The following is a 221831-nucleotide window of genomic DNA, read 5'->3' on the forward strand; positions in this document are numbered from 1 at the left end:
GATCATATGTTAATTTTATATGTTAATAATATATATATATATATATATATATTATTATGGATAATATTCCTGGATAAAAGAGCGCTCAATATTCTATATATTAGAAGAGCGTAAGATAAAATGAACTAAAATAAAATGGACAATTGTTTGCTGTCGCTACTCGGATCATATGTTCATTTTTCCCTTTTTGGCCCTTGTAGCTGTGGGTAGTCATGTGTTCATAGGGTAAGGTTGCCCCCATTAAGTTAGCAACATATGATCGTTATTGTAGAAACTAAAGATCAATGAACAAAAATTGTATGTGTTTGTCATTTTTTTAAAAGTTTCACAAAAAATTAACTGCTCATCGCTTTGGAGTTATGTAATAGTACATATATATATATATATATATATATAAAATATATATATATATATATATATATATTATTATGGATAATATTCCTGGATAAAAGAGCGCTCAATATTCTATATATTAGAAGAGCGTAAGATAAAATGAACTAAAATAAAATGGACAATTGTTTGCTGTCGCTACTCGGAGTTTCACGCCGTAGGGCGATCTTCAGGCAACAAATCAACAGATCGTAGATCTGAAGATCGCCCTACGGCGTGAAACTCCAGTAGCGACAGCAAACAATTGTCCATTTTATTTTAGTTCATTTTATATATATATATATATATGTATCACGTGATTCGAGAAAAAGCTCAGAATTAAAGGTAAAAATGGTAACAGTGACTGTATAAAAGTGGAACCCATTTGAGCTCAATCAATTAAATCAATCAAATAAAAATAATTTTCAAATCAATCATTAATAAATGTTACCTTAAAAACAACAAATATCTGTTTTGCACTTGTTATTTTACAAGTTTATGTTAGATTATGACTACATCTGTCATAATGTTGCTATTATGTAAATGATTCATCATAATGTGAGAGATGTCAAATGAACAACTTTTAAAGATAATGATTTTGTTGTTAGTTTGTCTAGGGGCTATTACTGCACCTTAATTTACAGTCTGTGCTTTAAAAAGGTACTTGCAAAAATTTAGTTCAACCCTTACAAAAATAAACTATATTTTTTCAAGTCAAAAACTATAGTTTTGAAAACTGTAGTATTTTGGAACAAAAACTGTAGTTCCGAAAACTATAGTTGTATGAATAAACTATAGTTTTCGGAACTATAGTTTTGGGGATACTATAGATATAGAAACTAAAGTTTTGGGAGAACTGTAGTTTAACAATTGATAGTTTTGTTCCCAAACACTACAGTTTTCAAAACTATAGTTTTCCGTGAACTACAGTTTTCTAATGAATCTATGTTATAATGTAGTTCATTAACTAAGGGTTTCATAAACACAATTTAGCAAATTCCCTGTACAGGTTCTAGTAGCACACATTATTTTATACAGAATTCAATAAAACCATGAATCCACGATATTTTAATTATACATTGTATTTTAACCAGATAAAAATATTCACCAATTTTTTTCCTTTATAGAAAAATATACTATAGACAGCTAATGTTACTCTTTACAGGATTCGTGTTGTTTTTTCCATGCTTGTTCTTTGTTATTAAGTTTGAACTTTATAGCTTTTACAACATCTTCTTCTATAACCTGGCGTGGCATATTTGAATACTTTACACTCGTTGCATGCTCTAGAAAAAAGATAGAGGAATAATGTCCATCTCAACTCTAAAGGATATTTTCTGATAGATCATAAGGTGGGAAGTCAGCAAAGACAAAAGCTAATAAACTTGACTAGGTCTTCAATACAAACAAAAGTATCAAAACAACATAGTAGTTCACAACAGTAAGTTTAAAATATTAAAAAATGCATTAAATTGTTGAGTCATGCTCATGAACCACAGAAACATGTTAAGGAAATAGTATGTGCGTAGTTTTGTTTACCAATGTATCCGTTCCCACACGGCTAACAGCCAAGGAACAGTTATTGACGTTAGTTCAATTTCCTTATGTACCATATATAGCTTAAATAGAGGAACTATACCGACCAATAATAATATTTGTTATATGTAACAAAGACTATAAATACTGCTCTGTAAAATAATAAAAATCAGTTGGATCATAAAGTTCACTCGTGGTTGTTACTGAAGGTGTAGAGTATATTACGAAAAGAGATATGGCGAGTAACTCAAACTCAACATAAATTTTCATTATTACCACTTATTGTCCCATACAAGACATAGCACAGAGGATGTTTGAACAATATGCTATGTCTGCATAGCAGAACATGTAAAAAATAGATGTTTGCGGCTGGTCAAACGCGCTTGAAAATGCAGAGTCTAAATATTTATACTGAAACAAGTCCTTGAATTGTTTGAAGTTTAATTTCAACGGCACTCAGACTCAAATAACCATATTTCTACTTACGAATTAAAGAAGTAGTGTACGTGGGATCAAGCCTAGGCTTGACCTGACCATTTTTCCCTTTTTGGCCCTTGTAGCTGTGGGTAGTCATGTGTTCATAGGGTAAGGTTGCCCCCATTAAGTTAGCAACATATGATCGAACTTTCTTTGTCACGATTCTTTTAAGGACATGCTTTTTGACAACCAAATTTGGTCCCAAAGTGACCTGAAATAAATTGAAGAATAACAGCATGTGAAATTTATATTACTGGAGTTGCAAATGTTCCATCTCCAATTAAATGGAGCCATTTTATTTACTCAAAGTGTTCATAAAAAAGCAAACCTCAGTTACGATTCTAAAAACAAACGTAAATAATTATAAAAAGGATTGCTGCACATTACAACTTGAATTATGTCGATTTGATGAGTCAGTGTTACATAATTAATTGATTCTAATAGATATGTTTTAACTGCATGTTAGTTTATCAACCAAATCTAATGCTAAGTACCATTTAAAGCTAGGTACAGACAAAACACACCATTTCGGGGAAAGAAGTGTCTTCAGTTGTTGCATTTGAGCAATCCAGAGGGCTTTCTTCCATAGTTTGGTTGGTTTCATTTGATAGTCAATTGATAGAGCTCTCAAACACAGCAGTTGTTATGGGGAAGGGTTTTCTTCTGGAAGATTTGAAAGGTTTGAGTAAGAGCTACTTCTCCCAGATGAAACTGGGGTGAATCTATTCTCCATCACAGGCAAACCTTCAATGAGTGAAAAAAAGATGTGGTGGACGGGGATTTACTGAGGGAAGTTGTGGTCAGAAATGATCTTTGTGGAAGTGACCTGGCGAAATCTTCCAAGGTACACACATATCTTCTTAACTTTTTTATGAAGTTCTTAAATCTATAAATTTTTAAATGATATATCATAAGCTTCTAAAGGTTGATGACACCACGTAATATTGAGTTGTTGTTTTTCGCAGAAATACTAAATTTCAAATCCAAAATATACTGTATAGAACAAGCAATTTACAAATTTCTCCATTTTGGAAGACAAAACTAAAAAGCAAGGAAAGCATTGATTTGAAAATACAAATGAAGTAAATTTTCCTCGAGCTTACCATTGCCATTGTCAATTTGCTTATTAAGTCTTTTCATCTGATTTTTCAGCATTTTTACCCTCTCTTTGAGTTCCAAGGCTTCTTTTTTATACTTGCATTTATCATTGCAAAGTGCACTACCTTCATCTGACTGACTCTCCTAAATAATCAACAAGAACTTAGGCAATATTTAACAATATTTTTCTTTTAGTACAAACTATTAAAGTGTACTTTACTAACAACAAGTACAATATATTATAATGATAAATCTCAATTTTTTAATTTCATAAGCCCCACTGATTGAAAATTCTTTTGTATGATTGCCCTATACAAGCCTTACACTGTACAATGCTTGCATTTTAAAAGATTTTTCACTTAGAAACAAGAAATGAATTTCAAATCAACAGCATTTTATGATTAACGGGAACATATCACACAGTATCAACTTTTTTAGCATTTAACCAAACAACATCCAAATTTTATTCTGAAAAATGACATTAAATCCCAAGCATTACTTATTATTAATAAAATTGCGTAATTTAGAGATAAGAATAATTAGTGTTATCATTGTGTATAGTACATACCTTGGTTAATCACTCTTTTATAAATGAAGCAAGACCGGCTGAGCAGCAAGCCTCTGTTTTCTTTGCCCTGGATGTCTTTAGCTTTTTGGGAATACTGTGCTCCTGCTGGTAACAAGAACAACAATACAAAATTTTATACATGTTGTTTCAAAAGTTTGTTATTAGCTACTACTTCTCGTTTATATTCTTAGGCTCATAGCCTTGATCAGCAATGCAGACCTTTGAACATAGAATTAGTAGCGAATAATATTTGAATCATGAATACCATATGGAGTATATAACAAATTTCCATGAATGCATCATCACATTAGTGACATGAGTGCTAACTATAGATGACGGCAGCAATAATTGAGAAACATGCAGTAAACACCATATAAACAAAATGTGGTCAATGTAATATTTCAGGCAACTCACCACTTCATCTGATTCACTAACACTTTCAATTGTAAACTTTGCTTTGTGAATTCTTTTGCGATACCCTTTGCCAGTATTTATAGAGAAAGTTCTTCTTCTCTTATTGTTTTGAGCAAATACTCTTTACTATCTGTTTAAACAAAATAATGGATGACTATCTAACAACTATTAAAAAATAATAATTTTCAATTGGAAGCAGTTTCATGCCTGAATTTATAAGGAAACGACCTTATGCAAAGTTTGGCCTAATGTATTACTACATGTATTTAAGAGCAAACAAGTTAAAATCTGGGAAATAGGCACATCCTTATTGTCAAGTTTTGTAATTGAACTATTGATATGTAGAAGAAAGAACAACATTTGAGCAAAGGCTTTTCATAAGAAAGTATTTCCCTCCTAAAAAAGCAGTAAGTTGAATTGATAACAGCAACCTTCATATCAACTATGACTATTTCTACAAACAAGACAGAGAAATAAACAAATAGATTTTCACTCAGAAATTGACAGATATATACAGTGGCGTGGTGGCATAGTTTTTACTGCGGTGGCCAACACAAATTTTGCCCCCCTTTCACCTTTTCTTATAGCTATTTTCAAGTATTTTAGTTATTTTTATTTTATAAAACACAAACATGAATCTTCATAAAAAGGAAAGTAACTTAAAAACCGAGTATCATTAAGCAATTATATGTCTGTTACGTTATTTGTTTTTCATAGAAAAATATATTTATATTACTGCCTTTGCAAGCGTTGGGGAGGTTTTTCCTAGTAAAGGTATGATTATATCTTTGTCAATAGAAAGGAGAGTTTCCCTTTCAACTTCCATTAAAAGCAATGATTCCAGGCGTTCCTGTACCATTGTAGATCGAATCCTCGTTTTTACTCTCTTCAGCGAAGAAAAATAACGTTCAGCAGTTAGTTGCTGAGCTGATGGGTATGGCCACTGCAATTGAATAAACTTTGCATAATGTTGGGTATGCGTCGACTAAATGGTACTTTGGAAAATAGGAGCTTCACGGCATCTAAGAATGACGGAGTTTTAGCCTTCTCGGTAATTGACGCATTATTCGAATGCTTACTTATGTCAGTATCAGAATGATTTTCATCATCATCATCATCACCATCACCAACATCAATACTTTCAAAATTCTGCTCATTATGATCAATGCCACTTTGAGTTGTAAACTGAGAACAGTGAAATTTGTTAAATGTTTCTGCAAAGCTTGACAGTTCAGTAGCGCATCTTTGGGAATCTATCTTATACACATCACAAAAGGCTTTCACTGCAGATTGAAGATCGTGAGATGTCTTGTAGTTGCTCGAGAGCTCGTCAAATTGATTGGATGCGAATAAAGCAAATGATTTCATTAGTGGTCGATTCTTTTCAAAACGATTCTTCATTGAAGATTGAATGGAATCTAGCACTTTATAAAATGTGTCTCGCTTCCATTGTGCTTTTGGTGAATCTGCCAAATCATCTCTGGCTTGTTCTCCGTCCATTGGTCGTCGACGAAGAGGTCGTGTAGACCTCCATTCGACATCTAACGCAAAAGAATCTGACATTTCAATGATTTTTTCTGGTTTGTCACGTATGATTTGAATTCTAGAAATTGAGCTATCAACCATATCCATTGCTTTTCCAAACTCAGCATTTACGCTCTGTAGATATCGACTTAAAGGTCCAGTAATTCCAAAAATTTCTTGAAAAAGACAGGCAGTCGCAACAAATTGCTTTGTCTGAAAAGCTGCTTGCAATCCATTTGCTGTTGCTCGCTGACTTTCAGTGAACGATCTTTCCTCAGCTACTTTTTGAAGCTCTCGCATGATGCACTCGAACCTCAAAAGAAATACGTTTAGACAAAATTCTCTTGCATTCCATCGAACTGTATTAAGACGTTTAATCGAAAAAATTTTGAGGTTTTCATTTTTTTGAACCAATTGAAACAATTCGTGTACTTTATGAGAATTATTAAAGAGAACGTGCAGTTTTTCGAGAGAGTCAAAAAGAGTAATGACATCAATAGCAACACAAGTTGAATCGGATAAGACGAGATTTAGCGTATGTGCATAGCAGTGAACAAAGATAATGTGGTTTCCGATTTTCTCTTTTTTAATTGCCTGCAAACCATTATAACATCCGCTTATAGTGGATGCTCCGTCATACGTTTGGGCAACAAGTTTTTCAAATGAAACTCCGTGCAATTGTAAAATTGTTGTAATAGCAGTGTATAGGTCATGTGCAGTTGTTCCAGTTGCTTTTTGGCATGACAAAACGTGTTCAGAACACTCGCCAGTTTCATTACGCATATACTCAATTGCTCTGTATGAGTTATATAGGGTGTTGTATCAGCAATCAATGCCCATGCTTTGCAGTTGCGTATTTTTTGTACAATTACAGAAGATATTTCTTTACCAATGATATTGATTAACTTATTTTGAATATCGTTGCTCAAAAACGTTAGCCATGAGCCACGTCCTTTGATTCCTTTTCCATCAGTTTTACTACCATCCTTTGTCGATTACTTTGCTTGGTGATCACGAACTTTCTCAAGATGCTCATTGATTGGTTGATCGTACTCTGACAATAATTTAAGCGTTTCCTAAAAGTTTCCTGTATTAAGATACAAATTTGTCAGTGATTCACAGTGACCCCTAAAGGAAAGCCCTTGTCTTCCAAGAAACACAATAACATCTATCACACGTTTCAAAACTGTATTGTTTAAAACAACTTCCTTTTTACGTCGTCTTTCAGACTCGATTTTCCCCTGGTGATGAAACTGATCCGATATTGAATTTTCTTGAAGGAAAAGAGCTTCTGCAACTTTTGCGTTTAGATGAGAATTGCATTTTTCATGCTCTAGAATTCTAATATACTGCTTTTTCCATTTGGAGAAACCAATGTTTGCAAATGCTTTTCCTTGATTTGACCGAATATTTTCTCCCCTAGACGTTACATCTGTAAACAGAATGCATGGTATGCAAAACAAGCTGTCGTCACTTAGTGAATAGGAAATCCATTTTCGTCTTGTTCCATCATCGTGGAAAAAACCTGCTGGGAGCAATAGCGAGTGCGATCTCCTTGTACTATCCTCCTTTGTTTCAAAACAAACTGGGATGGTTGGCATGGATTCATTTTAATTCAACACCTTTTTTCGCTAATGCTGAGATTAAGATCAACAACTGTCCCAGGGTCAAACGTGTTTTCTTTCGTATCAATAGAAATATTTCGATTCAATTCATTTTCAGCAGATTCTGAGATGCCTTCACCTTCCTTACGTTCATTTGAATTGACAAAGCTGTCAATATCAGGATATGCAAATCTTGATCGTTTACATCTGTCGACTCAGATGTTTCTTGCGCATGCACTTGTTTAAGGTCTTCACTGATGTTCGGCGTTTCCCTGAGTTTTAATTCTAACTCCTCTGTTGTTTGTGACAAAATGCATGGTGGGTCATTTTGTATAGGTTTAAAGTAATCAAGCAAAACTCCCCCAAGTTTTGAAATTTCTTCTTGTCTAGCTTTCTTTAATCTTCGATACTCAGCACCCGACTTTTTTCTCTTCGTGGTGTTGAAAGAATTAGACATTGCAGTTAGTCTTTAACATTGCACCATGATCCATGATGTACATTAAATAATATTAAAATACACTTCCCAACACAAATGGAATTATCACATGAAATGTTTGTTGTGTGAATTACATCTGTATTACATCTGCTCAAAATGAGAGTTTTGCATTTTGAGACATTCATTTAATTGGTCTTCAAATGTTGTTGTTTAAAAAATATCTTAATTTCAATTAAATATATGCTGCTATGCACATTCGATAACTGCGGATAAATTAATGTTGAACATTTACGAAGAAGCTTTAAGTGATTTAAAAATGTTTTACCGTATAATAACTTCCTTTACTACTGAAAATGACAAATGAAGCGTCGTAACGATGAAAATGTAAATAACACCATACAAACATGCAGTACATGCTGCGGTATCATTAAGGGCTACTTCATGTTAGACTATGCATTATGATAGCAATTTACCGATGACTGCACTACTGTCATTTTTAAAAAATATATTATTACGCTTGGATTAATAATATGATACAATGTCAGTAACGATTACTGTCTGTGAGGGAAGCAAAAAAGATTGATTAAGATAGGCAAAAAGTTACACATTTAAGGCCTTGTTGCGTCCCTTAAGAGGACAATTTGGCCGTGTAAGCACAGGCGAAACTAGAATGCTAATTGGGGGATGGTGTAAATATTCATATATTCAGCTCTGCCTTGCTGTTGATTTCTTTTGTTGGTGATGTTAAATTCAATAGAAATCAACAGGGCAAAGCTGAATATATGAATAGCACCCTAGTTTCTCCCTTGCATGTATGTTGTCTACAGTCATCGTGACAAATCATTCAAGCGTTGTGCCCAAAAACGAAACATCTTATTAGAGAATGCTCGTCAAAATCTTATTCTTTAATCGAACCCCTTACAAGGTTTCATTTTGGTCTGTCTACTTCCTTTCTACCCTAATTCCCTAAAGTTAACTTCATTCACTGAATACATAACTGCAAAAATAACTGTTCTGTTTCAAATGCGTTTTTAATTTTTTATAGCCCATTTTTAAAACTTGATGACTCGTATTCAATTCAGCGCCCCCCAAAATCAACTGCTAGGGGGCCCCTGCCCCCTGGCCCCCCTACCACCACGCCACTGGAAATATAGCAAAGCTAAGATGTTTCATGAAAGAAATGTCACAGGACTAACGTTTTGAGCCTTTAAGTTCATCTTTGTCTTTCGACATATTTTCATCCTAAAAAATAATGTTAGAATATGGAATGATATACCATGTATTTTCGTTGTAAAAATTCACCAATGCAAACGCCATATTTTCGAATATTATCGCGGAAAAAATTTTATCAACTCTTAAATTATATCCAAAAAACGAGACATTCAAAAATGACCACCTTTAAACAATAAATATGAAGAGACCATGTGATTAACGAATATGACTGTATCTGGCGATACTAGTTTGGAACTTTGAACTTGGGTCTATTTTCCTATATACAGTTACACACACCACTGCATTCGGTGGGCTACATCAGGCTGCATACGTTCCTCTAATCTTTTTATCTTAAAAAGATACGTAAATTGGGTTTAATTGTTGTTTATTGTGTGTTGCAAAGAAGCGTCTAAACTTGTAAGTACTGTCGTACAATTATACCGTTATATTGAGCCACATATCAACTATGCTGTTTATAATTAGCTAACATATATGTGAATGTGATCGAGTTTTGGTCACTAACTTTAAAAGCATGGACATGCGACTTTTGTCAGGTTGAGAAAATGTTGTAGTAGGACATTGAAAAATCAGAAACTGGGAAGCCAAGCTAAAAAAAGAATATACTGCATTTTTTAAATATAATTATATATGAAACATTCTGCTTTCTTAAGACATGCCGGACTTTATAACATAATTGCTGATTAGCCCATTTTCTTGTTCTTTGCACTTAATTTTTTTATAATCGCAGACATCAAGTCTTACTTCTGTTACTGTTTATTTATATGTAGCTGATTGACTAAAAAATGTCAAGACAAAGGTATAAAGAATATTTGTGGGATGACAAAGTTGTAGATCCAAGAACTACCTTATGGAGAAGTGAACAGTCTTGTGAAAATGAAGTAGAAAGAGAACCTTACACTAACAATACATTATCTACAGACAATTTGATTCAAACAGAGGGGGCTGTGGGCAATCTACCACTGAATCTGATGATGAATTGTGGGATGGTTTTGATGACCCTTGTGAACCTTATGACCTGGCTGATGTTTTCAATAATGAGCATTCCTCTGACACTGACATGTCTGATGATGCTTCAGGAGAAAGTACTCATCATTTTGATGAAACTACTGAACTTGCAGATGATTTTAGTGATGACGTGGATGATTCCCTTGGTAGTACAAGGTGTGGTGAAGAACAAAATTATGGTTTTGTGAGTGGCAGAAACTAGCCTATATACAAAGATGCACCTTTAACCCACAATCAGTCGTTTGTTCTTTTGATGTCATTTGTTATGAAACACCCACTGACGGATGAAGCATTGAGTGACTTTCTGAAAATTATGAACTTGCATTTACCAAATGTTGTGCCTAAAACAAAGTACCTCTTTTACAAAAAATTCAATCAATAATGTTTTGTACACCGTTACTTTTGTGAGGAGTGCTCATTTTACTTTGGCCCAACTGACAAGTGTGAAGTGAATAAAAAGAGCTCATGCTATGTGCGAAGAGATGTGAAAAGTGCAAAGAACAAGAAATCTTATTTTTCTTGCTGGTCATTACAGTCACAACTTGAACTGATTCTGCAGGATAATGCTGTTGCCCGGTGTCTCCTTAACCAAACTGTAAAGAATCATGATAATGATTTTATAACTGATGCCACGGATGGATATGTGTACAAAAAACTTAAGGAAGTTCATGGTTATGGACCAAATCATATTTCTTTGTTGTGGAATGCTGATGGTATTCCTGTATTTTGGTAGGTAATTGCCTTTGTTTAATTTGCATGGTTCTTCTGCTTTGCATTTGATTACGTAATGCATCTGTTGTATGAAGTAAAAGAATAATCCAAACTTCATATTGTAGTGATATTTGAAGCTAATGAATTGAGCATTTGCCATTTATGTAAAATGTACAAACCATTTATAGTGTATGAATAAATTTAATTAGAAGTGCTTGATCTGCTTACCTACCTTAAGATATGTTTAAATTGTCTTTCATAAGAAATTTCTAATAACTATTCTATGAATTGAAAATGTGCTAGCTATAATAAACTATTTTAATATCTCATAAAGACCATTTGCTATTTTTGTTTAAAAATTTTATTGCTTATTTTATAGGTCATCTAATAAAGATCTATGGCCAATACAGTGTACCATTTTAGAACTGCCAACAGATCATCGTAAAAAGCATATTGTCATGCCAGCATTATGGTTTTCAAAGTGCAAATTAAACATGAATCTTCTACTGCAACCTTTTGTTGAAGAAACTGAACAGCTGGCAACTAAAGGTAACAACATCATGTGCATGTACCAGGTTTCAATTATATTTGGGCAGTTTACCAATATGTTAGACCAAATAAGCACAGCGCCATAGAGTGAGCTTGATTAACCAATTCCCCTCCTCCCCCACTACTTTTTCTATGAGGTAAAGTTCATTCTAACATTTATATATTTTAGCCTAACTTGATGCAAGGTGAGACACAGTTCGTTTGTTCACAGTAAGTTTAGCCCTACAGGTTCACTTTTGTTGCGCCGTTTCTACTAAACTAGTGAAAGTTACTCGCCCCTTTATTAAATGAATCAAAAAGATTTATTTTCGTGGTTCTGATTAGTTCAATCCATGCTAGAAAAACTGCATCAATTTGTCTTAGGATTTTTATTCCATGGTCATCGTTTACGGGTTTTTGCCCCTCTTTGCTCTGCTGATGCCCCCGCAAGACCTAAACTGAAAAATAGGAAGCAGTTTAATGGCGTTTGTGGGTGCGATTGGTCTCTCCATGCAGGTATACTGTGTTTTATTTTTGTCATATGCGATACACATATAATCAATAGTTTTCTTCTAAACACCATAGTTTCTTATAAAAACTATAATTGTCTCCTGAACGCTATAGTTTTCCAGATAAACAATAGTTTTCTCCTGTACACAATAGTTGTTCCTTACATAAACTATAGTTTTCTCATAAACGCCATAGTTTTCTCATAATAACTGCAGTTATCTCTTAGACACTGTAGTTTTTCTACATACACTATAGTTTTCCCAGATAAACGATAGGTTTCCTTGATAAACTATAGTTTTCTCCTAAACACAATAGTTTATTCCTCTTACAAACTATAGTATAGTTTTCTCCTAAACACTATAGTTTTCCAAGATAAACTATAGTTTTCTCCTAAACACTGTAGTTTTCTTAAAAAACTATATTTTTTTGTTCAAAAGTAGTACTTTTCAGTCTTTTATCAAAAAGAAGGCAATAAAATCTTGAACTACAGGGATAAATGAATGGAACTAATAAATCAAAGTTTACAGTGACATATAACATACCTGAAAGTGATACTTTTTATAAATCTGTGAATTATACAGGTTGGGGTGGATCCAGTGTTCATGATGCACCAATGATTGCTTACGATGCTTTGATGACGGCAAAAGATTCCTGGTTTCAATTGTGTTCTTCTTCTATGTTTCATGGCGGAGATAGAGACAGTACAGGAATATTGGCTGCAGCATGGTGGGGTGGAATATAGTATGAAAGGGGTACACTTTAGAAATTATAGGAACCTGGAATATGGCCATAGGCTTACGGAGCTGGGTTAAAATTACTGAATGTATCAAAGAATATGAAAAACTAACAGGATAGTATTTATTTAACAAAATTTATGTCATAAAATTCTGTCATCCCAATATACTTTGGTATGTTTGTGAATCATACAATAAAAATAACTACTTGATTATAACAGAAAAATAAATTACTTTAGAAATAAAGTCTAAAGGAGAATGTCAGATTCAGGGCATGGGCAGTTATAGTTCTACTTAGGATGATTCCTGGCCTGTAGAGTACGTTTATTGACTAGATATCAGTGAAACTATGTATAGAAAAGGCCCATTGCATCATTAGGTTCATTTTACTTCACAAAATACAAACTGCAAACGTTTTGTTCAGTACCAAAAATACCTTCTGAGGGAGAGGGGAGTTGACTTAAAAATAGGCTTAACATAATTTGGAAGGCAAAATTTTCTTTAAAACGCGTAGCTACTAAAGTATAACTTTAAAGCTTTGTTATATTTCCGAGTTTCATAATACAGCACACCTAGATTGTTTAAGAGACTGAGCAACATAAACCTGACTAGTTCCTAACGTTTTTTTGCGAATTTCCTCAGCTTTTTCGTAAAACTCTGTAGCTTTGTCGTAGTTTCCAGTTTTATCAAAAACCAAACCAAGATTGTGTAAAGACGCAGCGACATCAACATGATTTGGACCTAATGATTGTTTTCGAATTTCCAGAGCTTTTTCGTGAAACTCTATAGCTTTGTCGTAGTTTCCAGTTTCATGTAACACCAAACCAATATTGTTTAAAGGCGCAGCGATATCAACATGATTTGGACCTAACGATTGTTTTTGAATTTCCAGAGCTTTTTCGTAAAACTCCAAAGCTTTGTCATCGTTTCCAGTTTCATAAAACACTACACCAAGATTGTTTAAAGACGCAGCGACAACAACATGAGTTGGACCTAACGACTGTTTTTGAATTTCCAGAGCTTTATTGTAAAACTCTATAGCTTTGTCATAGTTTCCAGTTTCATCAAACACCGTACCAAGATTGTTTAAAGACGCAGCGACATCAACATGATTTGGACCTAACGATTGTTTTTTAATTTCCAGAGCTTTTTCATGAAACTCTATAGCTTTGTCGTAGTTTCCAGTTTCATCAAACACAAAACCAAGATTGTTTAAAGACATAGCGACATCAACATGATTTGGACCTAACGATTGTTTTTTAATTTCCAGAGCTTTTTCATGAAACTCTATAGCTTTGTCGTAGTTTCCAGTATCACTATACACAATACCAAGATTGTTTAAAGACAAAGCAACATCAACATGATTTGAACCTAACGATTGTTTTTGAATTTCTAGTGCTTTTTCGTAAAACTCTGTAGCTTTGTCGTAGTTTCCAGTTTTATAATACACCAAACCAAGATTGTTTAAAGACCTAGCGACATCAGCATGATTTGGACCTAACGATTGTTTTCGAATTTCCAGAGCCTTTTCATGATGATTTTTAGCTTTGCTATATTTCCCGGTGTCATGGTATAAAACACCGAGGATATTAAAATACCAAGCTTTGTCATAACTAGATTCTTCTGATTTAAATTTATCCAATAGTTCAAGAGCAAGATCGTATTTTCCAAAATGTCTTAATTTGTCAACAAAATATTTGAAAATTTCTAAAGTGTTCATGTTGATTTTTGTCTTGTTGGTCTTTAATAATTGAACAATATTTTCAAGATGTGGTACTAATTTGATTTCGTCGTCTCTCTCTTTAAACATGTAAAGTGCTTTAGATATTTGATCAACGTTAGTTTCCATTTCATGTTCTTCATTTGAATGTTCAGATTGATAAACAATAATTGCTTTGTGAACAATGCGATGTAGACTAATGTCATTATTTTCTGAATGCAAGAACAATGAGCAGTCCTTTAAATGAAGACATATATCTTCCTTTGAGTGTTTGGGATCAATTTCTTGAACATAAAAAACAATAATGTCTCGTGGTATAGGATCAAACGATATCACGGAAAAAAAGTTAATAACATTTGTTATTATTAAGGACTCTTCAGCATTTTGTCTGACAGCTAAAAGTGATGCTTGTAACATACTTCTAGGATATACCGAATTAAATTTAACAAAAGTGGCGTCCATGTTTTCTTCTTCTTCTGAATAAAGTTTCTCTAAATATTGTTTCCAAGTAAATGAGCATTTTGCTTTGTTTACACGACTGACATAACAACAAGCATTAGCCAAAGCCAGCGGTTGATGATCTAATGCGTGAGATACTTCATTTAACAATTGATCATCAGCATGTTCAATAGTGTAATGCTTCAATAGTTGAAAACATTCCCTATCATTCATTCCACTTTTGATAGAAATATGTTTGTTAAACTCATCGCCTTGAGGTACGGCATCTGTGTTCTGGATTGTTACTATAATTTGTCCATTTATCCACATGGGATCACCTACTTGGGGAAGTAACGAAGAAATTTTTCTGAGTTGTTCCACGTTGTCTACAATGATCAACCAATTTAGCCAGAATTTTAATCGTGTGGATACTAATGATCGCAAATTCTTCACTTTGTCTGTGATGGAACAATTTTCATCTTTAAAATTTTTAATTATATACTTGTCACAGTTTAAACGGTACCCAAGTTCACAGTAAGATTTTAAAAGAGATTCCTCATTTTTTCCATCGAGAGTCATTACAAACGAAGTTCTATTTTTCCAATCACACGATAATTTTTCACAAACCTGTCTTGCAAGTTGAGATTTACCACAGCCAGGATTACCAGTGATGTAAAAATATGTCAGTTTATCATTGTTATCATTCCTTAATTTTTCAAGATTTCTTATAATTTTATCTCGCAATTCAGTGCATTCAACGACAAAATGATTAGGTTTTAAAGGCAGAACTTGAAATGAATTAAACTTGTTTCGATGATTTTTTATTGCAATGATTTCATCGAGGGAAAATTTTAAATATTGAAATGATTTTTCAATGATATTGACTATTCCATCAAACTCATCATCTGAGTAATTGCTTTCATACCAATGTGCGTCGCTGTTTCTTTCACAACGAAGTGCATGAACAGCATCCTTTGTGTTTTTATCAAGATGCTTTTTAATTGAATTTGAAAAAAGTATAGCATCAAATAATATCGTACAGTCCCACTTACTGGTGTCTCCATCCTGATATTTTTGATGGACATTTGGTTTGATAGTTCTTCCTGATTCTAAAGAGCAAAATTTTTTCCCACTTTTGGGTGTATTATCCCATTCTCCATGAGATGATTTGTAATGAAAGTTCCATTGTTTGATGAAAAATGAAGCAAGTTCCTTTTGAACAACATTAATTATTTGCCTAATGTAAAATAGGTTTCTTTTTTCTCTTAATTCTATCTGCAAAAAAATGATGTATCAACAATATTGAAATCAAGTACTTTACTGGACAGTTCACGTGACTTTCCAAAAGACAGACATAGGAATTTAGATTTCTATAATCTTAGATCGTCATTTTTTGACTTATATATCGTTTAGACTGTTTCTAAGAATATAGTATAGTGTTCTAGCTGATAGCCTTTTCTTGAATATACCATGTAACGCTTATGGTAATGCCAACCATAGTCTATAATGCGTTTATTCAAACATAACTTAGTAAATGAATTTGTTTTGCAAAATGCTGTAACTCATTATCGTTTTTTTCTTTGGCTACGAGGATTGAATGGTAATCTTAGAGACTTTTCATCAATTTTTAGAAGACCATAAGCTACTAAATTAATAATCTTACCTATCTTTGATAAATTTTACTTGAAACGAAAGTTTTTAATTTATGTTGATAAAATAGTATTTTTGGGGAATCATTTACATAAAATGATTTGTTGAATATTACTTTTCGGTTATGCTCAACTTTTTAAGATGAGAATTTAAAATACTCTTAAAAACTTTAGCATTTTAATCACAATTTTATTGCATTTACAATTGTAATTGTTAACATAAAAATAATCAAAAGTCGCACCTGCATGTCAAAGAGCTACGTCATAAATCGTTTCTGAGCTTTTAGAAAAGCCTTTCCGTTTTTAAAATGCTATATATAGAAAGAGAAGAATGTTTGTGAGTCACTCCAATGCTATGCTCAAACTGAATACGCGAAAATGGTTGCGCAACTCGTCACTCTCGAGTGACTCGCAATTGACTAGCTCACTCGCCATTCAATACTCGCGAGTCAAGTCATGTTACTCGAGGTCGTTTCTGTAGTCAAGGTCACTCAAACAGAGAAGGTGTATGCTGCAAAATAATATCCAAATTTAGAAGTATGGAATCAGAGGTTTGCAACCTAAAGAATGGACAAAAATTCTAAATTTCTAAAGATAGATATGATGGAAGAAATGGTCAGTGTAAAGGATGATGTACTGAAGCATGTGTAGATAGAAAAACTACTGAAGCATGTGTACATAGAAAAACTATTGAAGCATGTGTAGATAGAAAAGCTACTGAAGCATGTGTAGATAGAAAAACTACTGAAGCATGTGTAGATAGAAAAACTACTGAAGCATGTGTAGATAGAAAAACTACTGAAGCATGTGTAGATAGAAAAACTACTGAAGCATGTGTACATAGAAAAAGTATTGAAGCATGTGTAGATAGAAAAACTACTGAAGGATGTGTACATAGAAAAAGTATTGAAGCATGCGTAGATAGAAAAACTACTGAAGCATGTGTAGATAGTAAAACTACTGAAGCGTGTGTAGATAGAGTGTAGATAGAAAAACTACTAAAGCATATGTAGATAGAAAAACTACTGAAGCATGTGTAGATAGAAAACTACCGAATCATGTGTAAATAGAAAAACTACTGAAGCATGTGTAGATAGAAAAACTATTGAAGCACGTGTAGATAGAAAAACTACTGAAGCACGTGTAGATAGAAAAACTACTGAAGCATGTGTAGATAGAAAAACTACTGAAGCACGTGTAGATAGAAAAACTACTGAAGCATGTGTAGATAGAAAACTACTGAAGCATGTGTAGATAGAAAACTACTGAAGCGTGTGATAGAAAAACTACTGAAGCACGTGTAGATAGAAAAACTACTGAAGCATGTGTAGATAGAAAAACTACTGAAGCACGTGTGGATAGAAAAACTACTGAAGCAGGTGTAGATAGAAAAACTACTGAAGCATGTGTAGATAGAAAAACTACTGAAGCATGTGTAGATAGAAAAACTACTGAAGCACGTGTAGATAGAAAAACTGCTGAAGCATGTGTAGATAGATCAACTACTGAAGCATGTGTAGATAGAAAAACTACCGAAGCACGTGTAGATAGAAGAACTACTGAAGCATGTGTAGATAGAAAAACTACTGAAGCATGTGTAGATAGAAAAACTACTGAAGCACGTGTAGATAGAAAAACTACTGAAGCATGTGTAGATAGAAAAACTACTGAAGCATGTGTAGATAGAAAAACTACTGAAGCATGTGTAGATAGAAAAACTGCTGAAGCATGTGTAGATAGATCAACTACTGAAGCATGTGTAGATAGAAAAACTACCGAAGCACGTGTAGATAGAAGAACTACTGAAGCACGTGTAGATAGAAAAACTACTGAAGCATGTGTAGATAGATCAACTACTATAGAAATGACAAGTGTAATTGTTGCTAATTTACACTGTTTTGCAGGTGTTGTGACTGCCTAGTGTGTTTCGTTCCGGACTACTGCAGCCTAGCGGACACCTTGGACACTGACCCCAGCCCTACCTTATAATCATAAGCCAAAACGAGCCCGCGTTTCCCATACAAGCGCTTTGGGTGTCTGCTAAACTGCATGCTATCCAAAAAAAACTGGCGGTCAACTTAAGCGAAAAAGCCTTGTTGTTTTTCTGATGAGCTTTTTACATTTAAACGAGTCCCCCACCAATTGTTGCCAATTATATAGCAATGTAAATGTTAAAAATATTGTCTTGAAGCACATTGTGTCAGGCCTTGCCGATGCTGTATTTGGTTGCTGTACTAGATGCATTGTTGCCTTGACGATTTCGCTTTTCTTAGCAAAGCAATTAAAACAATGAAATTCTTTTTTATATTCAAACAAAACAAGGTCTTGTTTCTATGCTTATTTACCGTGACGCGTACGAATTAGCCATGAAATTAGCAAAAAACGCAGTAAAATGGTCGAAAAGCAAAAATGACAATAACTTATTCATAGAGATAGACAGGGAATTTATTGAAAAACTCATAGATAGCTTTTATGTCGATGATCCAGTGTCCGGTGAACAATCCAAGAGGAAAGTAATGAGGTTGTACGAGTCAGCAAGTGAGCGATTGGCTGCGGGAAGATTTAGGCTTAGGAAGTGGCTAAGTAAGGATGAGAATGTTTTGAAAGAAATAGAAAAGAGAGAAAGAAGAATTTTAGAGGAAAGTAGGGCGGAATTTAGTAATTCGAAAGTGGTTGATGAGCAAACTTATGCCAAAGCATCAGTCGGGGAAAATAGTATCAGTGGAAGTTTTGAGAAAGTACAAGGATTGGGATGGGAGTGTAAATCGAATCGTTTGAATTTAGCCTCTGGAAATTGGCTGAAAGAGAAAGGCATTCATTCCAAGTAAACGAAGTATACTAAATATACTTGCAGGATTAATCGATCCTTTAGGTATTTTAAGTCCAGTTGTAGTTTGTGCTAAGTTATTGTTTCAGGAGCTGTGTAATGAGAGAGCTGAATGGGATAATGATCTGGAAGGTGACAAGAAAAAACGTTAGGAGAGGTGGATAGAAGATTTAGACAGAGTCAGGGATTTAGTTGTGGCGAGATGTGTCTATGGTAATTTACTTAGTAAGGTAAACTGTTACTGGCATTGGTACGCAGATGCCAGTCAAAAGGCATACTGTGTAGTCGTATATTTTGTGACAGAGCTAAACGGTGCCTACCACGTAGAGTTGCTTACGTCGAAAACAAGGATAGCGCCAATAAAATTGCAGACAATTCCAAACTATAAAAGATGTCAGCTAGAATATTAGAACAGTTGATGGACACACTTAAGTCGGCCTTAGAAGGTTACGTTCCATTTAATGGTACATACTATTGGTTGACGGTATGACTGGATTGTGCTGGATCGGTAATAGGGGAAAATGGAAACAGTTATTGTGCCATAGAGTTAAAAGATTTTAAGATTGAGCAGGAAGGATAAATTGAAACATTGTCCGGGTGTAGACTACGCAGCGGACTTAGGTTCAAGTGGAGTTACGGCATCACAATTAAAGGAAAGTGAACTTTGATGGAAGGAACTGAAGTGGTTGTAAAGGTCCCCATTGTGATTGGCCAATGCCAAAAGAGGTTAAAACTACAGAGGAAAGTCTTGCGGAAGTCGAGAAGACAGTATTGGCTAACACACAGGTAGTAGATGAAGATTGTGTGATAAAATTCAGCAAATTTAGTTATATAAAGAGACTAATAAGGGTCATAGCTATCATTGGGTGATTTGTAGACAATTTGAAGGCAAGAGTTGAACTCGGGACAAACAAGACTAAAACATTGCAAGTGTCAGATTTAGAACTAGAAGTTACAGAATCAATTTTATTGCCTTAGGATCATCACTTAACCGAATTAATTTTTAAAGATTACCACAGGAAGGTTCATCATAGTGGGGTAAGAGCGACCTTTGTTCAGCTACGAGGCAAATATTGGGAAACAAGGCAGACACATCGCAAAGAAAGTGTTAGGAAATTGCAGGATTTGTAGAACACATCAAGGAGAGGCTTATAAAATACCAGTGCAAGCGGATTTAGCAGATTTTAGAGTTCAGTATTCACCACCCTTTTCTAAAGTAGTAGTAGATTTTGCTGGTCCATTGATTGCAAAAGAAGGAGGACAGATGGTAAAAGTATACATCGCATTATTTTCCTGCTGTTTTACAAGAGCAATTTGTCTTGATTTAGTTGATAGTTTAAGTGCACGTTGTTTTTTGAATTGTATGCGAAGACTTACTGCTAGATTGGGAGCACCTCGCTAATATATTAGGACAACGCCAAATCATTTAAAGCAGCTGAGAAAGCGTCGAAGGAGATTTATGAAAATAAGGAAGCAAAATCATATTTGGAAGGTAATCGGTTGATATGGAAGTTTAATTTGAGGAGGACACCCTGGTGGGGTGGATTTTTTAAAAGAATGGTAGCATCGGTGGAAGGCTGTCTGAAGAAGGTGTTGGGTAGCGCTAAATTGAACAAGGAAGAATTGTTAACAACATTAGTTGAGGTACATAGTACGTTAAACTCTAGACCATTGATTTATGTATATGAAGATGAAGTGAATGTAGATGTACTGACTCCTGCACATATTATGTTTGGAAGAAGATTAACATCTATTCCAGACAAAAGAGTTCTGCATACAAGCGTAGGTTTAGGTATTTAGCGAGATTGAGAAAGCATTTTGATTAAGGTGGAGGTCATAAGGTTTGCAAAGTAAAGGGTAGTTGTGTCCGAAAGTATGTGATGCAGTTCTTTTTGTTTAAGGATAGTTTGAAAAGAGGATTTTGAAAAAAAAGAGAGAATCGAGAGATTGATCAAAGGAAAAGATAAGTTAGAGAAGCGGAAGTCAAAGTTGTTGGCAAGGGAAAGCTACTGCACATAAGCAGGCCTCTTCAGATACTGTATCCACTAGAGATGAATGCAAAGGTAAGTAAAGAAAAGTCAGCGTCCTACATGTAGAAAATGCAATCATGCTATTCTTCCTCCTCTTAATTTTGAACAGGTTTTACTGTTTTTCCTACCATACAGCTTATAGTCAATAGTTAAAAAGTTGATATATCAACTTAGATATGATTTCTCATGCATGTCTATTCATACTTCATCTAGATGTTTCCTTAGCTAATTTATTAGGTCCTTGATGTGGATATAAATCACGCTTTACTTTTGTAAAATTACCTTTGTTGTAGAAGTAAGACTTCATATCTGACGACCTTGTCGTCCAATTTAAGCTTGCTTTAGTTTTATACATGTCACATACCTAACAAAAGATAAGAGAGTTATTAAAAAGAACACGACCACATACATATCAGATAAAAAATGGTGATCATAATTCATACCTTATTGTTACATCAAACTTTTATCCATGAGAGTTTTTGTTACATAAACACATTTAAATAGTGAACGAAGATGAAGAGTGAGTCAGGATCTCCTTCAACAAACAGTAATATAAAACATTAATGACATCTCTGGAGAACATTTTAGTTATATAACTATGTATACATCAATGGCTAAAAAGAATTGTAATAGAAATAAGATACACAAATAAGAGCCTCATACAGAGTACATAATAACATTTAAATAAGTCAAATTTTAAAGGACTACTGTTAAATAATATAAAGTTTTACAAGCTTTAACTCAGGCTCAAAGGGATCATCTTTCTAAAATAGGATTTGAATGTGATTGATTAAGACACAATTTTTTGAAACTTTAAATAAATTTTTTCACGACGTTAATCAAAAATATTCCATGCATGTATATTATTGCAAAAGTCGTTAGAGTCGTATTATTAGAAGACCATTATTATTGAATAATCCATTGTAAATTATCAATACAATTTATTTATCAACTGAGCGCAATTGTAAATACCTATGATCAATAAAAAACACTATACATATATTAGTAAAGGATGCAATGAAAGTAAATTTTAACACTGTTAAACTAACATATGATCAAAAGTACAGTTTTGAAAGCTCTGTGTTGCATGAATTAACATTTTACAAAAAATATATTCGGTCGAGTTCTTCCTGTGTGTAAATACATTCTTCCTGTGTCTGGCTTTGCAAATTTTTCAAATTTCCTTACTTATAAAAGAAATGGTTTGTTGTATACAACTATGAACATTATGCTAGACACACAGAGATTAGTCAAAAGTGGCGTCAGCAAAGAAGGGAGGTGATGCATGATTGGACATGTGCCCTCCCAACTCCCCCCCACCTACATAAATTTTTACAGATCCCCCTTTTTTCTATAGACAAGTATAGTTTATAAAAAAAATTCAGCGTCCTACATTTAGAAAATGTTCTCATGATGTTCTGCCTCGCACATACTTATGAACAGGTTTTACTGCCCTATACCATGCAGCTTATTGCCAATAGTTAGAAAGTTGGTGTATCAACTTAAATATGATTTCTCTTGAATGTTTAGTCATGCATTATCAAGATGCGCCAGTTGCAAAGTTGTTATGTAAAAATAGTAATATAGTTTCTGAATCTCGCTTTACTTTCGACAAATTACCTACGTTTTAGAAATAAGACTTCATACATGACGACCGTGTAGACAAAATTATGTTTGCTTAAGTTCTTTACATGTCACATACCTTACAAAGATGAGAGATTTAATATAAAGAACGCGACCACATACATATCAGTCAGGGGCGGATCTACGATATTTCAAACATCAGTCATAAAACGTCGGAGGCGCTCCGCACCTGGGGGGGTCTGAGGTTATCTCTCCTGAGAAATGTTGATTTTCAGAGCCTTAAAAATGCCATTTTCAGCGTTTTAGAACATTACAAAATGTATTTTGTGGGCATCGTTTTTGCGTAAAAACAACACATTTTGTTTACGTTTTTTTCAAAAAAAAATAAAATAAAGTGAACAATACTTGAATGTTTTGCCAAATATTTAGGCTCATTAGCATGTCTAGAAACGTAAAATTTATTTTACAATAATGCTATATTCAAAAACAGATATAGCCTTTAAAAATTTCTACCAAGTTGTCAGGCATAGACCCCCCTAGAGACCCCCATTCAAACCTCTATGTAATGAGTTAAGTTAGAAAATTGGTACTACAAGTGACAGTTCATAGATATAGAAAAGCTCAGACTTCAAACCATGCAAGTTTATTGTAACCCTTTACCCATCTCCACATCAGTACTAGCAAATTCACCTTTTGAGAAAAAACTCAAAATTTTTTTCTGCCACAGATTAAGCAAAAATTATCAGAGTGAAAATTTGCAGTTAAGGACAGCTTAATGCCATAAATGATTATTAGGCATTTCACTTGACTATTATCTTTATCAAGGTGTGCTATATAGCAATCACTAGTAGCATTGTATTATCAAATAGAAACAGAATGTAACCAACAGGTCTTTAATTATATAATTACATGAATGTTAAAATTGGTTCATGTGTCATGCTTACTGGTTATGACAAATATCTTTTCATATGATCAAAGCTCGTTTAAATGTAAATCTGAAATACTTTAGTTTAGAAATCATAATGATCATCAGAAAAATTACCTAGTGATCATGAAAAATACTTTGCTGTTTTGCCAAATTTCAAAGTTTATCTGCATACAAAGGAAGACATTTTTACTTGTCAAAATGCTTTTCATACATCAATAGCTTTTTGGAATTCATGGCAAACAATCTGGTATGAGCCGTAGATTAACACACCTTTACATCTCTACATGAGGTGTTCAGTTAGAAAAGGGGACAATATGTGACATGGGACAACATTTCATGTATGTGAAATACTAAGGTTTAATACCATTCCAGTCAAATTGTCAAAATAAAAAGCTTCATGGATCAGAAGACTCAAAATCGCAGGTTATAGTAAACAGCTTCTCATGCAATCAATGTTAGTTTTCTCAAATCTTAAACAATATGTAGTATAACTGTCCAATGATTGAATGATCAATGATCATAAACTGAAAAGCCACAAAAAAATTTGTTTATGATAAAGTAAATAATAGTATGGCGCCTTATGGCTACAGACTTTTTGTCCATTGAAATATATTTGCAGGAATGTAGGATTTCGCTGCCATATAACGGTCACGATTCCCCAAGCACTAAACAAATCATAGCTAAAAGTCCTTCGGCAACAACAATTTTAGAAGCATCAATCTGCTTACCATACGCCATATTAACATAAATCGCATCACACACTTGCATAAATTGACTTTGATATATTAAATTTATGCATACACTTCACTTGTCCTTTACTTAAGATTTTGGATGTAAATTTCTGCTGATACAACACAAAACAATGTTGGCTTGCTTTTGAACATCAATGACTAAAATGTCGCTCGCGAGATCGTCTTTGCCAAGCATTTACAATTCATCCATTAATTTTTCGCCCTCTTGAAAAAATTCTCAGTTTAGAAAGCAGCATTCGTGTCAATATATAAATTTGTAAAAGATTTCCATAAATTTCATCTGATTGAAGTTCAGTTTCTATCATGCTTTAGAAAATTATTATGAAACGATCAAACATTCAATTCAGACAGTGAGCTTGACTATGTTAGTTCAGTTGGCTATCAGTCGAAATAGGTCAAACCAATCACAGTAAGACAAAAATTTAAACGAACCAATTACACGATAGCAAGTGGACTCCCTTATAGGTACGGCCACCCCGTTTATCGGTCGAGATTATTCCAGATCGTCCACTGATCTGGCTTTTTATCAATGAAATAAGCGTTTTTGACGTTCATAGACTCCTTTATCCGTCGAACCAGTCAAGTCACCCCGCTTATCAGTCGGTTATTCCAGGTAAATTAAAATTCAACTGATCTGGTTACCAAGGAGATATTCATTGGATTAGTCATTAGTTTTCAATAATAAATATAGCTGGATTTTTATCACGAAGTAAATGCGATAATAAAGTAAGAATAATTAATGAATTTTTAACTAATATGAATAGGTAATTTTTGAGTTTCAAACATCAGTCGCGCGACGGATTTGACATACTCTAGATCCGCCCCTGATATCAGTTAAAAATGGTAATCATAATTCATACCTTATTGTTACATCAATCTTTTATCCATGTAAGTTTTGTTACGTAAACACATTTAAATAGTGAACGAAGATGAAGAGTGAGTCAGGATCTCTTTCAACAAATAGTATTATAAAACATTAATGACGTCTATGTAGAACATTCTAGTTCTATAACTAAGTATACATCACTGACTAAAAACAATTGTTATAGAAATAAAAATACATAAATAAGAACCTCTTGCAGAGTACATAATAACATTTAAATAAGTCAAATTCCAAAGGACTACTGCTAAATCTTATAATGTTTAACAAGTCTTAACTCAGGAATATAGAATCACGTATCTAGGACAGGATTTGAATGCCAATGATTAAGACACGATTTTCGTAACTGTGAATGGATTTTTTTCCTTCATTAATGAAAAATTCCATACATGTATATTCTTGCATAAGTCAGTTCTTATTATAAAAAACCTTTGTTATTAAATAAACCATTGTAAATTATAAATACATGTCAAACATCAATTGCACGTAAATATAATTACTTATGATCAATAAAAACATTGTAGATACAACAGTAATGGTTGCAATGAAAGTAAACCTTAAACTGTTGAACATGATCAAAGGTATAAATTTAAAAGCTCACTGTGTTGCATGAATCAACATTTCCCAAAAATAGATTCGGTTGCGTACTTTCTCTGTGTAAATACATTCTTCCTGTGTTCAACATTTGCTTATTTTACAAATGTTCTTACTTTTAAAATGAAAGGTTTGCTTAATACAAATAACAACATTTTGTTATACATACAGCGATTAGTCAAAAGCGGCGTCGGCAAAAAATGGAGGTGATGCATGATTGAACATGCTACCCCCCCAACATAAATTTTTACAGATTCCCATTTTTTCCATAGACAAGTATGCTATTTCACCTCTCCCATACCCTTGAACAGATTTTGCTTTCCTTTACCATGCAGCTTATTGTCAATAGTTAGAAAGTTGGTATATTAATTTACATATGATTTCTCATGCAAGTTTAGTCATACTTTATCGAGATGCTTCTTAGCTAATTCGTTATGTGCTTAGTATAATTCTAAAATATCGCTTAATTTTTCTAATATTACTTTCGTGTCAGAAGTAAGACCACCGTGTGAACAAAATTATGTTGGCTTTAGTTCTTTACATTTCACATTCGCAGCAAACGGATGAGGGATTTATTATAAACAACGCGACCACATACATATCAGTTAAAAATGGTGATCATAATTCATACCTTCTTGTAACATTAATCTTTTATCCATGTAAGTTTTGTTACATAAACACATTTAAATAGTGAACGAAGATGAAGAGTGAGTCAGGATCTCCTTCAACAAACAGTATTATAAAACATTAATGACATCTATGTAGAACATTCTATTTATAAAACTAAGTATACGTAACTGACTAAAAACATTATAGAAATAAAAATACATTGATAAGAACCTCATGCAGTGTACATAATAACATTGAAATGAGTCAAATTCGAAAGTAATAATATAAAGTTTGACAAGTTTAATTTTAGGAATAAATGAATCACCTTTCTAAGATAGGATTTGAATGTGAATGATTAAGACACAATTTTTGAAAGTTTAAATGTATTTTTCACTTCACTAATCAAAATTTCCATATATGTGTATTATTGCAAAAGTGAGTTCATGTTATAAAAAGACCTTTATTATTGAATAACCCATTGTAAATTATCAATACATTTTACTTATTAACTGGACGTAATTGTAAATACTTTTAATCAAGAAAAAACACTTTACATATTGCAGTAAAGGATGCAATTAAAATAAAAAAATTCTGGATCTATTTCAAAAAACAGTATTATGAAACATTGATGACATCTATGTCACAGTATAGGGAATATACAGTAGGTCCTTTTCGTGTGCAACTGGCTGCTGTATATTTAATTAGATTTTTGGCTGCCGTTAGGCATTTCATCATTCCTATTCGTCAAAAATGAAATTGACTGGCTGCCAATCTGGCAATCACATGCGTAATAAGATATGCGTCGCACGAAAAATTTGAATAGAGTGGCTCTAATGTATGTTCTTTTATGGTGTGTCAATGTAGAACATCTCAGTTATATAACTAAGTATACATCATTGACTAAAAACATTTGTCATAGAAACAAAAATACATAAATAAGTAGCTCATGCAGAGTACATAATAACATTGAGATTAGTCAAATTCCGAAGGACTAGTGCTAAATGTAATAAAGACAGGATTTAAATGTTAATGCTTAAGACACGATTTTCGAAAATGCAAATGTTTCTTTTATTTCATTAATCAAAATTCCATACAAATAGATTATTACATAAGTTATTTCATATTATAAAAATCCTTTTTCATTTAATAAGCCATTGTAAATTATGAATAATTTTCAAACTCCAACTACACGGAATTATAATAACTTATGATAAGAAAACACTGCAGACACAAGAGTAAAGAATGTAATGAAAATAAGATAATGCTTATCTCAGATGTGTAGTAAAGATGAGAAACACATTGTAGTTGAGTCTCAGTAGGCAAATTTAAAAGATTAGTGGTACCAGTAGGGGAGAAAACACCTTCAGAACGCATTTACGGTTTCAAAAAAATGAATGCTTAGAGTGGGTCAAATCACAATATAGGAATATACATTAGGGGCACTTGGCTGAGCAACTGGCTGCTGTATATTTAATTAGGGACTGTTCACATGAGCCCGGTAGCCGGGATTCAGGGAAGCGTTGAATCATTTTGGCAAATGGAAAAGATTAAATACTTCACAACAAAAATCTTATTTGAGCAAATTGTCTGTACTAGGACTTTGGAAATTCACAAAACCTTTAAAATGAAGACAAACACTTTAGCTTGATTTGAAAATTACGACTGCAATGACTTATAACGCTTAAGAAGGTTGTAAGTTGTGCGCTAAAGGTTTTAACTCTTTTCAATGACTTAAAATCATTTTACGCCTCGCTGAATCCCGTTTACTGGGTTCATGTGAACAGGCACTTAGTTTAATGGCTGCCGTTTTCCATATCGTCAATCCTATTGGTCACACAATGCAATTTACTGGCTGCCAATATGGTAATAACATGAGTAGTAAGATATACGTGGCACAATAAAATTCAAAGGAGTTGCCCTGCTCTATGTCCTTTTCATCTCATGTGATGCAATATAAGCAAAAAACATGAAACATATGCCCAAGATTTCATGGTGAATAACTCTGCATATGATGTTAGTTTGCGTTTTTAAATTCTTAATCAGATAAATTGAGAATGAGCAAATTGTTATATGTTTTCTGTTTGACTATCCAAATGGTAAAACATTCACCAACATTGAACGAATAGCTTTAGTTGGTTAAGTTTGAAAGATGTAACAAAAGATCAAATGCTTAACATTTTGTCTGACAGCTAAAAGTGAAGCTTGTAACATACTTCTAGGATATACCGAGCTAAATTTATTAAAAGTGGCGTCCATGTTTTCTTCTTCTTCTGAATAAAGTTTCTCTAAGTATTGTTTCCAAGTAAATGGGCATTTTGCTTTGTTTACACGACTGACATAACAACAAGCATTAGCCAAAGCCAGCGGTTGACGATCTAATGCGTGCGATACTTCATTTAACAATTGATCATCAGCATGTTCAACAGTATAATGCTTCAACAGTTGAAAACATTCCCTATCATTCATTCAACTTTTGATAGAAATATGTTTGTTAAACTTGTTGTCTTGTGGTACGGCATATGTGTTCTGGATAGTTACTATGATTTGTCCATTTATCCACATGGGATCACCAACTTGGGGAAGTAACGAAGAAATTTTTCTGAGCTGCTCCACGTTGTCTACAATGATCAACCAATTTTGCCAAAATTTTAATCGTGTGGATACCAACGATCGCAAATTCTTCACTTTGTCTGTGATGGAACAGTTTTCATCTTTAAAGTTTTTAAGTATATACTTGTCACAGTTTAAACGGTATCCAAGCTCACAGTAAGTTTTTAAAAGGGATTCCTCATTTTTTCCATCGAGGGTCATTACAAACGAAGTTCTATTTTTCCAATCACACGATAATTTTTCACAAACCTGTCTTGCAAGTTGCGATTTACCACAGCCAGGATTACCAGTGATGTAAAATATGCCAGTTTATCATTGTTATCATTCCTTAATTTTTCAAGATTTTTTATAATTTTATCTCGTAATTCAGTGCATTCAACGAGAAAATGATTAGGTTTTGAAGGAAAAACTTGAAATGAATTAAACTTGTTTCGATTGTTTTTTATTTCATTGATTCCATCGAGGGAAAATTTCAAATGTTGAAATGATTTTTCAATGACAATGACAATTCCATCAAACTTGTCATCTGAGTAATTGCTTTCATACCAATGTGCGTCTTTGTTTCTTACACCACGAAGTGCATGAAGAGCATCCTTTGTTTTTTTGTCCAGATGCTTTCCAATTGATTTTGAAAAAAGTATTGCATTAAATAATGTCGTACAGTCCCACTTACTGGTGTCTCCATCTTGATATTTTAACTGTAATTCTTTATCTAACTTTCTACTCGATTCCAAATTGTAAAATTTGTTACCACTGTTGTGTGTATCATCCCATTCTCCATGTGTTGATTTGTAACGATAGTTCCATTCTTTGATAAAGAACTGAGCAAGTTCCGTTTGTACCACATTAATTACTCTTCTGATGTAAAATATATTTCTGTTTTCTCTTGATTCCATCTAAAAAAATTATTCTATCAATAAGACAAGTAAAATCAAGCAATTCGAAAAATTTAATATACAAGATAAATGTATTAGTTATCCTGAAAGTCGAGAAATTTTTACATTTGATGAAATCAAATATATTTACTCATACATACATTTATTTTGTTATTTATTCATTCATTCAACTTTGCCTGCATCATGCTATAAATGCAATTGAACATAAGTAACTATTATATGACAGGGTACATGCTACAGCTCTTTTCAATTAAAGCATCTTTAACCCTCTAGAGACTGTTGTTGCTCACAGGCAAAATCACCAAACGAGACGTGTACGAACGTTTGAAAAGGCCAGGCTCCTAGAGTGTTAATATAAACAAATGCCTTAAACATTAAAAACAACACGATATTTACAGGATAGTTCACATTTTTTATCGTCATGAACAGCAAATATAGCTACTCTTTTTAAGGATTGTTTAAAATGTTGTAATAGCCTTTTCTTGAATAGACTAAGGTTGATAATGATGCATTCTAGAGTCTAATGCACGTGTTTAAATATGAGCTTTGAAATTTTTTTGTTTTGCAACCATTTGTAACAAATGATAGATTATTTGGATAGCACCCAATCGTATTTTTTAAGGCTACGAAGATTGACAGTTTAATGGTCAAAATTCTTCATCAATTTTAAGACCATGAACTCCTAATATCAGGCAAAAGTTTATGTAGTCAATGAACTATTTTCATTGAATTTTACTTGAAATATAAGTTTTTAACAAATGCTGATGAAATAATGCCTTTTTTTGAAGGGGGGCGGGGGTTAGTTATAAATCAGCTGCAGAATTGTTTCTTTTCAGGGTGCTCAAATTTTTTAGGGCAACTATTTTAAATACTCTCAAAGTTTTCATCGTTTTAACTAAAGTTTTATGGCATTTAAAAATACAATTGCATCTCTAATCTGCAGATAAAAGAGCAAGATATATTAAGTGTTTCTCAGCTTTTACAAAGGCTTTTTCCATTGCACAAAATGCTAAAAAACAGAATGTCGCAATCCATGCAAAGTGCACGCTAAGACTTGAAATGAGAGGCAGGAGGTTCTGATCATCATGATAAGGGTGGAAAGACTGTGTACGTGTGTGTTTGTTAGGACAAAAACAGTAGTTAACTGCATGGTCATACTCCTTTCTGTTTCGTGCAAATCAAAAACTTGGACAAACATTGAATGTATAAACAAGCATCATTTTTCTGACGATTTCAAGAAACATAAAATCAAATTTTGTTTTTCAAATTTATAAAATGTTGAACTTTATGAACAGGAATTTTTACCAGTGTATTGAAGTTTTATTTTCAAGAACAAAAAGAGACACGACATAATGAGGATAAAGGCATAATAAGAAGAAAAGGTAAATATAAATGAAGGTTCTCTAACATTTGTCTAAAAAAGAGCTGGCATTCAGTGGACATGATGAATCAAGCTTTAGTTTGAATCAACAAAATTATAGAAATTTTCCAAAGTCATTTATAAAATTGTAATCTGTTTTTGACTTGCATGCAAGCAACCACTTCAGCAAGGAAGAACTGATGCAGCTTGTGTTTTTTATATTGTATCACTTGATGTCCGGAAAAAGTTGATTGTCTGTATTCATGAAGCTATTAGATTGTTGAGAAAAGCGATGATTCTCAGTTTCTTTTTAATTAATGCAATGATACTTTGGTTAACCACAAAACAACTTATTGATTTATTAAATCGTTTTTAAAATTTCAGCATTGATTACATTGTTAAAGGATTTTTACGTCGAGGCACTTTATGCAGAATTTTCATAAATTTAGATGTCATGTACATAATGAAGCATGGAGAACTTTCATGATTTGGTTTTGAGGAAACTTATTTAAGCGTAGGGGCTTAATTTAAAGTGCAGATGATTGAAAAGAGTTGTTGTAGTAAAGTGTTTTTTACGGCTAGTAATTTTATTTTAAAACTATCATATTTCATGGGAAATATTATCATCATATTTTTATCATTCTCTTCATCTTACACTCACACCATATGCTGCTTTAAAAACATGTTAGAAAACATAAGGGCATTGTATGATGAGTTTGAAATGACAGAGATGAGATGTAGCTTTCACATGAGGATGAAACCATTTTCTTTTGCTAAAAATTTGTTTTAGAAATATGAAAGACTATGCATTGCATCATTTTATCACTGACAATTCAAGAAAATCTTAGGACATAGAATTTCTGCCTTTCTAAGTCATCTCAATTCAATATCAATGTCTCTGTCTACCTCTAACAAAAATATAGACCATCAAAAAGGAATGCCAGACGTTGTTGAACAAATCCTCTTTTGAATTCAGAGTACTCTTTCCACTTTTGGGGAAGTTCAGTCTTGTGTGGCGGTGACTAACACTAGTGAGAGACCAGAAGGTGGAACTATGGCGGTGGTTAATACTAGTGAGAGACCAGAAGGTGGAACTGTGAAGGTGGCTAATACTAGAAAGAGACCATAAGGTTAAACTGTGACGGTGGCTAACACTAGTGAGAGACCAGAAGGTAGACTGTGACGGTGGCTAATACTAGTGAGAGACCAGAAGGTGGAACAGTGGCGGTGGCTAACACTAGTGAGAGACCAGAAGGTGGAACTGTGGCGGTGGCTAACACTAGTGAGAGACCAAAAAGTGGAACTGTGGCGGTGGCTAACACTAGTGAGAGACCAGAAGTTGGAACTGTGTCGGTGGCTAACACTAGTGAGAGACCAGAAGATGGAACTGTGGCGGGGGTTAACATTAGTAATCGTATCTTCATAAATATATGTGTATTTAATGAAACATGGGAACCAAAACCTAAAGCAACTACTTTTCATGAGAAATATCATCATCATAATATTTTTAATCTTTACAAAAACAAAGTCTAGATGATCCTATTATAGGTGATCAATTTTGTTGAATAATGAATTTTAATTTTTTTTGCCTTAGGGGGGATACTACATGGTTATATTGCATCAGGGAGAGGGTTATGAGTTATGACTCCTTTTTAGCATGTAGAGCTTTCTAATAAAGAATTGTCTTGACATGATAATCTTTTGTTTACTGCTTTAATAGAATGGTTTTACAGATCACAAAATTAACTGCTATGTGAGCTTGATATAGGTCAACTTAAGAGTTAGTCTCGCAATCTCAAGCTAAAAAACAGTCTATAAACGTGAAGTCAAAATGAATCCCATTTACAATTATTGCGTATTGACAACAAACACTTTCGAACCCATCGAACAGAACTGTTCTGCTGAATTTGAAGTGTTTTATATTAAAAAAGACTTTCGTTTATATCGTAATGTTTAGGAGTTTCGTGTTTAGTTTTAATAGTCCATTATCTGTTACAAATATTTGCAGTTATCTTAAGCAAAGAAGCTTTGTTGTTGTTCTGACGAGCTTTTTACACTCGAACGAGTCCCCCATCATAGTGCAATGTAAAAGTAAAACATATTGTTTTGCCGTGCATCTTGTATAACGCCTTACCAATGCTGTATTTGTTTGCTGTACCATGAGTATACCCGATTCCTAAGCTGGGCAAACAATCAAACCAATGAAATTCTTTTTTATATTCGAACTAATCGATAATAGCTCCAGTTTCTAAGCCGATTTTGTAAAAATTAGAAGGAAACGCAGCAAAACCGAAAAGTAAAAATGATAAACGGCGAAATTTTCATTTTCACCGCTTTTCATAGAGTTCACTGTATAAAAGAACGTAACTTAGTTGACTATGGTTAACATTGTTAAATATTATTCTAATCATACATGAAATATTTTGAAAATTTTATGTGCAACGCTTGCCCATTTTGATGTACCTTAAATGATTGCCACTCGTTATGAACTTATGAGTTAAAAGTGACTGCGACAAGATGAACAATCAAGCAATTGTACAAAAATGAAATATTTGATAAAATTTCCTATGCCTAACGAAAAATTTTTTTCATTTGTATGACAAGTTTGTAAGGCAAGTGCCTGGTATCATAAGCTGTGCACAAAGCCGTCTATAACAACTTCTCAATGATGTCAGATATTGTGATTTTAGTATAAAGTCTAAAAGACTGTTTGGTATAAATGGTATTTTTTAGGCACTTCAAAAAGCTACATTTCTAAAGTAGTAGCATTATACTAAAAGTCAAAGATCGCTCTATACTACGTACTTTATAGACTTGAATTAAATACGAAAAGCGATAATTAACAGGAAAAACATTTGGCAGATTTCGACACGAGTTACAAGAACCAAGAGAAACGAAAGACTTGTAACGTTACAAAGATTAGCGACATTCTTTAGCTGCATAAAAAATCAGGAAATCTAAATTCAATGAGCTATACCATTTTAAAGATAAACCGATTTTATGATCAAAATTTCTACATGTTAAACGACTTAAATATTTAAACTATTCAATGATGGAAAATGAGTTCATTTGTAATTTTGAAACGAACTTTCTTCATGAGTCATAAATGTCATTTATTAATGTTAACGGTGAATGAAATAACACATATTTGGCTAATAGACGGTGTGGACCCAAAGAATAATAATTGCTTACAAAGGAATCGAAATTCCTTAATATACAAACATTATCATCAAAAATACGCATTCTTTTGAAAGACAGTGATATTTGTTTTTGGTAAGTAAAAATTGTTGTTGTTTGTATTTGTATCTTTGTTTGATTAATTAGCAGTTACAGGATTACAAACTTCTACGGGCTGCGTAAAAAAATATATATTATGGTATTAGGGTGAGACTGATTTATTCAAAGTGCATAAATAATATGACGAGCAACTCGCATTTAATGTTACATTTATACATTAAAATCCCTCAATGACATGTTGGTTATTTGTCTTTTTTACAAACCTTTTACGCGTTAATAGCTTGAAATCTTGAACAGTTGAACTTTAAGATAGATTTAACATTTGGAAAAGTTAAGCGTCATGTGTCGTCGATACGTGGCCAAATGATTTTAATTGTACAACGGAATTTAAATCATCTTAAGAATATAGATTGTTATGAAAAGAAAAGATACGGCTTTATGATTTTTAATGTTATTGTTCAAATGCTTGAATTTATTTTGGATCAAAATGATCAATAGAAATGAGAAGTGTAACTGTTACTAATTTACACCGTCCAGGTGTTGTGACTGCCTAGTGTGTTTCAGCCGGGACTACTGCAGTTTAGCGGAAACCTTGGACACTAACCCAAATCCTACCATATAAATCCTAAGCCAAAACGAGCCCGCGCTCCCCATACAAGCGCTTTGGGTGTCCGCTAAACTGCAGTCTAGTCAAAAAAAACTGGAGATCAGCTTAAGCGAAGAAGCTTTGTTGTTGTTCTGACGAGCTTTTTATACTTGAACGAGTCCCCCACCAATTTTTGCCATTTATATAGCAATGTAAGTGTTAAACATATTGTCTCGAAGCTCCTTGTGTCATGCCTTGACGATGCTGTATTTGTTTGCTGTATTCGATGACCTTGCTGCCTTGACGATTTCGATGAGCTCGGCAAAGCAATTAAACCAATTAAATTCTTTGTTAGATTCAAACTAAACAATATCCTGTTTCTATGCCGATTTTGCATGTATGAATTAGCCATGAAATTAGCAGGAAACGCAGTAAAATGGTCGAAACGCAAAAATAACAATAACCGCTGAAACTCTGCTTTTGACTGCTTTTCATTCAATATTCATTGCAAAATCTAGAAGCAGCATTTAAAACTTGGAAAAAAAGAACGTAACTATCATAATGAATATGAAAATTAAATTAGTTAACTATGGTTAACGCTGCTATAAGTATTATTTTAATCATACATGAAATATGCATAAATTTTGAAAATTTTACGTGCAGCACTCGCCAGTTTTGCTGTACCTTAAATCATCGTCATTGGTTATGAGTTATAAGTGACTGCGATGAGAGGAACAATTGAACAATTGTACAAAAATGAAATAATAGAAAAATTTTTCACATATCGACGATACATGACGCTTAACTTGTCCAAATGTTAAATCTATCTCAAAGTTCAACTGTTCAAGACTTCAAGCTTTTAACGAGTAAAAGGTTGGTAAAAAAAAGACAAATAACCAACATGTCATTGCGGGCTTTTGATGTATACATGTAACATTAAATATGAGTTGCTCGCCATATTATTTATACATTTTGAATAAATCAGTCCCACCCTCACACCATAAATTATATATATTTTTACGTAGCCTGTAGAAGTTTGTAATCCAGTAATTGCTAATTCTTTTTGCTATAAAACATGCACAGAATCATGTGTGTAAAAGCCGAGTTTAAAATTAAAGACAATAAATAATATTACACAATAAGTGATGTAACATAAAGTAGATATGACTTTAATGTAACGTTACAAATTTTTCAATTTTCAGTGAAACTTTATTATGTTAAATCTATGCTAGTGTACAGTGTAAATATAGCAACAACATGCCATACAAGATAATGTATATGAACTTTTAGCTCCTAAGTATAATGTGGTTGGCTATAAATCTTACCTAAGAAAACAACAAGAAAAAATCTCTACATGCATTTGAGTTATCTATTTCTACATAAGTGCGTCTGTATATTGAGTTGTTCTTAAACCATTAACCAACGAACAACAAAAAAGCAACTGTGATTGTAATGATAAATGTAAAACCAATGTTTGGGGAAAACTTAGAAGATGCCGTATTACGTTCATTTGTACCTTCAACACAGACACTTGGATCACATTCGTTTGCTTTAATTTCAAATTCTGCCGAGTCACTGTTAGACATCACCGAGATGTAGATGGGTCGGAGATTTTCTTGACTTGATCGTTTTGATCGTCTCGTGGTGGCGCTTGCTGAAATCACAATAACTTTATCCTTCTGTGATGTTCGTTCAAATTTTAAATCGTAGTTGTAACGGTATGGATGTAGGGTCGTACGAGACACGTAAAGAATAGTACTGCCTAGGAGGTCTTTTACATCTATTTTTAGGTTCAAATTAGGCTTGACTTTATAATTGAAGTATTTGTTTTCGCCTTTTTTAACATTGGCTCTAGTCGTTTCGTTTTTTGCCACCACTAGAGGCTCGTAGCATGCAGACGACGTTATAGTGGAAATAATAGCATTGAGATTTGAGAAAGAGCTCAATATAAAGACGTGTTGATTTGATGAAGCAATCTTCTTTAACTGTGTTATGTCGTGATTGGCAATCCCAATGGCATAAATAATAATTTCATTATTTTTCACAATCTTTGCTGGTGCTGTGATACTATCATGCGATTTTCCATCAGTTAGGACGATAAGTATTCGGGGTATTCCGTCTACCGTTGGACGAAGACCATGATCTGTTGTGAATTGATCGATTAAAATGCGCTGAAGTGCTGCACCAAGCAACGTTTCTCCACTACGATAAGCGATCGACGAAATTGCCAGACTATACTCCGATTGTGTAGTGTAATCGTTTAAGTGGAAATGTGAAGAATAAACAAATGAAAAAGTTGATAAGCCAAATCTAGCACCGTTCTTTCGAAATGATTTGATAACATTTTTTACAAAGTCAAGACATTTCTGAAAGTTATTTTGTCCTACACTTCCTGATTCGTCAAGAAGAAAAACAAGATCCACCGGTTTACTGCAATTGGAAAACGTTGCTTCAATTAGGTCTGCTTCGTCGTCACGTCGGATCAAATCTCCACGTAATTGCGCATCGGGATTTTTATAAAAATTTCTTAGTTCCTTTACGGCTCCTTTCCAGTCATTTGTGGTCACGGCTTTCCAGAATTTTGGATAAGCTTGTGGATAACCAAATTGAAACCAGACGCTAACAATAGCTGTGCGAACACCACGAGGGAGAAAATCAAATGCTGTAGAATCAGTGGTTTTATCTCGATCGTATCTGCTCTTTGTTTCTTGCACAATCTTTGTCTTAATCACACTTGTTACATTCTTCGCCTGCCCTCGGGTAAGTTGTAAGGGATTTTCAATTATGGCGCATGCTGCAGTGTCTTTTTGCAAACCAAAATATGGCTGAAGTCTTGTCACGACTTCACTTGTTACTCCATTGAATGATGCCCGTGACTTATTTCCTGTCAGGTATTTTGAAAATCATCATGTACAACGTCGATATATGGCAGTTATAATTTTGATATTAAATTAATTCTACTAATTGTGTTCTATGCATGAGAATTATTTAATAAAAGAGAAGAATAAAATTCCTCGTAAACGTTTGATTTAATTTGTATCTCTAGTTGTTACCGGAAGAGAGATTTAAAATTATAATTTTTGCTCCTTACAGAAACTATAACCAGAAGTGACGCTTTCCTTATTATAACCTTGCTTGAACATCCAACCCAATTCTGTAAGCCGATGTAGAGTTCAAGGTCGCTAGTCTGTGTAGCTAGTGTATGCAGTATGCATTGCTTTTGTATAACTAGGGTTGCTCCCATTGCTCCCCCCCCCCGAAAGAAATTTATAGCTCTCAATGTTTAATGGAAAAAATGGGTTCAATAGCTTCCTTTGTTCCCAACCAATATTGTAATGTTTACATCTGCGTGATTACTAAGACCACAACGCACTGCGCGCTTCAGTCACTATGAATGAGTCTATTTGTGATTGAAAGCGATTTAAATTCCTTAGGGCACACAACTATATCAAACGCTGGTCAAGCTTTTTATCGACGTTCTTAAACTCTCGTTGAGCGTTAAATTTTAAGTTAATAGCGTTTTGGGAAAGGTTTTTCGTTCATAAACTCCATTTCATCGATCTAAAAGCTTTATGAAGAATTTACAATACAAAAACTACTCTTCATAGAGAATTTTGCCGATGGAAGATTTATTTTCACTTTTATAAATAACATACTATACCTAAATCTACTCCAGCACCTATCGTCACACCGCTATTTCCAAGAACTTCTCCCGTAGAGGGATTGATCGGTACATAACCTTACTTTAAAAAACCTTCTTTACAATAAAGAAATTTCGTGTCGATCTGCTGGTCCAGAGCGTCTGACGAATCACCACTGATATTAGGAACACCTGATTTCCACGAATGGGGACAATCTAGGATTTCCTCTCTGCAGTCGACAGGAACTCGAGACATCCCAATATATTTCGTAGCGTTGTATGCCTCGTTACATGTTAGGCCATAGCAAGTTGATACAGCCAAAATGACGAAGAAAAAGAATTTGTAAGTAGAAAACATCGCTATCACCCTCGATTTTTTTAATAATTTTATGTTCAATGCTATTTAAAAATGTTGAGCGTCGCTCTTCAGCGTCGTTTTTTATAATGAAAGACCTATGGAATGCCAGAGCTGTCTTATGCCATGATATTTTGTTACGTCTTGTTAATTCATCATTATATGCGGTCCATTCGTCTTTATATGCAGTGATACTTTCGTTATATGCAGTCCATCTGTCATTATATGCATTGACATTTTTGTTATATGCGGTCCATTTGTCATTATATGTATTGCACTTTTCATTATACCTTAACTTATTGCGTGGTTATTTCGTTATGTGATAATTTCGTTATGTGGTAATTTCGTTATGCGGTTATTTCGTTATGTGGTAATTTCGTTATGTGGTAATTTCGTTATGTGGTAATTTCGTTGTGTGGTCATTTCGTTATGTGGTTATCTCGTTATGTGGTAATTTCGTTATGTGGTTATTTTGTTATGTGGTAATTTCGTTATGTGGTAATTTCGTTATGTGGTAATTTCGTTATGTGGTTATCTCGTTATGTGGTAATTTCGTTATGTGGTAATTTCGTTATGTGGTAATTTCGTTATGTGGTAATTTCGTTATGTGGTCATTTTTATTTCTTCGTTATGTGATGTCTAACATGAAGTACCTTCGATTAACTGAAACACAGGCACAAATTGATCCATTTGTAATTTGTAACAAACGATTTGTTCAACACTTTGAATAGTCTAACAGTCAATAGGCAATAGTATTTGCGTTAATAGCCCTGCTCTTAACCAATTAGAATTGAGAAATTTTTTCATGTATATTATTAATAATGAAATACATGATATAATACTATGGATAATACACAATACGGAATAGGAATAAAAATGGCGTCAATCGGTGACATGCAAAGAGTTTTGGAAAAGCTTGGATTTAGCTTTCATACTCAACGTTTTATAGAAGAACGCGTTACTCCAGATATTGTTTGCAGACTTTCATTGCACGATTTGAGGCAACTCGGCTTGTCTAATCCTAGTGAAAAAATGTCTTTGAGAATCGAGTGCACGAAGTATGGAAATGCACAGCCATCAAAAAGAAGTACAAATGAGACTACCCATGCTATGTTTGAAATACCGAGGGAGCTATTGGAGAGTCTTTTAGAAGAAGATTTCTTGATAAGCGAAATTGCAACAATGTTATCTGTGTCTGAAAGCACAATATATCGTCGAATGAGAGTTTACGGTCTTAGCAAATTCAGCTTTACTGACATTTCTGATAATGAATTAGATGTTCATGTTTGTGAAACGGCCAGAGAATTTCCGCATTGTGACGAAAGTATGTTTAAACAGCTGCTTAAAGGAAAAGGGATAAGAGTTCAACGACATCGACTTCGCGATGCCATTCATCGAGTTGACAGCCAGGGTGTAGCAAACAGAAAGAAGGGTAAACTTCATCGTCGAATTTACAACGTTAAGGGCCGAACCAGCTATGGCACATCGATACAAATCACAAGCTTATAAGGTGGAATTTTTTATTACTGGAGGAATAGATGGCTTTAGTAGGTTACCTGTCAGATGGCTTTAGTAGGTTACCATGTTGGTTTGTACTAACAACAACAAAGCAGAGACATTGCTTATGAATTTCGTAGATGCAGTTACAGAGTATGGCTTGCCAAGTCGAGTAAGAACAGACAAAGGATTGGAAAATGCTCACATTAAAGACTATATGTTGGAGAAAAGAGGAATTAATCGTGGCAGCATCTTGACTGGATGTAGCACACACAATCAAAGGATTGAAAGACTGTGGCAGAATGTTTACCAAGGTGTTCTGACCTTCTATCACAGTTTGTTTTATTTTCTTGAAGATGAAGGATTGCTTGACCCATTTAATGATATTCATGTTGCTGCTCTTCATTATACATATATGCATGAGATCAACAATAAACTTATTATGTGGGAGAAGGCTTGGTCAAATCACTGAATGAGATCAACCAGCGCAGAATCCCATTGGAATCGATATCTCCAGTGAAGACCTGAGAGTATGGTGTGGAAGGTCATGCTCATGATGAAATTGCTGAAGAACACGAAGGCAGACCCATCTTTACTCCACCAATTCTTCAACTGAGTGAAAATTGTCTCGCTGAACTATCCTCACTGGAAAAAAAATCATAACAGCTTTAGAATTGAACTATATGCTTCCACAGTACAGATCACTGAAAGGCACACAGAAGTTTTTCGTTATGACAGTCTTGACTAATGTTCGGTTCTTGACTTTGTCTAAGCAAAACAGTATTACTACTAGCATCTGCTGTATCAGATTCAGATGAGCTAGAAAGTCCAGCAGTACAAGTATACAAGTTAGACCGTAACTCATTCATGAGAAAGTCTTTGTTACATCCGTGGCACACTTGTTTAACATTAACCAAAGGTTCTGATTTGAGAGGTTTTGTTGAAAGACTTTTTTGTATTGGTCTTAGATAGACCTTAGATTGACTGCCAATGTTTTGCTTTAGGTGTTGTTTGACCTACCACTGACATTTTATCATGGTCAAGTGTCGGTAATTTGATTCGCATTGGAGTAGCTCAAAACCACCGCCATCCCGAATTTGAGGAAATCCGACAGTCTCCCCATCAGACAGCTTTTCTGCAGACATAATTTTTTCTGCTACTAGTTCCTCATTGTCAGTAAGCTGAAATTTGATCTTTTTCAGTCCTAGCCCTGCGTTGTGAAGAGTCTGCTTAGTTGTCGTAGAGGGAATGCTACTTTGCAGTCGATCTGCCAAACAAAAAATGTTGCCAGTCTATGGCCACATAGCGGGCTGAGATGCTTTTCTTTTTCTAGCCGTTCCCCTTACATGCCGAGGATGAAATAATCTTGCCCTTTCTGCAGCGATTGAGGCAGAAGATGGAACAGGAGTAGAACTTGATGCTGTAGTATCCCTGCAAACAGCACGAAGACGAATACGCTCTCGTATTGTAGTTACGCCAAGTCGGATTAAATCTGCATCGGTCATAGCTAAAACTACGTCAGGCTCAATCCTTTCTTCGTTAAATCTCTCAAACAAACTCAAGAGACCTGCCTTTTCTAATATTTTATCCATTATATCTGGCAAAAATGACGCACGACGCAAATACTATTGCCTATTGACTATTTGACTATTCAAAGTGTTGAACAAATCGTTTGTTACAAATTACAAATGGTTCAATTTGAGCCTGTGTTTCAGTTAATCAAAGGTACTTCATGTTAGACATCACATAACGAACAAATAAAAGTGACCACATAATGAAATGACCACATAACGAAATTACCACATAACGAAATTAACACATAACGAAATTACCACATAACGAAATAACCACGCAATAAGTTAAGGTAAAATGAAAAGTGAATTACATATAATGACAAATGGACCGCATATAACAAAAATATCACTGCATATAATGAGGAATGGACCGCATATAATGACAGATGGACTGCATATAACGAAAGTATCACTGCAAATAATGATGGATGGACCGCATATAATGATGAATTAACAAGATGTAACAAAATATTATGGCATAAGACAGCTCTGTAATGTAAACTATTATAATGCTGCTGTAAAGCAATTGCTCTATAAAAGGCAACCAGGACCTTATAAGGACGGTGGTTTGCATGCCTAGCATCTTTTTCTGTCGTTCAGCAATTAGTTGCTTTAGTTGATTACGGGAATGCGTACAATTACAAGAATATATTTGTTTGAAAACACGTCCACGATTCAAGATTGTATCAATATGTACGCAACTAATAGTATACATCGTGTTTCACAAAACTAGTGCAATAGATAGTGGCTAAGACAGCCCGAGTCATTCCTACAATTCAAATTTTTTAACAAAATTACTTTTAATTTCTTTAGAAAATTAATTCCATTTTTTGTTTTTCCAGTGTATGAAAAGAAAAATGTTCGCACCGCAAATGTAAAAACAAGATATTTATAGTAAATATTTTTTCTCGATGATTCTCGAAGCAAACGTACTGAAAATATGAGATTCTATGAAGTCTACATTCTTGGATTCATTGTTAATCTTTGCTTTAAGAACACAGCAACTTGAAAGAGTTTTTGAATGCTAGCTGTGAGAGAAGGAAAGCGCCTAGCGATTTGAAAAAAGTAATAAGAATTATTCATTATTCAGGAATTTTAGTTAATTTGAGTTTACTCGCCTCCAGATCGATGCATCCGAAATTAAGAATAGATCGTGGACTTAGTGTAACGAAAATATCTTTTCCTTTACCCTGAAGCAGTTCAAAAACGATGATAACAAAGAGTGCCTGAACTTCTGCGGCGGTTTTATGAAGGTAATACAGAAAGAATTAATTACCTTAATTCCAGCCCGAGTTTGGATCGCCCCTTGGCGCGAAAAGATATGATGATGATGAAAGCAATGTGTTTGCCGTCACACATTACAGAATCACCTGTAGGTATTCTCGATTCTCTTTACACCAGCATGCTGTCTACAAAGGTTCCAGAGTATTCACTTCCATTTTAAAAAGAATATTTTTAAATTGCTACTAACATTTTCATCCCAACAGAAAAGCATATCCTGAATTGAGTAATCTATTTGGAATAGAAATGAAAGCCGACCAACGCTAATAAAGAAAATAATCCGTGTTAGTAGGCTTGATTGGCTAGTACTGTCTACTGAAAGCCAATAGATAGCTCATTGTACATAATTTAAAGAGCTGATTACATGAACCCGGGTAGCCGGGATTTAGCGAAGCGTTAAATCATATTTTGGCAAATGCAAAAGATCAAATACTCAAGAACAAAAAACTTGTTTGAGCAATTTCTATATGCTCTGATTTGTAAATTCACAAAACGTCTAAAATGAAAACAAATCATTTACAAGAAAAGGTTGTAAGTTTTGCGTCTAAAGTTTTTACTCTTTTCAATGACTCAAAATCATTTCACGCTTCGTTGAATCTCGGTTAGCCGGGATCATGTGAACAGGCCCTAAAACTCGCGTTTTTCTTAGTTTATGACCATGAACTTGATTGCTTACTTAATAGGACTGAAGTTGCCGCAAAATACAACGTTACGATTTTAAGAAATAAGAGATGTTTACTATGTTTTCACAGGCTTAAGCAAACCGAAAAGACCTTTGAAAGAACTCGATAACACATCACCGTCTCGAGTAGAAAAATCTCACGAAAATGGCAAAAATGAGCCATTCACTTCAAATAACTTGCTTAGACGTTTCTACTCTGAAGTTAAAAAGCTAAATTTTTTATGTTCATTATTGATTAGTAATAGCAGTGGGTGACAGACCTAAGGTGTACTTGATCACATATACAGGTTGTATAAAAATTCACAACATCAGTCAGATTCTACTGATTCATCACAACTTTATAATTTTTTGTTGAATTGGTGACGCATGAAGTTGGTGAAATCTTAGGACTATCATCTGTTAGCTATTTCCACAATATTATAATATGTAAGAGATAATATTTCTCACTGGTACTCTCACAAAATGTGCAATAAAGTACATTTCAAAGCTCATTTTGAAGTGGCCTATCGCCGACGACGTCTGGTACATTCCTGTACTGTAGTGGCATGACGGTTGGAGGGTACGGTACAGAGTAGGCTGCTATAGTAAGTGGTGTTTTTCACTTTTTCTAAATGAATTGATAAGTAGCTGTGTAAACAGTAGTAAACGCTTCTAGTGATGAATTTATATCACTCACAAAATATTTGGAGAACACCCAGCAGATGAAACTGATTTTATTACCAGTACAAGAATGCACCAAAAAATCATGGATAACAATTTTCTCTAACATTGTGAGAATAAATTCAAATCGACTTTAATTTATTTATAGCGTTTCTTCATTTATATTCGGCACACAGAAAAAAATTAGCTTTCACACTCCAGATCCATATACAGCCCAGTTGAAACATTTCTTATCACGTGATAATCAGTACTGCTGATCATCATTCGTTCAAAGACAGACAATATACAAAATTGGCAATTATTAACTTTTTTTACACGCTTCAAGTCACGAAACAGCGGGGGGAAGTTATAGTCAGTAGCGCGATGTCATGGGTTTACATAGATGTCGCATATGGCGATTTGTTCTTAGTGTTGCCTTGTTTATTGCTGTCGTTCAAATAGTGACAACTCTTTATTTTACATCTTATTTTAATGGTGACGGTTCAAATGAATCGGCGAGGATTAGCAGCGATGTCAAGACGACTCCATTTAGCGATATCTCTACATCCAAGTCTGTGGAAACGACCGCTGTTTTTGACATTCGCAAGAGCAAGGTAATTGAAGGCAATAAATTTAATTCAGGCGATACAAATTTATTGAAAAATGACGAAAACAAACGAAGTACTTCACTTGTATATCTTTCATTTTTCCGGATGGCCTTTAACCTTCACCGTCCGAACTATCACCTAATTTACAATAAACTTAAAAGTTAATACGCTTTGATGGCATAAATATATGGGAAAGAATACCATTTGTTGTAGCTATTCGATTATTTACTTTGCCAAATGCAGTGGAGGGTCTTAATTAAGTATTTTCTTAGTGATGATTATAGTACAGCTGTTGCCACGTGTGAACATTCTTTATTGATGAATGGAATAAGCAATTTATACACGTCATTCGGCCGCGCATTTGTTCACCGGATTTTCTACGTTCAAAAGTAAATGTTACACTTTACCGTAATTTGCGACAAATTTTGCATTGATTCTAGTGGTCAATTTATTCATATTAGCGTCAATCGGTAACGTTTCCTTCGTTCTTTGTTGTTATTAAACTTGAGTTGACCATTAAGAATACGTTTATATGGTGGAAGGCTAGTGTCATTTGACTTGACTAATGGCAAATTTTAATTGTGTTTTGACAATCCCATGTTCATATGTTTATTCAAAAAAAAAACTTTAAAATTATTATTTGTACAAACAACATTTTGTATTGAATATTTCCAAAAGCCTCACAAATCCCTCTTAGAAATGCCACCAAGTTCAGGCTATGAAACATCATTCTTTAAAGCCCTTAAGGAAAAGCAACAAATGGCTTAAATTTATACCAACCTTATGTGAAATCGTTCTGTGGTGTGTTTAATCAAAACATCTTCATTGATGCTGCCTAATGTATTTGTAATTTCTAACAGTTGTACTTGTATATTAAATTGTCATTGAAATGTACTTGACAATGTAGCTACGTATGTAACCATTAGATTGTATAGTAAGTGTTGGACAAGCTACGATCACATCATTCCACTTTATTTTGCTTATGTAGATTTACATTTTTTGCAGTTTTTTTTCTTGTATCTTGAGTTTGTAATATGATATTTGTTTTGAAGTATGCTTTGTATTGCATTTAAATGTGTCTATAGTAATTGCTGGACAAACTAAGACCACTTATGGCCTTTGCACTTTATTTATGACACAAAATTTCACCCAAAGTTTATCAATAGCCTTAGAGGACCAACTGAAATGACTTTTTAGTCATAAATCTTAGCACTGTGCCTGTTTTCTTTTATCTGGAGATATTTAACCTTACACAATATGCTAATATCATTGCTATGACATCACAATGCACAATATTTTCAGCATATATGTACATTTTGTTCACAAGCACAACAGTTTGATGAGTATAAACAGTGGTGTAGCCCGCAAATATGTTCATGCTATGAAAATTTTTCAGTGTTAGAACTATTCATTTCTTTTGAAATGTGTTGTTTGTTTTTACAAGGAGATTGTGCCAAAGTATTTTCAAAGCATAACCAAACTTCTGAGCTGATTTTGTCACTGAGTACTACATGTGTGGATGAATGCTTTTCCTGTATTCTTTTTGTCCACTTTATGTAGTGTATATTACAAATTTTTGATATTGACATGCAACCATCAAATGCTAGGTAACAAATATCATCCTAATATTCACTACTTCTGATATGTGCTTATGTACATATGCAAATCATTGCTGGGCAAGTAATTTTGATGTTAGAATTCAATTTTCAAAAAAATGAGCATGCATTTGTGTGTGTGGTCTAATTGGACATATAGAATTTTGTCAAAAAATAATTGAGTGCTTTTTATGTTTTTTGAAAATAGTTTTGCCTACATTTTGACAAATAATTTATTCCTGGTGATATTAACACCTTGTTAAAAACACTCTGCTACTCCCAGTGGATTCAACATCCTCAAACATACCCACTTGTGCAAAGACTCTAATGCTAATATGCCGCGTACCATTTATTTTAGGCTACAGATTTAGTGTTGAAAATTTTAAGCAAACATAAAGATTTTGATTGCGTCTTGACACACAAAGATGCACAGTCAGCATTTTCTCGGGCAAAAAGTTCGGAATGTCGTAAAATCATCCATAAGACAGGATGTATACTTCAAAACCACAGACTATACACTCACCAAACCTTAGAAAGAAGTTGTCCTCTCGAGAAAGGAAAGAGTGATTTTCCCCGTGCAGTTACAGATGGTGTTGCTAAAGGACCTCCTGCTCGAGTTGTCTTTCTTCTCTCTGTTCACGGGCGCGCAATCCGTCAAGTGAAGAGACTTCTGAAGGCAATTTACCACAAGAATCATTATTATTATTTTCATGTTGATAAGGTATGTACTGTTTGAATGTTCACTATCGCTTGACGATGTTCGAATTTAAATAGCAGGGGACGGTTCCACGAAGCCTGGATAGCATTATCCATTGCATAGCAAGTTTTTAAAATTTTTATAAAACCTTTCAAAGATATTGAAACTGAGCAATCACTGAACCTCAATCAATTTCAAATACTACGAAATTTCTTTGTCGTAAGACAAACACAAACTCCTTTACAAATTTGAAAATTTGTGTATCCAATGGATGTATAACGCTATCCAGGCTTCGTGCAATCGGCCCCAGAGTTTTGAAAGTCTCTATGCAATAGAAAACATCCAAAACGCGCCGTTTTATGTTTTAAGTTACTGCAATATTCTACGTTAACGTCTGAAGCGTTTGTGCTAAAAGTATTGACTTGGCCTGATCACTTCGAAAGCTTTATAAGGCCATGTAAAAATTTCTGTTTTCTCTCACTGTAATAGCAAGAGCAATAGATTTCTAAAAAAAGCTTTGATTTGAAATTTACATTGAACGAACTTTCCGTCGGTTTGAATTGGAATTTTATATTTCCTTTGGTGGTGTCGCAGCGCCTTGTGAATTTAACAGAGCACACTTCCAAAAAATATTTCTGAATCATTGTAGATAAGTAACAGAATTTAGAAAACATCACCATAGTTTTCGCTTCAATGCTTGGAAAACGTATTAATATTTTGCTTGGAAATCGAGACCCTTTCTGCCCCCACCCCCCGTGACCTAGACTTGGAGTGTAATCCTCTACACTCCTGCAGTAAATCCACCTCTGTTTTTAAAGTGACTCAAAGCAGGTTTTAAAGAAGAAATGCTTGCTACCAAAGTATAGCTGTTAATGTTACACTTCGATACCCATGAACGTTCCATTTTTTCTAGCGGTCAAATTATTTATATCGAGAACTTGTGGAGATAGCAGCCGAATTGCCCAACGTAATGGTTGCTCCATGGCGAATGGCGACTATTTGGGGTGGAAGCAGTTTACTGCAGATGTTACTGAAAGCGATGGAAGATATGGTTCGTGACGATTTGAAATGGGACTTCCTTATCAATCTTAGTGAATCAGATTATCCTATAAAGTATGTGATCTCATAAAGTATGTCAAGGTTTGAGATTTTTGTCCTTGGATAAATGAACGAAAACTCAAACGACAAGTTTTGTTTCTTTTTTTGCAGGTCTAACAAATTTTTAACTGAATTTTTGACCGCGCATAAGGATGATAATTTTTTGAAATCTCACGGAAGGGAACCAGGAAGGTAAAACTAAGAAAGGTGAAGCCAATTAAGAATGGCCGCCATTATTTTAATTTTGAACTTAATTATTTATCATATTTATCAAATGAAATGTATTCTATTTGGTCTTTTCTATTTTAATTTATTTCATTTCAATCTTGCTTATTTTCTTCTATTCTGCATTCTAATCTATTGGATTCTAATCTTTTCTATTTAGCTCTATTCTGTTCTGCTGTACTTCATTCTAGTCTAGTCTTTTTTCTATTCTATTTTGTTTTGCTTTATTCTATTTTGTTCTGTTCCATTCCTGTTCCATTCTATTCCAATTACACAACTATTCCAAAGTTAAAATGAATAATTTGAACCCAGGGGTATCATTACATGATTGTAGATGTAGATCTTCCAGATTGGTATTGTCCTGAGAAGGACTGTTTTGTTGTTGTTGACTGACGTTTCGAGGTTCCTAGTCATTTTCAGAGTCACTTGCTAGTCAACATTTCATTTAAACCAAGGCCTTGGCTAACTCCATAAGTGGGAGGGAGAGGGTTGGGCAATATTCATATACTCATTATTCTACCGTATTACGTTCCTTTGAAATTGATTACTTTCTGCAGATTATTACATGTATGAATGTCCCCTCCCCTCCCCTCCCCTCCCCTCCAATTATTAAGACTAACTACGCCTCAGGTACAAACATGTAATTCGAATTTGAAAAGATTTGACAAAAAATTGCACCAATTATTCAAAATACAAATACAAAAAAGTTTCTCTGCAGGTTCATACACAAGCAGGGACTAGATAGAACATTCGTGGAATGTGATGAACACATGTGGAGGATTGGGGATCGATCATTGCCGAGCAAACTCGAGATAGACGGTGGCAGCGACTGGATTGGTTTAAATCGAAAATTCGTTGAATATATTGTGAAATCTGATGACAGACTTGTTGTTGAACTGAAGAATATGTACGCATTTGCTCTTTTACCGGCCGAGGTAATTTTAAGATTAAAGTAACTTTTGTCCTATTCGGTTTCTTCATGAAAACCAATGTATATTCCATATTAAAACATAGGATGTTATTGTTTACAAAGACCAGCGAAGACTGGTGAGCAACTAATGTCCGGTTTGGAGGATAAAAACCTAAACCCTACTCATTGATGTAGCTTTATTATGTTCTTTGTGTTCAATGATCTCGTTTTTCTCACTGTACATACATTTTTCCCGGCAGTTTTTTCATCACAGCAACTTCCTTATTGTTTAAATGCGAACGTCCTAATTTCCAGTTTCCTTTTCAGTCATTTTTTCACAGTTTACTGCGGAATGGTCCGTTTTGTGAAACGTTCGTCAAGACAAACTTGCGCATTACAAACTGGAAACGAAAACTAGGCTGTCGTTGTCAGTACAAACACATCGTGGACTGGTGCGGGTGTTCGCCAAACGACTTTAAACCAGAGGATATGCCAAGGTTAAAGGTAGAAATATGAACTCAGTTTATTTTTATAGGATTGCTTAAAATGCATGAGGAATTACTCATGCATTTTAAGCTTTTTAAATAATGATAATTACTTTTAGGAAATAATTCTGGTTTTAAACTACATATAGTTGAGTCAGTCACTACTTATAGAGCTTACAAATAGCTACATTTCTTTGATTTAGCAGTTGCTTTAAAAATTTCATGCGAGGTTATGATTAAGTCATCCGGGGTACTGTTCGCTCGGTATACGTCATCATTTGTCAAGATCACGTGAATTTCTATTCGTTTGTAAAAACATGTAAATGTGTAATTGGTAATCAAGTCAAAATATCATAAATGGAAATGTTTTGCCTTTGTTTTTCCTTGAGCTCATTTCTGGAGTTTCCAAATCATTTTTTCAGTTAGACGATGTTTCGTCTCTTTCAAATACTCGCTCATCTTAAGTCTTTTGAATGCATTCTGGCAAAGGTTAATATATGAGTGACAAAATAGATCATTTTAGGCCATGGCTATCCAAATACCTGAAAACCATTAAGCACGTAATTGTTTTAGAAAATAAAAACAAATCGTCTTTATTCTCAGACATGTTTAAAATTTAAAATTCTCTCGACAGCAATTTGAATTTCCGTGTTTGGATGGCCTGATCCTAATCCATGTGTCTGTTTGGTGACACGTTTGAATGTTTGTTTTTCAGCAATCTCAACACGATTTATTTGCAAGAAAGTTTGAGGCAATTGTTAATCAAAAAGTCATCAATTTGTTGGAGGAGCATCTTTTTGGAGAATTTCATTCGGGCATGCAGGCACTTGACACTTACTGGGAAAATTCCCATCATCATTTGGACGGCAATAGACTTAGTGATATTTTACGTACGTATTTCGCATCGTTCAGTCGCTTAGCAACAAAATACGTGAGCAACCGACACTGCCAGAACGCTCCTATTGGTCAGTTCAAGGAAATTACATATATCAAAGTCGATGACGAGTTCAGTGGAATGTTGCTATTGCAAGATGTATCGTTAAGGCAAGCAAGGAGTGTTACCATGGAAACATGGTTTTCTAGGGCTGATAGAGAACAGATGATGAATTTGAATATGGGTGAAGCTCCAAGCCGCTTGACTGGTTTACAGGTCAGTAAACTTCTTCCAATCCAATTACCGCCAATAAATGGCTATGGGTCTGAATAGCTTGTTGTTATATATCCATGGATCGACCATGGTGGTTGACTGATTGTGTGGGGAGGGGGTGGATAACATTTTAATGGCTTCTTGTGGATTTTGACGTTTCATGCCAGACGTTTTTGTTAAATTCTGATGCTTTTTTAACTTCAAAAAAGGTTGGAGGAGGGTTTACCTAATTTTTAATAAAAGCATCACTTCAGCAATCGGGCATTATTAATGAAAACATCCATTTAAGATAAGATGGTGTGACTGCGTGGCTTTGACACCAAGGGGGTAGTTAGTGTTGTGGTACTAAAGGGTGGTTGGTGTTTTTGGTACCAAGGGGGTGGTTGGTGTTGTGACACCACGGGGGGGTAGTGTTTTTGGTACCAAGGGGGTGGTTGGTGTTGTGACATTATGAGGGTGGTTTGGTGTTGTGGTATTAAAGGGATGGGTGGCGTTGTGACATTATGAGGGTGGTTTGGTGTTGTGGTACTAAAGGGATGGTTAGGGTTGACGGGCAAGGGAATACACACGACTATAAACAGATTTCGGACCATCTCTTTTCACGTGTTACGATTCAGAGATAAAATACATAACAACTGTGTATAAAACCTTTCCTTGATAGGTGGGTACAAGTTGGGATGAGAAGGAACGTATATTTCGTAACTACGGTCGATTGATGGGTCCATATGATGATCCTGTGTTAGTTCATTACTGGAAGAAGGGTAAAACAATGAAAGTTAAGTTGATGTGGATAGACCCTGTTGCCATAGTAACTGGTGTTTACGAAATGCAAGTCGGTGAAGATTGGATTGTATCTTTTCATAAACCAACCTACGCTAAACCCTTGCGTCCGGGAATGTGGTCTATCAAAATGATATACCGAGAGGAGGGGGGTAAGGACCTCGTTATTGGTCAGACAAATTTTCTTGTTTTACCGCTGGCCTATAGCAACGGTGTTCCTGTAAATGTTACTCAGGCGGTTGCCTACAATAATGGGCCGCCATCCGGCAGGTATACATCACAGTATAGTATAGAGTTTGATCGAGAAGCAAAGGACATAGACAATTTGGCAGAAATTGCTTCGCAAAACTCTAAAAAGACTGGGGCAGAATTGAACGATTGGATAGACACGCTGTTAAAAGAACATTGGAGTGTGGAGGACGCATGCGTGGTTGGTAGTGAGCTTCCTGTTTGTCAAGGATTAGCGCAGTGCGAAGCGACTTTATGGAGTTCAAGATCGCCTGATCCAAAGTCTGAAATTGGCAAAGTTAACGTAAACGGTACCCTTAAGTAGAAGGACAATTGTTGAGCTTGAGGTGTATGACGGGAAACTGAGGATCAAAGAAGGAAACTGGAAGTCTTCGGTGGATATTTCAAGGGAAGACATAGTGCAGCTCGTGCTAGCGATGAACTTTTTATTTAAAAGCGGCCTTTGAAAACACGATTGCATTTGTAGAAGATATTTGGTAAATTAGCTGTTAATTATCTAAGTATGTTTGCATTCGTGGTTTTTCCACGTTTGACCACAATAATTATCGAAGAAATAACGTAGCTGATGACATGGCGATGAATAGTACATCCCCCACACAACGTGCCACCCACGTGTTGACGAATGTTAGCGAAGACCACATGGCAATATGATGATAGTCGAGTATTTCATATACATACAGGTTTTATTACATAATACCCATTGAAATATATGGTTTTCTTGGGCTTTCAGTTAACTCGATATGATTTTATTTACAATCAATGAATTCTTGTTAAACTATCATCATATTGTCTTTGTCAACTCTTCGCCTACGCTATGTCATCAAAATCTCACCAATGTGCAAAATACACATGCGCTTTAGTTAACTTTATCGAATTCGCCTTTTATTTCTAGAAGTTTATAGTTTTTTCATGTTAATTTATCAATGAAGTTTTCGTGACCGTGAAATAAAATATTGAACATGTCATTTTTCATAAATCTTGAATTATTTATTATTGTCTTATCGTCAAGAATGAACGTTTTTTTGTAGTAGATTATGGCGATTTATCGTTTACTGTGGTCAGAGACATGTTAGATAGGAATGAAGATTTGTGATTAAATGGAGATATTGGTTCAGTTATCAAATATATTATGATGGGAAAACTCTTGAAGACTTTTGTTTTTAGGAATTAGCCTTAATTTCTGCCATCGATATCTATGAAATCAATCTATGAAAACGTCAATAACGGATTTCTCTGTCAAGAATAACTTTGGGTGGAAAAATGCATTGATTCGCGACGCCTAATTTCCTTATTAAATATACATATGTCTCTGGTGTAGAGGATTCTAGCATTAGCAGAGACGGCTAATTTCCCTATCAAATATGTATGTCCTTGGTGTAGGCGATTCTAGCATTAGGTGAGACGGCCAATTTCCCTATCAAATACGTCTGTCCCGGATGTAGGTGATTCTAGCATTGGCTGAGACGGCTAATTTCCTTAGCAAATAGGTCTATCCCTGGTAAAGGGGATTCTAGTATTGGTTGAGACCCATATTGCAAATAACTTTGTTCCTATACCTTTTTCTTCAACTTTCATGCCCGTATTCTAAATGCTCACGAGCACTCACATTTAATGAGTGTAACACGGAAATTACGCTCTCACTAATCAAAGCAAACTCATTTCTCCGTCTTTGGCAGATTTTTTGCTATAATATTTCAAATCCAGCAATCACTGGAGTGAAAATGCTGACTTTGAATAATTATTGGGTGATTTTAAATCCACAATTAATATGTGTGAGTTATCATTTTTATGACTGACAGTCTGAAAACCGACTTTATCGAACCAAAGTGTCATTTACCGACTACGACAGTAACCTTCACATAGACGACGCCACCTAATTGAGCCTGTTGAAGGGGGGGGGCTACGAGCTATATTTACCAGATTTGCTGCTTCTTACTTTTTCCGGAGTTAGGCTACAATATATAAATGTTGGCGAAAAGGGGGAGAGGGACTCAACACCCCCGGCCTCCCAACCTTGGCGCCGTTCTTGATTTACTAAATAAAACTACCATGACCCTTAATTTAGCGACAATGCAATTACATGCATTTAAAGTACAACAAACACTTTTCATGGTAATATAACTACACGACACGAGTGGTGGTACTTTTCATGGTAATATAACTACACGAGACGAGTTGTGGTAGTTTTCATGGTATTATAACTACACGACACGAGTGGTGGTACTTTTCATGGTAATATAACTACACGACACGAGTGGTGGTACTTTTCATGGTAATATAACTACACGACACGAGTGGTGGTACTTTTCATGGTAATATAACTACACGACACGAGTGGTGGTACTTTTCATGGTAATATAACTACACGAGACGAGTGGTGGTACTTTTCATGGTATTATAACTACACGACACGAGTGGTGGTACTTTTCATGGTAATATAACTACACGACACGAGTGGTGGTACTTTTCATGGTAATATAACTACACGACACGAGTGGTGGTATTTTTCATGGTAATATAACTACACGACACGAGTGGTGGTACTTTTCATGGTAATATAACTACACGACACGAGTGGTGGTACTTTTCATGGTAATATAACTACACGACACGAGTGGTGGTACTTTTCTTGGCAATATAACTACACGGCATGAGTGGTGGTAGGTCGTTGAGTTTAGTGTAATCATGAGAAAGAATTTTGAAGCAGCCAGTGCTTCAACATCAGATGCATCTCTGGTTTGCCCTTTGTGTTCGAGAGCATTGCGTGCCAAGATTGGGCTCATTAGCCACCTCAGAGCTCGCCGTACCCAGTCTTCTAGTACTTAAGTTAACTTGTCAAGGTCATCATCGCTCGCGATGGACGAACAACAACAACAAAATCATGAGAAAGAATTTTAGTGTTGGTGTTGACTGACACGTTTCGACAAATTTTCATCAGTGGCGACTACTTCATTTAAATTTTAAACTGAGTAAAAATTGAAGTACTCGGCTTTTAAACGACTAATGTAAAAGTACAAATTACTAGAGGAAAAATATACTTGACTAAAAAAGCGCAAAGTACACGGCTATTGATTTAAATTATGAAAACTTGCGAGTAAAATTTAATAGCAAATTTATAATATTTGTTATTGACAATTTCAACCGGTACTTGCTCTGCAAAAACTCCCTGGTCCGTCTATAAGCTCTAGCAATGGATTTTTACAGTATTCAATCTTTTGATGGTTTTGTTACAACAACATAATAGTCAGTTTTAGAGCGTAGCATCAATAGAAAAAGTACATACTTAAATTAGACAAACAAGATGTAGAAATCGCGGAATGAAGGTTGTAATTAACTGACAGAAACGCTTTTATTGCTTTATTTTCCTGAAAGCGGGTTGTTTTTGTTATGATAATTTAAGGAGGTCGTTAATAAATAATCACAGGTGCTTCTAGCAACCTACGTAATGCGTCGTTGCAAAGTACAAATTAATCAATATTTTAAACAAATTGAAACGTGCAAATGTATATATATTTACTCACTAGTCAACAACAAAATACATATTGTAACTGCACATTTCATATCGCTTGATATGTGCATGATCTTAGCTGAAGCAAACTGACGCGGTTTAGAGACAACTTATGAAAGCAATGCGTTCTGAAAGACATGCGCAGGCCTTTTCTTTATGTTTTTGGTGTGTTTTTGAAATTTTGGCACAATTTTCGTGGGGAGCACAAGGAGAATGCAGTGGTCTCTCTTCGCTAGTACAAATAAACGCGAATTGGTGGAGAATTTTACCATATATATCGCGATCCATTTCTAAAAATGGAAATTACTCTTACTCAGGTATGTTGTAGATAACTTTATACAAATCTAAGTTTGCTGGTTTCATTAGTTTTTTAAAAGGAAGCATTCTCCATTTTTTTAATGTATAAAGTACTCGTAAAAAGTGAAGGTGCTGTGCAAACTTTTTTAGTTGTCTTGAAATTAAAAATGTTGAAACAAACATATACAATAAAGTGAGCAAATTCGTAAACTGCGTGATATTCTTTTCTATATCGTAAGACAGTTATCGTTGTCCGTCCTCAAGCATTAAAAGAAATTTTTGAATCATGTAATTTGTAAAAAAGATGGTTTTGGCAGTAATAAAATTTGACAATGATAAAAATTGTTTGGGATCGAACATTGAGGAGACTAATATTCATGTATGTACGGTCTACTTTATCAGCTTCTATTGAATTCAATTGTGATTAAAGATTTTAACATATGAATATACATATGAATGTGAGCCCCTCATTCTTTGGTTGCTGTCTATGCACTAAACTTTAATTGTACTGATAGTCTATTTTATAATAACATTTTTCTTTCTATGAAATTTTTGATCCAATCGAAAAAATGTGATTAATATGGGCTTCGCACAACTAAGCCCTGATGTTTTGGGCAGGAACCCCTCATCTCTACTTCTCCCACACATATTTCTCATAATTCTATACTCAATTATAAATTAAGAAATTCAGTTGGTTTTCTCGACGAAATCAACAAATAAAAACATGTAGCTATAGCAATCATAATTGTGTTGCAACAGTATTTTAGGTTAGTGTTCATCATTTCGATGAACGTGCAGACACAAGCCTGACATTTGAGCATTGACTACGGTAAATTCTGAGAATGAAAAATAAATTTTTTGTGGGTACATCGCGCCAATTTCTTTGTACGTATGAGCACGTATAACGAATATGTCAATGAATCATAGGAACACTGACGTCCTGGGAGCAACTTTGAACTACGGGAGAAGGGTACGGGGGCATGTTACCCCAGAAAATTTTAAATTAAGATGCTCTAAATGGCATTTCATGGACTTTGAGGAGGAGGGGGTTTGAACAATACCAACTATACAATTTCAAATGTCTTTTTTTATAACACAAATTCAAAATTTGACGCCCAGCTTCATGTGCCTACCCCCCTGCCTATGCCAACACGACACTGCTTGACGCCCAACCTTTGGTGCCTACCCCCTGCCCATACCAACACGATACTGCTTGATGCCCAACCCTTGGTGCCTACCTAATGCCCATGCCAACACGACACTGCTTGACGCCCAACCTTTGGTGCCACCCTCTTCCCCATGCCCTATAATCGTCCATCATAAATGTAAAATGTTAAGAAGTAGTGTATGCATTTTTACGGTACCATAATTCAATGGATATTTATCTCATTATTTACCTGGTCAACAAACACCTTTTTTTCGATATATAAGGCATTTTTCCGATGATCCTCGAAAGACTGGCGAATGATACCGATATGAAGGTGCGCTACAATAGACCGATGTCAACTTATGGGAACTTCACGAATGCGCTAACGCATCGAAATCTGAACAAAACTATCTTCTTTCCCGTCATGACGGATAAGAAAGAGGAAAACAAATGTTTTATACCAGTTTTACATACTAAAGGACCGGTGTACATTGTCCACTTAGAGAAAATCAAGCCTCTCGAATTATTAGGGAAAGGCTTGCTTCACGGTTGGCAGGTGATTGCCCTGACTGTAGTACTCGCAGCCATATCTGGAGTGTTTATGTGGTTAATGGTAAGCTGAAGCATTTCAATGATATATAGCTAAGATAGATATTAGAAAATGTAAAGTCCTTTGAACACTTTAACTTCTAACCACCCCTGGTCTTTCCTGCCATGAACTCATCTCAAAAATCTCCAGAGGGTTAACAAACCGCTTTATGCGACCTCCTTAATTACTGAGGCGTATCTACGTGTAGGAGTTAAGAATGCCCCGCAAGTTTTATTGTCGTAGCTATTGTTGTAACAAGTTTGTCAGGCGTGGAGTTTCAGACTTTAATTTCCATCTGATGGAGTGATATCCCAGCTTTGCCAATAGGCAGTTCTTCTCAAACCCTTTTAAACATTGTCACATATTCTCATTTTGTGTCTCTTTTCCCAATATTGGCTGGCGAGTCCCCAGCTTGGGTGATCCTACTCAAACCATTTCTGCCTTGACTTACTCAAGTAGGAGTCTCGTTTGTGTACAGTTTGCAAAAGTAAATCGAACGCCGGAGTGAACTCCTAACAATTCATCTCATTTATTTAGGACCGCAATGCAAATCCCGAGGAATTTCCACCGCATTTTTTCGCTGGAGTTTGGCAAGGTTTTTGGTGGGCATTTGTCACAATGACCACAGTAGGGTGAGAATAAAATAGTCGTACTAGTAGGAACTCTCAAGCATTGAATGAATTTATAAAAATATTAAATTTACCTTCGCTATTTCCAAAATGGCGACAAAATAATACTTCTCCAAAGGCTAAAAATTAGATCGAGACACTGGATTTAGCGCACACAGACACACAATATTGCCGGACAGATAACTTAAAAGTCAATATCAATAAGAAATGCGTTCTTTAACATACAGAGTCCGATAGAGATTTTCTTCACGAAAATAAAACGACCGTCATCATCGACCACAACTGAAGGAAAGTCCAAATAATTAAACGCCAACCTTGCATACTAAAGCGAATGTTCGTTCTTCAGTATGAATTAAATGTCTTTTAAAATGGGTTAGCCGCTAACATCCTTTACTGGCAGAAAAATACATTATGCCAAGTGCCAAAATTGATTACCGTGTAAACGGGCCTTTAAAGTCAAGAAAGCTTATATTTATCAAATTCAGCGCACGACATTACATCTTGACTCGAACTAAAATCCCAGCATTAGCAATTTAAATCTTAAGGTAAAAGGCGGGAAAACTGATCGATAAACATATTTGTAGAAACTGGGCGTCGATAGGATATCGGTCAACTATGCCCGTGTACCGGTCTAGAATATTCATCACAAATCACATGACTGTCAGCGAGTTTGGTTTAAGAACTTTAGGCAGTTTTGAGTGAAAATTTTCTATTTTCAATGTTTCAATGTGAATAGCTTCAGATTAACGTCATGGGCACCCCCCATTGGTTGTGCACACGAATAACTCCCCCCCCCCTTCCAATTAACGTTCTAGGGACAGTCCGGAAAGTGGCTTATTAGGATATAACATAAAACGTAAAGTAACTTTGTAACTAGAAGCAAATAATACTGTTTAACTTCTTATCGGAAAAGGCCACATTTTACTGTGACTTTAACGGGTAACTGGTCCTTATTTGGGAGTAGTTCCAAAACTGGAAGTTATTCCAAAAGGTAACTTTTATAGTACTGCCTGTTTCATGTTTCTGATGATCTTTACACGTAGATCTATTGACTAAATGAAAGTCAAAGCGTAGTATTAAACTTAATTTGATTTAATATACATTTGCAGTTACGGAGACATAAGTCCAAGGTCTATACGGGGAAGGCTATATTGTATATTGTGGATGATCATTGGAATGATAGCCTTCTCTATTCTGACAGCAAATATCACAAGCTCATTGTCACAGAAAATAATCGATAAGGAAGAAAATCTATTTAGTAAAAAAGTAAGTTCAAGCCGGTAGGCTGCACGAAGCATGGATAGCATTATTCATTGGATAGCAAAATTTTTTAACCGTCAAAGAAACTTCTTAAAAAGGAAAAATATAAGGTTTGAACTGAGCATTAACTGAAATAAATATTGAACATTTTTGAACTCGTTGAATTACTATCTTCAAATTTTAGCGGGAGGTAGCATTCCAGATATATTCAGTTCAATGATGTAAAAAAATGTTTAGGTTGGAGTCCTTGGAGAAACAATGGACGCCAAGGCAGCATGGGCAGAAAATGCACGCGTCATAAGTAAGTTATCCCCCAACATTCACCACTAATCCCTTTTGCACACATTCAATGCAGTGATAGGCTTAATACCATGACGTCACTGGTTCCTGTGACAAAATTTTACCCAAGCCTCCACATTTTCTCTCGGGCGACCATTTTATTATTATTCTTAGATTACTATGACGTTGTAAGCCTAATAGACGCCCTTGCAAAGGATGAAGTCGACGGTATTCTTGTAGAACGTTATGCAGCGGGAGCACACTACAATCTATTCAAGAGCCGGGGATTGGAACTGGGGAAAGTTACATCGTTCCCGTATGATATAGGCATGCAATTGGTCGGTGAAAAAAACACTAGCATGTGTACTGCGTTTAAGAAATGCATCATGGATATCACGAAGAAGTTCAATATTGCTATGGTAATTGTGTTCGACTATCAAACCAGTGTCAAGTTTTACCGCTGAACTGAATATATCTGGACGACTACAAAATGAAGCATACTCCGAATAAAAAGTTCTTGTTTAACTCAATATTTGAGAAAAGAAGACAATTTTTATTTTGAATCTTTATATTTCGAATTTGTCACAAATTCATCATCAGACTATACATACAATATTGACTACATTTATATTGACTAAGTTTATTTATTTTTCTTTAATATAGTCTGATGATGAATTTGTAACAAATTCGAAATATAACTATTCATATAAAAATTGTCTTGTTTCCTTCTTAAATATTGAGTTAAACATGAACTTTTTACTCGGAGTATGCTTCATTTTGTACTACATAAAATTGTTGGCTGGTAATTGATCCTGGATGGCTACATACTGTCAAATTTGAAGCCAAAAATTAAACTAATGAATTTCTTTAGAAATTGACGTATTTTGTTCATTGCAATTCTTATCACTATGCTAAGCCCGCTTTTGCATAAAGTAAGGCCATATTTTATACACATCTTCATTACCAGCACAAAAACTTTTCTGCTTCTGAGAATTTGACACATTTTCTAACAGCAAAACATGCACAGTATTGAACCAGTACGACTAGCAAAGTGGTCAGACATTGAAATACAACCGTGGGTTGATTTCTAAAGGTCTTTTTTGATACACCCAGTAGAATAAGCTAGCCGTCCAGTCACATATTCAGTTCAACGTGTTGCGCACAATAACTTGTAAAAAGCACTGATATATGTAATGACTGGATAACGCAACCTAATTCTGATGCCTGGAAAATTTTGAAGCCAACTTTTGAGAGCGGCGCCATATTGGAATAACCATATCTAGTATTTTATAGTGAATTTTTATCACATTTTGTATTCTTGTCATTTTTTCTTTCAGAAATCATGCGAAATATTTTATTACGATATTTAAGAAACGTGAAAAGATTTCTATATGAAATTTAGCAAACATGAGTTTTTGCTTAAAACCTTTCTATTGCAGTCTTGTCATCATAATTCTTTTTCGTCCCAAGAGTAAAACATATGATCCAAAATAAATGCGACGGTAGCAGTTTGTTATATAAAACCATTATAAAAACTGAAAAAGTGGATAGTCCAATATGGCCGTCACCTGTCTTCACGTCAAGCACTAAGTTGTACTATCCAGTTTTATACATATCAGTGGTAAATAGCAACACAAGTCTGAAAACTCAAATAAGTTAGCTTCATAACGTATGTCATCAGCGCCGAAAGATGTCATCAGCGCTCGTTTGTACGTTTCTTTCGTTAATTAGGGGTTAGTGGGTGTTGAATATTCATATATTCAGCTCTGCCCGACTTAATTCTTTTGAAATCGCTAACAAACAAAATCTGTCGCGAATATATGAAAGTTCTAGTTTTGGCTTGTAAATCATGTACCTGTTCTGCTAACATACGTCAATTTTAGGAAGTGTTGATTGACCATTCAAACGAGTGGAAAAAGTTCGAAACAAAAGAATCATCAACGCTGTTTGAGAATGAGACATTTTTTTATATCCTCATCGCCTTCTTCTTTGCTTTACTTGGCGTCACTGGACTATGGCATTACTTTGTTCACTTACCAAAACAAAAGATGAAAACAACTACTTGTATGTTTTGTTGAAATAATCCCTGTTTATTGAATAAGCTAGAGTATTATATTGCCAAAATTTCAAAATGGGGGACAATCCAAAAGAAGTTACTACGTCTTCTGCGGAGTTCTCTGACCAATACATTACCATAGAACTTTCCTTAGAATAAACGTTGGAGCTCCCCTAAAACTAGATCCAACCCCCCCGCCCCGATACAACCCTGATAATAAATTAGCGTTAGTTAAAATTATGAAGAAAGTTAGCTAAGTTGTTAAACAAAATACAATCTAAGATAGCTATGCGTGCGCACGTCAAAGACCGTAGTACAAAACGGGATGAATTATTCTACCTATGCGAGCAACCAATTGTCCCTTATGATCTCCTGAAGTAACAGTAGTTATACAACGTCATTTTAGCTGAAGAACGTTTAAAGAAAGAATTGAAATACATCGTTCATAAAGCGGAAGTAGACGGCCTATGCGATGATTGTAAAGCACAACTGAATGGTATATTCCAACAGGACCCAGACCGTGAACAGAGCGACTCGTTTCTACCTTTCTTTCAAGGTGCTCCAAATCTAAAGCTGTTACACGTGAATGCTCTTCACAGGTTGAAACGTGCGCCACCTGAGCACAGATGATGTTTTACCCGGGAGCAAGAACCGGGGAAAAGAAGGCCGGCCGGGGAAAGAGAGCCGGCCGCATGTCATTACAGCAATGAAGGGGTTGGTCGTTAGGCAACAAATTCGCGCAAACAAATTTTCAAAAACAGAAAAGTGCTTCAAACATTCACTTCTTCTCAAATAGTCCCAAATAAATGTTAAAGAATTTAATTTGCTGATATATATGAATAAATATGATTGGTCAATGGTTTCTTTTTAAAAACAGTAATTTCTCGTCAATGTCAAAGGTAAATTATTTGATTGTAATGCGTAAAAACGAGCTTGTTGGACCGCAGTCCATTATGTATATCGTTCAGTATGTAAAACCTCATAAACAAAAAGTAAATAAATTAGCAATGTGATTATTAGCAAAATGTCAGAATAAAGTTTCATTCCTCAGTTGCACAAGTTTGGATTAGATTTCGGTGACTACTTGTTTTCTTACTAGAAGACTTTTGAAAATCCTTTCGATTAAGCATTAATCACAATTGATTTTGAGCATGCGCCGCAGTCAACTCAACTAATTGTTCGAGTTGTGCATGGTCATGACCAACTGGATCTACTAGCCCCAGTTTCGGAGTAAATAGCTCGCTTTCACAATATATCTGCGCTTGCGCAGCACGCTGATGCATGCGCAGTACTTATGCCCACATATCATGAAAAATATCACTTGAGCATGAGCAGTCGATATAACCGAAAATATAAGACAACCGACGACGAAAAAATTAATGCAGTCTGATGCATCCTTCTCATACTAATTTTCTACACAAAACAATCTTACAACTTTGCACTAAAAAACAGCAACATGCAAAAACACACAAATAACTCATATCGACACAGTTCCGTACTTTCACTACTTGGGTTTAATGAATATACCTTGCAATTGACAAACAGCGGATTGTATTTATAAGTTTAGTTTGAAAATAAAGCAATTTGGAATGATAAAATAAAGTTTAAAGGCTCAAGTAGATGTGTGAAGCAAACGTTCTATCACTCGATGATGAAACATTCCAATCGCTTCCATACCTATAAGAATTCCTTTCGATGGTATTTCTCCAGTTCAAAATACGACACGACGACGACGCGATTCGAGAACTTACGACCAGTGAGCGATTGATGCGCGGCTTTGCTTTCACTGGACGATGAAAACTCGACAAATATCTGTTAAAGATGAATAATAGGTCGCTTAGGTGAGGCAAATAATATGCATATCACGGTTTAATAATGACGATACCTTTCCACATCCCGGGGGTTCAAATTCCGGTGTAGGTCGAGGAATTTCCACGCTAACAACGTTACCATACTTTGAACATTCGTCACGAACATCTTCATAAATTTCTATTTATAAAAATAGGCACACGCATTGGAGGATAATCTTTATATTGACACGATAGACAAAAGATTTACATGAAGACTACAACATTTGTAAATTTACATTGACACGAAAAATGACACATTTACATGATAAGTACAAGAAAGAAAAACTTCCTTGAACTACAGTAGATCAAATCCTACGTTTGAGCATGCATGACATTAACAACGTTGGTAAGTTTAAATTTAGTTAACAAAATAAATGGACTTTCTGCTAGGGAACATCTGAGGTGCCATTCCCTCAAATATCACTTTACTGAAACTTTTCATGCACTTCAAAGGTAAAGAGGACTGGGGAGGTGGGTTGGCCCTAAAATTAACACGTAACAAGGGTTTGGTAAACCATTGCTAACTTCACTTTCCACCCAGTTCAGCACCCTGAAAATTTTGCTGTAAACGCACTAAAATATTACGTACAAAAATAGGTCTACGATCGACCGGCGGCTTTGTCGTGCAGTGGTAAGTTTCTACTAAACCATAGTAAACTCCCCTTGTAGTGCAGTGGTAAGTTTCTACTAAACCATAGTAAACTCCCTTGTAGTGCAGTGGTAAGTTTCTACTAAACCATAGTAAACGCACCTTGTAGTGCAGTGGTAAGTTTCTACTAAACCATAGTAAACTCCTTGTAGTGCAGTGGTAAGTTTCTACTAAACCATAGTAAACTCCCTTGTAGTGCAGTGGTAAGTTTCTACTAAACCATAGTAAACTCCTTGTAGTGCAGTGGTAAGTTTCTACTAAACCATAGTAAACGCACCTTGTAGTGCAGTGGTAAGTTTCTACTAAACCATAGTAAACTCCTTGTAGTGCAGTGGTAAGTTTCTACTAAACCATAGTAAACGCACCTTGTAGTGCAGTGGTAAGTTTCTACTAAACCATAGTAAACTCCCCTTGTAGTGCAGTGGTAAGTTTCTACTAAACCATAGTAAACGCACCTTGTAGTGCAGTGGTAAGTTTCTACTAAACCATAGTAAACTCCCCTTGTAGTGCAGTGGTAAGTTTCTACTAAACCATAGTAAACGCACCTTGTAGTGCAGTGGTAAGTTTCTACTAAACCATAGTAAACTCCCTTGTAGTGCAGTGGTAAGTTTCTACTAAACCATAGTAAACGCACCTTGTAGTGCAGTGGTAAGTTTCTACTAAACCATAGTAAACTCCCTTGTAGTGCAGTGGTAAGTTTCTACTAAACCATAGTAAACGCACCTTGTAGTGCAGTGGTAAGTTTCTACTAAACCATAGTAAACTCCTTGTAGTGCAGTGGTAAGTTTCTACTAAACCATAGTAAACGCACCTTGTAGTGCAGTGGTAAGTTTCTACTAAACCATAGTAAACTCCCTTGTAGTGCAGTGGTAAGTTTCTACTAAACCATAGTAAACGCACCTTGTAGTGCAGTGGTAAGTTTCTACTAAACCATAGTAAACTCCCTTGTAGTGCAGTGGTAAGTTTCTACTAAACCATAGTAAACACCTTGTAGTGCAGTGGTAAGTTTCTACTAAACCATAGTAAACTCCTTGTAGTGCAGTGGTAAGTTTCTACTAAACCATAGTAAACGCACCTTGTAGTGCAGTGGTAAGTTTCTACTAAACCATAGTAAACTCCTTGTAGTGCAGTGGTAAGTTTCTACTAAACCATAGTAAACGCACCTTGTAGTGCAGTGGTAAGTTTCTACTAAACCATAGTAAACTCCCTTGTAGTGCAGTGGTAAGTTTCTACTAAACCATAGTAAACGCACCTTGTAGTGCAGTGGTAAGTTTCTACTAAACCATAGTAAACTCCTTGTAGTGCAGTGGTAAGTTTCTACTAAACCATAGTAAACGCACCTTGTAGTGCAGTGGTAAGTTTCTACTAAACCATAGTAAACTCCTTGTAGTGCAGTGGTAAGTTTCTACTAAACCATAGTAAACGCACCTTGTAGTGCAGTGGTAAGTTTCTACTAAACCATAGTAAACTCCTTGTAGTGCAGTGGTAAGTTTCTACTAAACCATAGTAAACGCACCTTGTAGTGCAGTGGTAAGTTTCTACTAAACCATAGTAAACTCCCTTGTAGTGCAGTGGTAAGTTTCTACTAAACCATAGTAAACGCACCTTGTAGTGCAGTGGTAAGTTTCTACTAAACCATAGTAAACTCCTTGTAGTGCAGTGGTAAGTTTCTACTAAACCATAGTAAACGCACCTTGTAGTGCAGTGGTAAGTTTCTACTAAACCATAGTAAACGCACCTTGTAGTGCAGTGGTAAGTTTCTACTAAACCATAGTAAACGCACCTTGTAGTGCAGTGGTAAGTTTCTACTAAACCATAGTAAACGCACCTTGTAGTGCAGTGGTAAGTTTCTACTAAACCATAGTAAACGCACCTTGTAGTGCAGTGGTAAGTTTCTACTAAACCATAGTAAACGCCCTTGTAGTGCAGTGGTAAGTTTCTACTAAACCATAGTAAACGCACCTTGTAGTGCAGTGGTAAGTTTCTACTAAACCATAGTAAACGCACCTTGTAGTGCAGTGGTAAGTTTCTACTAAACCATAGTAAACGCACCTTGTAGTGCAGTGGTAAGTTTCTACTAAACCATAGTAAACGCACCTTGTAGTGCAGTGGTAAGTTTCTACTAAACCATAGTAAACGCACCTTGTAGTGCAGTGGTAAGTTTCTACTAAACCATAGTAAACGCACCTTGTAGTGCAGTGGTAAGTTTCTACTAAACCATAGTAAACGCACCTTGTAGTGCAGTGGTAAGTTTCTACTAAACCATAGTAAACGCACCTTGTAGTGCAGTGGTAAGTTTCTACTAAACCATAGTAAACGCACCTTGTAGTGCAGTGGTAAGTTTCTACTAAACCATAGTAAACGCACCTTGTAGTGCAGTGGTAAGTTTCTACTAAACCATAGTAAACGCACCTTGTAGTGCAGTGGTAAGTTTCTACTAAACCATAGTAAACACCTTGTAGTGCAGTGGTAAGTTTCTACTAAACCATAGTAAACGCACCTTGTAGTGCAGTGGTAAGTTTCTACTAAACCATAGTAAACACCTTGTAGTGCAGTGGTAAGTTTCTACTAAACCATAGTAAACGCACCTTGTAGTGCAGTGGTAAGTTTCTACTAAACCATAGTAAACGCACCTTGTAGTGCAGTGGTAAGTTTCTACTAAACCATAGTAAACGCACCTTGTAGTGCAGTGGTAAGTTTCTACTAAACCATAGTAAACGCACCTTGTAGTGCAGTGGTAAGTTTCTACTAAACCATAGTAAACGCACCTTGTAGTGCAGTGGTAAGTTTCTACTAAACCATAGTAAACGCACCTTGTAGTGCAGTGGTAAGTTTCTACTAAACCATAGTAAACACCTTGTAGTGCAGTGGTAAGTTTCTACTAAACCATAGTAAACGCACCTTGTAGTGCAGTGGTAAGTTTCTACTAAACCATAGTAAACGCACCTTGTAGTGCAGTGGTAAGTTTCTACTAAACCATAGTAAACTCACCTTGTAGTGCAGTGGTAAGTTTCTACTAAACCATAGTAAACGCACCTTGTAGTGCAGTGGTAAGTTTCTACTAAACCATAGTAAACTCACCTTGTAGTGCAGTGGTAAGTTTCTACTAAACCATAGTAAACGCACCTTGTAGTGCAGTGGTAAGTTTCTACTAAACCATAGTAAACGCCCTTGTAGTGCAGTGGTAAGTTTCTACTAAACCATAGTAAACGCACCTTGTAGTGCAGTGGTAAGTTTCTACTAAACCATAGTAAACTCACCTTGTAGTGCAGTGGTAAGTTTCTACTAAACCATAGTAAACGCACCTTGTAGTGCAGTGGTAAGTTTCTACTAAACCATAGTAAACTCCCTTGTAGTGCAGTGGTAAGTTTCTACTAAACCATAGTAAACGCACCTTGTAGTGCAGTGGTAAGTTTCTACTAAACCATAGTAAACTCCTTGTAGTGCAGTGGTAAGTTTCTACTAAACCATAGTAAACGCACCTTGTAGTGCAGTGGTAAGTTTCTACTAAACCATAGTAAACTCCTTGTAGTGCAGTGGTAAGTTTCTACTAAACCATAGTAAACGCACCTTGTAGTGCAGTGGTAAGTTTCTACTAAACCATAGTAAACTCCTTGTAGTGCAGTGGTAAGTTTCTACTAAACCATAGTAAACGCACCTTGTAGTGCAGTGGTAAGTTTCTACTAAACCATAGTAAACTCCTTGTAGTGCAGTGGTAAGTTTCTACTAAACCATAGTAAACTCACCTTGTAGTGCAGTGGTAAGTTTCTACTAAACCATAGTAAACTCCCCTTGTAGTGCAGTGGTAAGTTTCTACTAAACCATAGTAAACGCACCTTGTAGTGCAGTGGTAAGTTTCTACTAAACCATAGTAAACTCCCTTGTAGTGCAGTGGTAAGTTTCTACTAAACCATAGTAAACTCCTTGTAGTGCAGTGGTAAGTTTCTACTAAACCATAGTAAACTCCTTGTAGTGCAGTGGTAAGTTTCTACTAAACCATAGTAAACGCACCTTGTAGTGCAGTGGTAAGTTTCTACTAAACCATAGTAAACTCCTTGTAGTGCAGTGGTAAGTTTCTACTAAACCATAGTAAACGCACCTTGTAGTGCAGTGGTAAGTTTCTACTAAACCATAGTAAACTCCTTGTAGTGCAGTGGTAAGTTTCTACTAAACCATAGTAAACGCACCTTGTAGTGCAGTGGTAAGTTTCTACTAAACCATAGTAAACTCCCTTGTAGTGCAGTGGTAAGTTTCTACTAAACCATAGTAAACGCACCTTGTAGTGCAGTGGTAAGTTTCTACTAAACCATAGTAAACTCCCTTGTAGTGCAGTGGTAAGTTTCTACTAAACCATAGTAAACGCACCTTGTAGTGCAGTGGTAAGTTTCTACTAAACCATAGTAAACTCCTTGTAGTGCAGTGGTAAGTTTCTACTAAACCATAGTAAACGCACCTTGTAGTGCAGTGGTAAGTTTCTACTAAACCATAGTAAACTCCTTGTAGTGCAGTGGTAAGTTTCTACTAAACCATAGTAAACACCTTGTAGTGCAGTGGTAAGTTTTTACTAAACCATAGTAAACTCCTTGTAGTGCAGTGGTAAGTTTCTACTAAACCATAGTAAACGCACCTTGTAGTGCAGTGGTAAGTTTCTACTAAACCATAGTAAACTCCCTTGTAGTGCAGTGGTAAGTTTCTACTAAACCATAGTAAACGCACCTTGTAGTGCAGTGGTAAGTTTCTACTAAACCATAGTAAACTCCTTGTAATGCAGTGGTAAGTTTCTACTAAACCATAGTAAACGCACCTTGTAGTGCAGTGGTAAGTTTCTACTAAACCATAGTAAACTCCTTGTAGTGCAGTGGTAAGTTTCTACTAAACCATAGTAAACGCACCTTGTAGTGCAGTGGTAAGTTTCTACTAAACCATAGTAAACTCCTTGTAGTGCAGTGGTAAGTTTCTACTAAACCATAGTAAACGCACCTTGTAGTGCAGTGGTAAGTTTCTACTAAACCATAGTAAACTCCTTGTAGTGCAGTGGTAAGTTTCTACTAAACCATAGTAAACGCACCTTGTAGTGCAGTGGTAAGTTTCTACTAAACCATAGTAAACGCACCTTGTAGTGCAGTGGTAAGTTTCTACTAAACCATAGTAAACGCACCTTGTAGTGCAGGGTAAGTTTCTACTAAACCATAGTAAACGCACCTTGTAGTGCAGTGGTAAGTTTCTACTAAACCATAGTAAACGCACCTTGTAGTGCAGTGGTAAGTTTCTACTAAACCATAGTAAACGCACCTTGTAGTGCAGTGGTAAGTTTCTACTAAACCATAGTAAACGCACCTTGTAGTGCAGTGGTAAGTTTCTACTAAACCATAGTAAACTCCTTGTAGTGCAGTGGTAAGTTTCTACTAAACCATAGTAAACGCACCTTGTAGTGCGGTGGTAAGTTTCTACTAAACCATAGTAAACTCCTTGTAGTGCAGTGGTAAGTTTCTACTAAACCATAGTAAACGCACCTTGTAGTGCAGTGGTAAGTTTCTACTAAACCATAGTAAACGCACCTTGTAGTGCAGTGGTAAGTTTCTACTAAACCATAGTAAACGCACCTTGTAGTGCAGTGGTAAGTTTCTACTAAACCATAGTAAACTCCCCTTGTAGTGCAGTGGTAAGTTTTTACTAAACCATAGTAAACGCACCTTATCGTGCAGTGGTAAGTTTCTACTAAACTATAGTAAACGCACCTTATCGTGCAGTGGTAAGTTTCTACTAAAATAGTAAACTCACCTTGTAGTGCAGTGGTAAGTTTCTACTAAACCATAGTAAACTCACCTTGTAGTGCAGTGGTAAGTTTCTACTAAACCATAGTAAACTCACCTTGTAGTGCAGTGGTAAGTTTCTACTAAACCATAGTAAACTCACCTTGTAGTGCAGTGGTAAGTTTCTACTAAACCATAGTAAACGCTTGTAGTGCGGTGGTAAGTTTCTACTAAACCATAGTAAACTCACCTTGTAGTGCAGTGGTAAGTTTCTACTAAACCATAGTAAACTCACCTTGTAGTGCAGTGGTAAGTTTCTACTAAACCATAGTAAACTCCCCTTGTAGTGCAGTGGTAAGTTTCTACTAAACCATAGTAAACGCACCTTGTAGTGCAGTGGTAAGTTTCTACTAAACCATAGTAAACTCACCTTGTAGTGCAGTGGTAAGTTTCTACTAAACCATAGTAAACGCACCTTGTAGTGCAGTGGTAAGTTTTACTAAACCATAGTAAACGCACCTTGTGTGCGGTGGTTTTCTACTAAACCATAGTAAACGCACCTTGTAGTGCAGTGGTAAGTTTTACTAAACCATAGTAAACGCACCTTATCGTGCAGTGGTAAGTTTTTACTAAACCATAGTAAACGCACCTTATCGTGCAGTGGTAAGTTTCTACTAAACCATAGTAAACGCACCTTGTAGTGCAGTGGTAAGTTTCTACTAAACCATAGTAAACGCACCTTGTAGTGCAGTGGTAAGTTTCTACTAAACTATAGTAAACGCACCTTGTAGTGCAGTGGTAAGTTTTTACTAAACCATAGTAAACGCACCTTGTAGTGCAGTGGTAAGTTTCTACTAAACCATAGTAAACCTTGTAGTGCAGTGGTAAGTTTTACTAAACCATAGTAAACGCACCTTATCGTGCAGTGGTAAGTTTCTACTAAACTATAGTAAACGCACCTTATCGTGCAGTGGTAAGTTTCTACTAAACTATAGTAAACTCACCTTGTAGTGCAGTGGTAAGTTTCTACTAAACCATAGTAAACTCACCTTGTAGTGCAGTGGTAAATTTCTACTAAACCATAGTAAACTCACCTTGTAGTGCAGTGGTAAGTTTCTACTAAACCATAGTAAACTCACCTTGTAGTGCAGTGGTAAGTTTCTACTAAACCATAGTAAACGCACCTTGTAGTGCAGTGGTAAGTTTCTACTAAACCATAGTAAACTCCTTGTAGTGCGGTGGTAAGTTTCTACTAAACCATAGTAAACTCACCTTGTAGTGCAGTGGTAAGTTTCTACTAAACCATAGTAAACGCACCTTGTAGTGCAGTGGTAAGTTTTACTAAACCATAGTAAACTCACCTTGTAGTGCAGTGGTAAGTTTCTACTAAACCATAGTAAACGCACCTTGTAGTGCAGTGGTAAGTTTCTACTAAACCATAGTAAACGCACCTTGTAGTGCAGTGGTAAGTTTCTACTAAACCATAGTAAACGCACCTTGTGTGCAGGGTAAGTTTCTACTAAACCATAGTAAACGCACCTTGTGGTGCGGTGGTAAGTTTCTACTAAACCATAGTAAACGCACCTTGTAGTGCGGTGGTAAGTTTCTACTAAACCATAGTAAACGCACCTTGTAGTGCGGTGGTAAGTTTCTACTAAACCATAGTAAACGCACCTTGTAGTGCAGTGGTAAGTTTCTACTAAACCATAGTAAACACCTTGTAGTGCAGTGGTAAGTTTCTACTAAACCATAGTAAACGCACCTTGTAGTGCAGTGGTAAGTTTCTACTAAACCATAGTAAACTCCTTGTAGTGCAGTGGTAAGTTTCTACTAAACCATAGTAAACGCACCTTGTAGTGCAGTGGTAAGTTTCTACTAAACCATAGTAAACGCACCTTGTAGTGCAGTGGTAAGTTTCTACTAAACCATAGTAAACGCACCTTGTAGTGCAGTGGTAAGTTTCTACTAAACCATAGTAAACGCACCTTGTAGTGCAGTGGTAAGTTTCTACTAAACCATAGTAAACGCACCTTGTAGTGCAGTGGTAAGTTTCTACTAAACCATAGTAAACGCACCTTGTAGTGCAGTGGTAAGTTTCTACTAAACCATAGTAAACTCCTTGTAGTGCAGTGGTAAGTTTCTACTAAACCATAGTAAACGCACCTTGTAGTGCAGTGGTAAGTTTCTACTAAACCATAGTAAACGCACCTTGTCGTGCAGTGGTAAGTTTCTACTAAACCATAGTAAACTCACCTTGTAGTGCAGTGGTAAGTTTCTACTAAACCATAGTAAACTCACCTTGTAGTGCAGTGGTAAGTTTCTACTAAACCATAGTAAACGCACCTTGTAGTGCAGTGGTAAGTTTCTACTAAACCATAGTAAACGCAGTTGTAGTGCAGTGGAAGTTTCTACTAAGTAGTAAAGCACCTTGTAGTGTAGTGGTAAGTTTTACTAAACCATAGTAAACCGGTTTCTACTAAACCATAGTAAACGCACCTTGTAGTGCAGTAAAAGTTTTACTAAACCATAGTAGTGCAGTGGTAAGTTTCTACTAAACCATAGTAAACGCACCTTGTAGTGCAGTGGTAAGTTTCTACTAAACCATAGTAAACGCACCTTGTCGTGCAGTGGTAAGTTTCTACTAAACCATAGTAAACGCACCTTGTCGTGCAGTGGTAAGTTTCTACTAAACCATAGTAAACGCACCTTGTCGTGCAGTGGTAAGTTTCTACTAAACCATAGTAAACGCACCTTGTAGTGCAGTGGTAAGTTTCTACTAAACCATAGTAAACGCACCTTGTAGTGCAGTGGTAAGTTTCTACTAAACCATAGTAAACGCACCTTGTAGTGCAGTGGTAAGTTTTACTAAACCATAGTAAACGCACCTTGTCGTGCAGTGGTAAGTTTCTACTAAACCATAGTAAACGCACCTTGTCGTGCAGTGGTAAGTTTCTACTAAACCATAGGGCACCTTGTCGTGCAGTGGTAAGTTTCTACTAAACCATAGTAAACGCACCTTGTAGTGCAGTGGTAAGTTTCTACTAAACCATAGTAAACTCACCTTGTAGTGCAGTGGTAAGTTTCTACTAAACCATAGTAAACTCACCTTGTAGTGCAGTGGTAAGTTTCTACTAAACCATAGTAAACTCACCTTGTAGTGCAGTGGTAAGTTTCTACTAAACCATAGTAAACTCCCTTGTAGTGCAGTGGTAAGTTTCTACTAAACCATAGTAAACTCACCTTGTAGTGCAGTGGTAAGTTTCTACTAAACCATAGTAAACGCACCTTGTAGTGCAGTGGTAAGTTTCTACTAAACCATAGTAAACTCACCTTGTAGTGCAGTGGTAAGTTTCTACTAAACCATAGTAAACGCACCTTGTAGTGCAGTGGTAAGTTTTACTAAACCATAGTAAACGCACCTTCGTGCAGTGGTAAGTTTCTACTAAACCATAGTAAACGCACCTTGTAGTGCAGTGGTAAGTTTTTACTAAACCATAGTAAACGCACCTTATCGTGCAGTGGTAAGTTTCTACTAAACCATAGTAAACGCACCTTGTAGTGCAGTGGTAAGTTTTACTAAACCATAGTAAACGCACCTTAGTGCAGTGGTAAGTTTCTACTAAACCATAGTAAACGCACCTTGTCGTGCGGTGGTAAGTTTTACTAAACCATAGTAAACGCACCTTATCGTGCAGTGGTAAGTTTCTACTAAACCATAGTAAACGCACCTTGTAGTGCAGTGGTAAGTTTCTACTAAACCATAGTAAACGCACCTTGTAGTGCAGTGGTAAGTTTCTACTAAACTATAGTAAACGCACCTTATCGTGCAGTGGTAAGTTTCTACTAAACCATAGCAAACACACCTTGTAGTGCAGTGGTAAGTTTCTACTACACCATAGCAAACACACCTTGTAGTGCAGTGGTAAGTTTCTACTACACCATAGCAAACACACCTTGTAGTGCAGTGGTAAGTTTCTACTACACCATAGCAAACGCACCTTCATATTCCTCATCATCAAAGAGTTCTTCCTTCTGCACCATGTTCATAAGGCACAAAACTTCAGTCGGTTGTTCAGTTGTTACTTTGTTAAGCTCAAGACCAGGAATCTGCAACTGTACTGGTACCATATTGATCGCTTCAGGCTAAAAACAAAACAAGACATGATAGCCATGTGTATCCTATGGTGTAGCTGCTCATCAACTGTTAACAATATGTTTCTCAAAGACTCGAGTACAGGGGCCCGGTTGCACGAAGCATGGATAGCGTTATCCATTGGATAGCAAATTTTTTAAAGGCTAAAAAACTTCTTAAAAAGGAAAAATATAAGGTTTGAACTTAGCAGCCACTAAAATAAAATTTTGCTTCTAAAATTACAAATTTCTTTGTTGTAACGAAAATATAAACACATTTTTTACACGTTTGAAGATTTTACTATCCAATGGATAACGGTATCCAAACTTCGTACAACCGACCCCTGTACTATAATTTAAAGACAACTATCACGTACATTATTCATGTTTTGTTTTGCACCAACACTAGCACGCTGTACAATCAACTTCTTCTCGCCAAGTTGCATGCCATTCAAACCTTGAATAGCCTGAAATAAAAACGAAAACAACACGATTTAACACAACTAGATAGATGACCTGATCTCGTGGGCACAAATAACAGAGATGTACAAAGGGCATTCAGATTAAGGAGGGGTGTGTGGGTGATTTTTGTTTCTTTATAGACAAAGTTGATGATTTACTGAAAAAGCTCCGTACGGTTTTTAGGAATCATCGTTAATACAAAAGTTTGTAAGACTGAAGATGAAAGATTAATATCACAGACGGCTAGTGAATGAATGAAACTTTTTCTTTATAGCATAAATTAAATAAAAAAACCAATCTCCATCACTCACTGTGTAAAATTGACTAACCACTTTTCAAAAATAGGGAGTGTCACAACCCCCCGTCCTGATGTTATGTCAAAAATAGGGAGTGCCACAACTCCCCGCCCAGATTTTATGACAATTGAATAACATAAGACTTAAAACGATTTTATCAACTTACAACGTCTGTTATAGACATATCCACGTATTCACAGAATGCGTAACCTTTAGAGAGACCAGTAGCACTGTCTTTTACCAAATTGAAAGCTTTCAATTCCCCAAACGACGCAAGCAACTCCTTGACCTATCGAACAAAAATACTTTCAATTTAATAAAAATTCTTTTCTGTAAAATTTAAAGCAACATTAGACGCGTTGTACACACGCAGAAATCTCAGAAACAGAAGTTCCAAAGAAAATAAATTCATCTTAATCAACTAAATCAAGCTCAATTCAATTGATGAGAAATATCCAGAGTCAACTCAAACTAGAGGTCTCATCACTAGGCCAAACTGAAAGCATACGTATAAAAGTTTTTTGTTGTTGAAACAATAATGTAATCTATTTTTGAACGGCTTCAAGGTATAAGCAAACATAGTAATCTTTAAGGAAAATGTCTAGCATATATATAAGCTTAACCACACATTTCATGTGAACAAAAGAACATCTACAACTATATACATACGACAGTTCAATAGGCCGTCAACATTTTCATTTTCCCTAAAGTAACCTAGAACTTAACCTCTTCAATGAAAAGGCTATATTCTATGATTTAATACAGGACATAGATATCTTTGGTTGACCATATAAAAACGGGACTGACGAGCCCAGACAACATGGATTGCATGTGTTAACGTCTTTATTATCCACTCATGTACATATAAATCACTTGCCTTCCCACGACGTGGTTGACAGTTTTACGCTCCCCTAGCTAGGGAGTAAATTTGGAAAAAGAAAAAGCGAAAGAAAGCCGTCAGTTTAAATCATACTACATTATTTTACAGACATGCGTATTACGTACCTTTCTTATTGTAATAGATCATGCATCTATATTTCGAAAACAGACAAGCTCAAACCGAAAGTGGGAAAATTTGGATAGAATTCCAAGCGAGCCATAACACTTTTTCGACTACGTTTTCTGAACAGATTCGAACTGTTTTATTTATGTGTTTGCTCACTCCTCCGAAAAGGAAGGATTTTTTTTGAACGTCAAACGTTCTAAAGCAATGAAGCGGACAGCAAAAACAAAGGCATTTAGCACACAACTAGCATAAAACAAGCGGCAAATCACATTCGGATATCTAGAAGAAAAAGATTAAAAATCTGTTTGAAGGCCACTGGCAGCGAGATCCTAAAGAAAAAGAGGAATATCGACGCTATAACCAAAGAAATTCCTAAAACGATAACAGAAAAATCACCACAATGACACCTAAAAGAGAATGAAAAAAGTTCGTGCTGCAACTCCACCAGTTCTTTGGAACGAAAGCTCAGCGAGTTAAACCTAAAATCATCAAAAGCCCTAAAAGGAAGCATGATGAACAAAGACAACAACACAAACTACAAACAAACAATATAAATCATCTCATTTCTTGTTCATTCATTCCGCTCGATCTGTTCATCGCTTATCGAAAAGTGTTTTGGTTTCTTTCGTTTGAGCTGTATGTTTTCGAAGTGCGTATCATTGTCAAATTTTTGGTACACAAACCTGGTCTTCATTGAGATAGTTTGGAAGGCCACCGATAAATACTTTGTGGGGTGAATCTGGGACAACTGTGGATACAACACCTATACAAGCAAAACGTCAATAAATACTTTGTGGGGTGAATCTGGGACAACTGTGGATATAACACCTATACAAGCAAAACGTCAATAAATACTTTGTGGGGTGAATCTAGGACAACTGTGGTACAACACCTATAGAAGCAAAACGTCACACGTGTTTCTTATAATAGATTAATGGGCACATATTTTCTTTTTTTTAACAAACTGAGCATTCTGTTAAAGAGTAAAATGCACTACATTTGTATTTAACTTTGTGTTTAGCTGAAAACTATTGCCTTGGTCATTCCAGTAAAGTAGATACAAGCTACAACCTCCACCCTCCACTCTTTTGGATAAAAGTTACAAACTCTCTCGATATTAAAGCAGTATACAGATGCAGAAGACACTGAGAATGGAACTCTTTCAAAGCAACTCAATAACACAATTGTTTAGAATATTGATTGAACTACGTATCACGAGAAACTCACAACTGCTTATGAATGACAGTATCAGAAATAATTAAGATAAATTACCTGGAACATGAACCATTGAATCATCTGAAAAATGATGTCAAAAAATTAGTCATGTTTGTTTTTAAGTATAATAATAATAAGTTGACTAAGCTTATTGCAAGTAATGTTTTTAGTGAAACACCATAATCATGTTTTTAATTTCTCATTTTAATAAGCATATCATACAAAACAGTATTTGTAACCTTCTACTCTTCCAATCACCCACCCACCCCCCTCCCCGATGTCAATTAAAATCGTACTTACGAAAGGTACGTACGTGTTGTGCCTCTGTTTTACAAAACACAAACATTTTACGTAGTTGCGTACGGTAATCAAATTCACCTTTCCGACCGTAGACACACGTGTCAAAAATACGAGATCAAATAACAAAATTCGCATCGTCAAATGCTCGGACATTGTATTGTTTATGTAGAATAGTGGCAATAAAATGGCTAGGAGATGCTCTTGGGGCATTTGTAAATCTTATTTTAAACAAGCAGAACGACTAATTATGACAGCAGAAAATGTTAAGAGTGAATAAAAACCATTTTCCGTCAAATGAAAGAAAAGCTTGGATATGACATGCAATATATATGCAAATACAAAGTTATAGAGAAAATTAAAACATTTTAAACGTTGCCGCAGCTCCTATTACGAGTGCCGTAACAAAGTGTTGATGAGCTAGATATGCACTTTTCCAAACAAGCTTAAGAAGACAAAAGGCATGTCAAAAATAAATGATTGAAAACTTGCTCAGCACGTCTAGAAGCACCAATTTCAAATTAATTGAGAATGAATCTCAGTATGCGTAATCAACCGCACCAATTCTCCAAGTTCATGGTCACGGCAACGACCAACTGTATGTACTAGTACCGATTATGGAGTAATTAGCTCGCTGTGTCACAAATTTTCAGAGAAATTATCTGCGCATGCGCAGTTTGCTTAAGCACGCGCATTCAACTTGACCAGCTGTTTAAGTTCATGGTCATGGCAACGACCAACTGCATCTACTAGTACTGATTTTGAAGTAAATAGCATGCTTAGTAACAATTTAATAGAGAAATCATCTGCGCATGCGCTTAAGCATGCGCAATCCACCCGACTAATAGTTCATAGTCATGGCAACGACTAACTAGATCCACTTGCACTACTTTCGTGGCATCTCAAGAGCATCTCCTAACCATTTTATTGCCACTACTCTACATAAACAATACAATGTCCGACCATTTGTTTGTCCGAATTTTGTAATTTGATCACATATTTTTAACACGTGTGTCTACAGTTGGAAAGGTGGATTAGCCAAAACTCTGACACTCATCGCAAGCGCGGACAGTTTTACAATAGCTTTCAATTAACATACCACCCATTAATCCTGGTACTGCTTGATAATCTTTAGGACGACGGATTTTCAATGACTGACCCTAAACAACATTGATTTATGAATAGCTAATAATAAAATATAATCTCACTTACATTTTTTACAACAAAGTATTTTTTTGTATATATAATAAGCATGATATCAATTATCATGTAGGTACTTTAAAAGTTTATAATGAAACACAAAATTTTAATGCAAAAGTTAATTGCAATCTATAAAACTGTTTGACATTAAAAGTGCTGATTTTGGAAATTTCGCCTTTACTAGAGCAAGGAATTTATTGTCCAGTAAATTGAACAGATGTCTATAAGAAGGCGACAGGTATGTAATTGAGGCTAGGCATGTATAGCAGAAAAGTATTTAACAAAAAAAAACAACAGACATTTACATGTCATTTATGTCAACAAGATGATCAAAGACAATGTCAAAAATACACAAGATATGTACCTGCAAAATGATTCCATCAAATGCCATGGCTTGTGTTGTTTCCTCAACTGAACGAAACTACAAAAAAGAGAAAAATGAACTTCATAAATGGAAACACAGTACATTTGCTTTAATAAAATAATTTCCATTAGTAAGCTTTCACATTAATACCTCAAGAAAAGCATAATTTTTTTCCATATCAATCTGAGCTGTGATCACTGGACGACCACTGGCTGTACACAAACCGCATTCTTGCATTTTAGCATTAAAGAATTCAACCATCAAGTCCTACAGAAAATATAAAAAATCAAAACTAATGTAATGAGCGAAGCTCAAACTAAACAAACTACCTATGTACATAGACTGCAACATTACAAAAGAATCTTGACAACCTAAACTTGCGTGACAAAACTTTAAATTATGATATATATATTTAAGACTGTATCATCTGTGTGACTACACAAACTTTTTTAAGACACTTTGTTTTCCTAAACCTATACTTGCAGAGTTTTGCCTAGGGACATGTGAGTGCTTGGTACAAACTTTTCCAAGACACTACTTTTTCTTAAACCTACACTTGCAAAGTTTTGCCGAGGGACATGTGAGTGCTTGGTACAAACTTTTCCAAGACACTTTGTTTTCCTAAACCTACACTTGCAGAGTTTTGCCTAGGGACATTTGAGTGCTTGGTACAAACTTTTCCAAGACACTACTTTTTCCTAAACCTACACTTGCAGAGTTTTCTCTAGGGACATTTGAGTGCTTGGTACAAACTTTTCCAAGACACTTTGTTTTCCTAAACCTACACTTGCAGAGTTTTCTCTAGGGACATTTGAGTGCTTGGTACAAACTTTTCCAAGACACTTTGTTTTCCTAAACCTACACTTGCAGAGTTTTTCCTAGGGACATGTGAGTGCTTGGTACAAACTTTTCCAAGACACTTTGTTTTCCTAAACCTACACTTGCAGAGTTTTGCCTAGGGACATTTGAGTGCTTGGTACAAATTTTTCCAAGACACTACTTTTTCCTAAACCTACATTTGCACAGTTTTCTCTAGGGACATTTGAGTGCTTGGTACAAACTTTTCCAAGACACTTTGTTTTCCTAAACCTACACTTGCACAGTTTTCTCTAGGGACATTTGAGTGCTTGGTACAAACTTATTGTGCCATGTGAGTTCTTTCGAGCATTTACTTATCAAATTGGTTGCTAAGTAACTACATGTACATACACCTGAAATATCAATATGTTGTTTGAGCAAATATTATGAGCAATGATTTGTTGAGAGTTTACTTGAGTATGACATCTCTGATTTTAAGTGACAAGCTAAAGTATCCGGTTTGTCTTGAGTGTCAAGGAAAACTGCCAAGTGCTGGGGTGCAAGAAAAGCCCACTGTGACAGAACCCTGAGTTTTATGAGTAATATTGTTACCTCTGTAATACCAAATGGTATGTTTCCAACATATAATCGGCGAGACTGTCTGCTGATGTTGCTTGCTTGGGTGATACCAGTTACAGCACCAGGCAAGGCTGGACCAGCTGTTGGTATTTCTCCAGCAGCTAAAAAGGCATAAAAAATGAGGTTTTATTTGTGCTAAGATTTCCACCAAATGAAATGCTTTACATATATGTATGTTACGTACGTATGCACCATTAATTTATAGCAGTTCATGTATTTGTGTGAGGTAAATTTTTAATTAATTCATAAAGTGATGTACATGTTCAAAATTTCTACAAGCTAAAAACAATGTAAACAGCTAGTAACTTCCTATTCTGAAGAAGGCTCAAAGCAAAGAGTCAAAAGCTCAATAAAAATACTTTTATGAAATCTGGAGAAACTTTTATTTTTCAACAATAATGCCTGGATTACCAATCTTCAAACTTATATCATACATATTATGTACATACATATGAACACACTACTGTCAGAAAAACATAGCTTTGTTGAGTCTAGCAAACATAATAAACGCATTCACCTCTCATTTTTTTATAATCCATTGGATCCATGTGTTCAAAACCAACAGGAGGAATGTCCCATAAAGATTGAATCCTACAAAAAATGATTGTTTAATGTGTTAACATTGTCATAAACATTCTGAGATATTTATTAAATATCAATCTAAAAAACATCTTATATCACTTTATCACTCTAGGAAAACTCCAAGTATGATGGTATATCTCAAGGTGTGAAATAACATGTCACGATTTCCAAAATGCAATACACTTTACACATATTGATTGCAATGACCAAACACACTAAAACATGATACACAAAACTACATAAATTTACCTTTTTTAATAAGTTGGTAAAATTTTACCAACCTGCTACAATTGTCATAGTGGAAAATTTTTTTAAAAATTTTCTAGAGCTGTAAAAAATTTTGTTGCTCTAGCATATATGTGTTTTTGTCATGATAAAATGTATTTATGGCAAAGCAAATAGTCTGTAGTCGTTCACACAAAAATGGTATAATTGAGAAAACCAAACTCGGGCATTTTCGTGCTTTCATAAACATTTGTCAGCAATGTAAGCATTTTGTTAAATGCCTGTTTTTAATAATGTCCCCCTTGCATTATCTACCAAGATAAATAAAAAAGCATGTTTTTGATTTGAGTGGAGAGGAGGAGTTTTAAAACTTTGTAATAAAAAACACACTTTTTTCACCTTGATTTGCAACTTGTAGCTTAAACATTTTTACTTTAATTTAAGCGTTTTGATGAGAAATAGTTTGGAAAAAACCTGACGTTCAATTTCAGATTATAATGGTAAAGAAATAAGTCAAATTTGCAAGATTTGGCAAAAACAGAGAAGAAAATGATAATGACTTACTTCTTGCGTTTTGGTGATGGTGTCCGTGACCTACAAAAATGACATCAAGATAGCATACGTTAATACAAGTACAAAGACCATTTCTGTAATTTCAAACAATCAAGAGAAACTGACGGATGATGTGTTACTTCAGGAGATTAAAAAACATTTTTTTAGATGAGAAAATTTTTCACTCAGACAAATAGCCCAGAAAGTAAATTTAAAAGCATACGTAAAAGTGTTTTCCATAGAGTTCCAATGGTTTTTCATTTATCAAAAACATTGCACACCTTCTATGTTTACTTCTATCTGGAGATCGATTTCTTCGTCCTCTGTCCCTGTCTGGGCTTCTAGATCTTCTGCGTCCACGGTCTCGATCTCGCCTTGGAGACCGTGATCTTCTCCTACGTCTGTCATGGTCACCACGATCTGTTTAAAATAAAATACAAAAGACAAAATGTTGCTAAAAGCAGTGTGGAAAAACTGTAACAAATAGTGTGGAAAAGTTTGCATTAACATGGCAAAACGTCATTTTTGAAGATGTCTGCCATTTATACAGCAATTGTGTAGCAAAGCAAGCATCCCTTGTGTAAGGGAGTACTTAAGTGTAAAAGCATTTAGTCACTGAGCACTTAAATAAAGCACATTGAAAAAATCTTAGTAAACAGGTTGATCTAAAGCGCATTTAAACTGGAAAAACTGTTTGCCGTTACTCATTTTCCTTATTTCTTTCCAGAATGGAAGCAAATTTTCCTGTTTGAAGTGTTTTTAGAGGCGAAAAAAGCGTAAAATGTTGACTTAGAGTAGTTCTTATTTCTTGACAACCACAATTTTCAATTCAATATTATTTCACATTAGTAAGTTCGCACTTCGTAAAAATAGAGTAAAACACAAGACCATCTAAATGAACTCAACATTGGCTTACCATATTCTGATTTTACGTACGAATCCTTACGGAACGAGTCCAACTTTTGAGTTACATCTCTCTCAATGTCGAAATCCGCCATCACGAAGCAAGAATGAAGAAACGCGTGTCGAGAAAGTCGAGAAAGAAACTTGGCGCTCAATTATCCATAAATATACAAAACTTCTCCAAAAGAAACCAAACTATCAAGGAAAATCAATGATACAAATACCCCACAAGATACCTAATATTACTATGCAAGTTGACGTTTGCATAAAAGTAACACATTTAGTACCCTACTGTACCTAATTATGCCTATATATCACATGATATCAGATAATTTTTCTTAGCACTACGTAATGCTTATTTCAAAATATAAACAACATCAGCAAGAATCAGAATGGCCGTAAATCAAACCAAATCGCAGAACGGTCAACTTTTTTTAACAAACGACTTGTACGTAGGAAATTTGTATTCAGAAATGTATTTTTTTGTACATGTTTTTGTCTTTTTTGAACATATTGCGATAAATTTTTAGCGTTATCACCGACAAAGATGGCGTCGAATTCAAGTTTGAGAAGTCGGCAAATTTACCTGGGTACTTGTTGCCTGAGAGAAAAGGACGGCTGATCCTTACAGGGCAAAAGGTTATAATTGAACGTATATGCATTTGTCTAAACAGAATTGTAAACCGACCTGTTTTTTACTGTCTTCTGTTCAGGTTATATTTGTCAACTCCAAGGAAAGTGATCAATGTCAGACAATTACGATGGCATTTCACTACATAAGACATCTTGAGGTGAAAAAGTGTAATGAAACAAGTGTATTGAAAAAATATTTAGTTTCATCATGAGTTGAACATTTCACTTACAATGTATAATTACTGTATACGTTTTCAACAAACATCAATATTGTTTTTCAATTATTTTCACCTTAAATTTCCTAGATCAAGCAACCCCTTTTCGGTGCCAATTATCTTCAGGCAGATTTAACGGCTGAACCTGGAGGTATTCATACCAAATAAAGCTTTTTACATGTTATATTTCCACTGAGTTCACCACTGATCACAACAATTGTCTAATTTTTGAAATTTCACACTTGAAGCTGGCTGGCAAGGTGATGCTGTTTTCAAAATAACCTTTACCAAAGGTGGTGCAATTGAGTTTGCTGAAGCATTTCAACGTGCTGTACGAAATGGTAAAGTTATAATAATATTTATTTATTCTCATACATGGTGCAATCAAATATGCAAAGTTTTGCTTTACAAAGTTGACAAAACATTTTTTCAGCAAGAACAAGAGGCCATCCTGCCATGACACAACCAATGAATGGTCAATACTATATACCACCTCAACAACCTGCACCAGGCAATGGTTATTATGGTGGATATCCCGCTGGTGGTTATGTGGCACCACCACCATACCAACCTCAGGTATCCTTACAAATCCCTTACAAATCCTACAGGTGTCTATCGTATGAAACTTTTATTCAATTCAATTCAATTTAATCAAATCTGGTAAAATCTTCAGTTATGTTACAATAATTAAAAAATAAAAACATTTGCATAAAACTAGTAATACATATATTTACAATATAAAAAAGTATTTACTGGTTTACAAGATTGTTTAATGGCATTTTATAACCACTAAAATTTTAACATGAGATCGCTTCTTATAAAGATATTGAAGAATCAAGTTTCAACTTAAGATCATGACTGGTGATGAAACTTTGACTTAGCACTTCAGTTTCAACATCATATCACTCCTAATGAAGACATTAGACTGGAGTATATAAGAACTAAAGTTTCAACATCAGATCACTCCTGATGAAGACATTAGACTGGAGTATATAAGAACTCTAGTTACAGCATCAGATCACTCCTGATGAAGACAATAGACTGGAGTATATAAGAACTAAAGTTTCAACATCAGATCACTCCTGATGAAGATATTAGACTGGAGTATATAAGAAATCTAGTTACAACATCAGATCACTCCTGATGAAGACATTAGACTGGAGTATATAAAGACTCTAGTTTCAGCATCATTTCATTTCCTGATATACACATTTGACTGGGGTATAGAAAAACTCCAAATTTAACATCTGATCACTCATGACAAAGACACCAGATTGGAGTGTATATGGATTCAATTCTCGCGTCAGATTCAGGTTTAACATTTGAAATGATCAATTTTTATGTTTAGCCATATCCACCACCCTATAATGGTATGCCACAGTCAAGCCAGTTCCAAGCAAGTGCACCTCCACCAACAGGTAGGCTTCATGTGATAAATATACCGAAATAACTCTCATGCTCGACATTGTGCGAAATTGATCCCAAATCCTAACCCTTTATTTAATCATCCAGCACTATAGTAAGATATTGTTTAGAGATTGGATTCGGTATCAATTCTTCGCATTTGTAGAAACCGTAACTTTTTGCATAAATTGGTTACATTTCTCTACTGTTTTCTTCGTATGTTTCATTAAACGCACAAAATCAATCTTCTGCGCATGGCAAACATTCCAGTGTGAATTCAACATCCTGTGTTTTAGGTGGTAAAGCTGCTGAGGCTTATGCTTCAGGACAAAATGTATTTATTCCTGCACCACAAGTAAGTGCTTCGTTTTTCAATTTGAATAACTTTTTTGTTTTAAAGTTTCTAGTTATTTTAATTGTGGTTTTTTGTAGAACAGCGAATTTTCTCCTTCCGCACCGCCTCCTTACGATCATAATGGTAAAAAGGACCAATAATTTACGACAATTTATGCAAAGCAGTTTCAGACTAAGTGTAGCCATCGGTTCCGCAGCATGCTTGTTAAAAATTCAGTATGACAGAACTTTATGTATGTAAAATTCATTGCAATAACGTATTATATATTAATTAGATATGATAAAATTCGACTTATGTTGATTTCTAACAAACTAAAAATTTGTTTCAACCGCGGTAAAATTGGGAAAGGAGAATAGTTTTGCAAGGTTGTTGGTACATATGTAGTCTACATCATCTGTTAGGTTTCGTGGTTTTAATCAACGTAAAAAAAGTACTTATTATTTTCTACGTATATTTTTCGATTTAGGGAAATAGTTTTAGAGAAAAATAAAACATGGGGAAACCAGGAGTTAACATAATTTTATACATATGTCTTTTTTCTTGTCAAAACGCATCAACTTTTGCTTCTGGATATTTTAGGATTTTTGCAGCTCGTGGAATAAAATAGTGCTTCTTACTTAGTTGTAACTTCGTCTGTTATTGGTGCTTCCTACTTAGTTGTAATCTCGTCTGTTATTGGTGCTTCCTACTTAGTTGTAATCTCGTCTGTTATTGGTGCGTCTTACTTAGTTGTATCCTCGTCTGTTATTGGTGCTTCCTACTTAGTTGTAACCTCGTCTGTTATTGGTGCTTCCTACTTAGTTGTGAACTCGTCTGTTATTGGTGCTTCCTACTTCGTGTAACCTCGTCTGTTATTGGTGTTTCCTACTTAGTTGTAATCTGCCACTGCTTTTTACTGGTAAAAGTGGTGTTTGCAAGTTTTACTGAAGAATTTTTGGGAGGGCAGTGAGTAAATGGAATGTAAAGAATCAAGAATTTACATACTCAACTTTTGGCAAATAATAAAATTTTGTCAAATTTTATTATTTGGAGCCATCATTTCTGGGGGGGGGGGATGGGTAAATGATTCCTAAACTTACAATGCAATAACAGACAACTTGAATTCACCACACCATACTTTCTAATTTCTTCCTCCCGTATATTTCGCTTGACTTACGTTGAAAAATAAACAAACTTTTCAATTATCAAACTTTCTTAGAAGGTAGTAAACAACTACAAACTTTATTGGTGATGATTCTTGACAATAGTACTCTGAGTAAAAACTTCCATCACAAGGAAAATAACAGATTATAATAAACGAAATTCGTTACTTTATCAAAACAAGCATTTCCGTAAAATTTAATATCTTTTACAACTCACCCTCCTCCAAGAATGAACCAATAGTAATAAAATTTACATAATTTTGAGATACTTAATTATGTTTCAAATACTTGTTCACATTTCAGTGTATTCCAAACTCAACTCAAGCCCACTTAAAATAAAATATGCAGGATATTATTTTAATTACAAAAATTGCTAACATTAACAAGTGTTCAGCGCACTGCGTGAAACTTTATGCGAAAGTATTCCAAAATAGCTGGCAGAAATCTATTTTAGAATAAATCGACTTTTTTTGGAACATCTTTCCTAAATTAGAGAGCGAGGGAACTCTCTAATTTAGTTAGAATACTACAAATACTTATTAATGTGCACATTTTTATGTTGGTGTGGTTAGATGGGATTTAGCTCTAGGTATTTATACTTCTTGTATAATCAAACTCTTAAATCAATCATCTGCAAACACCGATCCAAGAATTGAAGTCAAAAAAATTTCGTCTTTAAAAAAATGCATACTTTAAATGTTTTCTTAAAAATAATTAGTTGAACTTACCGTAAGAAACGTTAATGGATCAATGACCATGGTACCGTACGCCGTTCTAAATGAGACACAAACAACAAAATATTTAGATTTAAGGAATGATAGAAACACTTACAGCCCTGACTTCCACTTCCTGATCTTTTCGTCCTCCGCATCTGAAAAATACTGAACAACTAGTTAGTGGAATGACAAAACAGGCAAACAAACAAACAAACAAACAAATAAACAGACCAACAAATACATACCGCAATTTTGATCAGCAACTGTTGCCATGTAAGAACAACTGTAAGAATAATTGTTAAAATGCAGTCATGAAAAACTGTTGAAGTTCATGTATTTTGTAACACCAGTGTTTGCAGAAGATCTGTAATTGAAGCGTAGGCTTAACTTCGATTTTAACATGGAATTGCTGTAAGATGTTTCAAATAACTTTATCAGAAAATGTCTATCTTTCAACTGCTATGAATACACCGTTATAACATCCCTCAATGTTATAACAGTGTCCATTATAGATGAAATAGAGTGACTAAATATTTAAGGTCTTCAGATTAATTCCCTGACAAGGTAGTCACTTCAGGTTGAAACAGACCAATTATAATTTTAAGATTTTGCTATACTCTGCCAGCGTATTGCAATTTCTTTTTGTAACTTCGATAACTCAATTGCAAATTGAATTTAATTTTAAAGTTACATGCAGGATTCGAACAATTGAACGTTCACAAGAAGCACCTCCATATTAACACTTCAATAAACATGTTGAATGATTTGTGCTAACTTCTATATAACATTACTCGATGGTGTAGGAGTGCCAGTCATCCTGATCACACATTCCTTTAATCTCCCAACTATCGCTAACATCGATAGCAGGATATATAAAAAGGCTTTTAAAGATAGAAGTATGATTCTCTTGTTGGTGCTCATCAGGAGAACAATTGACATCGAGAGTGAAGAAGGGTGTTATGCATCCAAAGATGATCTTCTCCAATATTATTACAAAATTAAGGTAGTTTCTTCCATTTGCAACATCTTGACGAAGACGTTATAATCTAGAAATATAGAACAATAAAAATATTATCGAATTAACGACTAAATATATCCGTTATTAAAGCATTAACTGTCTGTATTTCCTTCAGTTATTTTTTGCTACTTTAATATGGAATTTTGATCAAATATTTTTGGTAAATTTGCGGCCATTTTTTCTCTTTACCTTCATGGTATTCGATTTTGAATTATTTGATTTAAGACTGGATTTCTGAAATAGAGTTGTATTTGAAAGCAAAGTATGATTTTGATGTTATGCTGTTGCAGCCACTCATGGTAATCACAGTAAAATACCTAATTAAGTTGAAAAATTGAGATAAGTCACATGTCAAATGGTGATAAGATATTCAACAAAGACAATAAGCGAAGCATAAAAAATTAACTTTGAATAATTGACATAATCCCAAGCATAAGCCAGACCTAGCACAAACCGAAAGATAAAACAAAAGAAAATCCTTTTTTGTTTGTCTTTTTAATCTCACGAGAATTCTGAAAGTTTCTTGTTTTTTTTACCAGAGGAAACCAGGCATTGATGAGCTCAATTTTTAACTTCAGACCATTAGGCATTACAGCCTTGATTAGTTAACAAATATCTACTTTTATTAAAACGATTTAAATTCTTCCATTTAGCTACAATGTAAAGCTCACCATGACATCTTCACAATCGCAATTTAGGTATTACCGCCATGAATACGTGCTCTGTGACCGAGATCATCCAAACGATCCATCAGCAATCATTATCCGCGTTCTTTGAGACTGACGCGGAACTCTCGTCTCTTCAATCAAATAAAACAACCATAGAATAATTTCATCAATACCATTCTCTTCAAAATACACCGAGTCTCTATATCTTCCCTAACGTCGCTATTAAGAGCTATCCAAACATTTCATCAACTCATCGAAGATTTTGCCTTATACATGTAGAGATCCTCACTCGACAAAAATCAATCAGAAACAGCCTGCAGACTAGTTGATCAAAAATATTTGGTCCCTATCCACCTACATCATCAAAGTTTGTGATTGGTTCAAATTGAAATGAAAAATATACACTACAAAAATGGCAAATCTAAGGAATGATAAATATTGTTTTATTCACTCAATTTGAAATCACAATAATCACATACGTGGCGTTCAATCATTCCTTTGGGAGTGAGAGGATAGTGGACTGTTCGCCATGCTGAATTATATTTGCATTGTAAATAAGGAAACTGCTTGTACGTGCAAATGAAAAACTGTACGTGCAAATGAACGATCTTTGATTGTTTTGGCTTCATTCAATACAGAAAGCTCAAAGAATATTTTTGATGCTTCTTTTGGCGTCAATCAAACGTTAATTGAGGAAACGAGAGACATATTCTGCTAATGCTAGTCTGGTTTCTTTTGAAAGTGACATTTTCAAAAGAAATTAGCCAAGTATAGAAAAATATTGGAATGTGGTCCCCCTCATTTTACATTCGATTAGCTACTGATGCAGACATGCAGTGCAAGACGGACAGAAAAGTTTTGATGATTGTGCTTATAAGTTGTGTTGGAAATACTTAGAGTTTTTTTGAGATATTAAGTTGATTAAAATTGTGAGTTGATATTTCAGCGTCATCTATAGCTACGTTTGACAAATAAATGAATAAAAGCGACAAGTATTTTTCTTAAGGTTTTATTCTATTCTTTATATAAACATTTTTACATGTAATAAGCTCGTAATATTTATTTCATTGAACTTTTTCTCAGCATATAAGTGTGTCGTAAAAATTATTATAATTCTTCTAATTAATAAACAAAGTTGCTCTTCTATAATATAAAAATTAACATCATGAAATACTTGAGTAAAATCTTATGTCAAAGAATAAATTTTTATAAACTATCATTGAAAATGGCTTCAGTATATATTTCACCTTACACATAAATCTTTAGACTGAGTCTTTATGTCATCACGTAACTAACTTTTCTGCCTAAGCGATTTTTGGGAATTTTGAGAAAACGAGATTTATTAGTCTAACATTTTTTTATCGAGCATCACATATTAAATATTTATTGCGTCCTTTTGATTGGTCAATTGACTTGGGAAATAAATACAGAACACATCAGTGGGAAAAATGGTAATTTTAGGCAATATCCGAAAATTTTAAAAATATGACTTAGGAAAAAAGTTAGTGACGTGACGATGTAAGGAAGAATGAATATAATTAATTTAATTCTCTTTAACTCATTTCTTTCTTCTCGAGGTGTTTTTGCACTCAAACTTTAATAAATAAAAACAAAATGTTGAAAACACATATAAATACTCCTTTTTTTGTCTTTTTTTCGTTTTCAGATGGCAAAATTTATTCTAAGACTGTCAGAAGATCGATAATTGGTTAGCAACATATATATAGTGCGCCAATTAATCCGTTTTGAAATCAATTGTTTCAGGGATTGTGACATGCATATATAAATAAGAGCCCCCTCCCCAATTATCGATTCTGTGTCAGTCAACGATCATCTTAATGAACAAAGTATCATCTTTAACATACTGACGATTTTTTAAACTTTCCAATGGCATAAAGAGTGGTGATCCTGAAGCGATATTCATATCTGACTTTGGTCGTTGAAATGAGGAACTTTGAGGATCTGAATGAAAAGCATCAATCATGTGATCACCATTTCCTTGATCCATTAACATCATGGTGATCTTTTTTTGAAATGGCCATGTTTGTAGAGCATCGTAGTCACCTAGGAAGTAGAAAAAAATTATAATATACTTAATTAATTAATAAAATATACCGCAGACTAAATTATATAAAGAAGCAAAGTTTCAAACGAAACTAGAACACAAACGTCAGTCAACTTGGAGTTACATAATATACAAAGTGCTAAAAATGATTTTACCTTTCATGACAACAAAGAACAAAGATAAATGAGTTTCCTTTCCAAAGCCATCACCATTCATATAGATCTTAGCACACATCTTGTAACCATATTGAGAACTGTAGAATGGTGCACTGTACAAGGCTGTTTTGATACCATTAATGGCGTCCTGTCTCTTCTTGCTGAAGTTATCTATTTTCCAAAGTAACGTACCATTGTAACTGTGTATGGCCTGATTAGATCCCAGTGCACGAGCGCCACGTCGCGCTTCGAGATCCGTAATCTTCACCGTGTTTCGAGCAAGTGATTCATTAATTTGATCTAAACGCTCACGAAATCGTAGTATAGTTGAAGAATTTTCTCTCAATTGTCGTTCGAGAGTCGAAATCCTATCACGCATCGAGGAAACCTCTAATGACGAGTTGGCATTATTACTATCGTTATCACCACGAGCCTCGAGACTCTCAATCCTTCTTTCAAGACCTGTAAGTTTACCCACTAACATAACAAATTTTTCTGAGAGATTTGCACGAACAGCAGTAACTTGGTCAGCCATGTTTTGAACAGCAGTGGTAAACTCTGGACGTGGTACATAGTTACTTAACTGTGTAACAAATGCCATAACATATCGTAACAAGGCGCTCACGTGATCAATTAGATGGTCATTCATATGTTGACGGATCTCCCTTCGTTTTAAAGTCTACAAAAGGAAAGACAGAAATCATATGGAAAATTGTTCGTTCTTTATATAAATATATTTGCTATAGAAGGTTGTTTCATACTAGTTATTGTTATTTTAATAGTTGGCCATGTTCCCGCATCAACGACAGCAACGAAAGGAAAGATATTTATAATATTTTATTAGATATATAGAAATAAATGAGGGAGAGAAACGGACTCTTAAAATGAAAACAAAACAGCACATGAAAAAATATTTTCCATACTCCAGAGCAGATGTCAGTGTTTCAAATGATAATTATACTTGTTTCCATAGTCTATGATGTCCTTATCAATCGATACCCACACATGTTTCAAACAAAAAAATTTAATTTTCAAATATTTCAAATGTCGTCAATAGTCAAAGATTTTTGTATCAAGGTTGTATCGTTGACTTGTTGCAGACATGAAATTATAAATCAATCTAAACATTCCTACTTTATCATGGTTGCATCCAATGGCTTGAAATTCACATTTAGTTGGGACTTCATCACAAGTCGTATTTTCATGATTTTCAACATCTTTCCTTGGTATCTTTTTCTTACAGTATTGGCAAGACACAGGATAGTATTCACATAGTTTTTCCATGTGGTCCTAAATGTTTGAAGAAAATAAAAGCAAACTATAATTTAGTGAAAATCCCAAATAAGTTCTGGAAAGATTGGATCAATTTTTGTTACAGAAAACATTAATTCTACAAGTGTAACGACTGTAACAAGATGTAGACCTAAAACTTGATTTGGCGTTCTCTGGTTGTTAATAGTTGACAAGATTTCGACTGCCTGACTGTAGTCTTCAACAGTTTTCATCAATACTCGAAAACAATCATGTTTATGCCGTGTAAGTTCATAATTTGTAATTCAGGTGTGAAATATAGTGTAAATATTATTTTTTCTGTGTTTATCACTATGTCAGTACTTCAGCTAATATTCTGCCTACCTTAAGTAAAGCATACGGTACATCTTTACCACAATATTCACATTTCACATTTCGATATTCACAATCATTCTTCAAATGTTCACCAAGAAGAGAGCGAGGTAACTGAATGTTACACTGCTTGTGAACACAGCTGATGAGCGCATGCTCACAAACTTGATAATGACGCTGTCAAAGAAAGCTTTCGTAAGAGATAGGCATCCACTTTTAAATGCATTTCTCAGGTCAACTCACTTCTAATTCTTCGTAGGAGCCAAACCATTCACATTGTTCAGAAGGACAATGTAAACGAATACTTTTCAACTCGCGTTTCGTGAAAGCATCTGGGAAAACCTGTAAATGAAAACCTGTAAATTTCTAACAAAATTTAAATGAAGGATGGGTTGCTAACCATGCATTGACATATTCAGCTTGATTATTTAGTCCTTATATGTTAATTTTTCTGACCATGGCAAGATTTCAAAGAAATGCCTAATGATGTTCTAAAATTTACATAGCATGACAAAACTTGTTTGCTGGTTACGCAACTTTAGACTGTTTAGTAAAAATAAATAGAAGCTAGGTGAAGCAGATTTTAAGGAAGGATTTACTACATAATTGCATCAAGCCGAGTGAAGTTTTTGTTCAGGAGTTTCAAAAGAAACGATTGATGCAGCTAAAGTAAAACTTTTTGTCTAAAATATTGGCTATTTATACTAACATTGTTCTTGTTCAACTTTTCTTGGTCTTCAGGACATTTTGCATCTGGACTTCTACAAATCAAAAAAATTATAAAACTACTGACATCATGTTAGGATATCTAAATCACCATGTTCATTAACATAACAACAATAATAAACATAAATTTAAACATGAAAATGTCTACTTTTAAATTGTGATTAAATATAAATATTCAAAGAAACCAAAACAAACATGCTAGCATCATAATGCAGCACAATAAAATATTGGATAACATGATGGGATGAAAAATACCCTCTATGACAAAGAGAAGCCAGTGGTGTAAACAGTGGCTTGCTGGGAGCAACTTCTCCGTGAAGGCTAGTCGGTTAACACTGAAATCCCCCCATAAAAATATAAAGCACTTTAAAAACGAGGGCCAAAAGCCTGAGCCGAACACCGAAGGTGCAAGTCGTGTTTTAGTTTTTGCCATTCCGGACTAATTGAATGTTCTTAATTTAGACCATTTACGCTGTTAAAAACTATACGATATCATCTACTGTTCAAATGCACAATGCTCAGAACTAATGAAGTTGTGATTTTTCTCAGTGTAAACCATAAATATAAATTCCTTATTGTTGATACTATGAGTTACAAACTGAGAAATGCAAAGGCAAAGGAGCGTAAGGAACGCAAATGTCATCACGAGACTGAACTTAGTGAGAGGAATAGATGTCCGACTTAAAATCCAACAACTTTATCTTAGCCTACAATCCCCTTAATTAAAACAAATTCCGTAGAGGGACATCTCGTTTTCTTGATATTCAAGATATTACAAGAGTTTGAAACAAAATAAAGACGAAATATTACACATTATTTTGTTTCAAACTCTTGTAATATCTTGAATATCAAGAAAACGAGATGTCCCTCTTCGGAATTTGTTTTATTTTGTACTATTTGAAATTGTCTGCTTGTCTTGGTTATCCCCGTAATTAGTAATTCGATAATGGTGAGATTGCAGCCAAACAGAGCACTGGGGTAAGGTAAGAGACAACTATAGTGGTAAGAAAGATGAAAAAGACAAAAATATACAACAGAGATAGTACAAAGACTTGCAGGTAAATTGCTTTATTCATTATTTCATTGCAACCACGAGGTTGCATTACGACATTATTATACATTAAAATAGTGGCATGTGCGTATTAAAGAATAAGCTAGTCTAAATTAAATTAGTCAATTAACTAGAATATAACAATAATTTAAACATTAAGAGTAATAATTCACGTTCGTTTAAAGGCTCTAAATTTACAGTGGTATCTAAGATTACGAGTTCTAGGGCTGCAAACTGTGAGTGAGCAGAAGATAAATCTGTGTTTCTTTATCATCTACTTCTTTCTCATTATCCAGAGTGAACTGTCTTCTTGTCTCGATGTAAAAGAATTAATTTTTCTTCGGTAGATTTCAGATTTTCTATATTTTCTCAAAATAAAATGGATTGTTGAGATCAGACAAGAACCTTTGGTTTTGGTAAATGTTTTACTTTTTACTGCTCACATGAAAATATATAGTTGCAACCCTTTCAAATATTGTCATATTTTATGTATAATATTACCTTACATCAGTTGGCAAACATGTTACGACCTAAACCATCATTGTTCGTAATGACCGTTTTATGCCATTTTTTTTTTTGCTTTTACGTATACCAATTATGTTTACTTTACAATATGCTCATTAATTGTTCTTCCTAAGCCCTAAGCACATGCCAGAAAAATTTTGAAATTTTCTTTTTAAAGTGCTAAATTGAATAAACGGTGTTTTAAATTGCAGAGCGTGAAAGAAAACTTAGATGCATATTTTAGATTATGAAATTTTATTACTTTTGTTGAATGGATTTTTATTACTTTTGAATGAAATTTTATTACTTTTGTTGAATGGATTTTTTAGTCAATTTAACCATTGTGTAAAACTGTATTAGGATGTTTTATCACAAAACAAAAATCTTTATTGCAAGCCACGTAACTCTTTGCCGCGAGGAAAATACAATATAGCAATGGAATAGACATTGTAATAATAAGTGATACGGCATTAATACAATATTGTACTACGAGCTTAAAATGATAGCATCCCATCCCATCGAGAGTTACAACAAATCATAACTGACAGTTTTTAAAAGAAAATCACTTTACCTAAGCAAGATGTCCATGCAAGACTGACAAAACAAGTGCCCACACATCGTCTGCACTGGATTAAGAAGGAGATAATGACAGGAAGTACATAAGAACTTGGAGTGGATTTTCTCCTGATCTTCTTTGCGGATCTTTATTCCAGGCATTTTGAATTACTTCAAATTTATTCACACTGTAGCAAGAAAAAACACAACAAAAAATGAGATTTTTTGTGATTGCGGAATGTTTAGATTTATTTCCTCCAAATGAAAACAAATTTGATCCATCGTATTCCTTCATCATATAAGACAAAGTTCATATGCTTTTATATATATTTCCAGTAAGCATTTGTTCTTGCTTTAAAGATACTTTAATCAATTAATTTAATTGAAGAAAATATAACAATCCTTCACCGTTGTTTTGACGCTTTATAAAGCAAGAACTTGAAAACTTCGCTGATATTCCTGTAAATTTTAACTGGTCTGAAATTCATGAGGAACTGTTTCGGCATGATCTTTGTTCTTTGGCAGAAATTTATCTTTTTAGGTTTCAGATTTAAAATTGCCTGCAAAACAATGACTACATGAAGTTTGCTAATTGTATTAGAACATGCCCATGCATTGCTCCTCATAAGGACATGCCCGTATGAAAGGCCAAAAAAGGCCTGAATAGTTTTCTCAGGCTATTATCTTTGCCCAAACGGATTTCACTGCTGGTCAAAATCAAAGTTCTTGGTCTCGAAAGGTCAAACTGACAACCATATAATATAATTAGATAAGTGTTTTAGATCAACCTCTATAGGAGATCAAACAACATAAACACTGTTGAAAAACATATTATTAAAAACATGCTCAAATTTGGATTCAGTGTATGGATTATTAAGGTCTTTAAACGAAGCATGACGGAAAAAGTACTAAATCCTCCACCCTTCCCCTCCCCTCCCCATCCCTTCCTATCTCCAAACCCTCCCACAATAATTTGACGCAATTTTGAATTTGTTGAATCTGTGTCTCCACATCTCTACTTGCACAAACTTCCAACTTTAAGAACTAGAAGTCACATAAATAAAAATATTTATCACGAATACTAAAGATTCGTACAATGCAATAGTTGCACGCAAACGAAACAAAATTTGTTGTCGGTAGCCGTGAGCAGTCTAACTTCGTACTATGAACTATATGGTCAGTTAACATGGTTCAAAAATTTGGTCCGTAGTTTCAATGGGAGAAGCTTACATTTTATACTTTTGTAATATTAACTTTGTTAAGATAGATTCAGTAAATTAACAATTTCCAGGCAGAGCGGCTACCTATAGGATCCGAACATCTGACATGAATGCTTTGAAATTATATTTAATCACACATAGGAGGCGGGAGATTTTCTCCTGTTCAAAAATGAAAACCAGACTTCTTGACTTCAAATTACACTTCATAAAATCTGTCTCCCGTGTCTTAATCCGACTAATGTTCAATTGGCCCGACTTTTTAAAATTAAAAAGGAATCGAGAACAAATGGTTTGTTTTCATCTGACATGGAGCTGCCATTGCAATTCCATCGCAAGGAGATTCAACTTATGAGCAAATCCTGATTTACTACGAATATTTAGTAAGATTTATCTTTCTACACAATGCAAATAACAAAACCACAAATTTATCACCTAAACATTTGTTGTTGTATTTTGCTTCAAAGGTAGCAAACGACAATAACAGCAGACTATTGAGTAAGACTTGGCCGAGCTTAAAGTACAAAGTTAACAAACTAAAATAACATAACGACACAAGATTTGTAGCCCCCTCATGAAACAAATTTTATTTGGAAAAATAACACCACCGTTTACATAACATTTAAGAATACACATCTATACTGCCAATATTTTTCACTTACCACTTTTTTAGTTCAAAATTTCAAATTATTTCAGACGTCGTATCTTGAAATACAACACGTTAAAACACAACTACAATAATGATGCAATGTGAAGACGTTCAAAATGTTTATCACTTAGCACAACTACGTAACTGGCTGGGGATTCCCCAAACGAAAAATCTAGACTTCACATCAACGCGCCATTGGTCCTTTGCACAGGAAATGCTTCATATATTTGATTTGAATTATTACACGGCACATTGACTTGAATTTTAAATACACTTAACAACTCATTTACCTTAACTTCGTTTGATTATAAGTATTCCACTTCTTTTTATTTTGATGTATTAATAGGAATATGCATTGGGGTAGAAAATACGGCGTAAAATTATCCATAAAATAAGAACAAAAACAACAATATTATTTTGGGCACGTAATTATGACAATGATAATTAACATAAACCTTAGTAATATTTGACCTTTATTATATATTTGTTTAGTCATCTAAACAAATGTGACTTCTGCTTCTGCAAATCTCAATATCTGTATTAAAGTAAATACTTTAAGTCTGGAAATATCGATATTTTTTTTACTTTACATGACACTAGAAGTATATCATATAGATTAGTGCTTTTAATGGCGTCCTGACTTCTGGAAAGATGATGTTGTTGATTGCATTGACGTTGAGAAATAATCATCTTCCGTCAATGTCAAGTTCTTTCTCACACCCACACATTTAGCATACAAATAAACAAACAAACACATACCGCAGATTTAATCTACAACTCTTGGCATGTAAGAACAACTGTAAGAATAATCTTTTAAAATACAATCATGACAAACTGTTGAAATTCATGTATTTTGTAACACCAGTGTTTGCAGAAGATCTGTAATTGCAGAGAAGATTTAACTTCGATGTTAACATGAAATTGTTGCCAGATATTTTAAATAACTTTATCAGAAAATATCTGCCTTTACGATGTTCAACTGCCATGAAGACACTGTTATATAACATCCCTCAATGTTGTAAAAGTGTCAGTTAAAGATAGAAACAATAAAGGGATTAAATATTAAAGGTGGTCGAGAGCTTATTTGACTGACACGGTAATCACTTCAAGTTCAAATACACCAATTACATTTTTAAGATTTTGCAATACTCTGCAAGCGTATTGCAATTTGTTTTTGTAACTTTGATAACTAAATTGTAAATTGAATTTCATTTTAACGTTACACGATCCAAACAATTAAACGCTCACAAGAGGCGCCTCCATATTAACATGTCAACTACAATGTTAACTGATTTGTGCAACCTTCTATAACATTACTGTAATGTGTAATAGTGCCAGTCAGTCAACATGCTGGCAACACATCCCTTTAATGCCAAATCTCCCAACTATCGCTGACATCGACAGCAAGATATACAAATAGGCTTTTAGATACAGAAGTTTGATTCGCTGCATGGTGGTCAGTCAGGGACAATTGACTTGAAAAGGAGGAAGGGTGTTTTGTAGCCACAGATAATCTTTTCCAAGATTAATCCAAAGATAATTTCTTCCATTTGCAACATTATGACGAAGACTTTATAAGCTATAAATATAGAATAATGTAAATATCATCGTATTTACCACTAAATTTGTCTGTTATTAAAGCATTAAAATTTTAATATGGCATTTAAATTGAAAAATACAAAAAGCGATACCACTTGAAGATATATAGAAAAAATGGCCGCAAATTGAGTGATATCATGCGCAACATCTCTTAAGAGCAGATAAACAAAATAAAACTTTAATTTGACGTTTAAGATAAGTATACTAAAATGTTTCAATCAAAGACTGGATTTATGAAACAGGGTTGTGTTTGAAAGTATTCAAAGTATGATTTTGATTTAATGATTTTGCAACCGCTCATGGTTATCACAGTAAAATACCTAATTAAGTTCAAAAATTGAAGTAAGGCACCAGTAAAGTGATGATTAAATATTGCCTAAAGACATTTAACGAAGCCATGGAAAATTACTTTGAAAAATATACATAATCACAAGCATACGCAAGACCGAGCACAAACAGAAAGATAAACAGTTTTGTGCGTCAAATACACTCTTGGTTAAGCCTGGCTTAAATTCACTGTAAATGACACTAAAAGTAACAAATTGCTACCCACAAATATGCAGTTCGTATTTGATTTCAAAGTAGATAACTAGCTTTGTGAAATTTTCTCTTCTCTCAAAACTGACTAGTCATTTTAGTTGATAACAACCATGTTACTGCCTTACTTGGATGCATTCACATGCATGAACTCAACAAACGCATGTCATCACGTCTTCTTTTTAAAATGCCGTTTTGGTCGTCTTTTTCATAGGCGTACGAGAGCTATTGTATCTGGGGGCAGCTAATATTTTCCCAACTTACAATGAAGTTGCCCGACTAGCATTTAAAATTTGCCCAACCTTACTATCTTCAATCATTCTAGGAATGGGGGCAGCTGATTGCAGAATGGATTCTAAACCATAACCCTAGCTCCAACCTGCACTAAGAAAACATGGAAGAATCCCAACAGTCCCTATAAAATGTATGTTTTACTTATATTGTATTGCACTTGAAAATAGTAAACGAAGTTGTTTGGGTTTCGTTAGACTAATGGTCAGATGTCAAACTGAGAGAGTCTCAGTATTATGTACATCTTATTTACGGGCTGGTTCGGTCTCGTTCGCCCCACTTAACAAGACATGCCTACATATATAGTTCTCTGTCATGATTTCGAAACTAATTTTTTTTGGATATACCTCTGTTCACCCCATACACTCACTTTACGCGTATATATGAATTCACATTCAACGACACTGAACGAGTTTACGTGTTTAATGTTTTCATCAAGGATCGGAAATCACCGCGATATAGCATATGCGAACAAAGCAAACTCAAAACAAAAACACGTGATCAAAAATGTCACTAAACTACATATAACCAACTTACCCGGTTCTGTTGATGTTTAAAATTTAATCTTGAGACGAAAAACTTAAAACTTTTTAGTACACCTCATAAAATGCGTTTGACTACGTGCGTTTGACTACACAGTCGGGCTTTCCCCCAACACAGATGGGGGTTTTCTCAACACAGAGGTGTATCCCCTTGCATAACAAAGGCAATGTAGCGTCAAAACCAAAGATTTTATAAAGTTTAATTCTAAAGTTCCAGAAACAGCGTAATATTAAATTCATTCTTAAAAACATTCTTAAAAGTTGTCAGTACTTGGGTCATCATATATTTTTCAAATAAACTGCATCCTGCATGACAAACATCAGTAATATCTTTCAGCCTCCTTATCACAACGTAAGGTATAAAGATACATTTTTAAACTGGTGAAAAAACAAAAATTCCTCTTACATAGTCCTGGATGAACCACATAAGCCATAAACAAGAGTAACAATAGATATGATTCAGGTATAGAACACTTAGTTAGCACTTTTTCATGGAGCTCTTACCCGTGTCACTTCGTTTCCAGTCCGTGAAAGTAAACCGGGTGCGCGCTTGTCAACCGGAAACAGGGAAAAGTTTAGTGTTAAAATGGTGAATAGGAAAAGACAGATGTAAATGCGATAAATGGCGGGTGTCAAACAAAAAGATTTTTTCTCAAAAATAACTTAGAAGGAAACACGTCGACCTTGAAAGACCTTGCAGCTCAAGCGGTTTTCTTAAACCTTTTTTAGACTTTGAGATATAAAGGAGTTAAGACATCTTTAGAGATTATAACAGAAAAATATGCAATTGCCTCTTTTCTTTGATTGTATTGTACAAATACATAGAGTTATATGTAATAATAAATTTAGTATAATTTTATTGGTTATTGGTTCCTTTAACTGTGAAGATATTTGGAACAAAACTAATATAGGAAGTGTATACTAAGTGTATAGGAAGTAACTTAAATTTTCCTTTGAATAAATGGAAGAATACTTAATGTACGTGGTATTATGCATGTCAGAATTTTGATCTCTTGTATAACTAGTTTGTAACAATGAGACCTCTATCAAGCGGACTCTATTGAGCGGACATCAATCTGTTCCACCAGGTGCCCACTTAATACAGGTTTAGCTGTAACAAGCTTCAAATTTTCGACCTGTTTAGTCAACGATGAGCTTGATAAACAGAGTGTCATCTTTAATATACTGACGATTATTTAAACTTTCCAATGGCATGAAGAGAGGTGATCTATAAGCGATATTCATATCTGACTTTGGTCGCTGAAATGAGGAACTTTGAGGATCTGAATGAAAAGCATTAATCATGTGATCACCATTTCCTTGATCCATTAACATCATTGTGATCTTTTTTTGAAATGGCCATGTTTGTAGTGCATCGTAATCACCTAGCAAAAATAATTTAAACATATTATGTCTTCAATTAAATTTTCTTTGTGGAATCTTCAAAAATTATTCATGATTCCACTTGAATTCTCTCTATAAAACCATCAAAACAAATAGACTAATGAGGAAAATTTTTTAAATAATATAACTCTTAAAAATACCATTTATTTCATATAAACGTTTAATTGCTATTCTAAAGGAAAAAAATTGACGGTTGTAGTTACCTTTCATGACGACAAAGAACAAGGATAAATGAGTTTCCTTTCCACGACCAAAACCATCACCATTCATGTAGATCTTAGCACACATCTTGTAACCATTTTGAGAACTGTAGAATGGTGGACTGTACAAGGCTGTTTTGATACCATAAGTGGCCTCCTGTGTCTTTCTATTGAAATTGTCTATTTTCCAAAGTAATGTACCATTGTAGCTGTGTATGGCCTGATTAGATGCCAGTGCACGCGAGCCCCGTTGCGCTTCGAGATCTGCAACTCTCATCGTGTTTCTCGCGAGTGATTCGTCATTTTGATCTAAGCGCTCACGAAATCGTAGTACAGTTGAGGAATTATCTCGTATTTGCCGTTCGAGAGTCGAGATTCTGTCACGCATCAAGGAAATCTCTGAGGACATCTGAGGGTTACTATCGTTACCACCACGACTCTCGATGATGGCCTGATTTGACCCCAGTGCACGTGCACCACTCTGCGCCTCTAGATCTGCAATTCTCATCGTGTTTCGCGCAAGTGATGTTTCGGTTCGATGTAATCGCTCGCAAAACCGTTGTATAGAGAAAGAATGATCTCTCAATTCTGGCCCGACAGTTACACTATTGTAGCTGTGTATGGTTTGATTTGACCCTTGTGTACGCACACGTTGCGCTTCGAGATCAGCAATTCTCACCGTGTTTCTCACAGAAGGTCCGCATTGGACCGACAAGAAGGAGGTGAAAGTAAGTACAAATATACTTTGCTGGAATTTTTTGCCGATCTTCATCACGGATCTTGATTCCTGGCAAATTGAAATACTTTAAATCTTTTTTCCAGTTTCAGTAAAACTAGCTAAAGTAACATTATTATTTAAGTATAAAAACACAAATTCGACAACAATTATAGATCTTTTCTGTATAGACCGTGTTTGAGCTTTAGATATCGATCGTAGTTTCGGAGCCACTAATTATTTTTGAATAAATGGCATGTTTACAACAATTTGACAAAAAATTAGATTTAAAAACTTCGAGTACGTCTGTGTATCGAATATAAGTTCAAAGATATTGAAGTTTTGAACTAATTTTGCTTCTGCCTCACTGGTATACTATAAATGTTAATTTTGTAAATAACATTCATGTTTCAAGAAGACGCAAATTTTACAAAACCAATCATTTATCACATAAACATTTGTTACTATTACGACGAAAACAGCACATCATGGAGCAAAATTTTGGCGAACTCACAGTACAACAAACTAAAACAACTTAACGACTCACGATTTTCAGCCCCAAATAACAAATTATAAGTTTTGTTTGCCAAAACGACACCAACATTTATAGCGCATTTAAAAGAATATATCTAAATTGACAACATTTTTCACTTACCACTTATATAAGTCGAAAATTTCGAAATAAATTCAAGCGACGTATCTTGAAATCTATTACTGGCGGTAACATTGAACTATAATCATCAAGCAGCGAAAACAGTATATTTAATGCATTCAGAAAGCGCGAGCGTTTGTAAACAATCGGGATTCCCCCAAGTCATTGAGGGGGGAAAACAAGAATGTGAACGATTTATATTATGCACGTAATTCTGGGTAGTGATAATTATGACGTGTTGTTAAAAATTTGACCTTTATGTTTTGTTAATTAAAGTAGTTGCTACATTCATAAATTTGTTGCTTGCGCAAATTTCAATACTTGTTTTAAAATAAAATGTTTGAACATGACAGTATCTTTACATGTTTGTAGACGTATATCATTTAAAAATTTCGAAATAAATTCAAGCGACGTATCTTGAAATCTATTACTGGTAACATTAAACATTAACATTAAACTATAGTCATCAAGCAGCGTAAACAGAATATTTAATGCCTTCAGAAAACGCGGGCGTTTGTAAACAATCAGGATTCCCCCCAGTGAATGCATCATTGAGAGGGAAAACAAGAATGTGAACGATTTATATTATGCACGTAATTCTGGGTAGTGATAATTATGCTTTGTTGTTAACAATTTGACTTTTATGTTTTGTTAAATAAAGTAGTTGCTTACATTCTTATTGTCGATTTCAGTTAACTTTTCAAATGGCGGTTGCCAAGTTACTTTCTATGTTGCCAACTACATTTCCAAATATGTAATATTCGATATGAACTTGTCAACTTGAGTTGACAAGTTTTGTACTTGAGTACTGAAGTTGTGAACTAAAGTTGCGAAGTACAAGCAAACGCGAAAGGTCTTTGTACCCTGTAGAAATTTGGCAATGATTCCGTTCAGTTAGCAAGGAAAAGCTTTAGCAATTCTAATCCGAGTGTTATAAAGCGATACGCCGTTTACATTATGTAAAAAATTTACTGTAAATGTGGCACTAGAAGAGTATGGTTGGATTTTAAATGCAGGAGTACCCTGCATACTGTGCCTTCGACGTCTGTTGCCACTCGTAACAACTACAGGCGACTCATCAAAGAAATGCATACGGTTGCAATCAATCATTGAAATATTTGCTACGTAAGCTTCTAACTTCTCCATAACGTCCGGCCTTTCTGTCTCTTGGAATTTGACTTATTATCTTGTTAGAGTAACCAAGATCTTTTTTCGAAATTCTACTAATGGACGACCTGCTAGGTATGTTTGCTACCTATAGGATCCCAACATCTGACATGAATGCAAGGAAATTAGATTTAATCACATAGGGGCTGGGAGATATTCTTCTGTTCAAAAATGAAAACCAGACTTCTTGACTTCAAATTACACGTCATAATATCTTTCTTCCGTGTCTTAATCTGACTAATGTTCAATTTGCCCGAATTTTTAAAATCAAAAAGGAATCGAGAACAAATGGTTTGTTTTCATCTGACGTAGCGCTGTCATTGCAATTCCATCGCAAGGAGATTCAACTTACAAGCGAATCCTTATTTACTACGAATATTTAGTAAGATTCAGCTTTCTACACAATGCAAATAACAAAACCACTCATTTATCACCTAAACATTTGTTGTTATATTTTGCTTCAAAGATAGCAAACGACAATAACAGCACACTATTGAGTAATACTTGGCCGAGCTTGAAGTACAAAGTCAACGTACTAAAATAACGTAACGACACAAGATTTGTAGCCCCCTCATGAAACAAATTTTATTTGGAAAAGTAACAATACCGTTTACAGAACATTTAAGAATACACATCTATACTGCCAATATTTTTCACTTACCCCTTTTTTAGTTCAAAATTTCAAATTATTTCAGACGTCGTATCTTGAAATACAACACGGTAACACACTACTAAAATAATGATGCAATGTAAAGACGTTCAAAATGTTTATCACTTAACACAACTACGTAAACTGGCTGGGGATTCCTCAAACGAAAGCTCTATATTTTTGCATCAACGTACGTGCCATTGTTCCATTGCACAGGAAATGCTTCATATACTTAATTTGAATTATTACACGGCACTTTGACTTGAATTGTAAATACACTTAATAACACATTTACCTTAACTTCGTTTGATTATAAGTATTCCACTTCTTTTTATTTTGATGTATTAAATTGGAATATGCATTGGGGTAGAAAATACGGCGTAAAATTATCCATAAAATAAGAAAAAAACAACAACATTATTTTGGGCACGTATTCTGACAATGGTAATTAACATAAAACTTTGTAATATTTGACCTTTATTATATATTTGTTTAGTCGTCTAAGCAAATGTGACTTTTGGTTCTGCAAATCTCAATATCTGTATTAAAGTAAGTCTGGAAATATCGATATTTTATTTACTTTACATGACACTAGAAGTATATCATCTAGATTAGTGCTTTTAATAGCGTCCTGACTTCTGGAAAGATGATGTTGTTGATTGCATTGGCGTTCAGAAATAATCATCTTCCGTCAATGTCAAGTTCTTTCTCACACCCACACATTTAGCATACAAATGAACGAACAAATACATACCGCAGCTTTAATCTACAGCTGTTGCCATGTAAGAACAACTGTAAGAATAATATTTTAAAATACAATGAAGACAAACTGTTGAAATTCATGTATTTTGTAACACCAGTGTTTGCAGAAGATCTGTAATTGCAGAGAAGGTTTAACTTCGATGTTAACATGAAATTGTTGCCAGATATTTCACATAACTTTATCAGAAAATGCCTGCCTTCACTATGTTTCAACTGCCATGAAGACACTGTTATATAACATCCCTCGATGTTGTAACAGTGTCAATTATAGATAGATACAATAAAGGGATTAAATATTAAAGGTGATCGAGAGCTTATTTGACTGACACGGTAATCACTTCAAGTTTAAATACACCAATTACAATTTTAAGATTTTGCAATATTCTGCAAGCGTATTGCAATTTGTTTTTGTAACTTTGATAACTCAATTGTAAATTGAATTTCATTTTAACGTTACACGATCTAAACAAATAAACGCTCACAAGAGGCGCCTCCATATTAACATGTTAACTACAATGTTAACTGATTTGTGCAACCTTCTATAACATTACTGTAATGTGTAATAGTGCCAGTCAGTTAACATGCTGGCAACACATCCCTTTAATGCCAAATCTCCCAACTATCGCTGACATCGACAGCAAGATATACAAATAGGCTTTTAGATACAGAAGTTTGATTCGCTGCATGGTGGTCAGTCAGGGACAATTGACTTGGAAAGGAGGAAGTGTGTTTTGTAGCCACAGATAATCTTTTCCAAGATTAATCCAAAGATAATTTCTTTCATTTGCAACATTATGACGAAGACTTTATAAGCTATAAATATAGAATAATGTAAATATCATCGTATTTACCACTAAATTTGTCTGTTGTTAAAGCATTAGTATTTTAATATGGCATTTAAATTGAATAATATAAGAACGATACCACTTGAAGATATATAGAAAAGATGGCCGCGAATTGAGTGATATCATGCACAACAACTCTTAAGAGCAGATAAACAAAATGAAACTTTAATTTGACGTTTAAGATAAGTATACTAAAATGTTTCAATGAAAGACTGGATTTATGAAACAGGGTTGTGTTTGAAAGTATTCAAAGTATGATTTTGATTTAATGATTTTGCAACCGCTCATGGTTATCACAGAAAAATACCTAATTAAGTTCAAAAATTAAAGTAAGGCACCAGTAAAGTGATGATTAAATATTGCCTAAGGACATTTAGCGAAGCCATGAAAAATTACTTTGACAAATATACATAATCACAAGCATACGCAAGACCGAGCACAAACAGAAAGATAAACAGTTTTGTGCGTCAAATATACTCTTGGTTAAGCCTGGCTTAAATTCCCTCTAAATGAGACTAAAAGTAACAAATTGCTACCCACAAGTATGCAGTTCGTATTTGATTTCAAAGTAGATAACAAGCTTTGTGAAATTTTCTCTTCTCTCAAAACTGACTAGTCATTTTAGTTGATAATAACCATGTTACTGCCTTACTGGGATGCATTCACATGCATGAACTCAACAAACGCATGTCATCATGTCTTCTTTTAAAAATGCCGTTTTTATCGTCTTTTCATAGGCGTAAGACAGCTATCGTATCTGGGGGCAGCTAATATTTTCCCCAAATTACAATGAAGGTTACGCCATATTTTTGCCCTACTAGCATTTAAAATTTGCCCAACTTTACAATCTTCAATCTTTCTAGGGATGAGGGCAGCTGATATGCGGAATGGATTCTAAACCATAACCCTAGCTCCAACCTGCACTAAGGCAAAATGGAAGAGTCCTAACGGTCCCTATAAAATGTAAATTTTATTTATATCGTAATGCACTTGGAAATAGTAAACGAAGTTGTTTGGGTTTCGTTAAACTAATGGTCAGAAGTTAAACTGGGGAGAGTTTCAGTATTATGTACATCTTATTTACGGGCTGGTTCGGCCTCGTTCGCCCCACTTAACAAGACATGCTTACATATATGATTCTCGGACATGATTTTGAAACTAATTTTTTTTAAATACTCAGCACCAAGTAACACTGGTCGTGGCGCAGAACTTTGCCGTTGTCATAAGACAGCAGCTAATGTTTGGCGAATGCAAAATTCAACAAAAAACATAAGTTCTATCATAACAGAAATTGGTTAGTTAACAACTCTGTTCTGTAACAGCAGCCAAGAAAACCGATCAATTAATTTAAAAATGTTTCAAATAGAAGTAATACGTGTTTAAGAAGAATAGTTAAATAAATATTTTATCAAGCATACTTTTATTCTTGATTCCACAGTTGAATAACCAAAATTTTGTCAAGACTCTCTAATATAAATGACCACTATACTTAGGACTCTCTAACAAATAATACCACCACCAAACTTGAATTTTTAATTTTTAACCAGGCCCCCGTTCACACCTCCCCTCCTCCAATACATCCATGCTTGGTTCCTTGTAGAATGAGCATGAAAAGCTCGTCATTAAAGTGCTTTGTAAGACAATCTTAATCATGCTTTTGAGCCCTTTAAGTTAACCTTTTACGACACCATGAATTGTGTCATTTGTCTCATCAAATTCACATTCAGTGAACGGAGAAATGTTTGCTTAATAGGAAAAGACTGGATACGTCACCGTTCATGCATCATAACTTATGTCATTTCTCCAGTCAAATTCGCATTCAGTGAACCGAGAACTATTTGAATGGTAGGAAAAGACTGGCTACGTCACCGTTCATGCACCACATGCAGTACTCATTGATAATGAACTGAAATGAAGATAAGTCATTGATCAATGAAAAGCTGCGAAAAATGAATTTAAAGGAAATCTTCTGGTTATTTTAAAATAACACAGAAATAATTTTTACAGCATATTTTATGTTTTTATAAGAGTATTAATACATTAAGAATATATTTTTACATATATTAACATATATTACATGTATGTTACATGTTACATATTACATATATTACGTATATTTTCAATATGCGCATTGAAAATATTACAATACGTGTGTTTACTTTCTATACGAATGTTTACTTTAATTATTAGAAATATCCTTTTTGTAAACTCTAGCAAATCCCGTTAGGAATAAATTCCTATTGCTTTAATAAAAGATACATTTGCAATAAATATGTAAATAAATTGAATGACTACATGCGATATTTGACTTCATTCTCTAAAGTCTTTTCCCAACCTCATTTTAAATTATTCTGTAGATATCTCATTCAAAAAATGAACCTTTAGACCTAATCTTCATTTTCTTGAGTTTTAAGAAAAGGCGAAAAAATTTCAAAAATCTAAATAAAATTTGTCAAACATTTTCAAACTGTCAAACACAAATTTCAAAAAAACTGTTAAACATTTTATCGAAAATCATATATTGAACGTTTATAGAGTTGTTTTTTGATTGGTCAACAAAAATCTCAAAATTGAAATAACAAGATTTAAGGGAAAAAATGGCAACGTTACAATGTGAGGAAGAATCAATTTCATTAATTTCATTGCCTTCAACTTGTTTTCATTCTTCTCGAGATGTTTTTGCGTTCAAAATGAAATGAATCAAAACAAAATCTTCAACAAACAAATAAATACTACTCTTTTAGTTTTCTTTTTGTTTTCTTAGGGAAAAATTTACTCTTCTCAGAAGACTGTCTAAAGATCGATAATTGGGGGGTCAAATATTCATACGTGCATGATATGCCATATTAAGTTGTTTTGAAATCAATCGTTTTCTATACGGATTGTGACATGCATATATAAATACGAGCCTGCCCCCCAATTATCGATTCTGTGTCAGTCCACGATCATTTTAATAAACAATGTATCATCTTTAATATACTGACGATTTTTTAAACTTTCCAATGGCATGAAGAGAGGTGATCCTGAAGCGATATTCATATCTGACTTTGGTCGCTGAAATGAGGAACTTTGAGGATCTGAATGAAAAGCATCAATCATGTGATCACCATTTCCTTGATCCATTAACATCATTGTGATCTTTTTTTGAAATGGCCATGTTTGAAGTGCATCGTAGTCACCTATGAATAACGACGTTTAATTGAAATATATATATGTTTCTCCTTATTTTATAAGCACAATCAAAGCTTAATTAAACGTGGACTAAATGATATAAAGAAGCAAATGTTCTAACAAAGATAGAGCACACACGGTAGTGAACTTGGAGACAGCAACAAGTACAAAATTCCAAAAAACACCTTTACCTTTCATGACAACAAAGAACAAGGATAAATGAGTTCCCTTTCCAAAACCATCGCCATTCATATAGATTTTAGCACACATCTTGTAACCATATTGAGAACTGTAGAATGGTGGACTGTACAAGGCTGTTTTTATACCATTAATGGCGTCCTGTCTTTTTCTATTGAAGTTATCTATTTTCCAAAGTAAAGTACCATTATAGCTGTGTATGGCCTGATTTGATCCCAGTGCATGAGCGCCACGTTGTGCCTTAAGGTCCGTAATCTTCACTGTGTTTAGAGCAAGTGATTCTTCATTTTGATCTAAACGTTCACGAAATCGTAGAATAGTTGAAGAATTATCTCTCACTTGTCGCTCGAGAGTCGCAATCCTATCACGCATCGAGGAAACCTCTAATGACGAGTTGGCATTATTACTATCGTTATCGCCACGAGCCTCGAGACTTTCAATCCTTCTTTCAAGACCTGTAAGTTTACCCACTAACATAACAAATTTTTCTGAGAGATTAGCACGAACAGCAGTAACTTGATCAGCCATGTTTTGAACAGCAGTGGTAAACTGTGGACGTGGTACATAGTTACTTAACTGTGTAATGAATGCCATAACATATTTTAACAAGAGGCTCACATGATGAATGACACTGTCAATCATATGTTGTTGAATCTCACGTCTTTTCAATGTCTACAAAATAAAGATGTCAGTTTCGGTTGATGCGTATACTTGTTTCCATACTCCAAGATGTCCGTATCAATCATTGCCGATACATTTTTCAAATAAAAAAATGTTTCATGGTCAAATATAACGTCTTTCTTAGGTATATATACACTGTGTCGTTGAATCATTGCGAATATGAAATATTGAAATAGTAAAATTGTCCAAATCTTCTTACTTTATCATAGTTACATCCAATAGCTTTAAATTCACATTTCGTCGGCACCTCGTCACAAGTCGTATTTTGATGTTGTTCAATATCTTTTCTTGGTATCTTTTTCTTACAATAATCACAAACCACAGGATAATTTTCACACACATTTTCTTCGTGATCCTGCATGAAAATGAAAGCTAGTAATAAGTTAGTGGTAAACTTCTACATAATTTCTTGGACGATTAAAAGAGTGGTTTTTTTTTATGAAATCATCCATCTTCTGCGTTTTTTTGATCAGAATATTCTACAATACCTTGAGTGAAGCATACGGGACATCTTTACCACAATATTCACATTTCACGTTTCGATATTTACAATCATTCTTCAAATGTTCGTCAAGGAGAGAGCGAGGTAGCTGAATCTTACACTGTTTATGTATACAGCTGATGAGCGCATGCTCACAAACTTGAGAATGAACCTGATGAAAAGAAGCATATGTGAGAAATAAGGTCATGTTGTTTTGATAAGTTTCCTTGCTCAACTCACTTTCAATTCTTCGTAGGTACCAAACAAAGTGCATTCGTCAGAGGGACAATGTAAACGGATCCCTTTTAACTCACGCTTTGTGAAAGCATCAGGAAAAACCTACATAAAACAATGGAAATTAAGAGTAAAATTAGGTAGTAAATGTTAATTTTTTTGTGTTTATTTATGGCGAAAACCCGAGCAACGATACAGCAAGTGAATTTCATGTCAAAACTTTACACTTTGTTTAAACTTACATTGTTCTTTTTCAATTTTTCTTGATCTTCAGGACATTTTGGATCTGGACTTCTACAAATCAAAAAAATCATAAAAACTACTGAGATTATGTTAGAATATCTAAATGACGATGTTTGTTAACTTAGCAATGATAATAAATATTAATTTAAACATACATGTCTATTTTCGTATTGTAGTTATCAAATACAAATAAAGGAAAAAATTGAAAAACATGATGACAAGGAATTTCGACATGGATGAATATAATACGACACAAAAGCACAATTGAATATTGGATAAATGATCGAGATGAAAAATATCACATATGGTTGGTGAAACCAGAGGTGTAACTATTGCAAAAGGTTTTATATTGTATTGCTACATTACGCCAAGGAGAAAAGGGTCGAAGAAAGAGCGGAAAAAGATAGGTACGTAGACAGAATGATAAGAATAAAGATATGAGCTTAGGACTAAAAGTAGGGACTCTGAATTCTGTGACTGTGGTAGGAGATGTGATGGACATGATGCAAAGGAGAAAAGTAGACATCTGGAGTGAAAAGGTAGCAAAGCTATAGACGTAAGAATAGAAGTATATCAATCTGGTCTATTTTGGTGTTGATCGGGAACAAGAAAAGAAAAGTTATCCTGTAAGAGGTCACTGTTCAGAATGTTCTACAAAGGTAAAAATGTCATACATGTGATCATTAATATAGTAAGTGGTTATGTTCCGCAGTGGGACGCAATACTACTAAGAGATAAACATTGGGATAAGGATAAGAGACGATATTCTGCTATGTGCAATAATGATAGTAAAAATTCTATCCAAAAATTCTCAAAAATTAATACTTCTGGTAGACAGTTTTGATAAGCAACTACCTTACCTAATTAAGTTATCCAAACAAGATTGACAAAACAAATGTCCACACGAGGTCTGCATTGGATCGACAAGAAGGAGATGACAGTAAGTACAAATATACTTCGCGTTGATTTTTTGCCGATCTTCATCACGGATCTTGATTCCTGGCATATTGAAATACTTTAAATCTTTTTCCAGTTTCAGTGAAACAAGCTAAAGCAACATTATTTAAGTATAAAAACACAAAGTTCGACAACTTTTGGTCGGCTAAAACTGCAAATCTTATGTGAGAAATTTATATTTCATTTTTCATTTCTGATAATAAATAATTATTGGATAATGTCAAGCGTGATATCCGGAATTATCTAAGGAGCTGTTCACATCAAACCGGCAACAGGGATTCAGCACGGCGTGAAATGATTTGAGTCATTGAAAGGAGTAAAAATGTTAAACGCAAAACTTACAACCTATTCTTAACCGTCATAAGTCATTTTAGTGGTAACTTTCAAATCAGGCTAAAATATTTGTTTCTATTTTAAAGTTTTTGTGAATTTGCAAAGTCAGAGCATAGAGAAATTGCTGACATAAGAGTATTTAATCTTTTCCATTTGCAAAAATGATTTAACGCTTCGCCGAATCTCGGCTACTGGTCTCATGTGAACAGCCCCTAAGTAGAGGTTGGCGTTATCAGTAGAAGACATAGGCTGAGAGGGGAGAAACGCCAACGAAGATTAGTAAATAACATTCATGTTGCAAAACCACTCATTCATTGATCGTGACTAAAACACCACACAAGTACATACAAGTACATACGAGTACATATGAGTGACATACGAGTACATACAAGTACATACGAGTACATACGAGTACATTTGAGTGACATACAAGTACATACAACTGACATGCAAATACATACAAGTACATACATCTGACATGCAAATACATACAAGTACATACATCTGACATACGAGTACACACGTCTGACATATGAGTACATACCAGTACATACAAGTGACATACGACTATATACTTGTCACAAACGAGAAATAGCATAATTTCTTCAATAATACATTCATATTTGCATTAACTTTTCCCTGTATTTGTCTGGACTCTAGGGCAACCATCTGATAGATTTAAATGCTGAAAAAGTATTTAACATTCATTTGTATGTTTCAGTAAAATTTGTTGTCTGTTGTGCGCAATGTCTTAATCTATTAAACGGTTTAAATGTATCAACAATGGTAGTCTTGCTTTGGAGTTGCCATAAAGTAAACTCTCGTACAAAAAATATTGAGCAGTTATTCTGAGAACTATTAGCGCATGTGTACACTATTTGTAATCTTATATTAATATATTAATAAGTTAAAAATCTTGGACAAAAATAAGAATTAGATGTACTTGTAATATAATTAATTGATGTGGATTTACTCCTCAAATGTTGCATTCATTTTATTTATTCTACCAAAGAAATATGAGGTAGTTTAGTAAGGAATCAATAAGATTGCACATTAGCTCATATCCAGCCTCTTTTTTAAAATTTATAAATAATTTATTTAAGTCTTTAAGATACTGATTTTACAGTTCAAAGACTGAATTACATCAGCTAGAACTTAGAAAAAATTAAAAGTAATCAGAAATTGTACGCATAATATGACACATATACGTAACACAGTGCAACTGTCATTTAATTCAAATATATATAATGTACATTTATTTCATATAGCACGTTTTGAAAGCATTATTTATACGTGGTTTATTTTATCGCTTTCATAAATATAGTGTGTCAAAAAGCGCTCAAATACTGGCAAATCGCATCGACAAAATACGTATAACAAATTCAACTGAAACATACAAATGAATGTAGTTTGAAAGTAAATACCTTTTCAGCATTTAAATCCATTAAATAGTTGCCCCAGAGTCCAGACAAATACAAGGAAAAGTGAACGCAAATATCAATGTATTATTGAAGTACAATTGTGTTATTTCTCATTAATGCCAGTATAGAGTCGTATATCACTCGTAAGTACTCGTATGTACTCGTATGTCACTCGTACATACTCGTATGTACTCGTATGAATGTATATAAATTGCCAATATTTGTCACTTACCACTCACAAGTCCAAAATTTCGAAATTAATTCAAGCGACGTATCTTGAAAACTATCACGGTAACTATAATAATGAAGCACTGTAATAATGTTCGAAACATTTTATGCTTTCATCACATAAACAAACTTACGCAAATTGGCAAAATAAGAACATTCTATGTACGTAACTCTGACGATGACGTGGGTGACTCACAATTTGACGTTTATGACTCATTAAATTACTTTCTTGCATTCTTTGTTGTTCGTGCAAATTTCATTACGTTTTTAAAAGTAAATGGTTTGAACATGACAGTATGTTTACATGTTTGTAGACGCATATCATTCAGTCTTGAGAAGGTGTTGATTTTGATTGACGTTAGTCAAAGCGGTAGTCATCTTCATTTCACACCGATACATTTCTACTGACGTGCCTACATTATCATATCGTATAAACAAAACGTTGCAACACTGAAAACTTGATATTTATCTCAATTTTCTCTTCACTTTTGACTATCGCTAAGAATGGCAAAACATCAACACAAATAACAGCAGTTCCTCTCGTGAAGTCACTAATCTAGAACTTAGTGGAAAATCATGACAAGTGAAATACGTCTTATGTTTATAGTAACGTTGACAAGGGGGGAGGGAAGGAGGGGCTTAACCCCTCCAATAATAAGAGGCAACGACTTTGCAAAAAAAGACGAAATCAGGATAAAAATAAGTAATGGAGAGGGGTGATACCAAGTAGACTACGTATGTTACTACCAATACCAACTCGTTTAATCCACAATTTGTCTACCAAGATTTTTACAATCGAACAGAAAAAATGAATGTCTTCAGTGGCTACTTAACGTACTTTGACACTTTGATCAGACAGGGGCCAGTTTTCATCGAGATACCGACACACGTCTATCTTTCACACACACTTTCTGACAGCATGTTGTCCCTAAATTCTTGGTGTGTTGTCAAGCAATACTCTCCTTGAGTTTCTGTTTGGCCTAGATACTCGTCGTATTCAAGCGCTTTTTCATGGCAACATAAACACTCGATTGCCTTTTTCGACAAAGTACAATGTCCACACTTACACCAACTAAGAGTTTGAAGGCGCCAAGCATTTGCTTTCTCAAATTCAGCATCTATTTCATCCTACGACAAGGACAAGTCGCTCTGCTCACTCTCCTGTTTGGAACCGCTTTCTTCACTTGTTTCGGCCTTTACTTCAGGTTCATATTGATAGGGCAGAACCTCACCCAGTTGAGTTTTGTTTATGTCATCCATTACAGCAAAAAACCCACAAAATATGCTTTTAATGTGTTGTAACGCCGTCAATCACAAAATATATTGTATTGTTGTTTTGACTGCTTATCAGCCATGACGTCACTACCGCTCGAGATAATTTTATCACAATTTTATCCAAGATGGCGAAATTTATAAATTTTTGCTGCAAATATCTCAGCAACAAAATATTTTTGAAAAAAATTTTGCTATTTTGATTGTTAGACATCACAAAGTTTCAAAAATATGCTAAAAAATTTTGGTTTCCAATGTCCTTTAAGTATTTAAATACGTCTTAATGTGTTTCGTTGTGTCAATGAAATTATTCTCAGTAAACAAAAATTTTGTGTTTTAAAGTATTGCTTTTGAGATGTTTTCTTTAGAACTGTTGATTTTTCGCATTTATTTACTTAGTAATAAGGCCGTATTCTCTTGCTCAAAAAATTGCTTAGGAAACAATTTTTACATGTTTGTAAATGTAGATCGTCCAGGTTGGTATAGTCCTGAGAAGGACTGTTTTTGTTGTTGTTGACTGACGTTTCGACAACCTTAGTGGTAGTCATCTTCAGAGTCAAATGAGGAGTAAACGTCAGGTTAGCCGTATTTGTTATCTGGTTCTTACGTCATTGTATTGTGTGAACAGGAAATGTGTGGGTGTCGATTGTGTATTGTCTTTGTGAATTATTGTGAAGTGAAATGTTTTTAGTTGTGATGGGTGATTTAAGTGTAATGTTTTTAGTTGTAATGTGTGGTTGTCAATTGTGTATTGTCATTGTGAATTAGTGTGAAGTGTAATGTTTCTAGTTGATCGTTTGTATTGTGAACAAGTCGTTTGTAAGGTGCCGGTAATTGCTGTGATCTGTTCAGGGGGGTTTGTTCCAAGTTGGTATACCAACTTTCTAATGTAAGCCGTTGTCTATAGTCAGTACTGTAAGTTGTGCATTTTGCTGAGTCCAAGTCAATGTTGTGCTTTGTGATTCGGTGATGTTCGGCAATGTGATTAGTTTTGTTTTGTTTCTTATTAGCTCGTTTGTGTTCAGTAAGTCTTATGTTTAAGTTCTTGCCAGTTTCCCCGATATAGGAGGCGTGGCAGTCGGAGCAGTTTATTTTGTAAATTGCACCTTTTCGTTCGTTGGGTTGTTCTTTGTCTTTTATGTTCGTTAGTACTTGTCGTAACGTTGTGATTGGTTTATGTGCGACAAGTATGTTGTATGGTCGTAAGATACGCGAGATAGTCTCAGACGTACCTTTGATGTAAGGTATCGTTGCTGTTGTCACTGAGTTGTTCGTTTCGTTGGGTTTGTAAGTGTTGCGTTTGATAAAGTCAGAGTTATAGTTGTTTTTGTCAAAAACACGTTATAATATAGTTTACATGGGCAATCTAAATATGCAGATGTTTTCGTTCTTTTTATCGCGATGCAAAAGTTTGTTGGAAAAGGATATCATGAAATAAAAGTATTGCCGGAGAGCGGGAACCAAAACTGAACACAAGTCGTCCAGGGAATACGGTCTATTTTCAGCAAATTATGGAGAATTCAACCCAAAAAGCACGGCAAATCTCTATTGAGGGACCATTAATTTAAAAAATTTTCAGGAAGAGCACTCCCCCAGAGAAGTTTGTATCTGGCAACGGCACTGCATATGACGTGGCAAATATATCATGATTACTGCGCATTTACGTGAACTTTAAAAGAATAGGTACGTGCGTACATTTAAGAAACCTCGACATGAACTCAATTCAAAACTTCAATTGATATATAGTTATTAAAACATTTTGTGAAAAATGACACGTCGTTCACTCAACTCAAATCAAACGCTTATCTACTTCTGCTTGACAAACCTATACAAGTTGTGACTAGCATTGCTAGGTTTGAACACTTCCAGTAATCATAAATGGAATTATTTATGAAAGCCTTTGGTGCATCGTAATTTTTAAGAAAGGCTGTATTTTTTTGAAGCGATTAAAACGAGGCACGATAGCTGCAAAGAAGTTTTTAACCTTTTATAAGACTTGAATTCTTCCCATCACCCAATACGCATGTCCTGTTTTCTGCAGGAACCTATTCAAGTATTTGATTATTACTTTACTTTGAAGTCGAGAAACGAGGAGTGCAAATTGTTTTCCAGAGTGTAAACTATCAAGATGCTCGTAGAAGTTATGACTTGAACATTTTATACGATCATCCGACAAGCCTACTTTTTCAAGATGATCCCATTCACAGGCTAAACCATCTGCTGCCTAAATTGAAACTGATTTTGGACTACGGAATATGCATAGTTTTAATTTTTCTCTCAGTAACACAACTAATGGGTATATTTAGTAACTCAAGAAATATATATCTTACACCAAAATTTATCTAGTTTTATGTACCACACGTCTAAATATGATTATACACAACTTCGTAATCAAGTTATATCCTTAAACTATGTAAATTTGTACACATTTCAGCGTAAGGTGGTAAAGATTTAACTCTGTAAATCATTTATCAATCCACGTCATCTATCAAAAAAAGCTGATTTTAAACAATATAAACTTAAATGAGCGTAAAATCCTTATTCTTTTTTAGATTTAGACATAGAAGTGATGTTAGCCGAAAAAATATAATCCCAATTTTTTTCCAAACCATCTCAAACACATCAAGAAAAATGCCCCACTCTTTTTAAACGAGTTTATACTTTTAAAAATCAAACAAAATTAAAGAAGGAAAACTAAGCATTTGTTGTTCAATAAATAAATAACAAACGAAAGTGATTGCATTGGTCTTTCGAACTTTTTGGAAGAAAGTCTGAATCTAATCTCATACTTCGAACTTTAATTTCAAAAGCATTTTTCATGAAATATAGCTTCCTCTTGAAAAGTATTTTTGTATGAGATATCATTTCCAGTAGCTGTAAACTCAGTCGACGATCATTTTTATAAACAATAATCCAATTTGAAGAAACATTTATCAAATAAATATAAACTAAACTGTTTAGTCAACAATCATCTTAATAAAGAGGGTATCATCTTTGATATACTGGCGATTATTTAAACTTTCCAATGGCATGAAAAGTGGTGATCCGGAAGCGATATTCATATCAGACCTTGGTCGTTGAAATGAGGAACTTTGAGGATCTGAATGAAAAGCATCAATCATGTGATCACCATTTCCTTGATCCATTAACATCATTGTGATCTTCTTTTGGAAAGGCCATGATTGTAGAGCATCGTAATCACCTAGGAATAATAAAAACTATTAAAACAAATAATACACAAATAAAAACTAATAAAACGACTTGTCTTCGTAAATAAAGTTCAGATAGCATTTTCGAACACCAACGTTACTAGACACAAAAGTTTCCGAAGTTTTGGATAAATTATAGTTTAGATAGCAGGCAGGGATGACGCAATTGCACAAACAAATTTCCAAAAAGTTATTAAACCGTTTTATCGGTATTAATAAGTAATGTCACTTGCTTATACAATTCAAATCTTGAGTTTAAAAAACGATAATTTTTTGAGTGATATTTTGTATTTTTTTTATAAGTTAAAGAATACGTAAAGGCCAATGTCAATTTTAACTCACGAATTAATTAAATGAAGATATGATCTTCGCACTTTGCTGGACAATTTAAGCAATTGTCTCATGAACCTGAATAATTTCAAACACCGCACTGCATAAAACATTCTTTCATATGGCATTCCTTTCACGAATAAATGTTAAAAGTTTAGAAGATTAAGAATTTTATCAAGATAATCGTCTTTTATGATCAAGGAGTTTAACACTAGAAACACTGATATTCTACCAGAATGAACATGACAAAAGTGTACTGGGCAGATTTTCAGTTAAGATATATGAGGTTGTTTGGTTCATTGATATGTTTGAGAAGTTTCTCGTCGTCGATAAAAAAGATGCAAAGAGTAGTTCAAAGTAAAGGACTTAAGACATTGAACATTTGACGCAAGTTACAATCAAGGACCACAAGCATCTTACTATTGACAACTGTTCCCTCAAATGCATGTGTTTTGCAGAGATTAATGTAGAGTTTATATGAAATGCAGGATTTTTCATGGAAAAGTTACGTTATTTTTAAGCCTTTACTGGTTTAGCTGGATTCTATCGCCAGTTTGGTTTGAGATCATTTCGTGAATGTTGTCATATAACAATGATGAAAGAGAAAGCATTTAAAAAGTAACAAACTGTTTTATCAGTCAGATTCATGATGCTCGCAAATCGTATAATTCAAAGTGATTATATTCGATATGTAATTAAACATGATTACCTGATAAGTTACTTACTTCTGTGGCGAGCTTTGTAATTTACATCTAAAAACCACAATATTACTCATAAAACCTTTCCTTAATGGGGCTTTTGCGCCAAAACATAACATCAACTAAAATCCATCTGTCAAACAGATATGTTACGTAATATTACGTAAAGCTATGTCAATACCATCCCCCACCACCAAGTTTGTGTTCTTTTAAATGTTTGAAAGGTAATTTTTAATTTTCCTCGTAACCCTCTGATGGTAATAGTACCATGATCTTAGTGAAGGGCCTTTCGTATGTTGACGAATTCATTTTGATTTTGACATTGCGAATTCTGCCATCTTTTCCTGGAAAAACGTTCACTATCCGTCCAATGGACCTATTTTCCACGCACAGCATTTATTTCTAGCACAATAACTACATCGTCTACCCGAACGTTCTTTTCTCCATAGTCCATTTTTTTCTAGGTATCAGTGACGGAAAGACATCCCTTGACGAACGTTTCCAGAAACTATCTATAATCGTCTGGACAAATCCAACTCTATGTTGAGGGTTTTTAGTTTCCAAGAACGGACCCTGTGGTATTCATGAGGATGATCCACCGAGAAGGATGTCATTTGGACGCAAATACGCTCCGTCAACGGGATCACTTGGGAGTCTTCCAATTAAATTTGTGGACTCCAACAAACACGTGTAGAACTCGAACGCGGTTAATACTTGTTCACCGATTGCTATCTTCAGCGCTCTCTTTGCACTTTTGACTAACGACTCCCCTCAGCTGCTGTGATGAGGTGCTGTTGGTGTGGTGAATTTCAAGGTCATACCCTTCTCTGAACCAAATTCTTCTAATTTTAACTGATCTCGCCCTTCAATCATTGCCTTTAATTCCCGTTCAGCATCGTCGAGTTGAGAACCATTATCACTCATCATAAGACTGGGTTGCCCACGAATGGAGAAAAATTGTCGCAACGTTTGTAAACATTCCATTGTAGAACAGTCAAGTGCCATTTCTAAGTGGACTGCTCGGGTGTTTAAGCAAGTGAAGATAACTCCGTAAATCTTTGACTTCTTGTTTCTACTAATCTTGACGTGATAAGGACCAAAATAGTCACACGACGTGTGGTAAAATGGTGGTGAATGTGTCTTTAGACGTGTAACAGGAAGTTCGACCATGTATTGCTCTTCGGTTTTTGCTTGTCTTTTACGACATACAACACAGCGGTACTTAACAGTCTTCGCCAGGTCATGACCTCTTACGATCCAATATTTTTCTCTAATTTTCGCAACGGTTGATACAACTCTATCATGACCCGCTTCATCATAACAACGAGTGATCAACAGTAATGTGCCATTGTTTCGAGGCAACAGTACAGGATGTCTCCTATCGTATGAGATAACAGCTTCACCTACCCTTCCACCAACTCTTATAATACCCTTTTGGTCAGTGAATGGACTTAACACTTTGAATTCTTTCTTCTCTACACGACAGCAAAGCGATTTTTGAGCTAGTTTTATTAGATAAACTTCAGCTTCCTCTAAATTTTTAACAAATCCACAGCAATGATTCTCTGTTTCATCTTGCTCGTCAATGTCCAGATTTTTATTTTTTAAACTTTCTTGTACCTTATGGATGAATGTCAGAACGTAACCGGTAACACGAATGAGCTTTTTCCAACTAGAAAATTTGTCGTACTGGATTATGTCTTCATACTGTGAGACGTGGGATATCGTACAAGCTTTTCGACGTTCTAATTTATCGGTTTTAGAATACAATTGTGAAGATGTCGACGTTTCGTCTCTTAACCAATCTTCATCCGATACCTTGAGAAAATTAGGACCATGTTTCCATCTACCAACCAATTGTTGGGGGATATACCTCTTGAAACATCATCTGCGACATTCTGCAAACCAGCTACATGTCTCCATTGGGTGGGATTCGATTTTCTTTGGATTTCAGCAATTCGCACTGACAAAAAGGGTTTGAACTCTCTAGCATTACTTCTGATCCTGGAGAGGAGAATCTGAATATCAGAAACGAAGACTGTTTGTTTGAACTGTAATCTGGTTTCTTCTGATATGGACTGAAATAACCGTGTGGCCAACACTGCTGCTTGCAATTCCAATCTCGGTATTGACATCGATTTCAGTGGTGCAACTCTGGATTTTTCACGGAAGAACTGATTCCAAAACGTTTGATGTTCCATGGGTAGATCTTTGCCCAATCAATACCTTCCAACCAAAGCTTCTGCGTCCCTATTTTTGTTTGAATGAGAAACGTTGCAGCAATATCAAGCGGATCAAATATTCGAGCGATTTGGCTCAAAACAGCTCTTTTGGTTAGTCTTATCTTCTCAGGTGGTCGAACTTTAAAACTTACCGTATCATTATGGGGATTCCATATAGTTCCAAGCAACTTTTCTTGAACAGGACCCTCCAAACATTTTGTTTCAGACTTGTCGAATTCCTCGAGGACAGTGTTTTCTGCATTTAATTTCTTGTTCGACAATCATCCTTTAACTTGAAATCCACCGGTTTCCAGTACCTTATCCACTTCTTTTAGTAATCTTTCGGCTTGTTCCATAGAATGAACTGACTCACAGATGTCATCCATGTATGTATTATCCGTGTTGACTTTCGATGCTTCAGGGTGATCTTTTCAAACTTCTTTGGCAGTTTTTCGAAGTGCTGTCAATGCCAAAGCTGGAGCTGGCTTGTCGCCAAATGTCACCACTGTTTCTACATATACGTCAGGCTAACGATCAACTTCCATGTCTCTCCAGAGATAACGATGAACATGTTGGTCTTGTTCTGCTATAAGTATCCTATGATACATTTTGGTAACATCGGCAATTATCGCGACTTCATTTTCTCTGAAACGCAACAGGACCCCAAATAGAGTATTCAGAAGATCCGGACATTTCATCCAGTAATCGCTTAATCGTGTTGAATACGATTCTAACTGGCGTAGATTTCTTCTCACTTTTTACGACTTCATGGTGTGAAATGTAGTGCACAGGTCCTTTGTGTGACTGCAACTCTTCATTTAGTCAAGTTCCGCGAAAAATTAATTTCCTTCATTTCTTGCATTTGTCGATTATAGGCTATTGCATCATTAGGAATTTACGCTAAACGACGCTCAGTAGCCTCCAGCTTGATCTTTGCTTATTTCTTGTTGTCCGGTTGTTCAGACGGATCCTTAATCCAAGGATATGGAGTAAGCCACTGTTTACCAACTTTTCGACACGAGTCTTCAATGATCTTTGCTTCGCATTCATCCATAGAGCTCCTTTTGACTACTTTACATGAACATCGTTTTCCTTCTATACCCATTGCCTCAGTCGTCCAAAAGTCTGTCATGTCGATAGGCAATGCACTCTTGACATGAAAGACTTGGCTGACTTCGGTTCCCACTCTTATACACACTCCAAAAACAACCCATCCCAACCCAGTATGCAGCTTTTGGTATTCTATTCCTACCAAAAGATCGATAGGCCCATTTTTTCTTCTGATCTTTCCTCTATCAAGACCAAACCTGAGTTCATACTTTCTAGCTTGACATTTGCCATGTCATTATAGATGTATGGTACACCAACGGAAGTTATCATGTGAGTAGAATGATTTTCGAAAGACTTAACGGGAAACCTGTATGCTTTTGTTGCAATTTCTTCTTCCTCTCCACCAACTTTCGCCATTGTTATTGTCACAGCTTTCCCTTTCAGAGCAATTTCTTTTGCAAGTGACCGACAGATGAGACTTATTTGAGATCCACTATCAAGTAAAAAATTTCCTTGTTCTTTTCTATTGCCAGAGACGATTATTTCTGCAATAATTGATGGTAACAATGTTTCCCCATTTGTTGTGACAGATTATACCTGAGGAGTGTATTGGTTGGTGTGTAAAAATGGGTGATGAAAGAACTTGCATTGACTTCCAATTACCATTTCACTGCATTAGCGCCTGCGCGAGCAAGTGTAGGCATTATGACTTCTACCAGCTGGTTTTAAACAGACGAAAAAACATTTCTTGAGCTAGACTGAAGCGTTCTTTTGGATTCATCTGCAGAAATCTTTCACACTGATCGATCCAATGTTCAAAAGTCTCACACAGCAAGCATTAGTGACTAGAGCTATTATTTTCTTGAATATGGTTTACTTTTACTTCGTATAAGGACTTAATACTACGTCCTGCCGGAAAGAGATCAAAATGCTTGCAGCGATGGTTGAACCAAAATTGTTGGCGTATGCGTCTGACGTTGCTTGCAAAACGTATGTAGTCGTTAGCAAGTTGTTCGCTCTGTCGTCCAAATAATCGTAATAAAGTAAATGGTTTGAACCCGGAAGTGTCGTTACATGTTTGTAAATGTAGATCGTCCAGGTTGGTATAGTCCTGAGAAGGACTGTTTTTGTTGTTGTTGACTGACGTTTCGACAACCTTAATGGTATTCATTTTCAGAGTCAAATGAGGAGTAAACGTCCGGTTAGCCGTATTTGTACTGGAAGTAAGTCTAGGTGAGGCAGAGCTCCAGTAGCTCCATAATGTCTTCTGTCGGTAATGGCAGTACGTCCGTGGTGTTTGTAATGAGCGTTTTTGCACAAGTGAGTGCCAGATTAAGTGGCATACTGGTGAACAGTGATTTCACATCAAAAAACACTAGTAAATAGTTGTCCTGTATTTGTATAGTGCTCAGTTTTTTAATGAAAGTTTTAGTAGATTGTAGCTTGTGTTTTGATTTGCTTGTAAGTGGTTGCGGTATGTCAGTCAAGGACTTTGAGAGTTCGTAAGTAGGCGAACCACAGAATGATACAATTGGTCGCATGGGTATTTGTGGTTTGTGAAGTTGTAGTAGTCCGTATAATCTGGGTGGTCGTGGTACTGAACATCTGAGTCGATAGTAAATACGTTCAGTTATAATGTTAGATTTTCTCATAGACAAGATCTTGCTGTAAAGTTTGCGTACTAGTGATGGTGTTGGGTCTTGTTTGAATTGTTCATACGTTTGTCTGTCGTTAACAAGGTTGCCCAATTTGTCGAAGAAATCATTCCTGTCCATGACCACAGTCACACGTCCTTTGACTGCTGGTAAAATGACGATGTTGTTGTCGTGCTTTAGTCGTTTGAGTGCTTGTTGTTCGTCCTTAGTCAAGTTTTTATCACGTATAGAGGACGATTAAAAAGCGGAGGCTACCCTGCTTCTGATCTCGTCTATAGTTGTCTCTAACAAGTCTCTTTGATACGCTAGGACAGCTGCGACACTTGAGACTATCGTCTCAGTCGGGATTCGTCTAGGTGTTATGCAATGTTTTAGTCCGTAAGATAGTAGTCGTGTTTCAGTTTCGCCTAATGAGCGGGAACAAATATTCCTCACCCAGTTATCGTCATGTTTATGTCTTGTACGTGTTTTAGTGCGTTTTAAACGTTCAACTTTTGTTGTTGTTTGATTTGGTGTTGTGTTTCTGTCTTGTTTGCTCGTTTCTCTGCAATAGTTTGTATCGTAGAAAGTAAAGTATCACTTACTGTTGTTGGTATGAGTTCCTTCAGTTTGTCTTTGTTCTTGTTGCTTGATGTAATAGTTGATTCGTCTGTGACAGTCGCTAATCCGTGCTCTTATCAATCGTCTGCTGGTAGATTTGACAATCTGAATAGCCTCTTGTGTGTTCAACGGGGACTTAATTCTAAGTCCTGCCGGAACAAGACCAAAATCCTTGCAGCGGTGGTTGAACAAGAGTTGTTGGCGTATGCGTCTGCCGTTGCTTGCAAAACGTACGTAGTCGTTAGCAAGTTGTTCGCTCTGTCGTCTAAATGATCGTAATAAAGTAAATGGTTTGAACCCGGAAGTGTCGTTACATATTTGTAAATGTAGATCGTTCAGGTTGGTACAGTCCTGAGAAGGACAGTTTTTGTTGTTGTTGACTGACGTTTCGATAACCTTAGTGGTATTCATTTTCAGAGTCAAATGAGGAGTAAACGTCCGGTTAGCCGTATTTGTACTGGAAGTAAGTGGAGGTGAGGCAGAGCTCCAGTAGCTCCATAATGTCTTCTGTCGGTAATGGTAGTACGTCCGTGGTGTTTGTAATGAGTTTTTTTTTACAATTGCCAGATTAAGTGCCATACTGGTGAACAGTGATTTCACATCAAAAAACACTAGTATATAGTTGTCCTGTATTTGTATAGTGCTCAGTTTTTTAATGAAAGTTTCAGTAGATTGTAGCTTGTGTTTTGATTTGCTTGTAAGTGGTTGCGGTATGTCAGTCAAGGACTTTGAGAGTTCGTAAGTAGGCGAACCACAGAATGATACAATTGGTCGCATGGGTATTTGTGGTTTGTGAAGTTTTGGTAGTCCGTATAGTCTGGGTGGTCGTGATACTGAACATCTGAGTCGATAGTAAATACGTTCAGATATAATGTTAGATTTTCTCATAGAGAAGATCTTGCTGTTAAGTTTGCGTACTAGTGATGGTGTTGGGTCTCCTTTGAGTTGTTCGTACGTTTGTCTGTCATTAACAAGGTTGCCCAATTTGTCGAAGAAATCATTCCTGTCCATGACCACAGTCACACCTCCTTTGACTGCTGGTAAAATGACGATGTTGTTGTCGTGTTTTAGTCGTTTGAGTGCTTGTTGTTCGTCCTTAGTAAAGTTTTTGTCACGTATAGAGGACGATTAAAAAGCGGAGGTTACCCTGCTTCTGATCTCGTCTATAGTTGTCTCTAACAAGTCTCTTTGATACGCTAGGACAGCCTCGACACTTGATACTATCGTCTCAGTCGGGATTTGTCTAGGTGTTATGCAATGTTTTAGTCCGTAAGATAGTAGTCGTGTTTCAGTTTCGTCTAATGAGCGGGAACAAATATTCCTCACCCAGTTATCGTCATGTTTATGTCTTGTACGTGTTTTAGTGCGTTTTAAACGTTCAACTTTTTGTTGTTGTTTGATTTGGTGTTGTGTTTCTGTCTTGTTTGCTCGTTTCTCTGCAATAGTTTGTATCATAGAAAGTAAAGTATCACTTACTGTCGTTGGTATGAGTTCCTTCAGTTTGTTCAGTCTTTGTTCTTGTTGCTTGATGTAATAGTTGATTCGTCTGTGACAGTCGTTAATCCGTGCTCGTATCAGTCGTCTGCTGGTGGATTTGACAATCTGAATAGCCTCTTGTGTGATCAACGGGGACTTAATTCTAAGTCCTGCCGGAATGAGACAAAAATCCTTGCAGCGGTGGTTGAACAAGAGTTGTTGGCGTATGCGTCTGACGTTGCTTGCAAAACGTACGTAGTCGTTAGCAAGTTGTTCGCTCTGTCGTCCAAATGATCGTAATAAAGTAAATGGTTTGAACCCGGAAGTGTCGTTACATGTTTGTAAATGTAGATCGTCCAGGTTGGTATGGTCCTGAGAAGGACTGTTTTTGTTGTTGTTGACTGACGTTTCGACAACCTTAGTGGTATTCATTTTCAGAGTCAAATGAGGAGTAAACGTCCGGTTAGCCGTATTTGTACTGGAAGTAAGTCTAGGTGAGGCAAAGCTCCAGTAGCGCCATAATGTTTTCTGTCGGTAATGGTAGTACGTCCGTGGTGTTTGTAATGAGCGTTTTTGCACAAGTGAGTGCCAGATTAAGTGGCATACTGGTGAACAGCGATTTCACATCAAAAAACACTAGTAAATAGTTGTCCTGTATTTGTATAGTGCTCAGTTTTTTAATGAAAGTTTTAGTAGATTGTAGCTTGTGTTTTGATTTGCTTGTAAGTGGTTGCGGTATGTGGTGTTTGTAAAGAGGTTTTTTCTACAAGTAAGTGCCAGATTAAAGTGGTTATATCACGAATTTTAGCCCCCCTTTTTTATTAGCTAAATTGAAAGACCTTATTTCAGTGATTTTAAATCTGCAATTATAATTGAAATTGGATTGGTGAAAGTGATTTTACGGAGGTTCAAAGTCACGATTTTCAGCATTTTTTTGCGAACTTTTTGATCGGTATGCTAATGAGTTGTGACGTAGATAGTTGAACACATATATCAACATGGCGTATTCTACTAGTAATCTTAATAAGAAACGCGGAGGAAAACGCTGTGTTGCTGGCGGACCTAATCAAATTAGTTGCGCCAATGATTCAAAACAGAAGGAATGTCGATGCATCTGTTTCCTAATAAAGAAACAGAGCCGCAAAGACATAGAAAATGGTAAATTTTGTGCGTAAACATAGACCGGGTTTTGAGGCTTCCTCTACCTCGTGTCTGTGTTCTGCGCATTTTGAAGATTCTTGTTTTGACCTTAATTTGAGCGTGCAAGTCAAGCTCAAAAGAAGGTTGAATAAAGATGCTATCCCAACCATTGACGTGGCTGGGATTCCTGAACCATTACAGGACGAAATAACCGATCGAAAGCGCAGACAAGTAAGTTTACGCTTGTTTATGTTAATTTTTCTTTTGTCATATGTAAATTCGATATATGTTTTGTAGATTATTCGACATACTCTCCATAAGCCATCGCTGAAGGAAACATGTTCTCTCGATGAGGAAGTACCATCTACTAGTGATGGAGCTGAGCATATTTTAGGATGTAATGATCTGCATTTTTTCCTTAGTGGAACAGCAAAGACAGCAGTTACAAGACCTAACAGATGATGCAGATCAAATATTAAATAGCTCTGGGAATAAAAGTACTCGCAAATGTACTAAATGCAAAGCTCCAATGAAAGGACATCCTCGAGGTCAATGCTTCACTGAAAAAGAATAAATTGAAGTTGGTAGATGATAGGGCAGTGGTCAGACATTGCTTGGAGCCTGTCTGGAATGGAGAAGTAAGGCACCTCCTTCCCACCACCAGCCTGAGGGTTCACCTTAGGCAAGTGATAGTACCCTCTAGCCTCCCTATCTGGGCACTGATATACACACCTTTCCTGATGATTACAGTATTAATATAACATTGAATGGTATGTATACTTGTCAGATTGAAGATGACTATCTCACTCAATTGTGCAACTAATTAATTTTCATGAATAATTTTTTTTATTGTAGTTTAATGCTCAACATGCCCTTTGTGGATGCAGTGCACTCAAGTGTGAAGACCTTATAAGATAAGTTCATGTGGCTTGCTATTTTCCATTTTTACATTTATGCTATGATTTAATTGCATATAATTTTTCTTTTTTTTTCCCAGACTGACATTGAAGAAAAGATTTTCTTTACCGTATAGTGCATCCATATATCTCCTATTTGGTTTTCATCTAGGCATATTCCTGACCATTCTAAACTCAGCAAAGAAGGCCAACAGTCTCTACAGTGCACAAGTTAAAAGACCTTTCCATCATCGCCCCTCTGATGGTATGTAACCTTTTGTGTTACCACTTGGATATGCTTTCCGAATAAAGTGGTAAACACAAGCAGGTAAAGGCCGAGTATTCTCCCATCCCATAGACCCACAAAACCATCGCATCAACCATCTGTATGCCACAGCTCTCAAGTACCTGAAGTAAATAAAAAGGTTGGACTAATTATTGTTGATGAAACAATGTTGATGATAACATTCTTTCTCATACAATTTACAATCTTACATATTTAATGATTGTGATGCTTGGCGGCGATAAGCACGTCCATTCCTATCTCTCAATAGTGGCCCGACGTTTTCAAGGACAGCCTCATGAACTAAAGGCCCAAATTTGGCATGCTGTGTTATGCATGATATTTTCTCAATGCTGCCATCGAATGTCATTTTCTGCAAAGCTGGTCCTATTTCCTTACAGCATCTGTACTCTAATGCGCCTTCTAACAAATCGGTATGACAGCATTGACAATTACACCTGAAACGTGGGAGCATTGTGGTTTATAAAGTAACTTTATGTATATTACAAACAGGAGAAAACAACAACTTACCATTCACTGAGTGGAATTACGCCATCACTTCGTTGTTCTAAGGTCGCAGGAGAATTCCATCGGGATCATCTGGAGTATGCACTTCATCACCATCTCCTGCGAGCGGTTCATCGTCATATGCGAAGTCGTTTAAATGCTCGACATAACCCACGGATTCCGAGCTCGAATCAGATACGCATTCAGACATCGAATTCGAATTATCTGAGCACTGATTTGAAGCCATACTTTCCGGACAACTTGTTTTTTAATATTTTATTGAAAATACTGTCATTATTTGTTTTTAACACAAGAAAAACGACAACAAAATCACCTTCTATAATATAATATTATATTGACGGAAACAGACGTTTTCAACTAACTACGTCACAAGTATCAATATGGCGTCGTAAAAAATTCGGAGGCAAAATTAAGGAACTTATATTTATCTGTTTAAGTCCAGCGACATGTCATAGTTCTTCAAATAATCCAAATTTTCACTTAAGCTAATAAAAAAGGGGGGCTAAAATTCGTGATATAACCCCTTTAAGTGGCATACTGGTGAACAGTGATTTCACATCAAAAAACACTAGTATATACAGTACCGACCTCTAGTAACATGACATGACTCGCGAGTATCGAGTGGCGAGTGGGCGAGTGACTCGCGAGTCAATTGCGAGTGACTCGCGAGTGACGAGTGGCGAGTGGGCGAGTGACTCGCGAGTCAATTGCGAGTCATTCTCGAGTGTGTGAAGTTTGCGAGTGAATAAGTGACTCGCTGTTTGCGAGTGAATAAAATAACTCGCAAAAATTTCCGACAACGACTCTTCATTTGAAGCAATATCTCGGTACCTAATGACGTTAAAATCTTTTGAATTTTTTTACAAAAGCATTTTAATAACTTCACATTTCTCATGGCACCAACGTTATACGTAAAGCGGTAGAGACCATAGAGAAATTACTGAGAAAATCAAAGTAACTCTCAAAGATTTTCTTCTAACAGTCTTAGATTGTTGACATATATTATCTTAAGATAGAATACATTCAAAAACGAATATTGTTTGAGGTCAAATATTTAAGGAGTGTAGCTATGAGATGAGTGTGCGTATAATCTTTTAAATTTGGTTCCGAAAGAACTTCATTGACTTCACGTTTTTGATGTGTTACACAGACGATATTGATAAAGGCCATAGACATTTAATAGCAATCAATGAAATAAAACCACGTGTATAGTTAATGGCTAGATGATAGCTTTTGCGATTCACTTACCAGTAGAAATGTTTAAAAATGAGATTAGTTTCTGAAACAATTTTATTGACTTCACAGCACTATACACATTTAATTAATAGCAAGCAACGATAAGCTTCAAAATTTAATAAATATGGCTAATTTATGACTGTACCAAATTTCAGAACCAAATTTAAAAGATTATACGCACACTAATCTCATAGCAACATTCCTTAAATATTTGACCTCAAACAATATTCGTTTTTGAATGTATTCTATCTTAAGATAATATATGTCAACAATCTAAGACTGTTAGAAGAAAATCTGTGAGAGTTACTTTGATTTTCTCACTAATTTCTCTATGGTCTCTACCGCTTTACGTATAACGTTGGTGCCATGAGAAATGTGAAGTTATTAAAATGCTTTTGTAAAAAATTCAAAAGATTTTAACGTCATTAGGTACCGAGATATTGCTTCAAATGAATAGTCGTTGTCGAAAATTTTTGCGAGTTATTTTATTCACTCGCAAACAGCGAGTCACTTATTCACTCGCAAACTTCTCACACTCGAGAGTGACTCGCAATTGACTCGCGAGTCACTCGCCCACTCGCCACTCGTCACTCGCGAGTCACTCGCAATTGACTCGCGAGTCACTCGCCCACTCGCCACTCGATACTCTCGAGTCATGTCATGTTACTCGAGGTCGGTGCTGTAGTTGTCCTGTATTTGTATAGTGCACAGTTTTTTAATGAAAGTCTCAGTAGATTGTAGCTTGTGTTTTGATTTGCATGTAAGTGGTTGCGGTATGTCCGTCAAGTACTTTGAGAGTTCGTAAGTAGGCGAACCACAGAATGACACAATTGGTCGAATGGGCATTTGTGGTTTGTGAAGTTTTGGTAGTCCGTATAGTCTGGGTGGTTGTGGTACTGAACATCTGAGTCGATAGTAAATACGTTCAGATATAATGTTAGATTTTCTCATAGAGAAGATCTTGCCGTTAAGTTTGCGTACTAGTGATGATGTTGGGTCTCGTTTGAATCGTTCGTACTTGTTTGAATAGTTCGATGGCCTGAGTTGGCATCTTGTTCAATCTTAGATTATTACATAGATATTGTAAAAAACTAAATGGTTTGAACCCGGAGTATCGTTACATGTTTGTAAATGTAGATCGTCCAGGTTGGTATAGTCTTGAGAAAGACTGTTTTGTTCTTGTTGACTGACGTTTCGACAACCTTAGCGGTAGTCATCTTCAGAGTCATTTGACGAGAAAATATTGAAATGTAACCCGCAACACAAGGCCCCCGATAAATTTAAGGCGGTAGAAATTAAAAATACTGAAATGCTTTTACCTTTCATGACAACAAAAAACAAAGATAAATGAGTTCCCTTTCCAAAACCATCACCATTCATATAGATCTTAGCACACATCTTGTAACCATATTGCGAACTGTAGAATGGTGCACTGTACAAGGCTGTTTTTATACCATTAATGGCGTCCTGTCTTTTTCTATTGTAGTTATCTATTTTCCACAGTAACGTACCATTGTAGCTGTGTATGGCTTGATTCGACCCCAGTGCACGCGAGCCACGTTGCGCTTCAAGGTCGGTAATCTTCACCGTGTTTCTCGCGAGTGATTCATCAATTTGATCTAAGCGCTCACGATATCGTAGTAAAGTTGAGGAATTTTCTCTCACTTGTCGTTCGAGAGTTGGAATTTTATCACGCATCGAAGAAACTTCTAATGACGAGTTGGCATTATTACTATCATTATCACCACGAGCCTCGAGATTCTCAATTCTCCTTTCCAGACCTGTAAGTTTACCCACTAACATAACAAATTTCTCTGAAAGATTCGCACGAACAGCAGTAACTTGATCAGCCATGTTTTGAACAGCAGTAGTAAACTCTGGACGTGGTACATAGTTACTTAACTGTGTAACAAATGCCATAACATATCGTAACAGGAGGCTCACATGATCAATTAAATTGTCATTCATATGTTGACGGATCTCCCTTCGTTTTATCGTCTGTGGAAAGAAAGACAAAGATAATACCAACATATTCCTGACAAAAAATTACAAATTAGCCACAATAAATCGTTGTTTCAAAACAAATATAATTAAATATAAATATTTAAACATAATTAAATCTAATAAAATTATAACAACCAATAATAAAATGATTAAATCAAGTATGCTAACTTGTAATTCAACAGTACAAATATAGAATCATGTCAAAGGTTTTTGATGAAAATTTTGTTTAGAAACAGTTTCAAATTTGAATATTTCATTGATAACATGAGATAATAAATCACTTTATATTCTCTTACTTTATCATAGTTACATCCAATAGCTTGAAATTCACATTTAGTCGGCACTTCATCACAGGTTGTACTTTGATGTTGTTCAATATCTTTCCTTGGTATCTTTTTCTTACAATATTTACAAACCACAGGATAATATTCACACACATTTTCTTCGTGATCCTGCATGTTAAATAAAGTAAACAAAAACTTAGAAAGTAAAATCCGGTATAATGTCTTGAAATATAGAAAGATGGTTGGTAACAAATGATAGACAAAAATATAATGACGTTTAAAGTCATACAATTTTATAAATATTGAAACAGGAGGAAAGCGCTCATTTATTTTACTCCTGTATTTTTGTACAAAAAGTCCAACAATATGACCCAACGGGTATAAACACATCGTGATGAACACAGATTAGCACTTTTGGCTATATCTCCATTCTGTTTTCCTTTAATCCGCCTGAGAATATTCTGCATACCTTAAGTGAAGCATACGGGACATCTTTACCACAATATTCACATTTTACATTTCGATATTCACATTCATTCTTCAAATGTTCGCCAAGGAGAGAGCGAGGTAACTGAATGTTACACTGCTTATGTACGCAGCTGATGAGCGCATGCTCACAAACTTGATAATGACCCTGACAAAAAAGAAACTTAATAAGTAAAAATACCAAACTTTTTTAATAAATTTATCAACTCAACTCACTTCCAATTCTTCGTAGGAGCCAAACCATTTGCATTGTTCAGAAGGACAATGTAAACGAATACTTTTCAACTCACGTTTCGTAAAAGCATCAGGGAAAACCTGTATATAAGTTTCATAAAAGTACAAAGATTGGTGTAATAATTGCATATTGGTAGATGAAGATGTTGAGAAAGGAAGCTCTTTGTACAGGAGTTTCTTAATAAGCAATTGATACAGCTGTATGGAAGTTTCCTTTTAAAACTTTAGAATATTTTCACTTACATCATTTCGGCTCAATTTTTCTTGATCTTCAGGACATTTTGGATCAGGATCTCTACAGATTAAAAGAACATGAAAACAAGTAAAAAAAAAAACGTTAAATGTAAAACAGAGATCATGTTTAGAAACCTAACAGACAATATTCGTTGTATGATGAACTTAAAATTAGAATATTAAAATCTTTTTGGGAGGTTCTAATCATCATGTTTAAATGAAGTATAGCACGCAAAAATGAGCGCTGCTGACATCATCGATGTCAGAGTTTCGGGATACGTCGTGTATAGATGAAATGTAAGATACCACATAGAGATGAAAAATCACGACGCCTAGATAAGAGAAACTACATAGGGGCATGTAAATCCACATCAGCTCATAATGTGGTTGTAACACACGATACAACATTGGATGAGATACAACATTGCAAATAATCCATTTAATCGAAAACTTTAAACCACCTTTTCAGTTGACAGTTTTGATAGAAAATTATCTTACCCAAGTATAATGTTAATACAAGATAGACAAAACAAATGTCCACAGATTGTCTGCATTGGATTGACAAGGAGGAGATGACAGCGAGTACAAATATACTTCGCGTTGATTTTTTCTCGATCTTCATCACGTATTTTGATTCCAGGCATCTTGGATGAAGTTAAATCGTCTTACACTGCAGAAAAGAGAGTACTCCATGTTATTGTTTGCTACTATATGTATAATAAAATAGAGACTTTGTCGTACTTTTCTATTAGCAGACGTTGACACTTGTGGAGTAGTCTGCCGAAATGCATTGTGTGGTTTAGTTTCATAACAGTTTTTTTTAAAACTATTGGGTTAGTGTTCTGTGCTTAAAACAGTTCTTTTAAGAACTATTAACTTATTACTTTTGCCGTTCACCATGGTATTTACGATCTTTAAAACGATTTACTATCAGTGTCCAATTGCATTTAACACGCAATGCCATTTTAGAGCGCAAGCAATTTTTAAGATGTGTCATTCTAGAGATTCAACACAGAAAATTGACATTGCACAACCAAACTTGCAGGCTGGCTTCGCCACTGCATGCACGACGCATCGAGCAGATGTGAAAGCGTCGACATTCGCTCTCGATTGATCTGCCTGTCAAGTTTTCTCAAAAATGTCCTCCAATTGCACAAGCCAGTGCAAATATGAGACATATCTTTTATTACTGAAGTGTAACTGTCTTCGTAATACTTTATTTTAGAGTCGGATAAAGTAAACCGGATGTTCAGCTCCTCAAAAGTCGAGTATTACAATTAGCATGTCAATATTCAGAGTTAAATTTGCGAGCAAGTTAGTGCACCTCACGTTACAGTAAGTATTAGCCAAAATTTAACAAAATTTTATAAGGTCAAAAATCACACGACAATTCGATACACAACTGATTTGTCAGCATATAAGCAATTATATAATTTACAAAGCAGGACAACATTCGCGGGAAGACTTCTCGTGTGACTTCCTAGGTAATTTATGTAATTAATGTAGTACCTTTCGGACTTCTATCAGTCACTTTGCTTGACGTTGCCGTGTATCGTATGTAGTACCTTTCGGACTTCTATCATTCACTTTGCTTGACGTTGCCGTGTATCGTATGTAGTACCTTTCGGACTTCTATCATTCACTTTGCTTGACGTTGCCGTGTATCGTATGTAGTACCTTTCGGACTTCTATCATTCACTTTGCTTGACGTTGACGTATATCGTATGTAGTACCTTTAGACTTCTATCATTCACTTTGCTTGACGTTGCCGTGTATCGTATGTAGTACCTTTCGGACTTCTATCATTCACTTTGCTTGACGTTGCCGTGTATCGTATGTAGTACCTTTCGGACTTCTATCATTCACTTTGCTTGACGTTGACGTATATCGTATGTAGTACCTTTTGGACTTCTATCATTCACTTTGCTTGACGTTGCCGTGTATCGTATGTAGTACCTTTCGGACTTCTATCATTCACTTTCCTTGACGTTGACGTATATCGTATGTAGTACCTTTTAGACTTCTATCATTCACTTTGCTTCACGTTGCCTAGGAAGTCACAAAATAACTCATTCACTCTATTTAGCACTAATCATTTGGATGGTTAGGTGTTAAATGGTTTGACACAGGAGTGGTCTGTGTGCCAAATATCTGCATATATGTTTATTGAGTCGAGATTAGGATTCATGTTTATGATGTCCTAAGCTGACCCCACTATCAGATCTCAATTAACACCTTCATACCAATAAGGGGGAAGAACAATGGACATAAAGAGAAGAAAATAAAAAAACCAACTTAACCCTTTGGTGCATGCATTTGTTCGCTGCGAGCTTCATCGTGTTCGGTGATTGTTGCCCTGAAGCAACACCATGCAGCAAAGGGTTATTTCAAGAAAATTCGCTTGCAGCCTCATCAGTAGTAGACTGCAGCCCTCACAAGACAGCTGCCGTATGTATTTTGTCGCGCGTGTTGTGCGTTGCGGTGCATGTGTTGAGGTGCAAGACTTTGGTGCACGTACACAGCACGTACGCCAATGCAGCAAAGGGTTAAGTTTTAGCATTACGGTTTACTGTTACGTGCTCAAGGTAGGTATTGATTGTCAAGTCGATGCCTCATATGTCTGTCGCTAAAAAGCTGTTAACTTTGCAAGTTGCTTGTTCTCATTAAAGATTTAAAATGATCATGCATGTAAAATTGCGTGATCGCAGTATATTTCTTTCTCTTATAGAACTTGACTGGATAACTTTACAAACAAAACACTGGCAAGACATAACAAAAGCTAATTTTTCTAATATAATTCACAATGCTTTTGCCGTCTTGTTCCGCCATGTTGATTTTTCAATTAATGCAAACCCCAACTGTGTTATACAGCAATCTATAGTTTGAAGACCTACGCAAACATCAACAGCCGTAAAATTACTGATATAGAGAAGACATGGTGTGTATTTGTTATATTGCCATAGATTGGTCGAAGAATGGCCTATATTTTCGAAAAAGATCGGCCTTGGCGGTAGGTTATTTTATTTTAAAACTACACATCTTCCGAACGCTAAGAATACAAAAATATAATAAAAACAAACGCTATTCGTGAATCGTAAACATTTCGAGAGTTTTACATGGCAACTGTAAGACATGATCATTTTAAATCTTTAACGCTCTGAATTTTCGCGTTTTTCATACAAAAAATTCCATGAAAACGATTTCTAAGAAATAAGCTCTTGCTCAGTCACAGTATTATCCCGTAAAGTATGTTTCACCTTGGAAGAAAGCGCCTACAATATATTATTGGCGAAAGAACCATGTCTTTTACTAGCAACCTACTCCTTCCTTTAGTAAGTTAGTATAATAATATAACATAAAAGTAATCGTTTGAATCGGTTGCGAAAAATCAAACTCAATGAAGATTCGTACGATGATGTAGATATAAACAATGTTCTTACCATCGAAGGTATCAAAACTATACAATTTCTATGTGCGAAATATTCTTTATTTTTGTCTTATGACGTTTAAATTTTATCGAGCAGTAATGTTTGAAAACTACACAATCTAAATACTTCGCATGAACAATGAAAATACCATAGAGTCGATTGTTTACTAATATGCATTTTATAAACTTGAGACTGTTTAGTGTACGTTGTATTCAATATGTTTACAATACATAATAATAACACTGCCAATATTTTTGCTCATCTTCAAATACATTTTCCCCAGAAGTAACAGATTTCACGGGGGTAACATAAACCACTGTTATATCACTTATAGCAAAGAATAGAGATCACAAACTCTCGTCGGAGCATTGAAATTTTTGTCTCCAAGACGCTATGTTGAGAGGTCTCGTTCAACGTGGCATAATATCGACAATTATAGTGAAATATCGGTTTTTCGTATTTATTGTTCATACTATGGCGCTTTAACACTTAGAAATGCATAATGCCTTATGCGAGACTTTTTCTTTACTTTTTTTTGTGTTATATACTATTGATAACTTGGGTGTATAACTTTTTATGTACAATATATGTTAGACGTATTCATAATCGATTTTATTAACATCGAATAACTTAATAAAAGTCCCATGCTTCTTGTTCTTCGAAGTGCTTAGATGTTTGTTGAAAAATATTTGATGAACAATGCAATATTAACGCTGAGAATTGTATTTTTAACAACAATATAATAGTATTTATAAGTGAAATTTCCCAAAGGCTTTCTTTCAATATGGCGGCGATACCGGAAGTCAAACGACTTTTGAGACAAAAAACACGTATCTCAAATGGATTGGATAACGCTAAAATTGAAACCGAAAGTAAATTTTCCCGAATCAAAGTTGGGGACCCACTTTTCTATAGATTTGTATTACAGATTCACAGTTTTTGCAATATTTTGTCTTTTCCGTGTTTCTGATCGGACCAATTTTCTTATCCTAACTATAGAAATGCGCGGAAAAAATTTTGGACGGAAAGTTTGGGTTTCACAACGCTGTGAAACTTGGAATAAACAACTTCGATAATGCACAAGCTTATTCTAAATTTAAGGCGGATGATTCTTAACAGAAAATCGATTCCAAATACAGAGTTAATGATCAGGGTTTACAACATTGTTATATTGAAATAACCAAAAATTTTCGTCCAAAGTATTCTCCACATCCTTCACTAGTTGTGATCAAAAAAAGCGTCAAAGTCAAAATATTGCAAAAACTTTGATTCTGTAATACAAATCTATAGAAAAGTGGCTCCCAACTTCGATTCGCGCAGATTTACTTCCGGCTTCAATTTTTACTAGAAATTTTGAAAAATCATGTTGAGTGAGACCTCTGTGTGATTTCTATGATGGTTAGCTGATCCAGGGTAAGAAAAAATAAATTATGGGCGGTAATTTTAAATTTAAAATATCTCTAAAACAATGCCATTGGTTATGAAGTCGCTACTGGAAATTGAATCATTAGCAGAAAGAACTGAACAGCTTATAAGTTAAAGTGCAAGTAAAACGAAAATTGTGTTATTTTATATTTTCATTGTATTTTTATTTTCATTTTAACTGTAATAAATTCGAAATATCACTATATCTTATTTTGTGCTTTCTTTGATCGCAAATTATTAGTTAAAGATGGAAATTATTTTCGGAGTTTGTTTCGTGTTACTCTTAAAACTACAGTGGACGTTTTAAAACAGTTCATCTACACAACCAGGGACGTTATAATGCATAATTGTCGTTGCAAATTTATAAATATCCTTCCTTTTTGTGACAACTTTTGAAAGAAATACTAATGGAGTATTTTATATAATTAACACTTTACAACGAGTGAAGCTCAGTCCATTTGATGTAACTTATCAGCAAATATTCTTGATTATTCCATTTCTCATTATGCAATGTGAAGTCACTAGTTGTGTAGGCAAATCTCAGTCTGTTAAACACTCAATAACCTAACTGAATTTTAGTCGTATGTTTCCACTTGTTTGATATAATTTTATTTTACTCTGTTTTTCTAACATAATATTTTAATGCTATACTAACCTTTGAGAAAGTCTTTATCTGTTGCCAAACATTTAAACTTTAGACTTTCACTTCATTGGAATCTGCAAATGAAAAACAGTAACAGTAGCAATATTACCGTAGAGTCAGCATGGTACTTTCAAAATAAGTGGCTTCATAGAGTGCCTACTACCAGGGGAGCGCTTAGCTTCGAGTTGTTGTCTTTAGCATCGGTTGACTCTAAATCCACGCTTTATAAAACGATATTTTTTTGATTTGTTTGAAGTTGTAAAGTTGCCATAGTTGACACAAATGCACACATAAACAATTTCACCGTCAGCTACTTTGCATCGTAAAATATAATTCTTAGTTTAAATAGAAAGTCTCAAAGTAGTGGACAGTACTCCTTCTTCCATCTAACAATAAGCGTTACTAGCTCTACTAAATGCTTTCAATATTGCGCCTGGTATTTTCAAAAATAAATCTCAACTAAAAAGTAGCACAAAAAATAAACCTCCACCCTCTATCCTCCCATTTCAGTAAAATGAAAAAATCACGGGTCAATCCCGCGATGAAATCAACAAATGCTAATTAAGATTTATTTTTTGTTACAAGCATTTACTCGTTTAAAATTTACGACTAAATGATCACTTGATTCATATTGAAATTTCAGACAAAATTAACGTCATGTTCATAGTATTACCACAGAATAATGATTATACAGAAGGGTCACTCAAATGTACAACGTGTCCTCATGTCGGCCATTATTCCAGCAAGATGATTAGGATTTCTCACTGGTTTCCAACCGTTAAAATTACAATACTTAATAATGAATTCAAGTTTATTTTGAGTCAAGAAATGACTTCGGATCATTTTAAAGGCTTGGAAAAAGTCAAAAACCCTAATCATCTGGCTGGAATAATGGCGGCCACCATGCGCGGCACGACATGCGCGAGGACAAAAACGTCAAAGGTTCCGACACGAGTGACTCTTCTGTATATTCTTATTCTGTGCTATCATGTTTAAATTATTATGAAGCATGTGTCGCGTAATTTAGTATGCGCGAGCAATTTTACGTGAAAGTTTGTTTTAGACTAGCCTCTTTTTGGACATTCTCCGTTCCAATAATCCCATAGTTTAAAGGTAGTAGAAAACCCGGGGGGCTAAATAGAGAAAATACGTCCAGGTGGCTAAATACGGTAACTAAAACCTGTATGATGTTGCTCTGATCGTGAAAACACCGTACTTAGAGTTTACATAATCTAAAATTGGTGACTTTCAAAACAACAGATAAAAACATTAAAAAAGTTTTTCCTATATTTTTTGGTAACAAATTTGCTATGCATTAATTTTTTATGATCATTCTTGTCAGAGGGGTGTTAAAGCTTACCCCCGCCCCCCAGTCAGTTGACATCCCTACACTCATTTGGTTCACCCCTGATGTCAAGTTCAACTTTGCTAAATATTATTAAACATATAATGCTCATATTTTGGATACATTTTCATTAACATGTTTACCATAGAAATCAAATATATTTTAAACTCAATAATTCATTCATATGTAACATTAAAAAATCAACTGCTGTATTCTGCGACAATTACTGCTGTTCTTCAAATTGAGAGCAAAGAAGTCAGTTATACTTAATGGATCAACTATGAACGGTATTTGCCACTCTCAATCAAATTAACTGCAAATTTACTAGCAAATCAAAAATATTAAACATTGTCCATCCCATATTTAGATGTAAAACTGTAAATTACACATTTTTATTGTCAAGTATATAACCAATAGATATTTATGCAAAATTCTTATTATTTGATAATAAAAATCACAGTTGAGAGCAGAACATGAGAGTATATCAGAGCAAAATGTTTAACAAATCCTCAGCAACATGTCTTAAAATTAAAATCTAATTCTTCACTAAAAAAATTCACTCTAGCTCAGAGAGAAAACTAAGAAAAATCTCAATGGGAATTTAAAGGGAAATATAGCTCCACCTCAAACTAAATTATCATCAATTGCAATAAGTTTTGATAGTTAACATGCACTGGACTTCGATATCATTTAAAAAAAATGCCATGAAGTATAACATTAGTCATGTTACCTTACCAAAACGACTTATGTAATGTGTAAGTGTAAATAAGGCTATTTCAGTTGAAATTGGGATAATTGAATGTTTGATTTTATGTTTTTCCATTATTTTCTCATGTCATGATGGTTCATATTGACACAGCAAATTTCGTATGTCTGAGAAGTGAAAACCATAACCGCAAATGTTTTCGAATAAAATTATCCTAAGACCCATAACATATCACATTCTTTATAAGATTTTGATTACCGACAATGTTGGAAAACGGAAATAAGAACAGAAGTTAAGTCTAAATGTCCAAATGTGACGCAAGATTTAGAAGTAATATGGCCTCCAATATGTTTTGTTTGTAGCATGAGAAATACAACATGTAAAAGATTCGTTAGGTTAGTAGCAGTTCTCGCCTTAATTTGTCAAAACTCACTCTACCATCTCACTTATGAAAGTATCCCAACTGCGTGCAATTAAAGTTAGGATAAACACACACGACTTACACGAGGCTAATTGAGAACAAAGACATTTACTTACTTTCTATTCCCCAAGCAAAAACATGTCATATGTTTAATATAACGGGAATAAATAAATGAAAGACAAGAAGTCTATCCTGACGATATGATCCACGGAAAATGTTCAACTTTTCAACTGTAAATTTTTTAATTCTTAATTTTACAAAAATTAAGCGTAAGCAAATTTCGACGTACTTAAAAGCCAGTCAGTGTTGCCAGATGAAATTTTAAAATTTCATGCTCGCCTGCGTCAAAGCTCACAGAAATGGCAAAATGTTCATATTGCATCTAATTTTTTAAATCGGAAGATAAACTCGGGAATTTTCGGAAAACCTCGGAAATTATTGAAAACTCTCGGAAGTATTCGTTTTGAAAGAACTGTCGAGCGATGAAGATTTTCTTTTCATTGAACTATGATTTATCAATAAATTCTTTATAAAAATGACGAAAAATGCATAATATATAGAAAAGTTCACAAAAGTTCACAAACTTTTAATGTTCATGAAATGTTCATGAACAGAGCAAAAAGTTCATAAATCTGTGATTTATCGCTCCAGTTGTTATACAGTTCACTGGCACAAACCAATAAACCAGGGACGGCGGAGCAACATATAAAGAGGCTAAGTCTTCAATTCTACTATAGTGTCTTAAAAAACACTTTTAAAGAACAATTTCAGCTCAGTCTAAATATCTTTATTGCAAAAAGTGGGGGACTTCAGCCCCTCCTGTTCCGGCGTCCCTGTGAACAACGCCACGACAAACGACACACAACGGCGAACTCTTCGCAAAAGATAATTTTTACAGCTGAAACTTAACTACATTGAGTTCGTTGTAACTTACAGCGTTCATGGAAGAAAAAACCAACTGAAAATCACACTGTTTGCTGAAAAGACAGTATAATCAGGAAATATGACAAAAAATACTTAGCCAAAAAAATTTCTTTCATTTTCTTTTCATTTTCTTGCATTTTTTTTCATTTTTTCATTTTTCTTCTCTTCATTTTTCTTTTCCCTTTTTTTTCATTTTCTCTTTTTATCTGAAACAGTGTTCGACAGTGTTCGTCATTCTTTGTCATTTAACTGGATTTAAAAATCTGTTGCTTCGTTTTTATTTTCAAGCAAACGCAAGGAAAAAACATGAAAGTCCAGTTTCAAACAAAGTGTGGAGTCAAACTTGCAATTATGCATTTTTAAAAATGAAAAGATTTTGTCATTTTGACGTTGATAGTGCTTAAAATATAAATGGTTGTCATCTCGATATAAATGATTGAATATCTTTAAACACTTTAACATATATTAAAAAAATGACAGATCTATGATGTATGACAAAAATGTATAATACCTAAAAGTTGTGTTTGTCCTATATTTAAATTTTTCAAATGAAAATTTATACCAACAAATCGTTTTAGTTTATTAGAAAATTTATTCTATAGAACTGTGGATAAACAAGAAATAAAATGAACATAGCTAGCTCAAATATTTTTTTGGTGAAAAATAAATTTTTGCTTGTTCACTCTTGATCGTTAGACTAGTCAAATAGTATCAACTGAAGTTAAATTAAAGCATAAAAATGGGGACTCAACGATTAGAAAAATATAAATGGTTTATGATCTCGCGAGAAACTAAGCCGGCAAGGAATTACAACAGAGATTACAAATGATGGCGACAAAAGATTTTTTCTGGCTTCACTTTTTGTCTTCAATTATCATTCTAATCAAGCTGCCAAACTACCTTTGTAACCCAAAAGCTAAAAACATTCCGAAAAATAGCTATTGAAAAGTTAGGGTGTACGAGGCACAATCACCTTTCCCCCACCACCCATGGACAGTTTTAGTTTTGCTGGAACCCCTGGCAAGCAACCAGGCAAATTGCCTCTTTCCAGCCTCCTCTCCCCTCTATAACTTTCTTGCCCAAATTTGCGCCAAAAAGTCCGTTGAAAATATTTAATTGAAACCGAATTACACATTTACAATTTTTTTGCTCTACACAAGGATGGATAATTGACATAATTGATAATTGATAAATGGATTACCTGTCACTGAGTTTACTGCTTTCAAGATGTTGTCAGCTCTTAACGCAAGGAAAGCAACTGGCCCAGACGGTATTCCCGCCTGGGTTCTAAAAGAGAATGCTGATTTATTGGCCGCTCCCGTGGCAGATATTATAAACAGCTCCTTTAAAGAGGCCCGGTTACCAGAATCATGGAAAAAAGCAAATATTACACCAATTCCAAAGCAGAAACCTGTACGAGATATTAATAAACACTTAAGGCCTATATCACTTACTTTGATTGTATCAAAAGTAGCCGAGGAGTTTGTTGTGGAAAGTTATGTCAAGCCAGCTGTACTTAAGAAGATAGACTCTAATCAGTATGGGGCAATCCCAAATTCAAGCACAACTATAGCTTTACTTAGTATGTTACAGTCGTGGAATAAAGCAACTGATGGTAACGGGGCGGCCGTTCGTGTGCTGTTATTGGATTTCAAGAAAGCTTTTGATCTGATTGATCATAACTTATTGGTTGAAAAACTACGTTCATTTGATATACCGAAATGGGTTCTACACTGGATTATAGATTTCCTCTCCTTCAGGAAACAAAGAGTAAAGCTGAAATTCGATTGCTTTTCAGAGTGGAAACTCGTACCTGCAGGCGTTCCGCAAAATTGGGGCCTTGGCGATTTTTGATAATGATTAACGATCTCAAGTTACCAAATAATGAAATGTGGAAATTCGTGGACGATACCACTGTTAGTGAAGTAATTGAGAAAGATCAAACAAGTAACTTACAAAACCAAATGGACACATTAGCGAACAGCATCTCGCGTGATAAGTTCCAGTTAAATGAAACCAAATGTAAAGAGATGCGAATTTGTTTTGGATCTAATACCAATGATCTTCAACCAATTACCATCAATAACATTACACTGGATATTGTCCAACACGCGAAAGTTTTGGGATTGGTTATAGCTAGTAACCTTAAGTGGAACATCCACGTAAATGAAATAATTAAGAAATGCCGTAAACGCCTTTATTATCTTATTCAACTAAAACGAGCAAATATCGAAGTCAAGGAATTGCTCCAATTTTACAAAACGTGTATAAGACCTGTCTTGGAGTATGCTTGCCCAGTGTTCCACAATAGTCTGACATTGTATCTGTCAGGTGACCTAGAGTCAGTCCAAAAGCGAGCATTAAAAATAATCCTGCCTCATCAAGAATATGAAAACGCTCTGCAGTTTACTAATTTGCAACGCCTTAGCGAAAGGAGGAATGATATAACAACAGCGTTGTTTCAGAAGATAGTAGCAGATTCCTCACATAAGCTTCATGACCTTTTGCCTCCTCGTTTAGAACGTTCAACTATGGAACTTAGGACTCAATCTTTATTTAATACTAACTTTAATACCAAACGTTTTAGAAATAGTTTTATAACTTATAACTCTTTGAAGATATAATTTAGTTAATTTATTTATATATGTATTATATGTAATCTTAAACGTATTTCAGCAATATGGCTGCCAGTTTTAAGAAATAAATCATCTATCTATCTATCTATCTATCTAATGGATAATTTAGTGGACTATGTTCATATATACATACTCTATGTTATTAATTTTTTTTGAAATCAATTGTGATCACAAATTATACATCATTATATCTTATAAAATACAAAAATAAAATGGGTCCGCTGATTTGTCTTTAGCACCACGTTTGCACTGCAAACCGATCTGAGCTCAATCAACGAAATCAATTAATCAATCACGAATACAATTACGAAATTTGTGTTTCGCATAATTGTTATTTCATAAAGAATATTATCATCGACCTTATTATCGGCCTTCTCTCGCCCCTAGCTGAAATGCCCTTAAATAGTTCTATTATATCCTGTGTCACAAAAAAACGTATAATAAAAAAACCTAAAAACATTAAAAAAACGTATAATAGCAATATTGCAGAAAATATGTATACTGAGACTTCAAGTCCGTCTACATGAAACTGCCAAGTTTTAGTGGGGTCAGTTTTTTTCCATTTGTAAAGTTTTTGGATGTCAAGTTTTAAATTAGCTGTAAAGTTTTAGGGTAAGAGTCAATTTTTTTTCCCTGTAAAGTTTTTGGATGTCAGTTTTCATTTAACTGTAAACTACGGCATATTTGGATATTTTCTTTTTGAACTTGAAAGCCATCATGAATTTTGAGCTCCAATTTCACAATGCGATCAGTAGCGTGTGCAAGATTTTCAGTAGCAAACAAGAAAAAAAAAGTATTTAAATACACGTATTGTTCCAAAATAGACAGCAGACGCATGATATATTACATACTAGACAAACGAATCAGTGTTTAATGTTGTAATTATGTCATGTATGTTACTGCCGTCATCGAAATAATCTTTACTTCGGGTGTATGAAAATCCCGACTGTTTGTTTTAAAGATGTTGTGAAAACATGTTGCTACCTCAGGTACGGTGCTTTTAACGGTGGCACAAGTTGTGTTTACACAAGCTTAACTATCTATAGCGTTTTTTATTTGGCAATGAGACGGAGCTGGCTCAGTATGCCTAGAAATTTGGAGAATGATTGACCTTGGTCAAATGAAGATTTTGCTGTTTGGTCACTTGAAGAAAATGTAAACATTTTGATGTGCGATAAGAATTGAGCACTCAATAACAAAAGATCACTGTTTTTTCCTCCAAATGCCGTCAAGAATCCAAATTAGCGCAGTTTTAAAATCATATAATTAAATTTAATTATTGTACATTGATATTTTGGTCCAACGCTACTTTTACAGGATATCACATAATGCAGGGGTGGGCAACATACGGCCCGCGGGCCGGGTCCGGCCCCTGAAGGGATTTTGACTAGCCCGCTGACTGTCTCCGACCATTGAATATTGAATATTATTCATGTAATAATCCGACCCACCAATAACTTCATTTTCCTAAATCTGGCCCGCCGACTGGAGAAGTTGCCCGCCCCTGACATAATGTATATGATCGCTTTTCTCAATTAAATACAAATTTTAAATAATTAAGAATAAACCTGAAATTGATTAGAGAATTATACTCGTAATTTTTGAAATAGATTCAAAGTTTTTTCTGTATGCTTTAATTTCGTACGCCCCTCTTGGAAATCCGCAAAGGGTGCTAAAGACAAAGTTTATTATATTTGGTAGGCGACAACAACTAAAGAATCTGCCAGATGATCTGTCTATTCAGTTTCTGGGAGTCTCTCACAGCATCCAAATCAGTAAAGGATCTTGGCGTAACTTTGGATCGAGAACTCACCTTTGATGAGTATATAAATAATGTGGTAAAATGCTACATGTAGTTACTCATTATGCCAGATCTCCATGCAGAGTTGGCCATTTGTTCAATAAAGAACACATTGAAATTAATTGAGGTCATGGGTTCGCAGGTCATGGGTTCGAATCCCGTTGAGTCACCTGATTTTTTCAGGTCCTGAGACGATTGCTTAAATTGTCCAGCAAAGTGCGAAGATCATATCTCATTTAATTTCAAACACCGCACTGCATAAAACATTCAAAGAACACATTGAAGTTATTCTCAACTCACTCGTCTTCAGCAAATTATATTTTAGTTCCACTGTGTTGTCAAACACAACTAAGAAAAATGTTGCTACGTTACAGCAAGTACAGAATTTTGCTCCTAGAATTGTGGACAATAAGAAGAAACTTTAACATATAACTCCAACGTTGAAATCCCTGAAATAGCTCACAGTATCTGATAAGTTGGTATTAAATGACGCTGTCATGAATTATAAATGTATAATCGGTGAAGCAACGTCTTATTTTTGTTCCAAGACAACAAAAATGTGTGAGCAAACACATCAACATAATACCAGATTTCAATCATCCGGCAAGATAAAACAACAACTCTGTAGAACATCCACAGGTCAACGATCCCTTTTAGTCAGAGCTATAGATCTGTGGAAAACTATAGTATTGAAAACAATATCCATAAAACAAATTTTTTAACTTTTAATGAACAAATTTTTAGATTCTTAAAATTGTTTTTACACTTGTAATAGTTCACTGAAAAGCCCTTTCAGTACTACTACTGCTACTGTTAAAGTAAAGTTTTCCCATTGATCTATCTACGTACGAAAATTGTTTGTAACAATATAAAGATCCAACAATGTAAATTTTCCTAATGCTATCCATGAAAAGTTATAATATTGGATATTATCGTACAGCTATTTTTGTAAAAATTTTATGCTAAAAAATTTCCCATTTTTTTAAATACCCCATAAAAAGATTATAAACAAAGACCTCTCAATCGTAAATAACCTAACTAACTATCCAAAAGCCTAGACTTCCACTGTAGATGGTAGAGTACTTAATGTACCTGTTCTCTTGTAGTTACTTTAGAAATAGTACAAGAGGGGATACGAAGTACACGAAGGGATACGAAGAGGTTAAATTAAAGGAGTCACTATAGTACCAAATGCTAAGGGTTTGTGATGTAATGCCCAAAGTTGAAGACGCGTATGAAGAGTTGTAGTCAAGAGCTAAACCAGAACCTGGGGATAAATATTCATATATTCAGCTCTGCCCAGCTGATTTCTTTTGTTTGCAATGTTCATTTCAAAAGAAATCAGCACGGCAGAGCTAAATATATGAATTTTTACCCCCCCCCCAATTAACGTTCTAGTTTCGCCCCTTGTTGTAGTTCGGTTATCGTTGGTGCAGTTGATGTGTTATTGTTACAACACGATATCCAACATCCCAAATTTTTTTATGAACTAAAGTTTAGCGTAGCGTATGTTCTTCTTTGTGTAATTATTTTCTTTTTCCTTAAGGTACGTTTACACACAACGATTTGTCGGGCCGACATTGACGCCATATTACGCGTTCTTGCCATATTTGGAAAGTCGCCCTACTCAAAAAATCGGATGAAAATCTGTAGCAAGTTACAGATTTGATCCCGATTTTTACTGTGTTGCGATAGCTTCTGGAACAAGCAAATTATGATTATCGAAAAATAATGATCATTATTTTTAAATAATGATCAGAAATGTCTTCTGTCAACACGGAAAAGGAAAATGTTGAGAGGGTTGTAGTTTTTATCAAAAACCAAAAGCTGCAGAGATTCAGAAAAAAGAAAAAAGTCACGATTATTTTCTGAAAAGGAAATACGGCAAATTTACCTCGATTTGCACTTCACCTACACTGATCTTTATTTTATTTTTTTTTATTTTTTGAAGCATTAATAATAGTAAACATTGCCTTGATTGTTGCTACAATGACAAGTTGTTCTTTGACCTGTTTTTTTTGCGGCTTTCGAAATCGCAAAAATAATTCGGATTCATTATTTTTTACACCCAGCGATTTGTTGTACACGACAAATTTTCCAAATATGGCAAGAATCACGTATAATGGCGTCAGTGTCAGCCTGACAAATTGTTGTGTGTAAACGTACCTTTGCATTGTGATAAATCTGTATAACTGACGTTTTTCGTGTAGAAATGGAGTGATTGTGATTCAATAAATCTTAGCTGTACAAAACTATCCGAGCTTTAGTCGTTACATCTGAACTTCTTGATGATGTTCTGGCTTCCATTAATTATTCCATCTACACTTTGGTCTCTACATCTGAGATCCTTGCTATAAGTAAAGACTAGATGGATGGTTAGTGAAATTCTAGAAAATTACTTATCCTGCAATTTCACCAACCATCCAACTAGACTCCAGTCTCCATCTAAGCTCGATGTAGATGTTTGGAATTCCACTGATCATCCATCCAGATTTTGGTCCTTTTATCTCAGCTCGCGTTGTAATTGGCCTATAATTTGTAATCGTCCATACAGATTTTTGTCCTTTTATCTGAGCTCGCGTTGCAATTGGTTTAAAATTTTACTAATCATCCACCCAGATTTTGATCCTTTTATCTGAGCTTGCGTTGGAATTGGTCTAGAATTTCACTTATCATCCATATAGCGAATTTGCTAGTCGTGTGAGAGCTTTTCGCAATTCCGAAGAAACTTTGGGTAATCCAATTTGAAGAAAAATTTATCAAATAAATATAAACAAAACTGTTCAGTCCACAATCATCTTAATAAAGAGGGTATCATCTTTTACATACTGACGATTTCTTAAACTTTCAAATGGCATGAACAGAGGTGATCCTGAAGCAATATTCATGTCTGACTTTGGTCGTTGAAACGAGGAACTTTGAGGATCTGAATGAAAAGCGTCAATCATGTGATCTCCATTTCCTTGATCCATTAACATCATCGTGATCTTTTTTTGAAATGGCCATGTTTGTAGAGCATCGTAGTCACCTAGGAAAAATAACAGAACCATTAAAACAAATAATAAACAAACAAAAAAATTCACAAAAAAACTGTCCTTGTAAATAAAATTTAGTCGGATGGCATTTTCGAACACAAACAGAAAGTTCAGTGTATTTCTCCAAGTGACATGAATTACAATTTAGGTAGTAAAAGAACAACATGTAATCTTATGGAATAAGTATCCTCATGAAGATAGTCGTCTAATTATGCCCAGGAGTTATACTACCCACATGTAGGTTTTACATGGATAAAGGAATGAAAAAAAATATGTGGTAGACAGATTGTCAGTCAAGATTTACTACAACGATTGGCTAAGTTATTGGTGCGCATCAGCATCTATAGATCATTCGCTATATATGTTTAGTAAAAAAATTTGTAGGTATTCTTATTTGTTTTCTTTCACCGTCAAAGCTATCTTACGACAGAACATACAAGAAATAGCGATGAACATCGATAATTGGGAATTGGAGCTCAAATTTATATATGCATGATACGCTGGGTAAAGTTCTTTTGAAATCCCTTGTTTTTAATGCGTCAAAAAACATGCATGTCTAAATGTTAACCCCGTAATTATCGATCTTCCTTCGCTCTTGGCTATAACCCAAATTAAACAATTTCCCGTAATAAACAATTTTTCCAGTCCTCTACAAGCACTAAAATTCCCGAACTGTTCTTCAAGATAAAACAGCCAAAAAACGTAATTAAAGAAGAAGCATTATACGCAGGCAAATCAATATCACCCCTTCAATCAACAAAGAGCTTAGCTAAAAGGTCATGCATTCTGAAAAAAATCGAGTGTATTCCTATGGAACTCGAAATACTTAAGAGTGAAAGTGCTTGACGTCCAATTACAATTGAGACAAATGATGAACACACATAAAATACATCAATTGACCAATATCATTTTAAGAAACTGGAATTTTATGAAAAGAGCTCGAAGCAAACAACTGAAGACATTCATCTTCAGTAACCTTGATTTAGATTTAAGGAAAATCATCGCATCTTACTACTTACTACTTCCTCCGATGCAAAAAATCATAAAATCGCAAGATATTCACACATTTTTGAATTGTTTTTAGAAAGAGAAACAGGAACATTTTCATTTTTATTTTCAGGAACATATTCATTTTCATTTTCATGTCACAAATCTGTTGCACAATTTACTTCCGTTGATTCAAAGAACCACGTATAAAGTTCACAAAACTAAATCCCGGGAATACTTAGGGATTCCACCCAAATAAATAAAAAACCTAGTTGCATGTTAAGCACACAATATCTTCCAGGTATAAAAGCTTCAAGAAATCAAAATCGTAATACTCATAAGCAAAATAAGGAACCAAAACTGATTACAATTAAAAAATAAAAAAATAATAAATAAGTATTTTAAAATACGCGAAAAAATAAATTGCCGACTATTTCTTAAACTTTTCTTCTAATATCAAACGCAACATCTATTTTAACGATGAATGTAAAATTTCTAAATAAAAATGCGCATGACACAGTTTTAAGAAATAAAAAGGTGGAAATTTAACCCACTCACACAAATGCCCGTAAATTTTAAGGGGGTAAATAGTAAATGCAGAAGAACAAATGCAAAAATAAATAAAAATTGCCTGTACCTTTCATGACAACAAAAAACAAAGATAAATGAGTTCCCTTTCCAAAACCATCACCATTCATATAGATCTTACCACACATCTTGTAACCATATTGAGAACTATAGAATGGTGGACTGTACAAGGCTGTTTTGATACCATTAATGGCGTCCTGTCTCTTTCGATTGAAGTTATCTATTTTCCAAAGTAACGTACCATTGTAGCTGTGTATGGCCTGATTAGACCCAAGTGTACGCGAACCACGTTGCGATTCAAGGTCCGTAATCTTCACCGTGTTTCTCGCCAGTGATTCGTCATTTTGATCTAAGCGCTCACGAAATCGTAGTATAGTTGAGGAATTATCTCGTAATTGCCGTTCGAGAGTCGAGATTCTATCACGCATCGAGGAAACTTCTGAGGGCAACTGAGGGTTACTGTCGTTACCACCACGACTTTCGATGCTCTCAATCCTCCTTTCAAGACCTGTAAGTTTACCCACTAACATAACAAATTTTTCTGAAAGATTAGCACGAACAGCAGTAACTTGGTCACCCATGTTTTGAACAGCAGTAGTAAACTCTGGACGTGGTACATAGTTACTTAACTGTGTAACAAATGCCATAACATATCGTAACAAGGCGCTCACGTGATCAATTAGATTGTCATTCATATGTTGACGGATCTCCTTTCGTTTTAAAGTCTGCGAAAGAAAGACAAAGATGATACTAACATATTCCTCAAACAAAATTACAAATTTGCTACAACTATTTGTTGTTTTAATATAAATATAATCTAATTACGCAATATAAAGTGTTATTCCACGATAAAAACTGTCAAACAGGTTTGATTCGTTAAAACGTTAAAAGCACGTTTGGTCTGTTCATTGAAAACAGGCTTTACTAGCTGGGAAATGGAATATTCCCATTATGACAGTGGCGATAGATTTTCCAGGCAGGAAACGTAATCTTATAATGAACATAAGAGCTAGCTTATAGCAATAATATTAACTGCTATTGATGCAAATAATAATTTAAGAAAAGAGTTTTATTAACGTTTCGTCGCAACGCGCGACATCTTCTGAATGATAACATAATAATACAAAATGGGAATATCAATGACAGTATTTACAAAGTATGAATAAATTAAGTAGAAATAGAGAGGTCGACCAATCATAGGGAGGCTAACTGGTAATTCAATAGTACAACTACAGAATCATGTCAAGGGTCTTTGATGAAAATTTTGTTTAGAAACAGTTTCAGTGTTGAATATTTCATTGCTGACATGAGATAATAAATCACTTCATATCTTCTTACTTTATCATAGTTGCATCCAATAGCTTGAAATTCACATTTAGTCGGCACCTCGTCACAAGTTGTACTTTGATGTTGTTCAATATCATTTCTTGGTATCTTTTTCTTACAATATTTACAAACCACAGGATAATTTTCACACACATTTTCTTGGTGATCCTGCATGTTAAATAAAGCAAACAAAAATTTAGAAAGTAAAATTCACTATAATTTTTCTTCAAAGTTACAAAGGTTGGTAACAATAGGCAAAAACATTTAAAGACACACAATTTTACAAATATTGAAACAGGAGAAAAGCGCTCTTTAGTTGTATTGATTTTTTTGTAGAAAAAAATCTAACGATTTTACTAATTGGTATAAATGTTATGCAATGAACATCGCTTAGCACTTTTGGCTATTAACTCAATTCTTATTTTCCTTTCATCCGTGTGAGAATATTCCACGCACCTTAAGTGAAGCATGCGGGACATCTTTACCACAATATTTACATTTCACATTGCGATATTCACATTTATTCTTCAAATGTTCATCAAGGAGAGAGCGAGGTAACTGAATGTTACATTGCTTGTGTATACAGCTGATGAGCGCATGCTCACAAACTTGATAATGACCCTGACAAAAAAGAAACTTAATAAGTAAAAATGCCAAACTTTTTTAATAAATTTCTCAATTCAACTCACTTCCAATTCTTCGTAGGAGCCAAACCATTCACACTGTTCAGAAGGACAATGTAAACGAATACTTTTCAACTCACGTTTCGTAAAAGCATCAGGGAAAACCTGTATATAAGTTTCATAAAAGTACAAAGATTGGTGTAATAATTTCACATTGGTAGATAAAGAATATTTTGAGAATGGAAGAATATTTTACAGGAGTTTCTCAATCAACATTTGATAGAGCTGTATGGAAGTTTTCTTTAAAAACTCTAGAATATTTTCACCTACATCATTTCTGGTCAATTTTTCTTGATCTTCGGGACATTTTGGGTCAGAACTTCTACAGATTAAAAGAATGTTAAAACTACAAGGTGCATCAAAAAATTATAAAACTTAAATATCGAGAAAACTATCATTTCATCAAAATTTCTCAAAAATGTTCCCGCGTTTATGTATTTTGGCATCGTTTGGTTTATATTAAAGTAAAAACAATCAGAAAAATTAATCTCAAAAAGAGGGAGAGCAGTTTGTAAAGGCCTCAATTTTAACCACTTGCGCAAAGAAAATGAAATGTTTAAAATCTAATTTGATTTGAACAGGTGAAAGTTTGAAGTCTGTTGCGCATTGTACTAAAATTTTAGATTCACCTCTTTGAATGAAATTAGATTTTAAATGCCTAAATTTCTTTGATTGATTTCACTGGTACATAAACCAGATGCCAAAATACATTGACACATTTTGAAGAAATTTGGATAAAATGATATTTTTCACACGTTTTTAAAGTTTCTAAATTTATTGATACATTCTGTAGTAGCAAAAATGTTGAATGTTAAGAAAAGATCATGGTGAGACACGCAAAACACAATCTTCTGTAAACTGCTTAATCCTAGGAATTATGATGAACGTAAACATACGCCCGTATTGTAAAAGCTAACTCACAATTACTGTATGGAGCTTAAAAATTAGCTTATAATTGTTTGAACACGGTATTTTACGTCACAAATTTATTGATTGGAAAAATTTTAGCAAAATCCTTGCCATCGAAGGAGAAAGAATTTCGTCATTGATGAATGGGAATAGTGTTTTTACATCGCACTCAGTGAGAGTGAGTATGAGCAAGCTTTTTGAATACGGGCCATAATGTTTGTAATTACAGAGTTCATTTATATATTTCTATGCTTTATAACAATTTCTCTTACGAGTTTGAGTTGAATTTCAACAAAGTTAAGTCGATAAAGCAGCTTGCAATTGAAGTAACTGACTGACAACAAACACAACATGGATGACTAGTTTCTCCAGTAAATCTTCACGAGCTCTGATTCGTGAGAACGTTTTTAAGTTGATGTGTTATTTGAAAAGAAAAAACGTCAATTATGCTCAATACATAGTATAGATATGCATCAGTTTGTAAAACAAAGAATAGTATACAATTTGTCAAAACGAATGATGTATACAGTTAATGTAAAGTATTTATCTTACGTCATGTAAAGTGTCAATTGTATTGTCATTGTGAAATCATTTCACAATACATTTCTGTACACACAATACAATGACGTAAGAACCAGATAACAAATACGGCTAACCTGACGTTTACTCCTCATTTGACTCTGAAGATGACTACCGCTAAGGTTGTCAAAACGTCAGTCAACAACAACAAAAACAGTCCTTCTCAGGACTATACCAACCTGGACGATCTACACTTACAAACATGTAACGTTACTCCCGGGTTCAAACCATTTCCTTTAAAGAATAGTATTTCAGAACTCAATCGTCGCACTAAATCTAGTATTTTAAAACATATACAGTAGTTTGATGTTGTACCTATCATGTTAAAGTAAGGTATAACAGAAATCAAGGCTGCTGACCTCATCGATACCATAGTAGATAGTTGTACAATAATGAGATAAAAGACACCACAAGATAGGATAAGATAGGATAAGGTTGAAACACGTGATACAACATTGGATAAGAAGGAACATTGCCAATGATATCCATGATTTTAATAAGTCAGAACTTCCAGTTCACAGTTTTGATAGAAAATTATCTTACCCAAGTATTATGTCGATACAAGATTGACAAAACAAATGTCCACACATTGTCTGTGTTGGATTGACGAGGAGGAGTTGGCAGGAAGTACAAATATACTTCGCTGGGATTTTTTTCCTGTCTACATCACGGATTTTGATCCCAGGCATCTTGAATGAGGGTAATTCTTTTCACAAATAGAATCTAAAATTTGATAAAAAAAACTGTCGAAATATGATCTAAAAAATACAGGACAATTTGACAAAAAGCACTGAAACAGTGGTAAGTAATCATTTTAGTGATTTACATAAACTTTTCAGCAATTTCACTCAAATACATGCTCAAAAAACTGTCTGTTTATTTCTCTTTTAAAGCTCATTTCGCAATAAAATCTATAATGTTTTATTCTCTTGTTCGGCCATATCGGATTTATAATAGCTACAATGAAAACCCCAAACTGGGTAACAGAGCAATCTATGTCAGCTGTTACGTATGGAAAACACAAACATTAAGGACGTACGCGAATAGCAAATGCAATAATTTTACTTATGTAGAGAAGAGATGCTAGGCATTTGTTATAGATTGATCGAAGAATGGCCTACATTTCGAAAAAGATTGGCTTTAGCGGTATGTTATTACAACGATTTCATAATAGAAAACCTACAAAAGCTTAGAGCATCTTTCTCGCACACAGAAAATTTAGTGAAATAAAGACCTATGAAATACACCGTAAAAACATATTTCCCAATGTTTGTGCTGCACCTATATGAAATCTGTTTACTCTGAGAAAAAACGAGCACAACACATCATTAGGACATAATTAAGGCATATCTTTTAGCTACCAAAGACTGCTACGCTTGCAATATGTTCAACAGTTTAGTCATATAATATCATAATATCAGTTATTCGTCAAAACTGTTTCAGAAATTTCAATTCGATGGAGATTCGTATTTCAAATGGAGACTCGTATTGTATCTAAATTTTAGAATTCCTGTGCGTGTAGATTCTTCTTATTTCTTTCAGATAACGCTTAACTTTTATCGAGCATTAAATTCGTCAAATTAAACAATCTATAAAGAACAATTCATCTTATAACTTCGTATGAACATGGAAAATGTAGTAGAGTCGATTATTTAGAATATGCATTTTGTAGTTAACAGTCTTCATGAGACGTTGTTTTAGAGTACGTCGTTTTATACATTAACAACAATATTAAATCAACAGACTTTTCGTGCGAATGACTGACATTAGTAATGCTTTTACTCATGTTCAAAACCTTTTTTCTTAGGAGTAAATGATTTCTTAGAGAAACACAAATCACTTTGATAGCACGAGTAGCGAATTCAAGGTTAAGTAAAATATATGTATTAGCCGTTAATTCTTTATTCAAAATATTTTATAACAATGCCATTGGCAACGAATTTTCAACTATAATAAATTTGACCAATCAATGAGTTTTTGTAATTTATTGTTCCTAACGCTGGACTTTTTACTTGAAATCGAATTACAGCAAAAAAGAGCAGTTTAAGAAGTTAAAGCACAACTATGAGTAAAATAACTTTATCATGAGTGTAGTGAGCAATATCTCTTCCTTTAACTTCCATTAACTTCCTTTAATCTCTTTACGCAAATCTCAGTCTGCTAAACACTTTGAAAAAGTAACCCATAGCGTAACCTATATGTAACTGGAAGTCTATGTTGCGAACATAAGAATCGAACTCAACATTTACCTTCGAGAAAATCTTTATCTGTTGACAGATAATCTTTAGAGTTTCACAACAATATATATATTGAAGTCTAAAAATAGAAAGCATTGTATGTTTTTCAATTTGAAATTGAAAATTATTGAAAATTATTGAATGAGGTTGATATCCTCCGGCTCAATGGTTGAGCATGATATCAAGAATTATTCAGACAAAGGTCAATGTTAGCTGCCGAAGCGAAGCTGAGGAAGGAAAACGATGGATAAAACACCTGAAATGGAATAGCCAAATGGGAATATGCGTAAAAATGCGAAAAAAACACATTAAAAAATCTACTATAGTCACACAAAGTTGGGTGAAATTTACATTGATTTGTCTTCGTTTCAGCCAACGAAATCGTAGACCAGTTTTCGAATAACGTCACTGCCAGCGTATTTGTGTGATTTAATACACTTATAGTTAAACTACAGTACCGACCTCGAGTAACATGACATGACTCGCGAGTCAATTGCGAGTCACTCTCGAGTGTGAGAAGTTTGCGAGTGAATAAGTGACTCGCTGTTTGCGAGTGAATAAAATAACTCGCTGTTTGCGAGTGAATCGAAATAACTCGCAAAAATTTCCGACAACGACTATTCATTTGAAGCAATATCTCGGTACCTAATGACGTTAAAATCTTTTGAATTTTTTACAAAAGCATTTTAATAACTTCACATTTCTCATGGCACGAACGTTATTCGTAAAGCGGTAGACACCATAGAGAAATTAGTGAGAAAATCAAAGTAACTCTCAAAGATTTTCTTCTAACAGTCTGAGATTGTTGACATATATTATCTTGATGTTAATGCAAAAGAACATGAAAGTGTTTGGAAACAATGTATTGTTAGAATAGACGAGTTTTTAAGAAGAAAAGTTAAGTCATAAATTAGCTATATGTATTAAATTTTGAAGCTTATCGTTGCTTGCTAGTAATCAAATGTGTAAAGTGCTGTGAAGTCAATGAAATTGTTTCAGAATCTAATCTCATTTTTAAACATTTCTACTGGTAAGTAGAATCGCAAAAGCTATCATCTAGCCATTAACTATACACGTGGTTTTATTTCATTGATTGCTATTAAATGTCTATGGCCTTTATCAATATCGTCTGTGTAACACATCGAAAACGTGAAGTCAATGAAGTTTTTTCAGAACCAAATTTAAAAGATTATGCGCACACTCATCTCATAGCTACATTCCTTAAATATTTGACCTCAAACAATATTCGTTTTTGAATGTATTCTATCTAAGATAATATATGTCAACAATCTAAGACTGTTAGAAGAAAATCTTTGAGAGTTACTTTGATTTTCTCACAAATTTCTCTATGGTGTCTACCGCTTTACGAATAACGTTTGTGCCATGAGAAATGTGAAGTTATTAAAATGCTTTTGTAAAAAAATTCAAAAGATTTTAACGTCATTAGGTACCGAGATATTGCTTCAAATGAATAGTCGTCGTCGGAAATTTTTGCGAGTTATTTCGATTCACTCGCAAACAGCGAGTTATTTTATTCACTCGCAAACAGCGGAGTCACTTATTCACTCGCAAACTTCTCACACTCGAGAGTGACTCGCAATTGACTCGCGAGTGACTCGCAAGTCATGTCATGTTACTCGAGGTCGGTACTGTAGCTATAATCAATAATTTCGCCGATCTCGACAAACAGTGTTTTGAATTTCTAATACGTGTCGGGTGGATATCCCTAACATATAAGACGAACTTATTTGCGAGTTCGTCTGCGTAAATACGAAGACGAATCAATGCAAAACTGAAAAATTTCACCACACAATGCGTGAAAGTAGTTATTTAAAGTATTTGTGTGCTTTTTTCCCTAAACTTCCCATTTTCTCATCTCCTTGTGCGCATTTTATCCTTTTTTCTTTTATTCCATTCTGCATTTAATGCCTAACATGTCTCTAGGACCTTAATGTTTTTGACATTCGTGCACAACAACAATACACTATAATTAAACACTCACACTCTCACACATTTCCTTTGCATACATCATATCCTATAAACCTGACAACAAATAAAGGATATTTCTCATATTAGTAATTCAAATTTGCATTCCACTCCACCCCCCCCCCATTTTTGGTCATGGTACTTATCAACAATGCTTATACATGTGTAGCCCACATATGATGGTGGTTTCTAAAATTATGCTGCCTAGTTGTTTTTTTGTAGGAGAATTGTCTCTTTTTTGTCAAGCTGTTTTCTAAGAATAATTCAGAGGTATGTTATACTATAGCAGGAACACTATAGTCCTAGAAATAAGCAATACAAGCAAAAAACCATTCCCAAGAAACAGTGGAAGATTTACTGTTGGTCAGAATACCATATATTGCTTAGAGAACATTCTAGGACTACAATATTACTAATAGCATTTGTTTTTTGTAAAATATTTTATACAGGAAATAGATTTATATTGATGTTTCAAAGCCACTTTAATACTGACAAGAAGCAATATAGTATACTTGGTTTTTGAACAAATAGCTTAATTCAGCTTAATTTGAAAAATGAAAACTGAAGCAAAACAAATCAACCAGCACTAAGACAAAACAATAATACGGCAATATTCATATATGTAAGTATTCATTATGTTTGTCCATCAACCATAACATTTATAACGGCATACCCAGCAGGTTATGTTGGAATCGGCAATAATTATACATGGCCAAATTTTATATTAATTATAATATGTCTTTACTATATAAATGCTGTTAATAAGATGAAACAATCGGAAGTAATCAATTATTTCCATCGAAATTGATCATGGTTCATACCATGAATAACAGGAGATGCCCCACTCCAATTATGAAAGCTAGCCACTACCTCCATACACAACACTGAAAGCAAATACTGAAATATATCTTTTATACCAGAAAAAATACATAGCTGTATAAGGCTGATGTGTACTTATAGAATAGTTATTAAATAACTTGAAATATTATTTCACTACTGCAGATATAGTGAAAAATGAAGTGGTCAACAAAAATGACATATTTTTCAAGATCTTTACTACAATTACACGTCAGCACAATCGGACAAAGAGTTTCTTATTCGATGATATTTTACTTACTTTAAATCATGTACGATATTCACTTTATAAGTAGTGTCTAAACCTTTAATTAAATGTTGTAAGTTCAAAAAATGCTTACCAAAGCAACTTGAGTATAAGTATATAAACAATAAATACCTCAACAGCAAGGCACGATGTCGAGCAGCAGGCACAAGCACTGATATGTATTACACTGGATAACGCATCCATCCATGTATAAAATATAGTACGATAATTGAAGCCGGAAGTTGGCTCATGTAATATTAAAGACATCATAGCTAAAAGTCCTTCGGCAACAATTTTAGAAGCATCAATCTGCTTACCATACGCCATACTGACATAAATCGCATCACATACTCGCATAAATTGACTTTGATATTTTAGTAGTATACAGAGCGTCGTTTCTGGCCTACCTCACACCTAGAGACCTATTATACGTAAATCTAAGTGCCCCAGCCCTAGTTCGCGTACGTATGCTAGCATATTCAATAACTATAAAATACTTATAGTCGGAATTTGTTTCTTATTATACTTCTTCAAATTGTCGGCTGGTCATGGTTTTTTTATGCTTGCATAATTACAGTGAATGTCAAACCCAGGACAACGGCAGGAGCCAAAGACGGCCGGCCCACCCCCCGCGCCCGCGCGGCTGGCTGTCGGGTCTATTATTTAGAAGTAGCGTATAGTAGGGTACGTGGTAAAATGAATAGTGAATCCGAAAGAGTACGTACGAAAAGACAAGAGCAAAAAGAAAGAAGAGAAAGAGAAAAAAAATTGAATAATATAATAATAAGACAAAGAGAAGAACATCTTAAATTACAAACCAGGCTGCTAATACAGACAGGTACGATACAATTAGAAGAATAATATTTATATAGTATATAGAATCGAAATGGACACTGTTAGAGAGATTCTGTTACTATATAAACAGGGTGTTATAGGTGGAAGAGCTCTAAACTCGTTCCTTGAAGCTTTTCAACCACTAGCATCTACATCAAGAAAGCGTACTAATACAGCTCCACCTGAACCTCCTTCGGCACCATGTAAGCGCAGACCTATTAGGCCTAATGACGTAATAGAAATTAGACCGACTGCTATGACAAATTCTGTAGGTTGGGAAACAGCGTATGGAAATATTAGCGACCCAGCGTTAATACGCTATAACGCATTTCAGTTTCTTAGTGCAATTTCTCCAAAAAACTAAAATTCCGACGCCTCCGGCTGCCGGTTCACCCCCTTTGCCAAACGTGAAGTGTTCTTATTCAGCTCTAGATAATGAAGGAAAGCCTTCGGAATCATTTAGCGCTTCGTGTAGCAAATCTTCATCAAACAACCGTTGAAGATTCGGGTATTATACTTTCTATAGTGAGTGTGATAATTACTCTAGCAGTTCCCATCTGTTGAACAACTAATGTTGCATCAGTAGGTATGTCTACATGTATAAAATCGCTATAGCTACATACAGAGTTAATATCACCAATACGATGTGTTTTTGTTTTATTTAAGACAAGTAATTTGCTAGGAGTTTGAAGTACTCGTAGCGCCCCTGCACTTGTAAAACATTTTCCACTTAATGATATTCGGTAGAATCCAGTGGTTTCGATGGTGATTGTAGAAGAATCTTCACCTTTTTCACACATCGCGACATTGGTCCAATCTGAACCTCTTTTTCCAGTAACTGAAGTACCAACTTGAGTGTGCACATCTACTGGAATTTCTAGTCGCTTTTTATGTTTTTCACGTCTTCTATGATGTTTTACACGACGGGCGTGGTGGTTTTTTGCCGGACGTAGCAAAGCTTCGAGAACCTCACGCGTAGGTTTATTTACGTCTGAATAGTTCCAAGAAGATATGAATATTTTTTAGCATTAGAATTATATTCTAGTTGGAATTTTTCAAAATTTTCTCTCTATTTTGTCGTTAGTATACTTCTACTGCTCGGCGAAAGAGATCGTTTGTTGATTCAAATTCATGAACCGAAGTTTCAGCTGCGTTAGACATTTTAATGTTTGTGTGACAAGACACAACTGAAGGGATAAACACTATAAATATAAAGTGAAAATTTATTGTTTTAGAATTAAGAATATTCTAAATAGTGAACCTCATATCGTCGTGTCCAGTTAATGGGCATTGTATTAACATATGACATCAATTTGTTAGTGTTATCATGTACGAAACTAACATAAGGCCCCCAACTTTGTTCAAACACAATATATCTAGTGTTGAACCACTCGTTTTGAAACCGTTCAAACCAAATGTTTGATAATGCTATTTTTTATTTTCGAGTGTTTTTCTAGTAGGAAACGTTACTAAAGTTACATTTTCTCCGCTCATACCTGGGGGGGTAAAATCCATTAGGCGAGTTCAAAACAGGTTGATCTCCTTTGTCTCCTTTAAGCCCATCAGCTCCTGGTTGTCCTTTAGGTCCTTGACGTCCCAAAGGCCCCTGAGGCCCTATGGCTCCAGTATCTCCTTTAGGCCATTGAGGCCCTCGACGTCCTTGAGGTCCAGCCAGACCCACGATTTTTTTGAAAGCTTGAGCTTCAGCTTCACGGCGTGCGTTTTCAGCAGTGGCGGCAACAGCTTCTTCTTTTTCACGCTCTAAGTTCTTATTTGTCTTTTTCATCTCTTTGAGTAGAGAAGCTACATTGGCAGCCTGTTTCTTACGCATCGAAGCGTCGAATTCCTCTTGAATAACACTTTTACGCTTGTTAAAACGCCAGATTTGATCTAGAACCTGTTCAAACTCTTCATGCGAGATTTGGCTGTCACTGAGAGCACGTGACGTAATATCACCAACAGTCATCAGAATCGTCGTAGGAGCTTGAGCTATGCGGTCGCGCTTTTTTGCCTTTTTTTCAAGCTTTTTACAAACAACACGCCCAACACCTGAGATCAACCCGCCAGGGACAGCAAGAGCTTCAAGAACGGTGTGTATTGACGCTTCGATTTTTTAGCATTCGGTGGGTCGAATTTATGAGTGCCATATCATATCATATCATATCACATCAGACTAATCATCAAACTAATCATCAAACTAATCATCATATAATAACAGACCAATTTTTTCTGCATCTATATAGTACTGCGATAAAAATGGCAACTGCAAGCGCACCTCCACTTGAGCCAGTAGACGTTCTTAGGCCAGTATCAAGGATATATCCGGATATATCCGGCTCTCACTCTATCTGGTGACTTTCAAATTGGCTTTAGGCCACCTATACCTTTAGAGGCTAACAAAAAATATCAAGTGGCTCTTACTGAAGCTAGTTTGTGGAATTCGTGGGAAAATGTCACTACGAAAAACCATCAACTAGTGTTTGAGATTAGAAGAGGAAACTATGGTAGTGATTCTAGCACAGGAGAGCTCAGACAAAATGTAATTCAACTGCAAACGATTGCAATACCTCCAGGCGCTTACAACATTCCCGACATCAATCAAGCTATTGAAGATGCTATGGAATCATTGAGGGTAATGTTCGCACATGAAGATAAGATCGCAAGACGTGATCCACCCTTTGTGCTTTCAGTAAATATTCCTACATCAAAATCTGCGATTACTATTAAAGGTGACCTTGTAGTTTCCTTTGACACAAATAACAGCATAGGCCCTATTCTTGGGTTTGCTATGGGTGGAGGTGATATTACTAGAGGAAAGACTTTAAGTCAGAATCGAATTAACATTACAGATGTACAGAAGATCCATATTCACTGCTCGCTTGTTAATTCAAGTATAGTAAACGGGAATCCTAGTGATGTTATTAAATCGTTTACTCCAAACCGAGGACCAGGACGTTCGTTGGAAATAAGTCCTAGTCCACCGACCTACTTACCACTCATTAAAATTAGCCTTATTAATAAAGTGAGAATGGAAATCACTGATCAATCAGGAAATAAGATTGATTTAAATGGTGAGCAAGTAACTTACACTTTAAACATTCGTCCAAAAATGTGATTATACACGCTCATAAGCGGATTCCGATTCAGAAGCTGTTGCCATAATGGCTTATTTTCCATATATAATATACTAGGCAAAATGATAGTTCCTATGATTAGACGTGGTATAGTTCGTCGAAAAATTTTCGGGGGGTCATTGATTGGAAACCTCGTGGGCCTTGCTGGTAAGGCAAAGGGTGGGCTATTCAGTGCGGAGAAGTCCTCAGCTGCAGCCTTAAGATCTCGCGTAGGTTAGTTTGCTCCAAAAATCAAGAATGTGGCCGTGGCGGCTGGTAAAAAAGCAATTTGTGACACGGCTACAGCAGCCAAAGAGGCTGTTATATCGACTGCAAAAGAGCAGTTCTCGCCTGAAAACGTAAGCAGTCTTGTTGCCGATCTCGCCCGCGGAGACGTTAAAGGAGTGGCAAGTCAAGCTAAATCACGTGCATCTGCAGTGGCTTGTGCTGGGGCTGAAGCTGGTATTAGTACTGCAAAAACGCGCGCAAAAAGTGCTCGCACGGGACTTCTGAAGCTAGAAAAGGCTAGTATCGCGCGCTGAAAGTCTTGCTAAGCAACAGCTGACTTCTCGAGACTTAGGTATTCTAAGCAACCTCGTGTCAGGTAACGGCATGATGTATGCCTAAATATCACATCAGACTAAATATCAGAAATAATAATTAAACTACATCGGTCTGATGATCGGCAGACGCAAATTTTTTATAATATATATATACTGTACGAAGTACAAACTATTAGGGAGTTTTAGCAAGAGTACGACTCCGACTACGAGTACGAAATTTGACCGTGTAAGAGAATGGCACGAGGAAGGTTGTTGTCGTTATCGCTTCGTCAAAATTAAGTTTTAGCTGTAAACAACAGAACGAGCCTTTTTATTGTGTAAAACACCGACGTTTGCGAAGAAGCTACGGCTCTATTTGTCAATAATGATATCAAAGAATCGATAATACTGGTTTTGCAAGAATATAGGACTCTTTAGACTGAAAAATCTTCACTATTTTAAGTTTTATGTACGATATATTTGTACTATTTTATTGCTTGTTTACCTTTCACTTTGCGTACGAAATACATGAAAGTTTTGCAGGTCATATTTTCCTTTTTAATGTACATCTGCGCTAAAAAAAAGGTTCTAAATTAAACCCTGGATGCTCGAAAATAGGACTGTAAGCTAATTTCTTACAGAATGAAAAAATATATCTACTTTCTTTGCTTAAAAAGACATCGTAGTCGCGACTACGAATTTTTTACAAAACATCGTACTCAGATTGATGACGGCTACGTGTTTTTGTTGTCGCAACAATGTTTTCGCGCCAGAATGACGTAAATCGTACTCGTAGTCGTACTCGTAGTCTTTGCTAAAACTCCCTATTATAGCAATGACTACGGACATGATATTCCCAGCACTTCGACTCTTTGACGAGCCCATCGTTGACCGCTCTGTTGAGCGTCTGCAGTACGAAAGAGTTCTTCCCCGCGATCCAAATTTCGATAATAAGAATATAAATATCGACACTGAGAATGTTGACTAGCTTATATGGCTTCAAAGAGCCCTTCTTGAAGTTCGAGGTCGCGTGGTAAAGAACGATGGCACCAATTATGATGCCGCCGACAACGTCGCGCTGGCAAATGGTGGCTAGAGCCTGTTTGAGACGGTCCAGATCCAGGTTAACAACAAGAACGTTGAAGAAATAAGTCAGTATGCCTCAACTGTCAACACGATCATGCAGCTTGTAACTGATTCGGATGATTCGTCCAGGAGCACCGCCACGAGTGCTTTCTGGTACCGCGACACTGGAGCTACCGGTGGGGCTGTTTCTAATAAGCATGTAAGCAGAACTAACGCTCAGTTGCTTCCTGCTGCTAATGTAGGTAATGGTGTCGCTTTGAATGGCGGCAACTTCCGGGCTAACTTTAACTTAAACCTCAACGCAACAGAGAACCCTAACTTCAACATTGGTTTCGCCAGTCGCCGCCAGCTCTGCGCGGGTGCCAAAGACGTTACCATGATGCTTCCCCTCGCTGACATCCTAGGCTTCGCCAAAGACATTTATTCAGCTTTCATAGGTATAAAGTTCAATCTGAATCTCACTCGCGCTTCTACTGAAAACTCGCTTCATAGAGCAAATGGGGTAGATGCTGGAAAATTTCAGATAAAACATCTTTCTTTCTGGGTTCCTTTCATCAGACCTTCGATCGAAGTTCAAACCATGACAGAAAGCAAGTTGGTTGCTGTTTACACACGCATGCTATACTTTGAGCAAGGTCGTTTTTACCGAGAGAGATTCACCAGAGGTCAAACCAACGTCTCATTGCGTGTGACGCAAACGGAAGTGAAGAGCTACCAAACACACATCTTCGTAGCGTTCCAAGATGCAGAGCGCTCAAACAATTAAGAGCAAACTATACATGTGTTTGATAATGCTAATTTGCGTCAGATTCATGTGCGGATTAGTAACAATCACAAGTAACCTGAAAAAGAGCTTGAAGTCAATTACACAGATGCTGAGAGAAATTACAGCAGAGCTTACATGATGTTCCAAGACGCTGCGATGAAATACAGCGACCCGGTTACAGGCTCTCAAGTAAACTTAGGAGACTTTGCAAACCTCTTTCCTATTTACCACTTTGACGTTAGTCATCACCCTGAAGCTTTGAAAGAGCCCCGGCAAACATTGATGTTCGTTGGATCTTAGGTGGCCCTTTCAATAGTGCTATTAATGCTGGTGGTGAACAGGCGTACCACGGGTACTGCTTCGTGCTTAGCGAGCGTTTCCTTCGGCTCAATGCGATTAACGGTAGAATGGACATAATGGTTTAGTCTGTCTGATGTGATGATTAGTCTGATGTGATATGCTACGATTAATCCGATTACTTCGCACCAATCAATAAATTAAAATTAACAAAAATTGCTTCGACTGTTTATATACGCAAATTGTTTTGCATGTGCACAAAAATGTCGGACATTGATAACGCAATATTTGTTAAAGCTCTCAGACCCGCCATGGAGCGAGTAATCACTCAGGAGTTTAAAGGCGCTGGTATTTATCTTCCTGGGTCAAGAAGTATAGAAGGTGGTAGCTTTATTGGAAATCTTGTTGGAAAACTGATACCTACGGTCACTTAACTCATACCAAAAGTGTTACCGTCTCTAGGCCTAACAGCTATATCAGGTGCTACCATCGGCAGAACGCAAAAAGCAGTAGCTGGTAGTTGTATAGTTAGAAGAAGAGGTATCACACCATTTAATGGACCTCAGTATAAAAACAGTCTTCTTGGTTTCGGTAGTAGCTCTGGTAAGAAAGATCGTTCTGGATACATAGTTCACGGTGTTAAAATTTCAAAAGATCAGAAAACTACCTTGACAAAAGCAGTTAGAGACAAAAGTGGAGTAACTTTGCGAATTACCAATCGCGAATTACCGACATGGGACCGGCACCGGCTAGCCACGCTGGATTTGTTGCAGATGCACTCTACAATACTTCCCCATACATGACTTTCTACACGGTTCTCTAGTGTGGATCTTAACCCACTCGCACTTGTTCTTGCCCAGGCTCATAGCTGTACAACGTTTGGATATACGTTGTGAGTTTGGATATACGCTGGAATCGTCTTTCTTCAAATGACTGACGGCCGACGGTGGGCAGCGCCTTAGCCCCGACGGCCTGCACGCAAGCGCGGGGGGTGGGCCGGCCGTATTTGGCTCCTGCCGTTGTCCAGGGTTTGCCCTTCGCTGTAATTATGCTTGCATAATTACAAAAAGTACGTACGCGAACTAGGTTTGGGCGCTTAGATTTGGGTATAATAGGTCTCAAGGTGTGAAGTGTGCTAGCGGCAATGCTTTCTCAAGGTGAGGTGTGCTAGCGGCAACGCTTTATATACTACTGTTATGCTTTACTTCTTTATATTTTTAAATGACAGTTATGCCCCTTCTTTTTTGACTACCCCCTCCCAAGACAGAAAATCCAGGCCACGCCACTGCCAGCCACAAAAATAGCGACGTCGGTAGGACAATGAAGTTATGGAGGACATACTTGGCGAAAAGGTTTCTGGAACGAACAAAAAGCGAGTGAAATTTTAACTTGCTGTAACTTTTTTAAGTTAGCCTCTGCAGTGAGACAGAAAACGATTCAAACATTAGTTCACTCAAAAGTCTAATTAATGAACTTAGACGTGTAACACTAATTGTTTTTTTCTTTGTTTGTCGCACAGTTCGCCTACATTGTAATATGTTATATAAGCTCTTGTATTTAGAGCATCTGAGAAATATCAAAATGCTTTGACGGATATCCAGAGGGCAAAAGAGACAATTTTTCCCGGTTTGCGCCTTAGAGAGTTGCTAAAATATAAAAAATTGGAGGAGGCAAGCTATTTTTCACAATTCAGTTTGACGTTAGTTATGATTTGTAAAGCCAAACTTAAGCATGGGTGAAAACTGATAATTTAGCAGGAGCTTCAGAGAGGGGGTGGTCTAAAGCTCCTTAGTTTTCTTTAATGAGGATAGTTACAACTTATATTACATAGGTTTTAACAAATGCATGTTGGTAGAAAATAAAACGAACTTACTTCTTGAGGAGGGAGTAAACTTTTTGTTGTGGAATATGAATAAAAAACTCAATAAAAGATGTTTTGCAAATGTCACCATGCGTGCTATTGTAGCGTCATGATTTTAAAATAATATAATTGCATAGCATTTTTATTTTTCGCTAATTTTTTGTTTATAAATATGTCGATAATTACATACACATAATTTTACTATATTTTTTCATAACGATGATTTCTCGTACGCAAAACAAAGTGTTTAGCCATTATGTTAATAACAATTTAGTATTTTTTAGTATTTTAGATAATAGTTCTATTTTACCATTATTGTATTTATTCGTTACTGTTATTGCTGTACACTCCAACATATCTTAGCTTAATAGCTATACAGTACATGAAATAAACTATAACCAATTACCATTACCATTACATTAATTATTCAACTACAATTTGGTCTCAACACCTGAGCTCCTTGCAATAAGCAAAGACTAGATGGAGGTTAGTGAAATTCAAGAAAAATACTCGTCCAGCAATTTCACCAACCATCCATCTAAACTTCTGTCGTCACATCTGAGCTCGTTACAGATGTTTGGAATTCCAAAAATTTGTAATCCAGATCTTGTTCCTTTTTATCATAACTTGCTGCAATTCGTCTAGAATTTCATATATCGTCCATTCAGATTTTTTTCTTTTTTAACTCGTTGCAATTGGTACAGAATTTCACTAACTATCCATATAGCTGAGTTAGTCGTTACATCATGAAAATCTTTCAAAGTCATTACATTTACGAAGAGATTTTGCGTCATCCATTTCATCACATGACTCCACAAAAAAATATGTCATTCTTCAGTGAGTGTTAACATTAAACAATTAACCTTGATCTCGAACAAAACATTCTCAAACAAATAAATATAATCGAAACTTGCTTATAATTTTAGAAATTGTTCAGTCAATTATCATCTTAAGAAAAAGAGTATCATCTTTAATATACTGACGATTTTTCAAACTTTCCAATGGCATGAAGAGTGGCGATCCAGAAGCAATATTCATATCTGACTTTGGTCGCTGAAATGAGGAACTTTGAGGATCTGAATGAAAAGCATCAATCATGTGATCTCCATTTCCTTGATCCATTAACATCATTGTGATTTTCTTTTGAAATGGCCATGTTTGTAGTGCATCGTAATCACCTAAGAATAATTACAGAACTATTAAAAAAAATAAACAAACAAAAATTAATAAAACAAATTGTTCTCCTATATAAAGTTTATTCAGAAGGCATTTTGAACATTAAACGGACAAAAAAGTTTGCACTCGATTTCCTATCAATTACCGAAGTATACATGATAACATGAAGTATAAGATTTAGGCAGAAAATAGACAACACAGTCACACAAACTTATCTCGTAAGAAGCAATACGCTATTTTATAGATATTTATTATCTAATGAGAATACGTGCAGACCAATGTCATTTTTGCATAATAAATCACTCGAAGTAAGTTATATTGGTTAAGTAACATTAGAAGCTAGTTGTCTATTATTACCCAGGATTTATGCTACGCAAAAATGGATGTTTTCTTTCCTAAAGGAATCAAAAATATCCATTTGGTGGACAGATTGTCAAGATATATAAGAACGAGTAAACGATTGGTTCTTTCATTTGTGTGCATTATTATGTATAGATCATTAAAAATTTGTTTTGCAAGAATTTCACGATTCCTGTAGGTATGTTTTTACGTCAAATAAATCTGCAAAGTCTAACGATAAATATACCATCACACGACAAAAATAAAAGAAATGGCAATGACTTTAAGGAACAATTTCTCCTGTGCGCCTGCAAACCACGATCACCCCTACATTATACAAAGAGCTGGGCTAAGAGGCCAGTGCAATCTGTAAAACTGGAGCATATTTCTTTGAAAGTCGAAAAACTAAAGGGTAAAAGTGGAAACAAACGTCTAATTATATGGAAACAAACGATAATCACAGAAAAAATAGCTACACCAACTGACCGAGATAATTTTAAGAAAATGGAATCTTATGAAATGAATTTGAAACAAACGACATATAGAAATGATAACTTAGACATTCATCTTAAGTCGTCGTTTGCCAGCTCAAGCGAATTTTTTGACGAAATTTTTTGAAATTATCAACAAACGTTGAAAATCTTTCGCGGTACCAAATGTCTGTACCGTTCAAAACAACAAAAAACAAGGATAAATGAGTTCCCTTTCCAAAACCATCACCATTCATAAAGATCTTAGCACACATCTTGTAACCATATTGAGAACTGTAGAATGGTGGACTGTACAAGGCTGTTTCGATACCATTAATGGCGTCCTGTCTCTTCTTCTTGAAGTTATCAATTTTCCAGAGTAGCGTACCATTGTAGCTGTGTACAGCCTCATTTGACCCTAGTGCACTAGGTCGAATCAGGCTATACATAGCTACAATGCCCACAAATCCGATATTGGAAAATGAGACGCGAGATTGAAATTAATGTTTACTAATAAACATTGCGAAAATGGTCGTTGATAAAAAAATTGTCTTGCACGTGTAGCCATTACCTTTGTTTGATAATTTTGAAAAATTGCATCGAAAAACTTGCTCGTGTATTTTAAATTTAAGATTTAAATGCCATAACATCTCATTACTTCCATTGATGCAAAATCAGTCACTAGACAAACCACTTATTTTTGAATAATTTTTAGAAAGAGAAACATAAACATCTTCATAAGAATTCCCGGTAAACATACGTCATTTTTATCTGGTGCATGTGACAAAAATTGAGCTAAATATATAACTGGACTGCTACCTTGCAAGCCTGTACAATGCACGAAGCCACAATTTACCCTCAGGAACACGTGTCTGGGGGCAAATTCCGCATTTTAGCTTATCGTCGTCCATGAGCTTTCTTTACGCCGTGCGTGGAAAGATTGGCACTAGTTAAATCGCAATGGCTACAAAGTTTTTTGCTGGTCATATTCAGTTAAATGGTCACAAATCAGAAGCCATTTTTGTCATACAACTTACTTCGGTTCAATCAAAGAACCCTGGATACTAAGGGATTCAAAAATCGTTTTAAAATAAGCAAATACCATAGTGAATGGTCAAAATGATAACATAATAGTTCTTAAAAGAACTGTTTAAAGCCAGAACATTAACTCAATAAAAAGTAAGATCCTAATTGGATCTAATAGTTCTTAAGAACTATTATGTTATAATTTTGAACATTCATCATTGTATTTGCTCTTTTTAAACGATTTTTAAATTTGTCACCAGAACAAAATCTTTATTTAACTAACTATGGGATTCCGAAAGAGAAAATAAAAAGCCTAGTTGTATGCTAAGAGCAAAATATAATCAAGAAATGAACGCTCCAGAAATAAAATCATAATATTTATACGTAAAATAAAGCACAAAATTTTTCTTCAATAATGTAATAATTCGAAAGTTGCCGACTATTTCTTAAAAATTGCATGATAAATTTGAGCGTAACATTTATTTAAATTTTGAATGTGTACCATACATATCAACGAGCGCATGACACAGTTGTAACAGATGAAAAAGCCGGCAATTTTTAATAGTTAAAACAGTAGGAGATATGCAAAATGTCAGTACCTTTCATGACAACAAAGAACAAAGATAAATGAGTTCCTTTTCCAAAACCATCACCATTCATATAGATCTTAGCACACATCTTGTAACCATATTGAGAACTGTAAAATGGTGGACTGTACAAGGCTGTTTTTATACCATTAATGGCGTCCTGTCTCTTTCGATTGAAGTTATCTATTTTCCACAGTAACGTACCATTGTAGCTGTGTATAGCCTGATTCGACCCCAGTGCACGCGCACCACGTTGGCCCTCCAGGTCCGTAATGTTTATCGTGTTTCTCGCAAGTGATTCGTCAATTTGATCTAAACGTTCACGAAATCGTAGTATAGTTGAAGAATTATCTCTCACTTGTCGTTCTAGAGTCGCAATCCTATCACGCATCGAGGAAACTTCTAATGACGAATGGACATTGTTACTATCGTTACCACCACGAACCTCAAGACTCTCAATTCTCCTTTCAAGACCTGTAAGTTTACCTACTAACATCACAAATTTTTCTGAGAGATTTGCACGAACAGCAGTAACTTGGTCAGCCATGTTTTGAACAGCAGTAGTAAACTCTGGACGTGGTACATAGTTACTTAACTGTGTAAAAAATGCCATAACATATCGTAATAGAAGGCTCACATGATCAATTAAATTGTCATTCATATGTTGACGGATCTCCTTTCGTTTTAAAGTCTGTAAAAAAAAAAATACCAACACGTTCGTTAAACGAAAACTACAAGTTTGCCACAATTTACTCGTTGTTTCAATCTAGTGACGCAGCCAGGAGATTCTGTTAGGGTGGCAGACAAAAGGGTAGGGAGGGGCGTAACTATGATTTAAACAATATAATATATGTAAAACATAACATTTTTGGCGGCCTGCCTCCCTCTAGCTACGTCATTGTTTCAATCTGAACATAATTAAGACATTCGGGACGATTGATAAATGTTCCCTTAAGGCAATAAAATCATCAAAGTAGCACGAATATTCCCAAGGCGGTAAGACCTGTTTCAATGGACAAAACAAACTACTTCTCAGGCTTCAATGGGTCGAACCTCTTATAATCGAATGACATTATATATTGCATACTAAAGGGAAAGTTGGAAAGCTGACATCTCAGAAAAAATGAAATTAATTCAAAATCTCTGCAATGAAATTTTAGTTAATGATTTGGGAATACGGTGTAAAACATTAAAATGAAAATCATAAAAATCCAGGTTTTAAAATCCCATTGTATCAATGACCATGAATGTTTAGAAATTTCGGGCTCTTCAGAATCTGTTTCGCTCAAAACTGAAAATGTAAACAAATCGTTAATTGCTCCAAATTATATTATTTTTCGCGCTTGTTACCAAACCATGTGAAATATCTTCATTTCCAAATATACACAGTTACACTATGAGAAATATGCCAATACTTGCTTGCGTTTTGACTTAATGTCGTAATAAACTTTTTTCATGGTCATTTAAGGGAAGATTGGGAGTAGCTCAATAACTTGCTTAAAACTTTAGAGAGAGGTAGCTAGTGGAACAAAGTTAAGTACCAACATTAATCAACCCGCTTATTCCAACATCTATATGTTGTAGCTGATGTTGTTGGTTGCATATCGAAACATGTTTTCATAGAAAAAACTTAATTGTAAATACCATTACCATAAATTATCACCTTATCAATCCAATACCTTAGTGATAATTGAATTTATGTAATCAAAACAAGATATCATTAAACTTTTCCTACATATACACCATGTCAATTACTTTATACGGAAATTTTGTTTAACTTTGAGATTTCCAAGTTAGTTTTTTCATTACTGGCACAAATTGTAAAACAGTTCAAATCGTCTTACTTTCTTATAGTTACATCCAAAAGCTTGAAATTCACATTTAGTCGGCATTTCATCACAAGTCGTACTTTCATCGTTTTTAATATCTTTCCTTGGTATCTTTTTCTCGCAATATTTACAAAGAACTGGTGCATTTCCACACACCTTTTCTATGTGGTCCTACAAGTTAAATGAAAATACAAAACAAAAATATTTAGATTAATTTCCCAAAAGATGAAAAAAGGAGTTTGTCCCATTTGATATGCTAAAACAAGATCGGTGAAGGCAAATTTTATACATGTAGATGTTTTTGAGAAGGCTCAAATTTTGTTTGGTTTTACATAATAAAAATTCGGTATAAAAATTTTGTCTCGTATTTTTTGTGTATATTACCATGTACTTCAGGCTTATTCTTCGCTACCCCCCTCCCCTCCCCTCTGTGTTTCTTTGATCCGGGGGAGAACATTCAGCCTACCTTAAGTGAAGCATATGGGACGTCTTTATCACAATATTCACATTTCACATTTCGATATTCACATTTATTCTTTAAATGTTCGTCAAGGAGAGAGCGAGGTAACTGAATGTTACATTGTTTATGTAACAGCTGATGAGCGCATGCTCACAAACTTGAGAATGACCCTGACGAAAAAGGAAGCTTTTGTTAATAATATGGATACAATTTTTGATAACTTTGATATCTTGGTGCAACTCACTTCCAATTCTTCATATTTACCAAACCATTCGCACTGTTCAGAAGGACAATGTAAACGAATCAATTTCAACTCACGCTTCGTAAAAGCATCGGTGAAAACCTGTGCAAGTTTCAAAAAGATTACAGGTTGCAAAAGGTTGTTACATTTGCAAACTATAGATCGGTTAATGAAGTAGATGTTGATGATAGATTTTTTAGTAATGGCCGAAAACAAAGTGAAGTTTTTTTTGGCAGAATCTCAAATAAAACTATAGAATATTTTCACCTACTTCATTTCTGCTCAATTTTTCTTGATCCTCCGGACATTTTGGATCAGAACTTCTATAAATTAAATGAGTATGAACACTTTTGATAAATAAAATGATGTAAAACAAAGGACGTTTAAAGACAGCCAAATCACAAATTTTTCAGGTTTTATTATTTTTCGGGGATAGGCAGCTGTAACAAAATTACAATGACAAACATCAATTTAAAAAATCAAAAATTCTCGTCTTGCATCGTAACTTCTATTTCGACATCATAATACGATGTACAACAAGTGAGCTTCACAAAGTTTGGGAAGAATTTATTTAAATCTATAAAATGCAAATAGTGATCTAAAAATAATCGTATGTAATATTCCAAATACATCTGCTATTCAAGTTTACGTACATCAAACATGTATCTTAGGGGCTGTTTTTCATGATCTCGGGTACTAGGATTACCCTACTGGCCGAGACAAGGTTACATATGTAGCGTTTACAGGAGAGATTATTGTAAACTGCACGCGCTTTTTCAACTCGTTCCCAGTTCACTTTACATTTATCAAAATCCAACATGGATGTGTTTATGTCATTGAGCTATCATACATGGATTAAAGCTTAATTTTACACCCAGACATGCGTGTGCATTCAATAAAATTTCACTCCTCGAGAGAATCTTGAAACACCACCCACGCGTGTGTGGGTGTATTATTTGGCTTTAACTATTTGCTTCAGGTAGCGTTCCATGTACTTTAGTTCAGTGGCTTATGTTCCATAATTTAACTTTGCGTATGCGTTATGGAAAACTCGTCCTTCTTACCAGGACTAAAGTGTTTTTATGTCTCACTGAATAGGGACACCCTCTTTCCTAAATAATGTAACCATAGTAGTAGAGTTACCCTGTTCGAAAGAATGGCTTATGTAAACGCTCGTTACTAATCTATTATGTAAATTATAGTAACTTAGCCTTCATAGGGTGTCTCAGGCGGGAGGGTAACCCTAGTACTCGAGACCTTATTTATGGCTTTTATACACATTTTTAATCAAATTTCGCCAACGATTTTGCGGAACATAAAACGTATAAACCTTCCATTTGTAAGGACAACAATTTCCGCGTTTAGATGGCCTAGCGTTTTGCATATTTTATATGGAATTCACAGCGCACAATACATAAAAAATGGTGACAATATAACAAGATTCGTGTACCAACACTTACGCAGGACAATTTTAACGCGAGATTGCTTTTGAATACCTTCCAAAATTATGATATTCAATTAGGAAAACATATGATAACATTAGCACACACAATATGAAGCATCTCATCTTGCAGTAGTTTATTGTGTATTCAATTTACAATTCGAACCAGTAACAAACTTCCAATTGAAAGTCACAAACAAATTTCCTTACCCTAGAAGAATGTCGATACAAGATTGACAAGTTATGTGATACAACATTGGGATATGTGATAAAACATAGGCATAGGTAACACCCACTGCTTTGAGATATGTGATATTACAATACGTAATATTGTGATTATAACATTCTAGCAATACCTGTTGTCAACTGATCAAGAATTCTACCGTGAATTATCGAATAAACGCCCGGGATGGTAAATAAAGAAAAGGGGCGAATCTTGAACGTTAAATAAGGAGAAAATATTCATACATTGAGATCTTGCTGATTTCTTTTGAAATTATAAACCCTAACAATCCAAATAATTCAAGCAGAGCTGAATATATGAATATTCGCCCCCCCTCCCAACTTACATTCTAGTTTCGCCCCTTGGATATAGCGTCTATTATAGACAGGAAGATAACTTAGAGAGGCGTCTAATAAAAACTCACGTCTCAAGAAAGGCTTTTATTATATACTAGACGTTTATTTGATAGAGAGAGTCGCGATTATTTTATCATTGTGACACATTATTAAAACAACGTGTTAATTTTTACACGAAAATTTGTCTTACCCAAGTAGAATGTCAATACAATATTGACAAAACAAGTGTCCACACGAGGTCTGCATTGGATTGATTAGAAGTTGATGACAGTAAGTACATATAAACTTTTTGTTGATTTTTTCCCGGTCTTCATCACGGATCTTTGTTCCAGGCATATTGAATGACGTCGATTCTTTCCAACAGAATAAAAAAAATCAATACGAATAATTCCTTGAATAAAGAATAAGTTGTTGTTCTTTATAAAAATATAACAAATTTGTGACCACATGCATGTCCTAATTCTGTTTCAGGGATAGGGAGAAGGAACTATCTTGCTCGGTACCGCTGTATATCCTACACACAGAAAGCAACAGAGGGCGTTACAAGAAAGGCTTGCACAAGCAACTTTCTTGAGGCATTAAGGCCCGTTTATAGACTACTGTGCAAAGTACTTTCCAATGGAATTAAATATTCTTTTAAGTGCAACATCGTATTAAAATTATGAATGCATTTCATTCAAAAAAAATGAAAATACGTAGCTACAAGACTTTTTAGCTAATACTGCTTTTGAATTTGTCCTAACGAATTCAATACCAAACTCATACATGCATTTCTACAGTTATGCATCATAACAAATACGATAGTCTGTATGTTCATGGAAAGGCAACATGATAAGATAAACGCAAGCCAGTCTCACCGGTAAAAATCGTATTAGGAAATGCAGAAATAAGAAAGCTTTTTCACTCACTCTGTAGTCTACACGTATATTTATAAATAATTATTGCAGCTATACAAAGGTTGTTATTTCTGCATGTAATCCACCGTATATTTTCCCTCTTAATCTGCCATATCGTAGCTAAATTTAATTTCTAAAGCATCTTTTGTCGTGATTACACCTGCAATAAACATATGTACATCTTTAGAATTTCTGCTTTCGACGCTCAAAAATATTTTTGTCTGAATGCAAGTCTTGTCTATTTATACTTACATCCCAAAGCTAGCAATCCGACAACACGAAGTCACGAAAGCCGTATCCAAATACGGTAAAGTGAAGAGAAAATTAAAATGGAACCGAAAGTACATATTAATCATTATTACCAATTTTGCGAAATTGAATACAAGCAAATATTGAGTATGATAATTAATATGCCCTTCTAAAAGGTCGCCGAGAGTCACAACAAAGTTGAGAACTCGACGCATGGCCAAGTTCATTAAAACCGCAAAATCATGACAATTTCAAAAACCAAAGGAAAAAAGTACTATAAAAATCGGGAAAAACTATGCTAGAACTCACGGCAAAACCACGCTCATCACATGGCGGAAATAAAACACACACAGATTCAGTGTTGCCAATCGTACGGGAAATCCCCTATAGTCGAGAGACTAAGTAGTTTGTAGGTGGTAGGGGAAACCTAGTTCTGAAACCTACGGGGAAAACTGTAAAATGTAGGGATATTGTTAGGGGGAAAAAAATATTTTAAAAATTAGTCCTATTTTTGCCCAAAATATTCTTTTCTTGCTGTGTTCTCACCATTTAAGAAGTGATTAAATGTAACAGAGTCTTTCTCTTGGCACATTTTGTGACCATACATGGCAGTAGAAGATTAGCAATTTAGCATAAACTCAGTGTGTCATTAGCGTCACTTGTATGCCATTAATTCCTACGCCAAATTACTATTTTTTCAATATAAGATGCTTTTAGTTTTCAATATAATCTACTTTTGTATTCATTTTTAAAGACAGATTAAAAGTTGAATGGTCCGACACAATGTAGGTATATAATAGGGAGGTATGTTGTTGTGTAGGGGAAAAGTAGGAGAAAACAAGAAAAATAGTCGTAGGGGGAAGTAGGAGGAAAATAAAGTTTTGGTAGGTGAAATGTGCATACACAGAGTGGCAGCACTGTAGCGGATGTGAAACACATGGCTAAAGAAAAAGCCAGTTTTGTTTATGAAAGTGAAAGAAAAAATACTTATGTACATTTCCTGTAATGTATTTTTTAAATTTGTTAAAATTGCAAAAATTTATAACACATAATTACTTGTAAATGAAATTTAATAATTTCGTTTGTCCCTAACTATATTTACTTCGCAAAGGACCTTGTAAAACATTTGTAGAAATAATTCCTGAGATACCTAGTTGCAAGGGCTTTTCTAACTATGCTTTGTTGCTTTTAGTACAAAACTAAGTATATTGCTATTAAAAAAGCAAAGGAATAATTGATCTCCTTTTAATTTTTTCTTCACACAACTTTTGGTTCTTTCATAAGTACATTGATATATAGATAATTATTAACTGTCTACGATTTTCTATGGAAAACGTGTTGGCACATGCATGATGAACTGGCTGTAAAGCTTGCAGAGATGTAAAGCAATATACTCCCCGTGAGGAGGTGAAAATCAAGTGATATAACTGTTGCACCGTTGCTTGACGGGTAACAAAATTTTATGAAACCGTCGTGTAAACATCTGCACAGCTGAAATATTATATTTTACCTGAAGTATAAATCTATTAAATATAAATTATCGCTTATAACATCACAACAGAATTAATTCAGCCAAACTATTAGTCAATGAGCTTAGCTTCCATTGAATTCCGTGTAATTCTTGGTACTCTATCCAGGGCGGATCTAGGATTTTTCAAACATCAGTCATAAAACGTCGGAGGCGCTCCGCACCTGGGGGGTCTGAGGCATTCTCCCCTGAGAAATTTTGAATTTCAGAGCCTTAAAAATTCCATTTTCAGCGTTTTAGAGCAATACAAAATGTATTTTGTGGGCATCGTTTTTGCGTAAAAACAACACATTTTGGTTACGTTTTTTTCAAAATTAAAATTTGAAGAGAACAATACTTGAATGTTATGCCAAATATTTAGGCTCATTATCATGCTAAATATATGGCTCATCAGCATGTCTAGGAACGTAATATTTATTTTACAATAATGCTATTCAAAAACAGATATAGTCTTTAAAAATTTCTACCAAGATGTCAGGCATAGACCCCGCTAGAGACCCCCATTCGAACCTCTATGTAATGAGTTAAGTTAGAAATTTGGTACTACAAGTGACTGTTCATACATATAGAAAAGCTCAGACTTCAAACCATGCAGGTTTATTGTAACCCTTTACCCATCTCCACATCAGTGCCAGCAAATTCACCTTTTAAGAAAAAACTCAAAATTTTTTTCTGCCAAAGATTAAGCAAAAATGATCAGAGTGAAAATTTGCAGTTAAGGACAGCTTAATGCCATAAATGTTTATTAGGCATTTCACTAGACTATTATCTTCTGTAAGTATATGCAAGGTGTGCCATATAGCAATCACTAGTACCATTGTATTTGCAAATACAAACAGAATGTAACCAACATGTCTTTAATTATATAATTACATGAATGTCAAAATTGGTTCATGTGTCATGCTTACTGGTTATGATAAATATCTTTTCATATGATCAAAGCTCGTTTAAATGTAAATCTGAAATAATTTAGTTTAGAAATTATAATGATCATCAGAAAAATTACCTAGTGATCATGAAAAATACTTTGCTGTTTTGCCAAATTTCAAGGTTTATCTGCATTTATAGGAAGACATTTTTGCTTTATAGAAAATGCTTTTCATACATCAATAGCCCTTTGGAATTTATGGCAAACAATCTGGTATGAGCCGTAGATTAACACACCTTTACATCTCTACATGAGGTGTTCAGTTAGAAAAGAGGACAATATGTGACATGGGACAACATTTCATGTATGTGAAATACTAAGGTTTAATACCATTCCAGTCAAATTGTCGAAATAAAATGCTTCATGGATCAGAAGACTCAAAATCACAGGTTATAGTAAACAGCTTCTCATGTAATCAATGTTTGTTTTCTCAAATCTTAAACAATATGTAGTATAACTGTCCAATGATTTAATGATCAATGATCACAAACTGAAAAGCCCCAAACATTTGTTTATGATAAAGTAAATAATAGTATGGCGCCTTATGGCTACAGATTTTTTCTCCATTGATATATATTTGCAGGAATGTAGGATTTTGCTGCCATATAACGGTCACGAATCCTCAAGCACTAAAGAAATCATAGCTAAAAGTCCTTCGGCAACAACAATTTTAGAAGCATCAATCTGCTTACCATACGCCATATTAACATAAATCGCATCACACACTCGCATAAATTGACTTTGATATATTACATTCATGCATACACTTCAGTTGTCCTTTACTTACGATTTTCGATGTAAATTTCTGCTGATAAAACTCAAAACAATGTTGGCTTTGTTTTGAACATCAATGACTGAATTGTCGCTCGCGAGATCGTCTTTGCCAAGCATTTACAATTCATCCATAAATTTTTCGCCCTCTTGAAAAAATTCCCAATTTGGACAGCAGTATTCATGTCAATATGTGAACTTATAAAAGATTTCCATAAATTCTATTTGATTGTAGTTTAGTTTCTATCATGCTTTAGAAAATTACTATAAAACGATCAAACATTCAATTCAGACAGTTAGCTTGACTATGTTAGTTCAGTTGGCTATCAGTCGAAATAGGTCGAACCAATCACAGTAAGACAAAAATTTAAACAAACCAATTACACGATAGCAATTGGACTCCCTTATCGGTCCGGCCACCCCGCTTATCGGTCGAGATTATTCCAGATCGTCCACTGGTCTGGCTATTGACTAATGGAATGGCTTAAATAGGCGTTCTTGAACTCCGTTATTGGTCGAACCAATTATAGAACTCAATGGTCGAACCAGTCGAGCCACCCCGCTTCAGCTAAGATTTGCTCCTACCTTGAAATTTTTGTTCAACAATAGCTTATGATTATATCATTAATATGCATAAAAAATTAAACACATTATTGTCTCATCCCACCAAATCCATACTTGGTATGATTCCAGGTGATCCACAAATTCACATCGGATGCATTGGTTACAATGAAGTTGAATGTAGAAGAAGCAAAAATAGATGGCAAAGAAATTCTTTGTGTCTTATGAAGAATTAGTAGAAATCAATAAAAAGAATTCTTTAAACAAATTGTAAACAAATTTAAATTTGCTCATGGTCAAGCAACCTAGTCAAAGAAGCAAACTCTCTCTTCAACATGTGACCTTTCCAATTATTTAGTTTCTTTGTACAAAATACTATCTTCGAGAAACTTGATTTGTAAGTCTTTCATTAATATTTTTTTTACCAAGAGATAAAAGGAACTAATTCAAAGGCTTGATGTAAAATACAAAGATTTAACAAGTTGTTTATCATTTAGTTCCCAAATGTTAGTTTGTACATATAAATAATTAGTATTGGTAAATGTAAGTTGTTTAAGCAAAACAGAAGAGTAGTAGTGCTCGAAGGGGTTAGCATTCTTGAAAAATTATATCTTGTTCATGACTTATATTACACAATTCCAAAAACTGTAATGCACAATAATATCTATAGAACTTGATAAATTTCTTCACCTACACTGTAAGATAACTGTTTTGCCTTCATGCAGCAATAGACAGTGTTTTTGTCAGAGAAACCGATGCACTTTAGTTTCCAGGTTTGTAATTTCAATGGAAAATTAATTTAGTTCTGTTCAGTAATAGATCCAAGATTCTGCCAACCTGTTTACAAAATACAAATTACCAAACAACAGTATCATGGTGTTTTGAATTTTTTTCTTTTTTGTAGCTCTTCTAGTTCAACATACTTTCTTTATTAAGGACCAAGTCCTTCTTGACCTTGATAAAAACAATGTCAGCGGCTTAGTTTTTGTGGACTATAGCAAGGCATTCGACTTGATCAATCATGACATTGTCCTAGTAAAGTTAAGATCATATGGATTTCCAGATAATGTTGTAAAGCTATTGCAAAGCTATCTACTCAATCGCAAACAGTCTGTCACTGTAAATAACTCGACTTCGTCACAACTTATGCTAACCAATGGAGTTCCTCAAGGTAACATATTAGGACCTCTACTGTTTTTAATTTTCGTCAATGATCTTCCCCAAGCTGTTGGATCGGACTCAACTATTCATGCTTACGCGGATGACACCACATTTAAAGCCAGCGCTAATATCGATAATGCACCTTTGGAATTGGAACGACGTCTTCAAGAATACATGGATAAATTAAGTAAATGGTCTAGCGAAAATGGGATGGTCCTAAACGCTGTTAAGACCAAAGCATTACTTATCACCGGAAAGAGGCTACATTCATCATTAGTTGATGGCAATCACCTGTCAGTGACCCTTGAAGGGCCGAAATAGAACAAGTAACCTCTTATAAATTGCTTGGTGTAACACTCGATCAAGATCTTGCATTTAGTGACCACATTTCTAGCCTAAAGGCTTTCTCAGCGTATTGGTTTATTAGAAAAGATAAAGAGATACCTTCCAATAAAAGAAAGACTTTTATACTATAACGCCTTGATTAAACCCGTCCTTATGTACGGGAGCATGGTTTGGAATACCTGCGACGTTAAAGAACTCCACTGTCTCCTAAGGTTGCAAAAAAGGGCTGCCGGAGTAATTCTTGGAGTAGACCCTTATTCTAGAAGTGTTATAAACTTTAGTAAACTAGGCTGGTTGCCTTTTTTTCACGAAATAAAAGTAAACAAATGTGCCATGATCTTTAAGAGCCTCAAATGAATTGTTCCTATTTATATCAAAGATTTGTTCAAGAGGAACAGTTCTGTTCACAATAGGTCCACGAGACATGCCAATTTAAATTTAGTGTATCCCAAATACCTAAGAAATAACGATGGTGGCAAGGTATTCAGTGTTGACGCAGTTAAGTTATGGAACAGCCTTCCCCATGATATCAAAAAAAAGCCATGTATAAATTTATTCAAAACAGCTGTGAAAAAGCATTTTATAAGCTCATATAAAAACCTGGACAACTTTGAAACAATATTAAGCAATAGCACACTAACTAATTTTAATTTTAATTTTTTATAAATTAATTTTATCTTTCTGAATATTTTTAATATGTCCTGCTATTTTTATCATAGAATTTTGTAATTATTTATATATTTATTCATTATCAGTTTTTTGTAATGCTGTATAATCTAGTTAGAGGGCCACAGGTTTGTCAGCTTATCAGCTGTTACGTGTCCCCCTCTTCAAATAAAGTCATTATTATTATTATTATTATTGAGTTTTCGGTAGATTTATCAGGTAATGACAATACACTTATGATACTTATCCATGGTAAATTTTCAGTTGACTTATGTCATAGGACTGAAGCAAACATTTTATCGCTTCCTTAGAAGCATTTTTACACAGATTTATCCATTTGAGCAAGAAAAATAGTTGCACCAAACTGTTTACAAACAGTCAAACACGCACAAGCATGAAATAATGTATAAGTTTGACGAGATTGACAGGTCTACTAATGCCGTTTGATTTGCACTTTTAAAAGATTAAAATGTCATAAAATAACTTAAATGTTACAGCCAAAATATGCGTTTCTCTACCGTCGATTTTCTTTATTTTGATGTGTGTGTACTGTGTTTTCACGTAATGCTGAAGCATTATTTTCACATGATGCTGTCGGTATCGTAATTGTCTTTTTTCATTTGTTATCGTTCATATAAACAGTATTGGAAATCAGGAGGGAGTGAATATTGAAAAAAATTTTTAAAGTGGAAGTTTTGACCACCAAAATCCGCCATTACCGCCATATTTTTGACTACGGGGTCCAGGTCCCTTTTCCCCTCCAGGTCTTATAGAACTCAATGGTGTTATCCTTTGATAACTCTTTGATAATCAGTTGACGAATTCGCACTGATCTCATTTGTATGATGTTTGACTAATGAATTCATTGACTAACAAATTATTTGATAAATCTTCTAGTAAGCCCTTGCTCCCAGCCTTACAACACGAATTCACAACAGGTTGCATCCAGATACAGCTTTTTTCCCGTGCAGTTTCAAGATAGAGTTCGTAAAGTCAAAACGATCGTTTTAGTTTAGATATCACGCTTTAAACCTATACCTATATTTTTAATTCACATTTTACTCACGTTTAAATTTACGTTTTTATTCAAGTTCATATTTCTCAGCACCATGCACGAAAAAATGCTTTACACGCTCCACAAGCTTCCAAGGCTACTCGACTACTCGTTACATTTAGATTCCAATATCAACTGACGGAATCTCATATCTCTGTGTTCTTATCACTCCAAAAAAAGCGAAGCTCTACCGCAATAGAAACACCAGCGTGTTTAAATATCACAGTATCCAGAAATGTTTAAAGTTTGCTTCTCTACCTGGTCGACCATTATCCTCTCAAATATCAGAAGAAACCACATTACAGCTTGAGCAGAACATAAGTGCATGAAAGCAAAGTTAAGGCCGTTTCAAACGTCAAACGTTGCTCGAGCATCATGTAAATTTAGCAATAGAAGAAGAATTCTCTGTTGTGTCGTCTCTGGAGTTGGCATATCTGTGCTGGTACACTGAGCATTAGAAGGAAAAGGAAACTATAACTTTTTTAGAAGTGGGTAACCTGATCTGTAGATTTAGTGTAGGAATCAAACTTCGTCAGTATATTTACCAACAAGCAAAAATCCTTCATTATCTTGCCAAAATACCCAGCGATTCACAGTTATGTTTCCAATCATTATGATATAGCGAAATGGGGCGCGGTGATGGGCAAATGACTGGCTCAAACCTGCTTACTTTGTCTATAATTAATACATTCGTTGTGTTTCATGCAAGTTAATAAAGCCTATTTAATTTATTTTTTAATATCATCACCGAAATCATTTTTACTCATCACGTGATATTAATTTCTATGTGGACAAAATAACTTGGATTGGTTTATTATGAATCGGCAAACTATTTGCTGTTATAACAAATTTACTTGACAAGAGGTTGGTTTACTTAATTCAAGAAACTTTATTGTTGACAAATTTTCTTCATGCACGGCCAAAAAGAATTTGCTACACTCAAAACTGCAGCGACGTCTTATCAAACTTACTCAAAATCACGTACAAAAAGCACTTCAATAGTTGGTTAAATGTTTAGCAAAATATGTATCATAGACGTCCTCCAAATCAGTGTAAAACTACCATATTTCATTTAATCAATAACACAAAGAAAAGGGTGTGGCCTTTAACAAATCGACTTAAACAGTCCAACGGCCAACGACGAAGCAGATATCCAGAATCATTTATATTTGAAGTAGGTCGCTGAAGGGAGGAACTTTGACCATTTAAATGAAAATCAAGTACCATGTGTTTACCATCACAATCATTTATAAATTTCGTGGTGTCATTTTTATGAAATGGCCACTTTTGAACAGCTTTGTATTCACCTAAAAAATATAACAAAAATTAGTAAATTTCTTATAATAAGAATGAAATTCCTAAGCTCTAATATCTGTAGTAGTTTGTTAATAGTTTCGATGCTGTTTCGGATCGTGTTCGAGTTAAAAACATGCTATTTACGCACAATGCCGAATCTCAGAGCATTTGAGAATACCTCTTAACAAAAATATAATATGTAAACCTCAAAGTAACAAATAAAGCAATGTTCGACGGCAATTAAAATAGTCTTCAGAGTATTTTGTATGTTACTAGAGTCGTTCCTTTGAAAAGGATTGTTCAGCATGCATCTGTTCGAGATTCCGTCAGTACCAACTTTTAAAAAAACCACTCCAACAGAAAACCTTGTGCATCGTACATTGTGAAATACTGCAAAAATTTAGTTTTATAGTTTGCAATATCCCACAAAAACAACCTGTAGTCACAAAACAGATTTATGGTTTGCAATATCCTACACAAACCACCTGGAGTCACAAAACAGATTTTATAGTTTGCAATATCCCACACAAACCACCTGTAGTCATAGAACAAATCAACAAACGCAAATTTCAAGCAGACTAACGCTAGAAGTTTACAACCCTCTACAACTGCTAGGTAGATAGTTACTAAGATTATGGTATTGAACATGATCAAAGCAATGCATCAATTTCAAACAATATATTCACTTAGCCTTTTTCATCCAAAAAACTATTTTAAATTTAAAAACCTTTCCCAAAATCAGATACGATTTAGAAAGATATGTTTAGTCAACAATTAACATAATAAACAGTGTATTACCTTTAATATACTGGCGATTGTTTAAATTTTCCGAACTTTGAGGATCTGAATAAAAAGCATCAAACATGTGATCACCATTTCCTTGATCCATTAACATCATTGTGATCTTCTTTTGGAAAGGCCATGTTTGAAGTGCATCGTTATCACCTAGAAACAATTAAAAAAAAGTAAATGCATATTTCCAATTTATTATAATAAATTCTTTCAAAGCACTTTAACTTTGTATTTTTTCTCTCTTACTCCCAACCCTTTCTAAACATAACAACAGACCAATAAGAAAATATGGCATTTCAACATCGACCACTATTGTTATTCAAAGGACCATGACAACATTTGATGTGGATGTTCATTTTGCAATTGACAAATTGGAAAAACTATTGATATTAAATATAAAACATTTGATGACCAAACACTTGTTAAATAACTGAATTAACAACCATAATGTATATAACCTGTTATCTATATCTAGCTGGCAAAAATGCTTTAATTTTAGAGCAGTCAAATGCAAAAAAATAACGATAAAAGAGAATAAACCTTTCATAACAACAAAAAACAAAGATAAATGAGTTCCTTTTCCAAAACCATCGCCATTCATATAGATCTTAGCACACATCTTGTAACCAGGTTGAGAACTGTAGAATGGCGGACTGTACAAGGCTGTTTTTACACCATTTATGGCGTCCTGTCTCTTCTTCTTGAAGTTATCAATTTTCCAAAGTAACGTACCGTTGTAGCTGTGTATAGCCTGGTTAGATCCCAGTGCACAGGCACCACGTTGCGCGTTACGCGCCAATGACTCGAAAATTTGTTCTAAACGCTCGCGAATCCGTTGTATGATGGATGAATTATTTATCATTTGTCGCTCAAGGACATGATCCTCTCACGAATTGAGAAAACAGCTTCATACAACTGGGCGTCCCTATCGTTACCATCACGACGCTTGAGATTGTCGATCGTCTTTTTGAGATCTGTAAGTTTACCTTCTAACATCACAAGTTTTTCTGAGAGATTGGCACGAACAGCATTGGGTCGGTCAGCCATGCCTTCACCACAAATAGAAAATTCCGAAGGTGGTACATAGTTACTTAACTGCGTAACAATTGCGATAACATATCGCAACAGGAGGCTCACATGATCAATTAGATTGTCCTTCATATGTTGTTGGATCTCCCTTCGTTTTAAAGTCTGTAAAAAAAAGACAAAGATAACAGCAGCACATTTTTTTTAAAAGGCAACTTTGTTATCTTTGCAAAAAGCCCCTACACAGGTGTGCAAGTATTAAGACCTTACTAACCAAGCACGAGGTCATGTGATTTTGCAATGAATTTCATTTCTCCGTTTTTTTAATAATGTTAAAGATTATGACATGGGCTAGCTGTATATGGCGGGGTTAGAGGGTATCGGGATAGCTTCCATTCTAAGACAACGTTTTACTTATGGTTTGTCAACGGAATGCTTTAAGTAAGATAGAATTACCTGAGAACAATTACATAAATGGATTGTAATTAAGACGTATATGTTTAGCTTTAAAACGTATTTATGTTAGCAGATTAGAACTTCTCAATTTGTTTGATTTCTAAAACAGCGATGCATGCAGAAAATAGTTATTCCGGAGTCACGCTTTGTAGGCTTTACACAAGATACCGTTAGATGCACGATAGCAACTTTACGACAATCATAATCATTGTATGTCGATAATCTATGGATATAATTCTTAATCTGGTCATTTATAGTTATAGTTGTGGTGTACTTACTTATGTCTTTGTTCACATGCATAAACATCTTAAACAGTCCAAAGATTCTTACTTTATTATGGTTACATCCAATAGCTTGAAATTCACATTCAGTCGGCACTTCATCACAAGTTGTATTTTCATGGTTTTCAATGTTCTTCCTCTGTATCAATTGCTTACAATACTTGCAAGGTACGGGTGCATTGTCACAAATATTGTCTAAGTGGTCCTATATGTTTACGAAAAATATTAAGATCCAAAATTACTCTGTGGATGAAAACAATAAACGCACATCCACAGCTAGATCCTACCTTAAGTGAATCATAAGGGACATCTTTCCCACAATATTCACATTTCACATTTCGATATTCACAATCATTCTTCAAATGTTCATCAAGGAGAGAGCGATGTAACTGAATGTTACATTGTTTGTGTACACAGCTAATGAGCGCATGCTCACAAACTTGAGAATGACCCTGAAAAAAAAGAAGCTTTCGTTAATAATATGCCTACAATTTTTACTACAACTCTCTTGGTGCAACTTACTTCTAATTCTTCGTAGGTACCAAACCAATTGCAATTGTTAGAAGGACAATGTAAACGAATCGTTCTCAACTCGCGCCTTGCAAAAGCATCCGGGAAAACCTAGATAGGTTTCATAGAAATCAATAATATTCAATGTAAGAAGTTTAAACGAAGCTAGCCTGGAAAGGAGGAAAAACATAGTACAGATTTATTGAAAAACATAAAGTTTCCCAGGATTCCTAATCGTATGCTATATGTTACAATAAGAATTTTATTCAAAAGTAAGAATAAAATTTGGAGTAAAATTTAAGTTCGATCTCTTGTGTTATTAAAAACTTAAAATTATAATCGTTCCACTTCTTATTTACAAAAATCGAGGGAGATAGCTATGCATAGTTGTGTCGATAATTTTTAGGCAAATTATAACGAAATGAAACTAATTGACTCTTAGCACATACATTTGCGAAGGGATTTTCTGGTTCTAGTACAAGAAATTTAATGTATATGGGTATCGATAAAGTGGATGTTAGCACTAATTTTGTAAGTAGTTACACCTTGAAGCTTTTTGTTTGTGAATTTTAATTTAGAATCTACGATTGATAGTAGCTGTGGAATCTCTTGTTAAAACCTACTTTTCACATACCTCGTTTTGGTTTAATTCTTGTTCATCTTCAGGACATCTCGGATCAGAACATCTACAGATTGAACAATGAACATAAATACTTTTGAATATGAGCTAAGTCATATGTTGAGACACCCAAATGACAGTATTCATGCCACTGTTTTCAATCGATGACAATGATAAACACTAATTTAGAACTTCAAAATTATTTTCTGCATGAAAATAGTCAAATTTGTATAAACTGCCATACCCAAGTACAATGTCAATACAAGATTCACAAAACAAATGTCCACACGAAGTCTGCATTGGATTGACAAGAAGATGATGACAGTAAGTACATATGAATTTTGGGTGGATTTTTTTTTCGATCTTCATCACGAATCTTTGTTCCAGGCATCTTACTTGATAGCAATTTGGACTTAATTTGTTTCTACCATTAAAAAAATAAACAGGATGAGCAGCTTACACATGCAACAAGCACTCGGATTAACGAAAATGGAAGCAAGTTTTTTCTATTTTTCCACGTTTGAATGTAATCATTTGACTGCATGTTGTGAGAATTTAAGACTAATCTTTTGTTTTTCGATATAGACAATATATTAAACAGGTTTATGATGATCATTTCTTTTGTCAATTAGCACTACAACACCATAACAAACAATCCTCGTGCGCATGTGCAGATTTTGAATTTAGTAGGTTGCATGATATAGAACATTTGGAAAATGAAAGCGCGAGTTTAAATAAACATGATGACGCCTGTCTGCTGACTTAACCATTTTTATGTCTTGACTGACTTGTTAATTTAGAGATCATGTAGCCTTTTACTGGCTCTATATTGCACCTACTCTAATCATTAGTCTTTAATTTATACAACATGTAAAGACATGATCCGAGTATAGTAATGTTGGGAATGAAATTTCAAGTTGTCGAAGAGTAGCAAAATTGTGATGAACATTTTAAATCAACTTTGCCGAAGACAATCATCCTGTAATGGACAAAAATCATTCCAGCATCTTACTTGTAAAAACGACATTGTTTACTATCAGCTATATTGACTAATTCCCTAAATTGCATATGACATTATGTTGGACTTTTATTGATTCCGAATGATAGATCTCATAACGTTGTATAACCATTTCCAAATTTGTTTTTGCGTAACATGCATATTTCCAAAGTTAAAAACTGCTCAAATACAGATTTGGAGGAAAAAAGAGTGAACACTTGTGGACTAGAATTCAGGAATATGCCTGAGAAAATATTTAAGTTCATATTACAATATACTTTTCTTGTAGCTATCTGCGCATTGTTTCAACAGTCATAAACTAGTAATGCTTCGCACTAAGCTCTGTGTAAATGCCTAATTTTTAATTTAATATTTCTATATTTTTGTTAAAAGCGTAGTCCTGAAATCCAGTAACTTTGGTGCGCTGTCTTGTTTAATTCTGTGTTCGAGCTACATTTGAACTTCTGTAAATTTTTTTGCTCTTAAAAACTAATAGAAAACTTGATAACTTAATTTTCTTGAAAACTTACACAATAAAAATCCAAAATTGGTGATAAACACTTAAAAACATGTTGCTAGAATCGAGGCGAATACACTACCCCCTACCGCCTATTTTATAAAAAGATTCGGCGAAATACCTAGACGGGGATTTCCCTAATCGATGGAACGAACAGTAATATTTACATGCAATAAACAGTATTTACATGCAATATGCTCCAAGTCGAGCAATGGCGTTCATTTTGCATTCATTAAAAAAATAATAAGAAACAAACTCCAAATACGTCGATAGTCGATACAATCAAACACACGTCTATTTCAACCTCGAATTCATTTTTAAATCTGTTTTGAGAATGATAAGAATCGACGAGTTAAAGATAGACTTATCTTGAGCAACTTATCTTGAGCAAACTATCAACATATTGCACAGTTTGGTCATGACCTTCATTCTGAATGGTGATATTTTGACAGCGGCGGGGCCGCAGCTGGGGTAATCAATATTTTATGAAAAACAGTTATTTATACAAATTGATAAAAAAGATAACCGTAAACAATGCGTTGCTTTCTACATGCAGTGTCATTTTATTGAGATGTTTTGTAGAATGTGAATTGTGTGCAAATGACGTTCATTGTAACTCCCATCGCTTACACAAAATCAATATTACCATTATTAAAAATCCATCGAATACTTACATTAAAACCCAAGATGATTTTTCAAAATAAAAATAACTATTCTTTCATAAATCTTCAAGATTGCATGTGAAGGTTATCAGATATCACTTGACACTTTGAAGGGGAATCCCAACAGGTTTAGGGGAATACCAATATATTTGAACCGTTTATTGTTATTTCACAGAACCATACCATAATAGGGATCAATTCACTTAAGTTTTGCACATGTAGTAGATTAGAATATACGCAAATAAACGTGCAAATAAAGAGAAAAAATGAACTAATTTTAAAGAACATGTGCTGGATACTTTTTCCCTAACAAAATATGCTAGTTAAATTGCTAAAGTCACTACAGTTAACGTACTCTAACGTATTCTACGTTGTTCAACAAAAGGACCTTCCATTGCCATTCCACCATACTGCATCAAAAACAGTAGAAAATACCGTAAGAATTAGTATAGTTTAGGTTAACTTGCTCAATGATCAATTAATTGGTATAACATCGTTGGCGGAATTTATTTCGTTTTGGAATCTATAAAAGAAAGACAAAAAAGTTTCAAAAAAAAGTGCTTACTTTAAAATAAATGTTATAGTTATTTAATTGCTTTTGGTGCACCCTTCATGTAAAGAACACATTTCCACTACATTGATGACATGTCTTGTTTACGTTTGATGGCAGGCAGATATATGCTAAGAGAGGTTAACCACTGTTGCTCGTTTTGTCCAAAAGCACTAGACCAAATCTTCCTGCCAGCAAAACGTAAAAAAGGCAAACCATCTATAAATCAATAATCTCAGACGATCAGGATATACTAATCGTTTACAAAAGAGTATACGCAAGAACAGAGTCGTAGAAACATCACTAATTAATGGAGAGATATTCATATATGCATGATAGCAGTATTGCATTCCTTTAAAATCCATCGTTTTTTAAGGATTATCACATGCATATATGAAAGTGGATACCCCAATTATCGATTTTCCTGGGCCCATAAATGCAAAACATGATAAATACCTCCTGAAAGTAAAATTAAGTCGTAGCAATGTATATTGTGTCGTTAATATGAACTAGTTAAAAACACTGAATATTCTTACTTTATCATGGTTGCACCCAATGACTTGACAATTGTCAGTGTCTACTTTATGGCAAAATTCTTCGTGGTTTTTGATATCTTTTCTTCGTATTTTATCTTTGCAATTTTTACAAATTACGGGTGCATTTTCACATGTGTCTTTTATGTGATCCTATGTGTAAAATAAAATAAAAAATAATATCAGTCGTCCAGTGCACACTCAAAATGAGCACGCACTGAAAATACTGGGAATGAAACTATTTAGAGCACATAGGATACAAATTACTGAGGTTCTTCAGCGTAACTAACCATCCATTTTTTGTAGTTGCCAAACCATTTACACGGGTCAGAAGGACAATGCAGAAGAATACTTTCCAATTCATCTTTTGTGAACGGGTGTGCTGAAACCTATATGGGTTTTATTAAATTATATCAAAACTCACAAATAAGAAAAAAGCATTTCACCTTGTTAAAAATTAACTGTAATGACTAGCATGTCGTGGTTTTGTCATAACTAAAACACTTCTAAATTTCATGTTTTAAATGTTACTTCAGCAGGGACGTTGCAAACGGGGTGGTCAGGAGCGTGCCCGACCCCCCAATCATGTTCTTTCGTAAAAAATTGTTCATGCCTCGGTAAATTTTTGCGAAATTTCAATACATGTTTGGTAACTATACGCCCAAACCCGTACCATGCCACACGCTCTAGATTGCCATAGTCAATCAGTCATGCAATGTAAGTTTCAGGATATTACCATTGTTAATATCTTTCAAAATACATTAGTTTTGCACTATTACTGAGGATAAAAACGTAAAAAGGCGTAATATAATCTGTATTTTGCTAGCCAGCAAGTTTTAATGCTGCTATGTAATTTTCAGAACATCTTCAAAAATATTATCGCAGAACATCAGAAACTGATAAACTGGAAATTTACTGTCCGCTCTAGATTACTTTCTGTCAATTATAGATTGTTTTTACGTACGTTGTTCTCGTTTAATTTTTCTTGATCTTCTGGACATCTTGGATTAGGACGTCTACAGAGTGAATGAACATAAGAACCTCGAAAAATTTTCAAGACATCGGAATCAAGAATATATTCTTCAATTGTAGATAATTATAAAGTTAAATTGAGTTAAAAAACATAACTTAAAAAATGAGCAGTTTATACAATTTACATAACATAAATTAATCATGTAGTTAAATAAACACAAAAACTTTGCTCGTAATTCGTAAATGCAAGGGTATAAAACTCCTTATCGCAAGAGCCTACATAAATAGTACATAATCATGCATTTTGTAAGCGTCATTTTTTGGAGACAATGCTTCAATCATACCTATAAACAGGAAGATCTCATAGTAATTCTGTTTCAAACCAATCAACAAATAATGAATTTTGATAGTCTTTTACACACAATTATAATCAATCACAACTTCTGCAAAATGGCCGGCTTAAATAAAAAATGCCTCACCCCAGAATAATTTTAACACAAGACTGACAAAAGAAGTGTTTACACTTTGCTTCCATTCGCTTGTTCAGCAAGAAGCCACAGAAAGTACATTTGTGTTTCGCGTCGATTTTTTTTAGATCTTTCTTACTGATCTCAATTCCAGGCATTCTAAACAAAAGCTAAGTACAGTAAGAAATGTGTTGAATAAGAAATGACAAGAAAAATTTTAAATAATTGCATAGTAAGCATTTATGTACGTTTGTCTGAATTAATTAAAAGTATAGCGAAATCAAAAAATTATCCAAAAATATCTTATACTTCATTCGAGCAATTAGCTCAGTCTTAAAAATAAAATAATGTTACATTTTTATATAACGAACAAAATCTAAATAGTAAATTAAAAATACAATGTAAAAAATCCGATAAATTTAGAAGATAATGTTAAAACTCATAATAATACGACTGGCTCCCACTTGCCTTTCTCAAAAATCATAAGAGACACTTAAATATTTTGATCTTTACCAAAAAGTACAACTTTAATGCTTCAAGTCATTAATGAAATGCTTTCGAATTATTCAAAATGTTTCAGAGTAATCAGGATTCAATTCTGCCGCGTATTACCACAATGTATTAAATACGTTTGATAGAAAGTTCAAATTTAATGAATGATTGTTTTGCTCTTTTAATCAACGAGCTTAAGTCGTGCAAACATTATCCAAATCCAGTTAATAACGGCAAAATTTCTACTCGAATCCAGATGTATGAAAGTAGATTGTTGGAAGAGAAACAATCTTTTACGCATACTATATATATTTAATTTTTATTAACTGCATGATGACTTTCATATAACACTTACTTGACCAAGAGTTTCTCTAATTTCGCAGTTGATAATGACGGTTTCTAAATAATGTGTTAAAGACAGAGTGGTATCATGGGCGTTGACTGGGATTGGCTAGGGACTTCCCCACTTTATGGTTGATACCAACTTAAGCTTTGAATTCATAAATCCGAGGAATTCGTTCGATTATCAAAATAGAGTATTTATTTCATCCACAACTAATATACGATTATACAAAAGTATCCTAATAGAGCAAAAATGAATTCAAAGTAGTCTTTAAGAAGGTGTCTTCTCTTTACATGAGCAAGGTAACGTTCTCATGAATGTATTGAACAACAGCACTCAGGAACAAAGATATACGAATACTAACTTTCGTAATGTTGTTGATGATATCTAAATCCAAGGCTTTTTATGATAAAAAAATGTCACGTAAAATCGATGATTTAGCGATAATAACTAATCTCAAAATAATTCACTTATATAGGAGTAAATGTCCTTTATTAGTAGAAAGTTGAGTATTCGTCCAATCTATGACTGTGGCCTTATAATTCTTATTGCAATACAAACATAACGTAAACAATTTAACTCACTGTTGCTATTAATATTGTTCGTGTTTTTGTCACGTTAAACATACCTCCTGTCCTGGCAGGTACTTAACCTTGTAGGTTTAAAGACTTCTGACAAACATAGGAAGATAAAATTTATAAGCAGTCATTGCACTTAGATAGCACAAACTAATTATAACAGCGTTTGGAATTCAAATAATCTATGATTGATTGTTATTTAAAATAACATATAATATTTATTGTTGTTTATATTATTCATGATGTTATTAACACATACAAATATTTTTCTTGTTTCTATAGAGTCATGGAAACATACGGAAAAGTTTAAAAGAAACGAGAAATTACGTAGCAAGTGCAAGCACAAAGTGCAAGTGCTTCCAAGCAATTTTGAATTTGATTCTAGTGTGGAATGCATTGTACTTTAATTTTTACTGCGAGTTTTATAAAATTTCAATATCAGTTTAATTAGAACACTACCATTCACCGTGACACTGTGAAAAGTCCAAGTTTCCTTTCTTCAACATGGTTGCACCCACTGGTTTAAAATTCACATTCTGTTCACCTTTCACCACAAGTCCTTCGTTTTCAGTTTGCACAAACTTTTCTTCGTTGCTATCTCTTGTTGCTTTTCTAGCAACTCCATTTAAGAAGACAAAAGTTTACTCTGTAAAGAATTTTTAAAGCTTACCGTTGGACAAGTTGAAATAGCTTGCATATACATGCTAACTATATGTTCGCAGTTACGTAGAGCACAAAACACACAATTCATACGAATTACACTTGTATGAACAAGGAATTCACGCGTTGTAATCACTCGTAAGGTGATGTCCAAAATGAATGATCACAGGGATAGACAATGACTTAAAATAAAATTTTCTTTCAAATGTTTAAAATATTTATCAATGAATACCCAGGGATTCCCCAAACCGTTGGAACAAATTGCACGCATGAGGAAGCCATTTTAAAATTCCAACATTCAAGAAATGCCTACCGTTGTCAAAATAAATCAAACACGAAAAAATTTCCATCGCTACAAAATGAATTCAAAAGACAGAAATCTACTATGGCAAACTTATTTATACATTGATTATACAACAATGGAAATTTTCCCGATTTTAATTTGGCCTCATGATCTTCATTCTCACAACAAGCTGTGGTATTTGATTTTCCTCGCGGGGGCGAGTATGAGGAAATGCGTCGTTGAAGGTTAAGCACAGTATGTTTTACTAAAAATAAAGCTGGTCATTGCAAAAATGGTAAACCTCATACCCTATTGTACCTTAAAATTATTATTTGAAACATCCTCATGTTACATGATTTTCAATGCAATTAATTATTTATACCAATCTATGCAGACCAGTGAAATGTAAACACCGTTCAATGATGCAGACTTCAACATTTTAATTAATATAGCATGAAAGTAAAATAACAGAAGGCCTACGTTTTGCTGCATGAAGCCAATCATAATTATAGTAAAATTGAGTCCTTTGCAGTTTTTCTACAAAAAAAACCAAAAATATTAATAAAAGGAAATTCAACGCAATTAACAGAAAATAAAGTCTTCTTTAAATTCTTTCCAGCTAGTGAAAACATTCAATCAACATGCACAATTGCATTTCTTATTACATGTTTAGAATTTGATAAAACAACAGTCTTTTGTGCGCAAATATTTACAATTTTTTGATAGGTAAGCAAAAATTCGACAATGCATGTTTTGCCGTATTAAGTTCTTTTGAAATCAATTGTTCGTTCAGGATTAGCTATAACTTGAAAATATGAATACAATCACCCCTCCCCCTAGCTTTTATCGAGCTGGCGACGTACGTCACTGAGATGACTTTGAACTTTCAATTGAAAATACATAACTGCTGATCCTATTGTTAATATTTTAATTTCAAGTATCTTTTTACTGAATTTAGCAATTTTCAACAAACAAAGTGTTCAACCTTGCAGTATTTTGTATTTATAATAAGCTGCCGCTATACTTTATCATTTGACTTATCTTAGATCTAACTATGATAAAGTCTTCTGAATTGAAAAATCATTTGTACAAAATAAAAATTTCTACTTCGTAAAATCAAACTGATGTATGTCTTCAAGTGAAAGACATTTAAATGATCTACACATAAAGTATTGTGCGGCAATTATATGACGACAAAAAGCTTCATCAAATAAAACATTCACAAACTTTAGTTCAAATGAACACTCACCCTGATAACATTTTCCTTACGCGCTGTGAGTTTATCAAACTGTCAATGTACGACGTCTGTTTTCGATCTTTGGCTAATTTTAACAAGATTTTAACGGCTTTTCGTTTTCAACTAGTATTGTAAAACCTACAAATGTGAAAATCTTTCTGTGCATCTTCTTACTTGGGTACCACCCAAAACCAATGAAACATTTTGTTCAAGCTCGTGACTTTTAGTTTATATCAAACACAAGACTCCCAAGAAGGCATAAACACAAGTGATAACATTATCATTCGTGAGATTTCAGATTTACAATGTACAGTTGGCCCAAGTTTCTACATTTCGTATGTTCTGTGTAGATGAATTTCCCATTCAGTAAGGGCTGTTCACATGAGCCCGGTAACCAAGATTCAGCGAGGCATGAAAGGATTTTGAGTCATTGAAGGGGTAAAAACTTTAAGCGCAAACTTACAACCTTTTATTAAGCGTCATAAGTCGTTTTAGTAGAAATTTTCTTATCAATCTAAGTTATTTCTTTCCATTTTAAAGGTTTTGTGAATTTGCAAATTATGAGCATAGAGAAATTGTCTTTTCCATTTGCCAAAATGATTTAACGCTTCGCTGAATCCTGGCTACTGGACTCATGTGAACAGCCCTTACTGATTGGGAAAATTCATCTATACATAACATACGAAATGTGGCAACTTGGGCAAACTGCATATTGCAAATCTAAAATCTCACGAATGATAATGTCATCACATGTGTTTATGCCTTCTGAGAGTCTAGGTGGGAGACTCAAATGAAAAAGCTCTAAACGTGTAACATGTATGATTTTTTACGTAATTTTTATCGTAATAAATATTTGGTGTGCAGCCATTCCCCTGGAAGAGAGAAAACAATGGAATGTTCGCCATGTTAGGGGACATTTACGTTGTAAATAAGGAAAAATCTTTGTTAAAATCATCTAACATGCTCGCTATGATAGAGCTTACATACAAAGAATTCTCATTGTCTTGAAGTCAGCTGTACATTCACAATGGAGCAGATTAATACTATTCTTGACTTGCACTTCAGCCATTTTGGTGGTTCTGATAAAAAAGAATATTTTATCAGTGCTATTGCCCACACCAGCCGACGTAAGTGGTTAACATTTTTTGGCAAACCTCAAGAAAATGGTCCCAGTGTAGAAAAAAATAGTATAGTCTCACTCTATTGTGCAACTTGGTGCTGTCTACTTAATTAGATTACTGGCTGCGGCAAGCCATCTTAGCGTTTCTATTGGTCATAAAAGATATGCCGAATAAGATATGCGCTAAACAAAAAATTTCAGAGTGGGACTACTGTTTGTTTTTATACTGTGGAATGGTTGCAAGGCAAGAGTATACGTATACGTAATTGGAGATGGTATCAGAATATATTGTTTTTTATTTAATGATATTTGAAATATATTACGATTGGGAAGTCACAGCAATATAAAAGTTTCACATACAGTTTCATATGCTAATTCGTTGTCGCTGCAAGTTTTAGTGTGATAGAGTTGTATGATGTACAAGCACTCATTATTTTCTTTACATTATTCACGTTTGTGCAGCGTACTCCTTTATTATTAGGATTGGAATACAAACTGCTTTTCAAAACAATTTGTAATAATTTGGAGAATTTTGTTGTGAAATTTTGGCTTTAATAGCCACAACAACATTAGACTTAGCCAGCCCAAATAAAGATCATCGTTACGCTAAAATTTCAATCAAACAATCGAATACATTGCAAAATTTTCATTTCAGTAATACAAATCACAACGAGAAGTATGTCTTAGATGTTTGTAGATGTAGATTGTCTAGGTTAGTAGAGTCCTGAGAAGGACTATTGGCGTTGATAACGACTGAAACTTCGACAACGTTAACGGTAGTGACCTTCCGAGTTAAGGGTGAAGTCCTTCGTGGGAAGCTACTAACTTTAACGATATACATCTACAAACATGTAACGATACTCCTGGGTTCAAACCATTTACTTTAGCATGTTTCGGAATATATTTTCGCGTAATAAATAAATGTAAAGGAGGCAAAGAAATGTTGGCGATAAAGCTGTAACGACGTCGGCGAGCGCTTGCAATTAATGAGAGCGCATTAAAAATTGTGTTCAGGATTTTTTTTGACGTTCGCCGAACATCGGCGCTGTCATCGCAAGAAACAAAACACTTTGTTTCTTACGATTATCGCCGATGAATGCCGAGTATTAGACTACTTGCTTAAAAATCTTTTAAAACAAGAAACTGTTGAGCTGGGTGATTTCGGCGACAAGTTATATCATAAACCATTGATTCTGCACAGAAAGTATTAACATTGGGAGTGCTGCACCCCAGCCCTCTTGAATTATGGCTCTGAGGAGCTATCTAAACACTTATGATCGCGCATGCGTGAAACATTGTGTAGTGAGTATGCAAACATCTTTTTTTACCGTTGTATTGCTTTTTTGCTTTACCATTATTTACACTTCACTGCACATTCCTTTTAGTTTTATTTAGATAATTTTATACATCGATGCATGTTTATTTATCATCAGGAAGGCTGCTTTGCGTAAAACAATGTATAGGGAGTATATTTCTTTAAAATAATAGTTATAAATAGTTACTTTGCTCTTACTTATAGAATATGAATCGCTTATTTTTAATCGTATGTATAACAATGTTCAATTGGAGTGTAATTAGCGCGTAAATATAGACGTAGTGGAAGATGTTCACAAACTGCAATTTTAGCCCGAAAAGCCCGTTTCGTGATATTTCACTCATCAAAGATTTCAATGATAAATGAATATGTATAAATATATATACATGAGGACTGAAGTTAGCATTTTAAGCAAGGTGTATGATTATAAATTGCATAAGAGTGTTTCGTATATCTATGGCAATAAGAGGAAACAAGTTTGTTACGTTTATTGAGTGATGATTGCGTTGGTTGAGGAGGATGAAGAATTTTTATTTCAGGCAAATATTGCATCTATTACTGGCGCTGCTCTACGGTTTGCTGTGTGTGATGATGCTCCATGAGATGTTTTCGTGGTCAATGTTGCTGTCTGTAAGTGTCCAAATGTGCTTACTGAGTTAGGTCGAGTTTCGTAGTTTTTTTTGTGGCGGAAAGTGGCAGTGTCGTTGCTATGTGTAGTCTTAAATTCATTTTCTGTAAGTCCAATGTACGTCTCAATTGTGTTATTGTTTTTGCATTTCACAGTTTCTTGGTAGATTGCGCATGATGGTAAGTAGTTTCCGTAAAATGGGTCATGGGCTTTTTGTTTCTGCCGGCAGTTGCATGTTCTGGTCTGTATTTTTTTGTTCGCGGTGTTGTCGTTTTGTTGCATGTTCTTGTAATGTAATTGTTATGATTTTGGATCATTTGTTCTCGATGTTGTTCATGCAGTTGTAGCTGAGTTTGACTGTCTTATGGTCAAATACTTTCCTAAGTTTGTGATCTATGGGGAGTGTTTGTCGATTAACAAAAGGAATTTGTAGCCAACGTTTGTGTAGACGTTTTTGCTGTATAATTCTAGTTTGTGAATTTTTACGCTAAATCTCTCTCTCTCATACATATATATAAAGGTAAAATGAACTAAAATAAAATGGACAATTGTTTGCGACAGCAAACAATTGTCCATTTTATTTTAGTTCATTTTATCTTACGCTCTTCTAATATATAGAATATTGAGCGCTCTTTTATCCAGGAATATTATCCATAATAATTATATATAAAGGTATATACAGTGAAGTTTGGTATACTTCATATAAAAATTTTGTTGTTAATAAAGATTGCCCAATACTAGAACAAACATATATTTATAATTAAAGTGATTGCAATTCTAACTTTTTTTATAATCATATATAGTTCATTTATTTATAGCGTAGAATACCAAATGGTAAACACGATCAATTCGTAGTTCAACTTTTCAAAAGCGTAAAAAATAGTAACAATGAATGGTGGCGAACTTCTCTACTGTGCTTAGTGATTTCTAACGACTAATAATCAACTATACTTCGAAAAACACAAAAAAATTAAGCTTCAAACATACCAATTTTATAGAAAGAAATGGATTGATGGTGTGGAGTTGTGCCAACTATCTACTAAGCCTTTGGCAGTCTAGACTCGTTGTTAATAACCTGGATGCCTTCACATATATAGAGGTACAGTAGCTAAAACAACCATTTATATAGATACTAGCTAGATACGGGTGGTTATATCATGTGAAGTTTTTACAGCATCACAATTTCAAAGAAATTTTACGTAATCCGTTCCGTCCCATGACGCCACCACAATAAAAATACTCCATTCTTGAAAGAGTGTTTACTTGCATTACTTAAAGGGATATCAACAAACCTGTTTAATCGACAATAATTTTAATAAACAGTGTGTCATCCTTAATATAATGACGATTTTTCAAACTTTCCAATGGCATGAAAAGTGGAGATCCGGAAGCGATATTCATTTCAGACTTTGGTCGCTGAAACGAGGAGCTTTGAGGATCTGAATGAAAAGCATCAATCATGTGATCACCATTTCCTTGATCCATTAACATCATTGTGATCTTTTTCTGAAACGGCCATGCTTGAAGTGCATCGTAATCACCTAGAAAAATAAGCAGAAACAAAAATATATGTGTTAACTTGTTTGGTATGCACAACCATAGCTTAATTCACCCCATACTAAATTATATAAAGAAGCAAAGTTTCAAACAAAACTAGAACACAAACGCCAGTCAACTTGGAGTTACATAATATACAAAATGCTAAAACTAGTTTTACCTTTCATGACAACAAAGAACAAAGATAAATGAGTTCCTTTTCCAAAACCATCACCATTCATATAGATCTTAGCACACATCTTGTAACCATATTGAGAACTGTAGAATGGTGGACTGTATAAGGCTGTTTTGATACCATTAATGGCGTCCTGTCTTTTTCTATTGTAGTTATCTATTTTCCAAAGTAACGTACCATTGTAGCTGTGTATTACCTGATTAGATCCTAGTGCCCGGGAAACACGTTGCGCCTCAAGATCCGTAATCTTCACGGTTTTTCGAGTAAGTGATTCGTCTATCTGATCTAGACGCTCGCGAAACCTTGATAGAGTGGACGAATTATCTCTCGCTTGTCTCTCCCTCGCTGAGATCCTATCGCGCATCGAGGAAACCTCTAATGACGAGTGGGTATTTTTACTATCGTTACCATCACGAACCTCAAGAATTTCAGTCTTCTTTTCCAGTTCTGAAAGTTTACCCACTAAAATAACAAATTTTTCTGAAAGATTAGCACGAACAGCAGTAACTTGGTCCACCAAGTTTTGAACAGCAGTAGTAAACTCTGGACGTGGTACATAGTTACTTAACTGTGTAACAAATGCCATAACATATCGTAATAGAAGGCTCACATGATCAATTAAATTGTCATTCATATGTTGACGGATCTCCTTTCGTTTCAGCAGCTATGAAAGAAATTCTATTATGTTTGCATACGCAATCTTTCTCAAAAAATTCATATGATTTAGGTTTTGAGTGAATCTGTAGTTGAAGACAGTCACAGCGACCCTGTGCCTTTGATGACATGAATTGCAAACAGTTAAAATATTCTTACTTTATCATAGCTGCAACCAATAGCTTTAAATTCACATTTCGTCGGCACTTCATCACAAGTTGTTTCTTCATGTTGTTTACTATCCTTCCTTGGTATCTTCTTCTGACAAAATTTACAAACCACAGGTGCATTTTCACAAACATTGTCTATGTGATTCTATATGTAAAATGAATGTACAAAGCAACGACAATTAGAAAATGACAACTTGAAAGATGGCAAAGAAGAATTAGTGCCATCTGACAGGCTGAAGCAATGTCGTCGCATGTATATGAAAGAAAAGGTTACATTCTATAGACATTATACTCATGTATATGAAAAGGCTAAATTTTCATTTCGTTTTTTCAGTTCAAGTACGATGTAAATATAATTTTTCAAATCTCTCTGTGTTCCATTAATCTATGTTCAAATATTCCTCGTACCTTAAGTGAAGCATACGGGACATCTTTACCACAATATTCACATTTCACATTTCGATATTCACATTCATTCTTCAAATGTTCACCAAGGAGAGAGCGAGGTAACTGAATGTTACACTGCTTATGTATACAGTTGATGAGCGCATGCTCACAAACTTGAGAATGACTCTGACGAAAAATAAAAACTTAATAAGTAGTTATGCAGCACTTTCATGGTACATTCCTGAACTCACTTCCAACTCTTCATATGTGCCAAACCATTTGCACTGTTCGTAGGGACAATGTAAACGAATCTTTTTCAACTCACGCTTTGTAAAAGTATCCGGGAAAATCTATATAGGTTCAATTGAAATTCAAGGCTGTTAAAGTGCTTACATCAGAGTCAAGGAAATATAACTTTTTAAATAGTTAAATCGATTTCAAGAACATTTGCAGTATATTTGATAGTCGAAAATTTTATCTTAAATGGGTATTTTTTTCATAGAAGTAGACGACTAAGCACCGGAAGTGACGTATGTAGGAGAACACAGTCGCATCGTAAAGTGGAAAGTTGTTTCCGTATTAAGTCATTTTCCGGAACTTGATATACGCGCTTTAACGGTTGGTGCAACAATTACTGATCAGTTGACGAAACAGACGTTGAGAATGGTTGTATTATGTAATAATACCAAATTTTTGTGCAAGGCTTTCTCAATCAGTGATTGATGTATTGCAGTATGGACATTTTCTGTCAGAACTTTAAAATATTTTCACCTACCTCATTTCTGCACAATTTTTCTTGATCTTCAGGACATTTCGGATCAGGATTTCTACAGATTGTAAAAACTTTAAAAAAGATGCGATGAGCGTGGAATAGAGGTCATTTTAAGGCACGCAAATCACAATGTTCAGAGCTAGGACTGTTTTATCTTAACGACAATGATAAGCATGAATTTAGGATCCTCAAAAATTCTTCTCTTGCATTACAATTATAACATAATGAAAACAAGCAATAAGCGTAGAGCACATTCGGATGGGTGCAACTAAGATGGAATGTCATCTTGGGTTAAAAATGCAACATCGTTGGAAATTTATCATGCAGTGGAATATGAGATACCACAATTTGAAATGGAATATCATTTTATTATGCCAGACAGCACGTTGGATTATGCAATACTCAGTGGCGTAGCTAGCGAAAAACATTTGGTCGGGGTCACGAGGCGCCACCATGGTTGTAAGCATGGCTGAAAACCGTAGGTCTTCCAGGTCTTGTAAGCACCCATGTGCGATTTTGCCTTCTCATGCTTCTTACAATCGGATAGGAAATTCTTCATGTTTTTGAATCCCGTCTGCGTCCATGAAGATGACGATCCAGGGCAAAACAAAAGACAAGGCCAACAGAAAAATGAATTCTTTTCTGAGCTACCACAAAGCCAATCTTTCTTCGAGTACCAACTTTCCTGAAAGCTTCTATTGCCTGTAGTCGCTTGTAAATTTGGAATTGGCCGCTGCTTTACGAGTATATTTTGCTCGCCTGAATGTCGAACAGAAAATGGTTTCTTTTGTATTTCACTTATTATATCGATTTCATTAGCCGAAGCCATTGTAATGTAAGTTATCACGATTTCCGAACGTATATTTCGAAAGCTCAAAACTCAAGTCACGCTTTTGAAAATGAGCCCGACTAGATGTTGTTAAACGTTTGAGTGTGTTCACAGCTACTCTCAACCAATCAGATTACAGATATTCCCACTATAGATTTTACTACTTGGTCGGGCTGAATTTTCAGAGCCCGACTAGATGTTGCGAAACAGCGCATTTGTGTTTGCTTGGTTGCTGTCATCCAATCAGATTGCAGATAATCACACTATAGATTTTACTACTTGGTCGGGCTTAATTTTCAGAGCCCGATTAAACTGCGTAATGCCTGGCACAAGAAATGCACTAGTCATTGTTGCTAAGTAACGCTTAAAAATATGATAATTTTGCTAATAGCGACGCAATTTGACAAATATTACACTAATAGACTGCGGATTATTCCACAAAAAGTCGCAGAATTTAAAATTTTCGCAAATCTAATTTTAAAGAAAACAAATTTTTCATTTTTGGGAAAATATTTGGTCGGGCTGGGCCCGACCAGCCAGACCGCTAGCTACGCCACTGGCAATACTAAATTTAAATGCGAAATGTTTTGAACATAAATTATCACATTGGAAAAACGTAATACTGTATAAGATATTTAACGACCGTATTCAATATTGTTATACGTTTTAATAATATCAATCAATTCAGTTACAACAGTCACAATTGTCGCAACAATAAATCGCCTTACCCAAGCAGGATCTCTATACAAGATTCACAAAACAAATGTCCACACAAGGTCTGCATTGGATTGAAGAGGAGTAGATGGCAGTGGGTACAAATATACTTTGCATGGAGAGTTTCTTGGTCTTTATTGCGTATCTTTGTTCCCGGCATATTGAATGATGGCAAATCTTTTACACTACAATGAAAATATTGTCAAAATTAATATAGTTTCACACAATTGCAGAAATATTGGAGTGTGAAAAAAACCAATATTCTTAAATTTAGCTGACTGAGAACAAGCAGGCTGCAGCGAATGAATGTTGATACAAGTTGATATAAATGCTTTCTTGTTGCACTGCATTTTATGCTTCATCACTTTTTTATTATAACACACCATTCATGATCCCAAATCAGATCCAATTTCCATAATGATAACCATCCAAAAAGTTTTGGGGAACTGACAGAATTTAAAATCAACAGTATATCATATGACAAGCCTTTGATAAATTTGGGGGTTCCCCATTTTTTTCTAATATGTTTGCGCAATAAGAACTCCGTCTAAAATAGCCTGGAATTGTCTATTTTCCACGCTAATCACCCTTCTAAACACAGTTTTGACAGTTTCCATGTACATTCCAATGTTTCTATATGTACAAATCGCATTTCGCCAGCAAAGTCGGATGAAATGAATATAACAATTATAGCCAATGGGGTACAACTATGGGATGAGCTGTTGTACTTTATTTTGCTTAACAAAGCATCCGCCATTGCTAAAACACAACCGTAATACCCAACTACATTATCTGTTGCCTAAATCTTTAAGTCACAAGACATCCACACAATCATCTTGATAAGTTTATTTAAAAAGTGAAACAGAAACATCACAGGAACATATGTTTTAACAATTTCAAGGAAAATTTGCTATTCTTAACAGGTGTATGTCTTAAATCAGAAATAAGCGATATCTGACGCAATGATTAAGCAGCCTTTTAACTCAAAATATCCTCAATAAATAAAAGAACTTTGTATAGAAAGCAAAACAGGAACATTAAGTTCACAAGTTCCTGGTAGAAATATGCATTTTGCTCTTCCCACACAGAGCTACAAGGAGAATACTTATTGCCATGCACAGGGATTCCCCTAATATATATGAAAGTCAAACAAAGGCAATTTACACAATAATGCTCAAAATAACAATATCAAAGGTAGAAAAAATCTGCCATCATCCTGACTTTATATTACATCTCGACTTTAAGCAATCGAGCACCGTCTTCATTTATAATAACAAAATAACTGACATTCATAAATAAGCAGCTATATTAACACTAAAAAATACTCTTTCGATAAATTCCAATGGCTTTGTCAAATTTCTTGTTGATATCAAACATAACATCGACATTTCACGCGGTAATAGCAAAATCTATACCTTGATTATTCAGGCTGAGAAATGGCTCTCACAAAGCTTGCAACATATACACATGCCAATTTTAAAGCATTAAAATTAAAAAAAAACCTAAAAATGATTTTACCTTTCATGACAACAAAGAACAAAGATAAATGAGTTCCTTTTCCAAAACCATCACCATTCATATAGATCTTAGCACACATCTTGTAACCATATTGAGAACTGTAGAATGGTGGACTGTACAAGGCTGTTTTGATGCCATTAATGGCGTCCTGTCTCTTCTTCTTGATGTTATCTACCATCCAAAGTGATGTGCCATTGTAGCTGTGTATGGCCTGGTTAGATCCTAGTGCACACGATCCACGTTGCACTTCTAGGTCCGTAATCTTAACCGTGTTTCTCGCGAGTGACTCGTCAATTTCGTCTAAGCTCTCACGAAATCGTAGAATAGTTGAGGAATTATCTTTCACTTGTTGCTCGAGAGTCGCTATCCTTTCAACCATGGAGGAAACATCTAGAGACTGGGTGTTATTATCATTGCTATCACAAGGGCTCCCTAGACTTTCAATACTCCTTTCAAGATCTGTAAGTTTACCTACCAGCATCAAAAATTTTTCTGAAAGATTAGCACGAACAGCAGTAACTTGGTCAGCCATGTTTAGAACAGCAGTAGTAAGCTCTGGACGTGATACGTAGTTACTTAACTGTTTAACAAATGCCATAACATGACGTAACAAGGCGCTCACATGATCAATTAGATTTTCATTCATATGTTGTTGGCTCTCCTTTCGTTTCATCAGCTATAAAAGAAAGACTATTATGTTTGCATACATAATCTTTTTCAAAAAACTCATATGAATTAAGTTTTGACTGTATCTGTAGTTGAAGACAGTCACAGCGACCCTGTGCCGTTGACGACATGAATTGCAAGCAGTTCAAATATTCTTACTTTATCATAGTTACATCCAATAGCTTGAAATTCACATTTCGTCGGCACTTCATCACAAGTCGTACTTTCATAATGTTCATTATCTTTTCTTGGTATGTTCTTCTTACAATATTTACAAACCACGGGTGCATTTTCACAAACACTGTCTATGTGGTCCTATATGTTAATGGGAGTATAAAACAACAACAAGTCTGTAGGTATAATGTGCGGTCTAATAGTTTAAGCATGGATGGGATGTTGACGAAAAAACAAACAACACCAAATTTCTAGATAAAATATCTGAATGGTTAAACTGTTTACCATAAATCCCAAATCCAGATGTAAGGTGAACAGTTCAAATTTCGTGCCGTTTATCGATAATTTGAGGGGTGGGAGCTCATACGAATGCTTTAATCCGGAGAATACAATAGATTTAAAGAAACTTAATACGGCATATCATGCACATATAAATACAAGACTCTTCAATTATTGATTGTACTGCAGCCCTTACGCAATGCTTCACATCTTGCAGTGCTCTCCTTTGATCTGTGTGCAAATACTCCGCATACCTTAAGTGAAGCATACGGGCATCTTTACCACAATATTCACATTTTACATTTCGATATTCACATTCATTCTTCAAATGATCATTAAAGAGAGAGCGGGGTAACTGAATGTTACACTGCTTGTAAATACAGCTGATGAGCGCATGCTAACAAACTTCAGAATGGTCCTAACGCAAAAGAAATTTTAATAAATAAAAATTTTACATTTTCTACATAACTTCCTCTACTCACTTCCAAATCTTTGTAGATACCAAACCATTTGCACTTTTCAAAAGGACAATAAATAACAATGAAATTGAAATTTAAGTACTAAATGAAATTTCTCGCCAAAACTTTATAAGAATATTTTTTCACTTACGTTAGTTTTTATTAATTTTTCTTCATCTTCTGGACATTTTGAATCTGGAGATCTACCAATTGAATGAATAAAAAAACTTTGAAAATACAATGAATATGAATCAGGGTATGCGATACCGATGGGGGTATGTGACACCACATCAGGATAAATTTTCCACATAGGGATATGTGACACAACATCAGGAGAAATATCTTACATAGGGATATGTAGCACTACATAGAGATATATGACACCACATAAGGATATGTGACACCACATAGGGATATGTAGCACTACATAGAGATATATGACACCACATAAGGATATGTGACACAACATAGGGATATGTGCCCCACATCGGGATAAATGTTCCACATAGGGATATGTGAAACAACATCCGGATAAATGTCTTACATAGGGATGTGTGAAACTACATAGAGATATATGACACCACATAGGGATATGTGACACTTCATAGGGATATGTGCCACCACGTCAGGATAAATGCTCCACATAGAGATATGTGACTCAATATTGTGTTACTTATACGAGTTTGTCAATGTCGTCGCCCGTGTCTCATGTCCTGTGTTTCAATGAACTCTTATGTGTCACTTAAACACGTTTTTTAGTTAACTTCAACAATTAAATAAGTTGTTGTTCCTATTCCAAGGAACGCAACAGTTTCTAACAAAATACAACTCTTACTTATCATTTAGAAAAAAATTTTCTTACCCAAGAAGAATATCGATACAAGATTTACAAAACAAATGTCCACACATTGTTTGCATTGGATTGACAAGAAGCAAGTGACAGTAAGTACAAATATATTTTGCGTCGATTTTTTGTAGATTTTCATTACGGATCTTTATACCAGGCATCTTCAATAACTACAAATCTCTTCACACTGCAGTTATAAATAAATCATTATCAATCATTATTAGTAGAAACTGTAGTTGAACCTTACAAGGTTACACATTGTTAAGCGATTATGTGGCATTATCCGGGAAATTTCATAATATAAATATTATTTATGGGATCTTTATTGCACAGTCACCACTATTTAGCAGACGCAATCGCATTTTCCAAGATCCCAAACTAAAGTTTACATTATTTTGAAACTGTATTGAACGGTTAGGTAAAATAACAAGCAACGTAATACACATTATATAACTAAAAAATTGTTCCGAAACATTTCAAACTCTTTATGTTTGAGCTGTCTTCAACAACAAACAAAAATTCACGTCTGGGTTTCATCAGAAAGTTGAAGCTCCAAAAATTTAAGACAGATATCGGGCTGTCGAACTTGTACAAAGCTTGGAATTCCCCGCTAAAAATGTATACATCCGCTGTATGTGAATTAAAGCAGGCACACTAATCGATCTTGCACTATTTGTAAAAGCATAAAGAAATACTTGCTCTTTTTCTCGTTTATTTGGATCTAAATTAAGCCAAATTTAATGACTTCTTCCTTTAATAATGTGAAAATAAGCCTCAACAAATTTATGACTACAAGAGAAAACGAATTCTCCAGGCGCAAATAATATTAAGATTTTGCACATCAGCAGAATTACTCGATTGCTATTTATGAAAACTCCATAATTTATAAATAAAAAGCATTTTCTCTTAAAAAACCTTCAGAATTTTCAGGAGCAGTCGTTCTAGTAAAAAGATAGTTTACCACTAAAGACTGCAGCCCGTTTTCATTAGATTAAAACAAAAGGATAAGTTCTAAAGGCATCCTTACTTTCACATGCTGCAATACGCACTTGTTTAAATCATTTTTTGCTCGCCATTCATATCTTTACCATCTCAAATCACATCTAATTTTTTGATTCATCAAAAAGTGCATGCGTTGACTTTACTGCGTCCATTAACTTTTGAGCATAGCTTTATGTTGCGAACGTTTTTATACAATTTAGTGGAATGGAATGTTCGGGGGTTCCCCACATATTTACAATATCAATTTAAGCAAGACAATACACACTTCGCATGAAGTAAACATTATTTAGTTTAAACGTTTCGACAAGTGTTATCAGGCTTAGGATTTGCAATTACTAATTTGCAGTTTTATCTACGTATGTTGACATATAGAGTATAGAGAAATCACGAATTCGTGTTTGAAACATAGACACACTGATTAAACTATCCTTACCTTAAATGATTTCTTCACCATTTTAAGACGTTTTTCTGATTTTTAGATCTACCACTGGCTTCAGCGGTTTTCTATTTATACAAAATGTGTACAATTAGCACATATGCACATTTTTTTGTTTGTGCATGCTCCCATATAAACCGATGAAACATTTTCCCTTTGTCATTTATACTTGATCTATTCTATAAAACTATCAAAAATGCCTCTCAAAATTTAAATCCTCCTATGGTAACTAGTCTGAGTAATATACAATATTCTTGACTTGCAATTCAGCCATGTTAGTGCTATAATACAAAAGAATATTTTAACAGTGTTATTGTTGGCATCAGCCGACGAGGGCGTGCAACATTGTTTGATAAATCTAAAGAAAATGGTTTCACGTCAAGAATATGTCACAGCACCTCCAGTAGCGGTGAATTTGCTCTTCTTGCTGTTTATGTTTTCTTCGTATGCAGTCTATGTCATGGCGCCATGTTGGATGATCTTATCACTGCATTTTCCATTTTTCCTTATATACAATGCAGATGATGGCAAAAATTCCATTGTTCTCTCACTCCCAAGAGAGTAACAGCACACATCTATACTATTCATACTTCATAAAAATAAGGTGTGCACTATGATTCAAAATACGTGGCACACTTGATAGTGATATTTGGCATGATTTGATGAAACTATTCGAATATAATCTTTTAATTTGTATAACGCAATTGCTCATTATCAACATCAAATAATTTATTTTTTGAGGTTTGTCTTTAAACATAAGCAAGCTACAAGTAGACAATTAAAATTGCAGCATTTTCTAAGATGTTAGTTAATATTCAAGTGCAAAGCTGTGTCCAGTGTCCCAGTCTGTAATAGATACCAGTACTAAACCAAACAGGAACGACTTATATTTGCATAATGGATAGTATAACTTCGGTATATTTATGATATGAGCTAGCAAATGCTGGAAAGTTATGTGCGTTCTAGACCACCAGTTCGTACACAGGTTGTGTGCATGGGCTGTCATTATGGGGAATATAACAGCCTTCGTGGTAAAGTCTTCAGAGCAATTGCCTATTCGGGGAAAGTCAGAATATGAAAATGTTGTAATTGGGTATTAAGTTCAATAAGGTTAGAAGAATTTTTCATCGTTGAATTTTCTTTGCAAATTTTTAAGCAACAGAGTCGTTTTACTTACTTTAGCCTTGATTTTCGGTCGATTTTTAAAAACTTGCGTAAAATTTAGACTAAACATACTCTGAAAGATTGTCTCCCTGTGAATATATTACATGTGAGCTGCTAAAGCTATTTTCCATTTATGTTTATCCTTAATGCAATGGTAGTGAGTCTCACTTGGCTATAAAGAGCATTACATGGATAATTATGCATTTCATGTAGGGATATAAAATGTTCATTTTATTCTCTATATTTTCAAGCTTTATTGAAAAATATACAATGTTCAAAGGTCAAACTTGAACTTTTGGTCAAAAATTTAAACATTTTCCCATTTTGAGCCTCAATTTATCTTTTGATAAACAAACGAATATAACTTACATCAAAAATTGTGTTCAGATTTTTTACTTCAATGTTTCTAATATGGAAAAGTAACTTTTTGCGCTTGGTAGAATGGCTTGGAGAATGGATCATATGCACAGTTTCTAGGTAAGGCCTTGATCATGACAAAATCATTTTATATTCATTTAATAATATCCTGTAACTCAAACATTCATCAATAAAAGAAAATAGAAACAGAATTACTTCTTATGCTTTTATTGATTCCATATAAAAGATATATTGAACAAAAAGGATATATTAAGATACAAGAATATTTTAAAATTGAAGAAAAATAACTACCTTAATGGCGCAGTTCCAAAAATATCATTCATTTAAAAAAAATGCTAGCATTAATCAATTTACCCGTTTGCTATTGAATTTCACTATTCTTAAAAACATTTTGAAGCCTTAAAAAAATTTGATACATATACTTGCTTATTCAACAAGAGATACTCTTACTCAAGAAATCTGTCACTATAAAGAGAAATCATTCTGATCATCGAATAATGCCATAACGCACTCTAAACGTCACCCACTAAATGTCTTTGCAGGCATTTTAAATGTGAATTATGTACAAAGCACAAACCATCATCACCTAACAACAGGAATGATGCCACACTGTTACAGTCGACAAACATACCATTGGCAATTTGAAGCACTGTTGACTGATTAGTACTTTTATAAAACAAGAATAATGAAGAAAACACCAAGAAAATAAGATAAATGTCGTAGCTACCTACATCATTTAACCAAACTTCGCAGGCATTTAATACAAACACACACACACACACATCATATGTATTGCAGTTTAAGGGAAAACATCAATTTCCATTTGGAAACATCGCAAGCTTATAATCACCACAATGTACATTTACACAGCCACTTTGAGCTCACGAACAGAACTCTGTTTTAAACGTCAAACTTTACATGCACCAAACGCATTAAAAACAAAAGAAAATGAGACAAAGTTCCTTATTATCTTTTGTTTTAAATGCGTTTGGTCCATGTAAATTCGACGTTTGAACCAGGACTAAAAAACAGAATTACTCTTCACAAAGTCGCAATTTTTTCACCTCAAATACCATGCACCATACAGCCACTGGCGTCAATCGAACGTTATATAAAAGGGGATATTTCACATATTCTGTTAAGCTAGGCTGAATTCATTTTAAAGTGAAATCATTTTCAAAAAAATTAACCATGCAATGACAGAATATATGAATATTGTCACCATGTCCCCAACTAACGTTCGACTGACGACAATGTATACAGCACAAAGTGTGGAAAAAAACCAATTTCCAACCTTTTCAGTCATCAATCACCTTAATAAGCAGTGGGTAATCTTTAATATACTGACAATATCTCAAACTTTCTAATGGCATGAAGATGAACTTCCCAATGGTGATCGAGAAGCAATCTTTATATATGACTTTGGTTGCTAAAATGAGGATCTTTGGGAATCTAAATGAAAAGCATCAATAAAGTAATCACCATTTCCTTCATCATTAACATCATCATTAACATCATCATTTTGGAATTATAAAACATATGTGTATTAGATGCTTGTACTTTATTCTATTTAAAAAGGCCTTTTTTGACCATTAACTGATTTGTCAATCTAATCTAAACACTTGCAAAACCGTTCTATAGTGGCTAAATTCTCTCTCGTTTCTCCAAAATTGCAAATTTATCGCAATCAAGGAAACTTCTACGGACAACTGGGCGCATTCACAGTTCACTATTGCTATTACCGCGACCCTCAAGGCTCTCCATCCTGTCATTCATATGTTCTGGAGCATCTTCTTCTATTGAGGTCTGTGAAAGACAAAGATAAAGAAGGAATATTTTTTAAGGAAAGTATTTAGGAAATTATTTATCATCGATAAGCATTGTTCATTAGCAAATATATTCTAACTACAGTTGGATTTTACGAAAAATTTCGTGTCTCAAGGATAAGGTCTGTTTCCAAATCAACAAAATAAACATGCTTTTAACTGATTATTTCAAACCTCTTTGAAAGCTTTACCATCTAGTAGCATCGCTTAAATTGCGAAATTAAGACAAAAAATTGCATTTCTTTGATCAGACGATTGGGCTGAGTGATACCACCTTTATGACAATAAAACTGTAAACAATAAAACTGTATCATTCAATACCGTTACTTGCACCTACATTGGTGTTCAGAATATCTAGATGTTGATATTGTTCAACTCTGATACTCGTCTTCATATAAAAAAATGCAAGTGCAAGTTTATTTAATGTAGAATTACGATGCAGAATTATAACCCGATCATTTTTAACATATTTTTCTTTTTTTCTTGTAAGTTAGTAACTTTTAACAATTTCATATCTCACACGTACCATTACATCATGTTTATACTCAACAATTATCATTTTTTGTTTTAAAAAAATAAAAAGAAAAGATATAGCCGAGATAACAAACTAATGCTAAAAGCAGACCATACAGGGAAGTTTATTATTATCTACACACTTCATTTACAAACTCCCTATAACGTTGCCCGATCAATAGTTGAGGTTGAACTTTTCATTAATTAGTCTAAATATTCTCACGTGAATTTTGCGGCAAAACTTGTTCAGGTGGTCTTCAATATTCAAATTCTATCTTTGCAATATGGACAGACCACGGGGGCATTTTCACATGTACTTCCTATGTGGCCCTTTACGTTCCAAAAGAAATTAAATAGCAGTAATATTTATAATGAAGACGTTCATGAAAAACACATTCTCGTTAACTAGAAAAGGACACTAAAAATAGAAAAGATAGAAAACAGTACTTTTTTGAAAATTTCTCAGCGCAACTTACCTTTAATTCTTGATAGGGGCCAAGCCATTTGCACTTTTCATTGGGACAATGTAAAACAATACAATTCAACTCCTGCTTTATGTCATCATTTGGAAAAATCTGTATAAGTTCATAGAAATCAAACTTTTTTTAATTTAACTGTATTTTAGTAAACGAAACGGATGTTGAACGTGCATAGGTTTCCATCGTGCTCATGAATTCAATGAAGTTTTTCTTTTCAAACAATTTGAAGCCGACTGATAAGAGCAATGTGAAACAGTTTTTATCAAAATTTTGTCCTATTCCATTGAAACATTTCACTTACATTGTTTCTGTTCAAATGTTCTTCATCTTCAGTACATTTTGGATTAGGACATCTGCAGATTGATCAAATATGAAAACTTGTTACAATTTTTAGTGGATTAATTTTGCTTAAACAACTTCATGAAAAATAATTATAGAGCTACAAAAATATCGGTTTATATGGTTTTATTTGAAAAGCATAATTGAAGTAAAAAATGAACGACATTTTTAACGTAGGCACCACAATGGGATCTAGATAATGTCTAGATAATGAAAAAAAGTTGGATTATATGAAGACACAAGGAGACAAATGAAAGCACACATAACAATTACTGTACACTTGATTGGCCAATTTAATTTGCATTGTTATCCAGACACTACTTCTAAATATAAGATTAGACAAAAATTTCCTTACCCAAAAAGAATCTCGATACAAGATTGACAAAATAAATGTTCACAAGACGTTTGAATTGGATTGACAAGAAGATCATCACAGTAAGTACATATATACTTAGAGTGGATATTTTTCCTATCTTCATCTCGAATCTCGTTTCCTACCATTGTTGACTAGAATCAATTTTATCTAGTTTAAAATAAACCATTAATCCCTTATCATCTAGTTAACTAGCATTTATCTAACTGATACAAAATTGCTCTAATTGCTTGATGAAAATGACATGAAAATAAAAAAATTTTTTGAGAAAATCAATGATTGGAAATAAGGTATAGTAGCAAGATTAATTCTTACCAAAAGTATTTAAAACATGTCTAAAATCATAAAGCAAATGCCATACTCTGGGAGAGAGAGAGCGGGGGCTCTCCTAATTGATGGAACGAACAGTCAAGTAATCAAAACATCCGAGCAACGAATTCATTTGTTAAAGTAAAATTTTATGAGCTTTGATAATTAAAATACAAAACAAAATCCAAATACTTCCATAGCCGATATTCAAAGAAACGTCTATTTTACCCTTGAAGCCTAATTCACAATTGTCCTTAGAATGATACTTCTAAAAATAAAATTAAGTGCTTATAATATGCAGGCAAGTTGAATCGTCGGTTGTGCACTCACTATTTATAAAAGGTATTAATTTAAATAATGAAAATACGAAACTTCCATTAATTGACTGTTTCAATTTACATTCAAAGACACGAATGTAAAGAGTGGAATTTTGATCAAAATAATGAAAATGAAGACCAACTATTGTCCAATTTATGTAAAGTAAATCAAGATTTTAACATCGCCATACTTACAAAACCACATCGCAATGCAACTAAATTGCTAAAAGAAATAGACACCAGGAATAGCGGATATAAATTCACAAACTAAAATTGAAATTAATCATTTCATTTCCTTAGAAATTTATCATTATCTAAACAATAAACAAATGCCAAGGGTGCTACGCAACATTATTCCGCATCAAAATTATGATGCAAAAGGGCTGGAGACTATGAAATATGAGTCGACTTCTTGGGCAATAACACATAATGAAAGTGAAAGAACCACATTGTGATGAAATCCGATAAAACACGAGTGCATCTCGTGAATTTGAAACCAGCTGTGTGGATCTGTCTGTATGTCAACCCATTGGTTCAAATATACAAACAGATCAGAAATTTCAATAAAATCTACGTATTGTAAATGTAAATACTCGTATTGTAAATGTAAATACTTTCCTAAGTCAGAAAACTTCGAATGGTGTGACTCGATCCTATACAATTTTCATACAACTGCGAAGATTAACTTTCAAAGGACGCTTTCTTATTTATGCCCATCAAGCATTTGTTGAGTACCCCACCTATCTACCATTTCCTTTTATCAGGGTTGATGTACATAAAAAGAAATTGTTTAAAAAGTCAAATTAAAAACAGCTCAAGATTGCAATTCAAAGATTCAAAAAATCGTGATTGATAACATTATCGGAGACAGTTATATGCCAACGACATGACACTTTATACATGTCCTTAGTTAATCAAATGTACGTTCATTTTGACAAAGAAATCTTAACTTCACAGTTACTTAACTATAAGTACAAGCATATATTACGATTGCTTGTGCAGCGGTGCAAGGTGCGATTTAAAATTCTACTGATTCCTAGCAAGTGCTACTTGACTTCCGTTCTACTTCTAAATACTTCACAAGATCATTGTCTATAAATTGTTTAAGTTAAGCAATCGCAAATTTTATACGTATGTTTTTTTTCCGATATGTGATGTCGATATACATGTTCCCACCAGGGATGTACTTATGTTCAACCCATACACTCGCTTTACGTTAGTATAAAATCGTATTCAACGACACTAAAACGACACTTTCATTAGGGAGGCATGACAGCGACCTAACATCTGCTACAAGCACTTCAGGATGTATGGAAGTTTGAGATACGCACCAGTGATATGTATATTAGACTGGATAACGCATTTTTTGCGAAAATTGAAGCCGGAAGATCGATCATTTGCTACTGGCTTCATGGGGGCTATCGGTCCCACTTTACTATACTTTTGTATTACAAAATCACAGTTTTCGCATTTGCATTCCTTTTACAAACTTCTGATTAAAGAAAAATTCTTCTCACATGTAGAGAAAAACCGGCAGAGAGTTTTAACCCTAAAGGTCTTTTTTCTTGGCTTTGTAACGACTGAAAAATAAGATGGCAAGTTGTATTGAAATTTGAAAGTTGAAGGTGACGAGGACAATTTCACCGTGCTAAGCATTTTTAGAAGATGAATATTTAAATTATAAATTTACAACAAAGTAAGAACAAAGGTATTCATATCTTCAACACATTCATCGATATTGAAGTTGTCCACAAAGGAACTGGTTGAAAACTTTGCTTCGCTTAATGACAACAGAGGTACTTTGATTCGCATAATTTGATGATGTACATCTCGTAGAGTTTGATGATACCGTTTGTTAACTGAATGTTACACTGCTTGTGTATACAGTTAATGAGCGCATGCTCACAAACTTGAAAATGCTCTTCAAACTTGTTAAGTTACGTCGGTTTGCACCATGTTCAGATATTCGTCTTCCTTAGAATTTTTTAACGCGCTTTCCTAAAAGATTTCGACCACGAAGCTCTTACCTATTGATGTAAAAGTTTTATCAAATATTTATTAAATCTTCCATATACAAACCTAAGGAGGTTTTACACAACACTGCTGGAGTTCAATGCAAAGACTCCTTAAATAATGGGCATACTTATTTACATTT

The 221831-nt window shown here is 34.7% G+C and overlaps 16 protein-coding genes, 4 long non-coding RNA genes and 1 pseudogene across 30 annotated transcripts; 4 read left to right on the top strand and 17 right to left on the bottom strand.

The window, feature by feature from the left end:
- Positions 1–1409: 1409 nt before the first annotated feature.
- LOC124448198 lies at positions 1410–2829 on the bottom strand. The gene is made up of 2 exons (XM_046999208.1): positions 2392–2829; positions 1410–1655 (listed from the first exon to the last, which is right to left on the bottom strand). Exons 1-2 carry the CDS (start codon positions 2618–2620, stop codon positions 1522–1524), a joined length of 363 nt encoding a protein of 120 aa, XP_046855164.1. The 5' UTR covers positions 2621–2829; the 3' UTR covers positions 1410–1521.
- A 524-nt stretch (positions 2830–3353) lies between these two features.
- On the bottom strand, positions 3354–4562 carry LOC124448209. Its single transcript, XR_006948976.1, has 3 exons — positions 4463–4562; positions 4049–4153; positions 3354–3624 (listed from the first exon to the last, which is right to left on the bottom strand). It is a non-coding gene; the product is annotated as an uncharacterized LOC124448209 (long non-coding RNA).
- Positions 4563–5377: 815 nt separating this feature from the next.
- Positions 5378–6769, bottom strand: LOC124448235. The gene has a single exon (XM_046999232.1). It carries the CDS (start codon positions 6767–6769, stop codon positions 5378–5380), a length of 1392 nt encoding a protein of 463 aa, XP_046855188.1.
- Positions 6770–11320: 4551 nt separating this feature from the next.
- LOC124448204 lies at positions 11321–13917 on the bottom strand. Its single transcript, XR_006948971.1, has 2 exons — positions 12556–13917; positions 11321–11961 (listed from the first exon to the last, which is right to left on the bottom strand). It is a non-coding gene; the product is annotated as an uncharacterized LOC124448204 (long non-coding RNA).
- A 371-nt stretch (positions 13918–14288) lies between these two features.
- On the bottom strand, positions 14289–25551 carry LOC124448236. The gene is made up of 5 exons (XM_046999233.1): positions 25536–25551; positions 21694–21775; positions 16797–16865; positions 14525–16180; positions 14289–14297 (listed from the first exon to the last, which is right to left on the bottom strand). The coding sequence occupies exons 3-5, from the start codon at positions 16800–16802 to the stop codon at positions 14289–14291; spliced, it is 1671 nt and encodes a 556-aa protein (XP_046855189.1). The 5' UTR covers positions 16803–16865; positions 21694–21775; positions 25536–25551.
- An 11039-nt stretch (positions 25552–36590) lies between these two features.
- Positions 36591–39634, bottom strand: LOC124448422 (annotated as a pseudogene).
- Positions 39635–45370: 5736 nt separating this feature from the next.
- LOC124447876 (xylosyltransferase 2-like) lies at positions 45371–53885 on the top strand. The gene is made up of 8 exons (XM_046998872.1): positions 45371–45729; positions 47677–48039; positions 48929–49128; positions 49225–49305; positions 50057–50273; positions 50576–50752; positions 51449–51883; positions 52542–53885. Exons 1-8 carry the CDS (start codon positions 45505–45507, stop codon positions 53211–53213), a joined length of 2370 nt encoding a protein of 789 aa, XP_046854828.1. The 5' UTR covers positions 45371–45504; the 3' UTR covers positions 53214–53885.
- On the bottom strand, positions 50040–60134 carry LOC124447879. The gene is made up of 3 exons (XR_006948868.1): positions 60053–60134; positions 58812–58816; positions 50040–50050 (listed from the first exon to the last, which is right to left on the bottom strand). It is a non-coding gene; the product is annotated as an uncharacterized LOC124447879 (long non-coding RNA).
- LOC124447877 lies at positions 56416–63733 on the top strand. 2 transcript variants are annotated; one of them, XM_046998873.1, is made up of 8 exons: positions 56416–56734; positions 58146–58474; positions 58988–59082; positions 60189–60345; positions 60577–60640; positions 60793–61037; positions 62502–62682; positions 63081–63733. In XM_046998873.1, exons 1-8 carry the CDS (start codon positions 56530–56532, stop codon positions 63302–63304), a joined length of 1500 nt encoding a protein of 499 aa, XP_046854829.1. In that variant the 5' UTR covers positions 56416–56529; the 3' UTR covers positions 63305–63733. The 2 variants fall into 2 exon arrangements, with proteins under 2 accessions (XP_046854829.1, XP_046854830.1); XM_046998874.1 differs by lacking the exon at positions 62502–62682 and having other exon boundaries at positions 56417–56734; positions 63081–63170.
- A 437-nt stretch (positions 63734–64170) lies between these two features.
- LOC124447878 (splicing factor U2AF 50 kDa subunit-like) lies at positions 64171–83744 on the bottom strand. Its single transcript, XM_046998875.1, has 15 exons — positions 83610–83744; positions 82975–83113; positions 82706–82735; positions 81852–81925; positions 81308–81435; positions 80048–80164; positions 79898–79954; positions 79433–79493; positions 78094–78117; positions 77505–77584; positions 75982–76104; positions 75435–75524; positions 74925–75069; positions 64560–64663; positions 64171–64486 (listed from the first exon to the last, which is right to left on the bottom strand). The coding sequence occupies exons 1-15, from the start codon at positions 83689–83691 to the stop codon at positions 64352–64354; spliced, it is 1389 nt and encodes a 462-aa protein (XP_046854831.1). The 5' UTR covers positions 83692–83744; the 3' UTR covers positions 64171–64351.
- A 179-nt stretch (positions 83745–83923) lies between these two features.
- On the top strand, positions 83924–86493 carry LOC124449375 (WW domain-binding protein 2-like). The gene is made up of 9 exons (XM_047000296.1): positions 83924–84044; positions 84127–84235; positions 84310–84387; positions 84535–84595; positions 84693–84785; positions 84878–85020; positions 85793–85862; positions 86145–86203; positions 86281–86493. Exons 1-9 carry the CDS (start codon positions 83989–83991, stop codon positions 86341–86343), a joined length of 732 nt encoding a protein of 243 aa, XP_046856252.1. The 5' UTR covers positions 83924–83988; the 3' UTR covers positions 86344–86493.
- A 4247-nt stretch (positions 86494–90740) lies between these two features.
- On the bottom strand, positions 90741–106209 carry LOC124448718 (TNF receptor-associated factor 3-like). Of its 4 annotated transcripts, none has more exons than XM_046999675.1 (9): positions 98306–98553; positions 96835–96942; positions 96443–96614; positions 94300–94351; positions 93834–93932; positions 93603–93767; positions 93102–93257; positions 91968–92646; positions 90741–91811 (listed from the first exon to the last, which is right to left on the bottom strand). In XM_046999675.1, the coding sequence occupies exons 3-9, from the start codon at positions 96586–96588 to the stop codon at positions 91567–91569; spliced, it is 1542 nt and encodes a 513-aa protein (XP_046855631.1). In that variant the 5' UTR covers positions 96589–96614; positions 96835–96942; positions 98306–98553; the 3' UTR covers positions 90741–91566. The 4 variants fall into 4 exon arrangements, with proteins under 4 accessions (XP_046855631.1, XP_046855633.1, XP_046855635.1 ...); XM_046999677.1 differs by having other exon boundaries at positions 96835–96986; XM_046999679.1 differs by lacking the exons at positions 96835–96942; positions 98306–98553 and adding an exon at positions 106061–106209.
- LOC124448747 lies at positions 101392–116750 on the top strand. Its single transcript, XR_006949233.1, has 3 exons — positions 101392–101402; positions 101530–101536; positions 116652–116750. It is a non-coding gene; the product is annotated as an uncharacterized LOC124448747 (long non-coding RNA).
- LOC124448724 (TNF receptor-associated factor 3-like) lies at positions 102020–104311 on the bottom strand. Its single transcript, XM_046999690.1, has 3 exons — positions 104236–104311; positions 102869–103652; positions 102020–102646 (listed from the first exon to the last, which is right to left on the bottom strand). Exons 2-3 carry the CDS (start codon positions 103635–103637, stop codon positions 102402–102404), a joined length of 1014 nt encoding a protein of 337 aa, XP_046855646.1. The 5' UTR covers positions 103638–103652; positions 104236–104311; the 3' UTR covers positions 102020–102401.
- On the bottom strand, positions 109059–143590 carry LOC124448714 (TNF receptor-associated factor 3-like). 4 transcript variants are annotated; one of them, XM_046999664.1, is made up of 10 exons: positions 143524–143590; positions 140948–141009; positions 136949–137488; positions 135938–136109; positions 135449–135500; positions 135188–135286; positions 134955–135119; positions 134498–134653; positions 111018–111696; positions 109059–110834 (listed from the first exon to the last, which is right to left on the bottom strand). In XM_046999664.1, exons 4-10 carry the CDS (start codon positions 136081–136083, stop codon positions 110590–110592), a joined length of 1542 nt encoding a protein of 513 aa, XP_046855620.1. In that variant the 5' UTR covers positions 136084–136109; positions 136949–137488; positions 140948–141009; positions 143524–143590; the 3' UTR covers positions 109059–110589. The 4 variants fall into 4 exon arrangements, with proteins under 4 accessions (XP_046855620.1, XP_046855621.1, XP_046855622.1 ...); XM_046999665.1 differs by lacking the exons at positions 140948–141009; positions 143524–143590 and having other exon boundaries at positions 137396–137411; XM_046999666.1 differs by lacking the exons at positions 134498–134653; positions 134955–135119; positions 135188–135286; ... (3 more) ...; positions 140948–141009; positions 143524–143590 and adding exons at positions 111905–112060; positions 112194–112358; positions 112427–112525; ... (1 more) ...; positions 113524–113662; positions 115607–115685.
- A 7751-nt stretch (positions 143591–151341) lies between these two features.
- On the bottom strand, positions 151342–179119 carry LOC124448736 (TNF receptor-associated factor 3-like). Its single transcript, XM_046999709.1, has 9 exons — positions 179038–179119; positions 159125–159191; positions 157419–157598; positions 155658–155709; positions 155394–155492; positions 155161–155325; positions 154717–154872; positions 153428–154103; positions 151342–151796 (listed from the first exon to the last, which is right to left on the bottom strand). Exons 3-9 carry the CDS (start codon positions 157562–157564, stop codon positions 151552–151554), a joined length of 1539 nt encoding a protein of 512 aa, XP_046855665.1. The 5' UTR covers positions 157565–157598; positions 159125–159191; positions 179038–179119; the 3' UTR covers positions 151342–151551.
- Positions 171598–189933, bottom strand: LOC124448733 (TNF receptor-associated factor 2-like). The gene is made up of 3 exons (XM_046999706.1): positions 189635–189933; positions 189168–189247; positions 171598–171797 (listed from the first exon to the last, which is right to left on the bottom strand). Exons 1-3 carry the CDS (start codon positions 189711–189713, stop codon positions 171633–171635), a joined length of 324 nt encoding a protein of 107 aa, XP_046855662.1. The 5' UTR covers positions 189714–189933; the 3' UTR covers positions 171598–171632.
- LOC124448725 (TNF receptor-associated factor 6-like) lies at positions 189433–192747 on the bottom strand. The gene is made up of 6 exons (XM_046999691.1): positions 192231–192747; positions 192002–192053; positions 191380–191478; positions 191145–191309; positions 190907–191062; positions 189433–190285 (listed from the first exon to the last, which is right to left on the bottom strand). Exons 1-6 carry the CDS (start codon positions 192353–192355, stop codon positions 189953–189955), a joined length of 930 nt encoding a protein of 309 aa, XP_046855647.1. The 5' UTR covers positions 192356–192747; the 3' UTR covers positions 189433–189952.
- Positions 192748–194290: 1543 nt separating this feature from the next.
- Positions 194291–198919, bottom strand: LOC124448730 (TNF receptor-associated factor 3-like). 4 transcript variants are annotated; one of them, XM_046999698.1, is made up of 8 exons: positions 198557–198919; positions 198104–198190; positions 197532–197575; positions 196697–196843; positions 196210–196261; positions 195536–195634; positions 195249–195398; positions 194291–194685 (listed from the first exon to the last, which is right to left on the bottom strand). In XM_046999698.1, the coding sequence occupies exons 2-8, from the start codon at positions 198143–198145 to the stop codon at positions 194641–194643; spliced, it is 579 nt and encodes a 192-aa protein (XP_046855654.1). In that variant the 5' UTR covers positions 198146–198190; positions 198557–198919; the 3' UTR covers positions 194291–194640. The 4 variants fall into 4 exon arrangements, with proteins under 4 accessions (XP_046855654.1, XP_046855658.1, XP_046855655.1 ...); XM_046999702.1 differs by having other exon boundaries at positions 198148–198190; positions 198557–198918; XM_046999699.1 differs by lacking the exon at positions 198104–198190.
- A 5694-nt stretch (positions 198920–204613) lies between these two features.
- LOC124448239 (TNF receptor-associated factor 3-like) lies at positions 204614–208775 on the bottom strand. The gene is made up of 7 exons (XM_046999236.1): positions 208613–208775; positions 207059–207110; positions 206535–206633; positions 206305–206469; positions 205886–206041; positions 205058–205640; positions 204614–204881 (listed from the first exon to the last, which is right to left on the bottom strand). The coding sequence occupies exons 1-7, from the start codon at positions 208756–208758 to the stop codon at positions 204637–204639; spliced, it is 1446 nt and encodes a 481-aa protein (XP_046855192.1). The 5' UTR covers positions 208759–208775; the 3' UTR covers positions 204614–204636.
- Positions 208776–209825: 1050 nt separating this feature from the next.
- Positions 209826–219178, bottom strand: LOC124448241 (TNF receptor-associated factor 3-like). The gene is made up of 8 exons (XM_046999237.1): positions 219033–219178; positions 218640–218691; positions 218336–218434; positions 217244–217326; positions 211845–211896; positions 210942–211097; positions 210117–210792; positions 209826–209857 (listed from the first exon to the last, which is right to left on the bottom strand). Exons 1-8 carry the CDS (start codon positions 219176–219178, stop codon positions 209826–209828), a joined length of 1296 nt encoding a protein of 431 aa, XP_046855193.1.
- Between the last annotated feature and the right edge of the window lie 2653 nt (positions 219179–221831).

This window comes from Xenia sp. Carnegie-2017, unplaced genomic scaffold (assembly GCF_021976095.1).
Source record: "Xenia sp. Carnegie-2017 unplaced genomic scaffold, XeniaSp_v1 HiC_scaffold_23, whole genome shotgun sequence".
NCBI classification, from domain to species: domain Eukaryota; kingdom Metazoa; phylum Cnidaria; class Anthozoa; order Malacalcyonacea; family Xeniidae; genus Xenia; species Xenia sp. Carnegie-2017.

Bases quoted from the DNA above. Each gene is read 5' to 3' on its own strand.
- LOC124448198 (XM_046999208.1), bottom strand. From the start codon at position 2,620: ATGCTGTTATTCTTCAATTTATTTCAGGTCACTTTGGGACCAAATTTG. The intron at 1,656-2,391 runs GTAAGTAGAAAT...TCTTTTTTCTAG, and splicing joins GTACACTACTTCTTTAATTC to AGCATGCAACGAGTGTAAAG.
- LOC124448235 (XM_046999232.1), bottom strand. From the start codon at position 6,769: ATGCGTAATGAAACTGGCGAGTGTTCTGAACACGTTTTGTCATGCCAA.
- LOC124447876 (XM_046998872.1), top strand. From the start codon at position 45,505: ATGGGTTTACATAGATGTCGCATATGGCGATTTGTTCTTAGTGTTGCC. The intron at 48,040-48,928 runs GTATGTACTGTT...CATTTTTTCTAG, and splicing joins ATTATTTTCATGTTGATAAG to CGGTCAAATTATTTATATCG. The intron at 49,306-50,056 runs GTAAAACTAAGA...GTTTCTCTGCAG, and splicing joins CACGGAAGGGAACCAGGAAG to GTTCATACACAAGCAGGGAC.
- LOC124447877 (XM_046998873.1), top strand. From the start codon at position 56,530: ATGAAAGCAATGCGTTCTGAAAGACATGCGCAGGCCTTTTCTTTATGT. The intron at 56,735-58,145 runs GTATGTTGTAGA...TCGATATATAAG, and splicing joins TGGAAATTACTCTTACTCAG to GCATTTTTCCGATGATCCTC. The intron at 60,346-60,576 runs GTAAGTTCAAGC...AAAAATGTTTAG, and splicing joins AAAATCTATTTAGTAAAAAA to GTTGGAGTCCTTGGAGAAAC.
- LOC124447878 (XM_046998875.1), bottom strand. From the start codon at position 83,691: ATGGCGGATTTCGACATTGAGAGAGATGTAACTCAAAAGTTGGACTCG. The intron at 77,585-78,093 runs GTAATTTATCTT...TTGCTTGTATAG, and splicing joins TTCAATGGTTCATGTTCCAG to GTGTTGTATCCACAGTTGTC. The intron at 75,525-75,981 runs GTAAGTTGATAA...TTTTTATTTCAG, and splicing joins ATATGTCTATAACAGACGTT to GCTATTCAAGGTTTGAATGG.
- LOC124449375 (XM_047000296.1), top strand. From the start codon at position 83,989: ATGGCCGTAAATCAAACCAAATCGCAGAACGGTCAACTTTTTTTAACA. The intron at 84,786-84,877 runs GTAAAGTTATAA...ACATTTTTTCAG, and splicing joins TCAACGTGCTGTACGAAATG to CAAGAACAAGAGGCCATCCT. The intron at 86,204-86,280 runs GTAAGTGCTTCG...GGTTTTTTGTAG, and splicing joins TATTTATTCCTGCACCACAA to AACAGCGAATTTTCTCCTTC.
- LOC124448718 (XM_046999679.1), bottom strand. From the start codon at position 96,588: ATGCCTGGAATAAAGATCCGCAAAGAAGATCAGGAGAAAATCCACTCC. The intron at 93,933-94,299 runs GTTAGTATAAAT...TTTCATTTACAG, and splicing joins AAAAGTTGAACAAGAACAAT to GTTTTCCCAGATGCTTTCAC. The intron at 91,812-91,967 runs GTAAAATCATTT...TCTACTTCCTAG, and splicing joins GTTCTTTGTTGTCATGAAAG to GTGACTACGATGCTCTACAA.
- LOC124448724 (XM_046999690.1), bottom strand. From the start codon at position 103,637: ATGAAGATCGGCAAAAAATTCCAGCAAAGTATATTTGTACTTACTTTC. The intron at 102,647-102,868 runs GTAACTACAACC...TATTTTTGCTAG, and splicing joins GTTCTTTGTCGTCATGAAAG to GTGATTACGATGCACTACAA.
- LOC124448714 (XM_046999664.1), bottom strand. From the start codon at position 136,083: ATGCCTGGAATCAAAATACGTGATGAAGATCGAGAAAAAATCAACGCG. The intron at 135,120-135,187 runs GTGAGTTGAGTT...CTTTTTTGTCAG, and splicing joins GCTCCTACGAAGAATTGGAA to GGTCATTATCAAGTTTGTGA. The intron at 134,654-134,954 runs GTATGCAGAATA...TTTAACATGCAG, and splicing joins TCCCGTATGCTTCACTTAAG to GATCACGAAGAAAATGTGTG.
- LOC124448736 (XM_046999709.1), bottom strand. From the start codon at position 157,564: ATGCCTGGGATCAAAATCCGTGATGTAGACAGGAAAAAAATCCCAGCG. The intron at 155,710-157,418 runs GTAAGATAATTT...TTTAATCTGTAG, and splicing joins TGTATCGACATAATACTTGG to AAGTTCTGACCCAAAATGTC. The intron at 155,493-155,657 runs GTAGGTGAAAAT...ACTTATATACAG, and splicing joins AAAAATTGACCAGAAATGAT to GTTTTCCCTGATGCTTTTAC.
- LOC124448733 (XM_046999706.1), bottom strand. From the start codon at position 189,713: ATGTGTGCTAAGATCTATATGAATGGCGATGGTTTTGGAAAAGGAACT. The intron at 189,248-189,634 runs GTTTATTCTCTT...AATTGTTTCTAG, and splicing joins GTTTTTTGTTGTTATGAAAG to GTGATAACGATGCACTTCAA. The intron at 171,798-189,167 runs ATGTTTGATGCT...AATGGAGATCAC, and splicing joins ATCAAGGAAATGGTGATCAC to ATGATTGATGCTTTTCATTC.
- LOC124448725 (XM_046999691.1), bottom strand. From the start codon at position 192,355: ATGAAGATCGAAAAAAAAATCCACCCAAAATTCATATGTACTTACTGT. The intron at 192,054-192,230 runs GTATGGCAGTTT...TTCAATCTGTAG, and splicing joins TGTATTGACATTGTACTTGG to ATGTTCTGATCCGAGATGTC. The intron at 191,063-191,144 runs GTAGGATCTAGC...GTAAACATATAG, and splicing joins TCCCTTATGATTCACTTAAG to GACCACTTAGACAATATTTG.
- LOC124448730 (XM_046999698.1), bottom strand. From the start codon at position 198,145: ATGTTTAACGTGACAAAAACACGAACAATATTAATAGCAACA. The intron at 196,844-197,531 runs GTAAGTGTTATA...GCTTTTGTTTAG, and splicing joins TTAGAGAAACTCTTGGTCAA to AATGCCTGGAATTGAGATCA. The intron at 195,635-196,209 runs GTACGTAAAAAC...AAACCCATATAG, and splicing joins AAAAATTAAACGAGAACAAC to GTTTCAGCACACCCGTTCAC.
- LOC124448239 (XM_046999236.1), bottom strand. From the start codon at position 208,758: ATGCCGGGAACAAAGATACGCAATAAAGACCAAGAAACTCTCCATGCA. The intron at 207,111-208,612 runs GTAAGGCGATTT...TACAATCTGTAG, and splicing joins TGTATAGAGATCCTGCTTGG to AAATCCTGATCCGAAATGTC. The intron at 206,470-206,534 runs GTGAGTTCAGGA...ATTTTTCGTCAG, and splicing joins GCACATATGAAGAGTTGGAA to AGTCATTCTCAAGTTTGTGA.
- LOC124448241 (XM_046999237.1), bottom strand. From the start codon at position 219,178: ATGGTAGGAAACGAGATTCGAGATGAAGATAGGAAAAATATCCACTCT. The intron at 217,327-218,335 runs GTAAGTTGCGCT...TGTCTTTCACAG, and splicing joins GCCCCTATCAAGAATTAAAG to ACCTCAATAGAAGAAGATGC. The intron at 211,098-211,844 runs GTAAGTGAAAAA...ATTAACATATAG, and splicing joins AAAAATTAATAAAAACTAAC to GACCACATAGACAGTGTTTG.